Genomic DNA, 286,893 nt, shown 5'->3' on the forward strand with positions numbered 1-286,893 from the left:
AAGATTTTTTTTCACTTGCTTTGAATCTAGATGAAAAGATGTAAGATGAAAGATGCTAACAAGATATTTTATATAGATGTGTTTGTTTGCTTGGACAGCAGCTATTCTCAGCTATGTTCTTTAACAACAGTTCCAGGATTCTGTGTAAAAAAGCAACATAGATGTTGGCATTGAAAAATAATTCTGCATTACCAAAATCAGGTTTTAAAAACACAGCAGCCTATTCTATAACGTTACTGTATTGAGTAACTTCAGCCAGTGTGGGCTGTTGATTTTATGTTAGAAGCTTTTGTGAAGGCACAAAAGTACACTAAACACATTAGAGATAAATATATTACCCGTCTATTGATATATTATCATTGATACCATTACCATTGATATGTTAATTTCAAAATGTGGATCAGTTGGCAAATAATCATTTTCTCTTTCTCGGTGCAAAAATTAGTAAGAACCAATCATGGTAGGTCTAAGCACCTGCTGTAGTACAGTTACGTTCAAAGCTTTCTCTTAATTTCCTAAAGGCCAAATTCTACATATACTCAGCCATGGTGTCACTGAATTTCCGTTTTTGACAGTAGTACAATCGATCAGTTGAAACTTCACCACGTTCTTGCATTTTTCTTTGTGGAAGAAAGAAAAGCGTATTTGATAGTAAAGGAATGGTGCAGCAGAAAGGTTCACAAGATAATAAGAGCTGGATGAAAACCAGGACTGTTATGCCAAAGAAGTAATTAAATTGCTTTTATTTCAGATTTCAAATGTGTTCTGAATTTAATTGCAATTTCAGGGCAGAATTTTTTTGTTTTATGTAACAGTGGCTAGTAATAGTGAGTTTTATTTTGGAAAATAAACTTGGGTTTGTGCAGACTTTTTTCATAGCACTGCTATGATGTCATGACTGTACAGCTTCTGTTTGTTTCTGGAATTACAGTGCTTTTCAAAATATTTTCTTGTGGATTCTTAGAAAACTCTGAGAAAGTCTGACCTGAGTCCAACAGGGATACCTGTGTGGGAGGAGGTGTCAGTGTACTTCAGCTTTGTATTCCTGTTGCCTGGAGCAGTGACTCACAAAATACATGTACCTACAACATGTGGGCTCTGGTGGCACCCCTGTGGACTGCCTTCCTGTGAGCATCTCAGTGACCTTTCCAGGGGGTTGTGGTGTCCTGGGGCTGCCCAGGCCTGAGGTGCAAGGATGGATGTGGGATAATGCAGTGACCACAGCCCTCCATGCTGACCAGTGGACACTGGGAACTCCTGGATCAGGGGCACACTGGCAGCTGAGCTGGGCTAGACCCGTATGGGTATACCCCTCTTTGATGAGAATACTTTCAAGTCAATGTTCCTTCCCATGTCTGAAAGAAACTGTTTTTCCCCCCCTCAGAAAACGAATTGCTTCTTTCTGGTCATCACTATTAACGATGTTGAAAGGAGCACAGGAAAGCATCGTGCCATAGTCCTAGTGGATGCCAGTGAGAAGTGGGTTACCTAACCACTCAAGGTGCCTTGGAAAATCACAGGCAGTTACAAAATCAAGAAACACTCAGCTGTCATCACACATTCCAGCAAAGGCTGTCCATCTCTCATTTGCAGGCTCCAGACTGTCTCTAACCATTTGTGTCTCTCTTTTTAGCATGGGAACAGTGCTGCCTCAAGGAACGACAACACGTTCCTTGTGCATTACAAAGTAAAACCCTTGCTGCTCTGAAAGTGCCCACGGCCTGCAATGTGGGGACAACAGATCCCACTGAAGATAGGCTCATACTCTGGGTGTCAAAATGTTTCTCAAGGACTGGGCTTCCTGTTCAAGCTTTTCCTATATTCCCTGGTTTGCATTTTGCCACTCATTTTTTCCATTCTTCTTCTGCTAGCTATTTGTCATGAATATCTAGTCAGCAGGAACCTACCCTGCTTCGGCTTTACAAGAATTTGACAATTGAAATTCACCCCATCATGTGTTTCAAAGCAAATCTCAACAATTCTTCATCTATTCCCAGCTGTGAATTGCCCAGACATCTGACCCAAATTATGGCTTCAGCTGGCAAGAGCAGAAATTTGCTCAATGCAAATCAGTTCCTTCCAAAGAGTTTGTTTCATCCATGCAATATTTTTAAATGCAAGTTTGAAGACCAGATTGGTGAGAACTCTTTGTTATCACTTATTACCAACTAAATACTGTGATTTTCTTCACTATTTTCAAAACAGATGACAAATTAATTTCCCTGAAATTTCATTTTTTAATGGGAATGTATCAATTCTGATGCGAAATTTCAAAAGAATGATATTGGAATGACTTAAAATGAAAATGGGAGATTGCAGTCCAACTCTCAATTTATTTTCAGCCTTCTCATTTCCCTTTCATTGTTACATTGCAGGCTTTTTTTTTATGTCAGAAATGCTGTTATAAGGTGGTTTCTGTATCTTTGGGTACATTTTTCTCTTTCTCTCTGAATTTTTATTCTAGTTTTTGTTTATTCATTCAAATTTTGACTTTTCATCCTAAATTAGAGTGAAAACAAGATTCTAAATGCAAGAAGTTGAATTACTTCCTTTCACCAGCTGAGAATTTGATCATAGCTGAATCGTCACAGTAACAGGTCTTGTACCATGCATCAGATTCCAAAGAACTGACTGCAGTTCATCTCCAGACAGATGCGCTGTCTTCATCTCTGGCTGTCTGAACCTGGGTTAATACCCATCTGCTGCACTGAGGAGCTTTTAGTGACGGCCCATGTGCCTCTGGGCAGATGGAGGGCAGTTATAGCTCATCCTCAATTTCAGTTCTAGGGCACCTTCTGCCAGCCTTTCCTTTGGATTTGAAACCCCATATTCAAGCTCTCCCAGGTACTGAAACTACTGGCATGGGTCACTCAGTGACTTTCTTTCCTACTCTCATTTCTTGGAGATCCACCTCTCCATGGGAACCCATGTCATAACTTATTTCCTCCAGGATAACAGAGTAAAGATGGATGCAAGGCAGGTGCAACAAAGGATTACTTAGCCAGTGTAATATCCTTGGAAATTATACACAAAAGTATCCTGAGCTGTGATGTTGCCACAGCAGATCTCATCCCTGTCTGTAAGCCTGAGATAGGAGACACAGCAAGAGCTGTGGTGGAGACCTCACTGTACTGTAAAGCCTCACTTTCACACCCTTTGGATACACACAGGCTCACTGAAAAGTAGACACAGTTCTGCAGTGACTGTTCAGACCCTCAAGGTTTGACTGTGTCCTGCATGTCTTTTGTATTGGCATCTCAGTGTCCCAATAATTCATCTCAGGTTTTCACAGAGCTGTTCACGTCTTGCTCAAAAGCTGTGCTTTGTGACAGCAAACACCACCACCTTGTGAAGTTTTCTGAAAGCAATACTGTCAGATGCACCTCATTAGCTGTCCTGACAGCTATAGCTTTAGGAAGAGAGTTGATCCAGCTGCCAAAATACTAATGTAAGCAGAGCAGGGGCTGCCACAGTGTGCAGCCAGAGTGAGAGAGGGTTTCTGAGAGGGTCACCCATGCCCAGAGGTGAGGTAACATGATAACCTCAGGATATCACCTGAGGTTGAAGGAAACTGGGAAGTCCAGGAAGGTTGGGATGCAGGTCCTTAAACGTAGGCGTCTGCTGTCATTTTACACATAGGACCTACACAGGCTTGTACACAGGAAATAGACATAGGGTTTTATATGTCTCCCTCCCTCTCTAGCATGCCTGTTGGTCCCGTTTGGCTTTAATCCATCTGCACAAAACTCTAGCCATATACCACTCCTCATGCTTTCATAGCATGAGTCCTCTACCAGTGATAATGGCCTCCTAGTGCCAGATCAGGAGCTCATCAATATTCTCCCTGCCTGTATGGGATCAAACTTTTCCACATCAGGTTTATCTGCCAAGGATCATCATCCAAACAGCAAACAGAGGTCATGGCTGGCACAAGAAATAGCATTTGGTGACAGCACTTGCACTTCCCTCTTTCCGACCCAACTCGGTGTTTCTGAGTGCCTACCCTGAAGCATGTGATTCTTCTCAAACCTATTTCAGAAAAACAGTTACTAAGCATGGGTTTAAGAGCTGTTAATTTACTTGTTGCTGCAATGATAAGGTTTAAAATTCATTTGCTCGAGCAAATGAATTGTACCTTGTAACAACATGGCAGCTTTGTGGCTTAGCCAACATCTAGTGCTGTGTCTTATCTAGATCTCCACGGCAAATTTTCGGTACTTTACGTAGGAGTGAAGAAATTGCCACAGGGAAGAAGCTCGAGTTCTTTGGCCTCCAACAGCAGCTGGTGTTGGGTGCATCAGAGAAACCCTGCAACTGGCACTCCTCCCTCCCACCACCCAGCGCTTCTCTTGACATGTGAGATGCAGGAGGTCTGATTTCAATCGCAAGGCCCAAGGATGCTGCTTGAGAAACTTCTCTTCTGATTAATGTTAATTGAAGTATTCTCCACATGTGTCCACTCAGTGTCTAATTTCTGTATGAGTTATGAGTTGTTGGTCTGAGTGACAAAACCATCCTGGCAGAGGGTTGCAGCTCTGAGCTTGGGAGCAGGGAATTGGCAGTGCTTTTAGTCTCACCATGCCCTGAGGAGGATATGCTCAGTTGATTTTTTGGATGGATCTGAAGATAGGGCAGGGGTGATATTTGTTTCTGGATTTTACCTTGTTTCACTTGACCGATCAATGTATTGTGGGGCATGTCTCTATACCTAAAGCCTGGCAACTGGAAATGATACAGGCTAAACAGAATGATGGCTGCTGTGTGTGTTGGGCCACTGATGATGCTGGAGATAAGTGACTATCACCCCTTTTAGTTTCAGTAGTTTGTCTAGGGCTTGGCAGTTGGCATCTTTTTAGTCTCTGTAAAAAGTGTCTGTGAACAATTCAAAGTGTGGGTCTCTGCAGATGTGTCTCTTTAGATAGTCTCTTCATAGTGCATGTTCCAAGAGATGATAGATTTATGTTTTGTGCCAGAGGTGCACTTGGGCAAAGACAATTACACGGACTGAAGAAGGGAAGGAATTTTTTCTCTGTTGTGATGTAAAGCCTGCAGCTCTGGCTTGATCTGATTTCTGTTCAGGAAGTTATTCCAGGTTATTTATTGGTGTTTTGAGTTCCTCTTTTGATCAGCATAATCTTTTCTTTAATCAATGTTTATGTTTCTGCCATAAGGATAATTTGTTCTTTGGCAAATTGTTCAATGACTGACCTTTTATTCTGGAGGAGTGACTTGAAACAGTCTTAACTATACATTACACAGGAAACATTTGGAACTGCATCCTCTCTGCTCAGTGATTTAGTCTTGGCTGATGTTTGGTGACATTTCCACCCCAAGTAAAGACAGTATAGCTCACAGCATTTCAGTGTCACTCTGTGACCCATTGGACAGGTTTTGATGCAATGGTAGATAATTTGTTTTCTATCTTTATTGTCTCAGAGTCTACAAAGGAGTTGTAGATGAGAGTTTGAACTGGTACTTCATAGCCTGTGTTTTCTTTCAAACCTTTTCCTCCCATGACTTTCTAAGACTCACCTGATATAAAACATGTAATTGTGGTGCTATTGAGATTTCTCCTGAAGAGATGGGTTTGCTTAGAGGGATGGCTTTTCCTCCATTTAAGCAATGCTGGGAAGTGGGAAAGCAAATATTAATTTTCTATAAGCAACACATGGACTAGATAGCCCTGGGTAGTTGCCACCACGTGGAGAAGATCTGGGATCCACAGAGCTAACAAAACCCCCTTTTGATGTAATGTTAGGCACTACCAAGAGTTCAAAATAGCAAAAACCAATATTATAGGAGGTGTGGGATGACAAAGTTTGGGCTAAGTGGTCTGGGCTTGGCTCCTGAGCCCCCCGGATTTCCACACCAGCTCCCACTGCTTTGCTCTGGGCTAAAATGTGGGACACAGAAGGCAAACAACAGTGTCAAGGGCACTGGAGGAATCAGCTCTTCTTGGGCCTACATTGTGCAGAATGTGTGTCCACTGGCGACTCACCAGATCTCGTCAAGATCCTCACAGTACCTCAACTTTGGACCTGTAAGGACGGGACAGGAGTTGATTCTCTCCACATTGACCCTTGACTCAAGCAGCTGTGTTCCCAGGATGGCACCCAGCGCTAGTGGTTTATCACTTGAGTTTCACAAGATCTGTTAGTCTCTTTTTTCAGGCTGTATGAAAGTGGCTTGGGAAAAAGTTTTGCCATTTAGGTATCACTAGGCCTTTATCCTGAGGCTTAGGGGGAGATAGAGGAACCTCTAGGGAATGAAGCACTGAAGGGTTTTGTTTCTTCTCTGGCTGTCATCGTTAGGCAAAGAATTTGACAAATAGACTGCAAACTGTGTGCAGTTTGGCTATGAACGTTCATCATTCCTCCTTTGTTCTTAGCTGGGTTTTCTCTTTGGAGAAAGAGAGAAGCTTTTGCCTAAAACAAACCCGTTTCTTCCACCAGGTTCATTTCTGTTGATGGTGGCTGTTTTGATTATGGAGATTGAGCGTTCTTGGTCTGTATTCCAGGTGCTTTTGGAGTAAAGGCTGCATTTGTCTCCCGTATTCAGTTATTGTATAATGCCTAGGAAATGAGGCAGGGCTTGGCTCTCACTGAGTTATTACAGTCTCTTTTTAACTGAGTCTTAGTTGTTAGGCATATTGTGAAATTGCCTTTCTGGGGTTTTCATTTTGCTCGTTTTAGGCTGCATCTGAAGCAGGTATACAGAAAGATCAGTACCAGCTGCAAATGAAAAAGTTTTCACTTTAAAATAGGCAAAGAATGAGTTAGAAATTATTCAGAAAATTTAGGCATTTTCAAGTGGACTAGGGCTGATAAGCTGCAGCCTGAAGACCTGTTGGAAGTAGCCTCAGAATGATGCAACCTCTGCAAACCTACAGCAGAAGATGAGAAAACGGAAAATGCAGTGGATAACTTTAAAAAGTGTAAAATGGAGATGGGAAAATATCAAGTGAACAAAGGAAAATTTCACTGGAAAAATCTTGATGGAAAAAATTGAACAAACTATATCTGGATGACAAAGAAGACGAGTATCAACTAAGATAGGTTTGTGAAGGACAAATAATGTTAAACCAGTTTACTTTCCTTCTGCAATAGGGATAACACGTTATGTGGAAAGGGCAAAAGCAGGAGTTTCCACATTCCGTGATTCTAGCCAGGCCTTCCTTAGGGCTGTTCCATTTGATATTCTCATTATAACTTAGGGAAGCTGGGTTTAAATGAGTGGTTTTCATTCTTTTCTAACGTAGATCCGTGTAGATCCATGAGAAAGCTCACAGTTCTCCACGGTAAATTTTAACTACTGAAAGTATACCTATTTCTCTTTGCTGTATTTCAGAAACCCCTCAAAGGTATCCTATGTCAAAGCCTAAAGGCAATAATTTCTAAATGGTAGTTTACACAAAACTACCATAAGGCCAGTGCAAAACATTAAAATGTAAATCATACAGAGATAGTTTCTTTGGAATCTCTTCTAGGTTTGCTCTGCCACTAGCGATGAACCAAAAGTACAAAGGTCTCTAGAGTCAGAAATCATAGCTAGCAATACTATGAAGCATTCTTCAGAAAGCAATCTGAGAGGATTAATAAGGCAATTGAAGAAGCTGAACTCTTATCAACACTGTTGTTCTGATGGCAATAAAGCAAATACTGTTCTTGTAAAAGCAAGACTATAGACTGCAAGACATCAGAAATGACCATATTGCTCTATTTAGTGTTTGGTAACAACTCAGCTGGAATATTGCCTGTGCTGGTCTGGCTTACATCCCTACAGACGGAGAAAGTCAAGAGAAGAGCAGCATGAATGACTACGGATCTAGAAAATACAACCTAAGGAGAAAGACTGAATGAACTGGGTTCTCAAAGGAAAAAGGAAAAGAAGTCTGAAGAAGTCAGGAAGATCGATTATGTCCTTAAATCCATGCAAGGTTGCGTAATAAAGGAAAGGAATAATCTGTTTCCTATATTCACAATGAAAAATAATAGGTTTTAGTTACTGCAAAGGATATTCGAGATAGACCTTAAAGAAAACATTACAGTATTAAGGGTTACAAAGTGGAGCCTTTGGGTTACCCAGTGCTGCAGGTCTTTGAAATATGAGTCTGTCAGGAAAGGTTCAAGTGCACACGATGCAGCCTTAGGCCAATGGACTGACTGGTCTCAGAAGTCCCTTTACAGCCTTTATTTCTAGAAGCCTGTGAAGTTGTCCAATTTAAGCTAAGATAACATCTGATGATAGTGCATTTCAGCCAGCCTACGTGCAATTGTCTCCAGTTTAAAGAAACAGGATAATTTACAATAGGCAGTTCTTTATAATACTGATTATAGTACTACAATCAGGTTTGTATATGATTTTACTTGAAAATAACATAGATGAGACAATTTATAAATCCAGATTGTAGCCGCTATTTATTTTGCACCTGGGTTGTTTCGGTTACATGTTGAACTTTGTATGATTTTGTGCATTTTTACTGTTAAGGATCTGCTTTTAGATCATTATGTGCCTTGAAAACTTTGACTGAACTCAAATCAGCATAGTGCATCTGAATAGCTTTTATAATCAACAAACTAACTTTGTTGCCTCACTGTCCACATGCTTCTGATTGCTTGTTTATGCCAAAGAGCACAGGCCCTACCACTGATTCCTGAGAGATTGTAGACTGATGTCCTTTCTCCACTGAGAAAACTTTGTTTTCTATTATTCAGCCAGTCATTAGTAGATAAAATTTTCTCTCTTCTAACCCCCTGTCAAATTAATTCTTTTTTTAAAAGCTTTAAAGCAGCATAGCACACATCATGACCTTTCTCTACATGGTATGGGACCTTTCCCAACATTACATATTTATCTATGTGACTACTTCTAGTCCTAGTCTCTGCCATGTCCCTGAGTGGAAGTCAGGACTGCTGATCTGTTTCTTGAATTAAAAGTTAGTGTCACGTCTGTCTTCCATTCCTGTGGCACCACAGCTGAGGTATTACCATGGATGGATTATATATCCAAGTAGTAGTTTCATGGCTTTATATCTGAGCTCTAGGTATATTCAAAATTCTGGTGTGAATACCTTCTGGCCCTGCCAACCAGCCATATTCATGTTATCATCTCTGAAGTCTTATTTATTCATTCTTCAGTTTTAAGAAGCTTCTTTGCCATAAAGAAAGGCTAAAGTCCAACACAATGGACACCAAAGCTTTTTTGCTAACTTTATTGCCATGGTCTGTTACCTGTCTTGCTTGCTCCTTTTACTCCTTGATGTCGTATCAGTGCAACAGACTTTTGGCTAGTTTCTCAAAGAGGAAACTACATTGTGCTGGATCTGACAGCTCAAGAGAGGTGAGGCTGCCACAGCTCCATGTCTAGGGTCAAACCAATAGCGAGGCTGAAAATATGTTCCCAGTAGGTACACGCACACAGAACACCCCAAGTCACCCTGCTTTTTCCCACTTTTGGTTCCTCCTCCAAGCATCTCATAATAAGTCACGTGCAAACCCAAACTGTTCTTCCCCAGCACCCCACAATGTGTCCTTCAGCCCCAGGCAGTGACCCCCACAGTCCAAAAGGAGATCTGGAGAGCTGCTCCCAATGTCACCTTGTGATGGGCTTCAGGCTGGACCCTGGGGCTGAGATCCTCCTGGGACAGTCCTGGGAGGGGCCTGGGCAGTGCCTCCTTTCATTGGAGTCTTTAATGTAGATTCCCCATTTGTCCTTGTGCCTCTGTGCTCCCCTGGCATGTAGAGATGGGTCTTTGGTGGCTCATGGGCCTGGGAGAAGCCAGGCAGGGTGTCATACGTCCCCCAGTCCTGTCCTTCTGTGCTCCTTTGTGAGTGTGCAGATGAGTTTTGTTATGTAAACTATCAATTTCCTGCTTCTGATGTGTTTAAAAACATTTAACATTAGCTTTTGCCTTTAGTGACTTGCTCTTTAAAATCTTTTATCTGGTCCAACTCTTTTTTTTTTATTTTCACATTTAACTTGACAGACATTAGGCTTCCAGTCTTTATTCCTTGCTTAAAATAACCTATCATCTCTCCCTCCCCTCCTCCCCCCAGGCTTTTGTTAGCTTCTGCTGTTTAACCACACTGACTTCTTTGGCTTATAAGATGTCTTTCAGAGTTTTGGTTCATTAGAGAGACATTTATTCTCAGCGTCTAAAATGGTGTTCTTAAGCAACCTCTGTGATACCTATAAGCATATTATCCTCAGTTTCCTTTTAATTTCTTAACAAACAGCTTTTTCCTTTTTCCATTAATCTCTTTTTATTAAAAAAGTGTAAGTCATTAATGTAGACTTTGTGTATGTGTTTGTCTTTTCTGTTCCTGCCAGAAGGTTGGATTACATTAATATTATGATTCCTTGCATGGAGTACTACTTAGTTACCCACTGAACCACGTGCACTGCTCAGGACTGAATCAAGAGCTGTGTCTTTGCTGCAGGTCCTCTAAGGTCATGGCTACAGCATGACTTTAGTCACTTTATTTAGTTTGTGCCGCCACTGAAGAGGGTAGTCTTGCCTTTTCTCCCTGCTGCTGCTCCTTTCCTCTGGATCAGGAAACAGAGGATCAGTAAAACTATGTGACACTTAACAGCACCATTTAAAACCTGCTGTCTTTCACTTTGGGAACATCATACAAAGCAGGGTGTTGAGCCATCAAAAGCTCCAGCTCAGCTCCCTTTCAGTTTTGGCTGGAGCTGAAAGTGCTGCTAACAGCAAAACTTTAAAAACATGGCCTGGGCTCAGCTCTGGTGCAGGTTCGTGGTCCCAGCTTACTGCAGACCCTTGGGCAACATGTTCTTCCGTCTGCCACTTGCCATGCTTGAGCAAGAGGGCCTGGAACTGGCTTCTAAAAAAGCCAGTATAAAAGTAGAGAAGGTTTATCAGCAAGAGGTTCAGCACCTGCTGGATGAGCAGCCTTTTGTACTCTTCCACAGTTCTCAGGGAAAGGCTTTGGCCTCTGTAGCTGGTAATTTTATTGCAAAGAGAAGGAGATATAGAAAACATCACACTCCTTACCAGCTTTGCCATAAGCACTTGCAAACAACTTCAAAGAAGGACCCCCCTCTCCCCATGCGCAGAGTGCAAAACATCCCTTTGTAGGGAGCTAAACCAGACCATGAAATGGAGGAGAGACTTCTTTGATCATTTACTGCTCAGGCAAACTCCTCAGTAACCGTTTCTAGATTAATTATATGTTACTTTGTACTGACAATAGCTGAGCTTGTGTTCAAGCCTCAGAATTTGTTTCTGTGGCTGAAAGCTTGCATTCCCTCATTGTCACAACATAAGTCACAAGCCTTCCAGCTAAGAAACACATGCACATAACAACACACAGCAAGGTCTGAGACCTGTCTGCCTGGCTTAAGTATTCGTGGTGGAAGAATGAGCTTCCCATGTCAGAAAATTGGTTTTCTCAAATTTGGAATCATAAATGCATAATTTTCCAAATCCATTTATTTTCTTTAAGGGAAAGAAGCATGCATTCAGTTTGTATGAACTTTACCTTTTTTTCACCAACTGCTCATGCCATGATCAGACTGGCACAGTCAACTCATTTTCTTTACACAAAGGAAGAAATGGGAAGAGAAGAGAAAACAAGTCTTGCCTATTCCTTTTACAATTAAGAGTAACAAGAAGGAGTGGATTATGTACAGAGGGCTCTGGTTGCTCTGTTACTTTCCCGTTGCTTTCTGAATGTGAAGTCTTGCAAAGCTTAATGAAGGTTCAAAGACATGCTGTCATGGAAAAAACATTATTTCTATGAAGTGCAACTTACAGTCTATCTGAAATAGTTCCTGTCATAGGGGAACTATTAAGACAGAAGTTCAGCTGTTACTTGGGCAGCCTTTACCTGTACTTTGTTCTGGGCAGTTGTTCCAAAGATTTCAGAAGGCTTCATCTACAGGAATGAGGGAGCTTAAAAATACTCCCTGGTGACATGAATGCCAAGCCTCTCTATTGACAAGCCTGACTGTGAATGCTACCCCCAGAAAAGTGTTTCTTTCTATAGCTAGAGGCACCACAGGTAGCATCAGATGCTGCGATGCAAATACTAATTCTGGTAGCATCTCCGGGACAGATCCTCTGCAGTCAGATCTGGGGAGGTTTAACTGACAAATGGACATTGGGGTCTAATTTCTAAAACATGCATATGGTGAAGCATATTGACCTAGCATATGCAGCATAGTCCTATTCACAGAATTGCCAACCACATATGTCCAAAAATGACAAATCAGGCTCTTCCTTTATATAAAGGGGCTATTTGAAAATAATGATACTAAGAAAGAAAATACCTATGACTTTCTGCTTGTTTGAACTTTTTAATCAAAACCAAGTAACAATTTCCAGCTTCTTTCTAGCTCATGACAGCTAGAAACTGAACTACTACTTTTAATCAGTTCTGGGGTTGTCCTGTGCTCCCTGAACTCTGGAAGTCAGGGTTCTAAGAGATCCTCTGGTAGCATGATAGTTGCAATTAAACGCCTCAGGTCCAAGGAGCACACCTTTGGCAGCAAAAGCGCATATCTGCTTGTGAATTTCATTCTAAATAGCTACTGGATGAAATTCTCTTTTCCTTCAGTTATTTAAGTTTAGGAAACTGTGTGCCTCTCCAGGAATGGGCTTAGTTCTCTCACACCAGCAGACAGTCCTGCTTTTGGCCTGACCAGCCAGGGTCACAGAAAACTATTACCAGTGTTGTCCCCATTACAACACAAGATTTCTGCTGTCTTTGCACTTGGGAAGGCGCAAACAGCTGACACACAGGACCTTTTCCAGTGGGGACGCTCTCTTTTAAAGTATCTGAGTGCTTTGCAACCCTTTTGAGCTGGTATTTCCAGAGAGAAGAATTGCAAGTCAGCTTTTAAATCAGTATGCATGGAACGAAAGCCTGCTGATGTTGTGACCACCACTTGTGTTTTTACATTGTGAGACACTGAGCTCAGGACATCTATTTCAGTGGAAGTGAGTGACAGTAGTTTTTACCATAATGGTGATAGATGAAGGTAAAATGAAGGCTGTGAGCACATGGCCAACCTCACTAACTCACATTCATTATCAAGCACCTATGCCTTGCCTGTGTGAAGTTTATATCAGGGCAGTTTTATTCCAACGTAATAATTTTAAGCATCTGCCACAGGGTCAGGAGCCAGCTCCCTTAGGCAGAGACAGTACAAATGCAGCTCTCCAAAGCACAGAAGAAGAGACCAGGCAGGAGGAAGTATGACTCAGGCCAGCGAGGCTCCAATCTGTGATCCTAGTTATTTTCACTTTTCATCCAAAGAGCAGAGTGCAGTGTATAAGCAGACCTGCCTTCTGTGCCCTGAGTGCACTCTCTCATCCCCCAGCTACAGACTCTTCCTTGCCGATTCTCTCTGATGTGGGCTTGAATCTCCTCCAGCTAAGAAAGGCTTAAAATGCATGTGTCTCATTTCCTGAGCATGTGTTCAGACTTCCAATTTAAAATCTAGGCATTACTAGCAATGCCTTTCTTCTGTGCTTTTAAAGGATGCAATGAGCCTTGTTTCATTCTGAAAAGGCAAGATGTTACCACCAGCCCTCATGATAGAGCCCAGGTTTCGGTGACCAAGGTCTAGAGAAGTGCGCTAACTCCGGACTTTTCCCAGTACATCACCTGGCGGCAAACTGTAGAGGCTCCCTGACCCATAGTATGCCCGGTTTCCAACCCTTTTCAGAGTGCCAAACTTCCCCTGTGTCCTGTATCGAAAGTATGAGCTTGTGCAGGTTCTTTCATGTCAGTAGCCCTGATTGACATGGCATCAGCTGCAGCCTTGCGGTCCTAGAACACACTGAGGAGCTTAGAGACAGTCGTGCAGGCAGAGCGCGATGCAGCACAGATCCACTTTCAGCTCCTCCAATTCACAGGCCAGCACCCTGATGGCTTTCCCTTAGCACCCACCACCAAGTGAGTTTTGGCCTTGAACAGGGCAGCCTGGAGCTATTACAGCTCACTGTTAGGGAATAATCACAGAGAATTTAAAAGGAACTCCAGTGTGTTCTAGAGCCTTTAAAGTCAACTCATTAAACTTTAACAGAAACGATGCGTCTGCTGTCAGATGCTCCATGACTAAAACACCACCTGAAAACACTTGTTTAGGGAAATTATACATTTTAATAGGTTGCTATTGCGTAGCAAAAGCCTGACTAGTTTCCTTTTTAATAAATCATCTAAGATTTTTCCATACAGATGTAAGAGGCTAACCTGACTTGGAAGTCTCAAAAGATAAAGCACTTTTAAAATGCAAAGCAGTCTTGTCTATAGACTTCATGTGAGGACACAGTTTTTGTAGCAAAAAATGTATAATTTCTAAGAAAATCTTGTGTAATGTCACTCTAAATCTCAATTCACGTGCTGGGGGAATACTGAGTACTCTGCTCCGATCTTCAGGACAAAACAGTATTTTTACTTCAGCATGAAAGAGTACTCACACTTCAACCCTTTCATGGTTCAAGGTAAGACAATCGTGTTGGATCCTGAGGGCAGAAAGAACTCTTTCTGAACTGACAGAATAATGTTTTCTTTTTACAGGACAAATACAAAAATTATATTCCTTCTCAGCTTGAATACTTGATGATGCTAAAAGAAGAAAAAATAACAGATAAATGTTTGTCATAGACAAAGTATTGCTTTATTCTCTGAGCATGACATCACACCCAAATATTTCAGATTCCCAGAGCAACATAACAACCCAGTCAAGTTCCCCAAAAATCCAAGGGGATTTACCACACAAGTCACCATGGGAGTGGGACCATGCTCTGAAATGGCAAATTCTGTGTTTTATTAAAAAAAATCCCATGCAACTGCTTTATGCAGGACCTCTACTGCCTTCTTAGCTTTTCTGAAGCTGATGCCTGGACAAGTAACATTGCCTGGTTTCATGTGGATTCCCCTCTACTTGAGCTCTTCTGCATACTTTCTATAGGGTCCCTATCTCCTCCTCCCAATTGCCTTCTCCAGGCAATGCCCTGGGCACCCCAAGCCACTGTGGCAGCTGACAAGAACTTCAGCCCTTTGCAGCAGGCTGGATGAGTGTGAAGTTGCTGGTCTGGTGAGAGAAGCAGCAAGAGCAGCCTTCCAGTACCTGAAGAGGGCCTACAAGAAATCTGGAGAGGGACTTCTTCCAAGAGCAGGTAGCGACAGGGCAAGTGGTAATGGCTTTAAGCTGGCAGAGGGGAGATTTAGATTAGATATTAGGAAAAAATTCTTCCCTGTGACAGTGGTGAGGCCCTGGCACAGGTCGCCCAGAGAAGCTGTGGCTGCCCCATCCCTGGCAGTGTTAAAGGCCAGGTTGGACGGGGCTTGGAGCAACCTGGTCCAGTGGAAGGTGTCCCTGCCCATGGCAGGGGAGTTGGAACAAGATGATCTTTAAAGTCCCTTCCAACCCAGACCATTCTGTGATTCTATGGTAGTGGTCTGTCATCATCAGGTGTTGCACTGAGACAGGCACACTCTGATCCAGAATCTCAATCTCTGACTTTCACCAGAGACCAAGGCAGGCACTGATATGGTACATTCCCTCAGCACGGGCCAGGGCCTATGCGAATCTGTCCATGAGAGACACTGCACTTTCTTCATGAGATGTTTTTTTCCTTAGAAATATTTCATAACTGTGAAAGGAGAAAAATTGCTCATGCCATCAGTTCTGTCTGCAAATTCTCCCCCACTTCTTGGCAGTGGAATTTATTAGTGGTGCTTTGGCAGCATCATGCGCTCCCAGGATGAAAAGATCAGTTGTTTTAGTTGTTTCTAATGAATATACAATTTTAAGTAAGTTTTCTGCATAAATTAGACTTTTACACTCTTCATTAGTGCCAGATGGACAGAGCCATCTGTCAGAGATTAACACACATTGAAGGACCACTTAGTATTAAAAAAATAACAATAATGTAACATTCCAAGAAAATTTTTGCTTTGTACATTGGTTGAACTAAACAATTGCATGTGAAGCTGCTCTTGTTTTCAAAGATCAGCATTTATGACTGCTTGTATAATACTTCACTGAATCCGAAACAAGAGATTACTGCATGATTAACCCATTTTTACAGCTTGGGGGCATTTCTGAGGGTCTCTGATCTGAGATGATGCTGCAAATGCTGCAAAAAAAGATTGGAGCGTGCAGGAAAGCACAGCCATCATACAGCCATGGGCAAGTCCCAGGCAGATTGGGGACTGTTGCAGGAAAGAGTGAAGCTCTGAATAAAGCATCTTTCCCTTTGAACTGAGAACAAGAACCTGTATAAAAGTTGGCAATAACACTGTTAGGCTGATGAGCATTGCCATTACCCTGCAGGCTCCCTCCTGAAGATCTCATTTGTATTTTCCCTTTTCACTGTCCCATCACCAGCTCTTGCACCAAGGGAGCCCAAGCCCAAGCCTTGCACCTCTCCCACTTTGCACCAAGGGCTGAGAGAGATGCCCTTTGGCCATGACAGCCATGCTGGGCCCGAATTCCTCAGGCCACTGCAGCCACCGCCTTGGGGACTGTTCCCCTGGCCTCTCCTTTCCAGCCACAGACCATTTTGCTGCCACAATAAGAAAAGGCAAAAGGTAAACCCTTAGGTTTCCAAAAGCTCAGCCTGTCTTTTCAGCATTAGCAGTTAGCATTGCAGGGTAATAGCTTCCCGGCAGGCACTTCTTAAAGGGGTTTTGGCTTATTAAGTTCAGAGATTTGCATAGTCTCTGCATCATGTTATACTTTATGGCCACTGGACATGGAACTTACTGTACCAAGTAGTCCTTTCCCTTCCCACATTTCTATCACTTAAACCTATCAGTGCCAACAATGACAGTATTTTGGTTTGGGGCTTTTTTTTTTCCTGTTTGCACTGAAATGGTCAAGTGTGATTGGACAGCTGGCAGAAGTGCCAGCAAAAGACTGAGATTTCAGAGTACTAAAAAAAGAAAAAGCTATCTAAATTTATCTAAAAAGACCAGTTAGATAAATTACATGTTTTCAAACTGGTTTTGCCTAATAAAATTCTCCATAGGTATTTCCACCACTTGCAGAAGCTATCTCAGAGCTGGCTGAGGTTACCTGGGAATTTGGCAAAGGTGCCCAAGGTCTCAGAAGACTGACCAAGGGCAAACAGAGTACCTAGCTTTATAAAGTGGGGACAGATGAGCAAGACAACTGGAGAACAGTTGGCTTAATGTCAGTGCTCAGAAAAACACTGTAAGAACAAACCAGGCTACTTGCAAATACATGAAAGATGCCAAGCAGATGAGTGATGGCAAATGCAGACTAATGAGAAACTAATATGAAAGCCATCTCAGGTTCCTCCTGTGAGAGGGTAAAAGTGGAAACTGTAATTCTACGTAAGCAACAGATGTGCTTTGGCATTTTCTCACGTGGCATGCTTATAGGGAGGTGACTTGAGTCAACATGACACTACTGTAAGGGAAGTTCAGAATTGGTTAGAAAACTTGTTTCAGAGTCATTGTCAGTAAATCCCTGGTCAGACTGGAAGGGTGTGTCAAGCATGGACTTCACTGAAGCCAGCCTATGGTACTACACTGTATCTTCATTAATGCTTTGGATACTGAGAGCCTGGAGTACAGTTATTAAATCTGTAGATGATGGCTAGGGTGGAAGGACTTCCAGTAGATGGGAGACAGCCTGAGAATTCAAAATGGTCTAGCCAAACTGGAGAAACTGTCTAAAAAACCAGAAGGCAGTTTGATAAGGACAAGAGAAAGTACAAACCTGGCATGGGTTTCTGGATGAGCAGATATATGACAAGGCAAAACCTGGCTCACAGCTGTTCTGCTGAATTTAGGTGTTAGCATGTGTCACAGTGCCTTGCCTGCTGCAGGGAAGAGTGAGCATCAAACTGGGTCACGCCATGCAGTGGTAAGATGTGAGAAAACAAAGTGGTACTTCCCCCATTTGGCACCAGTCTGGCCTCAGCAGACATGAGTCATTTGGGATGCTAGACTTTGAGGAAAGAAAGCATTGACCAGCAGCCTGGAGGAAAGCAGCAAGAGCAACCAGTTGTGGTATAGGCAAAGATGGAAAGAATTAGGGTTGTTCTTGCCAGGGAAGAGAAAACTGAAAAGAGATGCAGTAAGTTAGTTTTCCAATCAAAAACAGTAAAGGAGATGTCAGAGTTTAACAAATCTGCTGGGGTAGGACAGATGGGATTAAACTGCAGAAAGATCACAACTCAAGTGCCCCCCCCTCCCCAAAAGGCAGCAAAGCCCTGGTGGGACCATGCTGGGGGGCTCTGGGTCACCACAGCACAGGCTTTTCATGGACACACTGGAAAACACCTGCCAAGGGCAATCAAAGTGTATGCACTCTGAATGTGAGATGGCATGGTGGACCTCCTAAATGTCACACCACGTAACACTGCTATCTGCAGGGTCGGGGGTAGGCGCACCAAGATGGTTGTGGGGTTTGAGACCTTGGCACTTAAAGAAAGGCTGAAGGGATTTCGTTCATTCAGCCTAGAGAAGCAAGGGCTCGGAGGGATCTTATACAAGTCTTTCAGCGCTGGAAATGTAGAGAACATGAAGGCACTCTCTTCTTGAGAGTGCCTGTGATTGACAGACAAGCAAGTCATTTCAGGCCAAATTTTGTCTCCAGACACCAGAAAATCTTCTCCACTGTGAGACCAGCTAAAGGCTGGGATAGGTTGCCTGGAAGTGTGGCAAAATTTCCCTAGATGGAATCGTGCAGGACTTGGCTTGGCAATGCTCTGGATCACCTAATCTAAGGCCCTGCTTTCAACATGCATTGGCCCAGCTACCCTCTCTCAGTGCAGCGAGCTGTGGGAGAGTCAAAGAGGCAGCATCTTCACCAGACTGACTCTTACCTCTGCTCTATCTTTCCTCCCATAGAGATACAGCTCCACAGAAGCAATAATCAGCAGCAAAAGGGCATCTTTAGCATCCCATGAGCTACACCTAAGCAGAGCAACTGGATAAACAGATACAGCAGCTACACTGCCCGTGTTAGCATATCCTTGCTACTGGAGGAAGAGCTACACCAGTGCTAGGTCTGTGGTGGTATGTCCCCAAAAAGGGCTAGTGGTGGCATGCTCCAGCCATACAAGGTGTCAGGGCCTAGATGCTTTTGCTCACCAGTGGCAAAAGCAACTCTGCAATGGAAAGCGAAGAATACAAATTTCAAGAAGGCCTCACTGGCCCAACTCTGTTCCAGCTGGAGTCAGTTGAAAAAGGAGTGCATGTTGTCTTTTTGGTTTTTTGTCTTTTCCAGTCCAACTTTTTGGTCCCTCACCTTCTGACTTCATTTTGGAACAATGCTTAGTTATAAAATAAGCTGGAGCAAGCCTGAGATTTCTCTCAGATAACATGAGTTCAGCTAAAAGAAATTCTGGTTATGGAAAAGCTCATATGTCAAGAAAATGGAACCTAGCAGTACTTAAAAGAAAGGGGGAGGGTGGAGAAAAGAAAAAAAGGCCGTAGCTTGGCTCCTATTCCATTCTTTTGATGAACAAAATCTTGTAAAATCAATGGGCAGATCAGATAAATGAAACTTCTGCTTGGGGTTAGAATTATATCTGGAGACATTTGTCTCCAGATACAATCTGACTGCATGTTCTTCATCTCTGATTTTGTTCCACTGCACAAACTGCTAGCTGCAGCCTTCCACAGACTCTCCCCAAGTTACAATGGCTGAGATCTGGCTCCCCCACCACCTTCTTGGGCAGCTCTGTATCTCCTTATGAACGTGTAGTTTGATCAGTCTCCTGTTGACTTCAGTGAGAGCTTGGTCAAATTTCCAAGCTTTGAAAAAAGAAGTACCTGTGCAGAGATGGGATGCTCTAACATACGTGGCCCCATGGGTGCCCCCCCAGTGGCTGCTCTCTGCTAGTCGGGCCAAACCAAAGCACATAGACAGAAGTCTGGGGCCCGTCCTGCCCCTGAGTGCAAGGGTGGGAGATGCCACGGAGGATGCTCACATCCATCCTGCCGCCCCACCTGCTGTCTTGGGCCCACCCTGATGAAACCCATCTTGCCACCACCTTTTTCACAAACATGAGCACAATTTACCTGCAATGCCACTTGCAGGAGCTTAGGAGAAAGCTTTTCCTTTCCTCACACAACTCATAGCCCGAGCTCCCACCTTGTCCTTAACTGAAGAACAGCCTTATTCAAACACCAAACCGAGTGAAGTAATTTTTGCATGACTCAGTGTCCTGGTTTAAGCACAGCTGGTAACTCAGAACCATGCAGCCACTCACTCCCTCCCTCCATTCTTCCCCCCCGGCTCCCAGAGGGATAAAGGAGGAGAATCGAAAAAATCTTGGGTTGAGATAAAAACAGTCCAGTAACTAAAGTACAATACAAAACTACTACTACTACCACCAATAATAATGATAAGGGAAATAACAAGCAGAGAGAATATAAAACTAAAAAGGGAAAGAAAAAAAACCAACAAACAGCAGTGATGCTCAATACAATTGCTCACCACCTGCTGACCGATACCCAGCCCAATCCAAGCAGTGATCTGGGCCTTCTAGGAACTCTCCCCAGTTTATATAGTGGGCATGACATGCTGCGGTCATACCCCTTTGGCTAGTTTGGGTCAGGTGTCCTATCTCTGCTTCCTCTTGGCTTCCTGTTCCCCTCCTCACTGGCAGAGCATGAGACTGAAAAGTCCTTGTTCAGGGTAAGCGCTACGGAGCAACAACTAAAACGTTGGTGTGTTATCAGCATTGTTCTCAGACTAAAGCCAAAACACAGCACTGCACCAGCTACTAGGAAGGAGAAAAGTAACTTACAACTGAACCCAGGACATTCGGGAAACACTGAGAGCAAGAGGGTCCATACAGCAGGAGACACATTCTTGCTTTATGTTGAATGTTTGCTTATAAGCTTTGTCAACAAAAATATTTGTATGTAATAGATGCTGTTGCCATTTTTTACAGACAATTCGGTAAGCGACGATCTTCATCACTTCATCACATTGCCCATGGCAGGGGGGTTGGAACTAGATGATCTTAAGCTCCTTTCCAACCCAAACCATTCTATGATTCTATGATTCAATGTAATTATTTTTGAAGGATTTTTTATTTTTTTAAGACACAGTATTGTAAAGACACTGTTGGTTGGAAAACGGGCTTTTGGATATGGCCACGCAGCTCAGAACAAACTGGAAAACGAGAGGCTCTAACGGATATTTTAAAAGTAAAAGCAGGCAGGAGCGGAGGGAAGCACGACACTGACACCTAGTGTCGGCCAGCCCTCCCCCTCCCCAAAATAACCCGCCTCAGGAGCTTCTCTAAGGAAAAGCCGCCTTTCCAGAACACTCTGCAACGGGCATTGCTGAAGCGGGACGGTAGGGCTGCGCTGCCTGAGGGCCGGGCTGCCCCGCGCTCACTAGGACGCTGGTTTCTGCTGGCGATGGCTGCAGCCGTACTGGGATGATGGTAGCAGCGACTGTGGAGGTGCCCGGTCCAAATTTGAGAGGGGCACTGGCAGCTGGAAAGCCTGTATCAGGAGAGTGAGAAGAGGTAGTGGCAGCAGGAAACTCCCATTTTCCAGCCAACTGTTGTGCAATGATGGGAACACATGCTGGACCCCAGCACTTTCACTCAATCTCATAGAGTCATAGAATGGTTTGGATCGGAAGATCATCTAGTTGAAAGCCCCCTGGTGCAGGCAGGGACACCTTCCACTAAACCAGGTTGCTCAAAGTCCCATCCAGCCTGGCCTTGAACACTGCCGGGGACGCGGCATATCATACAAGACTGCTTGCAGGAAAGCAAACTGTTTAAGAGGCCCTTACTAAAGTTCATTCTCTAGCATGAGCAAAGGCATTTTTTCTAAAGACCTGCTGATGAGACTTCACCTGCATTTACTGGAAAAGGCCCTTCCCCCTGGGCCAGGAGTCTTGAGCCCACTCTGAGGACCGCCTCCTCAGTGAGGGCACCCACCCCTTTAAGGGCTCCTGCTGCAGATGTGGATCAGGAAGCTCCCCCACCCAAATTTGCCCCAGCCTTCCTAAGGTCAACCTTCTGGTTAAAGCTCTCCCTACTTTTTGTAGAAATACGCTTACAGGTTTTTTGTGGTTGGGAGGATTGTTTGGTTTACTGGGGTTTGGTTTTTTTTTTTAAGTGATGCCAATACTCTTATTTTGTGCTGCAAGAGGTCAGCATAAAAATATAACACACACAAAATTTTACCGAAGAAGGGACTTCAACCAAGAGCACTGCTGTTCTCCGCCTCGTGAAGCTGCAGCCACAGGCTGGTTTAAAATTCACTAGAGAAAAAAAAAGAAACCTGAGAAGTTTAGGTTCAGTGTAATGCTTAATACAATGTTTTATTCTTCTTGCCACTTACGGCTTTGTCATATACAGAGCAGATACTGTATCACCGACATCTGAAGTTTCATTACCAGCTTCACTCAGCAGATTTGAGGCCCCGGATAATTTTTTAATGGGATTTAAATAAAACTACTGAATTCTGGATATGTTTCTGTTTGAAAACAGTAATTAGATAACTTTGGTTTCACAAGCTTTGAAAAAATTATATAGAACTGTTGGTAGGGTATACATATTTACATTAATGTCAATGGAGGTCACAGGGCTGAGAAAAATTATTTACTTCTCTTAAATCCACTGAGAACCAAACACATTCCCTTAGAAAACTGGGGAGTGTGGGGGTCCATCTGTCACCTTTGTATAAAGACACCTTATTTACCTGTGATGTAAAGGTATCAGTGTAGGATTCTCACCCTTGAGCTTCAACGAATTGAGCTACACTTGACAAAATACCTCCAACATTTCTTCTCTTTGAAGTAGCACTAACAAGCTGCCCACAATGGCACTCAGCCCGCAGCTGTACTGGGCAGTATTTTGCAGCGTGTCAGCTCCCAAACAGGGTAGTAGAACAGTTGCTGACATTAAACTGAAAAAGCAACCATGTTCTTCCCCATCTATGCCCATTCTCCTCATTTCTCTGCCCTTTCCAAAAAGATCCAAACTTCCACCAACACCACCCTGCCCAACCAAAACCCCAAAACACAAGCAGGCAAACAAACTTGACAATCTCTTTCTTAATTTAGAGATATCACTAGCAGGGCATTTTCATTCCTGGGGTGTAAGCAATGGGAAAGACGTCTCAAACCCTGGCATTAGGGAATGCACATACTAAACAGGTACCAGAACAAGACAGGAATAAGCCATTGCCAAGTTTTCAGCTAATGCTGGATAAACCTCCAAATGACACCAGGCATCCGGAAGTTGCCTGCAGTACGCACGGACAAATTGTTTTCAGAATTAAACAACATCAAATAAGAAAAGAAAAATGAAATAAAATAGCTCTACAGACAATTAGAATAGAGTCAATAGATTTTGCATTACTGAAAGAACAGTCATTTCATCCCCACAGACAAATTCCAAATCGTGTTTTGCAACCATCTATTGAAAAGGCCATCTGGCTACACTGTGGGCCCTGCACTAAACTGGATCCTGAAATCCAGTTTTTCTTCACACTGAAGTTTTTTCATAGGCTGGCTTCAAGGGTAAATTTCAGGAAGTTTCTAACAGAAGTAGGAAAGCAAAAGGTCACCTATACAAGGGACTTTGAACATTTCTTCATGAATCTAATAGTTTGAGTAATTTCTGAGAGTGGATCAGGTGGTAGTTAGCACACTGAACTCAGCCCAAGGAAATAACAACTGCAAATCATGGTGAGTCATATCATTTGAAAGCAAAGCTTCCTTTGAGACAAAGGAGAGCAACTTTTCCTGAGGGAATAAGGGGAAAAACCATGCAATGGTAAAACTGTACACCAACCACTGAAACAACATGTCAAAGTACTGTTAGACCTTGTGTGCAGGCGTCAAACAGCAACCTCCCATTTCAGTGTTTGCAATGTCAATCTGAAATTCCTGAGTAAACCCTACAGCAATATCCAGAACCCCTGAGACACAGCAACGAGCCCCTGATTGGGAAACACTGAGAGCAAGAGCTAGGCCTGAAAATACCCAGGCGGACTTAGCACTTCCAAAGTGCTTTCTTTCTTCAGTGCTTTCTGTAAGAAAGGAGACTGCACTGGAGTAAGAGTTCAGTTAGAACAGCAACACTGGATCAAAGCCACTCAAGCCATGATTTTATAAGTAAATACAGCCAGAAAGCCATTACAAACTGACGAAGGCTGAAAGCTGAGGTAGCTACCCCTCCCTTGTACCACGCTGAGAGGGGCAGACATTGGCACACTCAGTTGAAAGGGAGAGGCTGCTCCTGATGCCCACGGGGGCATTCACTGCCTGTGGCTTCTCCTGCTTCTGCCAGTCTAAACCTAGAGCAGTGGAAGATCTATTGCTCCATTTTGATATCAAAATCTTTAAGCTGAAGGGTTAAGAAGACCGTACTTTAAAAGCACTTTTTAAAGACAGTATTAAAAAAAAAAAAAAAAAAAAAAATCCATAAAGACCTTTTGTGAACAATGCAAGAACACACAAAAAAACCCCCCAAACCAACAATGGAGTATTTTAATCAACATTTTCATGCATTGAACATTTCTCTAAAATGCCAAAATTATTTCAAAATGAGAATCATGTCCCTGGCTGGACTTACTGCACCAGAAAAGTGGTCAAAGCTCAGCCTGTGCATAGAAGAAACCTCCACAAAAGCAAACAGGACTGTGAATATTCCATATTGTCTTAAACCAGACACTCCTTGTCCCAGAATGCTATATTCAAGTATCTAAGTGAGAATGAAGTGTGTGATAAAGCCAAAATAATGAAACTATAGTCTTGAGTGAAGATCTTTCCAGGACATGATTTGCTTTTCCTTTGACACATTTCAAACTGAGACACCAGGAAACAGAGCACTGAAAGTCAGCTCCCTCCAACCCCACCAAAAGGTATTTTGTTCTTTCAATCAAACAGGGTTTTTACAACAAGTCCTTCTAAGTTAGAGCAAATTTCGCAAAGCTTTAAATTTCTCTCTGGATGGGTTTCTGAACTGTCATTGCTGGTTATTATTAGTAGGCACAGAAATTCCCATTTTAATTAGAAACTTTATTTTGAAATACATTACACAGTTTACAAGTGAAGTGCTTGCACTGTAAGATATTTCATAACATTGTGCTGAGCAAAATGGCTAACCAATTTCCTTGAAGCTCTTCCAGTTATGTTTTGTTTTTATTAAAACTATCTTACAGAAGTGAGATGTAACTTAGGCATTTGTATTCAGAAGCTAATTACTATGTTTACCTTAGGGAGAAAGTATATACTTCACTGTTCCAATTAACTATGTGTTTCAAGAATGGCATTAAGCATTTGGCATAAGACTAAAAGAAACCTGAGTCCTAATTAAACTTGTATTCACCAAAGATTAAAAAAACCAAAAACCTTCATGATAAAACTACTTTTTTTAATAAGGCACAGTCAGACAAGTATTTATAAAGACTGGCTACCAATTCAGTTCTACCAGCACAGCCTTCCTGCTGGTCTGTAGAAAGTAATTTGAAAGTTCTTTTCCCTGTCTGCTGCTGAGACTTTCCAAGAACAAGGCAGAGCAATAAGGCAACTAAAACAACAAACATGTAAAGGAGTTTGGCATTTGGAATGGATTCTGAACATCTGCAAAGTAGTTCATTTTGTAAATGGAGCATTCACCTGTTATTACTAAAATGGTGGCCAACTATGATATGGAAAATAGAAGTGGTGTAAGAAGTGTCTGTTTGAAAAAGGGTATTTCGATAAGATTACATGTCTAGTATGCTTTCAGGTGAAGACTTTGTATGCAGCAATTCCCACAACTTCCAAAGATAATCTAAATTCAATTCCAAAATTCCCCTCTGCCACTCAGAAAAGCTGAATGTACCAAGAGGTTTGTTTGACAGTAGGTGAAATACCAGGGAATGAAATCTCCATTTAGACAATGAGCCAGAACTGTCATCCTACTTTGCATTTCTTATTAGAACGAAAGGAAGTCTTCAGGAATGATAACTCAAATAATCACACCATTATTTTGGCTGGAAGAAAATTCAGGAACTCTAAGATGTGATGATATTTGAAGAACATGAAACAATTATAACTACAGTCAAAGAATAAAGACTAAAAAATAAATAAAAGGTCTTACCTTCCCCTCCCAATTAAACCTCTGAAGAATAACTGCTTGAGCTTAGCACTGTATGGCTTCTGTGGCCTATGAATGCTTGATAGATACTCTTAAGAATTATCTTTTTCAAGCTACTGTTTGTTATTTCAAATAAAAATACTGCATCTATTTCACTTTAATAATCAAACAGCATAAAATCATTAAAAGCGTATTTTTGATACAAATTTGTATCACATACTAAAAGATGATACTATTTTATAGATAGTTGTAAACCAAAAAGAATTAGTATATACAAAAGGTTTTTTAAGTTCTTTTGCACAGCTGAACTCATAGTGCAGGTTTAAGATAAAAAAATCTCTAAATGAAGTAGTCATAACAAATGTTGAGTATAAAATACATTCTGAAGTATTTTACAGAATGGCTGAATTATCAAGGATATGAACTGAGGATAAAGAATGTTAATGACAAGCAGCCACATACAGAACACAAAGCAATAAGTTTAAATCAGACTATTTTGGTTTGTGTAGCCCTTTATTAGCAACTAAAATAGAAGATATCTGTTGTACATCACGGGTAGTAACTGACTATACTGGAGTTTTATTATATTCTAATACAGGATCATTTATAAATGCATTGTTTTCCTTTTTTTTTTTTTCTTTTTTCTTTCATTCAAGAGCTTCCACTCCTTTTTCTGTTTACAACTTGCAAAACTATTCTGAAAGCTGAGTATATGTGCACAGGTCTGCAGAGAGTGCAAATTTAGGATACGGTAAATGCTTTACATGTATTTGTAAGGACTGTCTGCCACCATGCCTTCACAGCCATCATCTTTTCCCCCAAAAAAAATAAAAATCACAAAATGTTTTGATACCAGCCTTCCTTCCACTGTCCTAAACAAGAAAGCATTTTTAAATGAGTTTAAACTAAGGAAGGACTACACCTACTAGAAAAGAAGAGTTCTATTAGTTTGAGGTTTCAGTATACCCAAAGACCAGGGACCGTATCTTTGTAAGGGCTAGGCTGGGACCCCGTATACAGAGTGTGTGCAGGTGCCATCCCTGAGCATTCAGCGGTTCAGTGGACCATAAGTGCTCCAGCTGCATAACTCACTGAGCTGTCTTGCCAGTTTCGACACTGGCTTGACTGAGCATAATTCAAAAATGAAAAGCTCATATTCATCCCATTCTTCTGGAGCTCGTTGATAGCCTGAGGAGAGAAAAAAAGTTGTTTAAAAAAAGCTATCAGTGAAATTATGACATTTTCTAGCTTTCAGTCCTGCCCTCACCCCTCCCCTCCATGGGTCTTTGCACCACCTCTCATAATAACATAAGCATCTCTTTGTAATTTGTGGACCTAACCCATTTCTGTGCCATTTCATTCAGTGATGCTCCCCCAGCTGCGCTACGGACATCCATGCAGTTCTACAAAGCGATATTAAAAAACCTTTCAAAATAGATCCTTTAGAAACAATGCTTTCAGTTCTAGGGGAAATTTATACAGAAACGCAGATGTAACAGAAAAAAGCCCAATGCTACTGACACTTTTAAAATCATATTTCTTCCATGAAGGAAAAAGAATGTACCAAGATAATTTATTAAAGTGTGACAATGGCAAAAGTGAATCAACAGAATTTAGCTCACATTCACTACAAAACTAATTATTATCTGAGGTTAAGAGTTGGATATTTTTGCAGAGTTGTCATAGTACTGGATTTTGCTACATGCATCCACAATATTGACATTGCTCATACAAACTTTTACAGACTTCACTTTTAAAGGTCCCTCTATATGTTCTTCATATAGACTACATTTCCAGTGAACTAAATTTTCCCTTTTTAAAAGGTTAAAAGGCTTCATTTCAGATTTGAAGTACAGTAATAATACAGCAAGATTCACTCGAGCAATATGACAAATCTGCAGCATTTCAGCAGTGCTGTAAAGCAGCTGTGACCTAATTCAGACAACTAAGTTAAGCCAGGTTTATGCCTCCGCTGCATCACCGAAGCAGAATACAGTAACTAGAAAGTACCAGTTAATCTGAATTCTAATTGCCATTAATTTATGAGTTAACAGTGCACCACATTAATACTTACAGAAGCAATCTCTCATCATATTTGCAAAACCCCAAAATGCTGCCAGACATCATAAGGCACTCACAATAGCTAGCTCATAGCAATACAGAAAAGTGATATACAGGTTTGTAAGTACTGATTCAAAAGATTAATTATGTACTTCTTCAGGGAGATGAATTTATTCATTTATTTAGGGCCAAGAGAAAGTGAATGATTGTATTTCATTGAAATTCAAAAGAAATATGGTATCTCATCTCCCTTAAGGAACTGAAAACCCTCAGCCCTTTTAAGAGCTTATAGTTGTCTACAAGCAAGACATGGAAATTGGAGACCAAACTGAGAACACTTGGAAAAATAAATTCATTCAAAACTTGCCATTTTAGAACTAAGGAATACTCCAGCAATGTTGTGTTTAAAATAAATGTAAGCATCTTGCTAGAAGTTACACTTTTCAACAAATCAAACATTACTTACGTTTAATAATACCCCAATAGGATGTCTTCCACATATTGTATTATGGTATTTCTTCAAGTAATTGCTAAAAGATACAGGATCTAGCTGCTCTATAATGCTCATACCCTGAAAAAGAATCAATAGCAATGATTACTTCACATATTCATAAGCAGGTGTTTATACATCACCTATTTATGACAACACAGAATACTTTAAGAGGAAAAAAACCTATACTTTGTACCAAGGATATCAAGGCAATCTCAGCATCTGAGCTCTAGCTTGTAGTCATCTTGTTGCTATTCCTTCCCAAACTGAAAGTATAGGAGCTCTTCCAAAGCTGTCATCTGTGAAGCTATCTCGGCAGATACCAGTGAAGCTCATGTTAAAAAAGCTCCTCCTGCAGAGTAGTTGATCCCCACCTCCAAGGGTGCCCTACTTCCACAGGATTTTGTGTACCAGTAACCAGACAAATTTACTAAAAGGGCAAAACAGAAAGATCTTTTGCTTCCATCTCCTCTTCCCGTTAACAGAGGTCAGAGCCAAGGACCTGCCTGGGACTTCTGGATGTCCAAAAACCCTAGACAAATCATCAGTATACACACACATGCAACTCAAGCATGTAGCAAGTGTAATGTATCCTGGACACCTCATGCACAGAAGGCAGTTGATCTGGGCACAGGCTGGCCATCTGCTCAATGCATATAAAGCAGATCCAGAGCATCTCTGAAGCACTAGAAAGTTGGTACACGACATGAGAGCCAGGAGATGATACTTCCACTTTACATGAGGCAGTCACATATATACATCCTTTTCTCCATCTGCACTCCATGAGACCCAGGATCCCATGGAGTCATACTACGAAAACCAGCATACGTATGGAAAACAAAACCTTCCCCATATACAAAAATTTGCATTCCTAAAAGCAAAAAGAATCCTACAACTCCAGATACAGCATACTCTTACCCATCCCACAGAGCAGATCAAATACAATGAAAGTAATTTAAAACAAGTCTAAATCAGTTATTGTCTGGGTTTTATCATGGCTTTGCTATTTTGCCTGTATTAATAGACTCTATCCTCTTGTGTATTTCCTTCCTCTGAAAAGGATTAATTCCCTTCACCAGTAAATGAACTCCAGAAACTCACTAATTCAGTAAGGCACATAGCTGTGTTGCTTAGATGTAGCTGATGAAACAGGAAGATTTTTCTTAGAGACTGGAAAAAACCATACACTTTGCGTGGGAACAATAGGAGGTTGATATCAGAAAGGGAGAGAATTTCTCTTAAGGTTTCTGCTATTTTCCCAGCCCCTTCCCCTGCTTTTGGGAAGGTGTGGGTGATCCAAGGAGAAATCACAATGCAGGACGCAGTCAGTCTGTCTGTAGTCTCCACCTCAAGAGTGGAATATGGTACCTCGACTACACTGCAAGGGCACTGGCTGATCTGGCAGATACACCAATTATTCAGACTGGATCACAGCTTGCAACTGAGGAGCTGGAGTTTCCCAGGAGAGTCAGGCAGGATTAGCAAGCAGCAACCATAACCAGCACCTTTGTGTACTTTTAATTAAAAACAGACATAAAATGAATTCATAAAGAGATAAATTCTATGGAAAATAAAACCAAACTATGCTGACCAATTGCAGGTAAGAGCTGTTCTTCCAGGGTCATGGAGAGGGTGTTTGGACCCCTGGCCAGTAATTACAGCTGTTACTCACTCCAGATCTACAGATCCTAAATGAGTGCCAAAAAAATAAAGGGAGCTATTCTCTAACTAACAATGATTACATAGTTACCATTGCATTTCTAAAGTTTAAGCAGCATGTCTTTGACCCATCCATTTGCTTGTAATATGTATATGTCAATGCACAGCAGCAGAAAGCAGAACCAAACTTAACAATACACTCAAGTGAAACTAAACATGCATAAGGCACTTATTCAGATACTGAACAGCTCATAAGAATACGTTTTATCCACTGTAAACCCTTCCACGACTTGAAAATGGCTGTTCAATTGAGAGACTCATTTTGTAGGTATAAGTCACTGGAACATACTGGGCAGAGGTATTTGAGCATGTGACTCAAATGAATGGACATGGATTTATCAGAATGCCTAGTAAGCTTATTTCAATGCACAGTTCAGCACTGCAAAACGTTTAGAGCTATGCAGTTCATCCCAGCAAATGCTAACAGAGCTCTATGTATCACAGATTGGAGAAAACCCATAGGAAATGGGTATTAACACATATCCTATAAGCAGTCAGCTGCATGAAACTTTTCAATCTTTTGGCTTTAAAAATCATTGTGGCAGAGGAGCAAAGACCACCAAGCTTGTTTCTCAGTATAAATGGTGTTGAGGAACAAAGGAAACATTTTTGTCAGGTTGTGTTTTATTTCTCTAACAATCAGAAGTATAAAGCTCATAATTTTCAGTATTAACTTTATTAACTCAGCCAGGCATGGTTTAGAACAGTGTTAAAATACACGACAAAATCCACATGATAAAAATGCATCACACAGTTCTGCAGTTTATCACATGGTTATTATGGCACCACACAGAAATTGCATATCTCAGTTAACCAGACACTGTAAATGGAAACTGCAACATCCTAGCAAGTGCCCTTAATATGATTAAAAGCAGTTACATTCTTAAATATCATTCCCTATAGGATCAAGTTTCTACAAGTTTACAGAAAAACCCAAAACCAAAACAAACCCAAACAACCCACAGGCTTATTTTATACTATGCTCCAATAATCCTTTGGCTGGTCAAGCTCAAGTTTGCAACCAGTTACTTCAGTTGCTTCTTCACACTTATGCATTATGCCCAAGCTAAGAAGCCTTCCTGGGCTGGGGCACTGTGGAAGGTGCTGGCACACCACAGCAGCACTACAGAAGCCACCAGAATTCAGCAGTTCATTAGAGCCACCTGAGAAGCCACCCATGCTGTGCATGGCTCCTGCACAACAGCTTCTGGCTGCTCCTGAACAGCTCTCTTCAGCACCTGCATTATCCTCCCCCTTCAACATTCAGGGTAACAGAATCCTCCTATTGACCCAAGCGAGGCATAAGGTTTCACAAGTAGATATAAAATGAGCAACCTGGCAGTGAAGATTGAAGTGAGCAGTCTGCATTTTCTGGCTAGCCATAATAAAAAAATGATTACTCTTCACGACAGTGGGGTTGGAACTAGATGTCTTTAAGGTCCCTTCCGACCCAAAGCATTCTGTGGTTCTATGACATCTTACAGAATACTTCCCCACTTTTATTTAAAAATATATCAGGTTACAATATACAAACAAATTATTGCACACCAGCTGCTCAATTATAACTCTTCATTTGAGGATTGTTCCTTAATGTACTCCTATTAACTGTTTACTCCTTTCATCACCATCACTTTACAAGGTGCACTGTGGTACCCCCAGAGTAACAGCAGTCACATTAAGAGTTACCATGGAGAAACCAATGTCTGCCCAGCAATATTTACTACTCTCTATTTTTCATGCTGGCGTCTAAGGGTGCTAACTTAATATCACAGCAGATAAAATTTCTCACAGCAGCTACCAGGTTAGTAAATCTTCAATGCCCAAAGCATTTAGTGTTGTTTATGCACTAGGCAGGAAAATCACTATGCATCCGTACTTAAGGTCCAGTCTAAATGAGAAAGAGACCATTGTCCATCTACAAGGGCATTTCTAAGGAAAAGTAATTTCATCTTAACCTAGAATACCTTCCTGCTCACAAAGTGCTCAGCTGACTGCTTCACTAGTTCAGTCCAGTAAAATTATTGAGCCAGTAATAGCAAAACCTGCTCTCTAGAGTTTGAATACAGAGTGATGTGTTCATAGATGGCACGAAACAGACAAGAAAGTAATGACAGTATATTGCCATGCAGCATGTTTAGTTTTCCAGTTAAACTTAAGATTGAAAAATTATTTTCATAGTTATTGAACAGTAGACATAATTTTCAACATTACAAAAAAATGTCATTTCCTTTTGGCTGAGTAACTACCAAAAGAAAGAGGTGGTGCAGCAACATAGTCACTAAAAGTAACTAAATGTCAAAGTCCAGTCTTTCTATAAGCTTTCACCACAGAAATTAACAAGAGGAAGCTAATGTCTGCTAATGCACCTTAATCTGCTCTTGCAAAACACTCAGAGCTTCAAATTCTGGAGCTCTGTAGAAACACACTTGTCTTTATAGAGAAATCTCTCAACCGAGAACAAGAATTATTAAGAATAGTATAAATAGAATGAAGGCAAATTTACTGTTTCCATTCCAGTGATGAATAGTGGAAAAACAAAGAGGTTAATGTGGATACAGAGAGCAAAAAATTCTATGGCTCTCCAGCAGATAGGATTTATTCAAGACAAGGAAAAAAATTAACATGCCCTAAATAACAATAGTTCTCTCTTGTAACGGATTTTACAGAAGTTACACAAATGACACAAACAGTTTTAAAACAAATTTTAAGATTACGTATTTCCAGAAGAATTACTTCTATTCTGTGCCATAACTATAGTCTTGAACATTAACACAATTTTTTTAATTTACAAAGAAATCCTTGGCTCCTGTGGCTGCAAAGAAAATGCCACATAATTGGCATCATGGTCTTTATGTATCTAGCATTCCTTTAGCCGTTTGCCAAACCCAGAATGAAGTATGGTCTATGGCTTTTCCCCACCACCTACTACAGAGTAAGGGGCAGGGGGAAAGACTACTCCTGAGGAAATGGTGACTTTTGTTTTCCTCACCCGCACAATACTGTACAGCATTTCCTCCTCAAAATGGATGTTGCTGAAACCATTAGCATAATCTCAATGCTGTTCTGATAAGCAGGTATCACAGCTATTAAGCCTGAACTACCACAATACTCCATTCATAATCCTTATTGCTTCTCATAAACAACAGAGGGTATTTGGACAGGAATTACATTACACTAGGACATTTTAGGTAGGCAAACATGCATTTATTCTCACAAATTATGCTTACTAGATTATACCCATACTATATTGTGCTCAGTCAATAAAATGGAGCACACTAGCTAAAAACAACAGCTAAGTTCTTATTGTGGTAAACAAAGGAAAAGTATACATTCAATAAAATAGCTAATCTACAAGATTTTGTTAGAGAAATTTCTAAAGTGTTCAAAGAAATGTAAGGTACAGGAGAAATTTGTTAGTTAGTTCCACCAAATCTGAAAACTTACCATTTTATCTAGATGCTCAATGGATCTATAAATTTCTCCTTGGGATTCATCATAGTAACTGTAACGGAACCTCTGACCTTGAAACAAAAATCATGTATAAAATAAAAAAGGGAAAAATCGTAGCTAAAACACTCCCTAGTACTTACTAAATAATTTCAATTATAATACTTTTAAAGTAGTAATCTTCATTTATTTTATACTTTTTAGCTCCACTGAGGAAATTCTAGGGCAATCATCAAAGTAGCAGCCCAGAAATGAAGAAAAAAATACATGATGGGCAGCTATATTCCTAAAGAAAAACCTACGTAGAACTGACACTGCAGTATCACTTATCAATTGCCTGTTATTGCCTTGGAATCCAATTCTATAAATTAAAAAGTAAAACAACATTTCGTTTCACTATCCCTCTTGACAAAGTCAATCCCGGAGTCAGGCTACTTCTCTTGCACAACAATACCCACAGTCAATTAAGGCTAAAAGAAGTTTGTGATAATTCAATGAACAGCTCTAAATGATTCATTAGCCACAACAGAACCTATGTCATTCTTGTATACCTCCACCTATTTCACAATTCAAAGATGATTAAAATATGCACTTAATTATGTAAGTTGACCAAAGATGACAATGAAAAAAGGAAAGAAGGTCTGTTGTGTAACACAAAATGTATCATTCTGAAGCAGTCTCTTTTCCAGCTATTATCACACTTAAAAGAAAAATAAAGTGTCAAAGCAGGACAGAAGTCAAAGCTTCTGGAGTCTTTATAGTTCTGCCACCAAGATGAACTGGGATAGCTCTGGTCAATTGGCATAAATACTCCATCTGCTACCTTACCCAGCAGTAAAACATACAAAGTTTATTTCCATCAGAGGGATGTTGTCATGTCCAGTGAATTTTTAGCTAATTAGTTTTGCAAGTTGCTTTGAGGTGCTTAGAAGAGCAAAAAGAGCAAGAAACTTCAGACAATTATTTCATTGCAACAATAAAAAGAGGCATATAAACCCATACACCTTCACCATTTACTTCCTCCACTACACTGAAAACACATTACCACATTAACATTTTTTATCTATTGTTCTAGATTAAAAGAAGAAAAACCCTTTTTACTTTACAAAAGGCATTTAAGTTTCAAAGATGCATTTACCAGAAGTTAAAATGTTCAATGTTTAATAAAATACATTATTTGAAAATCACTATGAAATATTCATCATACTGTTATAATGAAGAGATGTGAAACTTACCCCAATGGCAAAAGTCAGAAGAAACCACAAAGAGGTTACTAGGATCAGCTAGGTATTTACTGAAGAGTTTTCCAAATTCCTGCTCTTTTGACTCACTCAGTGCTCCGACCAACACAGGAATAATAGTAAACTCATCCTTATGGCTTATAAGCAAAAGAAAAGAGGTTGTAATTCAAGTAACATCTGAAGTCTTTACAGGGCTTGCTAACTGAAATTGCGGAATGTTTTAAAAGGGCACTACTGAATTGAAGATACAGTTACTTTAATAAGGAAATACTAGGAAGTTGTTTTAGAACCTGAAACTACTTCAGTTTCAGAAAACACCCACCACCCCCCAAACAGTACTTATCTTCACTGCAATGTGAAAACACCAGGCAAACAGAAAAACAAGACACAAGGCAACCAGCAATTACAGTAAGAATGAAATTCTTCCTGTATAGATGCTGCACAAATGTTGGGTAATTTTTCAACATATATGAAAATGCTCAAGACAGCACACAGATTGTATACTGCTATTCCAGAAAAAACTACAAATTCTAGAGAATTAAAAAGAAAAAAAGTATGTGTGTGGGTAAATAACCACCACAAATTGACAAATATTATTAATTTATTATTAAAATTATTCAAAGTACTCATCTGAAATAGCAAATGTAAACAGAACCCTGATTTAAGAATCAGTATTAAATATTAAGGCTCCGAACAAACTTAAAATTCCACAGAAAACACCTATTCGTATTTGAATGTCTTTCAGAGATGCATTGCAAAAGGAAAAAATAAAAATAAAAAACCCCCCAAAAAACAAACCAACCAAGCCATCCCTCCCCAACAAAAAACAACTATTGAGAAAGATTCATGAAGGCATGTCTAACATTAACTATATTAAGTCAATATAAACATACAAGTTTGTTTATAAGGGGTGTTTCAATTTCACCATGCAGATGTTTGCTCCACTCAGTTTCTATTACAGCACCTAATTCTAGTCTCTGTCCTGATCCTCCTCAGAAGCTTTACTGGTGAGTGTGGATTGTGAGTATTATACACCATATAGGGTTTTATATACCATAAAGGGTATTATTATTTCCTACTTCACATGTAGTTCAACTATTTGATACACATAATGCTCATTTTCATAGAAATAGTAGTTAGCCCTAGTACCTTTCCATGGCTTTAGCAGTGTAAGGCAAATGCATTTCAATACTGTGTTCATCTTCATCTGTCTGTAGGGACATACGCTCAAACATTCCAGTCTTCCACAGTTCTCCATAAACTGAAATGAATTAAAGATTAATTTTTACTCCTTAAAAAAAACCAAAAAAAAAAAAACCCACAAACAAAAAAATCAAACAACAAAACACTGTAAAGGAAGTTACAGTGCATCTTCATCTGAACAAGCCCGATATAACAAATCACTTGCCTATAAGGGCTGTCATCATAAACCACTTAATTTTAATCCTATCTTTAAAAACATGTTCAAGTGAAAGATAAACATAATTGATTCAGTTTACAAAATAAGCATGTTACTATGTTAAGAAAGATTTTCAGTTATGATACAAAATTTAAGTAACACAAAAAACCACGTTTTAAAATATGCACGCATTTTCCCAGTGAATCCTTATTTTCACAAACTACACCATTATATGTTTAAATAAATAAATGTTGATCAGCTGAGCAAGTCCTAGATGTATTACTATTTAATAAAATTTATTATTGAATCATGAAATCTAGAGAAAGCAAAAAATAATTAAGTAAGCCACATTTATAAGTTATCTTTTCGACTCTCAAGTGCGCTTGGTGGTATGCAGAGTCATCTCTACATTTTGAAAACTCTCCACTAGATGCAGAATTTGAAGTGGAACTGTGCCTCGTTCTCCACTTCATAAAGGAGTTCTACAGAAACCAAAACATTTGTTACCTAAGGAAATTTCAGTAAGCGCTGTGTAGAAAGCCTGAACTAGCTTGCTTTGTCACAGTCATGACAAAATAGCAACACATCTGCACTACTTAGCCCTTCTGAAAAAGACACTGTATTATTTAGGTATACCTCAAAACAAATGAAACTCAAAATATCAAATTTATCCTCCTCGCACCTTTAAGCTTAGTCCAAAAGATTGGTATTCCATGGACTAACAGTTTTAAAGTTCCATAGGTACTCTGCCAGTTAAAAAAAAGTCACATGCAATAATGAATCAAATAAAAGCAGCTTTTTGTTCCTCTGTTATTCCTCTATCAAAAATAAACTAAAGCCAACTATAGCAGTATTTTTCTTTGCTAGATTATTTCCTAGACATTATTTCCTCACAGAATAATGGAGAAGGTGAGTAGTGGGCTATTATTCAGATGTGACACTTTTTAATTTTGAGATCCCTTTCAAAGGCCACTTGTCAAGAGGCACACACTCAGAACGGAAAAGATAAGCAAAGACTAAGAATTCTTTACTTGCAGGAGCAAGAAAAACATTAAGGTTATAATACAACAATGCCTGCAACCACCAGAATCTTTCAGAAGTTAGCTTTTATTTCAGTAAAACAGATTTATACTTGTATGCCACTTAAAAGCAATGAAGTTCCCAGCAACAACGTCCTCAGCACTGCAGTACCAGTTAATACTCAAGCTACAGCAATCTTCAAGATGCAAGCTTTATCATGCACTTACTTTTTTGGTCAATTCGGAGATCATACAGAGGTGTTCTATAAATGTCCACACTGGAAAGTGCACATCGGGAAAGGGGCACGTGATGGGAAGGCCCAAGAATGAAAATTTTTCGGCTACAACAGTTAACACAAAAGCCCACAGTTCAGACAACTGCAATTGTACAGACACTTGGTTTAGAGTAACAAGTTCAATAAAAACATACAAAATGATACTTTCGGGTGGTTACCTGTAGAGTTTTACTCTGCTGTGTGTAAAGACCACAGATCAGCCCATGGCCTAGTCTTGCTCAGTATCTCAGAAATGATCATGGGATCTGTTCAGTAATGCTTCGATAGCCTTAAACCTCTTAAGCAGGTTGCATATCAGAGGGCACGCATCAGCTAGAAATCTGTCTGACCGGACTCATTTGGAGGCTGAATGATGTGTTATAGCTCCTTAGAACATTTTTGGATTTTCTCCTTGGAATAACACAACCTTCAGTTACATAACACCTTCAACAACTACAGATACATACCCTCAAATTAGGATTATGGATTTATCATCTATTCAGAGCTTTTCACTTATTTACTTGATTAGCTTTACTTCAGATTTCACTACATACAAATTTAAGTCATTCTCAAATGCTATTTTTATCCAGCTGTTGCATCAACAACAGGGACTTGGACCTGCACATTCGTAGCTTTAGCCGACACTGCAAGCTTTCACACGTCACCATGATGTTATTTCATCAAGTCCTCAGTTCCTGGCTCTTGATTAGATGTTAAGGGTCTCCTGCCACAGGACTTAAAGAAAAAAACAAAACACAACCTATAGGAAATTCAGCTTTTCAGATTCAGGATCATATCATCTTGTTTCTGGCACTGAACTAAAGGGGTGGGAGATATGTAAAGATTACCCCCCCCCTTTACATGTGAAGTGTTGTAGCAAGCTATAGTAAAATACTAAAACTTTTTACAGAGTTCATAAAAGCAAAATATCCGAACGTGCAATAGTTCAGCTGAAAGATGAATTGTAAACATCCCATGTGGTGAAACAGCAAATGATCCAGAAAGCTCAATCAACTCCATGCCAGTGAATCTGGGGAATGCAACTTGTTCTAGAAATTTTAGAGAAGCTAGTTATGTCTCACAGCATAAAGCTACTTTCACTTTGATTACAATAGTTTAGCAAGAATCAGAACCATTTTCTTCGGAAAGCATTATGACATGTTATCACATAAGCAACTGATAGACACAGCCAGTTTTTACATTAACATTTCAAAATACATACTTCAAGTAAATACTGAAGATGTTTTAAATTTTTGTCATTTAAAAAACTGTTGCAGTCAGCAGAACACATAAAAATTCTATTATTTTAACACAGAATAACTGGATTAATATTTTCAGAGGCAGGCACAGACTACAGTACAGTGTTGGGGTTTCTTTAATTTCTCTTTTTTTAAGCACTTGTGCTGTTAGAAATACAAGTCCATTTAAAATCATTACAACTAACTTTCACTGTCTTCAAATATTATATACACACACACTGGTCACTTTCTCCACAGCAGAAGAGAATCCTGGTAGCATTCAGCCCACAATCCTGCACTGAAAAACCAATGCAGAATTGTCATCAAATATTTTAATATACTTAAACACAACCTTGGGGGGGGGGGGGGGGGGGGAAGAAAAAATGGAAAATGGCAGCAAGAAACAAAGACACCCTGTGACCAGTTAAAAAAAAAAAACCCATCTTGGAACATCAAGCAATAAAGTAAATTAAATGTTACTACCTGCAAAAAGAACAGGGTTAACTCCCTCCCTTCTAAAAAGTTAGTAACCAAAACCTCAATAATTTTTGAAAATACTGCTTTACATTTTCAATTTCAACAATAATGCATTATTGTTTTCTTTTGTAACATCCAAACACTTTGAACATTTATGATGTTAAAACAGAGGGATGCATAAAAGACTAAAAAGTACAAAAATAAAATTTGAGTACTTCATGGTGTAAGAATGCAAAAAGAACATTCCATTTCTCAGAGAACTGCAATGGCATTGTCTTACACTTTGTAAAGAAAAACTTTAATACTTACGTGATATTAGGATCCACTTGTTTGTAAGCGTGGGCAGCACAAGATCCACAATAGGTATACCCCGCATGGCTGCAAATCAAGGTGTACAAAACATTAATGTGTTAAATATTGTTTAACGTCTTAAATATGTTGATATTGCTATTAAATGATAATATCTTATGTATTATTTGTCCCCAATGAGCCAGAAATAGCAAGAGTGATCCAAAAATCAACTCCTGAAAAAGCTGGAGAGCACTGTTGCAATACCAAATGTACAAGAGGCATGTGCTGAAGAACTACCAGTGACCATTTACTTGAAAGTTAGTAAGTAAGTCTCCAGATCAAAGCACCTTTTGTTACATGTAAAAGATACTGGTAGGCAGACTACACAACTGCATATTGTCAGACGCTCATGGTAATGCCAAGAGTGCAGCCAGGGGACAAGGGAATAGCAAGCTGCTGAAGAAAGCTCTTCTAACCATACACCAGTAACTGTGTGTAACGACAGTAGAGGGGTCTGGCAAAGAGAAAACTACACATTACAACAGATAAACAGAGAATAAAAATGCTCTGTCACTGAAGAAGAATACCACAGCAATAGAATGAATGGACACAAGGAAAAGAGTGGAATGCAGCATGGTAGCTTTTACCTCAGAGAATGCAGGACATGTTTTATCATTTCTGGGTTGGAGCCTTTCTCAACCTGTGCTCCTGTGTGCACTCTCAAAACACTCTGACTGCTTGTTTCAAGTATCACACCTAAATCTTAAGACCCATTCCCTTCAAGACTGTTAAAATCAGGTGAAGATTACTGTGCTAAAAGCATTAATTCCAGATAATGTTCATTCTCCAGGGTCCCAGGCCAAGTGGTGAACAGCACACACTCAGCAGTAGTCCCAGCAGAAGGCCATGCCCACATTGCACAGCATTTGGGCCACATCACCTCTGGAGCACCTGTACCTCTAGGTCAATAGTCATCATTTAAGTCAAGTATGTGCAACAACATAACTACAGTTTTTCAGTACTACACAATAATACTGAGAATTATACATGCTGCAAGTCCTGGGACATACGGGATGTTGAAGATAGAAGTTCCCCACCACTGGAGGATTTCATATTTACTTACATGTATGTATGCTCACATGCATGTATATTCATCAGCAGAGTGATACCTGGAGCAAACTATCCTCAAAATCACCCTGGGTTTGTTTTTTTGTTTTTTGGTTTTTTTTACTTCAGTGTCACTTACCTCACTCATTCTAAAGACATCAGAAAGGCACTAACACAGGTTAAACAGGACACTGAGGTTTGTGAGCTGGCGAGGTATGTTATTTGACAACGTCAGAACAGCCTCCTTAAAGGTTTCCTCTGCTTCGGGTTTCTTCAGTCTTTCACAAAATATTATTAGCCATATCCCACTTTACAGGTGGGAAAACAAAGGCATGGTTAATGAAACAATTTTGTGAGACCACTGGAAGACCTCCAGCAATTTTGGAAAAAGAACCCAGGTTACCTAATCTGCAGCTGAAAGGGGTCTTTCCTGACATTTCTGCAAGAAAGACTAAGGCATATTTGAGACAATTTCTTCTGCACATTTAACACTATTATGGAATACTTCAAACATTATGTTAGTACAGGAAAAACATCATATTCAAGGTGGTGCTTCTAGTGTTTCCTTTCAACTCATAATAAATTGGAATGACCAACATCCTTTTCTTATTATATGTCTCAGCTATCTTCAGGAAATTGAATTCTACTTAAATAGTTTAGATGATCCCTATTTCTGCTGTGGATGAAAACCATCCAAACAAAACCAAAACAAACAAACAAAACCAACAAAACCAAAAAAACCCAAACTAAAATGACAAAAGTAAACCATTTTGGATAGCTGAATAATGTTTCACTACTTTTTCAGTTTAAGCTTTGTTAAGTTTTGATTTGGGGAGGATACTGGAGTTTTGGTTTTGTGTAGAATTTTTCCTAATAGATATAGCTGTTCTACACTAGAAGTGCATTAAAAGAGCTGTCCCTTTATACTACTACTTCACTAATACACCTCTTATCTGTCTTCCTGAATCACAAATGAATGTTATGTGTGCAGTCCATCAGCAAAAGGAAACTAGTCATGTACCAAAATGTGCCAAGATTTCTTTCATTCTATGCCATATCCAAAATACTTTTAGCAACCATGTGACATTCATTTCAGTTAAATACTAGCTTTCAGCAGTTTTCAAAATCACTCAAAATAAAGAAGCATCTAACCAATTAAGTATTATATAAACTAAAAGCAGATTTCAAACTTACGGTGCAATAATGGCTCTAGCAGGTCTTTTTGTGGACTGTACTTGAGAAAGCCAACCTTCTAGTTGTGCATTCAGCTGGGGTCCTATGAAGAAACAAGGAAATACTAAGGCCATAAAACAAACAAACAAACACCTAAAATACCTCAAGAATTAACAAATAACATCCAAAAGTCCAACAGATTTAAAATCATCTTAAATATCAAAGCCTGTGTTTAAATCTCAAAAAACCAAAAGTAAACCCAACATGTCTGTAACACTGAGGATTACAGTAGGAAAGTTTCAACCTCCTAGCCCAGGAGTCCATTTAGTGCACATCCAAATATACATTTACTGGTTCTTGCTCTGTGGACTGATGCGCATACCATTTTGTCATTAGAAAGAATGGCTGCTGATCTCAAAAGGGGCTAACAGGTGGTTGATTCCTCTGATAACTGTATTTGCAGAATTCAGAAGTAAAAAGTTAAGACAACGTATCCCGGAAAGCCCAACACAGGAAGGTCATATAATACAAAAACCTTACATACTGAACATCATAGCCAATGGCTATGGTTTAGTCCTTTGTTATTATCCAGCAAGAATGAGAGCAGCACACAAAGCACCCTGTAACCTGAAAAAAAATCTGTAAATACACAGGAAGACACTAAAAGTGAGAAGACACCATGCTTATACTAATGCCTTACAACTTCTGATGAATCAACATATACTACAAGTACATAAACTTCTTGGCAACATTAAGTTTGGTAACTGATCAATCCAATATTTAACTTTTTTTGATTTTTTACTAAATTCTGTACCCCAGCAAGTGGCAAATATTCTCAATTCAATAAGCTGACTGGTGATAAAAATGCCTTCTAGAAATATAACAAAATAAAAAACATACCTTAAAAAACCCACAACATTTTGATTATTTTCCATCACAAAGAAAACTTTTGACGTAAAGATATTTCTGAAGAAGCAAGTCTGGCAAGTACAGTGCAACATTCTTTATATTAAAAACACAAAACAAACTTTCAAGTAAAACTCATTCAGCTGCTATTATTACAAGTGACATATCATTAACAAAATGAAAAACAGATGCACTTTTTCAGTTGGCACTATGCTTTTGACAGATCTGTATGTCAGCAGACTTTATCTGTGCAGTAAGCCACTTTTCTTCCACCATGCATGCTGTAGATTTTTGTATCTTCCTGATGCAGGTGTAAAATCACCAACTGCCAGGAAAAGTCAAACCCAAATTAAATACTTGAAACAATTTCACAGCTATATTCCAAACAGTCCAGATGTCAAGCTGACACGTCTCCAAAAAGCTGACAAGAACTACAGAGAACCAGAGCAAAGATGTCAACTTCCGCAGAATCCAATCAGTCACTCACCAGTGACAGTCACAAAGCTTTCTCTCGAAAGCCTGAGTGGGGCGGGGGGGCAGTGTCAAAGGCACTGGGTTTTATACAGAACTGTTTCATGAAAAAAAAAGGACAACTTCTGTGGTTGCAAAGAACCTTACCTTCTTACATGAAGACGGTGAACTAGAGCAATGCCATTTCCCTAAGGCTACCATCACCTTGAATGCCTTAGTTGCTATCTACACCTCTATCAAGGCAGGCAAAAGAGTGACATTTATTAGCTACTATCACTCCTGTAATACAGCAACTTTGTGAAATGATGAAATTGTCAAAAACAAACAAACCAAACACCAACTTTGTTCTGCTGTGTCTGTTGCTTGGGGAAATTACAAGCAGCAGAGACATGCAATAGAGATAAGGATAATGACATCTTGGAAAATAGGGCTGTTGGGGAAGCTAAGTAAAAATAAATAGATCTCTATTTCCACCCTCTTTTTAAGGTACCAGGAGACTAAGAAAACAGCACTCTATTACAGTCTTACCACTTTTATTTTTTAAGAGTGAAGACACAAGTCACTTACTAAAGGACAAAGTACCTTCCAAATGAAGCTCTTTAGGAGAAGACAATCATCCCCCCTCCCAACACTTACTACCCAGTGACTTAAACGAAACATGATTCTGCCCCACTTGAGCACTTCTCAAAGATGATGATCCACAGGCCACACAACAGCAGAAGGGCCAGAACCTCTCAAGTAAAGCAAGACGGCCTTGGGACTCTCCTCCCCAACAAGGCACAGTGCTTGGCCTTCCACCATCCCTTCTTTAGCAAGAATTTTTGGTTAAGGTGGTAGTTAAGGCGATTTGTCTTTAGTTAAGACAAATCAAGTAACTCGGTGAACAGTTTAAAGAAAGTTCAGAATCTCTGATAATTTCCTAAAATTCTGCATGATTGCTCAAATCTGGCCAAAACTTCTGATCTTACAGTGTAGTAGCAAAGTAAGGTTTGCTTACTCTTCTATTAGACACATGTCTCGGAGAAAGTAACAAACATTTTCTTCCTAGAGGCAGTAAAATAAAAGATCTGTATGACCCAAGGGATGAAAATTCTGTCAGTGTTTACTCAAGAATCAGGTAACACATCTGCTTTCACATTTTTTTTCCCCTTTAATGAAGCTACAAAGTGCCTTTCTAAATCATTAACTCTGACCTGATGTAAGTTTCCATTTCAACCGATACTTTTTTTACCCTATTTTAATAAAACATGTAATCAAATCTCTCTCTGCAGAGGAATAACAGAGAGAATGGAGAGTACAACATAACCACCTCACTTTTTACTTAAAGAAAATACAATTAAAATCAAAATAGCACCCACATGAACTGACAGAAGTGTAGCCTACCTGCAGCTTCCTATCCTTACAAATACTTTAAGAGGGATATTCTAAAACCGCAATTTTCTTGCTACAAAATTAGCATCAACTTTTTGAAGTATTCAGAGAAGTTTTTCTTCCAGTTTCTCAAATATGACAATGCTTAAGGCTAAAGTCAAAATATTTAAATTGGATATACAAAACATAAACAAACCCACATTATCACAGCAGATATGCTCTGCCATATGGAATTGTATTATAGGAGATGAGTGGCTTCCTCATGAAGAGCTCTATAAGTAAGTTTTGTTCATATGTAAATTAAGTTACACTGGAAAAAAGTCTTTGCAAATAGTCACAGAGATAACAGCAGTAAATATCCATCTCCTAAGCTGACAAGCATGAGCGAGGAAGAGCACTGCTGCCTATGTATCCTCCTGCCACAGTGCTGGGAAGTAGGAAAGGTCCCTGCTCCTCCAACCACAAACAAAAAGCCCAGCTTGAGAAGCCTGGCAGGATGAGCGCAATGGGGTTTTAAGGCTAACCCAAACAGAAGGACAGAAAGCCTTCTGGATTCAACAATCAACACACTTCAGCATTTATACTGTAAGATCAAACCTTTTATTGATTAAATGAAGATTAATGCTGCAAAACATCAGCTTCACTGAAGTACATAACATGGAGATCTGCATTTCAAGCCTATGAAGCAAGGTACAAATATAGTCTTGTGACTAAAGATGCTGACATTATCTGTGAATATTTCACATCCTGTTTTGTTTCGGAAATTGGCAGAGGGTATGCCAAATTAAAAGTAATTGCAAGCAGAGACCAAGTCTCACCAGACAAATTTCTGGATATAGCTACAGGCAGCATTTATTCAAGTATCTTGCCTAAAAGGATAAATTATTTTTACAATCATTATCCTCTCACAAAGCACTGGAGTAAGTAAGAAGGAATCCTTCCACGTTAAATGCATGCCAGTGTTACCCAATGAATAATAACACAAAGCCATCTGGGAGTCACATGCTTAGGTCCATCACTTCAATTTATAGCTTTCATAGTCCAGGCTTTGTGGGTTAAGCCAAACCAGCACATTCTTTCCACAGTCAAGCTCACCTAGTCACATGAGGTTGAAGTGCTTCTATGACAAATGTGAACACAATATAATGGGAACTTGCTCTCGTCCCAACAGCCACCATTACTCGTGCAAAACCTACCTTTTCAGGCTGGTAGGGAAGACAATGCTTACCCTGAATCCTCAGTCTTGGCAAGTCCTTTTTTCACTGGTAGAGCATAAGCCTCAAGCAAAATTCAGAGCACCACCAAGGAAAACTGCTCAGGTCACCCTTGGTTGCATGTGTACAGCACTTGCAGTAATGCAAGTAATGCTGGAGCACAATGACAGTAACACGGCAGTCCCCAGATTTTACACTTCTACTTGACAGCTTTTACGTGTCTAATCATGTCTCCTACCCTATAGCAGTCAACACTTTTTTTCCTGAGTCTCTTACTCCTTTTAACTACCTTTACCTATTGATGAAAAAGTCTACGCCTCAAAAATACTTCTAATAAATACTACAGTGTATGTATTAAGAAGTAAATAAGTCTTTATTCTTGTAGGGTGTTAGGAAAAAATCAAGGTAAGTAACAGTGAAACCTTGATGGCCTTAGTTTAATAACTGGAACTAAGGAAACTCCTCTCTCCACAACTTCGAAGGTGAATCCAAAACATTTAATTCAGTTGTGAAGCAACTCCAATCTGAAACATGACAGTGGACTAACTGGTTCCTCAGTTAGAACTGCAGAAGCTATAAGGACTGTTTTAAAGAACACAGACCCTAATTTAAAAAAAAAAAAAAAAAAAAAAAAAATCTGTTTCTCACTGCAACAAAAGCTAAATCCTCAAATAAAGAACAAGTTTTACCTATGCAAAGACTAGCATTTGTCAGGAATAGAAAGTGATTTCCAACAACTCATGTTGATGGCCACATTCTATACTGCTAGCATGCACTCTCTTCCAATACTGAATACAGATGAAACAGGATTGATGAAATTGGACTATAAGCAAGGCAGAAATTTACTTACACAATCTATTGGACTGAGGAGAAGATACAAATAAAGATTACACCAATGCTACATAAATTCCTATTATATGCATTGCAAGACAAACATAAAACAGCAGGTAATGCCTGAATTGGGGAAACTAAAACTGAAGCCACAACAGAAATGTTGAAATCTGCTTTCTTGCTTGCATGTCCCTGTTTTCCAGTATTCCACTAGCTTTTTGATTTCCTTTACTGAAAGTTACTAAGAAATAAACTGTAATGCCACTCATTAAGAATATCAACCAACATGCACCTGCCTAACTTTACAAAATACCTTAGCAGTTAAGTCATTCAGAGACCCAAACAAACAACCTTCTGCTTTATAGCTCTAATACATGCTAAATGTAACCTGAATTTGTGAAACTATTCACAAAGTGACTCTTGCAAGCCTATTTTAATAATACCAGGACTGCGCCAAATGCAAAGCACTTTTTCCATTCCAATTGTACTGTAGAAGTTGAATCTACATTTTTTATTTGGAATACCTTGATTGTGACAGTCATTCAGTAGAAATAAAAGCCTGGAAATCGTATTTTAAATTATTCCACTATACTTTTGCAGTATACAATGTTAAATAATAGAGTCTGCATATTAATACTTTGTTCCATGATTTATTCATAAAAGAGCCAGCAATGACACATCTACTTTCCCCATAAAATGTCTAAAAAAGATAGAAAACCAAAGGGAAAGAAACATTACATTTAGTATATTGAACATTGCAAAGCAAATACATTTGCAAGACACTATGATTTGTTGTTTACAGACTGCAAAGTAAGAACTTAACAGCTGTATTTGCAATGCTCCAGCTAATCTCACAACATTAAGATTTCATGATCAGTACATTAATTATCCTGCTACTGCAGAAAGCTCCTTTCACTACAACAGAGATCACAGAATCTTTTAGTTTGGAAAAGATCTTTAACATCAAGTCCAACAATAAACTTAACACTAAACCACTAAGTGTGGTTTAGTCCACTGCTAAACCATCTCTCCTTTCAGTGACACTCACATGCTTTTTACATTTTTCCTGGATCCATTTGCCCTTCTACAAACAATACAGTGATTCATTATTTGTACATTACATTTATAAATGACCTGTGATGAGTTATTCCAATTTTGGGGAACATGCCAGGGTTCTTGGCACACCATAGTTAAGCACTTTCAGAAAAAGACTCTTAGAGGTAGTGACCATCTCCTTCAACTCCTTGTCTGCATTCAAAGTCTAACAACACAACAGATTGCACACAATTTCCTTCTAGTCACTTCAGCAGCTACAGAGACTTAGATCCAACACACTGCAAATAAGGGTTACTGCTTTAAATTAAGGTAGGATTCAGCCACTCTGAGGGTCAGTGAAAGACATCCCAGCAGCAGTGTTTGCCCTCAGAAATCATGGGCAGCAGGCTTGGTGAACAGATTACACACATACAGCAACATCACAGCAGAGCAGAAACTGCTGCAACCGACGCACACACTTTTTCTGATGCTGATGAGAAGTTCCAGCTAATGCTAACAAGCACACAAATGCTGGGATTACATTACTATTTGTTAAAATGGACACTTCACTCAGAAGGTGCAAGTGGGAAAAGCTGTGCTATCTCAGAATTACACTGCTATTGCATGTTGAAGATGGCTACCTCAAAGAACTATCAACAGAGAGTCAGTGGGTCCTGGAATCAGAAAAATCAGTACTGGGTACAAAGGCAGTAAAAAAACATTAATGTAGATCTTATTGGGGGTCACACAGGAGTCGAAGAAACTGTAAACACACTGAAATAGGGGCCAACTGTGAAACATCATTTCTAAACAGATAATTCATGGCACATAATTGCCTTTTCATCTATTTTCTGATCTGCAGAAGTTCTTCACAGCATTACCCTCTCCAACTGACCTAGACATCATCATGCAGACCTTAGCCTGAAAGACAAGGTCTGAACATCCCTGGCTGCGTGACAGCCAGTTATTCAAAGTTCTAGCATTTCTTCTTGTGGTTTAGGCTCAGCCAGTAACTCAGAACCACGCAGCCATTCATTCACCCCTCCACTTCTCCCATCCTCCAGGCAAGATGGGGAGGAGAAACAAAAGAATGTAAACCCCACAGGTTGAGATAAGAAGAGTCCAATAACTAAAGTACAATATAAAACTAATAATAATAATGATAAGGGAGATAACAAGGGGAGAGAATACAAAACTAAAAGGGGAAAGGGAAAAAAAACCCAAAACAATAAACCCTAAGTGATGCACAATACAATTGCTCACCACCTGTCAACTGATGCCCAGCCCAACCTGAGCAGCACTCCAGGCCTTCCAGGTGACTCCCTCCAGTTTATGTACAGGGCACGACATGCTGTGGAACACTCCTTTGGCTAGTTTGGGTCAGGTGTCCTGTCTCTGCTCCCTCCCAGCTTCTTGTTCCCCTCCTCACTGGCAGAGCATGAGAGTCCTTGATCAGGGTAAGTGCTACTGAGCAACAACTAAAAACATCAGTGTGTTATCAGCACTGTTCTCAGACTAAAGTCAAAACACAGCACTGCACTAGCTACTAGAAAGGAGAAAAATAAAAACTGCTACAGATGAACCCAAGACACTTGCCCAAACAAGTTAAAAGCTTAATCCTTACAAATGCTAGCAACAAGATGTCAGTGCCTACTGACTTGAACTCCTTTGGGGTTCTTTTACTTACAAGGTAAGGCAACAGAAACCCAACTCTGAACACAGAAGTACCGTGAAGTTGAAACTCTCTTCAAACATTTATGTTGAAATAGACCATTTACTTGGCTCATCATATAAAGAACCCAACAAACAACTTTGAAGACAATACGCACAATGGCCTTCCAAGTCAGCACAGTACTTACTCTGCCAACTCATGTTTGCATCAGTAAGTGTATGCAAACTAAGGCTCTCCTCGTTCAGTTTGGCACAGGCTACCAGAAAGGACACCTCTAACCACTGTGGCCTGGTCAAGGAAAACAGAGAAATAAGCCATACCTAATACATGACAAACTCATTTTGCAGAGCAAGTTTAAGATCACGTAGTACTGTTATTCTCACACACACTCTCAATTCGATTTTACTCCTGTGATTTGGAATATCCTGCTAAAAATTTTTGTGTTTTGTCTGTGTCAGCATGCCACTGACTGGACATTTGACTTATCAAATGCTTTAATAAAGAATGGTACAGTATCTAATTAGCACTTCTAGGAGCCAGGAAACGCAGGTCAGCTGCCCGTGGTAAGCCAACGTTAAGCACCCTAATGCGTGACATCTCACTTGCAATGGTATGCTATACAAGAAGAAAGATACACATACACTTATGTTTATTTTCATTCCAGGAACATATGGATTGATTCCCCACAGAACTTACAGAATCCACTCACCTGTAGGAGTAAAACAGGAGAGGGGATCCACACCCTGTCCCGCAAATAGTCCATGCTCAGGATAGCATGTTATTCCCGTTATATTTCAGCTGCTCCTTTTGTATCTAGGAATCTATCTGTCCTACATTCAAAGTCATGGAAAATTATGCCATTTTTCTTTCAAGTTGTCCTTAATCTTCCTCTTCCCCCTGCTGGCCAAAATCAATTTCTCAAGAGGCCAGGAAGCTAGGTGGTTGAATTAACCCAGCAGGAGGGGAACTTTCTTCCAAAAATAAATCAGTGTAGTATTTTTCACAACACAACAGAGATACTTTAAAAAAACCAAACAACAAACCAAACCAAACAAAAAACCTCAAACCAATCTATATGACAGCAGTGCAACAGGGCAATACTTTTATTTACACAGCATGCCTTCATCTCATTTTTGTAACTGTTTTCAGTAGCCACCATGCACGAGGCTGTTAGTCCACAGAAGCAATGCCACATACCATTTTTAACTTTTTTAAAAACAGACATATAGATCAAGGTCTGCAAGTAAAAAAATAGGTTATTTAGAACAGTGGCCTACTAGCAGCAATGGTCATAGCACTATTTCAGTTTGGCAGCTTTGCTGTAAAGTTTCACACATTCAGCGCTGCTGCTAAGTACAGGGAGGAACCACTGAGCAAACAGATTTCATCGTTAGTTTGCTGTTAGACAGATGCTCCACTGGTCCACATCTAAAGTCTATTAAGATGCTACACAGACTGATGCATAACAAACATGAACTTCCCCACACCAAGAAATCTAGAGGAGAAGGTATGATGATAATTTTGTACAAATTTTTCATACTGAACTCAACTGCAGAAACCTCTTAAGGAACTTGCTTTTAAAATTTTTATTTAGAACAGCACATTATGGATGAAGAACACATGGCAAGTGAAACACTAACACCACCATAAAGCCCATCTTCCCCTCTCCTCCTCACCCTTTTTCTCAGCTTCATAAAGTGAGTAGGAAGCAGTGAGCTTTCTGCTGGGACCTCACTTTCCCTCCAGTAACAAAGTTGTTTTCTTATAGTTAGATGTGACATTCTAAGATGTGAACACGTGTGGATGTGCAAAATTGCACAGCCAGTCTCACTTTCTCCAAAATGTTAATTAGCATCATATAATTAGGTGATGTATTTGCAATAGAATGTAGTACATGTTTGTACTTTTGTCATGGTTTAAACTCAGATGGTACCATGCAGTCACTCGCTCACCCCCCTACCCTTTTTTCCCCCCCAGGTGGGATGGGAGAGAAGAACCAAAAGAATGTAAAACCTTAGAGGCTGAGATAAGAACAGTTTAATAAAGTACAATATAATACTACTAATAATAATAATGCTAAGGGAAATCACAAGGGGAGAGAATACAAGATTAAAAGGGGAAAAAGAAAACAATAAATCCCAAGTGATGCACAATACAATTGCTCACCACCCTCTGACTGATACTCAGCCCAACCCAGACAGTGATCGGTCCCTTTCAGGTGACTCTCCCCAGTTACATACTGGGCATGACATGCTGTGTTATGGAATACTCCTTTGGCTAGTTTGGGTCAGGTGTCTTGTCTCTGCTGCCTCTCAGCTTCTTGTGCCCCTCCTCACTTGGCAGAACATGAGACTGAAAAGTCCTTGATCAGGGTTAAGTGCTATTGAGCAACAACTAAAACATTGGTGTGTCATCAGCGTTGTTCTCAGACTAAAGCTAAAGCACAGAACTGCACCAGCTACTAGGAGAAAAAACAACAACATACCCCATAGGTGAAGAAAATGGAGGAACGACTGCTTTCAGCTGAAACAATTGCTGCCCCATAGAAATGAGCAGTCTCTAAAGCCAAGAAGCAGTATTTCTTCTAAACCCTCTTCAAATACATTACATGGACTCTCCATGAAGAATACTAGCTCCTTCTTTTTTGACTGGGGCTGCACCTGATGCTGCCTCCACTCCTGGAGCACAGAGGACCCAGCTAATCCAGTTCAAGGATATACTCTGACCACAAAAACTGGTTTGCATTCTGGATCCCCCCCAGCTGGCTTCAGCCCTTCCTTCCCAGGGCTGACTTCTATAGCCAGATTTCACAGATACATATTTGTTAATCATAGCAATGGGGGCTCTACTTTTGCAGTCAACCCCTCACACCCCCCCCCATCCAGGACACCATGCATCATCCTGAATGTTTTGTTGATGTTCTGCCCTCAGGTACCAGGCACCTCGGGATAAACTCCCACTTAATAACCTCATCCTCACGCAGCCTCTTTCAAATGCTTTCAGACGTAACGATTTTGAACACGTCCTTCAAAAATCACGTTTCTCGTTGCCCTTTCAGACAGGGTCATCTTAACCATGGAGTAGCATGAGGACTTCCAGGGCATCCACATGTCCTGTGTAATCAAACTCAGCTCTGTAGAGAGAGAGCAGGAAGCTCCAGGAAATGGGAAGCTTAAATGCTAAACAGTTTATATATAACCCAGCAAATCTCTTCTGGGCCGAGACAGTAAGCACAAAGAAAGCAGGTAGGAGGACTTGACAACACAATCCCTGGAGAACTGCAGGAACACAACGAAGAACTATCACGATTCAAATTCTAATCCCTGGCCCAGCTCCATCCTTGAAGCTATGCAGGTTGAAACTACATGGTAAAATTCAGACTTTATTCAAGCGGTATGACTGAGGAAACAAGCGTATGTTACAAGTTTGAAAAAGCAGCTGACATGCGAGTTTGGCCTAAAATACAGGAAGATTTTAAGTCTACACCTATATACACGTAAGTCTATACACATACCCTCTTGGTCCTCATTTGTTTGCTCTTGAGTTTTGGTGGACCGTCCTACGTGGCACAGAAAAATTAGCTGCCAAGCAACAAATAACAGCTCCCTGATGGCAAGTCTTGCTGAGCAGACAGAATTCCTGCTCTCAAATACCGTAAGTAAACAGCACATAATAGTTCTATAAGAAGAGACATAATGTTCTTTTCTTGTTTAAGGAAAACAAAACACACTTCCCAAAATTCCAGCCTATGCTACATCAGCCACTTCCCCCCATCGCACACACGGTAACAGTTGCAGTTTAACTTGTCAGAAGTACAGTCACCATAACTTGTTACAACATGATTCAGTTTGTTTTTTTCATGCAGTGTAAGTGCCTGAGCAACCATCCCACACCTCCTCAATAAGCAATACCCAGAGGGCTGCCCAAAAGCAATGGGAGCAACATGCTTTTGGACGGACAAGTAGTACTGGCTAAACGAGTCACACAGACTTACCAGGGTGTAGTCTAACAAAAGTATGCACTGAATTTTTATAGGGGAAAAAAAACCCCACAAAGCGAAAAAAGCCCGCAGCCAAACACAGCATCTATGCCTCTTTAACTATGAAAAAAGTTAAAATAATTCCAGCTCGAGCAAGTTGGGAAGTGTTACCACAAAGGTTCAGCGTTTTGATGTCTTTGCATGTGTTTACACCTTTACCTTTGATGTGATTTTGTCTGCTTTGTGTAAACAAAGCACTACTTACCTGTCTAGACCTTTGGAAAAAAACTGTAACTGCAAGCTGTCAACACTGGATGAAGATTTGAGACCAGTTTTGTTATGGACACAACAGTTATGTTTGCAATATTAAATTTGGAAGGAAAGCAGTCATCATCTATTGTTGTCTCAAAACTGCCTACCCACCATTTGAAGCCCAGCTACTTATCTCACAATCTGCCTCTGCCTCTTCCTGTGTTACCCTCCTCCCTGTATTTTTCCTCCCTTTCAATTTTTGCCTCATACCTTGTTCATTAATTTGTAGACGAGAGGGGAAACTGCATCTATTACAGCCAAGATAAGTGTAATGTACTTCTTAATCAGTTTAGGATTCTGAATGCATTCCTATTCGTTTGAATAGTATCCTTTCCCTCCCTCTGAACTATCCTTTACAACAGCCCCTTGTTCACTGAAGCTTTTTCACCTGCACTTTTCTCATGATCTTTACTTCCAAGGCTGGTAAAAGAGCATCCCTTACAAATCTCCTTATTAACAGCTCAGAAAATACAAACTGCACCCTGTCTACACCAGCAGAGTTCTGCCTCAAAACCCAACAAAACTTATTTCCAAACATATGTGCTATCAAGCCATTATTACAAGTCTCTGTCTTTTCTTGGGAGGGCAAGGGGAGCAGTAGCCCTCCCTCCAATGCACTGTCTTTCTTCTTCTCTGCAAATACTACAGTTTTAAATGGACAGAGCCCATCCCGTACTACTGCCTTATAACTTCTCGCTACTACTAGAGAAAGGGTTTTTGAAGAAAATACAACAGCTCACCTTGGTCTTCAAGAAGTGAAACAAGCCTCTTTATTTCTACACCCACACCACATCGCCTGCCTTCTAAGCCTGCAAAACGCCCCAGACATCCTGTATGCTCTCAGGGAAATGAAACATTCCGGAACAAAAACCACCACAAGAGCACTCCAAGAGACCAGAATCTGTTCGTGTGCTCTCACGCCGACGAGGCGCAGCGTTCGGTGCGAGGCAGAGCACACAGGCTAGGTCTACCGCCGCTGCCTTCAGACGCCAAGTCGCAGCGATGCGCGTCTCTAACGCGGGGACCGATCCAGCCGCGGCCACATTTTAACACCGGTTTGCCGGCGAGAGGTGCCGCTGCCCAGCTGCAGGCGGCCAGGCCGGGCCGGAGGGGCCAAGGACGGCAGGCGGGCGCGCTCGGCTACCAGAGCCGCACGCTACGGGCACCGCGTGCACACCGGCACCCCTTCTCCGGCTCCACCCGCCCTACCGGCCTCCGGGGCCGGTCTCCGCCAGCGGCCGGACCCGGCAGCCGCACAGACCCCCACCCCCCGCTCGCCGGGACCCGGAGGGCCGCGGCCCCCCCTCGCCTGCCATGTGCCGGCCGCGCCGGCGGGGGCGGGGCCCGCGGCCCCTCCCCGCACCCGGTAGCGGCCCCGGCCGCGGCCCCGGCGGCGGAAAGTGCTGATTCAGCCCCCGCCCCCCACCCCCGGCGGCGCTGCGGGCCGCGGTGCCGGTACCTGAGGCTGTGTACCAGCTGCCGGCGTGGCTGGCCTCCCGGCAGAGCACCCGGTTGGACATCTTGGTGCCGGAGCCGCCTATGGTGTTCGGGGGAGGCGGTGGGGGACGGGCCCGGCCGCGGCGGCGGCGCTGCTCCCCCTCCTCCCCCGGCACGGCCCGGGCCCCGCGGGCGGAGGCGGCGCTGCCGGCGGCGCCTCCGGGAGGGCGGGCTGGCGGCGAGCGGGAGGGGGGCGCGCGGAGGCGGCGTGCGGAGCGGCGCGGGCCGGGGCCGCGGTGCCGGGCTCGGCCGCAGGCGGTCGCCCCGCGGGGGGCGGCGCGGGCCGGGGGCGCGGGGACAAAGCCTGAGGCCGCCGCCAACTCCGCGCCGGCGGGTGGGGGGGACGCGAAGAGAAGGAGGCCGCGGCAGCAGCTGGGTTTGGCCCGGCTCGGCTCCCGTGGACTAGAGGCCGCACGGGCGCCGCTCCCCCATTGGACACGAAAGGAAAAGCCTCGCCGCCATTGGCCGCCCTCCTCGCCGATCCCGCCCCCCCGCTTTGACAAGCCCGAAATGGAGCGGCACCGCCTCGTGCGGGCGGGGGCAGCGGAAGGCGGGGTTCGGAGCGAGAGTCCTGCCCCGATTGGCCCGGCGCGTTGCCGTGGCGATCGCTTCTGGCCTCGCTGATTGGCGGGGCTGTGTCTCCGTGGTGGAAGGGAAGATTACGAGCGCAGGTCAGATGAGGGGAGGCCGGGCGGGGGGGGGGGAGCCCCAGCCCCGGCGTGGCGGAGGGAGAGCCCGCGGGAGCCGCCGCCCGCCCGGCGCGGCTCGGCGCGGGGAGCCGGTGCCCAGCTCTCGGGCCGGGGCAGGAGGTGAGGGGGGGTGGTGGTGTCGGGAGCGAAGCGGCGCTCTCTGGTGCCGGGGGTTCCCCCCTTGCTGTGAGGAGAGCACGGTGCAGCCTCCTCGGCTTCTCCCAGTCTCGGTGGGGCTGTGGGAGCAGGTCGGATTTCGAGGGACGGAGCATCGTTTCCCAAAGGCAGCGGCAGAGAGCACGGGGAGTGCGCTCCCGGTTTCACAGCTCGCACAGTTCCTTTGCGGAGCGTCGCTGTCCGTGCCCGTACGTCCTCGGTGCCGCGTCCTGCAGCGGGGGCTGCGGGAGTACCTCTGTGTGGAAGTCTCCAATTCCTATCAGCCTATCACCCCCTTATTTTTTTTAATCAGCTCGGTGAACGGACTGCTACCAGGCATAGCTCAAAATAGCTGATAAGGCAGAACTGGGAAGGGGAGCATGGCCAGTACAAAAGGGGCGAAGAGAAAGGCAGTTTTAGCCACCGACGAGATGCAGCCAGGAGAGAGGGAGGCCCCAACAGGGGCGATGAGGGATTGCAGCCATGAAGGTGTTAGGGCAGAATGATGCTTTGTGAGGTGGAAAATGCTAGGGCCAGGTCAGGAAACACATTCTCGTCCCCGTCAGTGATTTTATTTTTCATAAAGTCCTCGAGCCAGTTATAAATGCATGCAAGATACAGAGCTTGTGTGTGTGTGTGGTTTGGTTGGTGTGGGTTTGTTGGGTTTTTTTTAAACAAAGGAGATGAGAGGGACAGAGGCATTGTTTGCAGTATGTCTTCAAGATCAAAAAGGCTCGTGCTGCAGATACGGCTGATGTCGTTTTTATCAGTGAGGATTCTCCTCTGCACCCATGGCACTGGCCTCCCAGTGCAGCTGAGGGGCAATAAGGACTGGGCTCTCCAAGTAATAATAGTTGTAACGGGTTGTCATGAGGAAATGGGGCCTGACTATCCCAGAAAATGTCCAACATTTTATGTAGCCTTCACTGCTTTATCTATCCTTACATTATTCCATTGTTATTTTACAAATAGTGTGTTGAAAAAGGTTAACGTGGATTATAACTCTGCCTCGACTGGAAGAACTATCTGTCGATAAAGCCTGACTGCTTTAACATGAAACTATATTGGCAGTTGCGATACCCATTTGTAACTCTCAAGTCTTTTACAGTACAAATCTTCAGTACTGGGAATAGTTCCAGCATTTAGTGCTAATCCCTCAACAAAGTTAACTAAATGCAGCAGGTGATAATTTTACTCCATGGAGAAAAATAAATGGTGTGATTATATACTTACAAAAAAGGTCATGCAGCATATAGCTCAAGTTTTGATGCACCATTGTGAGTTAGAGGGGACTGCTAGAGCAAACATCTTAGGGGAACTGGGGTTAAAATAATTTTTAATTGCCTGGTATTCCTCTCTACCATTTAGAGGAAGAGCTTGCATATCCTCCAAGCACTTCAAAATACAAGAATTTCCAAATGGTAATCTAGATGGTTTAATGAGTTAAAAAAATTTATATGTATTTTCTTCAGGGTTTACTACCTTTCTTAATGTAGGTTTGGCTTTTCCTCTTCAGCTTGCCTTTTAAAATTTCTTAAATATTTTGTTGTTATTGTTGCTGTATGCCTCTCAGCTGGATCCCTTTTCTCCTTGTGCATCCTTTTTAAGTTTCCTTCTCCCTTGCTTTTCTCATCAACCTTTCTTTCCTTGTATCTAGTTTTTTCTCATCAAGATTAGATGTAGATTGGGATAAAGTCTTTATGTAATGTGAACACAGCATCCATATAGATGCAGAGCAACAACTGCGGCTTAGTGTTAGCAGGTCGTAAAAAGCGCAGGCTTTTTTTGCAATTCCTTGGATTGTGGCATGTGCCACAAACACCATGGCAGCCCGTTTTCCAATGAATCTCCATCCTTGTCTGTTGTCAACTAACGCTCTCAGTCCTCCAGGAGCTGGAGGACATCCTCCTCAGTTTCTGCCTGTTCCTACCAGAGCTTATCATCCATACTACTACAGGAGGAATTTCTGCAGTGAAATTGCAGGGTGGCAAGGGTGACATTAGGATTTTTTCTTTGTTCCCTATTGCAGGTGGACATAATACAACTGAGCAGCATTTAGTGATTTCTAGGTTCCTCTTTTTAAACTATCACCTGATAATGGATTTTTTTCTTTAAGGGCTGCTGATGGACTCCCTCAGTACCAGATAATAAAAATCAAAGCAGCAGAAACAGAAAAGCAGGCTCTTCAATTAAATAGATGGTGGTGCTTGGTGCTGGGCTTCCTTGTGCTCAGGTTCTAGCCACGGGCTGAAAAACTGGGCTGAGCTTTCAGCTGAATGCTGTGAAGCATGGGATATGTTGGGAGAGCCTCCTGCTTTGTCTGAAGAGGGAGAAGTAACAGGAGCACTTACCTGTTCAGACCTACTATTTCAGTCTGTTTCTCTCATGTGCAGGGGAGGCAAGGAACTCAAGCTAAGGCTTGGCTAAGAATAATGTGTTACATAATTAGTACAGTGATAAGAATAAACCAAAACCTGTACTCTATGAAGCATGGTAGGCATAGGGATTCTTCCATGTGTTTCCTTTCCAACCTACTGGTTTCAACTGCTTGTATCTGTCAGAATTTTTCATGTTTTTCATTTGTTTGAAAGCAGCTGCTTCATTTGGAGGAAGTCAGATGAGGAGAGAGAAGTTCTTTTGATCAGACTGCGTTTACAATAGTGACAGCACTTCAGAAAATAAAATTGATAGCTCAAAGCTTGTACTGATTTTGGAGAAAGTCCTTGATAAATCAGAGGTTAAAAAAAAAAAAAAAGATTTGGCAAGTCAAACGGTATTTTTAGGTGGTAACAGGCTTCAGAGAATGAAGATATAGAACCCTTTGATCAGAATTGCTTTTACTTTCTTCTGTCACTGTCCCCTTCAAGGTAAAAGATAATGTTCTCTGTGGAATCATTAAAAGAGGCAGACTTCAAAATACTGCATATGAGTCCTATGTAATTCTTTCACAGTTAATGAATAGTAATGTCTGGATATTGGATCTAAAATAGTCATCTTGGAAGGTGTGCTGTGGTGTTGACCAGGTTTTCTGTTTTATTTTCTGCTTAATTTTACTGCCCTTCAGAGCATATACTGACTCAGTTACCTAGGGTGGTGTGGAGAAAACCGAAAAATAATTGTTCAAGAATCAAGAGATAATGGTTTTCAGCTACTTAGCAGTGGCCTGTCATACATCTGAAGTTGACATTTTCAATTATTCAAGCTTTTATTCTACATCTATTAATAATTTGTAGCCCTTTCCATCTGTTCATTTTTTTTATGAGTTCCTCATTTTTATAAATGTAAAATCACTTGGTTTTTAATTTGTACTTCAAAATGAAATACATTTCTCTTGAAGCCCTCAGAACTGGTGTTTGCTAAGGAAAAATAGTACTTCTTTCTGGATTAAATTGGGACAGCAAGCATCTGTCAAGTCTTTTCACAAAATTTTCATTGTTTTATAGTGGGGAATGTTTAAAACAAGTAAATGCTTTGAAAATTTGGACTTTATCATTACTTTCCTAACTTTCACAACTGGATTATTCACGTGTGATCTGATTATTCAGATAGTACTTTACCATCTTCTTCCCATTACGGAGGCTTCCCTATGCAGCAGATAGAGAATTGGTGAAGCCAATTTAACAGGTAAAGGAATATGGTTGCACTTTTCTTGTTGACTTGTCATACCTTTGCAAGAATCACTAGGATTAATTTCTTAGAACTGGTGAGTTCATTGCTGCTAGTAACATTTCAACTTACTTTCTTGAAGGAAGCTGTCCAGAAAAGCTGCTGCAGTACATCTTCTAACATCATCACTGTGTGAACATGGCTTTTCCATTCTCTTCAGCTAGCCTAGATGGGAAGACAACAGCAGGTGACAGCATGTAGCAAACAGTGGCACCAGCAGCTTAGTAGGTGGGTTGTTGTTGCTGAGGGACAGCTCACCTTAAGACTGGTACCGGTGCTTTGAGATTCAAGGTTGGTGCAAGAGCTGTGCAGAAAGCCGGAGTGGTTACAAGTTTTGTGCAGCTGCTTGATGAGTGTTACTGTAAGATGAGAAATCTGATTGTATGCTGAATTCAGGTATGACGATATAGTGTAATCTTCTGTCTAGGAAAGATTAATAGTTGAACTGCTTCCTTTTGTATGGTCTTGCAGAACTTTTCAACATGGAAATTGGGGAGCAGCATGGATAGTTCATAGAATCATAGAATAGTAAGGGTTGGAAAGGACCTTAGGATCATCTAGTTCCAACCCCCCTGCCATGGGCAGGGACACCTTGCCCTAAACCACGTGGTCCAAGGTTCTGTCCAGCCTGGCCTTGAACCACCAGGGATGGAGCATTCACAACCTCCCTGGGCAGCCCATTCCAGTGCTTCACCACCCTCACTGTAAAGAACTTCTTCCTTATATCCAGTCTAAACTTCCCCTGTTTAAGTTTGAATCCATTACCCCTTGTCCTACCACTACAGTCCCTAAGGAAGAGTCCTTCCCCAGCATCCTTATAGACCTCCTTCAGATACTGGAAGGCTGCTATGAGTTGGGGTTTTTTCCTACCCATTTAACAATTCTTACAATCTTGCAATGTTGCCACCTATGGATGAAACCTTGGAATGCTGCTTCAGCAATAAAAACAGCACTACAAAGTCTTTATGGTGTCTCCTTGTCTTCACTGAAATGTTGTTACTCATTCCAGAAAGTCACTCAATCCAGAAAGTGTCAGTGTTTGGTGAAGAGTCTGTTCACCACAATGCAATAGAATTACTAATTTCATTCCACAATTTCTGTATGTTTTCCAAATTAGAACTTGTTAGGCTTGGCTTTGTGTTTGCAGGTTTCTTTAATTTTTTTTTGTTCCCCAGTCTTACTTGTCTTGGACTGCACTAATTCAATGTTTCCCTCGTAGCATATTAAGAAATACGTAAAATACTGAAAGCCTTCCTACTAGGAGTAACAGCCAGATCTCATCCCAGCCCCTGCAAGTTAGCACAGTTGAAAAATGTTTTCCTCTGAAGGATCTATCTTCTGGCCACTCTTACACGCATGTATCTAGGCTTTTAAAGAAGAAAAGCCATGCTAAAACAAAAAAATCTTCAGGTTACCATAGGAAAGTCATCTAGATGGCAGAGAACAAAGGGAAAATATTATTTGTGCAGTGCGCCACCTAATATACTGCCAATACAGCATATATATTTTAGTCATTATAGGAACAAGTCAAATAAGAGATTTATGTCTTTTTGTGAATTTATGCATAATTGCAAAAAAAAAAAACAAAACCAAAAACCAGCTTTTAACATCACACAGAAAACATCTCCAGCCCTTGCAGCAAAGGATTTAATTTTCTAGGTTTTAACTGCCTGCTTTGTCACAGCAATTAGATAAGAAACACAGAATGGGGACGGGAATGGCAAGAAAGATGGCAGTATTGAACTTTATTTTAATAAAATTTAAGATTTTGATTAATCAAGAACTCTCGGAAGCCAAATTTACCATTTCTGTGACTGTCAAAACAAATTATCATCATTCTCCCAGTCTGTTAAAAACTGGGCTGTGCTTAATGTGGATTCCCGTATTCAGCACTAGTGAACAACGTTTATTATGCTCCTTGTTATGAGTTTCAGAAAACAAAAATGGGAATACTGAGGGCTGGGCTAGTCCCTGTACCCATTTGCCAATAACCTAGCTAGCCAGTTCTCCAGCTACAACGTTGGTATTTGAGAGCCTTGCTACTGTATTTCACAACACTTTACTGTCTTAATTGTGTCTTTTTCTTCTGCTCCCATCTCCTGGTGCAGCTTCTTATAGTGTACCCTGAGGTCTGTGGCCTTTACTCTTACTGAGATTACAGGAAAAATAAACAAGGGGTCAGAAAAAGATGTTAATGGGCAGGAAAAAAGGTGGTGGTGGTGGGGGGAATCAGAATACTTGGTATTTTAGATTAGGATTATCTTGGACATCAGGAAAAGGCTGTTCACCGAGCAGTGGTCAGTCACTGGAAGTGGTCACAGCACCAAACCTGTCAGGGTTCAAGGAGCTTCTGCATGATACTTAGTCATACGGTTTAGTTTTGCATAGTCCTGCAAGGACTCGATACCCTTACAGGTCCCTTCCAACTTGAGATATTCTATGATTCTATCTTGGAGAGAGACAGAACATTCCAACTAGGGTAGCAATACAGAGAACTGAATAACAGAACCTTTGCAAGTCCCTTCAAACTTTGTTAGTTAAATCCAGCACAACAGTCACAGGAGATCAATGACAAATGCTGAACAGCACACCTCATGAACGTACACATCTGCATTGGACGCTGTCTGCAGGTGAGCTGTTCAGCTGCTGAATCTAATCATTTGTTTTAACTAAACACCCATTTCGTGGACCTCTGAAGCAAGTTCTCTCCCCTCTGCTTAATCAATACTTCCTCAAAATAAATTTTAACTGCTCTTAATTTGTTTGCTTTCTGCTTAGGCATGTTGCATGTGGAAGGTGCTATATAAAATCAAAGTAAGTTATATACATTATCACCCATGTGATTCCCATAAGGAATTTTTCCCCTTTGTGTCATACCTTCAGGTGATGTAGCCCCGTGGAATTATTCAGACTTTCATCCAGCAGTGCAGTTTCTGTACTTTATTTTGAAAGTCTCTTAATAGCTAGTTTAAAACAAGTGAACAAATTAAATGTAAAGTGTTCTTTATTAAATAACTCAAAAGGTAAAGCAAACTGTGTGATTAAGAAAGACACAAAGTCTTTCAAAGTTCCAAAGGATTTTTACAGCAGAAAACCAACTGTGGCAAATGAACATCTCAGTCTAGCAGCCAAACTGTCCTCATTTTTATGGAGTTAATTTCGGTCCTCAAATTGTGACTTGTTTTTTAAAAGATATGCTGCTAGAAATTCAATGGGATTTGGTGGTCTGCAAAGAAGAAAATAAATAAAAAGTTACTATTTTTTCTTAGATTAAATTAAATAGCTGAAGAACTAATTACCTTACCTTAAAATCAGTATAACTCCTCCCAGACACAAGCATTGATGTAGGGATGACCAACTCCCTAGAGTTACCCTGTAAACTTCCAGTTTACATCCGAGGAGAAAGTTTTTAAGACGGAATCTTAGTCACTGCTGTTTCAATGTTACTGACTTGCTAGAACAGCCACATAGCTATAACTAGGTACACTCTGTAAGTGTAAATACTGTATGCACCACTGGAAGTTACACACATTTGCCTATTTCTGTAACTCATGCTATATAAAGTGAAAGTTAATCCGTCAGTGCTTTCTTGCTTCATTTTCTTCAAATGGTTATTGTGTAGCTTTGTGCATTAGAGCTGTTTTCTCGGTGCTGTAACTTGCAAGAGGTCAACAACAGACACTTGATCACTGGCCTTCATCTGCAAGGTTTTTTCAAAAAGTTCTACTAGCTACAATGCATGAATCATGCCAATTTGGATCCTGCCCTCAGAATAAACTTACTTACTCCACAGAGTCAGGCCAAAGGTCTGGCAGTGAGCAAATATGCCTATAAAGAGCATAAAAAAAAGGGAGAGGGGAAGAACTGCACAGAGATATTTCTGTGGATCATCCTTTTGGCCTCCAAGCATGTACCAAGTTCTGTGTTAGCACTTGTAATAGTCTGGGTGGATTCCTCTACAACTTTGTCCAGTTAGCCCTCAACCCCAAATAAAATGTTAATGTCCTCAACCTAAGGCAAAAAATTATATAGCTTAATGATGTGAGCTGTGAAGGATCACCTCTTTCTGTCCATTATGCATTTGCTACCTGCTTCACTTAACTGGATTACTGTATCAGAAGAGATAATAAACAATCCATCCCAACTCATCATGTCTGTGCTATTCATGATTCAACAGATTCCTGATATATTCTCTCTCAGAAGTGTCTTTTCTAGGTATCTATTCAGTCACTCTGTATACAGAGAGCATTCCATACTTCTGACCGCCTTGTCATTCTTACTTTTCCATGTTCTACCAGAATACAGGGGAATTGGACTTAGGCACAATATTAAAAATGTGACAACATTATAAATTTAAATAGTGACATTATGCTTGGTTTTACCCCTTTGATTTCTAAGTCCTACCATGCAGAATTTATTTGTGAATGAGCAATGCACTGACATATACATTTGACAGTTTAAAGATGTTTTTTCACAAGGGGGAAGAATAATTTTGTCACTAGCATTACCCTCCCAGGTGCATCAGTTTGTGTTTATTTGTATTCCATCTTTCCCTTTTTGTCATTTCATATGTCCAATTTCATAGTTTCAATTTCACAGCAGTCTTCCATAATTTCACATTGAGTTTATGAAGTTCCTGTGCAATTACTTACAATCAATTGACTTAAAGAAACAAAACCCAAAACAAAACAACCAACCAACCAAAACTCCCAACAACAAAAATAACAATAGAAACACTCAAAAAACTCAAACAAACAAAAACCACAGGAAACCCAACCTGTTCTGGAAAACTCAGTATCTAACAAATTTTGTCAGCCACTTCCTCAAATTGTTTTAAACAATTCTAGTGTTGAGCTCATTTCACCATGAAAATTCACTATTTCTGTCTACTCTCTCTCATACCTTCCGATCAGTTCCTCATCCATAAAGGTTTTTCCTTTAAGCCCACAGCAACTAATTCCCTTTAAAAGCTTTTAGTGAATGACTGCATCAAAAACCTTTTGGAAATTTAAACAGACTTATTGCCTGGATTCCTGTTTACATGTGCTCACTGACTCCTTCAATGGAGGAGTTCATTGAAGGAGTGAATGAAGACATTCAATGAAAGAGTGAATGAAGGAGTTCATTCACTCCTTCAACTCCAAGAGACTTACAAGACCTGACAAAAGTTGTTTTGACTCCTCCCAAATATGTCATTTATCCATATGCTCACTATTCTGGATTATAATTTCTACTGACTTCTAGACAGTCATCAGATATACTGGGCTGTTCCCTGAACATACCTATATTCCTTAGAAAAATATATTTAGCATTCATTAGTTATTTTCCAGTCCAATTTTAAGCAGAAGATTATACAGCAGAGCTGGCAGTTCAGCTTTTTCACCCCTGAAACTTTAATATGCTCAACTGAATAGCCAATTTGACCGTGGCAGTTTGGCACTGTTATGGTTTTTTCCTGTATGTTCCTCAACCTATTCTATCAATATTCCAATTTCACTGCTGTAGTGATCCCCATAAAGAACAGCTCCTTCTATAAAGATAAAATAAATAAAAACCAGGTTTGCCTGTAGCCCAAGTATCCAGACTGTCAGTGTGTGGGATCCACCTCAGGCTCTATTTTACATTCAGTCCACAGCAGAGCTCCCACAGATGTCAGCTGAAGACCTGCAGGCTGTGCAGGTGGACACATGGGTGTACCTTCCAGGGTGCTCTTTTGCCTAACTAGCTGTCTGTACACCACAGTTCAAAGTCACGACTCCTTTTGAGGTGAAGACACTGTGGTTGTTCTGCCTGTAGGTATTGTGATGCTATTAGGGTCACCCATACCAGCTTCTGATCGTGTTATTTTGGCACCACTGGGAAACTACACATGGTATGACTCACCAGTAGTTTAGATACACCAAAAGGCTGAAATTAATTTGGGTAAGATGAAAAACTGTTTGCTGTTATGGAAGAATACCCTTCTACATTTACTGACAAGAGATTTGGGGCACTTTGGCAGCATAACCTTTACTCAGAGGACAAATTACCATTTTGCTTCTGTGTTGACAGTACAGAATCAGCCTCATCCTTTAGAAAATGTTTTCATCTTCAACAGATGCATATCAGGCCAAATTTGTCTGTCTGTCTTTTAAAAGGCAAGCAGAACTCTTTATAATCCCACACTACAAAAATCTTCCTCAAAGCTAGAACAACTTCTTGCCTTCTTTCTATAAGGTGAATTATGTGATAAAACTAATTAAAAAAAAGCATTCCTCCCCACTCCCAAAACCTTTACAGTAGCATTCCTCATTGGGAGATCACCAATTCAAATAATAACTTATCATGCCATATGCACCTACGTGAGGAACATATCCTGCATGGTCAATCATAGTAATTCATAGGTTCACAAACCTGTTGTAACGACTCTCTCACAACTAGCAAATCCACATCTGGTGTGTGAGGCCTGCAAAGGTGACATAGCACCCACGTTTGAGACTTACTTTTTTCCCCCAAGAACAGAAGGGATGTTGAAGCATCTTACCTCTCTTTTGCAAGCACAGCAAGTCCTTGTAGTAAGATAGGTACAACTGTCTGATCCAAGTAGGCACGTGTGGGTAACGACTGAAGATCCACCTTCTGCTTCGATGTTTTCTCTGCATTTATTTTCTCATTTTCTACTATCCTCTGAAGTGAGAAAAAAAAAGGGGGGGGGGGAATGAACGTTGGTAATAGCAGCCACATCTGCTTTGAAGCGTGAGTGCAAAGTACCCATCTCTCTGCAATTTACTGGCAAGATTAAAGAAAATTTAAGTGCATATTTTTCCTTGCACTAAAACCTAACCCAGAGGAGCCTTCTGTTAAATTCTTACTTTTTGGTCACACAATGTCAGGAAGTCGCGAGTTTGCTAAATCAGAAGATACTCAATCTCCATCATTTTTATTTCTGTTTTTGCATTCAGAGATTTAAATTCTACACCCCTGAGGTAGCAATGACTATTAACAAGAGCAGTCTCAATTACATGGCTCCTGTGTGCATGCACTTCGAACAGAAAACACTAAGAGCACGAGAAATTCAGGTGGAGCCTGACCAAGGGGACTCTGTCAAAGTCAAGCACTTCAAGACCATGCTTTATTAAAAGTAGAGATGGACCCTTTGAAGAAAACATGCAAAATGCTTCCAAAATGCTTTTGGTCAAGAAGTGCCGAATCATCTTACACCATTAACTGCAGTTAAAAAAGGGTACCCTACCACTGCTAGTAAACCAAACGTATTCAAGGCAGCATACACGTATCTGCAGATACGGGACCAACGCATCCAACATGTTAAAGTTCTGTAGCAGAAGTTGAGGCCAACAGACAAGCAGGGGATGAGTCACAAAGGATGTTTAAGAGAAGGTTTCTGCAAAAGCTTAGCAGAAAGCTTATAATGGAGGGAGACTGAAGGATCTTCTTTAATAAGAAATACTAAGGAAGTATCGTAGGGTTATTACCGTAACCCACCCTGTTACCAACAGCTGAGAGAATGGATTGTGTCTACTCTTTCACAGCATAAGTAATTAAAGACAGCTTGGATTAATTTGTGAATATGAAAAGAATCCCTCCCTTTGATACTTCTATAGAAATTCCATCAACTCCTCCTATTTGCTTCCTGTAATTTAAGTCTGGCTGGCTTTTTGTGGCACAATAAATTATACATATATAAAATAGATGGCGATGGAATAGACAATGATCCTAGGACACTTCCAAAAACCTCATTAAAAGGTTCATTATTTACTTCAGTACCATTTAGTATCACAGAAGCAACGCAACAGAACATGTATTAACAGCCAGTTAGGTAAGGGACCAGCCTCTGTAGGTTCAGTTTCCATCTGACTTTCTTAGAAACATTATATTTGCTGAAGTTAGACTCAAGACTCAACATGTTTCCCCCTGGCTCAGGAATGTGACTTCCCCTGTACTTTACAACAACAAAATCTTCGTTACCTCTACATTTTCAGTGAGGCCGTATTCAGAATGGGGATTTTCTGGAACCTGAAAAATAACACACGGTCAGCAAAATGAAAAAGCTCCTTTTACACATGTAGCATGATGCACATAGAGCACTTCCTGCAGTACCTGCGGCTGTCCCTCCATGATCTGCTCTGCCTCCATGATTTGGAAAGTGGAATTCGCTGGACACACAGGAATCTGGAAAGCCATAAAGAAACCGGTCAGCAGGTTGAGGTGAAGGCCACTGCTAGCAGACGATACTGCATTACTTACTGACTGAGGCACAATTACTAGAGAGCAAACGGAGTGGCTCCGTGCTTCCTTCCCCCCCCCCCCCACGAAACTTGTACGCGTTTTGCCCGCACATAGAACCACGACAGGGGCCGAAGAAGACGGTACCAGGATTCCAAAACACGGCATTCCTCACTTAAAACAGGAGTCCCCCGCGACGGCCCGCTCCGCCGCCCGGCCGGGAGCGCCCGCGGGAAGGCAAACACCCTCCCTCGCTCGCTCCCTGCTCCACACGCCGCGCAGAGCGCCACGGACCCAGCCCGGGCCCCCGCCGGGGTCAGCGCGGCCTCGGCCGTGCCCAGCCGCCACCCCCCGCTCTCACCCGCGGGCGGGCCCGGCGCTCAGCGGGTACCCACAGCCTCTCCGCAGCAACCGCTGCCGCCGCGCGCGACGTCGTAAACTGTTTTGACGTAAGTGAAGCAGTCGCACCGCCGGCACCGACCCCCAGCGAACTGCGCCTGCGCCACTCAGCCCGCTCTCCCCATTGGCCAGCGGGGCGGGGCGGGGCGCGTCATGTCATCCTGCGGCTGTAAGGTGGGCGCATGGGCGATGTTGGAGGGCTAGTGTTTCCCGGTGTCACTCTGTGTGTCCCTCAGTTCAGTGACGGCTTGCTGCTTCACCAGCTTTCCTACTGTTTCGCCCAGGAGTGGGGAGGTGCGTTAGACAGCAGGTGGATAACAGCGACCATAGGTTGTGATCTGTTGGCAGGGGGCTTGTTTTGCTTGAAGGTTTTGAATCCTTCAACGTGGATTGAATCCTATACAGACGTGGAGCGGTCAAAGCACCGGAGCACCCACTGCCATCCTCTCGGGGGCGATCCGAGAGGGCGGCAGGACGGGCACCGGCTGCTGCGCACCCCGAACGGCTTTGGGAGGGGGGAAATCCCCCAAGCCCTCCTGACCTGCCTCCCACAACGCCTGCACGCCGGCAGCGACGCGAGGACCCGCGCTGCGGGGCGGCTCACAGCGCCACTCGGAATAATTAATGTTATTAAATTAATTAGGTTCATCCTCTTCCCGCCCGGCGTGTTTCGGTGTGCTGAAATCCCGCGGGCTCGGCCGGGGCTGCAGCAAGCCGCCGCCCCCCAGGCACAGCGCTGACAGACACGGTGCTTCGTCCCGCCCGGGCCCGCGGGGCAGGCCGGGAGCTGTAGGCTCCCCGCGGAGCCGTCCCCGCCTCCTATTGTGGCTGCGGCGCGCCGGCAGCAGAGGCACGGGGCGACGGCGGGCGCTGTCTGGGAAGGACCCTGCGCACTCCTCCCCCTGGGGCCGAGCGAAAGGGGCGTCGCCGCCGCTGCCGCCATGGCCGGTTGTTGTCAGTCCCTGGCAGCGGGTTATGGCGACGGCGGTGAATGAATTCTCCGGGCGGCCGAGGGAAGAAGAAGGGCTCAGCCGGCTCCAGCTCCGCGCCTCCGGCCGCCGGGCCCTCGCCCTCCTCGCCGCCCGGGCCGGCCCCCCCCGTGCCGCCGGCGGGGGCGGCGGCGGCAGCGGCGTCCCCCCACAAGCGGAACCTGTACTACTTCTCGTACCCGCTCTTCGCCGCTTTCGCCCTGCTCCGCTTCGTCGCCTTCCAGCTCGGGCTGCTCTTCGCCTGGCTCTGCGAACGCCTCTCCTGCGGCGCCCTCATGGCCGCCAAGGGCAGCAGGGCCGGGGCCAGCGACGCGCCTGAGCCCGGCGGGGCGCCCGAGACGGTGCGGGCCTGCCACAAGCGGGCCTTCGAGTGCATCTCCATGGCGCTGCGCATCGACGAGGACGAGAGAGGTAGGGGAGCGCCGGCGGCCGCCCGGGTTGCGGTGGGAACCGGGCCGGGCAGGCCGGTGTCGGGAGGGGGGGCAGGGCCCTCCGGCCGTGTGCCGGGGGACCGGGGCTGCCGCTTTGAGTTGAGAACAAACAAAACTCGCTTGTGCGAGACATACGGGTCACGAACGATCCGCGCCGGGGGGGCGGACGCCGTGCGGGCGCCTGCACGCGGTTACGGTGCTTCGCTCCCCGCCGCCTCAGCCGGGTCCGGCCGCATCCGGCAGGCGCAGGCCGGTGTCCCAGGCGAGGCAGGTCTCTGTCGCGCTGTAATAGCTTTAAAGTTTTTAATGCGGAGGGCGGGGAGTGACTGTAACTAGCGCTCGGTTTAACCGAGCCAGCCGGACAACAGAAGCACCAGCGAGAATGGTAAGGGTGCATCTGCTAATGTACTGTCATTGCAAATGATGGAAGTGTTGAGGCGAGTCTTCAGGAAATTCGGCTCCCAAACTGCTCATTTGGAGTCGTCTGACTTTTAAGAAATATTTATTCGTATTCTGGCAGTTTTAAAAAATGTATTTTTCAAAAACTGTTTGATATGCTTACTGTTGAAAAAGCTATCACTATGTGACTAGAAGACCTTAAGGAGGATGCTTAGGGTTTGATTAAATAAAACACAGGAGTAACTGTGTTTTATTTTTTCCTAGAAAATAAAAACAAAGAAAAACAAAAACCCAAACAAACAAGGCAATTGCTACTGCATTTGATATGGCCGTTTATTCTAAGTGCAGCAGCACAACTCTGTCAGCATCCAAAGGATAGTCCTTAGGGCATGCTGTGCTGTGTTTTAAAATTTTCTGGAAACATCGGAGTACCTTATACTCTTTCAGTTGAGCTGTAGTGAAACTGCTCTCCTAGAGAAGGATGTTAGAAAAAAAAAAGTAGGAACAGGCCTGCAATAGAAGCTGCATGCTGAGAGCACCATAAAAGCGAGGGATGTGTCTTGCTTTGCATTTGATAGTTGGGGAGTAGCAGTGATAAGCTCTGGGAGGAAAAACCTCACCAGGTGCAGCAAGGTTAGTTCCGAACAGACATACAGTGTAAGAGCATTGAGGGTTGTAGGAGCAAATCATGAACAGAGGTGGGGTAGCTTAAAACTTCTGTGGTGGTGATTGTTCTGTGAAGACTACGAATGTCTTGTGTTATCAGGTGCCCATTCCACTGTTGTGGCTTCTAACTGTTGGTGGCTTGAAGGGTAGGCCTTCAAATACTGATTTTAATCATGAACTTCATTTGTATATACTTCTGGAGTTATCATATATGAATTAGCTGCACAGGTCATACGTTTACTAAGAAGGCCTTTGCTGCTAGCACAAGCAGTTGCAAAACTGTTCCAACCCTGCACCTGCAATATTCATTGCACTAAGAACTCACCTTGCTTTAATACATTGATTTGTTATTTGCTATTTGTTTTTACTAGAATACATGCATAACTTTGAATTTATTTTATATGTAAACAGCTTTGTATCGCTTCCAACAGAAAGCTGTATATTAGGCATAGCATGCAAAATGTTTGGGGTTTCTGGATCATCTAATATCTCGTTAATTATGGGGTGTTTTTGCTGTTCTGGAAGCTGTGTGTACTTCAGTAGTTATGGTAGCACTTCTGGTAAGTTTTATGCTTCTGAATTATTTGTGAAATGAATGTTCTTGGTTTGGTATCTTCAAAATCAAGCTTAACATCTTTTCCTGGGAGTGAGAAGGTACATGTGGTGGGCTGACCTTAGCCAGCAGCTCAGGTCCCACGCAGCTGCTTGTTTATGCCCCTCAGTGGGACAGGGGAGAGAATGGGAAGAGCAAAAGTGAGAAAACTTGTGGTTCAGCAGAAAGACATTTAGTAAGTGAAGGGAAGAGGTGGGTCAGAAACACAGGATCACAATGCCTTATAGGCATTGCTTACCAATGCCCAGCCAGGTTCTGAGCAATTGCTGCCTTGTAAGTTGGCTTCCACCCAGTTATTCCTCTACCCAAGTTTTTATTACTGAGAATTATGTATTGTCATATGAAATATCCCTTTGGCCAGTTTGGGTCAGTCATCCTGCCAGTGCCCCCTCCTGACTTCTTGTGCACCCCCAGCCTACTCACTGGGGATATAGAGTCGGGGAAAAGAAAATCTTAAGGTTGTGCTGTTCAGCAGTAGTCCAGCCTTTGGTGTCTTATCAACACTGTTTTAGTCGCAAATCAAAACCACAATGCCATAGGGGCTGCTACAAAGAAAATTAACTCCATTCCAGCCAGACCCAGTACAGCAAATCAACAGCTTCCAAGGAATGTGACATTGAATGTATTAATCACTGAGAACTAGTAAACCATCCTGTGTGGATTCAGAGCGCTACTTTGGCGAACAGTGCGGTTTGGTATAGTGCTTTTAAAACTTCTCCAGTTAAAAGGTGGAAGTGAGATTTTAGTGGTGACCTTGGCATGTTTGCACATGCTCTTCAGAATAACAAAGCAATTCAGGCAACAACAGAGGTGGCTGAAATCATCTCAGATTTGATTTCTAATAGCCATAATCAGCATTAGAGTTACATCGCAGTTGAAACAGTTTCTATAGGTGATGGGGAGAAGCTTAAAGAAAAAAGGCCACGCAGAAGATAAAAGGCACTCAGCTTCCATGATTTAATATATCTGTCTTTGTCCTTAACAGTCAGGATATATGAGGCTGGTGGCAAAAGGGCGGTAATAAGATTATTCCCAAGGTGTGTAATGTACACAACTACGGGAGGGTGTTGCTCCTGTGGTTTGTGTTGGTAAGAAGAGCAAAGCGTGGGAATTACCCGTGCAGGGTAACTTGCCAAATCTTATTAAAAGATTTTTGCATCTGGAGAGGAGCAAGAGAACACCCTTAAGTGGGTTCTAGAAGTGTGTTGAAATATTTTTTATTGGCACTGCAATTTGCTAGAAAATAGATTTGGTACTGAAATTATCGAAAGATTTGAGTGCAGAAGCAACAGAGTCATTGGTAACTGACACTTAGGAATAGTTTGGTGAAACATCATCTCTTGTGAAACTAGGATAATGGTATCTGAAGGTTTTGTTCTAGGCTTTTTTTTCCCCTTAGCAGTAGCAGCTTGTTAATGCTAATCAGGTTTAAATTGTAATACCTAATGTGCTGTTTTCCTGTGTGGAAAGGCATGCTTAGTATGACATAGCTACCTTGCAAAAGTGTGTTTCCGTGTGCAGGCAAGTATGTTATTAATGCAGAGGGTTTATAGAAGGGGAACAAGATGAAGTAGATACTAATGTCTCCCCAGCGGGTCATTTGCTGTCATGGCATTAGATAGTGTAGGTTAGGCATAGCCATGTTCATGGTTGTGTCTGCTGTGGAATCTGTTTAGGACATTGTTGGTACAGAGCTCTGTTCTAACTCTACATGTATTGTACTTTGTGTGAAGGTTGATGTACACCTATGGTAAAGCAGTTTCATGATAGGATGAACAAAGAAATACCTCTATGACTAGTTTGCTGCTCTATACAAAAGTTAACCAGAGGAAGACTCTCCTGTCTCACTTGAGTAGTATCTTAGAGTCATTGCTTTTCTTTTTGAGTTTCTGCGCTTCTAGTGTTATTTTGGTATTGGCTATTGCTGGAAGATTGAGAGGCATGTCTCAATTTGACGGTCTAGAAATAAAAGCAATAAAATTCACCATTTCTGTTGTGAACAACTGTGTAGGCTAGCCGTTTTACCCTTTATTTGGGGTATTGTTTGTTTGGGGATTTGTGTGCGTGAGATCTTGGCGGGTGTTGGTGGGGGAGGGCGACTGATCTCTGCAGGGTGGATGTAGAAATAATCCTAAAAGTGATTTGAGGCTGGTGTAGTACCTGTTTTTAATAGAAAAGCTCATTTGAAACTTAAGTAGATATCAAGTTGACAGTGTCCCTTTAAGTGTTTTTTTTAAATCGGAGGATTTCGTTCAAATACCTCCTTCTTCCTCTTACTTGTTTTACATAGCATTATATGGAACCATTCCTAAGCTTTAATTCATTACAGAAAATAATGGGTTCACTTCCTTTTTAAGCAGGACAAAAGGAACAAGCTGTTGAATGGTATAAGAAAGGAATTGAAGAACTGGAAAAAGGAATAGCTGTCTTAGTAATTGGTCAAGGTAAGCCAGTTTTGAGTTTTGTGGTAAAGATTCTGGTTTATGACTTCTTCAGAGTGAGAAATCAATATTGCTAAATATGGTAGATGGTAGGAATGGTCTGCTGTATGAATTCATTCATTCGAGTGTTTTAGCTGTAGGGGAGTACTGGTCCATTTCTCTGTTCTACCTTAATGTTCTGGTCTATAACACATGCAAATCTTGCTCCAAATATCTTCAGGCTATCCAAAATCATAAGCAGTTCATGAAAATTCTGAAGTAAAACACTTACATGATGGGAATGTCAAAATATTGAATTCTGTTTTGATTTGTCAGAGCTGACAGTTCATGTTCTCATGCAGAATTTCATATTCCCTTCAGTATGACTAAAAACAAACACCCCAATTCAGTATGGTCTAGTGTTGTGCTTCTGAATAGCTTATGCCAAAATAGCTGAACATTTCCGACAAAGGAAGAAAGCCATCTGTGTATACGGAAACATTTTAAGCTGTAGTGTAGAAGCAGGTATATACCATGGAGAAATAGGTGTAGTGACAGACTTCCTAAGAATTTCTCTCCTGAAAATATAACAAGAATAATAACCAACACCCCAAACCTGTAACTGCTTTTGCAGACTGCTGTTTTGTTCCTCAGCTATGTTTAGAAATGTTAGTAAACAGTATATTGTGACAAGTTACTTATGCAGCAATACTAGTGGCATTTGATACAACCCATGTAAATTGCACATTAGAAAAAAAAAAAGGGAAAAAGAAAAAGCTTGACTTGAGCAGACGTTATTCTTTAGGAAGTGGTGATATTAATGTCTGTAATTCTGTGTGTTTTGAAATGTAAAGGGACACAGTCAACTGAATTTAAATCTGTTCATTTTGAACTAAGTGATTTATTTAAAATTGTACTTGCCTCTCAGTCACTTTTCAAGCTTTTTAAAAAATCTTTTTTATTCGACTTCCATTGAGGAAAATGCAGTGACACTGGACACATATTAGGTCAGTGTTAAATGTTAAAAAATATGCAAAGCAGTGCTTGGGTTCTCACTGCTTTATGAGCAGTATTGTAAAGCAGATAGTATAGACAAAATTCTTGAATAAATAGAAAGCTTTAGGATTTTTTCATTAGTTTTGCAATGATGTTTCTTAGTGGAGAGGGTAGATAAGGGGTGGGAGAAAGAAAAGGAAAGCCTGGGTGTCAGTATTTTAGTACTTTAAAAAGTTGGTTTGCCAAATTATGTTTTAACGTTCATTTTTCTTTGTAAGGTGATCAGTGTGAACGGGCTCGACGTCTGCAGTCTAAAATGATGACAAATTTGGCAATGGCCAAGGATCGCTTGCAGCTCTTAGGTACCATTTACAATTCATGACTTTGGAAATCTTGTCATTATTTGCACAACTTCCCCATATGCATTCTTCAAATATATTACTTTGATTTTTAAAGTGAAAGAGTCATTATCTGTGTAGGCTCTCTTAAGTTTGGCTTTTAGTTGAGAGTAATATTTTTTCAATGCTGTTGTTGGATTTTGAAATTGGAATCTCATGACCTGCTTCCCTATGCCTTAATATATAGGTGTAAAAGTAACTGGTAAGTCTTTATATCGTAGCATGCTTGACTCATAAGCTGCAGAAGTCTTGACTAACTCTTGTTGGAGCTAGCTTAGGATTTCTGTGTTAGAACTTAGTAAAGCTTATGATATACTGCTGATCACGAGTACTGAGTGTGCCTTCTGTATGCGCAGTAATAATAATAATTCTTTAGCATCATGTGGACCACAGGGTTATGAAATCCTAATGCTTTAGTTTTTATCTAGTACTGCTCTATTTTAAGACTAGCAGGTAAGATCACTTCAGAGCATAGTGTTGTATAGCTTTGTCAAAATTGTGTTGTATATAAGCTCTTAACAGACAGAGTAAACCAGGCAGGATTGGAAATAGCATTGTACTGTGCATGATAAACAAAGATCCCCCCATAAAGCAACAAACCCACAGTTTTGTGCAGTGCATCCTCTAAATTGAGAACTTTGGAAATGCTTGCAGTTCAGGCAGTAAAATGAAAATAAAGATTACTTTTTAATGGCCCTTTAAGGAAGAACTAACAAATGTACTTGAGTTTAATTTGTGCATCTGAAGCCTTAATCTTGAACTGTGTTGAGTTCTTCTAACTGCCGCTTCTAGGAGCATATAGAGCAGACAGGAAAACCCATGTTCTTTCCTCCTCTTACATACGCTTTGTGATTTTGTGGTCCTAGCTGGTAATTGACAGGGAAGTTGTGACAGCCACAAGAAAGTGAATTTCTTTTGTTTCCTTTGAGTTCCTGGTATCCTTAGTTCTTTTAGGAAAAAAGCGAAGGGAGCATAGGTGAAATAGGCTTCTGGTTTCTACGCTTTATTGCAGGTGTTTGACAGTAGAATCTTAGTATATGTAGAAAAGATTTTTACTCATTAGGGTTAAAGGCTGATTTCTAGAAATAATATAAACTAGGGAACAAAAGAGTGAAAGAAATTATATGTTAACAATCTTTGATAAGCTATGTCTTGTTGCTGACATCCTAATTGCAAGTAAGTAGGATTTCTTTAAAAAAATTGCTATTCTTTGAACCCTGAAGTAGCAATGTCTGTGTTTTGTGCGTAGTGCTTCATCCTTGTTTGTGTTACTGAAGTAGCACTTGCAACGTTGATAAGTTGCTCACTTGCTGTGCTGGAGAAGATAATGGTTAACATAACAGAAAAACCTAAAGTTGAAGTCAAGCTGGCACATTAATCTCTACTACCTGAATGCGTGATCACATGCTATTTGTATTGCTCGTGCAGATTGAAAGGTAAACAGACAGAATAGTGTTTATTGCGTAAGTTAATGTCAAGTATTATTTGATTTTATTTTTACTTTGAAGTTATCAGAAGTTTAGTACTTTGTTCTACATGGGCTCTTGTTTAGTTTGCACTAAGGATCTGCCTCAATGTACCTGAGAGCAAAATTTGGATAGAAAGGAGCATGTGAAGCCATCTGCCCTTCAGGAAGGAAAAGGATCGTGTTTGGAGAGAGATTCCAATGGATTTAAATCCCTTCAAACTTGATCATTATGGATCTATTTGAGTAATATTTGTTATACCATCTAACCAACTTTCAAGTATTGACAGCATCTCTTTTTATTATGTCATTTTATGTGGATTTTGTGGAAATGTAAGGTAACGTAGAGTTGAATTGCACGTGCAATTCTAAGCGTAGCTTTTAGCTTGTTACTTGGAAGTTTTTAAGTGGTGTAGAGATGCTTTTGTAGTTGAACTAAACGTGAGGCTCTTGAAGTTCTAAAGGTTCGATAAAGTGATTTTTCCTATGAATCTAACTTTTAAGATCAAAAAGCATTTTCCCTGTGGAATTTCTTAATTTCTTAAGGGAGAGTAAGCAGTTCCTTCATTGCATTATCTTGCAGGATAGAACAGATTTAGAGTTAACAATAATATCAGATATTTCATCCTGCTTGCTAGGCAGAGATGTGATTGCAGACTAACTAAAATGCTACCCAGTCAAGCAAGTTACCTTGGTAATACATAGAAACTGAACATTAAATCATATGGATTATAACTGTCCCTTAGAAGTGCTCAGAGCTTTGATTTATTTTGAAGTGTGTTGAATCATCAATGTAAGTTTAAGTTGCATGACACTGCTGATGGGGGTGCTTGACCACTGATGGGAGCATGATGTCTGATCACACCCACGTATTATCACCATGTGTCATCACACTACTGATGTTCAACTAAGAAGATGTAGCTACTTATCTTGGATAATGGCTTTACTATTTTGAAGCCTGTTTTCATCTTGAGCCTAAATTATTGTATCGTAGTCTCTTTAAAGCTGTACTATGACAGCTGCAGTTACTCCAGGTATGTTTCAGGGCGCCTCAAGGTGACCTGACCACTTTGGCAGTCCAGTGAGAATATTTGAGTTGTGCTGGCTGTCAGGAGGCTTCCAAGTTCTAACATTTGAATTAGTGGCAGTCCGTGTTTTTGGCATGGTTTAGGGTATGGTAGCTGTGCAGTTATTTAGATGAGTGGATGTCTTGATCTGTTAGTCTTTGTAGACCTGATCTCTCCTGGATGACTGATCACCCGCAGTAGAATCATTATGTTTGATATATTTAGAATCACAGAGGGGTATTTGCTTTCTATAATTGATACATAAAACTCAGCAGCTCAGCAGTTTGCTGTTCGTAAAGATAGGTAAACATAATGTCCAGTGCAACACTGTTCACTTCTAATGCTATACACGTGCTGTATCAGTCAGTGGTCTCTCATTTCAGAGGCCCTTTCTGTAGGGGACAGATTTCCTGCAGCACAAGTGCCTTTCTGTGTACTACAATTAGCTTCAGTATTTTGGTTGAAGGATGGACATAGCACATCATACAAGTATCATCAGTATCCTCTTTGGTAATAATTCTGCTAAGGTATAGATATGGGCTTCCATGGACACCTTTTTGGATTTTTTCACTTTCTTGGATGTGATGGTGGTTTTGCTTGAGACTTGTGTTATAGGGTAACTTCTTTTTTCCTTTTTTAAAATTAGAAATGTTACCTTGAACTCAAGGTCTAGCATTGCCTAAATAAGACAATGACTGCAATGGTGTTTATTTGGTAGGTTTATGTCAATGTGGTATCATCAAGGAGAAATAATGAATGAGATTCTGTAAACTTTTTTTTTTCCCCCCAATGTCTGGAGTCATAGGGAAAAAGCATGTAAGTTGAAGGTGGTAGTGTCCTCCTAATGCCATGGAATAATATTTAATAGCTCAATTTAATTTTACTGCTCCAGAGGGCTCTAGAGCTACACTGTCTCTCAAGAAAAGTTATATATTGGCTTTCAGTAATTTTCTGTGCAATATTAAAATTACATGTTAATATGTAATGTGATGGGAAGACAGCATGTAAATTGAAGCTGGGCAACATTTGGATTAATTCTAAGCCATTGGTAATTGTGATAAAACCCCAGTCTCAAGCTGTAGTGTTGAAACAAATAGCATTTCCTGAATCCCTGCCCAAGCCAATTGATTTTATTATGGTCACTCACTAGAAAGTTTTGTTTTGTTTTAAGTTCAGAAGTATTGTCCAAACCTTAACTGATTGTCTAATATCTTACTGAGTCTGTTAATACTAATTTTGTTTCCTAAGCTTCTCTCTGTACTTTCCATTCAGACTGCATGCACTGGGCAGGGAGTAGACTATTCTGCCGTTTTCCTTCAGTAGTGCTGCGCCTGCTAAAATAGTACATTGTGTTTGCAGTCAGTCATACTAAAAGGACTTTTCTTAGGCTTCTTTAGAGGGAGGTTTCTTAGGGTAACTTCTTATAAGTTACAAAGCTTGCGGTTGTTTGTAGGGTGTTCTTGTGTGACTTAACCCTTGTTTTTTTTTTTGTTTTACTGTACCTGACTCTTCAGTGCTTTCAATGTAAAGCAAAGTAAACCCTGGGTGCACATACTAATCTTGAACTGTAGCTTTTCGTATTTGCCTGTGGCTACTAAGTTTTCACTCTAAACCACATCTTGTTCAGTCTGGATGTTATTGTTAAACTGTCACTTAAACTGTTGGGCCTAAAGATACTTTTCAGGGAAGCCAAGCAGTGAGTGATCAGGAACAGGCAGAAGAAATGAATGAAGCAGAAAGGCTGGAAAAATACCAGTAATACTCAAAGAAGTGCAGCAAGGAGGTGTTTATGCTTGTTGATTGTATGATACGGAAGCTCTGAATGGCAATTCTTCCACCAAAAGTAAGGCCTACAGGTTTTTAACTGCAGTGGGAAAAGCAGGAGTGGTAGGTGAGCTGTAGAGAACAAACAAGCCTGAGACTGTCTTGTTCCGGGTTAGCTGCAGCCTTATACCTTGACATACGCTTTGGCTAGTTTATCATGACTTCCTAGAGTTAATTTCTTTCTCCTTAATCTTTAACCTTATAAATCTTGTATTCAGATGTTTCTTAAGCTCTTAAATAACACAGCTTGTATGATTATTTTATTGACTTAATTTCAAGGCAATTATATTTCTAAAGAGAGATCTTGAGAGACATTATCTTAATGTATCTATGGTGTTTTACTTGAACAGTTGAGGTTTCTGTAAGATGCTGACTGGCTGTTACCACTTAAGTGAAACATTTAATATGCAGGAAAGGGATGGCTCCTTGCAGTTGGTCAAAAGTAACACTCTGGGGAGGACTTTCAGAAATGGGTTATTAACACTAGTATTTAGTAAATGAAGTTGAATTAATCGTGACCATTTTGGGAAATAACTACAGTCACTAGGCTGGAAAGATTGTTGTAATTGACTCTGCCACCAATGGCTAGTTTTAAAGCTGTTTTCAGTTATGCTTATACTGACAGAAATTTCTTACAAATTTGCTAAACGTGTAGAATAGCTAGAGATACTCCTTTTATCTTTAACCCTGTATCAAGTATAACAAAGCCAATCTTGACATTTGTGTGTTCAACAAACATAAATTTTCTTGGTTCATTTTTGGTTTTTTTGTTTATTTTGTCCTTTTTTCCTCCCTCCCCCTCTGTCTACTATGTAGAGAAGCTGCAGGCAGTTTTGCAAATTTCCAAGCCGCAAATGGAGGTCTATAATGACAGTACTAACCTGGCATGCCGCAATGGACATCTCCAGTCAGGTGGGTTTGGTTTTACCAGCGCCTATTAAGGGGATGTCTCTCAGTTTCTGATGTATTGCAGGGAAAAATATGCAATGGTATGTTCTGGCCCCACCAACTTAAAAATAAAGAAATAAAATTTTGCTTTATATTTCTATTTTTAAAGGTTTTATATAAAATACATTCCTCTCTGTGGCTTTGACAGTACTGTTTTATAGTATTTAGTTCTCTGACTGTCCTAGATCCAAACTACTTACTAAGGCAACATTTTAGTGAATATATCTCATGTTATATTCTTAAAGGAATTAAATTAAACCTGTTCTAGAAAGTGTCAAAGTCGGTGTACTGGATGTAGGTTATGTTGTGCCTACATAAGTAGTTCTTCCTTTATGATGCTGTGAGAGTGAATGTGCTGCATCTGAGAAACAGATGCACAATTAAAACAAGGTGGGGGGAACAGCTCTTGCTTTTTGTAAAAGAAGATTGTTTTTGTCCTTTCCCAGAAGACTGCACCAGGGATGCTAAAATAACAGAACTAAACTTGTTTCTCCATACACAAGGAGTAAAGTTGCTGTGAGGTTTGTGAATTGTCTTCAGGGAATGTTTTAAGCCAGCAGTAAGCTATTGTCACAACTGTGATCTCAACTGATATTTTGTACAGTAGACTATAATGTGAAATAAAATGGAGCAAACAGGCAATGGAATTTATAAAGCTTGTCTACTGAGTCAAGAGCAGTATGCAGTTTTTAAAGCAACTAAACTTGAAGCTTAATGTAAGCAACATGCCTTTTCTAGCTCCATTTCTAGTTCCGAAGTCATCTTACTGCTTGGTTTTTATTCTTTATAATGTATGAGAAGTTAAAGTAGTGGAACTGTGTCATGTTAGTCACCTGTACATTACTGCATGTGTGGTATTTTTGTTAATTGCATTTGTCAAAAAGATGTAGCTAAAATGGCTTTTCAATACAGGTTCCTATGTAGATTGACCTTCAGAACCCTTTACCTTAAATGATCCAGTACAACTCCTGTCTTTTTACCTGGTTGGTTAGAGACTGAATGAACAAATACATACATATATACACACAAGTTTATAACATGCTCCATTTGATTAAATATGATCAGGTTTTTCTTTAAACTCTTTCCTTTATATTTTTTGTACCTTTTTCTCCACATATTTCAGAACTGGATGCTACAGAAGGTTGGACTGAATTTTCACTCTTAACTTTAATTTACTTAAATCTGTTAATAACAAAGCATAGATTATCCATTGGCATCTACTGGAAATGCAGAAACATTTTTGCCAGTTCTGTGGCAGTTGTTTTTTACAAAAGTTCCTGTAGCAGGAGGTGGTCACTGTTGGTAAACATGGAAAGTAGTATTAGTCATTTACCCATTTGGGGTCATACTTCTGGTGATTTATAGAAGATGAACCACTGAGCCACTACTGCCAGACTGCAGAGGAAAGGGTAGCGAAACAGCAGTGAAGGGCCATGGTCTTATGGGGATGCTTTTTTTTCTGAGAGTCTTCCGAGTTTCTGAAAAGGAGTGCAGGTTGACAGGGGAACTTTAATTTGCCAGACTTAGGGGGATCTGAGGAGAGATGGAAGGACTAAAGAGCAGGTCATAAGAGTTAAGTACCAGGTGTCCACCAATTACTTTGAATGAGACTTCAGGAGACTTGTTCCATTTCTGTTTGCATTTACATTGCCAAAGTTAAGCTTGAGATTCATAACTTGCGGAAGTCAGAGGTTTAACCAAAGTACTGAACTTCTGCGGCTGTAGGATCCCTGATAGTACCAGGAAAGTCAGCCTGTTAACAGTCATCTGAATTTCCTAACTAGCTGGTGCCCACACTCCCATGCTCGGGCTCTCTGGCTCTTTTTTTGTGGAGGCGTGTAAGTGGAGGGAGTCTTGTTTGTAAGAACATGTTCCTGCTACACCTTCTTCTTAGAAATACTGCATCAGTTTTGCTTCAATCTGCCAATCCTACTATTTCTTTATACATGTTGTAATAAAGGTGGTATTTTCACATGGAGAGCTGCAGTCATTTAAAAATACAAAGTAGATCGCAGATTCCTAGAAAACTACAAAATCAGCTTGCAGGCCATTTGAGATAAGACAACTGCTGCTACTGGGAGGGGCTATTTGAGATAAGAGGACTGCTGTCACTGGGAAAGTAGAGGTATACTGCAGAGGTACTGAGCCACAGGGCTGTGGCATAAGCTTAATTTTCTGTTAGGTTGGGCATTTTTAAAGTCTAGGATGTTATGAAGTATGAAACGTGGTGCAGTTTTAACATCAAGAAAGCACTTTTTTGCATGTTCTTTGGTCAGAAAGTGCTTTGCTTTTTCATATGCCTTTAAAGGCCAAAACCTTTACAGATGTGTTTGCTTCTTAATTCTGTAGGATATTCTATTCTCACAGATATACTGCTTTTTTTTGTTGTTGTTGTTACAAAGTGTTACTGATTTGAGATTTTTTTCCTTCTCTCAAGCTACTGTTTGTCAGCTTTTCAGGCCAATTTACTTGATTCTAGCACAAATGACTACCTATCCCTGTCTTCCTCATTCATAGTTAACTTACCTGACTAGCTAGTTATTTTTCGTAAGAATTTATCTGATAGATTTGTAATGAGGTTTTATAAAACATCATTACAGCAATATCACCTGCCCTTCAGTTGCGGAAGGCTGTGCAGTAGTAACTTTTCTTACGAGTAGCAGCAAGTACCCTTGACCCAAAACTTTATTTTTAAATACATATTTATTGTTTAATATCCATCACTCTTGTTCTCATAGCAGTCTGAAATTAGATGTAAAACAATTTAGCTGTTTGGTTTTTTTTCCAGACATGCATGTTTTCGTTTGCATTGTGGGTTGTTGGGTTTTGTTTTTAAAATATCTTGGGAAGAAGATTACGTCAGTCTTGCCAAGGCAGTGTTTGAGTTTTATGAACTTACTTACTGAGCATACAATACTGATAGTAATAAAGTAATTCCAGTGTACCATTTTACATTTAATGTGCAAATTTCAGCATGGCAGATGATCAGAGAAAGCATTAGATTTCTTTCTTGTCACAGCATTAGCACTGTGAAAATAGGCAATATTTTATCTCCGTTTTCACTTGCTGGCATCTTTAATAGTAGGCATATATTGGCAATATTTTTCAAGTCACAGAAATTCTGTTAATACTAAAGTTTTTTAAGGAGCTTCCCAAGTAGAAGAACAAGTAGCAGTAGGATGGGTTTTAGCACCATAATTTGGCAACAGTAGGTCTTTGACATGTCTGTCAGTTCAGAAAGGAGATCTTTCTGAACTACATAGCTACTACATAGAACTCCCTGATCTACATAGCTATGCTGCCATTTGAAACGTGAGACATGTCGTTGTTATTTACTGAAGCTTTGTGTTAGGTAGATTTTATTATTTGAATCTACCTATCTGAAAAATCTGAATATAATCTTTGAAGGAATTGCTATTTTGGGGGCTACTGTGAATGTTGATCCTGAATAACTATCAGTCAGTCTTGCAATTGTTGCATGTATTTTGCTCTTCGGTATTTGCAGAAAAATTTATAGCTTTTTTTTTTTTTAATTTTTTTTTCAATAAAACTATGTACATAAAGTTAGAGATAATTCTACACCAGTGAATTGTTTTTTCACAACTTGGGGCCCACAAACCACATGGAATAACTTGTCTTAGTCACTTTCCATCAGTTCTCAATAGGCATACATAAGGAATTTCTGAGAAATGTTCCCTGGTGGTTTTTAAGGTGTCACAACTGAAGGCTGGAAACAGTTCTGCAGGACTGGACTTGCCACTGCTTATTGAAATTAAAAACTGCCAGGATGCTTTCAGGACCAGATAGTTATTATGTCTGTATAATCCAGTGGTTTCAGCTTGGAGCTTTAATGTACATTATTCTGTCCAGTCAAGAATCGGAGAGTAGAATCAAAATGATCAAGCCCGTATTGTTATTCTATAAGTATATGTAAAGTAGACAATTGAATCATTCAGTGTTTTGAATACACTTGAAGAAAACACCGTAGTTTTTGTGATCTGAACATATTTCAGACACTTCCTTACTGTTTTATACAGAATGGTGAAACATTTGGCAAAAGTCTGCTGGAGATATCACAAAGGTTTTAAGGTCACTTAGGGCATATTTTCTGTCTTTCAGCAGATGACAAATACAAATGGTTAAGAAATGTGTTTGGGGGGTTCTGCATTTGTTACAGCAAAATATATATCTTATGAAACAGTAGGGGCTGTAAGTCTGAAAAGTGACATGCATGTGCACTTAAACACAACGCTTTAGAAATAGGTAAACTTTAGATAAACTGTAATTTGGAAAAGTTTGGTTGCATTTTTATTTGCCACTTCAATGAAAATCTGTATATAAAATGAGTTTCCCTCTGGAGTTGACACAGAACAACTATGTTCAAGAGTAGTTCATCAGTGCTTCTTTCTGTGCTACCCAGTGGGACTGACCATAGAACATATGTAAACTTAGTAATGGTCTTGATTCCTGGAGATACAGTTAGAGTAAATTGTAATTTGTATTTAAACCTTCTCCCCTCCTCCCTGGCCCCTTATTGCCAGCTTCTTAGAATCATAGAATCACAGAATCGTAAGGGTTGGAAAGGACCTTAAGATCATCTAGTTCCAACCTCCCTGCCATGGGCAGGGACACCTTGCCCTAAACCACGTGGTCCAAGGCTCTGTCTTCTTGAAATACTCCTTACCTGTGCAGTTTTATGATACTCAGAATTGCTGTGTGTGTGTGGTTCTCAGTGGATGGGGATAGTTCTGGGAAAGTGTGATACTTGAGCAACGTGTTAGGGTGAAGGAGATGGAGAAATGCTACTTTAGCTTTTTGATGCCTTCCTGTCTTGACTTTAAGCCAGGTGTGCAAATGAGACTGAAGGAAAATAAAAACAAGAAAACGATGAACAAACCAGAGTGCCACCTTTTGATTAAATTGGACCATCGAAGTGCTGAGTAACTGGAACTTTAATAGATTCATAGACTGCTTTTTGAACTTGAAATATGTATGCCTAATTTTGAAGAGTTTTTGACTTAGAAATTCCTGTGCAGGAATGACTAAATTTAACCTGCTCTGGATCTGTGAGTGATTTAGTCGGTAGCCCGTTTTAGTTTTGTTTTTCAAGAAATATCTTACAGGTGAATGTAGTTAATTATGTTCTTCATGTTCCCTTTTTTTTTTTTTTTGCATATTGATACATCTGCATTGTTTATGATGACACCTGCAGACCTTCTGTAACTCTTAAAAGGGGTAGATGTGTGACTCAAGAAAGACTTTAGAAGCTTGTTAGCCAAGTAGTTCAACACATAGATAACTGTAGGCTGTATAAAGATTTGCTCTTGGTAGTATGCAAGAGGCTGAGAACATGGTAGCACTTAATTGATCCTCCCATGATACTGTTTCACTGAAGAATTCTTATTTGAATGTTTCAAACACATAATTTAAAATTGAGGCTTTCTACTTCAAGTATTTTTCACTGAACTGCAATATTATAAGTTAAAAATTTTTCATAGACATTAACTTCCTTAAAAATCAGGGTTCTTTGGCCCATTGCTTGAGACTAAAAAGTCACACCAGAGTAGCAGATTTGTAAAATCTTAGCGAAGAAACTTGTAGCCGAAATCCATCTTGAGCTTCCTTACCTTTTATGCCATATTTCTCTCACCTAATCAAAAGGCTTCTTAATCCTTTTAAAAGGATAAGGCAGTATTTATAGTTTCCATTGCGGATAACAGTAGTGTACTAGACAGCTTCCAGTATTGTGTTCCCACCACAAAAAACCCCCGTCTGATGCTATGCTCTAATCATTAACCAGCTTGACCAGCTTGCCTGCTCAGTGTAGCATGTTCTTCCCTCATAGTTGATGTTTTGCACTTGCCATTTCTGTGCCAAGGAACTTTATTGTGTATCCCATACAGAGAGCATAGAAATCAAGTGCTATTTCACTTACTCTGGACCAAAATGGTCTTTTATACTTTAATCACCTGTGGCAAATATGAAGTTTTATTTGTCACCTAATTTGAGACCTTCCTGCTCTGTCATCGAAGTGAATTAGAGTGTGAATGGAATGTGTGTTGATGGTTGAATTCAGTGCTACAATACAATATTTTAAGACTTTATTTTAAATGTAGGAAGATAAGCCATTTTGGAGCTTACTTCAGAATTTACTTACTTATCACTTGAGATTCCTGAAGTGAAACAAAGTTCTAAGAAAAATCTGGCAGTTGCTTGCAGGTGTAACTATTTTAAGTTTTCCCAATTCAGAGTGCCTTGGTGAAGCTTCTATGTGGAAGGTGTTAGGTAGTGTTAGCTGGCATCCAAAGTAACTAGCCTGCTAACATCACTAAGGAATGAATGCTCTGCATATAATGGCTTCGAATTTGGTGATCATTGTAATGTTTGGTTTTAGGAGTCCTTCGGAAGGAAAATTTTCTGGTTTGTGTTCTGTCTTAAGGAGTAGATGGTGTTCCATTTGTTACAGGACTTGCCTATCTCTAGCTTGTCTAAGATGGTTAACTAGTGTTGGTTTTGAGAGCTCCTAAAAATTAAAAACTTAATTTAGGAGAAAACTGCAGTTAATATCCCCTTAAAAGTACGAAACCTCTTTAAAAACTTGCGTTATTTTACTATTAATACATGTCAACAACATTATCTTCAAGTTAGAATTGATGGTAAAAGCATGACTGCTGAAAATGTTCTCATGGCATTGGTTTTCTTTATAGAAAGTGGAGCGGTTCCAAAAAAGAAGGATCCCTTAACACACACAAGTAATTCCCTTCCTCGTTCAAAAACTGTTGCAAAAACTGGATCCACAGGCCTTGCAGGTCACCATAGAACACCTAGCTACAGTGGCATATCATCATCTTCTGTCTCTAGACCAGCACCTAATCCTTCAGCTTCAGCTCACAAGGTATGGTGAGGATAAATGTAGCAGTATACACTTGGAAACTCAATGTAAATTCCAGAATAAACTTTAGATTTACTGCCTTTATTGCAGTATTGTAGTAGCAGAAAGTTTTTAGAAAAAAATCTAAAAGCCTCTTGAGCTGGGCTGCAGAGTGGATTTTAGAAATCGGGAGGGCTTTGTGTGGCTGCATGGGCAAATGAGTTTCAAGTGTAATTGCAGTAATAAATAATACTTGTTTTGAGACTTGCATGGAAAACTGAGGAAAGCTTATCTAGGAGAAAAATAAATATTAGTCTGAGTACATGTAAGATGGAGAAACAGAACTACAGATTTTCTCCTCATGTTCCTTCTCTTCCAAAGCATACGTGCACGGGTTGTATTGCAACCACATTAAAAAGCAAGTTATGGTTAGATTGTGACTGAAATACAAAACTATAGTAATAAGACAGAAAACCACTGCATTTCTTTTGACCTATCTCTTTCTCTTCCCTCCTTATTTCCCCCCTGCTACTCCACAGTAAAGTGGAAGTGATAAAAAATTGGAATGGACAGAACATAAATGTGGTTAAACATTACTGCTGCTATAATATGAAGGCTTTTAAGTGGCTGGTTATCAAAGTAGGACAGCAGTAGAAATTCTTGCTTATAGGTATTGAGAATCTGAAACTGTGATGCTCTATTTCTTGAGTATGCTGGGGGAAGATAGTGTCGTTAAATATGAATTATCTTACAAGCAACCAAACCAAACAAACAACAACAAAACCACCAAAACAAAAAGCCCCTCACCACTGGAGCCTAAGATGTTCTACCTGTGGCCGAATATGATAGTACGATTTGTGGCAAAATAGGGCATCAATATCTAGTACTGGTTAACCTATTAGGTTTTACTGGAGCAAATGAAATGAAGTAATTTTGTTAACAGTATGCTTTAAAAATATCAAGCTGTTTGTTTGGGTTTTGTGTTTTGTTCTTTTTTTTTTTTTTGTTCGGTGTTTTCCGCCCCCTCTCCAGGTTGCCCCTAAAAACAGTAGAACAAATAAGCCTTCTACTCCTACCACTGCTCCTCGAAAAAAGAAAGACTTGAAGATATTTAGAAATGTGGACAGTAATCTTGCTAATCTTATCCTGAATGAAATTGTTGATAGGTAAGTCTGAAGAAAAGTAGGGTTTCATTCAGTACAATCTTGATCCATGTGGAATTAAATTAGTACTTCTTGTTTGTTGTGGATTTGGGGGGGGATCGTTTTGGGTAGGATTTTTGTGTTATTACTTTGGCAAAAGGACGAAAATTTAAATGCTTATCTTTTTAAGAGCTTAGCAATGTAAGTTGTAGATTTCCTCAAAAGGGTTCTGTATAAATAGTCAAATGCATTAAATTAGTCAGCTGCAGCTGAAAAAGACTATCTCATTGTTAGACTAATTAGTATTCCATTTCTTTGTTAGTGGGCCAGCTGTCAAATTTGATGATATTGCAGGGCAGGAACTGGCTAAACAAGCTTTGCAAGAGATCGTTATCCTTCCTTCTCTTAGACCTGAGGTAAGTAACTGAGTGTCATTATCAGCCTGTGACAGAATCAAAGAAATGTATTGTGCTTCGTACATGAAATGGTGATTCTTGAATCCTGTCTTTACTGGTTATGATTGCTGTTGATAGCTGTGTGGTGATGGCTGTCGTGGCAAACAAGAATTAAGAATGTATATGTTAAAATACTACCATGAATTTCCTGATCTTCTGGTTAGTCAATGGTGGAGAAAGTGACTGAGTCAAGAGCTTTAAAAAAAAACAAACCCAAAACAAACAAAAAAACCCAAACCCAAAAACTCCAAACAAAACCAAACACAAGCCCAAAACAAACCAGCAAACCACAAACCTCTAAAACACCAAAACAAAAAATTCCTGAAAACTTGTGAGGCTGACTGTTCCAGGTAGCTATAGCTGTGTGTCCAGCCCTATATGGACATGTAAAAGACAAAGCCCAGAACTGGAAGAGTGCAACGGATGAGGTTGTACAGGTAAATTAAGTCATGCCACTATCTGATTTGAAAAGTGTTAAGTTGATATTGTGGTCATGTTCTCTGTGTGGATGTTGGTTAGGTGTTCCTAATAGTCTAGTCACAGCAGGAGAAGATGCAAAAAGTGGAGTGAACAAGCAAGTACATTGAGGTGTATAACATCTGAGGGCAGATTTCCTCTTCACTTGGCTATGTGGACATAAGTCACTTAGGCTTTACATCCAGGTCTGGTCTATGGGCTACTGGAGTTTTCTGAGCTACTTAAGAAAGAAAAGGAAAGTTGCTGCGCTCTTGCAGATACTGCATGCAATGATTTACTGCAGTGCTCATGATTCAAAGAAAATTGTTGTTTGTTCTTTGTTTGTGGATCTCTCTTGTCACATTGATGGGTGACTGGAGTTGCTTTGTGGTCTTCCTCTTTAATACAGTTTCTGTTTTTGAAGTGTCATGGGGAAGAAACCCTAAACCTGGCATAGCATCACAGGAATACCAGGCCTGAGGAAAACAAAGCTTTGACATATGCAGAAGGAAAATGTCATTGTACAGTCTGTTATTACAGTGCTTTAGTATATCAAGTTTGTTGTTCAGTAACACTAATACAATGAGCTGGGTGGGAGGTACTTTGAGATGTGAGGCTTGGAATAGTTATGACTCTCTTCCAGTAGCAGTTGATGTTTTCAATAAGGTCATCTTCATATTACTGTAGCTAGCAATGGGCCTGACCTTGGTGTAGGCTGAGATACAATAAGGACAGAGAATTCTGTGAATTTTTAAATGTTCTTTGGAAGAAAAGAGGTTGGTTTTATTCCTTGTAAATGAACATGGTAGATGTGGCAACTATAGGGGAATACTTAGTAAATTAAATACTAATTCAGTTTTAACCTTAATGAGTTTTGAACTCAAATTCACATTTAAACAAGCCAATTAATGGTATTTTTGTAGGAGAGCAAGAGTTGAGGTGAATAAACAGAAAACAGTGGCTGCAACTGTTTCAGCAGCAAGATGCTAATGAAATGGTAGCAATTAATTCAGAGCATGTTTAGTATGATTAGTCTATTAACAAAAACATTAAAAGCTTAGTGTGTCTCAGTGATAAATGGCAGTTGCAGCTGAACTGTATAGGTGATGATTAAGGTGAGGGAGAGTTGTAGATTTGGTCTGGAGTATCTGAAAATGATGGAACTCCCAAAGAATGATTCCAAACAAAAGGGGTCAGGCAGGAGATGCATGTGGTGGTGTGCAGCACAGAAATCAGAAATGCTTGAGGAATGTAGTTATCCAGGTTAAAACGCTGAAATATATTTGAACATAGATGGTATATATTGGTGAACACAATCAGTCTGGATAACTATTTCTAGTGATCAAAGTCAAGCACAAGCAAAATGCTGTGAATGATGAAATTATATACAACTTGCATGTTGGTTGGTCATCTCAGAAACACTACACTGGTAACAGGGCCATGTGTTGTCAGGGATATTGTGGAAAGGAGTGCCTGCTGACAGTGGTGGTTAAACATGGTGTGTGTATATATATGAGATGCCCTACTGTTCTTTTTGGTTGATTGTTGGAATTATCGGCAGCTGGAATGAAGAGGAGAGTGTGAGACCAAAGAAGGAACTCCAGAACTCTAGAGAAAAGGGGTTAAGACAAAGTGCTGGGGAAGACAGGCTACAGGAGTAATTAAAATACATATACTCTGTGGGAATTTGTAGATTCGCTTGCTGTGATGCTACACGTGATGGGTGCAACTTTATAGAGTAGGAAGGATGAATCCAGTGCAGTATTTAGAGAGAGTAGGCGGTTGTTAAGTAATATTTTTAAATAGTTCCAGTCAAAGCTTGTTTTCTCAAGTTTCATTTAATAAGAGAAAGAAAAAGATGGAGTTCTTCCATATGGAGTTAGTAAGAACATTGCTTTAACTCTTTACATACCTGCATTCCCCCCTTTTTAAATCAAATTGATGCTCTAAACTTGTCGGGCTGGTCTGTCTTGAGGGAAGTATTAAAGCCTTTTATGCTGCTTTCACATGGTGTCTATGCACAGAATTATCATAATGTAATTTAACTGTTATGTGGGAAACAATAGTGATGTGCATCGAGTCAAGTTAGTAATAGAATGTAGTTCTCTAAGACCCTCTACTGTTGTAGCACTGCTGCTGTTCGTACCACTGATAGCCAGTGAGCCATACCTCAGTCTTAGACCATTTCCTTACAAATGTAAATCAACACTTTCTCTAAGTGTTTGGAGGTAACTTACGATGATGTACTTTTCAGTTATTTACAGGACTGAGAGCCCCTGCACGTGGTTTATTGCTGTTTGGCCCACCAGGAAATGGGAAGACAATGTTGGTGAGAAAACTACTTAATGCATGAGTCGGTGGGCTTATAATGTAACCATGAGGGGTGGCTTTCAGTTTGGGTGTTGTAGTAATAAACTGTGTATTTTTCCTGGATATGTGTCAATTTAATACAAAAATGCAAAATTGTTCTTGACTGTGGATTTTATGTCGGGGAAATTGCTAAACTGTTCTCTATTTAACTGTTTTCAGTATCACAAGTAATATCTTAAACCAGCAAGTCCAAGCTTCATTTTCAGAGATAGTAAAAGTAACACAGTTAATTGTTTGTGTACAGTAGTGATTAATCACAAATGGTCTGCTCTCCACTAAACGAACTAGAAGTGCATTTTGGAAATGGAGAGGAGGGAGCACAGTAGCAAGAAAGTGGGTTTTCTCACTTCCACACCGCTGCACAAAGAGCATAAGTGCTGTGGAACTGTCTGGCTGCTGCTTGTTTCCTCAGCCTGATGTGCTGAAGAAAGGGGGAACTGGAGTGAAATGGCTGTGCATCAGCCAGGGAGCATCGCGTGTCCTGATGCTGCTGAGCTGGGCACATCATCCTGCATCACATGGTGTGGTGCAGCTGCACGCTCCCTTTGCTAATACTGAAGCTGGATCAGCTCTGAAGCGCAGGGGTGTGAATGTTGAGCAACTCGCTTGGGCTTAGCAGTTGTGTTTTATGTACTGGGACATAATTGCTAATCACTGAAATTAAGCTGTATAACCAGGGAGTCATAATTTTGTGAATATGATGAAACTGTTGAGGGTACTGAGTGTGAGCATTATGGCTGATCTAATTTTTTCCTAGCTTTCCTCTGAAAGCAGTTTTTGTGTGGATAGAGTAAGAAAAAAATAACCACTGTAATTTTTAATGAGATTTGATCCAACTGCTGCCATAAATTACCACCGTAAATTCATTAAAACTGCCTCTCATGTCTATTCAGGATACATTGAAAGGAGCTGGAGACTTGTTATTCTTCAGGAAGCAAGTTGTAGTTGGCTATGGAGACGATGTGATTAGAGAAGTCTAAGAGAGTCTGGAAATTTCTCTAGTGGTTTGAGTGCTTATCTGTTCTTATTTGTAAGTGGCCTGTATGGAAGTTTTCTGTAGTATCTACAAGGTGTTTCCTTTGAAGGAAAAGAGGTTTTCAAAATCATCAGTCAGGACATGAGTGCTAGCTACAGAAGCAGAGAGGTATCTTCAGTATGATGTTTTTAAAAGTACCTTTTTTAATTTCTCCCTGTCTCCTAGGCCAAAGCAGTTGCTGCAGAATCAAATGCTACTTTCTTTAATATAAGTGCAGCAAGCCTAACTTCAAAATACGTAAGTAGCAGCTGTAAATTTTATTGATCTGGAATTATTAGATCAATTACAGCATGTAACAGACATGCTGTAATTAAGGCTTAAGAAGGTCAGAGACTTCTAATGAGTCCTTGGTGAACTGTTAGCCTATAGTGAAAGTAAAGCTTTAAAGTGACTTGTGAAGTAAAACCAGTTTGGTTTGTGCTTGTGATAACTCAATGTCAAATGCTTTTGCAGTTCAGGATGACCCTGGCTGCCCTATAAATGAGTGGTTGTGGGTTTTTTCTTCTTTAAAAAGTAAATGAAGTGGGTGCCAGCTCCCTTTCACTCTGATAATTTAGGCACCAAAATCTCTTCACAACTCATTTGTGATCACAAGTGAAGTTGTAATGTTTCTTGTAAGACATAAACAATACTGTCATATGTAATACTGAACTACCGATAATTTAGCATGTATGAATGGACTGACTGTGGTTGGTTATCAGCAAGATTTCCTGTAAGTCCTTATTTTAGTTGTCTTGTAATAAACACTTTCTAAACCCCCTGCAAAAACAGTTTATTGTTGTTTTAGGTGGGTGAAGGGGAGAAACTGGTGCGTGCTCTATTTGCAGTAGCCAGAGAACTTCAACCCTCTATAATATTTATTGGTAAGACCTTAAATATTGTTGACTTCTGTGTATTTTCTTAAAAAGTTTATTAAATTAGAATAATTGTGTAAACTTCTTCGTGTAGTTCTGCAGTGGAGTGTGTCTCACATATGACCAGCTGCCTAATCAGTAGTTCCATATAAAACATGATAGGTTACTGTCAAGTTACTTAATTGGTGTTAATAGTGGGAAGAAATGCCCTCAAAAATACAAATGCTGTCCCTTTTATGTATTATACTTCAAATATGAAAATGGATTTTGCTTGTCCTGAGTTGCAGTTTATTGTGAGCAGGTTTTTTTTCCCCTCTCATCTGTGCTCGGTGTTACCTATTCAAAGGACAACATGTTATACCAGCTTTTGAATTTTACTAAGATCTGTCTGTCTCCTAAGGAATAAAGATCTGATCTCTCTTACTGGAGCCCTATATTAGCAAAAGAACCTGGGCAAATCTAAAGACGTTTTGATGTTGTATGTTTAATTAAGATGGCTTTTTTTGTTTTCTAGATGAAGTTGATAGCCTTTTGTGTGAAAGACGAGAAGGTGAACATGATGCTAGTAGGCGTCTAAAAACAGAATTTCTAATAGAATTTGATGGTGTAAGTATCAAGTCTTAGGTATTGTTTGATTTATCTGAATTGGCTAATGTAGTGTCAGTACATACTACAGATGAAGCACAAAGAGGATTTGGCTGCAGGGGCTTAGCTCTGTACCCCTCCTCCCCACCTGTGTCGGCAAAGAGATTTTATGTATATCTGTTAATTTTTCACCTGCATACTGTAGTATTCTGGAAAATTCAGTCTGGGGTGGAAGGTAGTAATCTGGAGGCAAGCTGAAATAACGGATTGAAAGGATAACAGATAATAAGAGTTGTGAGAACCAGTGTTCTTACAGGGCAAGAGGGACACTTGAGGGTTAGGCAGAATTTAATCCTTGTTTGCAGTTGCATATTTCAGTAAAGCACATCTCTTCATTTGGGCAAAGTAAAAGAAGGTGAAATGGCTTTTAAGTAGTGTCTCTTTGGTTTTTAAGTGATATATGTCATAAAGGCATGCGCTGTCAAGGGGTAAGGTGAGACTTGAGTAATGAGGATTTCAGACTAGTTCAATTCAGGGGTATACATAGCTCTGACCCATCAGAAGGATTAATTTCTGTGTCAGTATGCTTTTTATTGAGCTGTAAATTTTTTCATGGCATCGTGACCTAGAGATGACAGGATACAGTTAAGAATATATTTAATAGCACCTATGTAATGGGAAAGGGAACTGGATTTCATAATTGGGACACACACAAATGAATATCAGAATATTTTTGTCACACAGCACTGTGTTCTGTACTGAACAGTCTTTGTTTGTATTCCATTAGCACATGGAATATTGCTACAATGGTGAGGCAATAGTAATGAGGTACAGGAGAATTTACATTCCTTCCTTTTTATTTTTGCTTTTTTCTAGTTTGAATTTACATTTATCTAAAGGCTGTTTTAAAGCTAACTGCATGGGGAAAAAAAATTCACATATAGTAAGACCCCGTAAGTGTGCTGAATACACAGCAAGTCTTTAACTGGTTTTATTGTGTTACTACTTGATGTAAACTGAAAGCTGTCTTGCTTGCTTATGTTACATAGGTGCAGTGTTCTGGAGAGGACAGAATACTTGTGATGGGAGCAACAAACAGGCCACAGGAGCTTGATGATGCTGTTCTCAGGTATCAAAATGTCTCTTTCTTTTGATGGAATGCAATAATATGAAGTTCATTACAAAGAGCAGGTTTTGCTACTTAGTGTCGTGGTTACTGAAGTTTTGGAATAAGCAGAAAAAGCTGTTCAGGAGGGTTAAATTATTTAACCTCACAAAAGAGGTGCCTGTTTCTTCTCTTCTGGGATACATCTGCAGAAGCATGACAGCTTTAGAATTGTCCAAACCAGCAGTACCTGTTGCCACCAAGTCAGCATTTTATAAGCCTTTTCCATCTTACATATTGCTGCTTTATTATTTGCATTTCAATGTCAGGATGAAGAAATAAATTTGACCAGTGAAATCCAGTATTTCTACTCTCTTAATATTGGACTTCCTGTGCCCCATGCAATTACAGATCTTGCTGTAGATTTGCCTTAGGACTTTTCTGCTACAAATTCTCATGCTTTCTTCTCTTCATTGTTGATTGAGGAAAATAGGCATATCAGCACTGTCTGAACAAACAAAACATATTCTTAATGATTTGAAAGGCTTTTTGTGTACAATCAAGAAATGCTTAATTTTGTTGCTGGTAGTCAGTGGTATTTCTAGCTTTAGAGTGTTTCCTCTCTGGGAGGAGTCTTGTAACTTCAAATAAGAGTAAGGTGACACCAGTGGCTGGTGCATATTGTTTGGTGTTGGTTTATGTTTGGTTTTTAATTTGTAGTTCTACTCCCTAGAATTTGATGATGTAAGTGAAATTTTGACATCAAACCAAACGTTAGATCTGTATGCACAAAAGAGTGTGTGTATACATGTATATGTTGTTGTTTTCCTAGACGATTCACCAAACGGGTGTATGTGTCGTTACCAAATGAGGAAGTAAGTATTGTTTTCCATGCGTTTTCTTAATTTTAAGATCAATTTGATTAAAAAAGAGTATAAAATATATTTCATAGGCTATTTGTGATTACAATTCTGTGAATTAACTTCTGGCCCAGCTTGGCCATATACATGGTGTTTTAATTTTGGTGGCTGTATTAAATTTTTGCCTTTTATTACACGTACTAGTAGCAAATTTATTAGTAGGTGCTCAGTATTTCTTGGCTAGTAAGATGTTGCTTGCATACTGGCAGGCACAGGCAAGTCTGAAGTAGGGCTTGAAAGAGCACGTTTGGTTGGCTGGAGGAGACTGCTCATTGCAAAAGATGAAAGGAACCATCTTAAAGATTTTCATCAACAGCAGATTAGGGCTTTTGATGAGGATTCTAATGTATTACTCTTGAAGTAGTTTGACCCTTGATCTCCTTATTAACCAATCCCTATCCCTTCCCCTGAAGAGATGACAGTTTACAGTCCAATCACAAAAGTACTGTAGGCAAGTTTAAACTGGTGAAGCATGGAAGCTAACTTGATAAACATGTAGTTTTGTTGTTGCATCAGAATTTTAAGTGTATTCTGAAAATGAGTTTTCCATCTGATAAATGTATCTTCTTTTCAGACAAGATTGATTTTGCTAAAAAATCTTCTAAGCAAGCAAGGAAGTCCACTGACCCAAAAAGAGTTGGCACAACTAGCTAGGTAAGCAGCTTGTAACTATATGAAATAAATATATTCACCTACTGCATTCATTCAGACTTCTATTCATTCAAAATGTAACTAATGTAAATCATCAGACAGTGACAACACTTGCTGTGAATGAATTGGATGTGTTTTGGGAAGATGGCCTCCGTCAGGCTGTATGAAAGTGGGTTTTTTATATATACATACACATCCTTGTTTTTATCCTACTCCACCTGCTGGGTTTGTGGTGTTGAAACATGCTCATCAGTGTTTTCCTTTTTGAGGAGGAGGAGGGAGGGGGATGCTTCTCTCTACCCATCCCCCAGGCAATCCAGGTCTCCTTCCTGATGCAAAAAGGCAGTGCCAGTTTTGACTTGGTGTGCATTTCAAATCAAAAGCAACTTTTCTTTGCTGGCCCATTGCTAGGTTTGTTGAAGGTATTACCAACATAGAGCAAGCACTGGATAATTCCCAATTCTTTTCAATTTCATAATTGATTGGGAAAATGTGGGTTAAATGCCCTTCTTATAATAAACCAGGTTGGTTTATGTTTTCCATCATTAAGGTTGACACAGTACTCCTGTCTGTCACTCTCAGAAATTAAATGTAATGGGTGTGAAGGAAGTTATAGCAGGTAGAGCATCTAGGGCAGGAAGGAATGAAGTGTGAGATGTCAAAAATATGCAAGTGGATGTACTTCAGCCTGTTGCTGTCTGTGGTAGTACACAGGAGGTGAGTACAGTCTTGGATGTAGCATATTTCAGTCTCTTAGTAACGTTACAGAAATTTGATGTATAATCCGACCGAATAAGTTCTTGAAGAAGGCTAGCTCAGGCCATATTTAGGCTGCAGTAATAGCTAACTGGAGGAAAAAGAGTGTGTCTTGAATTCTGACTGCAAATTTATGAACAAAATCACAAATGCAACCTAAGTATGCTTTTTTTAAAGGGTTTAAAGAAAACATAAAAGTTGAGGTTTGTGCCTGCTTCACCTGCCATCCTCCTTAGTTTCAAAAGAGATGGGTATTTAACCTCCTTCATGACTTTGTGTTCTTTCACTCCTTGCAACGTTTTCTATAAACTGTAACAGATTAAATGCTCTCCAGAAGACTACGCCTTGAAGTTCTTGTAGAGCTCTGGCTAGCTGCAGCAACAAGCTGGCTGGCGGTGTTTTGGTTTAAAATTTTTGTTTGGGTAACCCTTACTACTTCTTTTCACCTATGTTGGCAGTATGTATTGCTGGCTTTCTCCTTCAGTGGAGATCTTTAATCTGCAAAGTATTTAATTGCTTAACTTGGAAATTAAGTAATTCTGGAAAAACTCCCATAGAGATTGGGTCCTTCGTTTGATTGCCCTCCCCGCTTCTGGTTCTGAGGATCTGGATGATATGTATGTCTGCCAGTCTTACAATAAAAACCAAACAAACCCGAGTAGATAACAGTTTATGTTCCTTTCAGCTCACTTACAGAATACCTGCACATTTACACTGTATTTCCCAAATCAATGGGAAATGTGTGCAAAACACACTTACAGAACCTGTTTCTTTCTGAATAAGGACCTGTCTACTGTATTTCACTTCCAGGCTGAATTCCAATTCTTGCTTGAATTTAAATGCGTGAAGTGTTCAGGCTTCTGCAGATAACCACTGAGGCCATGGCTCAGGCTGTTGCAGCCATCTCAGGTCTCTCAGTTGGTTCTTGTTCATTAGCAATTCCAGGTTTAGACTTTAACATTGGAATCAGTTGGTGAGCCAGACTTAGCTGTGCTAGAGATCATTTTCCATGTGTGAGCTATGGGAGGCTGTTTCAGTGTTGTGCTAAGATGCAGACTGTAAATTCAGAGAGTTGAGGAGCTTGCCAAGTACTGCAGGAGTATAGTCTATCTGTTGCCAAACCTTAACGCTGAAAAGTCTTCCACCAGAAGTAACGCTGTCTGTGCTGTAACTTGCTAAGTGAAGTGGTGCTGCTACAAATACAGATTTGTATTTACTCTTCTGAATTAGTAGAATTTGTCACTCTCTGGAGTCCACTTGTCAGCTGCTACCAGGGCTTTCCATTAAAGGCATGCTGCAAAATTATCATTTATTTTCAAAACCAAATACTGCTGTTAGTTTTTTAGTAATGCCTGCTTTTGCCCTTTGTTTGCCTCTGATGTCAACTAGAAGTGTGCATAGATTTATTCCGAAAACTGGTTGTGTGATCACATCATAATAAATGTGTGGTATTGTGTTCTTACTGTATTAAGTGGGTTGAAAGAGTACAGGAGGCTTTGGTTTTATATTAACTTATGACAAATGATGAAAAACTAGTGGTAGAGCATCCTTGTAACAGAAATAGTAAATGTGCTTGAGATTAGTTTTCATCTACAAATCCAAGTTGGTTGCTATATTTTTCCTTTTCCTAGAATGTTATTTGGGATTTGAATATCTGTAGTTTAAATTTAATCTGGGGAAGTCTTAAATATAGGTCACTTACGCTGACTACACTTTGATAATGAAACTTAGAGTAGAACATCAGACTAATACTACTATCAGAGTAATAAAGCTACATTTTAATCATCTGCAATTAAATTGGTACAGTTTGAATTGGGATTTGTTTGGTTTTTTTCATTTCCTCCTTTCCCACACTTTTTCCTTTGACAAAGAATGACAGATGGATACTCTGGAAGTGATTTAACTGCATTAGCAAAGGATGCAGCGCTGGGCCCTATTCGAGGTAAGCTGCATAACTTTTTATTTAGGTTTTGAAAAAACTCTGTGATATTAGAAATACTGTATTTTCTTACATCTTTATAATTCTTAAGCACCTGAAATTAAGCTTTTTAGATTGGATTTTGTTCTGTTCCTCGTAATAGTATAAGACTTTCCTTACACACAACCCTTTGGTACCTCACCATGTGAAACAGACAATTTTTGTGTCCTAAGAGGAAAGCAGGGTGAAGTGTTTTTCACAGATTTGAGGGGGTTTTAACTAGTGCATCTTTCCTAGACTGGTGTCAGTTCTGTTGTATCTAAATTATTACTTGAATAGCAGTCTCTGACTGCATTACTTGTCTTTATAAAAGGTGGGCAAATCTCCTTGTTCTATTTCACTAGCTAGGTATTATGTGTCCAGTAGCCACATCTGGAAGGGCTGATTTTGTTTAGTGGAAATCAGTAGTGGGATTTTGAGGAGAAGAAAAGTTTGTGAAGATTTGATGTTAGTTTTCTGTTTGCAAATAGATATAATTGTCCTGCCTGACAGAAAGGTACTAAAGGCAGCCGGAGCAGAAGTGTTCTGTAATATCAGTCTATTATTGTTGTTGCAAAAGTTGTTGCAACTCTCTTAAACAGCTTATGGAGTGGAGAGGCCTGTGCATGTTTTATGGGTGTGCTTGTTTTACTATTTTTTTTTTTTTTTTTTTTTTTTTTTTTTTTTTTTTGAGTCAAAAGTCCTATAGCATGCAGCATTGCCAGTGCATTATCTCTTTAAAAGCAGCTGCTGGAAAGTAATGTTCTTTTTTCACCCACTTACTTTCAGCTCTTGAGATTGTAAGGTGTATCTTCCAAAATCCTGCATAATAACTGGGAAACAGAATTGCATTAAAAACCTCTCACCAGAGACATCGTGTCTCTGAAGATTCTGCATATATTTAGACTGGTTGAATTAATAATGTAAGCAGTTAGGTATGCAGGCTTGACTTTGCTGACAGATTGCTTCACGTGCAAGTCTATTTTGAGGAGAGACTGCGAAATGTCGTGCTGTCTGTTAGATCCCACCAGTACTGTGTAGGGCAGGAAGCGCTCCTGTGTGCTCTGCCTGACCTTATTTCTGTGTTCTTGGCTGCAGTACCTTCCTGTTTTCTGAAAATGGTGCATGTCTGAGCAGTAGTGGGGGTGGTACCAGGAGCAGTATGCTCTGTTTGCATGCTGGTCCCCATACTTTAAGAAGAAGGAAGTAGTTCTTCTACCACTTTGTCTGCAGCGATGAGTGTGGGAGGAGCAAGCTTGAGGAGCTGATAAATGGAGGAGTACCTTTCTGTGCAGGATGTTATGTTGAGGCAGAGAGGAATGCTTTTTAGCTGTGAGGTTTTTTCCCAGAATAAAAGTACCTTTAACATGTTTAGTCGTCAGAAGTGATGAAAGATTCCTTATGGAACTCACTAATTTCCTTTATTTTTCCAGAACTAAAACCAGAACAGGTGAAGAACATGTCTGCCAGCGAGGTATGCTGCTCTAGCAGTTGTATTTTCCCCTTTGAATAGAATGCATGCTCACCAGAAACTTTATAAAGGTCCCTTTATTTACACATAGCATCATACAAAATACCTGGCATAATTTTGGGGGGGGTATTACTCACTGGAGAAAACTCTTTGCAAATAGTCATTGAGAAGAGAACCTGTCCTCAGATGTCTGAGGTTCTTTGTGTAGCTTGTTGGTTATCAAGCATAAGAACACCACCTCCTTTTTCTGATAGGAAGTTCTTAGTTTCAGCTGACTGTTTTTTATTCACGCTGAACTGCAACTTGATCTGTTACCTATCAGACGATGAAAATAAAAGAGGCCTGGCTTTTATTTTCTGGCCGTGTTACTCCCCAGAAACATTCCCAGAAGTATTATGTCAAATGATTTATTTTTTTTCTGCCACCAGCCCAATCTTTACATAAAGCAAGTCATGTTAGGGAGAACCTCTGAGGTATTTTAACGCAGATTTGTTTGTGTGTATGTACAATACTTACGTTCATTCACATGGACCATCATAAAGCAAAAAAAAAAAAAAGGTCATCACCACCACAAACGGCATCTCTAAACCTCAAAAGAAAAGGAAGCAGTTGGTCCTGTGTACAAAGGTTTCTGTTCAAATGTGTGTGCAAACCACAGTTACGTAGGGGAAAATGAAGCAAAGCTTAATTCCCCTGTTGATTTCTGTGTTTAGCCTGAGGTCATGGCTAAGGCTATGATAAGCTGAAAGGATTTGTTGCAGGAAGATGAGAACATCTGGGACAATTTGTTTGGAATGCAGGTTTACCTCCAGTAGCCTATAAGCAGTAGTACCAAAGAAACATGGGTGATCTTCTCCAATTCTTATGTTTTAATAATGAGACTGTTTGTTCCATACACTTGTTATTTCACATCACGTCTGTATGGGAAATGTGTGCTTATAATCATGTCCTCAGCAAACTCAAAGCATGTGTTGAAGCAGAGAGGTTAGATAATCAGGATGACTTGGCTGACAGCATACTATGGTATGAATACAGCTGTGGTAGAGGCAGGAGCTTTCAGTGCCTTATTCTCCTGGTCCGCAGAGGTATGGCAAAAACGTGTTTAAAAAATTTCTTCATCATTTGCTTCTGTGCCCTCGTAGGCGCCAGCTTGCACCACCTAGTGAGATAGGAAGTAATAACACAGTCTCATGGGCTACTAAATAACAAAGCAGACATCATGATTACCAAGTGTTAGTTTATTAAAAAGGGTAAATACTGGTAATCTTAAATTACAAGACCCTTGCATCAGGTCATAGAATCATAGATCAACCCAGATTGGAAGGGACCTTAGAAGATCACCTAGTCTAACCTTTTGTGGGAAAGGGAACCGGGATGGAAATGATCTAGCACCCTACCCAATTGCATCTTGAAAACCTCTCGTGATGGGGACTGTACCACCTCCCTGAGGAGGTTATTCCAGTGAATGACTGTTCTCACTGTGAAAAATGTCTTTCCTAAATCAAGATGGAGCACTTGTAGAATATGCTTTGTTAAAAGTGAATACTGAAGTTCTTCTCAAACCATTTGTGATCCTGATGTCTTTCACTTCTTGCTTAGATGAGGAATATCAAGCTATCAGATTTCACTGAGTCTTTGAAGAAGATAAAGCGCAGTTTGAGCCCTCGGACCCTGGAAGCATATATTCGCTGGAACAAGGACTTTGGAGATACCACAGTGTGAAACCCTACTTGAAGTGAAACAAAGTGCTGCCTAAGGAGCAATTGCTACAGACTACTGGAAAGCAGCCAGAGTTTACAGGACTTTACAGATCTTTAAGTATCTGCATTAAAACTTGAGATTAAGAAAAAATTATACAATGTGAAATGTGTTCATTAAAGCCTCCTTGCCATTTAGTGAGGATTTACACACTGTAAGTAAGAGCACAATAGGATGTGAGATAAGGTTCCTAGCAATCCAGTTACGGTTTGAACAATAATATATGTATTTTGTTTCAGCTAGAAGGCGCTGATGATATTGATCATTGGAAGACCTTTTCCGTATGTTGTGTTTGTGTGTGTGTTTTTGTTTTTAATTTTGCCATGACATCTATGTCTGGCTTTCTTCCTTCTAACTACTAACTTACAATTGGAGGTTTGTAAACTTTGGTTCAGTTTTTGACTTTTTTTATCCTTAATGTGCCAAATAAAACGATTTCCCTTTGCAGAAAGGAAGAATAGCATTGGGGAATTACAATTATTAAAATGTAAAAAGCAGCTGGTCTGTTATTATTTGTCTTTTTATTTAGTTGAAATGTGACTGTGTTGTTCACAGAACAGTTTTGAAGAAGACCTTTGATAGCAGAACAGCAAAAAACCCCAACCCTATAAAACCAATTCATACTCTCTCTTTTAAAAAAATAATTACTAGATAAAAAGAAAGACTAAGAAAGACATTCATTTACTGGCAGTATTTTCTCTTAATGCATTTTGTAACACTTCCATTGGTAGAATGTTAGCTTATGCTTACGGTGTACAACTTGAAGCCCAGCTGATGTTTGAGAGTAAGTAATGCTAATTGTCAAGTTTCAGAAATGATGTGTTTCTACTCTGTATTTTGGTCTGTTTATGATAATTGAAAGTAAAATTTCCATTGTGATAATTTTTTTAATCTCCACATGTAAGCATTAAAATATGAGGCTACATGTTTAATACATAGCACACATTAATGTTTTTATAGCTTTCTTATGTTTTGGTTTATATATTAAAGTACAAAACACTCAACTGATCTGCTTTTTTAAAAAGAAACTGCATCTTTGTACAAATACTTGTTTTTATTATATAAATGACAAGCTATTAAACACACTTAAGTGATAGCCTTTAAATACTGTAATAAAGGAAGACATCTTTGCCTTTACTTCTAAAGGCCTGACATCTTGTTTACAAATTCTGTATGGATTAAACACGGATGTTGGCAAGGCAGACCACCAGTTCCTTGTTAGAACAGGTCTGTGGGGTTTTGTTGGGTTTACTTTATTAACTTTTTTTAAAGACAACTCTCCCAACTTAGTGATACTACAAAAATGCATATTGTTTAGAGTTGTTTTAACTAAACTGAGTTATAAGCTTTGTTTGCTTTTGGTCTTAACAGAAAATTTTGTCTTAATTCTTCATTTAACTTATTTTTTATTGTTAAGAGTAAGTCAAATATTTCTTTGACTACTCACCTGAAAGTTGACTAAAAATAATATAATATATATATATGAAAACAAATCCCTAGCTGATAGATGCAGTATAAGCGTAGTAATACCGAGAGAGGACTCTGCTCACTGCATAGTATTGAGTAGTAAATAGCAGAAACTGTTGAACTTTTCAGGTGCACAGATGCAATGTTTGGGATTCTCTTCTTTTGAACCAGAGGTGCTTTGGACTGATCTTAAGATTAAAAGCTGTTAAAAAAGATGGTGTTCCACTAGTATGCCTTTTGAAATAGTCTAACCAAACCCATTCTAGCCTTCTAAGTGTATGACTCTCTCAAATGTATGTCTGATGTAAATGAAATATGTGACTCCTGTTCCCCTGACACACTTTTCCTGGAGAAGTGAGAAATGCTAAAAGATTTCAGTTTTAAATCTTACATCTTGCTTGCTTTGCATTAGTTCTGTCTCCAGTAGACCAGCTCTGTTGTTGGAGATTCCTGGCTGACTTGATCCATGTTTGTCATAGATTTCATAGTGCTGCACATGAATATTACTGCTTTATTAGAATCTGCCAAATAGCTGAACAGCTGGGAAAGGCCCTTGGTGGTCTTCTACATAAAGCTTGTAAACTTTCCTTGAGATCCTTTGCAAATGAGAATTTTGAAATTTGAACTCTTCTGGGTTTGAGTGTTCCTACGTATTTAGCTTATGCTAAATTACCAAATTCTGTTTTCCTCTACTTAATTTTGAGGAATATACTGGTATTTATTTCAAATACATACCTGTCGGCATGCAATAGGTACCTGTAATGTTGAGGTAGAGTTCCCATCTGCTAAAAGACCACCAATATGCATCACAAAGGGTCATAAGTCAGAGCTGCTACTTCAAAAAGAAAAGGGACTAGCCCTGTCCCTTGTTTGTACATCTAGTTCTGATCAAGAGAATCTGTGTGATTGGTACCATCCATGGCTTTTTGATTATCTATTCCACCCTGATTATTTTCTGCATAATGGATGAACTGCAGCTCTATAAATTAGTGTTGGAACACAGTAATAATTTCGTTCCGTAACATCAGTTTGCCCCACAGCTGCTGGCCCATGACCAAGTGCTGTTTAGTTCATAGATCACCTTTAAATGTCTGTCTTATGCTGTCTTCTGAATAGCGTCTTTTAAGAATAATTCTGTTCCCCCAAGACGTTATCTCGCCTCTTCTGGTTTCTTGATTTACATGTAGTGACGAACTACCAGCTCAGTTATTTTTACCTAGCTGTTGGATTAACTGTGTATAAAGGCAGATCTGAAAAAAGAACCAACCCAAAAATATGCACCACCACCACCATCCCCTCCCCAGAAAACCCTCAATTACCTGTATTTTATATTTTATATAAAACTTCGCAACTATATTTACCATAAAATACAGTATCTTGAATTAGGATAGGATAAGCGGGACAGCAGCTTGGATGCTTTTAACCTTTGCAAAGAGTGGCATTACATCTGTTTTCTAGACTGCCTCTTTTTTTTTTTTTTTTTCTTTGTGAATCTGCCCATTATTAATGAGTGACCTGACCCACTTTCTTGCAATGGTGGGGAAGCAGCTTGTCTGGCAGTCTGCTAGTGTGTTTTACTGACTTGAAGTGTAGCAGTTACTGGAGGGAGGGGAAAAAAAACACCCAAGCCTCCTGTTTTTTTAACAACCTTCTCTTTTTATTAAGCAGGAAACGTACCATCTTCTGACTTTTTGGGTGTTGGAAGAGCATGCAGAATGCTGCTTGGGTGGTGTTGCTGCTTTTGGTGGCATAACAGGAAGGAAAAACTTAACTGAAGCACTGTGTGGTCCTCTTTCTCCTTAAAATGAGAATTTGTTGTGTGTTATGATGTTCCCCTTACCTAACATTGACTTTTCTGTAGAGTGCACCAAACCTGTACAGGTTCCCCACTTGTGGCTCAGACAAGTAAACACTTTTCAGTGAACACTAAAAACAACACTGAATATTCAACATAAGCCTTAAACTAGGATATTTATGTACATGTAAGTCTGTGTCCTGTTAGTTTCTTAGACTTTACACAGCTTAGGTTGTTAGAAACAAGGCATTCTGCCCCTGAGATGTCTTACTAACTACTTCAGAAAGTCAGTCACTAAAACAATTTTGTTAAATATGGCCCTGCAACTTACTTTATGTAGATGATAAATGTGATAGTAACACTTCAAAATGGAGAAGAATGGGATCTCAATAGAGGGAAGAATTTGTTGTCGCTGCACTAATTAGAGGCCATTGCAGATTTCACTGTTAGGATGCTCTCATATGTTTTCAAAATGACAGATTTTATACTTAGACAATTAACCTTACCTTCTGGTGTAGAATAAATAGTTTTTCTATTCTAAACAAGCATTTTTTTAGCTCTTCTTGGCACTGCTGCCAAGTCCATCTTGTGAAATTTAAGTACTTGCACTGGGAATGCTCGAGTGAGATATGCTAGCAAACTTAACTGGGATGTCTGTTCTGCAACTGGTATGGAAAGCAGCATTCTTCTTGGGGCTTCCTTAACCACCCATGTGAGAATTTGGGCCCTAGATTCTTACAGTGCTTTCCTACCCAAGAAATGGATAGTGCATTGTTGCGCTTAAGATGTGCTTATCTGGCTACTCCAGTGCTTTAGTGATGCTTGTGTGTGTGGCAGCTTTGGGAGGTGGCAAGTGCTATGGTAGGTTGCAGATTTTCATTCATTGTCTGTGGCAGTCTCAAGCTTCTGTGATGGTTTTAGTTGTTGGGGACTTCTATCAGATATCCAAAGTAGAATGAAAAGCATCAAGCAGGTAGTGAATGCAACTAGTTATCTCAGTCGTAGTGCTAATTAGAGGCAGTTGCTGGTTTCATTGTTGGGTTCTCTGAAGCTGCTATTTAGTGTTGGATGTTGTTTTACTCACCTCTGTGAATTTTCATGATCTGTTGGTCATCCCAAGAGATGACCAAAGAATCAGTTATGTTCTTTTAGAGTTTTTTCTTGAAATACTCTTTTCAGTATTTTTTCTTTCAAATATCGTAACTACAATTCCACAGGATGAGGAAGTTAAACCGTTGCTTCCTGCAAATACAAAATCATCTTCTGAAGTATGGGGAAATATGCATTGTGTTTTTCCTGCTTCTCATGTAAATCGTTAACTGTCTTAGAGTGGAAACTGTTTACTTGTCAATAACTACCTCCTGAGTTCGGCAATAATCGGCAAGTTACACTCCAGTGGATTAAATATATTGGCTAAACACTGGGTTCTGCAGAGTTTGATATTTCGATTTGCAAATTCTTGACATGATGTCTGGAAACTACAGTGATCAATCTTGTTTTGCTGTAAGACTCTCCTCACCTTCATAAGATTCACCACTTAGTCCTGTTTCAGAGAAGTGGATTTGAGGAAAAAAGTCAGCATTCTTTGTAGCTGGTTAATACAGGTGTATTCTTCTAAGAGGCTAGGGGCGTAGCCTCCCAGTTCTGTGAGTTCTTTACCATTAGGAGTGGGGAAGTAAGTACTTTATCTAATAGTCGCACACCTATCAGAGGGACTGGAAATACAGAAACTGGTTTTTGCCATGATTCTAATTTTTATTCATGTGAAGGGCTAGCCAGTGTTTTTCAGAAATCTGGATTAAAGTGACAAAGACCAAAGGTGGAGACAAAAGAGTAAACCCCACCCCCATTAAATATATTGGACTCCAGTCTGGGATGGGATTAATTCTTGTATTTTGTTGTTTTGGAGCACTTTTGTTTCATTGTTCTTTTAATATGTTTTCTGAAATGTTAAACACCATTTTATTAATAAGCAATGTAAAAAAGCATGATGAGCAGTCACACAGCTTTAGCTTCACAATAAAATATTTCATTTGTCCCGTTCTTACTGTTTTCTTGTCTGTCTACCAGATAAAATGTCCAAACTAAGAGCCTTTCCATTGAACCTGAAGCCTATGCAATTGCTGCTGGTACTGAAAATAAATAAAAATACCCCAGGTGTTGTATACCAGATGATGGAACAATAAATATGTAAATATCCCATTTAATTTCTCGTGGACATAATTCAAGTTCTTAAAATTAATGCAAACAGTAGTGCTACTTCCTAAATAAATGTGCTGAAACTGAAAGTCTGCTTATCCTAGTCCTGCTGAACGACAGTGAAAGCCAGGAGGTTTCATTCTGGTAGTCATAGTGAAGCCCTGAACATAGCTATTTGAAGCCAGTTTACTTAGATTCATAAATGGCATCTTTTCTTTTGCTGGCTGAGAGCAATGCTATTATTTTCAAGGTGACAATCTAAATTCTTATCCCCATCTCCTTACTGTTTGTAATTCTTTCTAGCCATTGGCTTGAGGCTGCATCTGGACTCCTAACAACTGCTGGGGCTTTCTGTTCTTGCAGTTACACCCTGAAGATAAGGTTAAAAAATTTAAAGTTGTATTAGACTAATATTATATATCTGGGAGCATTAGGGGTGTCTCAAAAAGCAGCCATGACCACTGCCTTCAACACATCATCCTGTCAGTCCCTGTTAAAGCAAGGAAACCAAATAAAACCAATCCAGCAGTTAGGGGAAAAAAAACCAACCAAACAACCCCAAAACAATGTTTTGGACTGAAGCATGAGAGCTGTTACTGCTTCTGTCAAGCATTAATTCCTGAGGTTAGAAAGACACCGTTGTTGTCTGTGCAATATAATTATTCAGGATCTCTCTTTGGCTGAACTGCTACTGCTTGGAGGTAGGCTCTGAACCACTGAAATTATTGCAATTAGCGATTCTGTGTACAGGTTACAGATACTCAAATAGAGTGCATCTATTTTGGTAGAGGGGAGATGCTTAGATAAACTTAGTGAAGCAGCAAGAGCCTGAAAGCAGTATCCCAGCACTTGCTATGTTGAAATCTACAGAGTTTATGGATTTGGCAGCATACCCCAGACGGAAGTATGTTAGACTCATTAAAAGATAAAGCTTTTCTCATTCCAGCCAAGACTCTGTGAGACAAGGCTGCATGCCTTATGTCAGATGCAGGCTTATTTCAGATGCAAATCTGTTTATTTCTGTATTTTAATGTTTTAACAGAGAAAAGCGAGTTTAAACTTGGGTTTGTCTCTTTCATTTTTCACTGAAGCCTCTTTCTGCCAATTTCCAAATAGTTTGTGAATTTGTGTAATCCAGCCCATTGCCCAGAAGCGAGCATACGGCTCTGGAACAGAAAGAGTTATGCAACCTTCTCCAAGTCATTTTTTTTATTGTGTGTAATGATAATACGGAAAATATTATGTAGTGGTGAAGGCAGAAAGATATAATTTAATTAAAATCCATCCCTCAACACCTGTGAGTGATTTATTCTGCGTGCTGTACTATAGCTGGGAAAAAAAACAAAGTGGGAATTTCAGAAGCCTACAAACCACCTAATGAGTAATGAGTAAAGTCTGTTGTTTTTACTAAATGCTTTGAAGATTCCACTTCTTTTGGCAAATATATAAGTGCAATATGTTCTTTCTAATATTGTAACTTCTATTATTTTCAAATCTCTAATTTCTCTAAGATCTCAAACTCTCTTCCATTTTAAGATATCCTTGAAGACTGCTGTTACATGCAGAATGCAGTTACCAGTGGTGCTAGTAGCTGCAGTACTTATCCTCTGTGCATTGAAAAAGTGCAGTTTCTTGTAACTGTATGCCTCTTCTGGTAAGAAATACTCCAAGACATGAAATAATCTCATACTACTTAATTAATGATACCGTGTCCTGTAAGGACCAGGTACACTCAAAAACTGGAACATAAGAATGATTATTTTTGTCAGTAACGAAGTTCCATGCTCTGCAAATGCACCGGAACTGGACACAACACATCTGAAACTTTTCCAGAGTGGCTGGGAAGCAGATTAATTTTATATGGTGGCTTGTTTCTGGTTTCAGTTGGTGTACAGGCCTCTCTCAGCCACAGTCAGGTAAGTCTTTTGGTGTGTTTCACAGAACAGACTAGATGCAGATAAGGTTTTTAACCACTTTAACTTGGGTGCTGGACAACTGAAAAGCCCATTAAAAGATGAAAGACAGGACTGTTACAAAACGCTGTTTTGGGTATCTCTCTAGGCACAATAAACAGTCTTAATAAAATACCTAGTTTCAATTTATCTCCCTACCTCTTTTCCATTTACTTCCCAGCTGTCTTGCAACTAAATTTTTCCATACATTCAATTCCATACAGGTGTTTTTTAACACAATTTTCCTTAACAAAGCTCTCCTAACTTTGAAGACGACTTCAGTCCTGTGTGTTGTTCCTGGTGAGCAGTGTCTGCGTTCCGACAGAAGCTACAGGGCGCAGCTCAGTGGCCTGCCAGTCAGCCTGCGTAAGGGGGCTGTTGTCACCTTATAGCCCTTGTGTTCCCGTTCGGCAGCAGCAGCAGTCACAGCAGTGATTTGAATACAGCTCTGTGGTTTTCCTCCCTCACTCTGCTTTGCAGTGCAACAGCCTTCGACTGTAGATCCCTCCTGTGAACTGTAATGCTTCTACTGATGTAACACACCCAGAGCAACCGTAGCAGCTCCTGGAATTTCAGCACACAACGAAGCGGCTACAGGATACAGCAGCAGAGAGGGGCTGGCTGTAGCGCCGCTAACGTGATTTTGGGCGTACTCATGTGTGGAGGATTAATCATACCGGAGCGCGGCGACGCGAAAGCGTCCTGGGGAAGAAGCAGCAGCGTACCATGACCCGCAGACGGCGCCCCCGCCGCGCCTCCTCGCAGGTAACGCGCGGCGGGGCGGGGCGGGGCGGCGCGGCGGGAGAAGGCCGCTCCGCCGCGCGCCCCCGGGGAACGCGTCGCTTCCGCCAGACGTCATCTCCGCTGCCGCGCGTGACCTGACGGGCCCGCTCGTTGCCGTAGCGACCGGAGCCTCCTCCGCCTCTTCCGGCCGCGCATGGCGCCGTCTCTTCCGGTGCGGGGGATAATATGGTGAGTGGCCCCCGCTGGGGGAGGGGGTGGCGTAGGGGAGCGGGGCGAGGAGGCTGCTGAGGTCGCCGCTCGCGGGCGGGGGGTCCCGCCGCTGCGGGAGGCTGCTCGGGGCCGGCTGGGGCAGAGCGCCCGGGGCCGGCCTAGGCCTCGGCAGTGCCGCGCCGCCGTCCCGCGCGAGCCCCGCCGGGGCGGCGGTGACGTGTGTGCGCGCGGGGCCCGCCCCGCGCGGCCGGGACTCAGCCGCAGGTGGGGTCACCCGTTACCGTCAGCCGCGCGCCCGCTGCCAGTGCCCTGCCCGGCGCGCCCGCGGCCGGTAACGGCTCCGGGAGCACGGGGCGGCTGTGTCCGGGCAGCGCCTCCTCCCGCAGCCCCCGCGCGCGGCGCCCCCGCCGGCTCCGCGGGGCTGCGATATGAGCGGGGTCCCCGCCGGCAGCGCCGGAGGAGCGCCCCGAAGGGTTGGTACGCGCCGGCCTGCGGGTCGAGGCCTTGTCTCGGCCGCGGAGTTCTCACTGAGCGCTGCATCAGTCAGGGGAGGGAAATCCACGTCGGGACAAACGGGTGGTGGTAGCGCTGCTCCCGCGTGTCCGTGAAAGTGCGGGGCTGCCACTCCTCGGCTTTAGGGCTGGCTTCCCAGGGACCGACCGCTGTGTGTGCGGGTTCAGCTGGGCGCTTAAACTTCACCTTGGTATGCTGACCATACTGAGATAAGTCGCCCCCAGTCCCGGGTTCTGTCACCTGTTGGCGTTGTTGGAGCAGACGCTCGCGCTCCGTGTAGCCCGTACCTCAGCTATGCAATTCCCATACAGCTGATAGAGCGCCGCACGGGGAGCCTCGGCCGCAGAGGTTTCTCTCTGTTGCGTTGGCCGGAATTTAGGGAAGCTTTAATGCCGAAGTGCAACATGTGCTGAGTTGGAGCTTGCTTGTGGGGTGAGCTGCGGCTAGCATGGCTTTGCACGAGGCTCTTCTCTGTGGTACAGAATACACAGCCTTGAGTGCGCGGCATCCTGCAGGGGGCGAGGAGCTGTGGCACGGTGCTAGCAGCACACAGCGATGGGCGCTGAGGTGGTAGAGCAGCATTCCCCTGACTGTTAGGAAAGCTCTCCAAACTTTTCTATCATTCCTTGTGTCTTCTGCGGGCAGTCACAGATGCAGTAGCTTGCAATCAAACCTGACTTCATCCAGTCCCAAATCGCTGCAGGTGACGCTATCCAAGTCCACAAATTTCTGTTGCAGATCAGAAGGGCTTTTCACGCGGAAAGCTTGCTTTGCGAGGAGGGCAGAATGGAGGACAGTTAACTAGAAGCCCGAGTCCCCTGAGAAAGGGGAACAAACAGTACAGTTGAATTTTTCTGGTATTCTGCTCCCTGTTGCACTTTCAGGAGAGCCAAATAGCACCCCTCACTCCCATCTCCTGCATGCCTGTATGTTCTCTCCACCTCAGTAAAGACCTTACCTGCACAGAACTGCAATCTGGGAGAGGGAGCACCTGCAGTGGCTACATCTACTGTGCGCATTTAGCTTAAGCCATAACTGAGATTGTCTGGTGTCCATCACGTTGCAGATGATAGCAGCATTGTTTTTATTTCTCTGAGGAGTTCTCATTTTTATATATATATATAAAAATATTTTTCTGTGTAATAAACCAGCTGGCCGTGGGTGGGGAGTGTGCTTTGATAAAGAAAAATATTTGTGTTTTCAGAACATCCGTAGTAGCTTTATTTAAATAAAAGTAAATAAACCACTGTTGAAATGGTATTTCGGTATGTTTCCAATAAACTTGAATTATATCTGAATGAAGCTTGATTCTAAGTCATTCATCATTTTCTAATATAATAACCGTGTAAAACTGTTAGAAAAATATCATTGTATTTAATGCTTATGGCTATCTCTAGTTAACAAAAAATTTATTCCGAGTCTTTGATATAATTGTGTAAAAAATAGAATTTGATGTTCATTGTGAAGATTTCCTTTTTGCTAATTTAGACTATGGTTTAAGTAACATTTTTAATTAAACTGTTATTTTTTTAAGGGGACAATACATCTGTTCCGCAAATCACAGAGATCATTGGTTGGAAAGTTAACACATGAGTTTAGGCTGGTTGCAGCAGATAGGAGGGTAAGTCTTTTAAAAATGAATAATAATTAAAAAGGTAGTAGCTGTGATAAGTTAAAATACCTTACTGACTTGAGTGTATTTTGAGATTTTTTTTCTTTGAAATTTTCAAGCTGTGTTTAAAAACTAAAATCCAGCTCTGAAGCTGAATTCCTTCCTGTGTATTGTCCCTGTCAGTCAGTGCTCTCCAGAGTTGTACTTCTATTTAATGTGTTCAGTACAACTGTAAACTGAATACGCACAGATGGTTTTGGGACTTGAGTTCGAGCAGAAAGCAAGGAACCCTCTAATATGAAGTTGTGTAAGTCTGTCTTCAAAAGTCAGATGGTGTGTGCTGTAATAAAATTCTGTTTTATTATACAGGGGTGGTTTTTGGTTTGGACCAAAAAGGTGTTTTAAGCATAAGCGCTGTTGATAAATGAGTTTTGAGACAATCTGTAAAGTTAAAATATGGGCTTGTTGTTCTGAAATGAGTTGTAAATTTTTGGGAAGGAGGAGAAGCCAGTTCTGCTGAATTTTGTAAGGTGTAAAATATATATTTATTCTCATCAACAGTCCTGGAAGATCTTGTTGTTTGGTGCTATAAATTTAATATGTATTGGCTTCCTGCTAATGTGGTGCAGCTCTACAAACAGCATAGGTAGGTGGCTCTCTTGTACTGAAACTACAACCAACTATCATGTGTTTCTTAGGTTATGAAGTTCCAACATACTATAAAAGCAGAGTTCAGCACTTAATGGAGTTAGGTGGCTACAAAGCCAGGTTTGGAAAGTGCTTCCCTTTGATCTGCCACAGTCAGTTTAGAGTCATTTCTCAAAAGTCATCTCTCAAGGCAAGTATGGATGGGTGAAAGTCATACAAAGTTCGCAAGGATTTCCAGACCTGCTGGTTATTTTCTTCCTGCAGTACCCATTTTAGCTTTAGGACTACAAAAAAGTAGACTTTTAGGCTAGACCTCAAACCTGTTCCTTGTATAAATAGTGCCAGTGACACAGAGACCCTGACTTGCAGTTGAATGAAGATGTTTGTAGTGTGGCAGAATGCTGCTCTGATTCCAGGAATGCCTCTTTTCAATATTTTGTACAGGGGCTCCAAGATGCTTCCCATCACCTCTACTAAAAGTAGAATGCCTTACATTTTTGTAGTTTGTGACACAAGTTTTCTTCAAGTTTCAAGATGGATCAGAGAAGCAAAACAAGTAGAAGGTTCTGTTGAACCTACTTTTTGGTGCAGTAATGCACATTAGGGATCTCTTGCTTTGGCAGATGATGTGTTACTGGAAGATCTCCTGGCTTCTCTGTATTTAAATTCATAGCCGCAACTTAGTCACAAGATTAATACCTTTTGTATCTGGGCATTATTACATGCTTTATCAGAATTAGGATTGCCATAATAGATTTATTTATGAGATTCAATGTATCAGTGTGTTTAGGACATTCATGTTATATACGCATACAAAGACAGGGACTTCTCTATCAGCAGACAGTTCATGTAGATAGGTGGAAAAGAGCTACACAAGAGGGACTTAGAAGAATGCAAGTGATGTCTGCACTGAAAAATTATATTAAGTTTTAATATTTGCTTTTTTTGCAGCTTTAACTGCTTACACATATTTGACAATCTTTGACCTTTTCAGGTGAGTTTTTTTCCATTTAGTCTTACTGTTCATTTGTGCCTATCTTTGTGTATTTCTGTACATAGAAAATTTATTTACAGACAGAAACACATGTTATTTAGTCATCAGTATAGAAACACTAACTGCTTTAAATATAGCTTAAATGAGTGTAAAATTGTACATCTCAATAAATACGTGGTGAGAAACACCATAGCTGTATTGAGAATAACAAATCGGTTCCATCATCTGTGCAGATGTGTAACAATATAAAACAGAATCTAGCATCAGACTGTCACCTGGTTGGTCACTCGGAACGTTTCCCTTATGCCACAGTTGTTAGTTCTGAAGTATCCCTCAGTTTTAGCATCAGGAAACAAGTAGTATGTAATCCTATTTCTGTTTCAAAATATTTGAAGAGCTAGATCCCATGCAGTCTTCCAATAAGGTCATTAGATATTTTAAGTATTTTCTTCCTGTTTTCTAATGAAATGGTATTAAAACTACTTTAAGTATGAAAGTTCTGAACACTTTTGATAATATTGATATTACAGACATGAAATATATTTAATTCTTATCTGAAATGCAGGTTGGCAGCAGTGATTGGGAAATAAACTGCATATAATACATGTAATTTTTAATTATTAACCTACATTATCTTCCTTGCTAGCTCACTACATTATAAAAAGTATGGATCATCAGTCTGTTTTGCCCACTACATACTATAGCTTATCTGACTGATAGTAAAACATTTATAAATAACAGCAGCAAACATGCAGAAAGGAAAATGAATGGTTGATATAGGAACAAAAATGCTTAACTTGGTCTGTGGCTGCATTAGAATTGTGATATAACTTTAATGAATCTCTCATTTCTCTTAGAATTTTATATCCACTGTGTTTTGTCATCTTGGCCTAACAGCCTTTTTCATCTTGGGAAAGTTTTGATGTTGTATTTTGCCTTTGTGTAGAATATTATTTTTTTGTAGTTGTAGGAGAGGGTGGAATACCCCTGGCACTTGCGTATTAGGTTAATCAGAGGATGGATGAGGAGATTATTCTGACTCATAGAGATCTCTTTCTAGAGTTTTGATTTAATGTAAGGGAGAACAGTGCTCAGTAATTCTGCTGCAAAAATCAATTTCTGGTAATTTTTGTTATCTTCCTGGTCATTTATGATAGTCTTACTGAGTATATGAATTTCCTGGTTTGTATATGAGCAGTATTATTTCCTCTGCTTTTGCTTTTACTCCACACAGCTGTAGACTGGGTTGTGAGAATGTGATTTACTCCACAGCAGCTGTGGGGATGATCCAGTCTGCTTTAACATTGCCATTAATTAAGAAAGGGCTGCACAGAGGCACAGATGGCACTGAATCTGGGTGGGTTCCAATTAAAAAAAATGTCTGAAGAAGTCACTAGCGGAAAAATAGGCAAAGGAAATGAGACACATCCTAGGAAAACTCAGGCTAGTACCACGGGGATAAAATAATTGGAATTTCAGATGGTCAGTGTGAGAGAAAAAGTGGGAAAGAAAATAGCAGGAGAGACCTGTGGCAGTCAGTGAATGGCAGTTAGATTAGAGCTTGTGTAGATATATGCAACCAGAAAAGTAGATCTGTTTGGGCTATGTGTGTACACAAATTACACGGTGGAAAAGAAAAGCAATGCTTGGTTACAGTGCAAGACTTGTTCTAGAGTGCTAAATCTAACTCATGGTGTATCTCTAAAAGAAGAGTTTAATGGAGAGCTTTCTTCACTTTTCACTGGGATACAAAGGAATTGACACAAATGTGTCTGTCAGTCCTGTCATCTTGCTTATCACGTTCATTATCATTTAAATGGTCTTTCTCAGGTTGCAGTAGTTCTAGGCAAGTATTGTGGCCCAGTCAGCACCTTGGTGCTACGCAGCCACACGCTCACTCCCCCTGCCCAGCCCGAGGCGGGATGGGGAGGAGAATCAGAGAACAGGTAAAACCTGCGGGTTGAGAGAACAGTTTAATAATTAAAATGAAGGACGATATAATAATAATAATAAGAAGAAAGGAGATAGCAAAGAGAGATAATCTCAAAAAAACCCCAACAAACAGCAGTGATGCTCAATACAATTGCTCATTACTTGCTGGTGGATGCCCAGCCCATTCCCGAGCAGTGATCGGTGGTTCCTGGCCAACTGCCCCTACATAGATATGCTGGGCATGACGTGCTGTGGTATGGAATACCCCTTTGGCTTCTTTGGGTCAGGTTTCCTGTCTCTGCTTCCTCCCGGCTTCTTGCGCCCCTTCTCACTGGCAGAGCATGAGACTGAAAAGTCCTTGATCAGGGTAAGTGCTACTGAGCAACAACTAAAATATCAGTGTACACAGCACTGCACCAGCTACTAAGAAGAGGATTAACTCCATTGCAGCCGAAACCAGGACAGCAAGTTTATAAAGCACATATAGAAAAGCATTTACTGGGTGTCTAGTTTGCTATTTTGGTAGACTTTTGCTTTGTGCTTTCCATTACTATGTGTGACATTACTGTGTGTGATACTGGACATTGTTAAAAGGATTTTCTCAAACCACCCTTGCTGCCTGTTAGTCAGATTCTGGGGTACCTGCTGTCATGTTCTCTGGGTCTCTTTTGTAAAAATTCATGTTGTGCATATAGACTGAACGCTAATTGTGCTTATTCGTGTCAGGGCCTCTGTGAAAATGCATTGCATTTGGAGTTATAGCTCATTTAGGCTGAGGGATGTTCTATATTGAAGAAGATTGGCAGTAGCCTTTGTAAGCACAGCATGTCGTAAGTACAGCATTCAGCTTCTCCTGGTGTAAGGAATTTGAGCAGCTATCATTCTGCTAAAATTATTTGCTGCCCTTTTTATGGGAACAGTTGAAACATCCTCATGCAGTCTCAGTTTTGTTCCCAAACACAACCTTTCTGGATTCACTGGAACTGTCATTGACAGTGACAGTGATGGAGGCGTTGAGTTTGTGGAAAGATGTGGTAATGTTCATTTGTTCAGATCTGATGGTTGAAGTGTATGTTTGTAGGTTATCCTGTTTGTAAAGGCTGCAGTTACTTATAGTGTAATTCTCCCCCTTTTTTTCAGTTTGATAACATGTCTAATAAGCTACTGGGTAATGATGAAGAAACCCAGCCCAGTCTATTCATTTGGGTAAGTACTAATAACAAGATCTAGTGTTTGATAATACACCATGTGATACATTGCTGACTGTCATTGCCTGTGTCCCCTAACAGCCATGACTAATGGTTTGTGTGTGAAAGAGCCTAAAAATAAGGATGCCCAAGGCTGATGCTGTATAGAACAGGGGAAGAGCAGGAAGGGGAGGGACAGCAAAAAGAATTAGGAAATGTTGATTTTAAGCTGTTTCTGACATGTGGAGTGTTGGCTTAAAAGACATTGAAAATAATGCCTGTTCCATAAAACTTTCCATTTGTTCCTACCTATCTGCTCTTGAAAGAATCAGAAATAGTAGGTCTATCCTGCTGGTTCCTTCCAAGGACCAGAATGCATTTGATGGACTGTTCAGTGTCCAGTGTTTCTAAACTTCCTTCTCAAATTTCAGGTTTGAAAGGTTTGAAGTTCTAGCCGTGTTTGCATCTACAGTTCTGGCACAGCTTGGTGCTCTTTTTATACTGAAAGAAAGGTAAGGATATGTACCACTTTCTTCAACTTCTTATGATGTACAGAGATATTCTAGGTTGAGCAAAAGCATATGCATTCTACAGATACAGTCTCTAGAGATATACTGTAGAAAAACTTTCAGATTTTTAAAAATAATGCTAAACCTTGCTACTCACTTTGATTACAGGTAGGCTTTAGATGTGGTGATAGGAATTGGTAAATTTCCCTATGCGTCTTGATTTTTTTAAGTTCATTAATAAATAAAACTTTTTTTTTAAGCTTCAGTTACTTTGTAAAGCAACTTCATAATATATTAAGGATCTGCATGTTTATAAATTTCATTGATCCCTCAAAATTTGCTCAAATGTTAATTGGACATACCATCTACACTTGGAAGCATTTGCGTTTCAGGTGCTTAGCCTAAAAAAATATTTTAGTCTTAACAAAACCTCTTCACATTTAAACATCTGGAATTTAAAACTGGGGCAGTGTGACTTTCATTTTTCTATTGAAGGGCTCTATTTTTTCCATGGAGGGCTATATTAACAACTTAGCGATTTTGTACTACAGGTTGATCTGTTGTACTGATCAACTTATGAAATCTGCTGTGCTTATTTAAGCAATTATCTATTTTTTTTCAGTACTCTGTCAGGTTTTCTTTATGAATGGCAGTTAATTCTTCAGAACTGAAAAAATATGCTTCAGCTATCAAAACAAAGATGTTTTATTGTATACTATAACTCAGATTTTCAATTATTTTTGTAGTGCAGAGCGGTTTCTGGAACAACCCGAGATACACACGTAAGAAATGATTTTGGCATGTAAAATGATATTTTTTTCAGTGTCCCTTTGTGTTTCTAATACTTAATCTAGCATGTATTAATAATGCAAGTACATTCAACACCAGATTGGGTTTTGGTACTTTGGCATTTGTTTCAAACTATGTGCAAGCTGTACTGCAGTCAGTTTTTTCAAGGTACAGTTGAAATGTAATGCACATGCTCTCCTAAATAATGATCTAACTATATGTTGCTGGTTTTGCTAGTGTAGTTACTCACAGTTCATATGGAGGCATCTTAGGAGGCCTGGTATATGGGGGGGAAGGATGCTGTGATGATTAGGGAACTGCAGGTGTTGCAAAGATGATGAAGACTATGAATAGCACAGAGAGTGTGTATTCTTTTGTGTGTTATGAGACAAAAGACTGGGCCATGATGCTGATGTATGGTAAAGCTGTAATTCTTCTAGGAAAGAGTAGAGGCATAGGGCATAATTCCATAGAAACTAAGCTTTTTTAGCTCTGCTGCTGAGGGGACAATGCGTTTATATCTTCAAAGGAAAATATACATGTGTGTACGTATATGCAATTAGTTAAGAACTGTTACTCAGCGTTCTGAACACTACATACAGCCTAATGTGATAACACTAACGTATGAAGCTGAGCGATCTCATACAACCCTTGAAATGATAATACACTACCAGTTATTAAGCATTACACTAGTTTATCTTACTCTTATTTTCAGCTTTAGTGAAAGATTGTTACTGGTAATTACAGCTTGATTTCCCATTTTGTGATGATGTGAGATTAAGGTACCTTTTTTTTCCCCTCCGTAGGGGGCGACTGCTGGTTGGTACTTTCGTGGCTCTCTTTTTCAACTTATTTACAATGCTTTCCATTAGGAATAAGCCTTTTGCTTATGTCTCTGAAGGTATGTGGTAGATTAATGTACAACAAGAATTGGGAAAAGATTTTAATGTTCCTATTTTTATCAAGGTATAACTTGCCTGGTAATTTTCTTAACCTGTGGGTATATAGTACTGTTATCTCCATTAATATAGCTTCATGCAGTTTAGAATTGCCATTTGATTTTCAACTCCAGTTTGCTTACAGGGCTCTCTGGGTAGTATGTAGTCATTAATATGATAAACTGAGTAGCATTTTAATGCTGAAGTACCCTTTGTTTTCAATCTTTTGGATTCAGCCAGTGAAGATCATCTGTCAGATATCAGAACTTTGAAGACATTTTATGGATATATTGATGGATTAAAAAGAAATTATTGTAATCATTCCTCTTAATAATTCTTTTATCTGGGACTTTCCCACTGTGAAGTAGGCCTGCAGTCATTCCCACTAACTGTAAATTGTTTACAGTTGTATATCATAATTTATATTACATAAAAGGTAATTTTGATGGTTATAATCTGCAGTTATGTTTGTACTTAATTAGCTCAGATGATTATAAGGGATGGATGTTTTACTTACTGCCTGGAGAAGTAAAACTTTTTTTTTAAGTGACAGTGAATCTGTTGAGATACACTTATTCATTCACAATGTATTGGGTTTTTCCTCTTAAAACTTCAAGTGTACTTTAAAATGTATGCTTTTACTCATCATAATTTTATTACCTTTTTTCTTTTGCAGCTGCCAGCACAAGTTGGCTTCAGGAACATGTTGCAGATCTTAGTAGAAGGTAAAGCTTTAAAATGTTTTTCAAAATTGCTAGTTTCTGGAAGGCAGTGTTGAGTTTTTTGTGTCTAATAACAGTTTGGATGGGTATTGAGGCATAAACTGTTGTATATTAGAGCTTTTAAAATAGCTTTACCTACTGTAGGTCTAATGTAGGAACTCTAGAGCAAACATCGTCTCTCGTATTTCCCAGATACATCAATCTAATCAAAATACATCTTTCTGCATGTTTTCATGCAGAATGCTTTCAGTACATTGTATGTAATTCTCCTTGGCTGAGGTGAGGTAAACTAGCTTTGTCCTGCACAGACTTGAACTGTACCTCTCGACGTTCATTACCTGAGTGATATATTTTGTAGTAATTTGTGTTTGTTTATTCTGTGGGGTAGGCAAATGACTAGGATGGTTGTAGTTTAAATGTGTTACATGAAACAGCGTACTCACTGAAACATAGCTATGGAAACTCCTCACCTGTCCAGCAGGAAACTTGAATGTCTGTGTCTTCCAGGGGCTGAAGCAGTGTTGCTCATTCATCTTGTCTGTTAACTCTCTTGCTAGCACTGGATGTCTGAATGTGAGATAACATTGTTTGCAAATAATTTTGTCAGATGTCAGAAACAGTTATTTTGAGCCGTATGTGTTCTTCCAAGTATTTATGCTGTCAGTATCAAAATGTTAAACCATATTGTATAACAAGTTAAGTATGCTGCAAAGCCCATCTGTTCCTGCATGTTGTGATTTTTGTATACAGTTGAGGAAAGCAGAGAACACTGGCTTGTTAAATAGAAGAATTGATTTTATATGGGTAGAAAGTTATATCATCAAACCCAAATTCTGCAGAACAGCTTTGGAAGACTAACAGTAGGGTCGTCCGTGTACCTGGAGTTTCAGTGTGGAAAAAAAAATGTCAATAGCAACCTCAGCCACTAGCGGAGTTTTTCTTTAACACCACGTTTCAGAGAAGGACACAGGTAAGTTGAAGGGCTCCCAGATCAAGAGTCTAGAATCACTACTGGGTTTTGAGATAAAAAATGTTGGTATAATTGTCTACAGGTTAAAAAATTACTAAATTTTGTTAGTACATTTACAGCTATTTCGGATGTGTTCTGTGAAGCAGTGTTGATTACAGGATAACTGCACCTGTATATAATTATGTTCATGAAAATTCTTACAGGAAGAGACCAGCATGTGATGTCTAAACATAGGTTGGTTCTAAATAGAGCAACAAAACATTTAATGCTGTTTTTCCTTTAAATTTTCCGGTACGTGACATGCACTTAGATTCACTGGGAAGTACAGAAACCCTTTTTCCTCTTCATGCTCTCATTGATAGGAGATATCTATAAATAAATACCTTTTCCCAGTGTTCCCTCATGGGTGGTTTTTTTTTGTCTCTTATTGAGCTAGCTGGTATTCTCTCTCTTTTCAGACTCCATCAATTAGTTAGCTTTGGCTTTTTTTACACAAAAGATGGCAGATGGATTGAAGACCATTGGTATGGAAACACAACCTTCCCCTGCCCCAAGGCTGATGTATATGTAATAGCAGTATCTCAACCTGTAAAGCACTTGTGTTGCATACAGCTGGCACAGTTAGCTGTGTTACTAAAAAAAAAAAGTAGCACAAGATATGTATTTTGACATGTAGAAAAACTGTATAAAGATTAGTGTAGCATAACATTTTGTAGATGGGAAGAGACTTGAAGCACATTTAAGATGCAAGAGGTATTAATTTCAGATATGAGAGAGAATATGACATGGATCTAAACTTGATTAATTTTTGCTGACATCAGACTATTACAAAACTTTGAGCAGAGTTAGAAGGGCCTTCACAGTCCTCATAGACATGTTTTGCTATGACTGCAAAGTGTATTTGAAGTCAAATGCTGAAGTAGTGGGTATATAACTTTTGGGTTTTGAAGTAATGCTGAACAGCTGGCTGACAACTGCTTTTTCTGTTTTGTTACAGTATTTGTGGAATCATCCCAGGATTAAGTAGCATCTTTCTGCCACGAATGAACCCTTTTGTCTTGATTGATATTGCTGGAGCTCTAGCTCTTTGCATTACATATATGCTCATTGAAATCAAGTACGTACAGTTGTTTAAAAAGAATAAATTTTTGTATCCAGTCTATGGGAAGCTGCATTTTTTACATGGAAGGAATGATCTCATCGAAGCTGTATTTTGTAAGAATGGCATTGCAACTCCGTGAATATATTTATCTTGTTTCAAAGATGTGTAGTTCAGATAAGATTACTATGTGTAATATTCTGTAAGTGTATATAATGTAAAAGAATGAAAAAGAATCAAAAGAAAACTCTTATGCTTTTAAAAAATGTAAATAGCTGTTTTCCTTTAAAATTGTTCTTTCTCTCTAGCAACTATTTTGCTGTAGACACGGCCTCCGCTATAGCAATTGCTTTGATGACATTTGGTACTATGTATCCCATGAGCGTGTACAGTGGGAAAGTACTACTGCAGGTAAGGCAGTGTCACAAAACAGGGATTTTGGGGTTTTAGTTTTGTTAAACGTCCTTATTTAAAAAAAACAAAACAAAACAATACAACCAACCAACTAAACATAAAGTATGTTTAAGCACTTGAATAGGAAGTGTTCCCAGGGCAATTTGTGACATGCTAGAAGAATTTTAAGGGCAGTAGAAATATGCATCATGAATTTGTTTAATGCCATTGGTCTTTTGTGTAGCTAGATCAGACTTAAAGGCTTTCTTAATTAACAAGGCCAGTTAATCTTTATTATATATAACTTTTTTTCTCTCCTGTTTTTTCCCCTTCTTAAAGACAACCCCACCTCATGTGATTGGCCAGTTAGATAAACTTCTTAGAGAGGTAAGTCAGCGTATAATACATAACACAGTGTGCACAGCTAACACTAAATAAGCATTTAGGAATATGAAGAGGTTTTGTGAGATGATTGCTAAAGAATTACTTTTTTTTATGTTTTAGCTGCATGTAGCAAATATGGATCTTGCTCTCTAAGATGAATAGTGTCATTCAGGTATCTGTAGCAAATCTGTTGAAGTAGTACAAGCTGTTCTTTTTATAAACTAAACTTCAGCTACCGTTGAGTGGTTTGCAGATGTGAGTGCAGGGAGGAAAAGGAATACAGGCAGTTGTTGACTTACAGTATATCAGGTTGAGAAAATATTGCAAGTTGGCAGCAAGAGTTACTTGAAACGAGTTACTTAAACCACTTTTTTGATGGATTCAGATGTTCAAGGGTAGCAAAAATACAGTAGATAAGCAATAGTGGCATCATTACTGGTCATAATCTGTTCTGTGTATGGAAGCTTTTATTTCACTACTGAAAATGCTGTATTATTCAGAAATGTGTAAAAGTACATTTCCAAAAGGATTTGAAACATTACTTCGAATTTATTTTCATATTTCTGGATGTTTGTGTAAAATTAGGTTTCAACTTTGGATGGTGTCTTGGAAGTTCGAAACGAGCATTTCTGGACATTAGGTTTTGGCACATTGGTAAGTTATGTCTTTATTGTCTTTTTAGCCTTTAAAAAGAGTTGAGAGTTGCTATCAATGTTTTATTTGAGTAAAGTTTAAATAAAGTTTATTTAAATAAATATTTTATTTAAAGTTTATTTAAGTAAAGTTTATTTAAATAAGATTTCTTCTGAAATCTTAAATATAAAAAAAAAGAAAGATGGAGTTAGTACTCAGCCCTTGTGATATATTGCAAAACTTCTCTTCCCCTGTCCTTTATGGTTTTTTAAAAGCTTTATTATTTAATATTATTTATGTATATTGCAGCTCTGGATTAAAGCATGCACTTCGCAAGTGTAGGATTTCTTTTGTATTTTGTCAGTGAAGAAAACCTCAAACAATAGTATTTTTTCAAATGGTATGTTAGTGTAAATTGTCTCAGGAGAAGAGGAAAACTCTACACTCTTAGGTACCAAAGGTCTACAGTAGAATCATGTTTTCAGCATTTCTGGGGGAGGGGGATGAAAAAAACACCTGCAGTTGTATACTGATAGTCTGAAAGCTGAAAGAAATTAAGGGGGTTTTTTTGGTGATCCAGAATGATCACACAGAACTCAGATATTCCTAAGTTGATGCAGGTATGTTGTGACAGACAGACAATTAAGGCTCTTAGAATTTTTCTCTACTTCTGAATTCTTCCACTACGCTACCCTTCTAAGGAAAAGGTAGCAGGTCTGACTGGCTGATGTGAAAATAGCTTTCAGTTTACTATTCTGCCACCCAAAACACTGAATCACAGCATTGTTGGATTGATCAGATATTTACAAAACCTTTGTATGCATATTTACCTATTGGCATCTTCCAGCATGTCATAGAAACTTCCTGAGTTTCCTGGGGATGTTTTCAGCTGCACTGTCTGATGTAAAAATGGCTTACATAGCACAAGCTACGAATCATGTTCTTTATTAAATATGAATTGAAAAAGCATGTCCGGGGTTTGCATCCTGTTCTCTTCTGCAGCAGTACTTCAGGGTGAATGGGGTAGTATTAACAGGGAGGAGGTCAGGGGCAGTCCACAGTCCAAGAGAAGCTCTTAGTCCAAGTTCCACAGTGGGCACTGCCTCTGTTCTTGCTCATGGTCCTGATTTGAGCATGTCTTCCATGTGTTGTCCTCTTGCCTTCTCCAACAGCACAGGGGTGACACTCTCTCCTAAATTTGGCATACATTTGTCTGCACTTTGTTCTTCTCTTGGGACACGTGTTTTTCCTGGCTGTTGCCTTTCTTTTCCTGACATCACATGTCATATTTTATAATTTGGTTTTAAGACTTACTTTTCCTGAATAATGATCTTGATATGTTCATAAAAGATCAACATGTTAGGAAAGATCAAAATGTATCCTACTTATGGAATTATTAAGTAAGTTTCTCAACTTAGTAGTCTCCACTGTGAAAGACTTTTGTGTAATTCTCTGGAGGATAACTTACTTCATCTTGAATTTATGTGGAGAATCTTTACTGAAGTAACAGTTAACAGCCAGCTTATTTTTATCACTTTCTAGGCTGGATCAGTACATGTCCGAATTCGGAGAGATGCAAATGAACAAATGGTACTTGCCCATGTCACTAACAGATTATACACATTGGTCTCTACCTTGACTGTTCAGATTTTCAAAGATGACTGGATCAGACCTACCTTATCATCTGTGCCTATTGCAAACAGTATTCTGAACATTTCAGATCATCATATTATTCCAATGCCATCTTTGAAAGCTGCTGATAATTTGAACCCTGTTACATCCACTCCAGCTAAGCCCGGCAGCCCACCGCCAGAATTTGCTTTTAATACACCAGGCAAAAACGTGAGTCCAGTCATCCTTTTGAACAGTCAGACAAAGCCCTATGGACTGGGCTTAAATCATGGATCCGCACCCTACAGCAGTGTACTCAACCAAGGACTTGGAATACCAGGAATGGGAGCAACTCAAGGATTCAGAACTGGTTTTACAAATGTCCCAAGCAGATATGGAACCAACGCTCGTGGTCAACCCCGACCATAATAAACACCATTATTTATTGTACTTAAGGGTATTGACTTAATTCTTTTATTACCCAATTTTTATAAACATTTGGAATGTCAGATCATTCTGAATGGCTGGGAACAAGTGCATTGGTCATATTCATGAAATGGTTAAACTGCAATTTTTCTTTTGCATCAGCAGTAGCCTGTGTAATGTCACAAATATTTTCCAGACTTAGGATACTTTACAGGTAGCTTTTATAGAGTGTCCATTTCCGTTCAGCTTTTTATTCACTTTTCTTTATTTTCCCAAGAATGGATGGAGACACAGCACAACTCCGTTAGAGAGTAAAATTGTGACCAGGCAGCATTTTTTTTCTAATGAGAATTGCTTAATAGAAAGTAAGCTATTAAGCAGTTCAGCATTAAATTCACTGAATGCTGAACAGCTGAGAGAATAGGAAATTGCAGAAATACAAGTCCCAGTTCTTAGATGTTTTGATTGCGGTATTAAGCCATCTTTTGGCGAAGTCACAATTAGTTTTGGTTGCAAAACTCCATCAATATTCATGTTGTAACCATTGTGAAGACAATCTGGCATTTCAGATTCTAGTTAGGTTTGTGAGACCCTGTTTTTACATTTTGATTGATGTTTTTATAGAAATTCAGATGGTTCAGCAACCATTTTCTAGTTGTAAGTATTCCATATTCATCTCTGATATTTCTTCCTTTTTGGTTTAACTGCAAAATTATTTAGCAATATGCGGGGAAATAAAATATATCATACTTAGATTTTACAAGCACTTCTTTTTTATGATTAACGCTATTTAAGATACAGAGCAGATGGCTGTATTGTTTCTGAAGCCAGTATTTCATTTTTGACTATGGAAAGTATTCTCTGATTTAATTGTGACTTTGTATTTTTCCTCTTTGTATTTTTTCTGTAGTTTCAGGGGGGAAAGTATTTCTATTCCTGGTTTATATCCAGAGTACTAGTCAGTGATTGCTGACAGTTCTGAGTGATTGCTGGAGTGCTTATCCTTCAGGGCACGCTTGGAACAAGACTGCCAAACTTGTCTCTGCTTTTGCATTATCGTTCTGCTGTACACCTAGAAGGCTGTATTTCTTCAGGGCATCTCTCAGAAGCTCTTCTCTCTGACTGCTGTCTTTTTCTTCACTGCTCTGATAACAAGGAAAGACCTTTTAGAAATACTTCAATTATTTTTTTCCCCTGTTCTCCTGTGCAGTATATATCTTATAATTCCCTAGCCAATTCCTCCTCTGCACTTTCTTCGGCATCTCTTGGCTGTTGAGGAGTGGGTTACCCATTCCTGTTGTTTCACTTGCAACTCAGGGTGCTATATATTGGCTTCCACCTTGTTTATCTGTATACTAAGTCAGTCTCTCCATTTGTCCAAGAGCTGTAGTATCTCAGGGACTCCAAAGAAATTCTGTTACCTGAAGATAATGGGTTTGATAGAGAAATCTTTCTCTTGTAGAACTGAGTTGAGAAAACAGCCTTCATTTGAATTTTAAAGATCTGTGGCCTCTTCACACTGGCTGAGGATTTATTTTTCTGCATAAGAACATTGTTTTCTCCCCCCTTTTTTTTTTCCTATTCTCTTTCCCCCCCCCTCCACTACCTGTGTTTCTTGCTCCGGTGCACGGAGGAGGGCGTCACTTTTGCAAGCAAAGCAAGGTGACATTCTGCATGATAGTATCTTGCTGGGATGTTTGAGGCTGAGGGTAGTGCCCAGCCTGCCACTGGTAAGCAGTCCGTGTAAGCTACAAGTAGGGAGTCTAGTTCTGTATTCATTTACAGCAGGAGTAACAGTTTCATTGCTATGTTAGAAAATGCAATGAGCTCGAAAACTTGCATTTAAGAATTACAGTGAACTTAGAATGATTGGCCCTGTTTCTATAAGGCCAGTATTAGCTCATTAATCACCTTTGTTTCATTGCTCTGTCTTTATGTGTGTGTAGCCTATTCCACGTGCCATTGCTGCATGGAAATTCGCTGAAGTACAGAACACTTGAACAGATTCTGTGTACCTCTTGGGTGCTGAACTAGACTGCACTCTACAGCATCTGCGACACCTTAGAGCCAGCAGAATGTTTACAGTATACTACTCTCATGTGGCCTATTTGAGAATTGTTCCTTACTCCAGTTTCATAACCAAACACCCTTTTTCTGACATTTTAAGTACATTGTATTATATTGATTGCATGCCTACTTGTTTTTAGTAGAAAATTAAAGCTCCATTTTATGAAAAAATGAAGCTGATCTTTAATTTAAAATGAGAAGGGAGAATGAGAATTCCAGAATTCTGAGTGCAATATAATCACTTTAACAAAACTTTTTTTTTGGAGTGATTGTTTACAATATATATCATATGTGCAGATGATAAAAGATTCTTTTAGAGATTAGAACAGCTTTTTAGCTGCTTTATTGTTATGAATATATTAAGAATATTTGTTAAATCAACACAGAGTAAAATGTCTCCTTTTATACGAGGAAAATAAAATCAGTGTCATCTTTAAATGACAAGGAAAAAGTGGTAATTTTTGTACGAGGTTTTATAGTTGTATTTTTATATATGATTGTTTAAGTGATGCTCTCGGGTGACACTTCAATCTCAGTGAGCAGATGTGTGAAACTTCAGAACTGTTTTTCTGGGTGTGCTACCAAGGTAGACTTGGGTCCTTGTAATAATGCTACAGAAAGCATTTTCATGGCGTTTTGTCTTTTCTAATTGTATTTTGCTGTTAGGTGGTCACAATCTAAATGTTTATCTGAAATGTGGTGAATGAGAATTGTTAATTTATATCATCTTCATTCCTAATGATAGGAGTGCTGCCCCAGCTAGAGCATAAAAGAGGACTGGTACTCACTATCGTTTCTGTCTACCAGAGGATTTGGCATTGTTACTTCCTTACCTTATTCCAACTGTGAGTGCACAGGATCACTACACTTGTAGGTAAACGCATTAAGCTTTAGAGAATTTGAGGGGCATGTACCATTACTTAGGCATAAGATTCTTGTGAAAAACTGCACTGCCCTGATACAAAAGGAGCTAAACTGCCTACTGCAATACAAATTACTAATGTATGGGGAGTTTTGAAGCTTTACCTATTGCGTAATGGCTCTTGAGTTAATTCTGTTCTGTGTTCCCTTCACCAAGTAATATCCACATACAGCTTTGGGAGAACTGTTGACAAGTGACAGCCTCTCATGATGGTAGATTGATGCTTTTTATTCCCCCCTCTCCTCCGCCCTTCCTTGACTGAGATATGACAAGTGCTATTCAAGGAGAGAACCTGTACAGCAATTTTGCTGATCTGGGTAATGACTGGATTAGTTGGAGACCCTCAGTTGATTTCTGTCCCCTGCTGCCACCATCCGACAGGGGCAGAGAAACTATCCAGGGATAGGTGCTCCAACATAAAGCCTGTTTCTGAATTTTGAAGTGACTGACTGTACCGTGCATGTACAGATCTCGATACTTGGGGATATTCAGTGTTGAAACTGGGAGTGGAAGAGATACCAGTCCTGGTCTTCTCACTTGCATTTTTTGTTTTCTGGATATTTTATCAAATACATAGACATTCTCCTACCTGCTTGTTCTCCCTCGCTGTAGCAGCAGTGAGAACCCACCCTGCACCATGTCTTTGCTTTACTGACTACGTCAGGTTCTTGTGCTTTTGAGAGCTTAGATGCTTGGATTCACATGTTTACTGGGCTGATGTAAGCTTTCCTTCCAGCAGTTATTTTTTAAATTAATGATGGATCATATAAATTGCTAAGATGATGAGCCTCCCCTCGGGGGCATCCTTTCCAGGGCTCACATCTGGTTAAGAGATGGCCGTCTTTTCCTGTACTAAAAAAACCCCCTCAAAACCCAAAGGGGTGGGGAGGGAAGCCTCTTTGCCTGTTGGTGTTTTCTTCATGTTTTGAGAACCACTGAATTGTATTACACCAACCTGTACCTCATTTCTTAGTGAACTGAGTCAACATAAGGGAACTGCATGCTAAAGCAGTGAGATGTTGGTGACAAAATTGACATGCCAGCGACTTGGCGTACTACATGAGTAACTTCGGGTTTCAACTAACTCTGATAGAGACTTTTTTAACTAGACTTTTCCCAGTTATAACTCTCTGATCCCACGTACCGTAATGATGCCTATTGTAAGTTGACTTTCAAGTTCTTGAAGAAGCAGAGTAGCAGTGCACACTGCAAATGCGTACTGCATTTTTCAGAGGCCCTGCAAAGTATTCAGTAAAACAAGAGTTCACCTGTAGCAGTGAAATTCACCACACACTCATTTTTAGCATTTCTGTATGTAGCCATTTTGTTACCTTTTTCACCAGTTAGGTGGGTGCAGGAGGTGCCTTATACTGCTCAGAGTGTTCAAACTTCAGATTTAATTTAGTTGTTTAGAATGTTTTCTCATGGGCTGAAGTGGAGGAGAATGTGATAGCAAAGAGTTCAAACAGCTTTGATGTATTTACACAGATGTGCAGCAATATCTGAAAATAAACATCTGTCCAAGTTTTAGAATTTTCATCGTATTCTATTTCAGAAGTTGTGTGCAGAATAGAAACACTTCTCACAATGTTAAACTGATGAGAAAATATGAAATGCTTAAGTTTCATCTTGAGCAACAAAACGAGATTAAAATTCATTTTCAGGCTGTCCTGTAATAGTAGAATTTTACAATTTTGCATTGCTGTAAATACATATTTTGGTTGCAACTTTAAAATACGGAGGTAAATATCAGCTCAGGTTCAGAAGTGTTTGCTTTAGGAAAATGGTAGTATAGAGGCCAAATCTAACATGCTTACAACTGCATAGCTTATTTCCTTTCTAAATCTCTTTTCCTGGGATAGAACTTTCTAGTGAAGAAGTTCAGAGCAGTAAAATCCTGACTTGTTTTTTTCTCAGTTCATTCTCTACCAGCCTGATACTGAATTTTTTTTTTTCAAATGCTCTCATCCTTTCCTCACCAGTGGAAACCATAATTCTGTAGGAGCTTTTGAACACTGTTCTTCTGGCTTCTCCTACTGATTTTATTCCAGGCTAGATTTTTGACAGTGTTATACTAAATTTATTGAATAATTCCAGTATGGAATGTAAAAGCACTGGGTTGTTAAACTGGTGAGTATAGCCGGTGGCTATACTGATATAGCCTATGGCTTGTCCTTACTTTTTGGTGCTTAAACTGTCTTCTTGCTTCTGAGTCTCATACTTATTTTACTCTTGATAGAGTACTTTACCTTTACCTTTACTAAAGGTAAAGTATCTTGATAGGTACTTTACCTTTACAAACTATGGTTTCATATAAATACAGTTTTCAAGTGATCACTTTCCTAGTATTAAAACCAGCAAGTTGGTGGTATTGGTGTTTTAATTTTAGATCAAACTGTGAACGATTCTCACATAAATGAACGGTGTGTGCTGGGAAGTTGCTCCCATGCACCACTTACTCCTCTGTTTATATCTCCTGTGTTGCTGTCAAAGCAGGATGTGGGGGGAAGCCCTCACATACCTTCCTTTAGCATCACTCCCCACCACCCTTCTCCATAAAAAAGTAGCCAACAAACAACAGGGAGAAAACTGAATTTGGGTTATTTCTATGTTCGCTGGTGGCTGCCTGTCTGCAGACAAGAGCCCTGGCAGCCCTCCTTGGGGGGGAAGGAGGAAAGGGAGCAGAGAGGATTTAAAAATCCCTTCTGTGCGTCAGGAGTTGTAGCAGCTCATTTCAGGATTGAGGTGGTTTAGTTCAACCCGCAGTAGAAATTTGGTTTAGTGTGATTTATGCCTCTTTTGATAATGTGGTATAAATTTCCATTGCTGAGCACTTCTCAATTTGGTCACACCTTGTGAAAACTAGGTAACACTGAAGTCAGGAGGCATTCCCTCCTGGATCTTAATATAGGACATAAACCAGTGATAACCATCCAGAAAAATCCTGGGTTTTTTATTCAGAGGTAAAACATGGAAAGGTCGAATTCTTTCCAGGCTGAAACTAATTCTTCTTTAATGCTATCTTACTTGTCTGCATAGAACATTGGGCCAGGAACAGCTGAATCAATAACCTGTCTAGCAAGAACTATCATTATATTTTTCTTTACTTTAGTCTCTTCAATGCAATTAAATAGAAAATGTGAAGATGGACAAACAGTGTTTAGAAAGGAGTATGACCTGTTGTCATTTTGTCTCTCACAGGTTTAGATATTCCAGTACAAACACTTGCAGGATTTTGCTGAGATTGTCGATAGTGGTTTTGTCAAGGTTTTCTTCTGTGTCCTCCATGGTATGCCATACTGCTGGAAAAGGGGATGGAATCAGATGTAGGACTGGAACCCCTATAAAAGGAAAATGAAATTTGGAGAAGACATATTGGAGATGTTCTGTTAAGCCAATGAATATGTCACCACTTAGCAAAAGAATCAGGTAACTACTCGCTAAGTGTTGGTTTTGTTGGACCTGGGCCCTGCCTTGGTGTCAAAAATACCAGATTCATGGAGTTGAAGAGCCGTTGAGCAGGAGATATTAACCATAGCTCAATGAAAAGAGCACTCGCTTAGAAGCAGAGAGGTGTAGGTGATCTTGTGCCTGCTTCCAGAGCTGTGCACCAATTTTACATTACTCAGTAGTTAACAGAGCATAAGCAATGGCAAAATTAGGGGCTGGATATGAAGATACCTCCCTCCTTTCCCAGGTAGATACCCTTTTCACGGAACTAGTGTAACCTTCCTTTTTGGTTAACCCTTCTCTGGCAATATAACTCTTATACAGCAGAAAACTTCAGTCAGAAGACTTTACTGTATTTACTGCCCTTCTTCAGCACACCTTAGTTTTGAAGATGCTCTGCTGAGTGCTTGAACAGAGAAGGACATCAAATCCACTCTTGAACTTGGACAAGTGCTTAATTACTGATCTGTAGCTTGACAAGGTGGCAGCAGTAGTCCAACTGCTTTCCCTTTCTTTGCATCCCGAAGGAAAAGAGTGAACAGAAAGTTGGGGGCTAAGGTGTAGGTGTCTGCCACAAGAAATACTTGGGGCAAATAAGCTTGAAAAATAGGATCCTATGAAGTTGCTCATTCATTAAATGTCGCATTTGTTACTGAACTTATACTTTAAAATATACGAGCTTCCAGTACCTCTTAGTAGAAATGGAACATGGTCATCTTCAACCAAGCCTCGATAGAAAGTAGCCTGGAAATACTGCTTTTCAATGCGGTGATTCTTCAACAGATTCATGTTGTGTAGCTCTTGCTCTGTAATTCACATTGAAAGTGATTATTACAACTTTTGGACAATATGAGGCATGTTAGCACATTTGATTATTTTTTCCTCTCATGTGGAAGCTTTTTGCATCAAAAAAGAAAAAGGAGTTTCTGACTGTCTTTTGCATTTGTTCATTACTTAGAAGACCTCAAACATTGGTGCTATTACTGTCATTTTACAGAAGGAAGAACTAAAATAGAGAAGTGAAGCAGTTCCAAGAGTTGCAGACTGTCAGCCAGTTACAGAAGCAGCTTCATGGCTTCCAGGTGTCTGGGAATCTTCCTCAGTTATTTTATTAATTAATAAAATCTTCATATAGGTTTAAGATGCACCAAATATAACATTTAATAATGTAACTATTAAAACTGTAAACCAGAAAAGTAACCTAAAAATCTGTTTTACAGGACTTAATACATTCAGAAACTACACACTAAATTTTCAAATTCACCGAAAGCCCAGACCCCAATCCTTACCAATTGCTTGAAGCCTCTGAAACCATCGACTAGTGTTTGGAAAATAATTGGGAAAGACAGGGTTTGGTGCACCAATTAAATCCAGTAGTACAAGCAGGTCCTACAGAAGAAAGAATCCTTAAAACAAAGTTCTTTATATTACTACACTACCATCAACAGAGATCAGCAGTGAGACCTCTTGGTTCCTGTATAGGTCATGACTAGGACTTTGATAGCTCTGGCCAAAGATCTGGCTTTTCTGCCATAATGCCTGAGAAGAACTCATCAGCAGAACCTGATTCCAATCCAATACATTTTGCTGTCTTTCTGAGCAGGAGAAGGTTGGCTATTTCTCTGTTCTTCAAGCTGAAGCAGACTGCATTGCTTTGGTTGCAGTTTGTGTGTTATATCCCTTTAAAAGAAAAACTACGGTAGGTGGGGAGAAAGAAGAGGAAATTGCTTCTTCCCTGGAGAACAACAAAGTCTATCAAGGGAAAGACATTTTATGAGTCATAAGACACAGTGACAGAAGAAAAGTGTCTCAGCAGTGAGTAGGGAAACTGGAAGGGAGCAGACAACCAGAATTTTAGTAGGAATCAAAGGGAAACAGCCTGCTGTAGCTTAGCGCTGATTTAGGGGAGGTTTGTTCACAGATGGATACTATGTCTGTGCTGTCTCCTAATCACTTTGAATTATCTCTCTTACAGTGGGTGCGTATCCTAGTTTATATTCTAATAAATTTGTGTATTTTGATTTTTTTATGACTTCTCCTCCATACTTGCATGGAAAAGGTCTAAGCAGAGTCACCTGAGAAGCTCTTGCCAACTCTCTATTTTATCACATCTCATAAAATTGCCCCAACCTTACTTCTTCCTTTAACTTTGGTGAGATTCATGGTTTCCTGGTAATTTGGGCATTTACTAGGTGAATATTAAAAAAAATGCAATTTACTACTGCTCATTAGGGAGGGAAAAGCCACTTACTATGCCCTGCAGCTGATTTGTGGTTGTTGAACCAGGTGGATGAGGAGTAGATACCATCTTCTTAGCTAAGTGTTGAGATCCGTAGAGGGAATCAGAAGGGGACCACTGGACAAAGGCTTCTTCACCATCAAAAAAAATGAGCTGAAGTGAAAGGTCTGGTCTTGATGCTGAGCTGGTCTGTTGGAGGAAAGCAAAAGTAGCATAACTGACTCTGGCCAGAATATTAAATAAAGGACAAATACTGTAGTCATGTAAGCAACATCAGTAGGGGGTTATTTTCAAGGTACCCTATGCAAACCCTCTTATGGCTGTATAATAGCGGTAGCGATCACTCACTGTTATTTATCTAGTGCAGTGACATATTCTCCAGTCTGGTATCGTTTGGGTTCTGGTTAAAAGTTTCATTTCTGACTTTAGCAGACATGAGCTGAGTATATTGAGACACGTCTGCAACACCAGGTACCAGAAACATCACCTCAAATAGCGAGGAGACCTGTGGTGAGACATGTCAGCAGCAACACCTGATGTGAGTGCTAATATTATTCCTTGCTAGTGCCACAAAGGAGTAATATCTCTGCTACAGCTGTGCATCAGTGGAGGTGAATTATGGATTTGTAGAGCTGGTGGTTTTTTGAGGGACAAAGAGCAGTCAGTCATGAGAAGAATGACCATTTCTTTTTCTTCAGGGGGCCTCGCAACCACTGAGGCAACTCTACCCTAAAACCAAAGCACAGAGAGTGGAGTACACACATCTATCCCTTTCAACAACCAAAAATATCACAACAGTAAAAACCGAGAATATATGATTTATGTATTTAAGGTCACAAAGGAGGCATCTGTGTGAAATTTCTTCCCCATGTAGAAGGAGCCTTTTTTCTCTCTCTGTTTACTAACTGAAGCTTTGTTTGCACTGGCAGCATTCCCTAACAATCTGCAACATGGCTAACCCCAGATTGGTTCTGCTATATGAACAGGTTGGGGATCTGTAGTCTTGGCAGTTGCTATAAATGTTTTAACTGTCTATGAATTAACGCTATTTCAAGTGAAATTGCATGATGTGGTTAATAAGGTGGGGCCACTGGCAACAGTCATGTCCTGTATGGGCTACAACTCCCAGCTAGCTGGAGCAGATCCAGTATAAACAGTCATGGAAAACTTCTATAAAATGTCGCTCACACAGGCAAGATGGTATTGATTGTGCTCACAGTGATATATGGATTTCTCTAATGGCAATGCTTTGCTGCCCTTCGTCCTTTGCACAGGACAGAGGTCTTTTGATAGCAGTCGTTTTGCATTCTGGATGAAACTGTATTAATGCCATTTGAATTTTATAAAGTAGTATTTGTATTATTATTATTACTGTCTAACACATTCCCAGGTCTGAATAACAGCTGTCTTTGCTCTTTATTTTTAAACTTACTCTATATAACCGGAGAAACATCAAGATAAAAATCACAGCTTCGAGTTAAAGTATAAATAGATTTGGCTGAAAACATAACAAAGTCTGTTATGCGACTATGGGCAAAGCGAAAAGGTCATAGCTAATGTATTAAGCACATGGATCCCAAAGTATATTTTGTTAACAGACTGTACAAATGCTATCCTGTACAAAGTAATTAGATTGCCTTTTTGTCAAATGCTGTCATATGATAAAACAGTTTAATCAAAAGTGATATAACTTGAAAAAAATTCCAGTCTTTAAGTCAGTGTCCAGGTTGTCATAAATAACCATCAGGCAATTTTATTCTATATGAAGCTTCTAAATGAAAGCATCTGTATTACAGGAGTGCTTTGTTTTGTGATTAAAAACATTGGCATGTTCTTAATCTTCTAATTCTTAAATATTCTAAAGTCAGAAGGCACCAGATCAGTTTCTGGAAACATCTGCCGACAAGTAACCTTAATACCTGAGCTGAGTGTATTCCTGACACTTCATAAAGCATTTGGGAGATCTTTCCCTGTGAAAGCTCCATTGGTGTACGAGAAGTATTCTTCTGTAAATAGCAAATCCGGAACCACTAGATGGCACTCAGGAACCTGTAATCATCCGAGCTCTTGGAGCGAGGAGGATCAACAGATTTTTTTGCCTGCCAATGGCAGCACTTTGAAGCAGATTTTCATAGCAAAGGTAACACAGGCTGATGATATTATGCTATTACTTGGCTATTTTCCTGTACTCAGCCATCACTTGTTTCATAAATAAACTGTTCAAATTGATGAAGGAAAAGAAGAAGAAAATCTTGAAATCATTATGGGATGGAGGGATGTGAGTCTAACTCCTGTTCATCCGTCTCCCAAGACAGAATACAACTGAAAGACTTTAAAAATGCAAGATTAAGAAAGCAAAAATACTTGCCAGTGACCCTAGATGTTACAGGGTATGATAGGAGCTTCTGAGTAGGGTTCTGTACTCTTTAGATAGAAAGCAGTATTATATCTCGCCAAGTCTATGAAACATGTATTATTCATATGCAAATTGTTATTTTTATATAGTATTTATGAGGTAAATTTTAGATAGCCACCCTTTGCATAAGAAGTTTTAATGTGATAATGTACTCTAAAGCAGTAGATACAGATCTCTGTTCTGTTCTTCTTGAAGTCAATGGCAGTTTTCCTACAGCAAAGCAATCGAAGAACTGGGCATGCAGGCTACGGGAGAGAACATGGAAGTGCCCCGAGGCCTATTGCTGTTACAAAACCAAATGAAAATGAAACAAGCAGGCACCTTGATTAGCTGAAGCTGGTTATCCAGGGCACGTGCCAGCTCCAAAATCATAGCACAAGGCACGGCTGAATCAGTTGCTCCTACAAAAGCTCTCTCCTGCCATTGTTGTCCAAAGAGCTTTGAGTCGTAGTGGCAAGCTAGAACCAGATGGCGTTTTGCAGAGGGGTCGAGAGTGCTGATGATATTTGAAAATGTTTGATATCCATATGGTGTGTACCTCTGGAACGTGTCTTCTTCAATTTCCCAGCCGGCCCGTAATCTTTGAAGACGGTGCTTGATATGCTGCAATTTAAAGGAAAAAAGTCAGATTAATATTGCTTGCTTCAGAAAGATGTTGCAGACAAATTGTGACTAGATAATAGTGGCACTTGGGCTTATTTCTGTAAGTTCATGGTATTTTTAAAAGATAAATTTTATAGCAAAAATTGTAGTGTCACTTTACAAGATAAGCAACATCTTTGCTACCTTAGCCTTTGGCTGGCTAAATTGCTTTTCATTTCTCCCTTTTGTCTCTTGTTTTTGGAGTCCGAACGTGCTTTGAATGAGTTGCCCATTAATGTGGTACATTTAGATCTTGATCTCTGAAGTTTCCAGGCCGGTGTTTTTTCCAGGTGTCACCAGGACAGTATTAATGTTTACCTCTTCAAATCCAAACTCACTTGTGACCTTAAATTAAATATCAAAACTGGCTGCAGAGAACTTGACGTGGCTAATTTGACAATTACCACACATAGATGCCACAGCAGCATAAAAAAAAATGCTGTGTTTTTGTTTGTTTGTTTGCTGTAGGGTTGGGGGGGGGGCGTGTGTGTATGTGTTTGGTTTTTAGCTTCTAGAGAAATCTGCCTTTCAAGTGACATAAGTTGCTTACAAGGCTGTAAGAGACAGTCTGATTCCTGTAAATTAAAGAAAGAATTAAACATTTCAGAACAATGTTTTAAAAACTAAATCCTGTATGTGTAGCTCATGTAAAGATAAAAATTAAGACAGTGACTACATAAAAGAGATCATTCATTTTAGGTATCTTCCTGCCTAAGGAGAATACCTCTAATAACAACCCCACTTATACTTAGTACAGAGTTCTGGCTAACTCTTATTAGGGCTATCTCTGCTGAGCAACTTATTTTTATGTGTCCCTAGAGTGCTGCTTCAAGGCAGATTCTTCTCTCTTTAAATAAACATTAGGAAAAGCCTCTAAGGGGTAAAAAGAAAATTGACTTTGAAGACTTCTCCTGCTCTTAGTGAAGTCAGTGGGAATATTGCCATAAACTTTAGTGCTAGAACAAACTTCCATTTTGTTTGTGGTCACCCTCTGAAAGCTTTTATGGTGTTGTATGACTATCTGCTATTTGTAGGCAGAGCAAAGGATGTCTGTTGTAGATTACGGGGAACATAGAAGCCTGGATGGAGTTCCCAGTGTCCACTAGCTATAACTGGCACTAGCCTTCTCCCTCAGAGGAGTCTGATGCTTTTCCTGTGTCTTAACAAAGAAATGTCATTCCTTTCAAACTCCATCGTGCTTTGACAACAGAGGACTCTTCTTTTTTCCTCTGGTGGGGGCCTACTTTGGTACATGCTGTTACCTTGTAACAGGATGATCCTATTTTGAACATGATTTGTGGTTTTCTACCCTAGGCTCAGCTGGTTTTTTGTTTTTCTTACTCTTTCCCCTTTCGCTTGGCCGCCTTCCAGGGTATCGCTAAAGAAACCACAGAACTATAGAGACGTGTGTGCGCACACACACAAAGCATTAAAAAGCTGCATTTTTCCAGTCTACCAATTGCAGAGTGGCAAATAATCTTATTGTAGTTAGGGCTGCCTTGGAGCTGTTGAGTCACTGCCTAAAGGGTAGGTGAAGGCCAGTGAGATGGTGTGAATGTCTTCTAGCAAACTCAGCTGTACCACTGTTTAGTCTCCTGCTTGGATAATGTAATCCAGAGCCAGCATGGCACATGAAGATGCCCACGCTATGAGTGCAGAGCAGCAACCTGGTCGCATGGTAACTCCCTGTGGCTCAAATACAATGTGCTGGAGCTTTTAGTGGCTTGGAGCCAGGTACAATCTGGATATCTTTGCCCAGTGCTAACTCACTGCTGTGCCTGGGCCAGCAGAGCTGCTGTGGTACTTGGGCCACTGCTGCACCTTGTCATTTTTCACCTGCCTGCCCATTTGGGCCTCTCTGGTCCCCTTCTGTGTTGATGCACCCATCTGAAGCAACATTGCAGGGCAGTGTAACAGCGCAGCACCTCTACAGAAAAAGGGCAGTTGGGTGTCATTTATTTCATCTCTGTGTATGGTCCCAAAGGGTTTGAACCAGTGACCAAAAACCTGCTCGTGTGAGGGAAAGGGCAACAGTTGTGTTGTGCTTTGGTTACCAAACCTGAGGCAAGGTTTTTAATTTAAAACATAAATTTAGGGTGGGTTTTTTTCCATCACGCTATGCAGCCCTGGGAAATAACGTCAGGTGGAGTGCAAGCTGTGTCCGTAGGCTCTCTGCAGTCTGGACTTGAGCAACGATAGTTTGTCCTACCAAATGAAAGGAATGTGTCTGTCCCTCTAGCAGCCACTAAAGGCATTACCAGAATATAAATAGCAGGTGTTGCCTTACCTGTCGTACGATATAATTTCCTGGTGATCCTGAGTATCGTTCTATCAGCATAGGGCGTAAATCATTCTCCCACATTTCAGAAATATCTGTGTTTGCAGCAACTTTTTTGATAGCATCAGACTGTAAAATTCTTGGTTGGTGAGAATACTGTATAAGGGAGAAAAAGCAAAGATTGCTGCAACTATTACTAGTCTTTTTTAGCCATAATATTCTTCAGAATTACAGTGATGTGGTATGGTATATTCTGCTGCTTTGATTTACTGGGAGTAAATCATGGGAGAAATTTTTACCTACCTGTAAAAACACAACCCATGCCTGGATTTTTTTCTTTTCCAGTATCTTATTTCTACATACATTTGTCATGTCTGCGACCATGACACCTTCAAATAAAGTTTCCATTGAGACAAGCACCAGAAGCTTTGTTTTTAGTAGTGCTAATATTTAGCTTTATGCTGTGCTTACATTAGGAAGTGCAGTACTGCAAATAAATGCATAAGCTGGCTCAGTCCCAGAGGCAGTGAAGCTGTGCCATTGTGGCCCCTGCCCACAGTGATGATTTTGGTGACTACACAGCATGGTGTGGCTCATTTGGGGCTAGCTGGGGTCTATGTCAGCTCTGTGACCATGGGTTAACCTCAGCACTGGCGGCTTGTCTCCTGTGGCAGCAGCTCCCAGTGATGGCTACCTCCCAAGTGGCTTCTTTTCTGTTGCCTAAGCACGGACCTTTACAGCTGTTTCAGATGACCCAGAATACTTGTGGGATCCTCCTGGGGCTGGCAAATGCATGTCTTGAACCTGTGAGAGCCTCGTGCTGTTCTGGAGTGGTAGCTGAATGCCAGGTGGGAACCCCAAGGACGTTGCAAATGTTCCTTTGGGCACCTAGTTTGAATCTATCCAATCTCTAGCAATTGTCTCCTCACAGGACCTTCCTGAGCCACTCTTGTTTTTATAGATTCCTACTGCAGGCACTGTCATAGGATGTTCCAGTCCCACCCATTCCTCATTTCTATCATAGGGACTTCCCTCTACACCTCTCTCCCACTGGAGAAAAGTTTATTTGTTCTCTGATCAGAACAGCCTTACATGATTGATCAGATTGCTGGCCCTCAGTGTACCCTGTCTACCTCATCCTCTTAGAGATGAGGAAGAGGAGGGAAACCGGAACATGAGTGCACCACAGCTTATAGGGTAGGATAATGGTATTTGCCATTTTATTATTTTTTCTTGCTTCAAACTGTTGAACAACTGATTTGCTTTTGGGCTTTGCTGCACCAAACTGACATTTTCATAGATGCATTTACTCTAGCTCCGTCACTGTATATGTTAACAAAACCCAATCACTCCCCCTTGCTCACGGACGTCATTTCACGTTTGTCTGAAATGACTGCTGGAACTCAAGACCCGGCCAGAAAGCGTACTGACCTTGAGAGCTTCTGCAGCCCTGTGTAATGAATGACCCGTTATCTTAATGACCATGACTAATGACTATTGTTAACAAATGGCTTCTGCCTCACTATTTGTCACCTTTTCTACTTCATTTGTGTGTGTGCTGAGCAAAGCAGGCACAAGCACAAATATTTTCTGAGCTTCACTGTAAACAAATTCTACCCTTTTCCTGGCTGTTTATCTATGTGTGGACCTTTCCTCCAATTCCACTTCAGTTTATTAGTGAAATTAAGTAGGGAGCAGACACAAAGACACTGAATCCTACAGTGCCAATTTTAATACAGTGTTTCAAGCTGAATTTTAAGACTTTAAGGACACTAAATTTTAGGATGTGCAGTTAACAGTTTTAGTGCTACCAAATTTATACATGGGTTCATGAAAAATTGCATTTCGTCTGATATATAAAGAACTTCTACAAGTTTGGAAATTGTGTTGTAGAAGATGCATAAAGTGTCTTTTGAAAGACTTGAAGTTTAATACAGTGGAATTTACACCAGTGTAGAAAAGGCACAGACAAAAGAAAACGTCAGGAAGCTGTTCCGTTTAGGAGGAACAGGCTGTAAGAGAAGAGAAAAGCTGAAGCTATGCACTTCAGAAGAGTGTAGGAGGACAATTTAATTAGGGAAGTTCAGAAAATATGCCTTCAGTTGAACAATTGAAGGGCTCAGTTAGAACATGGAATTGTCTTCCTTCTCACCATAGAGTGTGCCTGCTAATTGGGGTCATTGATTCGCTTTGCAAAGACACATTATGATTGTCTAAGTACAAATGTATGAAAACACTTCAGATGAGAGGAATAAACTCTCATTTCTAATAACAGAGGTATCTTCAAATTTGGGAAGTGAAAGGAATTACGAAAGTGGTCATGAAAGAAAAGAGAAGCAGAAGGAAATCTGTAGGTGATTCATTCCTTACAGTGTTGGTCAATCCCTATTTCCTCCATGGCCACAGCAGGGAGGCAGAACAATGTGCTTATGACAGGGCTGTCACTTAACCTGTTGTTCCAAGCTGCATAAACCAGCAAGACTTCAACTTCTACAGGTAGCCCATGCTTCTTGTCAATTTTGGTGTATTTCAGCTTGGTGCAAATGGAAGTTAGCTTCTAAAAACTGTTAAGTTTAGGACCTGATTCCTCCTCCTCAATGAGAAAAAGACGGGAAGGTCTCGACACTGCAAGGCTATCAACTTCTGGATCACACATCCATTTAGGGAGAAGGAACAATAGTCGTCAAGGGACAAGAATTTGATGAGAGAGAGGAAGTGGTTCTTGGTTCATATCTGCACGGGCAGAGGAGTTCAGATGCTATGGTTCTGCAGTTAGATGATGCTGCTTATGTCATTGGCAAGTAGATTGAGTAGTGGGAATGGAATGAGCTAAAGGGTGTGTTGGTGTGGCTCAAGGGAGCTGACAGAAGGAGCACTGAGGCTACACACTTGTACATTGAGTAGTATGACTAAAGACTTTGTCTCGCCTATTCTTATATATATACATTTATTATGCATACTATAGATGTATTATGTTAACAGCTATGTAGTCTATTGAGCTCTATTTATAGTAAGATACAATTAATAGAACCTAATGACAAAGTTTCTCTTAAAAAAACCTAAACCCACAACCAAACAACCCAACACTTATTTGAATGGAGGGTGAATAAAATCAAGGAGAAAGGGAATGACTAAGGGCAAGTGAGTGGAAAGGCAGGAGGAAAGCTTAATTTTGCCAGTCTGTCCTGGACTGTGGTCTATCGGGGAAGAGGACGGTGCACTGGATTAGCAGAGTTTAGTCGATTGTGGCTGAACTTTGAGTTCAACTCATTCACAAACACCTGGGAATAGGCCCTAGAAGTGTATTTTCCATTTGGAAATGCCTGAAGCGTTTAATTGAATGTAATATGCCGTTGTGTGTGCTCCCATGTTCCATGTGGTTTAGTTCTTCATGAAGAACTATGCTAGTGTTTCATACTGACCATTGAGAGTTGTTACACAGAGGAATCGGGGGTTTAGTGCTTACTGCTGTTTCATTAAACATTGTCTCGAGACTGCTTTTTTCACTAGTTCACACAATGCTCTGAATTAAAACCAATATAGTATGGCTCTATCACATATGCATCCTTTCAAAGCAGTTTTGCAGTAGCCATCAACACCATCCCTATTTGTTTTTCATAGCGAGATGTGCATCACTGCTAGAAGAGGACACCGTAATCGCATTGAAAATTGGAGTATAATAGACTGTCACACGGAATATAATTTCGGATTTTGATCCCTGTTGTGCTTTTTGCGTTTCCCCTTACATCCACTAACTGCTCCAGACAAAGCTCATCTCTAGCTGCCCGTGAGGCATCTCCAACGTGACAAACCCGTGCGGAAGCCTTGTCCTGCGCCATTAGCTCGGGGTGGGCAGGAAGCCATGTTCTCCATCCCCACCTGCGCTCCCCGCAGCGGCCGGTGACCGCTGACCCGCCGCCGAAGCCCGCGTTGTGCCGGGGCCGGGCCGCCGGGGCTGGGCGAGGCGTCCCGGCGGAGGCGCTGCCTCCCCGCGCAACCCGGCGGAGCGGCGAGGCGAGCCCCATAGACGCGAACGCGACCCACCTTCTCCAGGGTCCACGCCGCGCCGGGGTCCCTCCCGAGCACCAGCGGCAGGCAGGCGGCGGCGAGGCACAGTGTCCCCAGCAGCCGAGCAGCGCCCGCCCGCCCCTCGCCCCCCGCCATCCCTCTCCTCTGGTCTGCTCTTCCCCCACGGCTCTCCCCGCGGGCGCCCTTCCCTCCGCCTTGCCGAGGCCCGGGGGCGGGCAGGGGGAAGCCGGGGCCGGCGGAGGAGGGAGGGAAGAAGGGAGTGAGGGACGGAGGCCGCTGCGGCCGCAGCTGTGCCAGCCTCCCCCGGCTCGTCCCCGCTCCCAAACGCGCCTGGTCCCTGGCACCACGTCAGCAGCTCCGCGGGAGGCGGGCGGGCAGCCCCGGCCCGGCCTCGGGCATCGCGCCTTGCTGCGGCCGGTGTGAAACGGGGGGTCCTGAGAGGCCCCGAACGGCAAAGACCTGCAGAACTGCGAAGTGGTGAATTTATTGTTTTATAAAGCTCTTCTTACGACCTTTTTTAGGCCTAAACCGACAATACTTGCTAAAATGTCAGTCCTGTCTTCAGGCATTTTAAATTCTGTGGTTCCACTATTAACCACCAATGAAGCACAGTTTGTGGTCAGGAGATACTTTGCAGTAGACCAATTAAAACAACTGAACCAAAGATAGAAGCTTCTGAGCACACAAGCCCTTCTTCAGGCCATTTGACATCGCCATCCTCGCTCTGTGGTGGCGTGGAGAACATCTGACTATTCCGCATCACAGATGTCCCATTTAAAGTCTCTGATCTTTACACCATTCTTGAAACTTCAGACTTAATGCTAAAACACATTGAAAGGGAAAGAAAGAAAAAAGAAATAAAAGAAAGGGGGGAGGTAGCTGAACTAACAAGCTCTTCAGCCTTGCACTGGAAAGCTGCATCCTGGCAACTACAGCTTTGTGAGTATTCCAAGTGTCTCTTTGAGGGTAATATCAGAAATGGAGCAGTTTGTTGATTTGCAGATTCTTGACCCAGATTCCACAGGTTTCCTAGAAAAGCTGGTGGATCTGCTGCCCAGCATACAGATGGGATCTCTGGAGGCGATAGTTTTACTGCAGATTCAGCATCCTCCAAGCTGATACTCAGAATGTGGCTGTATCCAAGTTTTTCACATGTGGGGAAATGAAGAGTTAATTTAAATCAATGCCTTTGGTTTTTAATCCCTCTCTCCTCCCAAAAGTCCACACTTCTCTTTGTTAGGAAATTGTTCCAAATGCAAAGCTAAGTCATTAGTGAATAGCGAGAAATGGGCAATCATTCGATTACCAAGAAAGACTAGCATGGTTTACAGATTCTTAGGCAAAAGCGCTGGCAAGTCAAGTCAGCAGAGATCAAGTCACAGGAAATGAGTGTAAATCCACCTAGGAAGATGACAAGTGGTCCCAGCAGGACTACACAACAGAACAAAAATCTGTTGCCCTCTGTCAGATTTCCTGTGGTTGACTATGTAATACAGATGCTGGACAAAATTTGTGGCTGATGTGCCAAGGTTCTCATACAATTTAGCAGAAAAAAAATTAAAATAAGTACAATAGCTACAGGAGAAATTTGCCAAGAATCTAAGCTTGATTCAGGACTAGCTAATACTGTTTTCCCCTGAGGGACTGTGGTCCCACCAAGAGCTACAGTTCTTTGATAGATTACAAATTTGGCAAGCATAAAGTCAGCTTAAGGCAGTGTTATCTCCCCTACATGGGAAACACGGACCTGTTCTGGACCAGATGCTCCGAGAGATTGAACAGGGTTTTGTAAAGGTGTTACTTTGGAAATGTGGAGCAGAGACCTCCCTTCCCTCCACCTCAGAACCAGCCCACAAAGTTCTGTGTTGAATGAGATAAGACAGGGGGGAAAAAAAAGCATCAATTGAAATGTAACAGAAACCAGAGCACTTCACAGCTGAAAAAAGAACTATGTAACTATTTTAAAAAATAATACACAAAGTTAGAAAAAAAATAATCAAAGTTAACGAACGTTTTCTTTTCCCAGGGACTTGTATACAAAAATCGTGTTGTTTAGTCCTACTCCATACTACCAAATTGAAAAGATGTCAACAGATTGCTCAGTGGTCAGCCGTTCTATTTTATACATTTTAAATAGTCGGTTTGTGACCCTGACAATCAGATAGATGTAACCAGATACCATCTAGAGAGAGAAAAAAAGGAAAGGGTAGATTATTTGAAGAAAAGCATACATTATCTGTGAAAATACGATCTGTACATCGCTCCATTCCTGTAACCCAGCTAATGTGACAGTGCCATCTACTGAAGTCTCGAAGGACAGACTCTAGAGGCAGCCCTGTCAAAAGCTTTTCCTTCTGCTGGCCCTGCAGCATCGGAGCAGCACTTCAGCCCAAAGCGCCCTCGGAAGCCGAGGCTGCATGCTCTGCCATTACCTTGGTTGGTAGCTCTGCCAGACGCTGCGGGTTTAATGCACGCCCGTTTTCTCAAGAAGGGGGACCCTGCACCTTCCGCCCTTTCAAAAAACAGTTGTGATGCTGAGCTCTTCCAACTGGCAGGCCCGTGGCAGAGAGAGGAGAGCAAGTGTGGTTTGTTGTGCTTTGAATCGCCCCGCGTAAGGCAATTTTGTGCCTGAGCTGTGGCTGATTTGCCAACAGCGGTAAGCCAGCAGATGGAATACACAGCCTGAGACTTCCACTGTTTGGCAGCCTGGGCTGCTGCAGGTTCCCGAATCCATGAGCAGCTCTTACAGCCCAGAGGGAAAGGGTGGCAGGGCTGCAGGTGCCTTGTGCTCATGTGTGCTCTGTGGGCCTGAGATGCTATTCATCCCTGTCAACTCACCCACCGCTGATCCCTGTGGCGTTTGGAACAGATCCTTGACCAGGCCCTTGAAATACCACGCTTGGTGACTCAAGGTTATGAGATTCTGTTTCCATGGGCTGATGTATTCACAGACAAAGCTTTAAGAAGTGAAATGTGCAGGTTACCTCTAGACACTTACTTAGGGAAATAACTTCATGTTTATTCCAGAGTTGGTACAGTAGGATTATATGGTATGAATGAGGCTACCCACGTAGCAGGCGCAAGGATCTGTGAAATCATTCTTCAAACCATGGGGAGTAAGTGAATTCCAAAAGGTCAGTTACATATAATTAATAATATAAATATCTGTTCTGTTTGCAGTGGATTTACACCAAGGTAAATTTTGATTCCATGTTTTTTAAGCCTACACTAAACTTTTCACTGTTTTGTTGGAGGTGGATTATAGGACAAAGTTCAGCTAAGGGCTCAAACCGAGATGATGAGGTAATTCAGAGACACATCCACATTTCAGGACTCTATCCAATCCAAACCTGAACTCCTAACTCTTTGTCAGTTCTCTTATGGTGGGGGGGAGAAAGGAGACCTTGAACTGCATAAAACCCCAACCAATAACAATAAAAACCCCAAAACCCAAACCAAAAAACAAAGGGAAAGGAAAACCGTTTTGACATTTTGTCCATAGAGACATTAATTCTTCTTTTTGCAAGCATTTCTTGTAATCTTGCAAATCCTAAATGGGGGCAAGGTTGCTATGCAACATTGGTGTCAAAAGCAGTGAAAAATAATCACAGCAGCATGTGCTTAGGGAGTTTCTCAGACGCATGCACCAGTCAAGTCTCCCAGGACACTGCCTTCTTTGTAACCCAGTTTGATGATATGGAATTTAAACCTGGAAAAACTTGACGTATTTTTAGAGTTATAAAACACTTGTTCCAAATGCAGTTTGTCTATATAGACTTAGTGGTCCATACAGAACAAACCCCATTTTCTTATAAAAGCAAATAGATATAACTAAAGTTACCCCTATTTCCTGGTATCCTGTAGCTGTAAGGGAGAGCAACTTGTAAAGTGCAGCCGGCTTCACAGCTCTGAGCTGTGAAAACAAGCTAACCATCTGAGGGCATGATGTGGGCTCAGAAAAGAGCTGGAGAACTTCGATGAAATCCACAGGAAATCACTAATTACGGTGATCACAAACATACACCAGAACGCTCGCCCTGTTGGTTGGTGCAGGGAGGGCTATTGCTGCCATGGTGCTGTGCTACGGAGTCACACAGCATCAGTTGTGCAGATGCACAGATGTCTGTGCTGCTCCATACATAGATGCTGAGGTGCAGAGCTGCTCTCAGATGTGTTTTACTCAGAGGTCTTCACAAACAGAGCAGTGTCCAGATGCTTCAGAAGTGTTTGTTTAGTAAGAAGTACTGCTGCACAAATGCTTATAGCAGCTTGCTTTGTTTTGGCTGGTGCTTTTCTGTGTTCTGTAGTAAATTGATTTTTATTAATCCATCTCCTGTTCTAATTTCTGAAAAAGCAGCTATGATGGCTTAGGGCAGAAAATTAAATGGCACCAGCCCTATTGGATGGTATAAAGCTGAGCGTCTTTGCAAATTATAATCATTGCCCAGTGACTGTGGTAATACCCAATATCCATCTGGTGTCATTTTTTAGGGCTGTTGCTCAGAATGTGAGAAGCTTGCTGCACTTTAAATGCTCCGGAGTATGACTCCTTGCTGTGCTAAACATCAAAAAACATGTTTATGGAGGCAGGCTCAGTGTTTACAGTGGTGGCGTGTGGGAGTCCCACTTTAGAGGAAAAAGGAAACGAAGATTGCTCAGTTATCTGGTGCAGAGCTTTGGCAAGAACACCCTCTATTCATGGAATAGCCTTCATTAAAAAGTCCCAGGGTGTTTTTTAGCATTCAAAACCAGTTAAAAGCAGAACTGACCATTAACTGCTACAGTTTTAAAGTAGTTCCAGATTTCGACCAGAAGTTGCAAGCTAATTATTTATCAAATAAACTGGCTCCAGTCAGAACCCGTGTACATTCTGTATCAGCTGCACTGTGTAAAGGCTTGATGCAAAATAGGGGCAAGTAAGCGGAAAGACTCCACTCAGCTTCAGTGGGTTTTAAGCCAGGCCTCAGGAGCACGAGATGAAGGAAATGAGAAATGTACGTTACAAACAGCGCTGTAAATGACAAAGCACTAATCTGCTCCTCCATCTGTGTCTTGCTGAGCTAAGAATTAGAAGCCTTTGAATTTCTGTTGACAGTTTGCCTTTTCCAAGTGTTTTCGGTCTGGTATATAATTTAAACTTCACTAACTTCTTATGGTAGTGGATATTATTTCAAGGCTCGTGCACACACTGAATTCAATTCAAGGAGGAGGATTACGGGTTGGCTTTTAACGGGGAGCTCTCGGGCTGGAGGGAGGTTAGGAACGCAGCTTTGCCTTGTGACCGGTTTTATTCAGTACTTTTGCTAGATGCGTTTGCAAAGTATCTTGCGTGCGGAGATTTGCTGATGATGCAAGCGCGGCATCATTAATAGGGAGCAGCAGGACGGGATTCGGGTGGATCAGAGCACTGACGGGGAGCTGAATGGCAGCAGCACACAGGGACAGCCACAAGCGCTGCCGAACTCCCGCGGGCAGCCTCAGGCTCATCGGCGGGGCTGGCGGGCGCGCTGCTCGTCCGCAGATACCGGCTCGCAGCGGCCACGAACAAGACCAACGTGATGCTGTGACACACTAGGTCAAGTATTTCCTGTGCAGAGATGAAGGGCCCCGTCCGAGGCCCCGGAGAGATTCCCGCGGGGCCGCGCAGCGCCACTCACGCCCCGGGGACGTGAACCGAGCGTGGCGCAGACGGACGGGAGGGCTGCGGCCGCCCGGCTGGGCGCTGCCTGCGGTACAGCGGGGAGGGCGGAGGAGCCATCGAAACTCGAGGCACAGCAGCGGGTGAGAGCTGAAGCGGACCCAGGTTTTGGCACGGCCGGAGCCCGCGGGGGCCGTCGGGGCGCCAGCGGCACCACGGAGCGCGCCGCCCCGCCCGAGACGCCGCCCCGCCGTCCCGTTAGCGGCGCAGGGCAGCCCCGCCGCGGGCAACAAAACTAACGGAAACTCTTTCGGGCAGGCCTGCGCATGCGCCGCCGCGCTCGCTGAGCCCCGCTCTGGCGGGGCACGCCGGGACTCGTAGTTCGTCCCGGCGCGGCTCCGCGGGTCAGAGCGCGGCCGCGGGACTACAGCTCCCGGCACGCCCCGCGTGGCAGCCCGTCCCGGGCGGCTCTGGTGTGTGCGGGGAGCCGCGGGGCTGCGCGGCGGGGGAGATGCGCGCGGGGCAGCTCCGGCTCGGGAGCAGCCGGCGTCTGGCGGGGCCGCAGGTGAGGGCGGCGGGGCGCGAGTGCGGCCGCGGGCGGGGCAGGAGGCCTGCGCACGGCGCGGGGGGAGCGGGGGCCGGGCCCGCCGCGGCGGGGAAGGGCGGAGGCGGGCTCGGAAAGTTCCTGCCGCGGCGGGAGCGGCGCCGCCGCCGCCGACCCCCGGCGAGGGCCCTGCCCCGGGGGGCGTGGGGGGGGACCCGCCGCCACCGCCCCCCGCGGGGGGGAAGCGCCGTCGCGGCCGCAGCTCCGCCCTGTCGCGGAGGTGCTCTGGGGTGGGGGTGACGGGCCGAGGCCACATCATCTCCGGAGAGCGGCGCCGCGGGGAGCTGTGCCGGCGGGGCGGGCCGCCCAGCGGGGATTTAAACCTGGGAGGGACGGGACGGGGCTGCGTGACCCGCGGCAGGCAGGACGCGTCCCGGCGGCTCCTCCGCCGGTCCCGCCCGCGCCGTGGTGGCGGGGGGGCCGCCCGCAGCCCCAGCCTGGCACCGGCGGGTGGCCCCGGGATCCGGCGGCAGAGGCTTCGGTCCCTCCCGGCGGGAACCGGGGAAGCGACCAGCTCCCGGGAGGGTGATAGAGCGGGAGGAGCCGCTGCGAGCGCGGCTCGGAGCCCGTGCCTCGTGTAGCGCGGGGAAAGGAGGGCGAGTGAAGTGCCAGATGTTGGAGAAGCTGCCTGAAAGCTGCTTGGTTTGGGAGCAGCCCCAAAAGGAAGGGGAGGGTCAGCACTTCTGCGGCGGGAGCAGCCTGGAAAGCATAGCTGCGAGCGGTGCGGCAGGGCAAGGCAGCGGGCAGGTGGGCTCCCTTCGTAGCCCCTGTGCCTCTCTGGTTTTCCAGGTGTAGGGGTTATATACGTATATGTGTATGTATATGAGTACAGAATAGTAGGATTGAATATAAACTTAAATATTTGATGTTCAAAATCAGTTTGTCCTGACTACAGAGTGAGCAGTTTCTATGGTTTTCCTTTCTTAGAAAGATCCATTCTTTCCTACTACGTGGTAAAAATAAACTCCATAAAAGACTTGTATGCAAATAGTCTTGGTGTGAAAAGGCTTTGTAAATGCAAATCCATCACGCTTTTGGTAAATATAATTAACATTCTCATTAGGCAGCTGTAGGTGAGCTTTCACAGCATGTTTTCACTGGCTAAATTAAACTTACTTAGGATACCCATTAATTCTTTCACATTATATGGCTTTTGCATTTTCTTTTATGTGGGTTAGGTGTTATTGGTTTTTTAGTTCAGATCCCTAAGGGTTCGTGTTTGCTGTCTCTGGTATCTGTGAGAAGTGAGGGAGAGAAGAGCAGTATGTGGAAAGCAAAAATAAGCCCTTTTCAAGCACAGTTGAAGGCACTGTGAAGACGCTCTCTTGAGAAAGGTGCTTAAATGTTGCTGTCCTTATTCTTCCTATATATGATGTTCATCTGTATGGTGTTTCGTGTTGTTCTTAGAGGCAGAAGTTGTCGTTGGTAAATGTCCAGCAACTCTTTAAGTATTTGAAGACAGAAGTTTGTGGATAGCTGTGCTGAAAGTCCAGAACATGTCAATTTGTTCTCACTTCTGGAGTCCCTGTTAGGATTTTTTTTTACAGAACCAGGAGCTTCCTTTCCTTCCAGTACTGCAATTCATGTATCTCTCCTTACCTACCTTTTAGAATGCAGTGCTAGTGGGGTTGTGAGTTATTACGCTGGTCAATACCACGAGTGTGTAATTTATTAAATGGACTGTTTTACCAGTTATCAGCTTGATTTCCAGTGAGGACGGTTTATATTTTGTGATAAACTATGGCATTTCTTTGCTAAAATTTCACCTAATTTTAGTAATACTCTTTCTAAGTGGGTTTTTTTTTTTTTTTTCCCTTTTTTTTTTTTTAATGTAAGGGAAGGAAAAACCACGTGAGCTTATTGATTTATTGATAAATTATTGTTTATGGATCTATGCTCCTTTAAAACCTGTTAGTGGTACGTACTATCTACAGCCTTGTACCACTTTTGCTTTCATGGATAACTTTTTCTGTGCAGAACTTACATGGGGAATCTAAAAATGATTCTTTTCAAGCATTTCAGTTGCTCATGAAAAGCTTGAAATCAGGTAGCACAGCATCTTGTAGCAAGTATTTTGAACCCATACTTATGGAATGATGTATTTTCAAAGGTTGTAGGCAGATTTACGCTTTTAATCATCTGAGCATTAAATTATTTCCTCTCCTCCCCTCCCCAGAACCAGTGCTTAGTTGTATGCTGTGCATATATTCCTGCAGTTAGAGTTTGTCCATATGTTCTTCAGTCGTCTCGAATAAAAGTATTAAAATGGTACCCTGAGGACATGCTACATAGAGGGTTTTTTGAGGTTTGACGTTATAGTTTTTGGACATTTCAGTGCGTTTAATGCATTTTCCTCCCTACCCACTAGCTTCTCAGTGTGCACCTACAGAGCAGAGCTGTGGTCTGCTTCCCCCTTTTTTTTTTTTAACTCTTAACTGTTAAGTGCTTTGCTTTAATTTGTTTATTAAAAGATGTGGTAACATATTGGGCAGTGTTAGGCCTGACTTGGCTTGTGTATCATACAGTGGGAAAACAGTTAAGTTCAAGTTACAAGTACAAACTGTTACTAACATAACATACTCAAGTACAAGGAATTGGTGATCCCATTGCCTCAAAGCAGAGTGGTTATGACATTGCTGTGAAATTTTATGCATTTCATGTGAAATAACAACGTCATCTTTTCCCCTACAGGCAGAGTACAACGTTCCAAAATGCTGGAGATTATCTGGGTGAAGCTAGAGATTACATTGAATGTAATTGTGTCTTCAGACATTCTGCTCCTGCATTTCATGAGCTAAAGTATTTTATAAAAATGAAATCAGATACCTTCATGGATCTCCAAGTTAACTGTGTCCTGTGAAGTCAGAGAAGACTTTCTGAAGAAGGAATAGATTCATCACATACGTGGACTTCTGTTCTTGCACAAGGATATGCTTTTTTCTTTATTTTATTTTAAAAGGCTATCTACATGAAGATGAGCCTGCATTTAAGATATGATCTGTGGAATTAGGTGAACGAGGATACTTTTAATGAGCTACCAACATTTATTTTTGTCTGTGTTTCCAGCTTTTTTTTTTTTTTTAGTACATAAAAATGAAGGACAGATATAAAGCAGCAGAGCTGATGTGTTTCTGTGAGGCCTTTATGTAAGCCTCTGTTGTCCGGATCTGGTGCTAAAGGACAGGCAATCTGCTTTTGATCAGCTGATTGTAACTGCAGAAAGATAACCTTTAATTTAACGTAATTTGCAGCTGAAATTATTTTATGCTTTGGCTTGCACAGAATGAAAGGGAAAATTAAGCTTTACTGGTCAGGGATGTTTTACTGAACTAAGAAAGGGAAAACTACATTATCCTTGTTTTCATTTCAAACCAAGAACTGACAACATATTTTTCTTAGAATTTGACTACTAGGGAGATCTCGGCAGAGTAAAGCAAGTCAGATGTCATCAAACGACTCTTCTCCCCCATCCTTACAGAAGTTTTCCCCACCTACGTGTCATGCTGCTGCACCACAAACCCCAACTTTGTCTTCAAGTCCCCAGTCGGGGCTCTCCAGTCGACTCTCCAATGGCAGTTTCAGTACCCAGAGCCTTACCAACTCCCGGGGCTCTATGCATGGGGTCTCTTTCCTTCTGCAGATTGGTCTCACTCGAGAGACTGTCACCGTTGAAGCTCAGGACCTGTCCCTCTCTGCTGTTAAAGACCTCGTGTGCTCTATAGTTTACCAGAAGGTATGGTATAACAACACTGCCATGTTCTGCTGATGGCAACAGTTGTTTTGTAACAGACTGCTTAGTAATAACTGTGTGACTGGAATATGCCAAGAAATTTGGTACAGTGACAAAGATCCATGTTAGATATTTCCAGTTATGCACAAAGAAATTATCTACTCCCAAGATAGAAGCTTTTAATTTAAAAGGAGTAGACCCTCCTGTCGCTTTCTTGCTTGTGGTATCTGGTAAAAGAAGATGTAGTAGTGAATTTTCTGCAAGAATTAGTTTTCACCATATGGAGAACATGTTTTTTTCCCTTCAATGATTGTCACGGATATCTTGGGTTTTTACTGACTACTAGCAGTATTCTTGGAACCATATAGCCAGCTGTAACGAAAGGACCAGTCGTGGCTACAGAAATGTGCTGCAGGCCTGCAGACTTGCATGATCCTAGCTTTTCTTTTTGTTTCTAGTTGATAATTAAAATCTCCACCAAACAGCTAATGCTCTATTGTTTTTCCAAATAAGGAATACATGCATTACTCTTTCATGAGAGGACTGTTATTGGCATAGTTTCTATTAAGAGAGAGTTGACCAAGAAATAAAAAAAATCGTAGCATGCTTTTCAGATATGCCTTGGTTGAGCCGTTGCAGGTTCTGACTCTTTAGGAAGGAAATAACATTGATCTTGTGGTTTTTGCATCCAAGTTTTATCTTTCATTAGGTTAGGTAGTTTAGACCCTACTAAGCAACCTGAAAAGCAGTTAACATTATTTCATAAATTAATTAAAAAATAATTGCTCTTTTCCCTCAAGGCCAGAGGTGGATGAGAGGGAGGGGAGCAGAAGGTAGTTTATTTTGTAGGGAATTGTTTTATCCATGTCTTTCACTGTTGTGATTGTTATTTGTGGTTGATCAGTTTTATTAGATGATTCTTTTTCACATAATAGCTTGAAAGAACATAAATGCAAACATTATGTGAGCTCTCATTTGCATATGCTTGTGTATTTTTTTTCCCCGCTTCATAACTTACTGCATCTTTAGTTTTACAAACTAGCTGGCGAGCAAGCTGATTTCATAATAACTTTGTGGGCTACCAAAATGAAGTTCAGCATGTTAGTTTCAGAAGAGACAAGTTATTTGGCTTAAATTTTTATTTTTTTTTCTGTACCATGCATGTTAGGTGCACTTTTTTGCAGCCATTTTAGGGACTGCTTTTTTTTTTTCTGTGTCAACTCCTGCTCTTTGCATCTGCATATTTCCTGTCTTCTATCTTAAAGAAAGATGAAAACATTCGCGCTTCTTTTTCTTTTTCTTTTCTGTTCTTTTGGCAGGCTCAGCTAAAAGTTTAGCTTGAGTTCTTGTTATAGCTCAAGAAATATCTTATATGGTGAGCCTGATGTACTGCAAAATTGATGAGGATTTCAGGATCAGTTGTCCTCTTTTGTCTGGCTTTGGTTCAGTTTATGCTGTCCTGCAGCTGATGCTACCAGTGAATGACTGCTCAGTGAGAACATGTTTGCAGGCAGCAAAATGATCAGGAAACAACCTTATGTATGGTGGATTCATCTTTCATAAGTAGTTTTGCAGCCAGTGCACAAATGGCAATATCCTCCCTCCACCCTCTATTTGACAGCAATAAGTCCTGCCTTGACTTTTTTTCCCAGGAAAATAACTTTATGCATTGCCTGTATTATTCTATTTTTTTCTTTTTTTTCAGGGGAAATTAATCAGCTGGGGGGAAAACAGTCTTGCAAAGGCCTGTGTTGGAGAGCAGTTTAGTTAGGAAATAAGTACTGTGTTTACCTAATGGGGTTTTACAGCTCCTTCTGTATTGGTAGTCTTGCTGTACTGTTGATGGTCAATTGTGCTTCCTGCTTCAGACACTGGTCTTGTGTGTAGTTTGTTCAGGTGTTGCAGAAGGGTAATTAAAAGCAGCATCAGCAGAACTGAAACTAGAGGCATGTGTCTGCGAGGAGAGCAAGATGTGTAATGCAAATATTTGATGTCTCTCTTAGCTCTGTTAAAAACCTTCTAAATGTCAGCAGAGGAGCAAAAACTTTTTTCGTGTTTAAATTCGGGGAGCTATGTTGGGGGCGTTGTGTAGTGGAATGCTTAATAGAAGTCCTCAGAAAACACAAGTTTTAGATGCTTCAGAAGATTCATAGTTACAGTCTCAATCTATCTTCTCTGTTCATTCTTTATCCAGATTGCTGTATATTAAAGTACCAGACATACAGTTCTCAGGGCAAGTCCGAAGATGAACAAAAGCATGAACAGATGTGACTGCTGCGGGAATAGAGGGAGTGTGTTTAGAAGCAGAAAAATATGTAGCATAAGTTGCAGACAGACAGTGTGTGTCCTTGCACAATGATCAGATATTTTAGAGGCAAGTTCTTAATCCTGTTTTGTGTTTAAATGCTGTTTCTTCATTCCTCACATGAGAGAACATGAAGTAGAACATAGGACTTACTGGCTTAAAACTAGAAATTCACGTGTGGTGATGCTCCACTGCCTGCAGACTGAGAATTTTGTAGCACAGGGTGCTATAAATGCTTTATTCTAACTTACTTATTTTGTTCTAGCTAAACTAATAGCTATAAATGAAAAACTTTTGATTACGCTGTGCTATTACTTGTATAGTATTAGTACCTGCAAGATTGGTTGTAACTTTTTTCTGAAACTTTACTTTCATTATTCTGAAACTGTCCTTATCTGCCTTTTTCATCTACAAACCTGTCCTTCATCCTTTTCATTTTCAGTCATACTCGGCATTCTTCTTTACATACTTTTCCTCCAGTGGCTTTGCTGCATTTTGCCTTCCTACCTTAGGACGCTTGCTTGAAATTCTTGCAGTCCTTTCTAACAGTTGTCTTCTCTTTGACTTGAGTACTGCCGTTTACCCGTACAGTCTGTTTCTTAATCTCCAAAACTAGTTTTCCTTTGAATACTTCACCGAACCCACCCAAATGATCACCACTTAGCAAAGTCAAAGGGGTTTTTCTTATGTCTTATTGATTAATAAGCCTTTCTCAGACTTTTTATTCTGTATTTTCATAACATAGTCCTCTCATATGTCTTAAATTTAAAAAAAAAAAAGGCCAAACCTAAATGATGTTCTCACTCTCTTCCTCTTCTTTCTCTGCCCTTATATATTTCTAGTTTTCATTCCTGTTTGATGCACTTGTTTCCTGTCTATCTTTTTTCGTATCAAACTTGATCCAACCTATTTGTGCCTTATTTAGGTCACTTCCAACAGTTATTGTTCCTTCTATGGCCTACCAGTTTCTTAAACCTTCTTCACCAACAATTTTTACAATTCTGCTATTGCTGAACTCTTCCATATGTAGCATGTTGGTTTTTAATTTTTTTCTTCGAAGTAGTCTCAAAACTGCATTGCTTATGTATAGGCTTGAAATCTTTATCTAGCACTTCTTGCTTTCATCTTGATTCTAGTAACTCTGCTGTGTTTGGTGTCTTTGCATTTGCTAGCAGTAATATTTTTGTTGTTTTTTCTTCATCCTAACATGATCACTCTCAACTGCACAGGTCGTTGTCTATCTCTCAACACCAAATTCATGATTGTATAATTTCTGCTTGATTACTTTGTGCGTCTCTGTTCTTTCATCTTATTTTTTGGCTGTTTTTTCCATGTTGGGTTTTTTTGGGTCTTCTATCTGTAGGCAGAGCATGTCCTTAAGGTGTCATTGTTTACCTTAAATACTTTCTCCTCTCCCACCGGTACTTATGCTTTCTTACATGTCTTAATTCTCTGAGTGTTTCCCACCACATTATGCTGTTTTGACTTGCCTGAATTCAGGCCTTAATTATCAATAGTCACTTACATGGATACTGAACATGTACACACTCATGTTTATTTCTTTATGACTCTGAACTGTGTAAGTTGTTCAGAACACAATCACTTAAGTATAGCTGTGTTTAAAAGGAGTTAAATTTTGCATATTACACCTGCTTGTGAGTCTTTCTACTGTTTCTGTAGTTTCATACTTTCATCATTTTTGCAAATGTTGTAGTCCTGAATTGAATGTGATCCTATTAGTATGTGTGCACTTTTTTGGTAGTCCTGCCCTATTATTTTGGTTAGACAAGGTGGGATTTCATTTTCCATAATTGGAATATGACTGAGGTCCTCAGATTATTTGGCAAACCAGCCAGTTTCCCTTCAAAATTAAGTACACTGGGGCATGGGGGGAAGGGAGATGAGATGTGATCAAATACTTTTCTTTGATGATCAGGGGAAAAAAGCCTGACATGAAGAACATGCAAATACATCTGTAGAATTTTCTAACCATTGACAATTGACTGTATTATTTGTATAGCTAAGAACTCAAGTTTTAATGGGGCTGAATTAAAGTAGCTTGGATAGCTACCTGTTCAGTGAGGGCTGCTGAAGGGCGACAAATTTATTTTAAAATACTTTAAGTTGTCATGTTGTGAAAAGACCAAAACATGTGAAATGAATATGAACTGTCTTCCAAAGATTTGGGCACTGTCATGGTATTGGCTATCTAACGAACTTGTGGCAGAGGTGTTGGCTTGAAGCTTAATATGATTTCTCAAGTGTTAGCAGATGTTTTACTAAAAAAATATTGAGAAGAGAGTCATATTACAAGGTTCATGTTACAGTCCGTCCATATTACAAACAGATCTCTACAACTCTTGCAGTAGCAGCTTCATTTGGTGTAATAAATAGGTAACAGTAGTGCAGCTATCCTGCTGGGTTTTTCTTTAGGTGAGGCTTGTAATAGTTCATGGTACTTGCTTTTGAATGCGTCTAAAATGAATGTAAATTGTGTTTTGTATTCATCAGCTGTGCTCAAATCTATTTTTCCCTTTGTTGGTCTGCCTTCTTGAGTTTTCATTTTTTTTCAGCAGAGTAATGGAGAGTTGAGGCATGAGAAGCAAACGTGCCTGTGAGAAGGTGGGAGCTGGGGAGTACTGGAGGCACAAAGCTGGTATATGTTGGGCAGGTTAGCATTTCCAGCATGGTGTTAGGTTTGTATGCTGAAAAAACTAGCCAAGCAGTAGTCCAAGTATGTCTGTACTGAGGAGTCTGGTGGGGGAAAGATCTCATGTAACATGTTTGAAGCTAATTCTCTGTGTGATAATGTGATTTGGCACATGATTCTAAAGAGTGGGAGTGAATAGCTGGGTAGGGATGCAGGGTAATAGATTGATTTCAGTGAACGAAGAGACTTTCCACGGTAATGGGTGTTTTGCACCATTAGACTTTGGAATTAACTTTCGGTGGTTTGAAGCATTTGTTTTGAGTTAGGATGGGTCATGAGATATTGGACCTTGAAACAATATCCTCCTACGCTTTTCCCTAGTGTGACTTTTTGGCGACTGGTCCAGAACTTTGTAAAGTAAGTCCTGGAACTTGAAGTAGAGGGATTTTTCAGTTACTGCCAAGATAGAAAGAAGCCTCATTTGTATTTTGCTCCAGCAATACTGGCTGCTGTATATTGAGTTCTGGATAAAAAGAACAGTGTAATGCACGATCCATTAAAACTAGCATTCTGTAATATGCACAGTATAAGCATTCTAGGTAACACCAATTGGTTTTCCTCGGTGTAACTGCAGTAATGCTCTAGTAGTGTTACTTGCGCAAGTACAAAGGATTGCCTGCATTCTTTACCCAAGTCGGTGATACTGGTGTACCAGAGATCCATTTTGGCAGTCTGTCACATAAGTAGACTTCCCATAAGTGATTTCCTGTAGTTAGATGCTCTTTTGGAACTGTTAACACTGGGAACAGTCTCCTTTTTGCTTTTAGGAAATATAGTAATACTGGGATTAGCCATTTATATGTTCTGAGTCACTGTGCACATACTTTGGGTTTTTATGCAGGAAAGTAATAGCTGTATAATCCTGTAAGATAAAACAGGCTTCAGAAAATTCTGCTCAGTTTTGTTTTCAAGTTTATGTTATGAGCTCTTAACACTTCAAAGGAACTGGATAGTGTTCTTCCTTAGCAGCTTCATGTAATTGAGCATAAGGAGGGCTATAAAAGCTGTGCTTTGCTGAAGTACAAGTGAGAAAAATTTGGTAGTGTTGTACAACTTGAACATAGTTTAAGCTTTGCGTAAAAATTCTGTTAAAAGGTACCACTTGACATAAACCCCTTGTTAATCGATGAGGTTATTGTTGGCCAGCAGTTCGCACATAACCTTCTGGCTAAGGTGCTAGCAAGGAATGCTGTATTCCCGAGTGTGCTGGGGAGCGGAAGAGCGAGCAGGGCGCTGCAGTGTGTAGGAGCCAAGCTGCCTGCACAGCTCCCCCATGGAAGCCTGGCCAAGTGCCTCAGACTCGGGCTGTGACGGGCCACCTGCAGCTCATCAGGGCCGACCGTGCAGAGGGCAGCCAGCCAGTGCTTCCAGTGCCTGGCGCACAGGACTCCAGTGGGGGCAGAGCAGAGTCTGAGCTGAAGTGTGTGGAAAGGAGTGGTCAGACAGGGATCTTTCTGCTAGGGTCTGTTCCTTAATCACAGGGGAATCTTGGGGTGAGGTGTGTGTGGAAGGGCAGGACTTGTTCATCAAACTTGAAAGGTTTAGTTAGGGATGACTGAATCCAACAGCCTCCTGGCAGTGACCAGGCTGCAACAGCTCCATGCCCCAGGTCCAACCAGCAGCAAGACTGACCATGTATTCCCAGCAGGCACAGGCACTTGGATACAGGTGTACAACACATATGTGTGGACACATAGGTCAACACAGGCAGACACACAGCACTCGCATTAACACAAACAATGATCTCATACTGTACCCTCCTCTGGTGGTTCAGGATGAAGGTTGGTTAGTGGGAAGACACACACACACAAAACCCCCAACAAAAAAACACCACCACCAAAAAAGCGGATGGCCCCAGCTGTTGGGCTCAGGTACTCTAAGGCCCAGTAGCCACTGCTTGATCTTGACTTTTCCAGTTGCACATTGGTTGAATATCCAGTTGGCACCTGGATATTCAAGCTCTTGATTTTACTCTAGTCTCTCCAGTTGCTGGCACCGTTGACGTGTGGGTCCTGTGGTCTGGCTCCAATTGCTGGCTCTCAGATCCCCTCACACACACGTGCTCAGAATGAGAACCCATCCTCCAGGAAAATACTTGGAAATCGAATTTAATGGAAAGATAGGACAGATGGTGCTGATCAGGCACAGGGCATGACCAGACAATTGTTCTGACCAGAGCAATCTTTTAGGAGATTAACCATTACATTACAGTTACAAACCCAGACAACCTTTCACAGTCATTTCATCCATGTGTGTATATACTACTTGTGAGAGAAGAGGACAGTGGAACATGTCACTACAGTATCATAAGCATTCATGGTACACAGCTTAAAAGGTCAATTTAATTAACATAGAACCAAATGAAGGTGTTTATGCCAGCAGTTCTAATGGTCTATAATAGATGATTTTGCTTTTTTTTTAACAATACTTTTATTCTGTAGCAATTATTTTAGCCTTTGTCTGGAAAACCAAATCTTAATTATAGGCATTATACTGTTATTTACGAACTTTGGAATTAATGTTGATGCTGCTTTCTAAGGAATGTAATGTCTCATATTTTAAATTATTACACTTGGTATCAGAAGAGGATTTGAGTATTTATCTGTAAGTTTTGTTTATTATACTAGCTAATGCTTTTTAGTGACCAAAATTAATGGTATGTTTAAAACATTTTAATAAGTCCAAGATTTTTACATTAGAATGGAAAAATGCACATGCAAAATTCATATGGTCATAGCATTTAAAGTAAGTGCTTCTTGGTATGTGATTATGTGACCTCTGGTTACTGGGATGGGTGATTATGTGTAGGGATGTTCTGACAGCTGCATGATAGGTTTATGGTCTCAGAGACTGGAAAAAGGAGAAACAAAGACACATCTTATCCAACAAGAGAGACTTAGAGGCTTAAATCTGTGAAATATCTTAGATGTTCCTTAAAATCTGTGGTTTGTAAGTGGTTCTGTAAACTTGATACAGCGGATGAGTGTACTGAAACATAGTATGATAGGAGTTCTTAGAGGTAATTCTAGGTGACCTAAGGGTTTTTAAGCAATAGGATTTTATTGTATAAAGGTTTAGAAAGCATCTGGTTTAGGGGAATATATTGCTACTGTCAGGGCTACTGTACAGAGTATATGAGAGTGTCAGATTTAAATAGGGAACCTAAGAGCGAGCTGGGAGGCAGAGAGGAAGCAGCCTGCTGCTTTGGCATCAGCCCAGTGAATCAGTTTCTTTCTGCTGTAGGTTAAATATCTACTGGTGTTAGTATAACTTTGTCAGATCTGTCTTTTCCTTTTGCATGGGTTAAATGGTACAAGTTCTGCCTCTCTTTGTGACAGTCCATGCAGATAATATGCTTTCCAGAGCATGGGGATTCTTCAGCAGTATGTGTAATGTAAATGTGTAGGGTGTGCATGCCAAAACAGAGAAGGCCAACTCAGTATTTTGGATAAAATTGCTACCGGAAAGAGGAAATTATTTTCTCTCTGAGTGGGAAGGGAGTGTGAAAACAATGGGTGTGACAGATACCTTCATTATGTCTTTGATTTGGTAGAAACAAGTCTTTGACTACTTTAGTTAAGGACAGTTAATATACCACAAGCTTCATGCAGTTTAGACCCTGCTACTTATCGACTGTGAAGATCTAAATTACCAAACTGTAGTTTGTTACCTAATTAAATGAAACTTTGTGGTGTGCTTTTCCATATTTTTTCCCATATTCTTCCTGTATGTGTTCCCAGCATGAGTTTTGTTTTAAGCAAAAAGGCCAAAGGAGCTGGTTGATTCCTACTCATTTCTCTTGGGGTCTATTCCTACTCTTTTTTTTTCTCTATGAACTGTCTGTTTGCTTTAAACTTTTCATTTTAAGAAGTTTTACTCACACTTGTGAATATTTTGAAGAGTGGGGAAAAAAAACAGTCGGAGAAAGCTATTCTCAGTGAAGTGTCACAGGAAAATGGCGTGTTGCTTAGCCTGTCTATTCCCTACGTGGATTTGCAGTATTATTGCCTGTCCTTGCAGGGAATCGAGTTTTCCTTTTCTTGCATCTGCAAATGTAAACTGCTGTAGAACAGTGACATGGAGCCTCTCTTGGCTTGCCCCTCAAGATTAGTGTGGCAGGTGCTGGTGGAATGTCTCAAGCTGAATACCTGCCTGACCAGAATGTCTGAAATAAACATTACAGGTGCTGGTGTGTGAGCTAGATCTGCATTGGCTTTCATGTGCCAGACCGATTATGCAAGTTTGAGAGATTGAAAACCCAAATAAACAGAAACCCTAACATTTTTTCTTTTCGGGTTTGAAAAAAAAGTGTCACTTTTGGTGAGGGGGAAAAGGGAAGAGGTTGGTGTTGATGGGTTTTATAGGTTTTGGTTTAGCGTGGGTTTGTTGGTTTGGTTTTTTTTTTTTCCAGTTTTTGTTTGTTTGTTTTCTTTATGCTACATTTCAGTGCAGAAAATGTTTCAGTTCCTCAAATATAAGCAGATCAATTTTGTTTTCATGGAACACTTAAAGCTCTCAAGTTCTGTAGCTGTTATTAAAAAACGTTATGGATAGGATTATTGGACAGCATGCGTTAATTTAGAGTTTGCTTTCTATTGCAGTTCCCAGAGTGTGGTTTCTTTGGCATGTATGACAAAATTCTCCTTTTCCGCCATGACCTGAACTCTGATAATATTTTACAACGAATTACATCAGCAGAAGAGATACACGAGGGAGATCTTGTTGAGGTTGTGCTCTCTGGTAGGTATTGTTGTGATAGTGAACAGTGCTTTATTCAACAGATAATACAAAACAGGACTTTCTGGAACATGATTATCACGGTTGCCTTGAGGTCTTTGACTTAAATGTCATACTGGGTGACTGCTTTGGGTTAAAGGTTTCCAAGAAAATCCAAGTGATACTGATGCTTCAGTACTGAGTTTTGTTACTGTTTCACTGTCATATTTTAATCTTCAGTTTTATTATTATAAATAAATCTGAATTATAAGAATATAGATTTATAGTTATAATAGTGTAAGTTTATTATTGTAATCACTGAAGCTGAAATGCAGGTAGCATTCAGAATTTGCTCTTCCAACCCTGTCATTTGCTTTCTTTTGCTTAGATCTGTCTTTTTGTTCTGTAGCTTTTGCCATTGATGGGTTATACTGCTAAAAGGCTTCATATAAACGTAGTTGCTGAATCATACCTGTAAGGACAGAGTCTTAAGGGTTATTGTAGTACTTGAAAACAGTTTCTTCTAAACAATAAAGTCCTTAGAGTGATATTATTAACCTGCAGTACTCCTCAATATGAGGACACCCCTCTTCCCCCAAAATCCTGACTGATTTGAATCCTATGTGTCAAGTTCAACCAAAAGCCAACTGTGAATAAAAGCTTGACACGTATTGAGCCGTTCTTTCAGACTTTGAGGACTAAATGCCAAACTGTGGTTATATTTTAGGAAGAGAGATCTCTTGGCTGTCATGGGATTAGATTTGTAAATTGGATCAATAAAGTGTGATTTCCAGAGCTGTGAGGCTGAGATCCTTCACTTCATTTCAGGACCTACTTCTCTAGGCATGTCCAGGGTGATCAACCCAGTTGAGCATCTTGGTTTGAGCTTTTCATTGCTTCTGGTGAATGGCATATTTGGGAAATCTGTTTTGTATGCCTCTTCTTGACAATCTCTGACTTTCCTTATAAACAGACCACCAGAAAACAAAGTATTTTGAAGATGTAAATCTCTTTCGGTAGGTTTTAAAACTGAGACGTGAGAATCTGAATATGAAGTGTTAGAACATGTTTGATCAAAGCATAGTAGCCATCAGGCCAAGGTAACGTTGGTGTAAAATACCACTTTTTTTTTTTTTTTTTTTTTTTTTTAATTCACATTCCAAAGAAACAGGAAAAAAATTCATTTAAATATATCTGTGCTTAAGAAAAAGAACATTACTAGTGAAACTTCCAGTGTTCCATGGAAACGATCCACAGTTCTGTTTTGATACAGAAGTCAATCTAACAAGCTTTTACCGAAAAAGTCCTTTAGAAGATAAAAATCTAATAATCTGTAGAACTGTCCTTTATTTGAAACCTTTGTAGGTTACAAAATAGCTTGCAAGTTAAGTTGCTTTTTCAAACATTGTTGATTTTAGCAAAGCCTGTTGTATTTTCCTTTTCAAGTTGGTGAGGGTTTTCATCATTGTGACTCATACTGTTGATTAGTTGTGGCCATTAGCCTACTGACTCCAACAGAATTTTTCCCCAATAAAAAAGCTTACTGAAAACTATGGAATCTTCTAAAAGCATGTTTAAATTATGTGCAGTAAAATGCTGATGTCTAAACAGCTCATTAGTGTTCTTTGAATCTGCCATTTTTAAAACAACATATTCTTTCCATAAATCTGTGCTGATCCTGTGGCAAGAACCATAACTTACTGCAATTTTTTAAAAGCTTTGGCTACAGTTGAAGATTTCCAGATTCGTCCTCATGCACTTTACGTGCATTCCTACAAAGCTCCTACTTTTTGTGACTACTGTGGAGAGATGCTTTGGGGTTTGGTACGACAAGGATTAAAATGTGAAGGTAAGTCTGTGATTTTTTTTTTTTTTTTTTTTTAGTGTATTTTTATGTGTGTGTCTATATAAGATGAAGAAATTCTATCTTGTTTGATAAGTTAGCATCTCATAAATGTAGTATTTCATAGAGTTTGAAGGGATCATACATCAGGATACCGAGTTCTGGTCCTGGCATTAATGCAAACTGTGTGTGACCCTGGGCAAAAGACTTAAGAAGTGTTCTTGTTTCCTGCTTTGAAAGAAATAGCTAGCTTATGAGTGTGTTCTTTGCACAAGGAGCACATAATTTGGAGAGACTCCCTAAGGGGAATTCCTTTCCTTATGGCCTTCATCCAGCTGGCTGTGGAGCACTCTGCAGCCTGCTGACAGGTACTGATGCTGCCTGCTCACTGGCTTCTCCTTGGCCTTGTGCTCCGAAGTGAGGGACTGATGAAAGCTGCCTGGTGGGGGGAAAAGCTGCTTTGGAATCTTAGACTTTGTTTCTGTAGCTGGGCTTACTAAGGACCAGTATTATAGCAAGTGGTGCAGAAAAAACTGTTTCTGTGAAGCACAAGAACACTGAAGAGAGTTTAACAGAACAGTCTATTTCTGCCTTTACCATTTTCCTGGATCATCTTTTTATCTGCTTTATGAAAATATCAATACTATTTTTGTTACTTTGAACGCTGGGAGTGTTTTTGTCTAAAATAAGTTCTCTTTCAGGTTGTGGGTTAAACTACCATAAGCGATGTGCCTTCAAGATTCCAAATAACTGCAGTGGAGTGAGAAAGAGGCGTCTGTCTAATGTGTCTTTACCGGGAGCAGGGCTTTCAGTTCCAAGACCAGCACAAGCTGAATACACATCCTCTGCCTCTGAAGAAGTATGTAATGTGAAAGGGGAAACAGTTTCTGGTTTTACACCCTTTAACCTCTGGGAAGCTAGGTGGTGTTGCAAGTGGCTCATAATGAGTACGAGGGAATTGAGCTTAACCATTATGATTTGGTTTAGCTTGCTTTATATATCTGGTGAGTCTTAGCCTGTGACACTTACTGATAACTATCATTACTGTGAGAAATGAAATGGGAAGTAAATTATAACTTTTATGTATAATTTTGTTATTAGCCTGTCACTTACAGTTACATGAACTCTGAGAAATGTAGTTTCAGGAATGATAAAACATCCTGCCGCCTTTGTAATACAGATTCATTCTGTAATTATGGTATCAGTACAGAACAGTTACTTGGCTAAAGCAGTACAAATTGTAAGCTTTTACACTGGGAGAGGAGAGAGTGTTCCTGATATGCTGTTATGCTTTTCACAGAGTTTTTCTAAAAAACCCTAAGCCTTCTCAAGGAGGGTGTAGGGAATGAAGGGCTTACAGTGAAAACTGTCATCCATAGTAGTTCTTTATTGTAATGGTTATGACGATTGCTGAGGGGTTAATGATTATCCTGCAACTCTATTTGGATTGTAAGACAGGAGAGGCAGTGATTAGATCCATTTGTTTCATTGCTGCTTTCATGGCGGAGTAAAAGCAGTGCTTTTGACACTTAGTCTTTCCTATTTACCTAATTCTATTACTTTACACTATAACAATTCTTACCGCAGTTTAAAATATGAATTGTGTAGTTTGTCTAGTTCAAGAACATATATATATATTTATTTTTTTTTTTATCTAGAGGCTATGAAGTCTAGTCTTGAGTCATGAAAAATATTTTTTCTGAGTTTCGTAACTACTGTTAAGATTTATTCAGTAATCACAGAATTGCAGCCTTTTCTCCTATCCCAGAATTTATGATTTCTACATGTATGTTTAGTACCTCTTTGTCACCTCTTCTTTCTTACCTGATTTCGAATACTTGGCTTGGATGGTCAGTAATAGATTATCCTATTTGTGGTTCATCTTTCAGCAGTCTTAAAATGCTTTAGGTCAGTAGCTCTTTCCTTGTCCACTCATGTAGTAACTCCATCATAAAAGGCTCTTAGGTTGGTGAAGCCGGTCTTGCACTCGGTGAAGCCTTGCTGGCTGTCTCAGATCACCCCACTGCCCTCTATATGCCTAGCATAGCTCCTAGGAATCTTTTCTGCGATCTTCCCAGGCACAGAGATAAGGCTGGCAGGTCAGTAGTTCAAGGGTCCTCCTTTCTACTCTTTTTAAAAACGGGTGCCATGTTTGCCTTTCTCCAGACACCAGGGACTTCACCCGACTGCCATGACTTTTCAAAGTCGTGACAGTACAACAGTTTTGGTGCAAATCATGTATACCTTCTTTATTCCAGCGCTGCTGCCCAGAACCTAGTAAGAGGATTCCCTCCTGGAGTGGCCGTCCCATCTGGATGGATAAGATGGTGCTTTGCAGGGTGAAGGTTCCGCACACCTTTGCTGTTCACTCTTACACTCGTCCAACCATATGCCAGTATTGCAAACGGCTGCTCAAGGGCCTTTTCCGCCAAGGAATGCAGTGTAAAGGTAAATCTGATTTTCTGCTGCAGCAACAAATTTCAGTAAAGGTCTTTGTATTTAAAATCGATTTCAACTTCTGTTTTGATTGCCTGAAGGATGCGTACTGTGAAATGGGGCACTATAATTTTTGGAACATGTGTATTTTTGAGAGGATGACAGCAGCCCTCATTTCAGAAGCCTCTGCATTGTACATTTTTCTGAAAAATAAGATTTAGAATCATAGAATCGTAGAATGGTTTGGGTTGGAAAGGACCTTAAGATCATCTAGTTCCAAGCCCCTGCCGTGGGCAGGGGCATCTCACGCTACACCATGTCACCCAAGGCTCTGTCCAACTTGGCCTTGAACACCGCCATGTATTTAATCTCATGTAGATTGGGAACACCTTAATTCTAAAAGGATAATTCTGAATTAATAAAAATGGGAAGTGCCTCCCTTTGTTCAATATCTTCGAGACTCATCACGAAAGACTTGTGAGTATTTATTATGTTATTCTTGTACAGAATACTGGTTATTATCTTCTGGGAAAATTTTATACATGTGGGTGCTTTTCCTGAGCTAGGTTGGGCTTCATCAGCTGCATGGGTTTTATTTAGCATATGCTAAGATGCATGACTTCATTTCTCAGACTTCCATGCAGTTCCCAGGGCATAAGTATGACATTGTGACATTCTTCTGGCTCTTTATCGCAGGGTAGTGCAAATCTGTCAGCTTTGTTTCAGAAAAGAAAACTGTAGTGGTGAATCATAAACAATATGGAAAGGACTTTCCATTTCTCTCATGTGAGTTAGTCAAATGTGAGTACCAAAAGTCAACATTTTAAAAGAGGTCGCTGAATACATTTTCAGTTTCCTTTAGTAGAGGAGAGCAAAAATTGTAAGCTTATAGCTGTGGTAATTTTCTTTTTACTACAAATGCTGTTGTCTCAAGTAAGGAAGTAGCTTTATCTTTCATTTTTGTTTTTATTAGTTTGCAGTCTTTGTAGTCTGTTCAAAGTCTGCATCCTGAACGGTTTTGATTTTTTTCCCCTCAGTCACTGTGTCTCTTGGATACATGCAATACATAAATAACGAAGCCTGAAAAAGATGTTTTGCAGTTTTAGAACATAGTTAACACATAGATGCTACTGACTGTATGCAGTTGTTGTGACTGTATATCCAGCCAAACAAATGGGGCTATCACACCAGTTTCAGGGAAGTGAATGACACTGGGTAAAAATAGCATTTATGTGTGGAAAACAAGCAGAGAGAAATGTTATATGTACACATAGCACAGAAATAAGTTTAGTAATAGGCCTTGGTCTGTGCAGTATGATCCTATATGTATTTTTAATGTATCAGGGATAGATATCCAACAATCAAAATATTTTCATAGTGCTTTCTCCTCCAGATTATTAAGATTTCCCACCAACTTCTTTGTGCACATTCACGAAGCTGCAGCATCATGGGTCTTTCTTAAGTCCCATGTTCCTGAGTACCACTAAGAGCCCTGGATTTCTTGAGTTCATCCAGGCTTCTACTTGGACTCTTTGGGATGCTAAGGCTTTATTTGTGGTAATAAATTAAATGGGACCAGGAACATTCCTGGACCTGGATGCTGAGGTCAACTGGGACAAAATGACCCATGCTCATGAACAAGTTTTTATACTATCCCAGCCTGGGTGGTTGTATGCAGACTGCCTGTTGGGAACAAGTTCATGGGATGCTCTGATTTATGAACTAGACCTGGGAACTGTTTGGAATTGTGCTAATGCTGTGGACCAAAAGCATGCTAGGGAATATTTCTAACTGTTTACTAGACTACTTGCAGTACCCAAGAATGTTTCTAGATGTAATTTAATTTATTAGGATTGACTTGCTCTTAGTCTGGGGAGATAATGATTTTTCTCTTGTCTGGGTGGAAAAGGAAAGCACAATGAGCTTTCTTTGGATAGCAGAAAGGGGCTAAACTATCAGATTGAAAACAGTTGTGGGGACAGTAGGGAGTTTTGAGATTCATGATGTTGATACTGATTTGAAAATTACAGCGATACTGCTAATAAGGGAAATTCCTGTTAATACCACTAATGTTGTATGCTGGATTTTGTTCAGTAGGCTGCATCTGATGCTTTGGATGCAGAAATGGCACACATCCAGGTTAAATTCCATCTTCACATAAGGCCAGATCTGGACACAACGTTATTCTGTCTGCTTTCTGTCAGCAGGCAGAAGTGGGACTTCAGTGATCAGCCTGTCTGAATGATAGAGGAACTGGACTTCAGGATTTACTGCACAGCATATTTGCTCTGTGATATTGGTGTGTGATCCTAGAGGCTCTGATAGCTGCAAGTCTTAGGTGGCAAGTGGGGAAACATGGTAGAGATGAGACATTTAAATCAGAGCAATGGAAAAAAGGATGTGGAACAAATGAGAGGATGGGAAAAATTACATCATAATGGAAAAAATAGCTACAGAGAAAGCTAGAAAATAGAAAACTTGTGTACTGGAAGGGGAAGTGCTGACACAATGAGTAGTGGTGGGGCAAATCAACATATGACATCAGGACAAGAATGTTAATTTCCTTCTGGAGGTGACCTCATTGGTGCTGTCTTCAGTTACATGCAAATGTATAAAACTGAGCTGAAGTTTGCGATGAAAGTAGTGAATGATAGAATGTTAGTGCCTGAGTAGGAGTAAGATTCTAGTATCATAATCTTATTTATTTTCTATTTTAGATTGCAGATTCAACTGTCACAAGCGCTGTGCATCTAAAGTGCCTAAAGACTGTCTTGGAGAGGTGATTTTTAATGGAGGTAAGATGAGAAACGTGCTTTCAAATACTGACAGATCTTTGGACACTTAACAAGATGCGCTAGCTTTTGGCTCCCTCATCTTTGAATATTTTACATCTTTTTGTCTTATCTTCCCAGTTTCTTCACCTGAGATCGCTGACAGTTAAAAAGATTCATTGTACAAGTTATACTCTGGTGACTTCAATTTTACTTCATCAGTGTTGGCAAGTGCAGTGTGCTTTGCCTGAGGTTGCTCAAGGGAAATAAAAAAATCAAGCAGCTTTCTCAGTGCTGAAAAAATAATCATCTGTTGTGATCAGTCTGCTCATTGTTCACCATGAAATGTATTTTAAAATGTTAATATCTGAAGACTAGTACCATTTTTTATGACTTTCCCATATCTGTGATCTTTAGCGGCCAGAGTTATCCCAGCAGATTATGAGATAAGAAAAAAGGAAAAAACAGTGGGTCTGTTGCCATTGCAACAGTGTATTCCATCCATTTGTGCCTCCCTTGTCCAGCTCCAAGGCTCTTGCCTGGGTCTTTGATTGGTGGCCAGCATGTTGTTGCTGCAGCCTGCTTCCAGCACCCTTGTGATGGTGCTAGGGCACATAGTTTGGGAACTATGATTTCATATAATTCTTCTGTGGACATAAGGATGGTTTTTGACTCTCTTCAGGCCAAAAAATTAAAACAAACAAACAAAAAGGGCTAAAAAAGGATATAGATGAACGTATTTCTTAATTCTTAATAGTATGTCTTAATTCTTAATTTTCCACAATGCAAGTCATACAGCTTTTGGAAACATTAAACTTCTGCCAAGAGAAAGTCATGTGTGAATAAGATCTGTTCTGCTTTTCTCTTTTTCTGCAACACCACAGCCTCTCTCTTCTCTCTTACTTTTGCTATTATGGGCTACAAAAACAAAACAGAGTTGGGTTTCTGTTGATGGAGAATTTCATTCTCGCAGGAATAATTCTCTGGGCCATCTCTAGCCATTGAAAGGTTACTTTGTATTGGTTACTTGTTGAACAGAATTACTTAATGAGATATAGGTTTAGACCTTAAGCTTTTCACCCTGTTTCTTTCAATATGTTTCTTGTTTTAGTTGGGTCTTTCCTGCCTTGGCATTTAGCAAAACCAAATTGATAATGTTCATTAGCCTACTTTGCACTTTCCCTCGTTTGGTAAAACCTTGAGGACTTTGTATATTCGGATTTTACTTTTATGTTTACTTGCATAAATGCGACCTGAAGAAGAAATTTTGGGGGGCTATTTGGGTGTGGTGGTTTTGTTGTTTTATTTTTAAACAGTGTACTTGGAAGAATATCTGAATTCTGTGTTGTTTCCAGAACCTGCTAGCCCAGGGCAGGACTTGGACATGCCAATGGAAGTTGATAGCAGCGAATTGAACAGTGATGGTAGTCGAAGTCTGGATGATTCTGAAGAGCCCTCTCCTCCAGAGGACAAGATCTTCTTTATGGATCCATCTGACCTTGATGCAGACAAAGATGAAGAAGCTGTCAAAACCATCAGGTAAGTTATAAGGTGGATTTCTTTCCTCTGGATGTATTGTGAGTAAATCATTTTTGATTAGCCAAGTTTTACTGCTTAAAGTGTTGGTTTTTCTTTTCCTTTTTTTTTCTTTTTTTTTTTTAATACTTGAAAATGTTTCATAAAGTTATCCTGTCTCAAGAAAATTGAAACATAAAAATGACCATAATATAATCTCTTTTAATTGGAAAAGTGCTGTTACCAAAGAAGTAAAACAATGTTACCAAAGTATGGTAAAACTTATGGCTTAACGTGGCTAAGACATGACTAAGATCTTTGTGACTTCAGCCTAATTTAGTTACTGTTATACATCTGCTGATTTAAAAGGAATTACTTGAGATACTTTAATATTCACATCATAATCTATATTAATTTAGGCAGAAGTTTGCTTTTGTCTTGAATGTGTTTTTTCTCAAGTGTTCTATCCGAAGATGTCACGTAGTTTCTTTAATCACTGTTACATAGTTCTTTTAATCAAGTTTGGTCTTTTTGCTTTCTGTATTCTGGACAGTGTCATCCTGATTTTCTTATGTCATTCTTAACATAAGAATAGTTGTATTAGTTCAAACTAAAGATCATATTAGCTCAGGACTTAATAGCAAATATGTGAGGAAGAGCATACCTTTCCAACTTTCAGAGATTTATAGGTCAAGGACTTCCAGAGTTGGAAGTAGCATCTTTTTTGTGTTCCGCCTCTAGGTAGGATTTTTCCATTTATTTCCAATCGGATTTAAAGCAATTGAAGTGTTTGGCAAGTACAGCATCCTTTGGCAGCTAATTCTACAGTGTAACTGTATGCTGTGTTAAAGCATCCTTACATTTTTTGCTTTGAATCTACTTCGAGATTGCATTTACAAATGTTTCTGTTAGCGCCACATGTCGGAGCTCTGGTGTTAAGCAGGCAACTTAGTGGTTGACTCCATCTTCAGTGCTATTAAAACCTTTACATTTAAGTAATGACTCTGTCAGAATATTGGAGATTGTCAAATCTTTGTCTGCAGGACAGTTAACATCCCTGAGCATTGATAAAATTTTCTAGTGCAACTGGGATTTGAATTAACACACCCCTGTTTATATTTTCATAAATAGAAAGTATGCTTAGAAAGGGACATTCATTAGTGTAATAAAAATATTAAGAAGTAGCATAGTCAACTTAAACGAGAGAAAATAATAGTGATGCTGATGTTCATTATATTTTTATGCTGGATTAAGACCAGCAGTCTCAGCTAATTGTTTTGAGTTAGTTTCCATAGGTGTCCTCATTCCAGTGTGTTTCTTCCATGTTTTGTAGATTAATTTAAGTACTGCAGCACTTGCAGTAGGAGATATAGTGGGAGCTCAGATACCTTACCAATTTCAGCTATCAATGAAATTTGTATGGGAAGAAAAGGTGCCTGTTCCTGCAAATTATGGTCTAAATGTGTAGTACCAGTATAATTGCAGTACTGTTGTATTTTAATTTGTTAAATATTAACTGTTCTATCTTTTTTTTTTTTTTTTTAGTCCTTCAACAAGCAATAATATTCCACTCATGAGAGTTGTACAGTCAATCAAGCACACAAAGAGGAAGAGCAGTACAATGGTGAAGGAAGGATGGATGGTCCACTATACTAGTAGAGACAATCTGGTCAGTGGCTTTAGTTTCTTCCTAGATTAAGTTAAATTATTTCTCTAAACCAAAGTATCTTATTTATCTTAATTAGATGTTCTGATTTACAGTATCATTTGAAAGAACTTAGCCATTGATGTTCATTATAAAGAAATCTGGTGTGAAGGAGAAACTGTAGTTTATTCAGAATTCTTCATGTGGTGATTCAACAGTACTTTTCCTTCTTGCTTTTAAGCAGAAGCATCTTTATATTGTCTCAAATGAATTGCATGTTTGACATTTCAGCTTTCCTGAGATGATAATTTGGAATAATTTGCACGTGTCTTCTTTCTGGTTAGCAGTTGTTCTGAAGATTTGTATCAGTGTTTTTATTCCATTACATGAAAAGGTGGAAATCATTATAAAATGATGAGTGCTGAAATGGTTGACACTATTTGCTAATGATCTAGGTGTTTGTAAATATTTATGTGTAGATATGTGAGCCCTTCATTCCTCTAGCAGTTTGCTGTATCTAAAAGTAAGCATTATTGAACACACCTCACCGTCCCCAAACTCATTATTTCTCTTAATGTCAGTGGAATAAAGAATTGTGGCATGACTCTGTCCTTGGGTATGCAAGCATCTTCCAAAAAGACTATGTTTGTTTCCAGTGCTACCAATAATCATCTCTTAATTGAACCTTCTTAGGCAAGCTCCTTGGGTTTGTGTATTGGGGAGGAAAATAAGGAAGAATAACTGGGTTCCTTAGAGTTGTCTGTTGGGAGGGAATGGATCTTGTCTTTTGGTAGATGAATGAAAAGGATGAAGTCAAGACGTTTCCAGATCTCCTGAAGCACAGTGTGTCATATGGAGACTTTATGAAAGGCAGCATAAATACTTTTGCATTCTTTGTCTCTACAAAGGAGTCTGATTGAAGGAGACTACAGGAGTTTAGAGAAGCTAAGTTAATTTAAGTTCTGCTGAAATCAAGCTGAGGGGTGACACTAGTCTGCTCAGATTACTGTAGTATTTTTACTTTTTGTGATTGTCAACTAAACAGACCACTGTGGTCTGTCAGAAACTGCCTTACAAAACATCTTTAAAGTACAGTTTTCTAATACCTAGATGTATTTATCACAAACAAAAATAAGTTATCTAGTGTATTTCAGATGACATTCCAGCCAAGGCTACTTAACAGACACAATTATCAGCTGGCTATGAAAAGCTAAGGCCAGGTAGCAGATGAAGACAAATAGTTCTGAACTGTTGAGCACAGGTGTGGTATTCAGCTCTGTTTTAATCTTTCAGTACAGCCAGTACGTTTTTCCATGGACGTCTTTGAACCTCCTCATAGAACAGTGGTTAGATTGTACACCTTAGCTTAGTTTGTTTTTCTTCTGCTGTCAGCCTGGCTGCTACCTAGATGACATCTACTGAAAAGACCATGCAAATAAAGTGGAGTATTCTGCCCCAAAGCAAGATACCGTCAGCCAAGCAAGATCTCATAGAGCTTCCTAATGGGAGGAGACTTCCATATTAGGCATTACAACATCAGCTATTTCCCTTGACCCCTCTGTTCTCAGCAATGTCAGACTATTTCCTATTCCTGAACAAGTTGGGCTTTCTGTCAGTTCCAGAGAGGTTCATTTTAACAGCAGTATCTGTATTCTTTTTGCTCATCCTGGGTAACAAGATATTTCACCCTTTATAACAAGAAGTTTCTGTATCATCGTCTATATTGTTTTCGTCACCCTGAGCCCATCCTTTCTCAGAATATGGTATGGGCAGATTTTGGCTCACCGAATTACCACCTGTTCCTTAATTTCCCCTCTAAAGTCTTCCCTGATTCATGATTTAATAAAGAGCATATATGTCCAAGGGACAGGTTCACCCTTACATCTTACCCATCTTCTATTCAGTGCTGGCTGGGAATTCCATTTAGTTAAATCCATTCACGGCCTAGCTTTCTTTGTCTAACTCCTACAGGTAGACCTAGCTTTCCCATGATTGAAGGCGTTTAAGCTCTGCTGTATTATGTTTTAAAAACTCTTTCATCCTGATCCAGAATGAGGGTCTTGAATTTTTGTCACGGAAACATGAAAATGGGTTTCATATGTGAGCATGGTGCAAGCAAAGTAAGTTAGACTCATACAGCCATACATATTAGCTTTCTAAAAGCTTTCTAAAAGAAGCTATTAGCTTCTTTGTTTCTTCTTCTTAAAATTACAAGACCGTTATGTGCAATTCATATTTCTTTTTGGTGGAGAAGATATTTCTTATTGGTGGAGACTTTCAGAAAATGGCTATTCAGTCTGTCTTGATTTTTATTTTTACTTTCTTTTGCCCAAGATACTTTGTCCACTTGAATCTCATAATCTGTCTGGCTTGCCTGTGTGCTCTTGACATTCTTGAACTCAGTGTTGACAAAAGAATTAAGGACTTGTTAGGCTTGTTCAGTCCTTGAACCCTTGTGATGTTGGTGTGAGGGCACAGAGGGAGGAAGCATGACTCCCACAGTTGTTACTAAATTAAAATACTGCAGGTTCGGTGAGCATATTACCTGGAGTGAAACCTGTGTAGGTAAGTGTTTTTCGTGTATGAGATAACTGCTGTTGTCACTGCTATTACTGTTAAGTAAGGGATACTTTCTTCTGGTTTGTGGAAATAACTTTTGAGCTGCTTTTTTGTGTATCTAGTCATGTAGATTTATGTTAATTGGTGATGTTAGTAATTTTAAGCATTTCTCATTTAAATAATTGGGTAACAAAAGCCGTACCAATTTATTTCTTACGTTACTGTACTGTGTGTTTCATAGAGAAAAAGACATTACTGGAGACTGGACAGCAAATGCCTCACACTGTTTCAAAATGAATCGGGAACAAAATATTACAAGGTAATGAATGATGAGTAATAATTATGTTGCACTTGATTTACTCAGTGCTTTATTGATCTAATTCTACTTGTGAGCAGTATAAGTATTTTCTCAATTTCCTCATCTTTTTTTAATCAAAACTGACCAGGTTAATTGTTGGCCAAAGCTTGTAAGTGAGAAGGACCAAGACCAATTCTGAAAAGTTGCTTGCAGCTCTTGTTCTAATCCCCTTGAGTATGTCTCTCCTTACCTTTTACATGTACTGTTCTCCTGAATTCCCTAACAAATTAAACCTTCTTTACAATTACCAGAGGATCTGTTTGGCTGCCAGTCTAATGAAGGCTAGGATTTTTGCATTCTACGTATAAGTAGTGGCTGAAGGTTTGCATGCTTATGTATTTTATTTTGAGGTTCCCAAAATTAAATTATTCCAACTGTACAACTGAAAGTTGCAAGCAAGGTTTAGAGGAAAATTTACTGTGCAGCCTGGCATTATATATATGAAGCTTAGCAATTATTTTAGTATATTGTTAATATAACTGTGTGTTCAATGGTGAAATAATTAGAAAATGCTTTTGAATGTATAAACAGGATTTTTCCCTTTCTTGTCTTACACCTTTAGGTGGGGGTCCAAATCTTGCAGCTTCTTCCTTTATAAGACCAAGCCTTTTCTCTGTACACCCAGCTAAACTTGCCCAGATCCTTTTCATCCCTATCTTGACCAGTGCAGTCTCTTCTTCTCAGACCTCTCTGATACTTGTATTGCCCTGTGCATTCAAAACACAGCTGGTAAAATATGTTCCTTGCTTGTTGCTCCGTTATGTCACTGCTTCTAGTCCTTTGACTTGCCCCTTTGCACCCCTCTTTTTAACTGCTTAAATCTCAGGTTATTTGTCTTACTGTTAGAATCATTCACAGTTTTTGCCGTTACACTTATTTGTTCTTCATCTTAATCACCTATTGTCTCTTATTGCCCTAATGCCAGCCCTGTGTTCACCTACTTGTTCACTACTCTTGCAAGTGAAATGCACCTGTACACCTTCCTATGTATGTGGAATGTCCTCTTCCAGCTAGTGTGAACTTGCAACCCTTTCTTCCTTCAGAGCTGTTCTCTAGTACTGCTTGTACCATGATCTTAAAGTGACAAGGCCGAGGAGTCAGAAATTGTTAATATCTGTATGAAAGAGAATATTTACCCAAAACGATTCAGATACGTGAAGCAGTGCTTATTGACTAGCTTATATAACTGCATCATCTTCTTAATGTTGTCTTGTTTCACTTTTTCCGTCATCTCCTTCTCTAGCTAAGCTATATAAACTACAAGGGGAAAATGGTCGTTCTATACTTGTGCATCATTTGTATGTGGTGGTGGGGTGTCTCATGCATGTCGAGAGAGCTGTGGTGGGGCTGGAAGTCTCTCTAGGCTTGTAGAGGGGAATTCAGAAAGCTGTGGGTGGGCAATGGTCATGCACAGTTTATGACAGTTATGAGGCTTGGTGTTCTGGTATTTTGATATATTTTATTTCTTTGCAAGCACTTTAAGTTTTGAATACCAGTATATTAAAATAGTATGTACATTTTCATTTTTTAACCTTTAATATTTTTCTTCAGGAGATTCCACTTTCAGAAATTCTCCAGGTGACTCAGCCTCGAGATTTTTCAAACGTGGTGCAGGGCAGCAATCCGTACTGTTTTGAGATCATCACTGACACCATGGTGTACTTTGTTGGCGAGAACAATGGCAGCAGTCATCACAGTCCTGTTCTTGCTGCCACCGGAGTTGGACTTGACGTAGCTCAGGGCTGGGAGAAAGCCATTCGTCAGGCTTTGATGCCAGTCACTCCTCAAGCTAGCGTTTGCACTGCTGCAGGACAAGGAAAAGATCACAGTAAGCAGGCAGACAAGGCCCTATCATGCGTATTCTGAAGCCGTTAATAATAGAGATTCCTTTCAGAAAAGTTCTTACTTAGAGTGAAGTATTTCTGTCTATTCTCTGCTGAATTGGGTCCATAATTTCCCACAAGTCTCTAAAAAGTGGCGCTCAGGTTTGCGGAGGGTGGGCAAATCCTTCAATCTGTTGTAGCAGGTAGTAGTAGCTAGGAATCAGATTTACAATATGAATGCATATTTCAGAGCTTTATTGTAAGAGCGGTAAGAACTCAGATGTAATGGCTGGATGTAAAAAGGAACCTTAGTTCAGATATTTCTGATATACAGTAATAAATCAATATATTCAGATCATATACATATACTCTAAAAACTAAATTGGGATGGTTTTTGATGTTATGCCCTATATATATTAAAGCTATGAGATGTCAGTAGCTGAGAAGAAAAGGAGTTAGTGATAAAATGTAAATACTGCCAGTGCTGGAAAGGACTTTTGCTGAGCTGTGGGTAGTGATAAAAAGTACCCTCTTCTTATTATGCACCTGCCCTCCCTTTCTTTCTCTGGCATCGGATCAGATTCATTATCAAGGCTCCACTAAACTGTATCTTGTGTTCTTTCTCTTCAGACATCTTGTTCCTTGTGATGACATTAATTCACATTCTGTACTGAGATTTATGTTTTCATTCTTTAGTTTCCTTTTATCTTCCAGCTACTCCTTAATCTTCTTTTAGCAAAATTCTTTTTTGCAGGAGATTGTGAGATGAGTTTCTCTGTCTCTGATGTCTGGCTATTCTGCACCAACGACAGTTAAGAACATGTAACCACTAGTGTTAGGTAAAGGCACTTTCTGAAAATGGTGCAACCATGGTCTGAAATGGTGAACTATGAAATGCCAGTACTGGTATCTGTATTTAATTACAGTGAAGAAACATACCTGTAAGATGGTACCTCACAACTGGCCTAGTTCCAAATATGTGTACACCAAAGTTCACTTTGTTTTCTAGAACCTAAGGCTTACTGTTGCTGAGACTTGCAAAGTTGCTTTTTCCAAAATCAGTATTTTTTCAGATGTAAATAATAACATTTTTATATTAAAACTTGACAGTCGTATGAAATAGTGCTGCAAGGGTAGGTACAGTGATGCAGTATTTTGAAGTATTTAGAAGTGTTTAGGATTGTAGGAGTAGAAGAAACTACCATGAGTTGTGGCGTGGCATTCACGTATCCTTATGCAACTCATGGTGGTTTTTAAACTCTAAAACCCCACAAAATGTCCATTCATCCCTCTTCTTCCTACACGTTACATGAAACATATCCCAAGAGTCTTTAAGAAAACTAAACTTTTAGTTAAAAAAACAAAGCCCAGAAGCCTGAAATATGTTATTTTAAATGACAAGACCAAAAGAGGAGAGAGACACTGCTACTGCTTGAAATGCTTGCAGCAGCAGCAGGGAATTTGTAGTGTTAAAATGTCCGCAAGACACTAGCTAATCACTTTATACCACATTCTGTCTAGAATGACCGTTCTGACCTTGTGCCTGGTGCTTGGGGTGGGATGTTTCTGAGCTGAAATGAGAAAGAGGAGTAAGCTGTTGTTTGGTATAGATTACGTATTGAATCTGGTATTACTGATTTCTTCAGGAGTGACTGTTCTTCAGCCATTATTCTTATGCATTGCAGATGCTAGAAAACTTTATTTGAAGGAAGTAACTCAGTCACTACCTACCAGATATTTTGTATTCTGTAGCCATCTGTGGAAAAGGGTTCAGAGTGTTCTCTTTAAACAGTTTCAAAAACTGTTTCTTGTTTCAACCTTGCTGAAGTTTGTGTTGACCTTGGAAACTTTCTTCTCTGCCACCTTTCTTAGTTTTGCTTGTGTTCTGTACTGTCATTCCAATACAGACTTGACTATAGTCAATAATCAATAGACATATGCAAGGCTGTAATTCCAGTTTGTATTTCAGATATGAAAGGTGTCTTTGAGAACTAGTATTTATTCCTATCTTAAGGCTCTAAATTCCTTCTTTGAGATAAAGCACAGGTGGCAAAAATCAGATACAGACATTTTCTTTGTTCTCTGAAATTGTGGTTTTTAAATCTCAAGGCTCTTCATAAGGGTGATAAAGCCTTTTCACAGGGCTAGTAAATCTGTAGTGTATCTTCTTTCCACCTTGTAGGTGTATTTGGAAGTCAAAGGAAAGGGGTGTTTTCTGCCTGCCTTGACATATCTCTTCTTGTCTGTGCATCTTAGTGTTGTTCCTGTAATGAAAACTTCATGTCAAAATTTGCTGCAGGCTGAAAAATTCTGGATCTTGTGCTTTTACTTGCAAATTAGGCTTCCGAGATGTGCTCTTATATTCCAAAGACTCATACACTTCTGTAGTTTATCCATGAAACAAAGATTGTTTATATTATGGGTTTTATTGCTTTTTTAATTATCAGGCTTTCTTTTTACTTGCCTTGCTTGGTTTGTTTCCTTTTCTCATGCATTAATTCTGCATCTTATGATGCCAAAGGAAATTAGTCACCATACTCATTTGACTGTAAGCTATCTACCTGGTCTGCTTCCCTGTATTTTTCTATATTACTATTGGAAATTCTTGGTAGTTTGATGAACTCAGATACAATTGCCACATTACTGTTGCTTTTGGGTCGTCAGCTCTCTGTTGTGTACACACTCATTCTACTATTTCTTGTTTTCAGTGCTATGACAAAAAATAGGCAAACAATTCCAGCAAAACTCCTAAGGCTGTTTATCTAATCAATCTGTGAAATCTGTGTTCCAGGATATGAAGTTTCTGCAGAACACAAATAAAAATTGTTTTACCATGACTGGGTTAGAAGTCAGGAAAGGGTTGGGGATTTTTGGTTTTGTTTTGGGTTTTTTTTTTTCCCCCTTTTTACTAAAAAAAGCCCCTGCCCTTCCTACTTACCTACTCATTTATATCTTCTTTATTGCAGAAGAGTTATCTTTAAGCATCTCTGTTTCAAATTGCCAGGTCCAAGAGAATGTGGTGAGTATGTGCATTGTATAATAGTGGTGTTTATTTCATATAATCACAGAATGGTTTGGGTTGGAAGCGGCCTTAAAGATCATCTGGTTCCAACCCCAATGCCATGGGCAGGGAGACCTTCTACTAAACCAGGTTGCTCAAAGCCCCATCCAGTCTGGCCTTGCACACTGCCAGGGATGGGGCAGCCATAACTTCTCTGGGCAACCTGTGCCAGTGTCTCACCACCCTCATAATGAAGAATTTTCTTATAATATCTAATCTAAATCTACCCTCTTTCATCGTAAAAGCCATTACCTCTTGTCCTGTCCCCCATGCCCTTGTAAAAAAGTCCCTCTCCAGGTTTCTTGTAGGCTCCTTTAGGTACAGAAGGCTGCTGTAAGGTCTCCCCTGAGCCTTCTCTTCTCCAGGCTGGGCAACTCCTGCTCTCTCAGCCTGTCTTCATAGGAGAGGTGCTCCAGCCTGGGAGCACCTGTGTGTACTACATGGGTGTTACAAAGTACTTGGTAGTAACAGTGTCCAGATGAGAAAACACCACCAGGGTATTACAGCTAAAGAAGCCTGTTAAATATAGGAAGTAATCTGCTTACCTGGCACAACCGATAGTTGACTGTCCCTGCTTACAATGCAGCTGAGTGGATCCTCTTCAGGACAAGTTTGTTGTGTTTTTCCACTCCATTAAGGGTGACGCTGGCACCCTTTACAGAGTTTGATTAATGTCAAATGTAAATACAGCTTAGCCAGTACTTATATGCTATATACTAATACGCTTGTGAACATTTTGATTACTCCTGATATTTGTGATGTCTTTTTTTCATGCATTAGGATATCAGCTCTGTGTACCAAATATTTGCTGATGAAGTGCTAGGATCTGGTCAGTTTGGTATTGTATATGGAGGTAAATTACATTTGATTCCATTATGCATTTGCTGAGCTAGAATGTCTGTCTGTTACAATGATTCTTTTCATATTTACTTTGCTGTATCTAGATTGTCTAGGTGAAGTTTATCTTGTTTAGAAGTTTTGTTTGGATCACGTTACTGTGTCTCTGCAGTTTTTATGTACAGTATTTCTTACAGTCCATTTTTTTGCATTTACAGTTTTGCATTGGCGTAAAAATCAGTTTAGAATATACATTGCATTTTGACCACAGTTGAATACAAAGCAATATCTAGTCTGAATTTGGCTTTTGTTTTTGGTTTTTTTTTTTTAATTGCAAATTCTAACTGTTGTCTGTATTACACAGTATTAGAAATCATCTTTTTAAGGAGGCTGTCAGTTGTACGTGTTTTTTAATGACATCTGAGAAATGTGGCCAAAAGCAATTAGAAAAATACATATTTTAATTTGTGGTTTAACTGTTTGTGCAAACATTATTGACATTTTATGCAAACAGTTTAGCTTCAAATTTCTGTCAGCAGGGTAAAGTAGAGGGACGAACTCTTTAGCTCAAATTTGGGTTTCAAATGTAGTTTTATCACTTTCAGTTCTTAAAAAATTCTATTGCAACATATAGCTTGTTTAGAATAATCACAAAAAGAAGAAATGTTAGACATGAATCAGCACATTCACAGACCAGAAATCTGGAAAGAAAGTTCTAACTAATGTTTTAAAAGTGGTAACCTCGTGGTGGCTGACATTGATCTTCCGTTTAGGAAAACATAGGAAGACTGGAAGAGATGTGGCTATCAAAGTCATCGACAAGATGAGGTTTCCAACTAAACAGGAAAGTCAGCTTCGTAATGAAGTAGCCATTCTCCAGGTACAGAAGTATTTTTGGATCACATTGGAGTTCTGTCTCAGATAAGCCATTAATGAGATTTTGTAATGTGTGTAAGTGCTCTGAATTGATTTTTAAAGCTGCATATGTGATTTCTGAGACTTTCTATAAGAGGGAATCTTAGAAGAGCAGGCATTCTTGAGTATTTGGTACAGTTGATAACTTGGGGGTGGTATCTACCCCCTGTAGGGGATCCACTGAAGGTGTGTACTCAGCAGGAAATTCTGTATTATTTTTTGTTGTCTTCCACTACTGGCTCCTCAATCTGAGTGTTATTCTTGTATGTTCTGTACTCAAGCTACTGAGTGTATCAACCGTAAAATTAATCATTTTGGACAAGCCATGTTAAACCAGATTAATCTTAGTGATAATTGGCATGTTTCAAGGGTTGAAGTTTGTTTCAACCTAGTTTCTTGCCTCAGATGTTTTGTTGGTTTGGAGGATTTTTTGTCTCTAACTCTCCACTTAGCTGCTTTTTGATTTGTGGTACAACATTTCTGTGTAATCCAGCATATTTCATACTGTTTTATTTTAGTGTGTACCTATGTTTCTTTATTTTAGAATTTGCACCACCCTGGGATTGTGAACCTGGAATGTATGTTTGAAACGCCAGAACGGGTCTTTGTTGTGATGGAAAAGCTGCATGGGGATATGCTAGAGATGATTCTTTCCAGTGAGAAAAGTCGACTTCCAGAACGAATAACTAAGTTCATGGTCACTCAGGTTGATATTCAGTCTCTCTACTTCAATAGATGTGTCTTTTCTAATTATGTGAGAATGGAATTTGGAGAAGGAGCTTTCTCTGTTCTTCTTTGAAGGAGCACAGACAGCTGCACATCTAATGAAAGTTGAATAAACATGGAAAGAATTTTGATTAATTATGTTAATTGTTAATTATGTTAAATTTTTTGCCCTTCTTTCCCAACACATAACATTATGGACATCCAAAGATGCATGTCGAAACAGTAAGCATTCAGAAAGACGGAGAGGGAGGAGGTGGGATGGGAAAATAAACCCCATCAAAGTCCTGGTAGGCTTGCACAGTATATATGGGTTAATTCTTGAAGACTATGTTGACAAAAATGACCGTATTTGTTAGTGTGTGTGGCTTTTACATTTGTGGTCTGCTTAGCTAGTTCTGAAAATGTTCTTTCTTCTTGCAGATACTTGTTGCTTTGAGGAATTTACACTTCAAGAACATTGTGCACTGTGATTTAAAACCAGAAAATGTACTACTCGCATCGGCAGAGCCCTTCCCTCAAGTGAGTGAAGATTGAAAAATACTACCTTTTTTTTTTTCCTTTTTTTTTTTTCCTCCCAAAGAAGTACAGTCATTGCAGCTTAAAAAGTGACCTCTTGTGGGATTGCTCAACTGACTTAGTCTGGAATTACTTGAGTTACATGTATTCTAGTTGTCCTTTTTTCCTTCCAACTCTTAGCCTAGCTTTATGCTCAGTGGTGTGTTTCAGTTTCTTTCCCCTTGGACATGGATCGTGTCTCACAACAGTACTGTGCACCAGCATAGTTTCTTCCAGGGAGCCTGAGAAGTACAATTGCTGTGTCAGCACTTAGCAAAAGGCTTTGTAGACTCCATATGTTTTTATGCTTGTGAAGAGTGCATGGAAACTGGTATTCTGGGTTAGTGAGAATATTCCAGTGGAAAAGGCACAGGACTAGAAGCTTCAAGACTAGTCCTTGTTTGTGTACCAGTGCTGTTTGACTCTGGGAAACAATTTCTTCCCTATTCTGCATCTCCTTCTCATCTTCACTCTTTTCTGTGTTGCTTATAAGCTGCTGCGGAAAGGGACTGGCTTGTTTGTCACTGGTCTTTCTGAGGGATCTTCATCAGTATGTGTGATATTGTAATGTAAACTAAATAGCTAATTTCTGTAAGAGTAATATTAGTGTTTAGGTAGTGTCAATGCTTAACCCGGTCAACTATTACCTTAGATACCTTGGGTAGTATGGATTTTGTGGAGGGTATACAGAAATTAAGATCTGCAAGGCAGCATCAGGGAATTGCTTCCAGACCTGTGACGTTAATGCAGAGTGGAGTGGACTTTTGGGGAGTCATTTGTATGCCATTAGTGCATTGCTCTTTCTTATATCCTGAAGAATAAGTGGAGTTAGTGTTGGACTTGATCTGGATCCTGTTATCTGTACAAGTGCTTGCTGTGTTCAAGTTAAGGAACCATCTCGGAACCATCTCAGAACCATGAAGATTTAAGCATCAGTGCAGGCACCAGCTGTTGATGCTTTTTACCTGGATAATAATTGGACTGTTCTGTCCAGAGCTGGCTGGGTCTGAGTTCTAGCTAAACCTCATTGTTTGATTTCTGTGTAGTTGAAGCCACCAGCTTCAGGAATCTGATAAAGAGGAATGTGATCTGGCTGGGATTCATGTGCTTCTTAAATTTTGGTTCTATGCCTTGTGGGGTGTAGATTTGCCTCTGAAAATGAGCTGAGTTGGTAGTCAAGTATTTTGTCCTTATTTGCACACTTGTAGCCATGTAATAGGCAGACTTGCCTCAGACCTGAGTCTGTGCAAGGCCAGTTCAGGTCTGCAGTCTGCAAACCCAGCAACCTAAAACCTTAACTGACTGGCTTACACCATGTTTGATTTAGTGCATACCATGTTAAAATGGTGATAGAAAGGGTACCTAGTACCACTGATCTTGGGCAGTAGCATGCTTTGGAGATCAAGCAGAGATTTCTCAGTTTAAAATACATTTCTTTTGCAGGTGAAGCTGTGTGATTTTGGCTTTGCACGTATCATTGGTGAAAAATCTTTCAGGCGCTCTGTGGTGGGGACACCTGCTTATCTTGCCCCTGAAGTGCTCAGGAGTAAAGGTTACAACCGCTCCCTAGACATGTGGTCGGTAGGAGTTATTGTCTATGTGAGCCTTAGTGGTACATTCCCGTTCAATGAAGATGAGGATATCAATGATCAGATTCAAAATGCAGCATTTATGTACCCACCAAATCCTTGGAAGGAAATTTCTAGTGAAGGTAAGGAAATCAATTTTCTCTATTAGAATGCATTTATATGTAGGTTAATGCATTGAAATGCCTAAACTTTGAGGTTAATTCAGGTAGGAGTGTGAGAATTATTGATGGCTTGAGTTTAGTAGGCTATGCCAAAATGGATAAATACGAGCTGGCATATATTTGTGAAAGATAAATTGTCAAATACAATGTTTGAGATAATTTTTAGAACAGGAGGGGCTAATAGAGTTAGCAAGAAAAATTAATTGCATGCATGAGGAGTGGGGTAAATAACCTGAAACTTCCCCAAATTCCAAGTGAAAAGTTAAATCATGTGTGAGTACTTGCTGAACACTGATCTCAAAACATACTTAATCTAAGCCATAGTAACATAAACTGTTCAAAGTTGATTCTGGAATTTTAGTTTTGTACATTAGCAAGTGAAACAAAACCTGGATCTAAATGTCAGGTCTGAACAATCTAGAAGCTTACAGGGTTGGTCTCTCATGCTCTCCAACGCCAGCTGTGTTACTAGTAATGTACATATGATTAACATGTGTAGATGGGGAGGGACATATACAGACATATACGATAGTGGAAGTAACTGAATCATTTTGGAACACAGGATTATGCTCAAGTTCTTTAGGCACTTCTGAAAACCACTAAAATCAGTAGAGGAAAAGATTAACAAGTAATACAGTAAAGCTTTTAGTGTTTCCATCAGAGGTGGGGGAAAGCTTACCCTGTACCTGTTTGGTAGCCTCATTTAACTTAAGCAAAGCTAAATATAAAATTCAAGAGCTTGACTAAGCTTAAAAGAAATCAGTAGGATACACACAAACACTCATAAAAAAATTAACTTTCACTGCAGCATGTGAATGGTGGTAGAGGTGATGAATATTTAAACAATTTTTGTTCTGTTCTTCTTTGTCAGCCATTGATCTAATAAACAATTTGCTTCAAGTGAAGATGAGAAAACGTTTCAGTGTTGACAAATCCCTTAGTCACCCATGGTTACAGGTAAACCCGTCTGCCTTTTTCACTGTGTTTACAATGGGTGAATAATGATTTTTTTTGATCAAATCCTTCAGAGGCTTATTAAATCTGCGGCTGTCAGTCTGTTAGCAAGCATTCACAGAGGCTTGAGTACTTCTGGTTTTAGCTTTACATTTTATGTGCTCCAAGATTCTGCCCATCTGTTAATGGCTTCTTTCCCGAAGGAAAGCTTTGTCTTGCTGTCTCTACCCCCCCTTACTTTTCTGTCTGACACCAGCATAGTTTTACTCTTCTGGCACCTTCCCTGAATGTGGGCAGTGGTGTGTGCATGGAGACGCACTGAAATCAGTGTTAGAGACAAGCATTGTTAGTTTAGTGCTGAAAGAGACACCCAGGCTGGTCTGTGCCACGAATTCATCCGCCAGTTTGAGGCAGGTTCCTTTGGCAGTGGTTTCACAATCCTGTATGCCCATATCCATGCACTCAAATAACTTAAAAGATGTTAAGGGGAAAATTCAATTAATTTTGAGTATAAACAATATTGGAATGAGTATAATTTCTTGTATGGGTATATATACAATTAATTTTGTAATAAAGCTGACATAGCTGTCTGGTTACAGAAAGTTTTCATGATTTTCAGTATTACAACCTTAGATACCAGCCTACTTAATTTCGATCCATTTTTTGTGGACAGTGTTGGGGTATTTTGGGGAGAGATGTTTGGTTTTGGATTTTGTTTAACATTATACTAAAAGTAGAGAAAAACTGCAGAATTAATCTGTGGGAATGTAGTGCTGCTGTTCCTTAGACTGCTTCCTTAAATCTCATTTACTCCTTAGGATTATCAGACTTGGCTTGACCTCAGAGAGTTTGAAACACGCATTGGAGAGCGTTACATTACCCACGAGAGTGATGATGCACGCTGGAAAGAACATGCTTATGAACACAACCTTGAGTACCCCCAGCATTTTATTATGGCTCCCAACCCAGATGATATGGAAGAAGACCCTTGATCAATTCATTATGCTAAATTGCAGCAAGGAAGGATACTCCAGACAGAAACTGAAGATAAGATTTGGCACAACTGTTGCTCTTTCTGAATGCTGTACACTGTTCAGTGTGCAAAGCCCCGGAGGATCCTGCATTGACTTGGGAATAGACTGTCGTCTGACGAGCTTCTCTCCATCTCTGGCTTAAACTATGAATAGTTACTGGACAGTGGGATGGATAGGCCCCATTCGGTAGCATTTCACCGAGCTGTGTGGCTACAAAGCCATTGCTGAGGTGTAATGTGCACACGTTGAATGGTTTGTGTGGTTTTCGAGGTTTGGACTTATTTTGGTTGTTTGGTTTTGTTGTTTGGTTTGGTTTGTTGGTTTTTTTTTTCATAGCCTACACGATAAGAATTTTGTAATGGTTTTCTAATCCCTATTTACTAGGCCATAGAGGACTGTTTTCTGTTACTTAGATACATCTCCCATTTCCTAAACTGTGCATGGTGAAAAGAGACTGTAAAAAGAAATGAGTGCAGAATACCTTGGCTAATAGCAAAACATGGTGGTTTAGGTTGAATACAGCTTCATAGATGAAGGAGTAACTTGCTGCTGGTAAGACAGTTAAATATGTGTGTCTTTGCCCTAACTGAACTTTTTCTAGATACCCCTAAAAAAGAGACACCCCCCCCCAACTTCTCACATTCCTCTTGAAATGCTGGCTGACAATCCAAAGAGACGACAATCAAAGCTATGCCAGTCCTTCCTGTTGTCTGTTAAAACAGAGCAGTAAGTCACAACAGTATGTTGCTGTGCAGGACTGGCACATGTTGATACACACCAAAGGCATTACCCATGTAATGCATAGAGAGCACACGAGACTTCATGTAGCATATCCTTTCACTGTGGAAAAACAGCTTCTAGCAAAGGATGTGGAAGAGTAGGGAAAAGCACACGCAGCTTTCTTCTGTTGTTTTCAGTAATTAGATTTTTAAAATATTTCTAATATTTTTAAGGCTCCCTGGACTTGCATCAGGAGTAGTTTGTAGCCTTCTAGCTTGTGTCTTAACTCTGCTCAAAACCTGGGAGCAAAGGTGGGTATCACATCACCTGTTGCTTCTGCCAGGGCAGCTGGATTGTAGGAGAAAGGGCTTTGCCTTCTGACCTTAACCTGCAGCCCCTCCTGTCCTCTTTACTGTGTTGTTTGAGCTGAATGAAGAGTCCCAAACCAACTCCTGACCCAGTTTTTATGTAGATGCCTCAACTGATGGATTTCCGACCACTTACTGGACTTGTAGCACAACAGAGAGAAAGCAGCAGTGTTCTTTGGAAATGATTCCCTTGGAGGACAGCGTAGGAGTCAGAGTTCATGGTATTTCAAAGATGTTTGAGGCCATGAATGCCTAATGCAAAGGGAAGAAGGTTGTTTTGGGGGGGGGTTTTGGGGTTTTTTTTGTCTGATGTTAGGAAATGGAAAAGGTGAAGTCTTCCTTTCTGTGTGGGATAACAGCACTGTGCTGCTGGAAGGTGCTGAATGGCCGAGGTGCCAAGCTGCTCAACTGCAGCTCGATTTGAAATACTTTTTTAAAGAACTAATACAGGCTTGAACTGCCAAGTCAGCGAGAGGCTTTGGGGTATCTCCTCCCTCTCCTGTAAAGACTTTTTGTATGTGTGTGTAGATAAGTATTTTTTTCTACTGTTGTTATTCAGGTAAGGAAGCAGGTGAGCAGACTTTTCTTATGTTAGATATACATAAAGTTTTGCAAGGTTATTTCAGGGCTGGCAGCTGCTTGCAGTGGCAGTGACCTGGTGACAATAACAGCAGCAGCAGCTGCAGGAGTATATAACCACAGGTAGGTTTGGATGTTTAACCTGCCTTTTCTTTTCCTATTGCCTTTAATCTGGCTGCCACTACATTCTGCAGGTGTCCAGGTTGGCAAAGGCTGCACTCTGGCTTCTCTGTAAGGCATACCAAACCTTGCACAAGACGCTGACTGCCCTTCCAGCCACCAGAGTCCTCTCCTAGCACGTGTTTCTCTCAGGTTTGTGCAGGGGACGTGCCTGATGACTGTCCTGTCACTGCCACTCCTGCACCCGGGCGCACCCTCCCCGTTCCGTGCTGTCAGGGCAGTGAGAGCAGAGGAACTCTGAGTGGGACTGTGCCATCCTGTTAAGGCAGGTGTTCAGGACCGATCCTGCAGCAACGCGCTGTTTTTCATCTGTGGAACCAGAACAGTCACCCATGAAACCAGCAGTCTGGCGTTTGCCCTGGCTTGGCAAGGGAAGCAGGGCTTTTTCTTCCAACTTCCACTGTGCAAGTGACCAAATTTTAGTGAAACCATTGCTGTTTTCCATGCTAACTGTAATAATGTAGCTACAGTACGCTGTAACTTCAGAGTTTATGCTTGAGCTGTCACTTCAGGTTTTCCTGTGGTTTTAAGTTTGATTTGTTTGGGGTTTTTTTGGTGGTGTTTGAAGGGAGGAAATAAAGCCAGCTCAGTCACTCAAAAAAGCACAACAGGAATAGAGGAAGGAGGGGACAACAATGAAGTAGAAGGCCCGGCTGATGTCTCTCCCCATGAAGTCTGCTGTGCTCCAAAGTATTATATGAGCTATTTATTCTTCAAGTTGTATTAAAATAAATAAAGCTGTTGGCAGTTGGAGATTACCTGACCATGTATGTAGACCTATGGGGCCAGACAATAGAAGCTGCAAGCAGCTAATAGTCAAGGAACCAAAAAAAATCAGACATACATTAGGAGTGAACTTTCTTCATAGTAAAAATAGCTGAGGCTTTCTGTTCCCTTTTTTCCTACCTTTACTGCAGCCTTTGACAGCAGTAGGTTACAGTGTTTAATATCCCTTCCCCTAGTGAATTAAGTTGCGTTCATTCAAGAATAGTGCTATGATGATGCTAGAAAAAAGCTCATGTAAAATTTATAGCCTCAAAAGGACACTGTCAAGTACTTTTATATTTTTATACATCCCATTGTTTGTAAATATCCTCTGATAAGCTTGAAAATAAAATTTATTTCCCTATCAGACTTGTTCTTTTTATTTACATGAATTAACTCTCCTGGCAAATGTTCTTAGAAGTAAATGGTTCTCTATACATCCTTGTTTCAGAGTTTGTCAGTAGATATGCCCTGCTGTGGGAATTGCGTTAGCAGGTGCTTTGAACTAATAACTCTTTTTGCATGGTTCCTGTCACCATTCTCTTTATCTTTAAAGCACAAGCACTACCTTTACTCCGAAATAGCACTCCCTACCAAAACAAGGCCCTGAAGCATAGAATGGGGTGAGAAAAAGGCCTGGAGCAGTAATGTGATGTTTCGTATGCTGTCAGCTCAAGGATAAAATACTTGGTTCTTACCTTACTGCACATGTAGTTATATGTCACTTATGTTATTGCAAAACATTTAGTACATGAAACCATAAAATGCAGGACTCTATTCCTTTTCATTTGTGTAATTTATTGTTACTGCAAGCTACTACTGTAGTAGAAATTACTTCATTAAGAGTTCACTAAATCCAGCCACCGGCGGTAAAGGAGACTTTGATTCTGATTTATGGTTCTTGTCAGGACGTATAAGTCTGTGGTGAGGCAGCAGGGCAAAAATGTTAAAACAGTCCCCCATCTTCTTGGGGTTCATCAGCATATCGTAGCCGTGAAGTAACTGCTTGTGAGTCGCTGTGTCACGTGAATTCTGCAAGAGCACCTAAAAAATAAAAGGGAAGTCAGTTACAGGCCTTCCTGCTTTCCCATAAACTCCCTCGTACTTGTAATCCCTCAGTGCATCCCTTTCACTTCCACTAACTTAGCAGTGCCGTTCAGCAGAAGTGGTGAGATCCCTGGCGGAACTCACACATTGCTGTATGAAGTCTTACATTACGTACTCCTAAATGCAGCAGGATGAGTTTACTTTGAGGGAGCCAGAGTAACCTATGTCTAGGAGAAGCAACCCTCGATCTCACCTGTACATGTTGTTTTGAACAACTTCCCTTTGAAATCAGGTTTTTGTAACAGCTCTCTTGCTGGGTAAGGTTATTGCCTGGGGATTAGGGGAGTTCATGTACCTGCCAGCACAATCGTACCTGCAGCCGGACGTCGATGCCCATGTTTTTTAAAAACTCCCGCTGTTTTATGGGGCCCAGAGTGGCTGTTCTTCCCTGTGCCATCTTTCGAAGATAGCTGAAATCAACGTCTGCTGTCAGGTCTGCAGTCCCTGGAGCTTTAAGCACATCATGAAGTTTGTGATCCCGGAAACCCTGGAAAATGTAAATTGGAAGATTACACTCAGCTGTAGCCCTTGCTCCCACAGCTGGGCTAGCCAAGGCTACGCTGTGCCTGGGAGGGGTAAGAGCAGCAAATTACACTTGGAAGATCTCAGATAAATGTAGGAAGGGTTCAGACTATACTTTCCATCTGACAAACCCTTATGGTGGTGATTAAATAAGAACTCAATTACTCAGATGTATCATTGCAGCATAAGGCAGTTTTTGCTATTATGTCCACCCAACATATTTCTCTTACAAGAACCTAACCTCCAAGTGACAAGCCAAAATGCTGTTATCTTTTATTTATTATTTCAGGGTCAATGACTTACCCTGAAAGTGTCAGTTTTGGTTCCATCATGACCATAATCAGCAACCAGTGCAGCCCCACCATCCTCCTCTATCCGAGAGGCAAGCCTCTGAATGATGACACCAGCCTCAGGACACACTTCCACATGATCTCTTGTTTCCTCAGGCTAGTGCAGAGTTCAAAGATCAAAACACCTGTATTAGCAAACAAGCATAGGGCAAGAGTTCTTCACACCCGATGTCTTGGGACTGTCAGCACCTCACTGGGGCACAGAGGTGCAGGGCTATATTCTAGGCTACCTAGAGCTTGAGTTTTTGCTAAGTCATTTTTCAATTAGTGTTTTCTGACTGCTGGATTTCAGTCATCTCTTCTATAACCTACAGCTGAGTGAAATACAGATTTTTCTAACAAGTAAGAATACCTGCATCAGGTGAAACTGCATTACTGTGGTACTGAAAGAAGGAAAATAGCTCTTCAGCTGTGCACACCCTGCAAAAAGGCCTTTCTGTGTGAGACTCTGTAGTTGGTTTTAGTCTCAGCTACTTCATTTCATAACTTTAAGAATCCAGTGAACTTTAGGAAAAAAAATCATCTTAGACGCCCTCCACTAAAGGCCCGTATAGCACAGAAGCACCCAGCTGTGCCGAGAGCCTGGCTAAGGCAGGGCCGCTGCCAGTGATGCAACACATGCAATGCAGAGCTCTCCCTGTCCTTTGCTCCCTCCGGTTGTTCTCTGAAGCATTTTGTCTGTTTAGGCTCTGATGTTGCAAAGTTTGATGTACGTGTTGATTTTTGTGCTATGTTTTCAAGTGTACAAAGTTAGATGCTGGTGGAAGTTCCACAGAATGGAAATGGTGATCTGTATTAACTCATCTGCAGGCTGAGGGCCTGCCTCCTGCTCTCAGAGTAACTGAGCAGCAGTGAGTGTACTTGAAAGAGTTGGTGAAGATGTAAGGATGAACTCTGGTAGGCACAACCTCACCTGGATAAAGGTTTCCGTTGCGGGGGTACGGGATGGTGACAGGACAAACCGCAGCTGGTCAGGAACTTCCGGATCTATATCAACCAACACCTCACGCCAGCCCTTCTCTGTTTTCTGTTTGATGAGCCCGAAACACTCATTTTACACTCCAATGGCTACAACGGTAGCTTGTTCCTTTGATTGCACTAACATCTCAAACATTTTAAGAACATAATACTCTATTAACATCAATTTTCATTCCTATTTAATTCCAGTAACTGCCTTGGAAGAAGCTTGTGTAGAGACTCATTTGCAGAGTCAACGAATACAGGTTTAATTTTACAAAAAAAGAATGAATGATGCTGTTAAAAAATGCTGCTTTTCTGTTGACAGTACAACATTTAACTTATCAAAATAAAAGATTTTATTCTACCAGTGGTTTGAATGAATTAATTAAACTGAAGTTGAAAGATTCTTCTGAATCCTAACTAGTCTCAATCTTGCTATTGCCATTTTACCATTCAAATGGAAGCCCATCAGTCTTCTATCTTAGTAGTCACAGGTAAAATAATGTGGGAGTTAAAAACTTCATGTTACATTAACAAAAAAGAACTGGAGACTTCTCTCAGCAGAAAAAGCTTTCTGTAAGTTTTTCCATTCAAGAGCAACTATTAATTTTACAGTTATCAGCTGCATTAAGCCTTATTTGTCCAAATTCAGTTAGGAAGAACATTTTAACACCAGAGACAGTGAATGTATCTAGTTTAGCACCCTAATTCTACTCTTCCTCAAAGAGAGAAGGCGTTTAAGCAGATGGTCACAATTACAATAATCATCTTGCTGTACCTGAAACTTATGTATTGGCAGGGCATCAAAAAACTCATGTGCTAGGTAAAAGCTGTAACCTGTGGGAAGGTAAAAAAAGAATGTGTTAAATTATTAATGTTCTATAACAGCTTCCAGCTGAAAATGTAAATGTGTTCATGATTTTTAATGAATTAAGCTAGTTAATGTGGTTGTGAAATAATTACCATTACTTCCAGCTTAGGTACACCAAAACCAGCATTTCTACAGCTAACTTTAGCTTCCAGTCCATGAATTTTAGATTGGTATCTCACGAAAAGTAAAACCAGTAAATGGTTTCCCATGAAAAGAAAAAGCCGGAATACATGCAATTGGGTAGCTATCCCAAAATGAAGGCAGTCAGAATTGGTAGCAGTTATGAAAATGGGTCAAGATCCTGCCTCAGTCTCATACAAGAAGAACAAATATGTATATTAACTACTTTTTTTATCCATTGTGAAGGCTAGCAGAGATGTCCTCATTATCAAAAGCTGCAAACGGAGAAGGATGTCATCCCCATAGCAAGACATTCAAGTTCCTTACCTGGTGGCACATCCTGAATGTCTCTGTACCAGGAAATGGGAATTCCAGTCTTACTAATGCCTTTCATGTAGGCAGAACTGTCCTCAGGGTTTGGCTGCACCTTCCCTCCTGTCAGCCCCAGTGCTTGGATCTCGCTGAGTTTGGGACTCACTTCTACCAGATGAACAGAGACAGCACATTTCCTAAGTAAAGAGGCAAGCTGGTTGAAGACCTACAAAGGCAGATGAATTCTATTAGGCCGAGTCATGTGCTGTATACATTAAAGGTTTAATAATTAACTTTTAATCTCAGTATTTCTACGTAAAATAGAAGATTTATTTGGCTTTTATTTAACACAGTAGTTTCAGTGAAAGAGACTGCATTTTGCTCCTCCAGAAGAAAGTGGGAATTTCTTCATCAATTTTAATAAAAGTTACTATGCTTTTAATAAAGGTGGCAAAATACAGCATACATTACACAGGAGTAAGGACAACAACATGAAATGCTAATTTAGTAACTTAGTAATAGCCTGCAGTTTCGTAAGACCTGCAGAGGGCTTAGCATTAGGAGAAAAATGGTTCAGTTTTCCCAAGGATCATGAACAAAAGTGTTCAATATCCTACATTTCATTTTGCTTATTAGTTTTTTCATTAACATATGTAAATAGAACAAAAGTTCTTCTGAGGTACTAAATCCCACCGGCAATCTGCTTTTGAACCAATAGTATTTTAATTGACAGCCATGCAAGCATGATTGAACACAAAGTGTTAAAACTCAGAAGAAAAAAGCCCCTGAAATCCCCAAAGGAACTGGCATTATTTAACTCCTATATAATTGTCCTCCTGCTCTTCCTCCGATTACCTGCACTGAGGCTTCCCTCCCAGTTACACACAGCAGCACCCCCCAAATGGTTTCCAGTTTGGACAATGCTTTCCTATACACAAATAATTTGTAATGGCATATTCCTGCCCTCCCCTTCTGAAAGCTTATATGTGTGTCTGCACAGCACGTGCAGAACTGTGTTCTGCTTTCAACTGAGACAACTGCTCTCAGAAACATGCATGTATTTTAATTAGAGACTAAGCTGCAAATCTCCTGACTGAAATGACTTGGTTACCAGGAAAAGTTAAACCCCGATTTCAGAGTCACCACGGAATAAAACCAGAAATAAAGAATATTAATACTGGTTTTCACCTACCCGTAACATGTCATCAGTGAGAGTGCCCCTCCCCGGGCCCAGCTCCACCAGCTGGAACGCTTTGGGTTTGCCCATGGCTATCCATTCACTGACAAACCATATTCCTATCAACTGACAGGGAGAAACAACACACAGAGTTACAGTAATCACTTCAGGACTTGTGAAAAGTGTAATAGCTAAGACACCACGGCAATATTCTCTCACCATATTTTAAAGTTAAGAAAAACCATTACGATACGTAACTTCCCTCCCTTCTCTTTAAATACGAGTATAGGTGACTGTTTGCTGTCAGCCCAGGAGAAGCAACTCTCCATCAGTAAACGTTTCTGGCAACAGCAAGAACTTTTACTTCAGGCTTGAATGCAGGTCACTGCCCAGCTGCCCCCGAACAACTGTTCTTCACGAACACGCATTTTGCTGAAGGGAAGAACAGCGCTTAGCCAGTCCTCACTGCTGGAGGTGACACACAAACCAGACCAAAACCTGAAAATGATTCTTAGTTTTCACACTGGGAAACTACCATAACTCTCTTTAACATGAAGCCAGGTGCTACCAAGCATGGATGCTGCCCCTGACTGCAACACACGAGAGGACCCCCCGACCTTCCAGTAAAACAAAACCACCCCCCCCTCCTCCGAACCCCATTTTTCTTCCGGGTAATAACCTGAAGCTCATAATCGCTATTCAAGTGTTTTGACGTTGTGTTGTTTCACACCCGAGCGCAGGTTTGGAACTCACAGCTAGCCCCGCGCAGCCCAGCAGTGAGCGCACGTTACCGCGGGCGGCAGGCGCTGCGCGTTACCTCTCCGAACACCTGAGTTATTTCAGGCGAGGTGATGAAATCCCCGCTCTCACCGATGCCGCCGCGGCGCGTGTAGTAACCCTGCGGGGGTGACACGGAGAGGGGCCGGGGCGCGGTGAGCGGCGCGGCACCCCCGGAGGAGGCGCGGAGCCGCCGGCCCGTCCCCGCCCGCACCTGCCCGGGGTTGGTGAGCGCCTCCCGCATGTACTCGGCCACCGTCACGGGCCCGGTGGCCCGCAGCTTGAGCAGCAGGTGCCGCAGCAGCGCGCTGTCCCGGCCCGGTCCCTCGGCCTCCGCCCCGCCCCCCGCGCCCGAGGCGGGCCGCGCCGCCGCCGGAGCTGTGGGGAGAGCAGAGCGGGCACAGCGGGACACCCGCGGCCGGGGGGGCGGAGGGGGGCAGGGGAAGGGCGGCGGTTACCATAGTGACGGGGCAGCCAACGGCGCCCGGCGGCCAGCAGCGCGCGGCGGGCGGGCAGCAGCACCATGGCAGCGCCGGCGGCGACCGGGGCCCGCGGCTTGCTGCTGCTCCCCGGGTCCTGGCCGCTCGGTACGCGGGCCGTGTCCCGCCGTCTGCGTGAGAACGGGCCGCCAGCTAAACCGCTGGGGCGGGGAAAGACAAGACCGTCGCGGTTCGCCTCAGGCGCTCCCGCTGGGTCTCGTCCCTCTCCCGTCCCCTCTCCTTCCTCCTCCTCTAGATTGCTGCTCCCGCGCCACATACACCCTTTGCAGGACCCGTGCGCCCGTGGTGCCCTGCGGCCGGAAGCGTGTGGCGCAGGAGCTTCCGGCGGGTAGTGATGGCGGCGCTGTGGGACTTCGGCGTGAGGGACCCGAAGGCGGCGGGTGGCGACAGCGGCGACGAGGAGGGCGATGAAGAAGAAGAAGAAGAAGAAGAAGGAGGAGAAGGAGAAGATGGAGATGCTGAAGGGTTCACGCTGGACGAGGTGCTGCGCCTCGGCGGCACCAAGGTAAGGGAGGTGGGGTGGCGTGGGGGGAGCGGGAGCACATGGCGGATGGGCCCCCCCCACACCCGGGACGGGCCCGGTTGGGGCGGCGGGGCGGGGGGGGGTTGTGGGGAGCGTCCGGTCGTGCCCGCCCCCTGTAACCGCCGTGCGCTGCCGCCCGCAGCAAGACTACGTGATGCTATGCGCCGTGGACGAGGCGGAGGAGATGGTGGACGGCGGTAGGAAGGACGCGATCGACGACCTGAAGGAAGGGGAGCTGGAGGCGTTCGTCAGCTCCCTGGGGATCGGCAAGTACGCGAAAAGCTGCCTGGTGGTGGAGGAGGATGACGGCGGCAGCCAGGAGAAAGAGAAGCCCCCGAAGAAAGAGAAGAGCAAGAAAGAAGCTAACCCTCCTTCGCTGGAGCAGAAAAAACCCAAAAAAGTCAAGGAAAAGGCAAGTGGTGTGAAAGACAGCAAGAAGAAGCAAGCTGCTTCTGCTGGTGACCAGGGCCAGCACCTTTCAGCAAAGAAAGAGAGGCTGGAAGAAGATTTTGAATTTCATGCTAGGCAAGGGATACTGATCAAATCAGGGGGCAAATGGTATGATCAGGAATACACCAGTGAGTTCTCTTCAGAGCCACAAAATCAGGAGCTTCTGTCCAAGTATAAGGCCTTGGCTCAGAAGCTGTACGAGCATGAGACAGACCTGTATAAGAATAAAACAGATTATCAGAAGAGGGCCTCTTCTGCCTGGATGAAAACTGTTGTGTCATCGGGTACCTTGGCTGACAGGATGGCAGCAATGACCCTTCTCATTCAGGACAGTGCTGTCCACAGTATCCAGTTTGTTGAGAACTTGGTAAACCTCATAAAGAAGAAGGGCAGCAGGCATCAGAGCCTCATGGCTTTGGATACTTTCAAGGAGCTTCTCCTTTCAGATCTCTTACCAGACAACCGAAAATTATGGTCTTTCTCGCAGCGACCTTTTAACAACATAGAGAAGATGTCGAGTGGCAACAGGGACTCCAGGGACAGGCGGTTGATACTGTGGTACTTTGAGCATCACCTGAAACTGCAGGTGGCAGAGTTTGTGCAAGCGTTAGAAACACTCAGTCATGACTCTCTGGCAGCGGTGAAATCCCGAGCGCTGGCAGTTGCCCACGAGCTTCTCTGTAACAAGCCTGAGCAGGAGAAAGTTCTGCTTGTTCAGCTGGTAAATAAACTGGGAGACCCTCAGAACAAAATTGCCACCAAAGCCTCTTACCTTTTAGAGACGTTGCTTCACAAGCATCCAAATATGAAGGGAGTAGTGTGCAGTGAGGTGGAGAGGCTTTTGTACCGGTCAAACATTAACGTGAAAACTCAGTATTACGCCATCTGTTTTCTGAACCAGATAGTCCTCAGTCACGAAGAAAGTGCCCTGGCCAACAAGCTGATAGCTTTGTACTTCTGCTTTTTTCGGAACTGCATAAAGAAAAAAGATGTTGAATCCAAAATGCTCAGTGCTCTGCTCTGCGGGGTGAACAGGGCTTACCCTTACGCTGAGACTGGTGATGAGAAGGTGAAAGAGCAAATGGACACGTTGTTTAAAGTTCTGCACCTTGTGAACTTCAGTACCAGCATCCAGGCCCTGATGTTACTGTTCCAAGTGATGGACTCTCAGCAGACTGTGTCGGATCGATACTATGCAGCACTGTACAAGTAAGTGGCAGGTTTGCACTTTGTATAGAAATTTCATTTTATGAAGTAGTCATCATTAATTTCAAGTTGTAGAAACACTTGTTTTGCTTTTAAGATCTTGTGAGTTTTGTGTCTCACTGGCTAAAAATTTGTGATGGTTTGTGTGAGCTAGAAGAAAGTGCATGTCATTTCTTTGATTTAATGTGAGGATAAAACAAATGGTAGTGATAGGTCCTGAGAACACAACATACACGTTGCATCCTTTGCGCTGTTTCCTGGAGCATGTTGTAATTCCAGATGTTATTTCAAACTTACCAATGACTTCTGAAATCATATTTACGGATACTGTGATTTAGTCATGTAATAGCCTAAAATATTGGGGTTTTTTTTCATATGGGCGAGGGAGAATATTACTTTAACAAATTCTTTAGATCATTTAATTTGTGTGTTTGGAAAGCCTTGTGTTGTAAAAGTTATCTCTCCTTTTGTCCCAGCTGATTGTTTAGACTCTTTGTAAGGTTCTTGCAGGCTTCTGTTTAGTTGACCAAAGGGAAATTGCTGATTTTTGTAAAGGGGAACTCAAGTTCCCCCAGAATGTGCAATGCACTTAAGAGCCTTACTGTGCCTGGCAGCCTGGAAAAAACATGGAGCAGAAAATGCTAATATATATGTGTGGTCTGAGAGTGCAGCATGGTGATTGCTTCCCATTTTCTTTCTATTTTTTTTTTTTAACATCTGAGTAAATCAGATCAGTTTATTACTTTAAGCACCTCAAATTTTGAAACTATTTTCAGTTGAACTCAGTTTCTGTATATTTTCTTGCATTTTTTTTCTTTACAGATTTTTATCTTCAGATTCCCATGTATATCTAGAAATAGTACACAGCTGTTGACAGTTCAGGGTTGATCGTGATGATTTTGAGTGTTGGGGAACAAGCCGTCACTGGTCTTTTGCATAGCACTGAAAAATGTAGATGGTTGTTGTTAATAGCAATTATTCTCCTACGTGCATTACGACAATCAGCAATATTTTCTCCTGTGTGTTCTACAGGAAGCTTCTAGATCCTGCTTTAGCAACCTGGTCAAAGCCGTCCATGTTTCTTAACCTTATCTATAAATCCCTGAAGGCAGATGTAGTGTTACGGCGGGTGAAGGCCTTTGTGAAGAGGTTACTTCAAGTCACTTGTGGACAAATGCCACCCTTCATTTGTGGAACCCTGTACCTTCTGTCTGAGCTTCTGAAAGTAAAACCCGAGTTAAGGGCCCAGCTGCAGGATCATGTGGTATAAGATGATTTCTTTATCTCATTGTTTTTTCAATAAGAGGTATTTTCATAAGCACCTTTCTCTAACCTGCTTAATAGTAACTTGACGGTTTGCTAATATGTTATGGGAGAAAGCACTTGAACATAGAAACATAGAATCAACTAAGTTGGAAAAGACCTTTAAGATCATCAAGTCAAACCATTAAAAGTCTTCATAGAAGATGGTTTAAGAATTCTAGTGGGTTCTATGAACTTGATTCATGGAGAGAGGATTAATTTGCTAAATGCTGTGTAAGTAAGTGGGTGAACATTCTTCACCCAAAAGCTTTGTCAAAACATGGCTGGCTGTTTCTTCTGTGTGCTGTCTCTGAAGGAGAGCTAGGCAGGACTGGGGTTTTTTTCCCTTTCTTAGGCAGGGAGAGACCATTACACGTGTGTGATGTAAGCTGTAAAGTTCAATTTTAAGTGGGGTATCAAGGCCAAAAATTTGTGTTGCTTAAACGTTGGCCATCATTTGTATTTTTGTAAGTAGCTTCTTAAGAATTACATGTGCATTTTTCTAATAAACGAGAATAAAAGTGGAAAGGAAAAGCCGCTCACTAACATTTTTTGTTGTTTAGGAATCAGATGATGAAGAGTGCTTTAAGGATCAAGAAGAGGCTGAAGAGGATGAGGAAAAATTTGTGGATGCAGATAAAGAAGTAGAAGGTGAAGAGAGGAACACAATGGAAAACTCTGCTAAAACAAATGATTCAAATTCAACAGCCTCATGGGTGCATCATCTGAATTTGGGAGGTAAATTAGCAAGAAAATATAATTCATTTATCTTCTAACATCCTGTAACAGTGGCATGTTGATGAAGGCTTGTTGTAATATCAAGAGATTAAAACATTATTTTAATTTTTCAAATTGAAGTAATGTAGCCAAGATTAGGATGTGTAACTGCTCATTCACTAGTGAAGCTTGTTAGCTGCGAACCTGCTTCTACTTTCACTCTTTCTTGAGGACTTTTTGGAACAGAACAGGGGTTTTCAGGAGCTTCCTTGGAAGCATGTAGGAACTCACCTGTGCCCCTGGTCATACAGTGGGGAAGGGCAGCTGAATATAGTTACTTGGTACTGAGTGCATCTGTGAGCTGTCTAGCTAAGAATGATGGGCAGCATTACTGTCATGGTGAAATGAAAGTAATGCTCTTATAAAGCTGCCTGAGGAAATTGAAGTTGTTTTCCTCTCCTCCGCCCCTCAGGCAGGAAGAGTGGAGCTTCCTATGATCCTATGCACCGGAGTCCTTTATACTGCGGTGCTGAAAGTACAAGCCTTTGGGAACTGAAGAAGGTAAGGCATTCTTATGTTGCACATTACTGTGTTTATCAGTGTGGCCCTTGGATTGAGAGAAGAAAGTGAACTTGCTTATTCTTGGGGTGCCTACCTGGGTAACATAACAGAAAGATAAAAGCTGACACATTGTTCAACTTTAAGCTTGCATGTGTTACATGTGATGCGGATATTTAAGAGAAGGGAGTAGCAATTTTTAAGTGGAGATTTGGACAGTAGGAATATTTTTTGACTTTCAGATCTTAGCTTTGTATCGCTAAAGCTTTTTATGTAAGTGGGAACGTATTTAGTTCATGCAAACAAAAGATGAGGAGTTGAAGTTCTTCAGCTGTTCAAGGGCAAAGTACATCAGCCTTGCACTACTGCGTGCGTCTGTGTGTTATTTGTTGAGTTACAGAGCAGTCTTATGATGTAGTGGTGTTGTCAGGAGTCATGTCAACATGAGTAATGATTGCATTTATTTTTGGAGTAGAAATAAATAAGCAATTCATGTTTTTCAGCTTTCTGAACATTTTCATCCATCTGTGGCCCTATTTGCAAAAACAATTCTACAAGTAAGTGCTTCTTCTGGTCTGGAGTTTTGAAGGTTGATTTACGTAAGCTGTCCTTGACGTTGGAAAAATACATTATAAAGCCTCCTTGCACTCTGCAGTACTGTAACGTACACTGAAATGCAAAGCTTTTCAGGGAATTAAAGTGCGTTATAAAAAGAAGTAGAAATGGTGGAAATGTGGGTATTACATGATCTTTAAAACTTTTCTAAAGTTTTGGTCTATCTTTTTATTTAGCATGAGTTTTTATGTGGGGAACCCTACTGTTGGGACAAATTCTTTTTTAATACAGTTGTGGTATTGTGCCAAAAATACTCAAACTTACATAATTATGTATTTAGAATATTTATTTTCACTTGAATATATGGTATAGAAATAGTGCTGAAGATTAACTGCTGTTAGCACAGTACATTGCAAGGCAGTTCATCACTGAAACAAAGTGAGGGAGGTGTTTTTTAGTTAAGAAAAAACTGAAATTCCAAAAATAGGAACCTGTACAGAAGTGTATGAAGTGGTCAGACTTATGTGGTGAAGTATCGCCAGGTCTTTGTCTTTGATTTAAAGTGTGGTTTAATGTTGTTCTTGATCTGTTTGAGTCCTCTGTGTTTAGTTGCTGTCTCTCTAAAACGAAGACCTCAATGATATTTGGCTTTTTTCTTCTCTCAGGGAAATCACATTCAGTACTCAGGTGACCCTTTGCAGGATTTCACATTAATGAGATTCTTGGATCGCTTTGTGTACAGAAATCCCAAACTCCATAAAGGCAAAGGTATGAACTTCTCTGTACATATCAGCGTATGATCTTGTCTGTTGATGATGGCCAAACTCTTTTTCTCTCAGATTGCCAAGTAGCCCTTGGTGCTTGTCCAGTATTTGGGTGCATGTTGTGCAACAGAGGAGTGGGATCAGTCTTCAGGGCTGCAAGAGAGATGTCTGCAACTCAGAACTAGCTGACAATCACATACTGCTGTCCTTCACATCCATAGTGCAGAAATTGCTGCTTTCCAGCTGTACAGCCACCAGCATGTACTGGTGCATGGGTTTCTTCATCCCCAGGTGCAGGACTTTGCAATTCGCCTTGTTGAACTGCATGAGGTTCCTGTCAGCCCATTTCTCCAGCCTCTTGAGGTCCTTATGGATGGCAGCAAAACCCTCTGGTGTATCAGTCACTCCTGACAGTTTTACATCAATGGTAATTTGTTTCTGATTTATGTTCTGTTACAGAAAACACCAGCAGTGTGGTAATGCAGCCGAAGAAGAAGCAGTTTATGAAAGATATGCAGATTCTTGCAGGTAAGATTCTTTTCAGTTAGGATTATGATGGCTAAACATTTTTTATCTGGTTGTTGTAGATGTGTCATCTGCACCATCTGTGCTATTTCTGTTAGTGATAAAAGAAAGTCCTGCCCATCAGGAGTGCAGTGGTGGTGTCTGATGTTCAGGATCAGGTCTAATCTTGTTGAGGGTGCATGGAATCTCCACAGCTTAAACTTTGGATCCATTGAATCATTTTAAGAACAAATGACAGAGAGAAAATCAATTACCTCAACTGTTAGTCTCTTGAGTAGTATAGAACATTGTTTCAAATTTGTTCATATCTGGCAATGTGACCACTTGGAGGAGGGGGGAGAGGGCTAGAGAAAGCCTTGCAATTTATTTGAGGTAATGATATTTCTAGTTAGAAGAGCAGATTGTTAGGGTATGAATTTCTGGAGACAAGAATTTATAAAATACTAAATTTTCTTCTCACAAGCGTGCCATTCTTAGTCTGGCATCCTAGTTTTATGAATAATACTTGTTAAAGTTGTTAAAAATATTTAACATTTTATAAGAAGGATAAAAGGGATAAACCCAGCCTAGCTAGAGACAAGCCTGGGGACAGCATGCTAATGTTTGAGGGGCAATATGCCTGTCCGGTCCTTCGCTCTGCCGTTTCAGTGGAGGCAGCAAAGACACCAAGGGTTATTAATGTGTGAGAAACCGTGGAAGCACCTGAGAATGGTCACGTAGGAAATAGGGCTTCTCCCCCCAAAAAAGTGGCTGGATCAGTAGCCCAACTGAAGAGCATCTACATTAATGCACACAACGTGGGCAACAAACAAGAGGAGCCAGTAGCCGTGTGCAACAGGAAAGCTATGACATAGCTGCCATCACAGAAACACGGTGGGATGACTCGCACAACTGGAGTGCTGCAGTGGATGTCTATGAAGTCTTCGGAAGGGATAGGCAAGGAAGAAGTGGTGGTGGGGTAGCCCTGGAGACAGGGTGAGGTTCAGTCCTTTCTTGAGCATGTTCAGCTGGTGTATGGTCCTGCCTTGCAGCTGCTGATGAGTATTTGTACTGCCAGGAGCACTGGGCAGAAGTGGTGTCAGTGTTTCAGTGCATGGCCGCGAGTTTATCTGATTTCCTACTACTTTTTTTCCTCCCTTTTTTTTTTTTTTTAAATGCAGTTTGCTGTAGGTGGTTGCAAACCTCCCTGTTAACTCACTGTTAGTTTGAAGAGGTTCTGAGCTGAGCTCCACTTTTTTTAATGGATGACATGGGTATCTGCATACTTCTGTCTGTTCATGGTGTTTAACCTTTTAAAAGAATAACAGTCATTTCAACCTGAGGTAAAATCAGTTCTTTTTTACTTTTTGCAGTCAACAGTAAGGAATTCCGTGCCAAAGATGAAAGCAAAATCCCAGTGGATGAAGTGTTTTTTCATAGGTAATGAAATACTTGCGAACATTCATTTTAAGTGTTGTTTTTTAATGCAGTGCCATCAAAACTGATGGCATTTTATTAAGTATTCTGTGGTATTCCAAGTGTTTGCAAAATTTGGTTAATTTGAGTGACTTCTGATGATAGTACTTCCCGTAGAATGTAATTTCAACATCTGTCAAAAGTGCTTAGGAAAGAATATCACTTATGAAGATAGGCAACCAGCACTTGTAGTCTAAAATTAAGTTAAGTTGATGTTGTAATTAAGAAGCCTTAAACAATAGGTAATGATGAATGTCTCGTGGGTTGTAATTCTTATGCGTTAGAAATATATTAAAAAAATAATGGAATATACCTTGTTTATGTTATTAGCATCAAAGCTTATTAGAATGGAACAATGCAAAAAAAGAGGAGCTAGTTTTCTCTGTATTTTTTTATTAGTCATATGAGATAAAAATGCAACTCTAACATTAAAATTGAAGTGACACACATGGCAAAGATTTGTTGTTCTTAGATCGGAATACTGGTTAGTGTCTCCTTAGGAAATGTGTGTTTGAATTAACTTCATTTAGTTTGTTGAATTCACTTTGTTTGGTTTTGTTTTGTTTTAATATAGTCGTTGCTGTAGGGGCTTTTAAAATTTTGTGAAGTATCAGGTTAATGGAACTTCCTAGTTTTAATCAATTGATATAATATTGAGGAATATAATATAAAAAAGAAATTAAAAAGTCATATTAATTTTGAGATTAAAGAAAAGCAGCTTAAAAGCATGCCCCCTCTGGAAAGTTAACAGTTGTTATATTGAAGATGACCAAAACTGAGATTACACATTTAGTCTCTCATACAAAATGCTGTACTCTTTTGTATCTGCCCAAAATTGCCTTCTGTGTTTGGTTCTTTAATATGAAATGAAGGAGAGAAAGTGGTTCAAAGTGGCTGACAGAAGGTAGAACTAAGCACACAGAAGAAGAGGGCTACAGGGGAAAATTTCTTAGAACTTAATGGATGAATCTCTTTCCCCCCCCCCCCAATTAGATTCGTGTGGAACTCGATCCTTTGTTTCTTAGCAGTATAAGGCAGATTTTCACATCTTTCTTATACCCTTTTATAAATTCACTATGTTCATAATAATTTCTGGCACCTTTGCCTGTGAAACTTCTTTGTTTTAAATCTTACAGTAGTGGCTTATATTCTTTGAAACACAAAAAATATACGTGTCGGATTTGAGATGCGTTTGAAACCATTACTTAACATTTAGAACCTGCAACATACATGTGAAACAACTTGCAGATTGTTTTGGTGTTTTTTTAAATAAACTTGTCATAAAGATCATTACCTGTAATCTTGTGTCTAAGAGCAATATATTATTTCAGATTTTATTCTAAGTTTGATAAGAGGAGAGAGAAACAAAGGCGTCAGGATGATGAAGAAAGTGTGGAAGATGTAGATGACGATGAATTTGAAAGAGCATTGGGTAAGGTGTTTGGTTTTTTTTCCCTTCTAGTAACTATGCCAGTATTTCCTGCTTTTGCAGATCATTAATTTATCCTTTTCGTAGTTTATATTGTATAAAAGGGTCAGATACAGGAATACGGAAGTGGAAAAAAACTGGCTTTCCAATTCCCATTCTGTGCTACTACAGCCAGCATTTCATCCTATCCATCACAGAAGCCAGCTGGATGGCCATCTTGTAACAGAGGTCTTGCTCTCACTACTCCAGTAATGAGGTTGTTCAAATGGTTGGAAATTGTCTGATTTTGAACATAAGCTTGTGGGTTCATGTCTTTTTGTTCTTTTCCTTATGTCGTCTGAGAGTTAAGTAACTTCTTGTACGAGCATGAAACATTTTCTTCTGTTCTTGCTTTACTGCTTGGCCTTTTTCAGACTTCCTTATATTCTTCCTAACATCTTTCATGAGGTTATTTGTTCAGTTAGGTCCCCAGAAAGCTTCCACAGTAATCTTAGCTCTTCCTCTAGCATATACTTTGTTTGCTTTGGAATTAGTGTAAGATTTGTTCCAGAATCTAAGTTTGTTAGTGTACCATAAAATGTCCCTTATTTTATGATTTCATATTTTATTTATAGAATAGTATATATATTTGGAAAAAAACCAACCCAAACCTAACCCAAAACAAAAAACCCCACAAAACTCAGCTCGCTCTCCAGAACTGTTTTGTACAGTATTTTTAGAGAATTCTGAACTCCCATAGCAGGATTCTTCCTTGGTGACTCAAGTAGCATGGCCTTAGCTATGACAAGAACCTGTTACTAATTGTGTTTGTCATTTTATTGTTAGTACTTCTGAGTTGACTATCTCTGAGAATTCGATGCATAAATTCAGAAGCTTAAATTAAGGACCCTTTAATGTTAGTGTTTACCCTTTGAAACAACAGTTGTAATTTTTCAGGTTTTGTTTCTATCTGCTATTTTATATAGCAATTTGTTCCTAAGTGAATCTGGTGATAGGAGCTCTTATCCTTTAGCCTGCTTTTTTTTCTGTGAAAAATTATAGTGAATACTTCTTATCTGACAATTAACATAGAGGTTAGCTTGCATGACACTTGCTTGGGGTTTCTTTATTGAGTCTTTGTTCTATCTGGCTTGGAGCAAGTATTGAGACTTGTGATATCCCACGTGCCAACTAAGTTTGAATCACTGGGCAACTGTGTGTCCAGTGTTTCAGATTGTTTGTGTCTGTCGGCTTCCTACATCATCAAGTTCTGGCCAGAAATTACATCCTGGATAAAAGAAAACTTCCATTATTTTTCAAAGAAAAAGATTTTTCTCAGAAAAAAATCCAGATAGCTTTAGGTAACTGGTTTGTGAAGTATTTTTCTATAGGAGTATGAACCCTTTGGTATCAGGGCCCTTTGTTACTGATGCAGATTACATAAACTGCTCAGAAAAATGATACCTAGAAATAATTTATTTAGCCATTATTTCATATTTCTTTGTTTGACTTTGTAGTAATAAACAATTTTTCCCCCCTTAGATACGTTTGAAGCTGCTGATAATGCCATTGATGTTGGCCAGGATGACCTTGATTTTGCTGGGTAAGACTTTAAATCAGTTCTTTCATCTCTTCTTTTCATACCTACGTAGAGTTTTACTTTGCAAAATTGCACAGACCTTTTTCAAAACCACTCAGAATATCACCTTGCAAAAAATGCGATAACAGCTGAATGCTGGGTAGTGCTGCTTTTCCGCATGTCCCATAATGGAGCATCATGATCCTGTGATTCTTACATTCTGCTGTCTTGACACGTGAGACTTGTAGTATTTTGTTTATATAATGCAGTGACTCAATAAGCAAGGTAAAAACCTTGTTTTTCATGGTCTCAGGTTTCTGTTTGAGAATTACTAAGTACAAAAGTAGAATGGGGCATAATGGTACTGCTGCAATAAGGACTGGTTGAACTGGACCTAATGCAGTAAATAGACATTGTGAAAGCCAGAATCACAGAGCTCAGTTCTCAGGAAGTCAGCAGTTTTGTGAATCATAGACTCATTTAGGTTGGAAAGACCTTTAAAATTTAGTTGAACCGTTAATGATTAAGTAGCCTTTTTTGAATCAACACAGAAACTTTTTTTCCTTGGTGTGAAAGGAGAAATAAAGCTTAAACTGCTCTTGAAACCTGAACATTTTTGTGAGCTGGACTGGTGTGAGTAAAAAATAGTAGAGAGGAGACAAAACCCAAGTAACCATCTAGAAGATGAAGAACCATGTTTCTTTACTTAAAGAAAAAACAAAAGTATTATTTCTTCATTTAGTAGAGTTGCTAGGGATAACAGCAGTGTGTGTGTCTTGCAGAAAAGACTTTCTGAAAAGGAGCAAAGGCACGTTGCACATAAAATACTGAAGCTGACTTTTCTGTTAGTTTCAGAATAGGATTCTCTTTAGAACTTCTTAAAATGGTTGACTTTTATAATACAGTTCCACATGGTGATGTTGAAAACATACTTGAGTGCATAATACGTGCTTCTTCGGTCTCAGCCTACATGTGCAGTGGTTTGCAATGATCTTGAACTTTTCTAACATAGTGTTTGCCAGTAGATGTCATCTGGATGTAACAGTATTTTGCCAGGTAAAGTGCTAAGCTTGTTATGTGTGTTTTTAGTAATATAAAGAAAACAAAAGGCAGTAAGAAAGGCCAAAGAAGCGAGGGATCCAGTGCTAACGGGGAGGATTCTGATGATGAAGATGAATTCAGTGATCTGGATGATGAGGAAGTCTCCTTAGGAAGTATGGAGGAAGACTTCGAAGAGGATATGGATGAAGAGGGAGGTGTATTTATGGATGTGTCTGATGATGATAACAGCCTAGGTAAAGTACCATTTCTTACCAAAAAAATGAGAAGAAAAAGCTTTAAAACTAGGTTATCTAATATGTAATTGTATATATAAATTCAGATTCAGTTTCCTAAGTGGGAGGTTTGGCTTTTAAGTAAAGAAGTGACAAGTCCTTCTCTGGTCAATGAAGTCTTGAGAGAAGCATTGCCTGACACAGCCTCCCAAGTGAGAGTGGGAATTAGGCATCTGGGGGTAAAAATTTGCAAGGAAGACATGTTTCTTTAATTCTGAAAACATTGGCAGTAACAAAAGTACCTTTATACACAAGTAACTGGCTACAGTAGGCAGAAATATTAAAAGATCTCAAAGAGAAAAATAAAAGCATGCTACTTGGTGATTTTTTTTTATTACTTTAGACCTACTTAATGTTTGTTTTTTTTTTTAGATGAGGTAACTTCTATTTAAATTGCTGTCTCATAAGTAACAGCTGCTCTTCTAATACAACTATACACCCAAGTTTTTATTACCATTGTAATAATAACCAATCATTGCATGTTCATGGTTTGATTATCTTTTCAACTGAAAAGCACGGCTTACCCTGTACATGCTTTATGTGGCTGGAAAAGCACAGATTAATGGGCTATTTCAACTAGCCACTGAAGGTCACAGGAAGATGATTGAGGGAAGAGGAGATGAACTATTCATACAGCTGTTAACACAGTAGTCTTTCATATTATTATTTCACCAAACTTTCCAAGCAGGTGTTCAATGTGTATGTAACACCTGCTTTTAGCCTTCATATTTTATGTACCTTAGATTCATATTTCATTCTTTTTTGATGCTGTGGAAAAAAGCATAAAGAATGGCATGCCACTGGCCAATTTTTAATTGTCTGGGTTGAAGAAATCCCAGATTTGTTTGTGCATGCTATGTTTTAAACTTTTCTAAAGACTTGGACCATTGTAGCAAAAAAATGCCTAAAAAGAAATTGTAGTCTCTGCTGTGCTTTAAATATAGGTACGTGGTGTGAGAATGAGGGGTTGATGTATCTTTTCTTCTTTTCTGTCAGACCCGAACAATAACAAGCAATCGAAGTCTGTCACTAAAAAGGGCAAGAGAAAGAAAGAGATGAATTTTGCAGGATCACTTGAAGGTAAGGGAACACTGCCATGATTTCCGTGTGAGAAAGCTTAATACAAATACAGTCTGAAGAACTTTGGGTTTTGGTACAGCAGATTATCTACACTTTTGGATGAGTAAACCATGAATGAAAAGGAGGTTGTCCTCCAACCAGCGTGGCCTAATTCAGAGTAACAATCTGCTGTTGAAAGACTGGGACTCAAAGGAGGAACTTCTGAAGGAAGGATGGAGTTGTACTCGTGGTTTGCACATCTGTTCCTAACACCTGATGCACAGATTTGTGCTATTAGTTCTTGGTTGGAAACTTTTCATTCCTTTTTTTTTTTTATAGAGGAGGTGGAGAATAAGCATTTCTAACAGCTATTTTAGATGGTCTCAAAAAAATTTAAAAACCCCACCAAAAGCCAAGCACATGGTAACACTTTGGTTTAGTGTCTTTCTGAAGTTGAAATGCTGTCTCATAAGAATAATGCTTTTTGTTTGAAGGATCCAGCAGAGGAAAGAAGAGAAAACTCCAAGATGCCAAGATACTTGCATCTGCAGAGGAGGTGAGTTTGATCAGTACTTAGCAAAAAGCGATCAAGCATTTTACCTCATTCTTTGTAATAAAATGCTAAAATTTCTCTCTTTAAAGTTTGGCTATCTCCTGGATGAAAATGCTGGGTCTAAGTTTGACAATATTGGAATGAATGCCATGGCCAACAGAGATAATGCAAGTAAGTACATGCTACAAGCAGCAGAAAGGTGTAATGCTCTTTTACTTCTTTCTCTTCAGATTCTGTAGTTAACAAGATGTACCTTCTCTAACTGAAATTCACACATGGTCAGAAGTCACACAAGTAGGGACAGTAGCGCACTGTTGATAAGACATGACTTGGTTACTAGAGGTGCCCCGTGCTAATATTAACTCAGTCTACTGGACGGAACAAGGCTTCAGAAAAGAGGAAGAAGTTATCACATGAACTGTTCACACTGTAAATAAGGATGCAGCATGCTGTCTGTCAACCATTTGTGTGAATTCTGCTCTGATAAAGTGTCCTGGATTCTTGGAAGGCATATGACATGGCCGTTTATATACCTACTGGGATATTTCCTTGCAGTATAGGTGAAGGAAAAGTAGTTCCCAGAAATAATTCTAATGAATTAAATGTGCATATACTGAGTGGATAATCAGTCCTTTGTAGAGCTTTTCAAGTCTTGCTGGTGTCACCTGAAGAAGGTGAACAGCAGCACTCAAGCACTGTGTACTCCTAACACAAGCATATCTAGCATTAGTAAAATACAAAGCAGTGGCAAGAGCAGTCTTAAACTTCGAGGTGCTGAGAAGGTGGGGTATGTTCTGTGAAATGAAAAACCCAAAACTTTCTCTGGTGTCAAAAAAACAAAAAGGCAGCTTGCACTTTATTAACATTTATAAATACAGTAGCAAAGTTTTAACTGTTACATGTTTCATCTGTATTTTACATCATGATCAGAGATAGCCGTTGACTCCTTATTTCTCACCTTTCCTCTTAAAGATATCAAACAGATCCAGTGGGAAATAGAGCGCGACAAGTGGCTTCACGACAGGGATGTGAAAAGCATCATCAAAAGGAAGAAACAGTTCAGACACAGAGGGCTGAAAAACAAGTACAAAGGCAAGAAATCAAAAAGATGAACTGGACATTTTAATGTGGACACTTTTTACAATAATTATTCGAAAATAATTTTTTAGAAAATCACACACCTTTCTTACTTCAGTTCTTGCTGCTTAACCATGCCATTTGGTCATTCTCCCTTATGCCGTGAATTCCAGACCACTCATTGGATCTGTAATACACTGAAAAATAGGAAAATCCACGTCAGCTCCAAGTGAAGCATGTCCAAAGGTGAGCCACTTTGTGGCTGTTTCTATTGGATGTACAGTCCTTCAGTTCCGAGGACTCTCTCCAACAGTCTGACACTCCAGCCACACCTCTGCGTAACAATAAACACTTCTGCAGTGTCTCCTGGGGTAAGTCTTAAGCAATAATAAAATGAGGTTTATATGTAAGATACAACAGAAGCTTCAGCCTCCTTCTGAAGCCAACAGCTGCAAACCTACCTTCCAGAATTGATGGGAACTTCTTCTGCATTGTGTATCTGAAATCTGACAAAAAAGATAAGTCACAGTTACTTTACCCAACATATTTTAGGGCAAATAATGCACTATTTTTATAACTAGATTAGTTTTACCTACATTTGAGTTCTTTAGTTAAAGCCATCATTAAATAATGTGATCTGAATTTACTTTTTTACATTATATTACAGACTGTATTCAGTTTATATGTGCAGCCCTATCATCGCAGTGTTTTCTAAGCTTCCTCACAATTGTGATAACCAAATACAAGCTACAGATTCACTTGAAGCTGAATGCCTCTAGCAGGCTGATGTAGAAATGAAAACTGGGAAAACTACTTTGTTTCCTTACACGGCTTTAAGTGTTTGCTGAATCCTTATGAGGGCTGCTCTGGCAACCCAATAGAAAATCATGTAATGATAGCTTTGTGCTAGTTTAATGAGTTACAGCAGCTCATAGAAGGATCTTGCAAATGCTAGTACAAGCACAAAGAAAGCATTAAAAGCCTCGTTCTGAGCGCACTGAGCTGTTAGAAGAGCTCACTGCACTTTCCAGAACTACAACTACAGCTTATCTTCTGCAAAGGCATAGAAGAACTAGGACCTAGAACTGAAAAGGAGGAGAAGTGAGAAACCATGCATGTCCAGCACCAAGTTAGCAAGACAGGTCCATACATCTGTTCTCCAGATTTTGATTATATATTTTTTTAATAAAAATGCAAAGGAAGATGCCTTAAGTGTAACAGCCTGCTGGCATCTGGTAAGAAATGTCAACTGATGTAGCATAGGTGAAGTTCAGCTTGAGCTTGTAAGTCCACGCTACTGCTGAAATGGGTGGGCTTGTGCCCTCCAAGCCACCGCAGCAGCTGCCTTTAGGCTCTCACTGACCTTGCTGGTAGCAGGACTGCCTTCTCCCACAGCTCTGGCAAACCAGCACTGCGACCTGCAGAGCCCTGAACGCAAAGTAAAGCCACTGCTGCGCAGAGCACATCTTGCAGTACTGAGCTGGTGCTTGGCTTATTTTTGTGTTGCTGAGGCACCGAGTCCCAGGTCTGAGAGACTTGAGGGAAGCTGAATCATCAGCAAGATGACGCTGGGTGCCTCATGCCAGCCGGGTCTGTGCTCTACCGGGGAAACGTCAAATCACACAGCTTGCGAGGCTGAGACCCGAGCCAGGGCACCCCTTCAAGGCTGAGCAGCAGGTGCCTGAAGCAGGATTGATAACTGCCTCATTGCAGACAGCCTCTCCTTTTTAAATGCCTGTTTGAACTGATGCTGCTACTATTCAAATGCAAAACCCCAGCTTTGTTCCTGGGGGTCATGTGCTGCCTTTCAAGAGTTTCCCCACGGTTTTGGCTTTGCAAAACTGAAACAGCAGCTTGTCTTTAACAGCTGTCCTCGAGGTTCCCTACAACAAGCGACTGCTGTGTGTGTACCTGCACTAACACAAGCCTACACCCCCCGCGCAGGCAGCGTGAGGAGCTCCGGCAGCGCCTCAGGCGGGGAGAAGCTCGCCCTGTCCCGGCCGCCCCGGCTGCCCCTCCGCTCCCCGGCCGCCCCGCCGCACCTTGGCTGCGGTCCATAGCGCGGTAGAGCAGGAGTGCGCCGAGCAGCCCCGCCGCCTCCAGCAGCAGCAGGCCCCTCACGACGCGCCGCGCCATTGCCGCCGCCGGGCCGCGGCGTCCTTCCGCCACCGCCGGTACCGGCCGCACATGCGCAGTGCGCCCGCGGGTTGCGCGCCTTTTCCGCGCAGCGGGCCGCGCATGTGCAGTGCATTAGCTCACGTCCGCCTCGTCCCATGATGGCGGGTGCAGCGCCGGCCTTTGTGTCTGAGGCCCCAGCGAGGCCATGCCCTGCGGCTGGGGCGCAGGCGGCGGCTTGGGAGGGAGGCAGGAGCTGCCCCAGCCTCGCCGCAGGCCCGGCCGGGCTGTGGTTTGGCACGGTGATGGCGGTGGGTGCCAGTGGCAGCCCTTGGCACTGCCACTCGCCCTTGGCAGTTCCCTCTGACAGCGAGTCCGACTTGGCACTGCCTGTGTGTGCTGCGCAGGGACACCACTGCCCTGCCCTCGCCTTTTCAGCTGGCCTAAGAGCGCAGGCCAGGTCTTGTTGCCCCGTGCTGAGGGTCATGAGCAGGTGCCTCCTGATAAGCAAGGCAGCAGGCCTGCGCTTTGGTGCTGAGATCCTGCTGCTGCAGCGGGTGGAGGAGCAGGGCTGCGCCTCCTGGGAGCCAGCACTGTTCCAGTCCCTGTTTCCTGCTAGGGGAAAACAAGCTGGCTCCCAGCTGTTGAAAAGGGATCCTAGTTCTGTCATGGAGATGTTGACAGAACCGGTGCCGTGCAAGATCATCAGGGACTGTAATGATAGGTCAAGGGGTAAATGGGTTCAAACTAAAACGGGAAGTTCAGGTTAGATACAAGGAAGAAGTTCTTCACCGTTAGGATGGTGGGGCACTGGAATGGGTTGCCCAGGGAGGTGGTGAATGCTCCATCCGTGGCAGTGTTCAAGGCCAGGTTGGACAGAGCCTTGGGTGACATGGTTTAGTGTGAGGTGTCCCTGTCCATGGCAGGGGGGTTGGAAATAGATGACCTTAAGGTCCTTTCAACCTTAAACATTCTATGATTCTATAATTCTATCTCAGTATTTAATTGTCTTTTTAACATGAAAAAGGGTATTAGTGCAGACTAGCTTCTGTATAGGAGTATTTAGAAACTAGAATGGCAGCATCCTTTCCCTTCCAGTGATGGTCTTCCTGTTCTGTAGTTTTAATTTCATTGTTTTATATCATTCACTACCTATTTCTCTTATACAGTGGGGCTGACTTTATTGCCAAAATAAAACCTCTTGGGATCTTTCTTAATAGGGACTTTCTTTTCTTAGTGAGGTGCTATTTATTCCCATTAATGTTGTGGAAGATTAGATCTAATATTTTGCTGCTCATTCCCACAGGGTGATTAATTATCCAATTCTGTTTCCTCGGTGTCTGAGCTTGCAAGAATTACTTGCTCTCAGTGGGATTTCTTACTAAAGTAATTCCTGCTCTGTAGATTGTCAGTGGACAGGATCAACTGAGGTTCCATTTCCAGAAAGGTGGGAAGGGAGGAGAGAAAGAAACATATCAAGTTCAGGGGAGGGCAGAAGTAATGCCAAGGATTTCCACTCCACCCCTTAATAATGTCTACTTAAAGGCATGTACTGCGTTAGACTAACAGTTTCACACCCCAAGGGTGGTAAACATGGCTGAGGATAAAAAAACCTTTATTGACAAGATAAGTAAAGCGTTGGCAAAGTGTGAAGGGCTTACCTTGAAGGATCTGCTGTTCTCCTACCGGGGGACCCCATATCCTGTCACAGCGTGCAGTGTGGAAACATTCCAAGCCCTGGAGGACCTGGAAGCCAGAAGAGATGATATGGTGCTGGTGTCCTACCCCAAATGTGGTGAATACATTATAAATTGCTTGCAGTCTACGATACTGTAACTAATGAGCTGACACAGTAAGAAGAAAAAACAACTGAATGTGGGTTTACATTGTGTGAGGACATTGGGCATTGCTACTGCGACCGGAGGCAGCAGGGTTTTGGCCTGCTTTATCTTACTTAAGCAGGCTGTTGTACTGCTTTTTAATATGGTTTATGTTCCTGAAAGGAAGTTTCAAAACTGTTTTTTGGCTGAAGAGACTAAAGCATATTTTTTTTATATATAGCAGTGAGACGAGACAACTTTGCTGGTATGATGAAGTGTATTCTGGAAAGCTTGTTAGTAATGTAATGTAGCGTAGTGTACAAAACCAATAAAGTTGTGCATTAGACTTTTTAATGAGTAGAAAGTGTCAGGACACAGCACCTTTGCTTGCAAAATTATAAGCTGTTTCTCGGCATTATTCAATATCAGCATTGGCTTTTGTTTTGTGACTGCAAAATGGTATCGAGTCAGAGGTTTGCAGAAAGGAGGAAAGGTGCAACAGGAGCAGTGAAAATAACCCAAACAACCAACTAGTTGATTTTGTCCAGTTTTAGTAAATGTCAAGTGTGACATGGTTGCTTAGAAGGAAGGAATGGGTTTTGCTAATCTAGAAAAGCCTCCTCAAGCATATGTTTCTTATTTGAGACCCAAGCAGCAGAAGCTTAGAGTTGTTGGAGAAAACGTGGGTCCAGGGAAGGATTTCATTGCACGAGCATGGTAGTGGATGCAGTCAAATTGGGCTCTAACTAGGGAGTCCTAGGTCAAGGTCTCATTCAGCACATAGAATTCATGTTGGCTGGTGAGTTCTGATCTGGAAAGAAACTTTTGTTTGTTTAGGGGTGTAGGAAGTATGCCTGTAATGATTATGGTGAATTATATAGCAGCTCTGAGACAGAACACTGAACCAAGAGAAAGAGAGGGCAAATACAAAAGAAGAGAGCTGGCACAAAATGTGAAATGTGCATCTTTATTTTAAAGAGCCCATATTTCCTTTGGGTTTGGGTCCAGAGTTCTGCTGGACACTATAAAGACCTAAAGGTCATTGTCACAACTTAGCTTTGATTTCTCATTGAGTTTGGAAGAGTTCAGACACAGAATTGTGGTGCTGGTTGCCTCTGAGGTTTAGTAACTCAGTAAACCTCTCCTGCTTAGGGGGAAGGATCAGGAGGTGAAGAAAAAGATCTCACACTGTTAGTATTAGGCAGTTTGTGGTAGATCAGTGTCGTGGTTTAAGCCAGTAGGTGATTTAGAGACTAGGGATTTTAGCTGTATCAATTTAAGCTTTCTGTTAAAATACAATTTGTATTTGTGCACATGCAGTTAATACTGGGCAGATGAGGACATGGATTTGGAAACTCTTAATGCTTTTGGCTCTGATCTGTACATAAATGGGAGAGTGATATAAATCATAGAATCATACAATGTCATATAAATAAATATGATTGGGTGGTATGTAAATGTAATATTATAAGACATTGTATGATGTCTTACATCATACATTGTTTACACAATGGGTACACATTGTGTAAACATTACTGTACTATACTGACATATCAGCTGCTTCCATCCAAGCATCCTGAGGCACTTTATGTAGCATAGGGTGGAAGTTATTCTGTTCTGGGAATAACTTTCCACTGAAAGCATGAGGTTAAAGCTGTTTGCATTGCGTGTTCCCTACTAGTGCCTCTGGCAGCTGTGTTCACAGGGGACCCTCAGCATGCAGGAGGCAGCAGCTCTGCAGCTCCGTCTCCGTGGGCCTGGTGGGAAGCCTTCCAAAGCGCCTCCGCACAAGGATGCAGGCAGGGTGCTGTGGGCCAAGGTGAACACACTGTTCCCTCGCTCTGTCCTGCCGGCGATCGGCAGAGCATCAGAGGAACAAATGTGATTCCTGGAAACCTTGGGGAAGCAGGCACCACTGCGCAGCTCCAGGAGCTGGCCACAGGCTCACGCTGAAATAGGATGCAGTATGGGGGAGGCTTTGCTGCAAGATTCTTTCCAAAGGGTCCGGGGTGGGGAGGAATGCAGGTGTCCAGGGGGTAACAGCTCTTCTAGCACTTGTTCTGGCATGCGCTTTATGGAGGCAGCGACAGGCACAGACGACAAGCGCTGGCAGTGATGTTGTATAGGTGACTGTCCTTGGCCCAGGGCAGTAGAGAGAGGCAGGTGCTTTCCTTGGCAGAATGAGCAAAGCTCCTTGCTTGCTCCTTCCCTCTCCTGTCCAGAACCTTGCCAGGTGGTTCTGCGAAAGACAGGAAAGCTCCTGTTATTGTCTGGCAGTGTTTTATGAACATAGTGAAATGATGTTAAGTGCATTGTTGGTCCAGTTCTGCCCCCATATCACATACCAGTTATAAGTGAGCCCTTGGTCACAGTTAAGAAGCTGTTGAGGATCTCATTAATGGAAGGCTTTATTTTGTTTATAATCATTTGAGAACTTTAATACTATTTGTCATTTGATGACTGTCTATTATGCTGAATTAAGCCATGTAATGAGAAGGCCCCGAGATCTTATATAAACCTCTGCTATTTTTTATTTTGTTCTCTGGGTTTCTTGGTGCAGGTGTGAACTGGCTTATCCAGATTTTAAGTGATTTGATATTTACAACTCTCCAGAGTAAACCTGTAAGCACAGAACTACCATTTATTGAATGTGGAGATCCAGGTAAATACCAGGTTAGTGAAAAGAAGCTATTGAACTACTTAAAGTCTCTTGTTTTCTCTCTCCTGCACACCCGCACACAAGTTATTAAAATGAAGTCATGCGGCAAGTAAAGATATTTCTCCTGAGAGGGGAAAAATGATAATCTGGGATGACTAATGCCTTTTGATTAGGGGCTGTTTCACACAAGCAACTCTCATAAGTCATTGCTGCACCCATGTAATAAACCTGTTCTCACTTATGGTTCTGTTTGTTTCTAAAGAGGATGAAGCAGATTCCATCTCCAAGGATTTTGGCAACACATCTGAATTACGATTGCCTCCCCAAGTCTATTTTCAAGAACAAAGCCAAGGTGGGCTTTTTTCCTTTTTCCAAGAACAAGCCTCATCTCTTTGACAGTGCTAGGATGCAAAAGTGATTTTGAGACCACATCCTTTTCTTGCACCCATGCAGGTCGCACTAGGGGAAAGCAGCTTGGAGACAATGCGAGTTTCATAGGCCTTATCACCCCCTATGATTTATAGTAGCCTTAGGGGTGCTGTAGTTGACGTAAACAAGAACAGATCTAGAGGCTGCTGCAGGGCTCAGAAATGGCTGGTGTCACACTTCCCTTTTTTATGTTACTCTTTTCTGTGCATGACCATGGTGGGAATGAATGTGGCAGCAGTATCTCTGCGACATTTGCTGTCTTCTTGCAAAGAGTCACACTGTTAAAACTTCAGTATTTCTGGTACTTGGTCACTGATCAGTGGAGGATACGTAGCACTTATGAGATGTATCACAGATGAAGGAAATAACTGGTTAAGGGATGAGGATTTGTTCCATGTTTCAGTGGTATTTCACTGTCCTGTATGAGACAGGAAAAGATGTAATGTGTGTAACAAAAAAGATAAATATGTATAAGATGTTTTTAGAAGTGTTTATGCTTCTCTGAGGATTACAGTCTCTTAGGATTTCAGGAACATTATAGCCACGCTTTGAAAAATGGGAGATGTTTGTAACAGCTGCAGTTTCCTCAGGGAGAATCGAACAGAGATTTTCCTAATAGGGGGTTGGCAAATGGTTGCTTACAACTTATCCGAAGTCTTATGGGATAGTATTCAATCACAATATTACAGTTTTTCCAGTAGCTTCTTTCTACAGTTGCTTCATGACATAAGCAAATCTTGGAAGTGGTAACAAGGTCTTTATTGTGTTCATGTTGTAAGTTTGTTCTCCATGCCTTAACTAGTAGAATATTTTGTAGCCCCCAGTATGTTATTGATTGCAGAATGTTTGGTTATACTCTCATTTTGGTTGCCAGGGGAAATAAGTGATCTAAACTTGTTGACTTCTTTCTCCCACTCCAGATACTAGTGTTGTTTCGAAACCCTAAAGATACAGCTGTTTCATTTTTCCATTTCCACAACAATGTGCCAGGCGTCCCCAGTTACAGCTCTTGGGATGAGTTCTTCTCAGAGTTCATGAATGGGAAAGGTATCGTTACACTTACTGAATGTAGCTGAAGAAGCGTCAGAAAAAAAGAATAAAATTAAAAACAACTAAATGGGGCCGTTGGGAAAACAGCTGTGTCATAATTAGTTTTTTGATGGCCATATGTCATGATAAAGGAGGCAGCTGAATGCCAGAATGGGGAGAATGTCCAAAAGATTCTTTGCTTCTGGGTATTTTGCTCTTCCAAGCAAGGGTAAGGGAGTTGCATGGCAGCTGCACAATAGCATTGGGTCAACATTCTGCCACTTAGTGATGAAAGAAATGCTACAGATCTGAAGCGTTCATAAAATGACAGTTTGATGACTTTACTGTTTCTGAACATGAGGCCAAACACCTCATTAGTAATGAAAATTTTAGATTTAGACTGATATCTGACTTTGGCTTTTAGGAGATGTTTAAATGACGGTATAGTAACAGAGGGGAATCACATCGTTAAATTCGCATTTCTGTGTGGAAATCGTTTACCTATAAAAATCCAGAGGAAGCCTCTGTCATTCTGTTGTATGGTACCACAGGAAGGGCAGGCTGTTCCCTTCCTTTGCATGGATGGGAAATTAGTACCCAGTAAGAAAAAGAAGGTCACGCTGGTGCTTTTTTTTCTTCTTTACAGTCAGCTGGGGATCCTATTTTGATCATGCAGTCACCTGGAACAAACACATTGAGGATGAGAACACTATGATTGTTATATATGAAGACCTGAAAGAGGTAAAGCAGTTGCTATGAACTGACAGGCAAAACACATCTCAGCCTATTCCTTGAAATCTGCTGAAATTAACAGGAAAATTTCAGAAACCTGTGTTTCTGAAAGAGCAAAATCAAGTTGAATTTAGAGACATTGAATCCGGCTATACAAAAGCTGAGCTCCAGTGTAATGCAGATAACATATGGTGAAGGAAAATGTATTGTTAATAGATGATGGCAATGCACATCCCAAGTGGGTAACTCCTTTATTAGAGGAAGCATATTGCATGTCTCACTGTATTGCTTTCAGAACCTGACTGCCAGTGTAAAGCAGATAGCTGAGTTCTTTGGATTCTCCCCAACGGCAGAGCAGATCCAGTCCATTGCAGACAGGGCCACTTTCCAGGCGGTGAAGGATAAGGCTCAGGAGACTCATGGTGCTATTGGCTCATTTCTTTTCCGCAAAGGTAAATTTGTCTGTATTTTGCCAGGGTGGTGAATGGTAGCACTGCATCTTGGGCAGACAGGAGTTTGGGTCAGTAGATGGTTAATCTTTACATACAATTTTCAAGGTTGGGAGTTGTTTAAGAAACACTTGGTTGTGCTTCAGGACACTGTCACTTGATTTCCTCACAAGGGCCAGTACCATTCGTTAAAGCCCTGTATGATATGATAGGCAGAAGTGCCCTACATGCAGGACACCTTCAGTCATGGTATGCAGTAAACATCCATTAAAACGAAGAAGAGTTTTATTTTGGCTTCTGTGAGTGGTGGGGGTGGCCTGGCGTTGGCTCTGCAGAGTGCCTCCACTTATTTTTCTTCTTGGGTTTTCTAAACAGCCTGTGTCATTGCCTAGGAGCCTCCGTCAGCATGTGGAATCCAGACACTCCACAGGCTGAGCTATGTCTTTTACCCATGGGTCAAGCTAGAGCTGTAGACTCAGACAACCTCAGACTGTGGGCTCTCCAAAATCTAGATTCAATGTAAACTGTACCTTAAGGCAGTGCACCAAGCTCTTGCAGTTGAAAGCCATATCTTTGAACTTTCTGGATTGGTTTCACAACTGCTGGTCATCTTACAGTCTTCTGCAGCTGTACAAGGCACATGAAGGCAGATCAGTAGCTTCCTATGTTCACTTTATGTTCACATTCTGTTGAGGACACCAAGAACAAGGCAAACATAAGAGTTTTTTCTTGGGTCAGAGATTTTTTTCTTGCAGAAAAAGTAAAAAATAAAAAAAGATTACCCTGTAATATGATAATAAGAGAGACAAGATAGGTTTTTGTTTTAAATCATACTCCTTGGTACTTCCAGTCAAGGGTAATATTTGACTTTTCTTTATATAACAGGTGGTGTTGGAGACTGGAAAAACCTTTTCACTGAAGCTCAGAACCAGGAAATGGATGCCAAATTCAAAGTATGCTTAGAAGGAACTAAGCTGGGAGCGAAGTTAAAATATGATGTGTACTGCAAGGTCTGAACCTCCTTTATGGAAAAAACCTCATGTTCAGGCTGCTTTTCATTTGCTTTTATGAAATAAACAGAAACCAGGGCAATATCTGTTTAAAAAAATTGAAAATCCATGCAGTTTGCAAACCTGTTTCTGCTGGCTTAACTTACGCAAGCAGTCCTTGCTCATGCAGTTAGTATCATTGACTTCACTGGTTTCTCTTAACTGACCTGTAGTTCTTTCACCTCACTTGGGTTTTAACACTGATTTTTAGCTATAATTAACTTTATGTTACCTGGTAGAATCCTGTGTGGAATATATGTGCAGTAGCTAAACCTACTGAAATCACTGGAAATATATTTAGTACATTGGAAGAGGTTTTCCAAGAGATTTTTTTAGAGCAATCATAAAGTGTCGTTTTGATTCTTAATTTCAACATTCATAGTATTCATTTATAATTTTAATTTCTGAAGTTCATAGTATAAAATGAAATTTCAAAAGGTCATGTTGTAGTTGTGTCTGTTACTGCTTTCTGTGTGCTGATAAATGTGAGAAAAAAAGTAAAGGAACTCAGTGGTGGAAATTTTCTTCCCCTTTTGGCAATAATATTTTTTTTCCTTTGGTGATGTGAGCTCTCATCCTGAGCAACTGAAGGAATTGCCTTGGACAGAACTTGCTCATGGAGGTTGGAGTCCCTCTCCTGGTGATGGCTTGCTTTGTCGCTTCACCTCGACACAGGGTTACGCATGGGAAATGCGAAACACATGTTGGGAACACCAGGTTTTGTCCACGTGATTGTTGGGACTCCTGATCTGTGAAGCGAGAGGAGCCCGCACTGGAGCAGGTTTGCTGCAGGACTTGTGACCCCGTGAGGGACACAGGCTGGAGCAGTCTTCATGAAAGGCTGCACCTCATGGAAGGGACCAATGCTGGAGTAGTTTGTGAAGAACTGCATCCTGTGGGAAGGACCCACATTGGAGAAGTTGATGGAGGACTGTCTCCTGTGGGAGAGACCCTACACTGGAGCAAGGGAAAAGTGTGAGGAGTCCTCCCCTGAGGAGGAAGGAGCGGCAGAGACAATGTGTGATGAACTGACCATAACCCCTGCTCACTGTCCCCCTGCACTGCTGGGGAGTAGAGACAGAGAAAATCAGGAGTAAAGTTCAGTCTGGAAAGAAGGAAGGGGTGGGGGGAAGGAGTTTTTAAGATTTGGTTTTGTTACTCATTTATTTCTCATTATCTTACTCTGATTTGACTGGTAAGCCATAGATTTACTGCAGGTTAACTTCAGCGCATAGTTAGGAACGTCTTGTCATTTTGTAGACAAGGATCAAGGCACATGTGAATTTGCTTTCAAGATTAACAGCTGTAATAACAGCCATTTAAAATAAGTGAACCAAAAGTGGGGTACCAGTGAGGATTGAAGAGGAAAACAGAACACACAAACCCGAACCATATCAGAATGAAGTGGGTTAATACCAAATGAATGAAAGTTTCAGGTCGCTATAGCTATCTCAATCAAATCTGAGGTTCCCTGTAAGCTCTACATAGGCCCTGGAAAAAGCAGCAGCATTCCATGGCGATTTGTCTCAGCTGTACCTTGCTGCAGCAGTAAGTCAAGATCATTGCTAAGCAATTAATAAAAGGATTTTCGAAAGGCTTTGTTTGAGGATGATGTTGAAACAGGAGCACTACTTCCTGTGAAAGTAGGTTGCCTGAGTTACTGATAGATCAGTAATAGCCAGTTTGTCCACTTAAACCACCGTATTTCTCAGTTTAAGATTACAATGAAGTATACCAGGGCAGTTCAGGAGGAAATCCTGTCTCAAAATGCTGAATAGGCTACGCTTAATTTTTTACACCTTTTGACCAGCAAGGTTGTTTAAGCTGACTGAGGTGGTTTAGCTATCTGAGGGAGCATTTTATAGGTGACATCGTTAAATTCCTTCAGTTTGACCTGCATTGTTCTCAGAGCATACTCACATACTCAGTAATTGCCAGCTAATGATAAGCATTAAGTGTGTAAGACTAGTGAGTGTGAAGGGTGACTGATTTTTTTTTTTTTGCAGCTTTCTTTGTGTTGCAGGTTTGGTTATGTTCAAAATGATGTGGTGGGGGAAGGCAGCTAGACTTAAAGTCACCAGAGGAAGGGGGGATTTGTGGCTTCCTCAAGCACTTCATCCATTCAGAATGAAAAAGCGCTGTGAAGTGCTTTGAGCTAGTGGCATTGAAGGTCAAATCCAGTAGCTTACGATGACTGCAGCTGTCGACAGCAGACAAACTAAACAGAAGATTCAAACCCAACAGAAAAGTTAAACTCCTCATTGTGGAAAATCACCAGTCATAAATACAGGGAGCAATTTTGGATATATATTTTCCATTTCTATATTTTATATACTTTGTATATATTTTTGCTTTTATACTTTTTATTACACTAATCAGCAGTAAAACTTTAAATGGTACTTTTTACACGCAACATTTAAGGAATATGTTGGATCATTCAGCTTCTAAAGAAGAGGTTTTTTTCACTCCCTGACCATAGTTTTGTTTTTATTTTTTCTGTATTTGTGATCTGCTTCACGCTTACCATTTTTCAGTAGATGTAGGTATTTATGATGTCTGCGTTTATGGTAACTGGTAAATGCTGCTCTATTAGTACTTCTGTCATGTCTGTTTCCCTTATGAGTGGTTCAGTAATAATCATGAGGCAGGAAAGTATATGAAAATCGTATTGAAAAAGAGAAATTGGAGGTCTTCTTGAAAAGAGAAGCATAAATGTATCTTTTGTATGCAAGAGGTGGCTCCCTTGTCTGTGTTCAGGGTGTCAATAACCCAACCAAAAAGGAAGAGAATTCTGGTACTGAATTATAATAAAAGTAAAATGGGATCAAAGCAGACAGAACTGAGCTCAATTTTCTCATTTACAAAATGCAAGCATTTCATATTGTAGCATTATGCAGTACATTAATTGGAAAGATAATTAATGTTGAATTACAATAGAAGTGCTGTAAAAGTACAGGGCACTTATGACATCCACACGAACATCAAATAATTTTTTTTCTGAGGGTAGCCTGGCTATTAGAATGGATGCCAAATGGATTTATAATGAAGGGGGACATGAAATACAGTCACTGAAATGATTTTATGGCAGCAGATGCCTGAACTCGTCTTCTAATGTTGGGTTTAATTTGTTAAAGTCCTCACACTTTGTTCTGAATTTTGTCTGAATGATCACCTTTGGTGGGGATTAGCACTCCTGTTTTAACACACTGCAGAGCTTGGCAATGTACACTGGAAGTGTTGAAATGAGACTGGTCAGTGGTTGTTCTGGATGTTCATATTGTCAGGAGAATAGAGAACAACAGCATTATGAATGAGAGCATACTGTATCAGTGCTGTGGCTGAGTGCATTGCTAGAGCACTCTGGTAGAATATTACTGATGTTCAGATGTTTATGGTCATGGATACAATTGTCCCATATTGCTATCGCACTTTGTGATACTTGTAGATCGGATAATATGAAGTATTAGCTGATAAAAAATTCAGTTTGCATCTGAGTGGACAGTTTTTCATAGGATTGTTTGGCTTCTGCAAAAACTTCAGAGGCTTCAGGAAGATAGATAGAAAATTAGTCTTTGCTCAAAATGCGAGGCAGGCAGGAGCAGTCAGGAAATGAAAGGAGGCTGGGGAACTGCTGTCTTGGGAGGCCTGTGTACTTGTGAATAATGGAAGTTTATTGGCATATGCTTGTGGGGTCTCCAGTGAGTTCCTTGCCATTTCGCATTTTACAAGCCAGTGAAGCTGTTTTTCATTACTAGAACACTCATTAGTGTTCTCCTAGCAGGTAAATAAGTCATAGTTTTGTTACTGTGTATTTCTGATATATCCATAGGCAATGTATTTGTAATCAGAGGAAAAAATGAAATACAAGATAATCTTAGGCGTTAGACATATGTCTCCCAAAATAAAAAAAACCAAACAACCCAACAACCAAACAAACCCTGAGAACTTCTATTCTTCCCTCTTCTTCATTTCTTTTCTGCAGTCATAGAAGAGTGATTGGAATAAGTTCTGCACATGAGTGAGCAGGTCTCTTCTTTCATTCCTTGGGCAAGTATTTATGCTGACTACAATTTTCATTTCTTTTCCAGTCTCCCAGCACAATGCACTGTGTTTTTCCCCAATGACATGGAATCTTTTTTTCCCTGACTGTTATTTATTTAGAAAATTGTGTCTTTTTCTTCTTTTTTGTTCGGGGTTTTTTTTTGGGGGGGGGGGGTTTGTTTGTTTTTTTGTTTTGTTTTGTTTGTTTGGTTTTTTTTTTTCTTTTTCTCCTGACAAGCCACTGTGTTTGTCTTCACTTGCATCTGAATGTCCACCTTTCTTGCTGCTGTGGTACCAGAGGCATGGTCAGTCATTTGTGCATCACCAGAGGAAAGTTACCTCAATGTTGTGGTTCTGAGCGAACATGAAGAGGAATGTTTTGCACAGAGGAACTGAGCTTTATGCCAGTGGGTGAGGGGGACCCTGGGAACCAGTCTGCATGTCACTGGGTGAGCTGGAGCATGATTTCTGCCAAGGCGCCATTAAATAGTCTCCCCATTCAGCAGGGTGGCCCTGTCTCAAGAGGGTGGGATGTTAACTGGAGCAGGACTAGGAGCAGTGGTGGAGGCTGGGCTTCCCTGTACCTCAGTCCCTCTGAAATTGGGTGGCAGTGTCATGTCCGATGTGGGCCCAGGGCCCTTGCCACGCTGAGGGGAGGTTGCGGAGGGAAAACCCCTCTTGTCTCACCTCAGGAGCAGTGGAAAACCAGGGTCTTTCATGGCTGCCACAGCTCACAGGCCTGGGCTCTCCTGCCAAGAGTCCTCTCGGGCTGTCCAGCGCTCCTTTTTAAAGGTGACAGGAGCTGTCTTTATGTATCTGAAAAATACAGTTCACTCTCAGAGGCAAATACATGGGAGAGTCAGTTCCCCTCCTGGTGACTGACAGACCTCGTGTGCCAGCGTGCCTGGGGCGAGCAGTGGTTGCATGGTGGTAAACGTGGTCCCCTCCGCTCTCTAAATCCTGACCTCCTGGGGATTTTCTAGCAGTAAAGCCTGGCTGAGGTCTTACCAGAGAGAACAAACATGGTGTGGGAGCATGTGGGGGAATGGCGACACACAAAACAAGCAGGCCTGGAAAGGAGAGTGGCTCTGAAACTGATGAGGTTTCATGAGTGTGTTCCCATACGGCTGGAGATTATAATTTGGAGCAAAAAGCCTTGGGAAAGACACTTGCTGGGGATGCTGGTGGGAAGTGTGCATGTGCTGGAGACCCTCAGGGGAGCAACAGATGTGTCCGAGTGCTGGGGTTTGCTCAGGCCTCCTGTTGTACCCTGGAGCACAGTATTCATGATGGAGGAGTAAACACGGCAATAAACAATCCTCTGCAGTTATCAAAGGTGAATGTCTCTGTGGCACTTTAATGGCCTTTGCAGGCCATTTTATGCCTCTCTGGCCCTGACTGTTGCCATTTTAAATAAGCAATCTGAAGCACAAGAGGCAGTGTGTATTTTATACATGGGTGATTGCAAAGTTCTGTGCAGTGGAGGACAAGCCCTCTAGGGCTCCCCTGTGTTGCATTTTTTACTGCCAGCTTTTTGAATGGTTTACGATATAGGGCCATACAAGTGCTTTGTCCACAAATGAGTTGTATGCTGAAAGCCTGAGGGCACTGAAAGAGATGAAAAATACATTAATATAAATGACAACTATGTAATGAAGTAGAGTAAGTATCATTACAAACTGCTGTAAATACAAAGTTCTGTGCCAGCTTGTCAGACTCTCCAGAATAACAGTGAACAGAATCTTCAGAAGGAAAACTGCTCAAAGTCCAAAATCAAGTCAAAATCATTGTAAAAGGAAGAGACAAGACAGCATTAGCTCAGGTACAATGATGCTGTAGCCTTTCAGTAGCACAGAACCAGAGGTGGATGCTGACGCAAGGAAAGTGTATCAAAGGAGTCAATATGGCAATCGTGTTCATCGACTAAGGAGCAGTTCAGTTGGGAAAAAAGGGAACTCAAACCATATGCAGCATCTCATAGCAAAAGAATGAACATAAATACAGAACAAATTGAAATTAAAGAAACCAAAAGTTAGGCTGAGATCTCTTCGGGCAAATTGAGCTCCTCCTGCCTACCAGCCCATGGATTATGCTTACACTTATTTACAACAATGTATATGTTTTTAGAAGTCCTGTTTTAAGATACCTTAAGAGGCTTCCAGGACTAAATGCTGGTCGCTGCCTCTGTAACTCACCCATGGCAGCACGTCTCTTCCCTGTGGGTACCACTCCACTCGACAGCCACCCTGCTGTCCCCTGAGGCAGCACCAGACATTGTGTCCTGGGCATGGGAGCTACTGAGATGCTACAGCAATTTTTTGGTGAGTTTAAAGAGAGGAAAGAAGCTTGAAAAGAAATACATTGAAAGTTTTTTGTGTGGTCATGTTCTTCTGCTATGCTGCTGCCAACAGTGGGCTGCCTCGCTCTGCCCAGGCAGTAGGGATATGGCACTGTATTCCCACTGCTGCCTAACATGGTGGGAATCAGACCTGTGTGCTGGCCAAGAGCCCAAGCACAGTCGCTCCGAGCAACACTGGTGCTCAGCACGTGTGACCCAGAGGAAAGCCAAGTCTTGCAGCATGGGTGCAACAAGCTTAAGTAAGCCAGCTTGCCAGCCCTCAGCCAAATTGTGGCCCAGTGGGCAAATGCAACGTCTGTATATCCCGAGGTGAACATGGGGGGTACATGTGTGGTGCCATGGGGCTGCTCATGGGCGTACTTCTTGGCACATGCGTAAGTGGATGCACTATCAGTGCACTAGAAGAGTAAAGCAGAGAATGAGTTGATTTTGGGGATGGTCTGGAAAATGGTGGCTGTTATTTGCATATTTAAATATTGATATAAACACTCACTAATCTTTTTAATGGTAAAACTGAGTGTAATTTGATTGTGTTCTGGGGTGATTATATATAAATTACTTCTTTTAGAAGTGGTTGTTTAGAATTACATATTATATTACTGGGGTTCACAGACTTTTGCTAACTTATATGAACATAATAGTTAGCTGGCATTTAATTATATGTGTAACTAATCCAAAGCAATATGAGGTTTTGTAAGATAATTGGTAAGTTGTCATGTAGGTGGTTTCTCTAAATGGCTTCATAACATTTAGAAGGACAAAAGAAATTGCACATAAATAATAGGTTATTACAAACAAATGGGTAGGCAATTATTCATAGCATCAGAAACGGACAATTCAGCTCACAGTGGAATTCTTCAGAACATTACAGCTACAATATTTGCATAAAACAACATCTGAAATTTGCAATTGGCTTTGTTTCCTGTTTAGAATGCCTTTTGTAATTACTACAGCAGCCCCCTTTTGAAGAAATCCATTATAATTTGAAGTATGTTAATCTGATGCTATGGATAATTGCCATATATTCAGAAAATTAATTTGGTTTTTTTGCCCCTTAAATATGAGTGAACCATTTTACAGGGGGATGTGTGCTTGATGTCTTTGTAGCCATCTTTTTCTGGTTTGTCCTATAAAGTTTTTGCATCAGAGCATCATAGAATTAATTCTCTAATTAGTAGCAAATTTGGTGATGGAGAGAAAGTTTAGATCTATATTTGTCTTTGGAGAGCATAGCTGGATAGTGGGAATTGTTACAGCAAAAAAAAAACCACCTTATTTTTTGCTTCTTTGGACTATAAATGTTATCTGACATTAAGTAGAAGAGAAGAGCAGTGCCACATTCTGGTCTTGGATAAATGCTCTTCTTAGAAACAGCTGCTGTGATGACATTGACATCGGTCTGTTGGGGATGAGTCTGACCTTTTGAGTGCTCTCCCCTGTGTACTGGAAAGTGCTCCAAGTCCCCTTCTGTTGAGGGGAGCAGGAGGGAATTCATATTGTGCTCTTGTGTTGTGCCATGGGAACACAGCTGGGTTGCTGATGGGCTGGTTTAGTCAGTAACTATTAGTTTTGTTCTATCTATCTGTTTGATTACCTGGTTCAGTCAAAAGTTATACATGAAAAGACCTATCAAAATGCCCTTCAGCAAAACATGGCATAATCCTGCCCCATAAATGTCACTGTTTGTATTGTGATAACCCATTTCTCTGTGCAGAGTAAAAACAAAAAGCCCAAAATATTTTTGCACCATTAAAGAAGAGAGATGAGGAATTACAGGGAAAATCCTGAGGGACAGTGAAGTCTCTTTAATTGTAGGTAATTTTGTCACTTCTCCTCTCAAGGCAATAGTCCTGGGAATGAAGCCATCGGCATCTAGGTACTGTCAGTGGTTATAGGATACAAGGAACATACTGGACTTCTCATTTATTCTTTGTACTGCTTTCACTAAAATATCAGCTGGGGTTCCTTCAGGTAGATCTCCAGGAGATTTTGATGTCTTGGTGCCCCGAGGACAGACATGGATTCCTCCTCTTCCCTGCCTCCCCCTTCCCACACCCCACAACTGGTTGTTTAACCAGAGTGATGATGCCCTTCTTGTCTTTTTGGGACAATCTTATGGTGAGATCATACTCCTAAGTTTAATTCCTTCTGCAGCTGGAGGGATCAAACCTGTGCATCCCCAGATAGAATGAAAGTGCCAAGTTGTAGGCTCCTGTGATATAAAGGGACTTCAGCCACTCTCCTGTTGAATTTAGCTTAAAACAATCAAAATAATCGGGCAAGACAGAGGGAATATGACATTGACTAAACCAGTATATGTGCTGTTGATGGATGGAAAGTGAGGGGCTGAAACTTGAGGAAGAGGAAAGGAAATTACTGGTATCTTGTGTTGTGCAATAGTACATTAATTGCTGAATGGGCTGTATTTCTTCAAGGGAAATGGCTGCTGGTGCTGTGCCCAGTTTGGAGAGCAATCCTATGGGTGCATGTCAGGCAGGCACGTGAGGTCAGAGGTCCTCAGGGAGGCTGGGGAATGTCCATCTGCTGATTCTGGCGGGTTTAGACATGGGAGAATGAACACACATAAACATATGGGCACAAAACCAACATGATCCTCAGGCCAAATGGAAATTTCTGTTCTCAGAGTAACATTCATCTGAGCAAACTCCTCTTTCCTGTCTGTCCTACGTTCACTGGATATGAGAGCAATACCTTTTCTCCATCACCTCCATATCTCTCAGGACAAGCAACAGGACTGCTGGGAAATGAATGGTGAAGAAGAGAGGCTGGAGCAGTCTGAAAAAGAAAAGTTTCTGACAGATCCATGGTGGGAAAACATAGCTGAGGGTTACTAAAAATTCTGTACAAACACTGTTCTGCTTGTACCTTTTTGTCCAACTGTCCTCTATAGTTTTCAGCCTCTAGTGCAACTTGCTTATGCTGTATCCTAACTCTTGTCTGAAGATACCCATTCTGGCATGTGTAAGACATCACAGTATGTCTTTGCTACTGCCTTGTCCCACATGCTCTGTTGTCAGCGTGGACACACGTAAAGCAGCACAAAAAAATATAGGAAAAGAGGTAGTTTGTTTGCTTTTGATGGCACTTTGCCACTGGTATCTAAAAGGAGACTGAGTGGGTAATCTTCAGTTTGCAGTGTCATAACTAGCCTGTGTGGTCTCTGCAGCTCTTCTGAAGAAAATTGATTAAAGAGCTCCAAGATGTGACAGCAATGCATGGAAATCTTGGCATGTAACAGCTCTGGGTACATTGGTGTCACAGTTCTCAGCTTCTAAGGTGTCTGTTGGTTCCCACTGTTGTTTCCAGGGGCTGTATTTAACAGCACAAGGCCCACTCAGCTCTGGTTCTCTAGGGAAAGCCCGCTGAAAAAGTGAGCCTAATGCTGCAACCAGCAGGTGGCAAGGATTTGTTAATCACTGTAAGCCAGCTGCTTCAGAAGGGATAATTAAAGGGAGCAGCAAGATAGAGAAGAGGAAAAAGAGACAGCAGGTAAGAGAATAAAATGGGAGGTGTCAGTGGCTGTGAGTTAAAAATGTAGCAAAAAAAAGTCAGGGTGTAAGCATTTTATATCCAGTTTATTCAAACCACAGAAGACTTCCTCTCACCCTAAGCCATGTGTTGTTCCAAGACTGTGCATGTGTATTCAAGACATATCTATGTACTCATGTAGTTACTGGTATTTTTACACAAAAGTACATTAAGAAACAATTTGCGCAGGATTATTAGTCTTGTAAATGTCTCATTATCAGCCCTGCTATTCCCCAAATAAAGTCTGAAACTGCTGTAGTTGCTGTTTATTGACCAGCTGAATAACAGTGTACCTCCAGCACTGAGTTTACCGATTTTTTGGTTTTACTGCTAATGAAATTTGACAACATTTTAGTTGTAGGGGGATTTTAGGTTGGTGTTGAAAGATTGGTGCTAAGAATTAACTAATTATACTACACAACTTTCCACTACAAATTCTAATTCTGTTTGCATAGAAGGATGTACTCTGGGCCTAGTTTGCCCAGTGTTCATTTTGAATCAAAAGTAACTGATTTTTACTTTTTCCTGATAAAGTCTTCCGTTAATTTCTCTACTACTTAAGCCCCTGCTTTAAGAAAAAGCACTTATTTAAAACAATCCCTATTCAGAAAAGCATGTGAGAACAGGCTTCGTTTAAGGTCTCTGTAGACCACATGGGAGTTCTCCCTGCATAGTGAAGGTGTTTGTATTATGAGCCTGTTAAGTTTATTAGCCATGGTCTCACTCACCCTTTATCCACCACTCTCCTTGATCTCAAATACTGATAAAGTATTCCCTCCGGATAAATGAGTGGTTCTAAGGTGGATGAACCCCAAAGTCCTCCAGGAGATTTTCACACAGACTGTGGGCGCTCTGTAAAGCTGAGACTGCCTTTCTCCTCTCACCTTTGCTCTGGGCTCCTTTGTCGCAGAGGGCTGCAGCTGTTCTGGCAGGTTCAGGATGGAAGTGGTCACTGCTGCTTCTGCTCCAGTAATGGCTTTCCACAACAGAATGAAGGCCACAAGTTTGTTGCCAAGGAATGCCTCTTGTTTCTTGCAATAGCCCATTAAAATAGTGTATATTCTGCATGCAGGGCATTGCCAAAGTATTGAAAAAAAGTCATACAATTAGTTTTCAAAAGCATATTCTGCCTATAATTTAATATTACCTGAATTGTAATGCCTTGGATCCCTAATTAGGAAAAGAGTCCAAATGTTTAATTTCTCAAAACATGGGTATATTTATATCTGGGATTGGTCTGTACTGTTTTAAATAATGTGATCAGCTGAGAAACGTAAATTCAGAGTTTTAACCTTGCTCACTCTAAGAAGGTGTGTTTGTGGTTAGGATTTGAATTTGGGCCCCACTTCATCAAGAGTCACTCTGCCAGTGCACGGTATTTATAAGCTGATAATTTCTCTTACCTGATAAACATGAAGATGTTTACTAAAATAATATGTATTTTTATATAAACATCTTTCATAGAGGATTAACATCACAGGATATTAATGGGAGTGAATGGAATGGAATAAGCCCCAATTTCATAGGCTGAGGTGCAGCTGCAAACAGCAGAGTGATTGGCATAGCAGCTATCAGCTCTGAGACCTTGAGGTGAAACTATAATGTAACTAAAAAGGAGCAAAGAGTTTGTGCTTTCCTCCTTCTTCAACTGCATCATTCTAAAACATTTTGCTTCAGTCTGCTGTACAAAATGCCAAGATCCACCTTCTGTGAGGTTTTTCATACTTAATGTACGTGCCACAGTGGGAAACAAAAATTTATGCCTTGCATTCTGTCATGTCTGCATTAACTACTCATAGGTTTGACTTATATTGTTGGGGTTTTTTTACTGAGGACCCTGTGTAGCAAAGACACAAAGTACAATATATTTAAGGCTGAAATTTAGGACCAAACTATCTCCTGACTGCAGATCTAATCAAGAAATTGGCTTTTGCTGTTGCTTGAAATCTAGTACAGTATGAGACTTAATGGTCATGGCAGCAGAAAATAATATTTCTGTTGTTTGTCTTCAGAAGATATATTTTCTTTTGCTGTCCTTCAAAAAAAGAAGAATTACCCCTACATGGTTTCACCTGGGATCAGGTTGCTCGAGGTTTTGGGGAATTTACAAGACCTGCAGGAAACATTCATCCTGATAAAAGTTTCAGTCTAACCTCTAACAGTTTACAGAGCTAAAGATCAGATGTACAGTACTGGAACAATTCAGATATAGTTGCATTTGTTTCTGATGCTTATATAATTCTAATTGTCCCTCCTTAAGTCTAAGTACAGGTGGTTCTTCAGATTGCTTATGCAATTGCTGTGTAAGTCTGTAAAAGTATTTGCCATTCCTGTGGCTTAAAAGATCAGCTATTGCTTGGGGCTCAGATGTAGTTTTGACATAGCCTTCAGGTGTACTGCCAAAGGTCAAGGATTACACAAGCCTTGTTTTGTCACATACATAGAATGATGTATTTTTTTTTTAACAAGATAAAGATCCCAAGACAGTTCGTTTGCTGGAGCAGTGTAAAAGCCTTGGTAATCTTTTGAAATTAAGTGTAACTGAACTCCAATATTTATTGAACTGCACAAAAATCTTCTAAATACCCCAAAGTGCTTTCTGAAATACTCCTGCCTTCTGGCACCATGTGAAATATTGAGCACTCAAAAGTAGTGTATTTATGCATTAAAAAATATCTTTACAGAATGGGGAATGTAAGAATATATATTTCTATGGATTCTGTGAGATATAATGAACTCTCAGAGAGTGCTAATGCCAGGCTGCAAACTTCATTTTGATTGCAGGGTCAGTCCTTGCCTTCCTCCTCTCTGTTTGCCTCCGGCGTGGACTGTAATTTGAAGGCATGGCAGTACAGGGCTGCCTGTAAGAAGGCTGTGAGGTTCAGAATTGTTTCCTTGTATGTACTGTTCTAAGCAAGATGAGGTGGGTGGTGTATCTTCTACATTAATGCAATACATGATTGAGCCCTCAGAGATGTCTGACCCTCAAAACATTGAGTGACGCCCCTGTTTGTGATACAGTGAAAAGGTGTAGGAGGTTGAATTTGGAATATTTTTCTTCTCAAATGCTCACAGTTATTCAAGGATTAGGGATTCGTATTAAAGTCCAGATTTTCTAGGCAGTTCATAGTGGTCTATGAAAATAAAAGGAGATTTTTGGTTCTTTTAAGGGTACCCTGACATGAAGAGCCACAGACCACCAATGGACCCTCGTTAAGTTGCTGTCCTCATGACTTTGTCCTCAAGCTGCATTCCTGATCCAAGTAGTTATAACGCTTTTTCTGTATGTTTTTTTGAACATACCTTGAGGACACGTTCACTCTCTGCCAGCCTTTTGTGAAAAAGCCGCCATATTGCATGCTGCCAGAGGCCTTAAAACCAGTGACTGCCCTGCTCAGCTGGGCTGCTGGTTTATGGACACTCCTCAAAGCATTGACATGTGGCTTTTCTGAACAAGAGTGGGTCCCCGCTTAAGAGCTCTCAGCAGAGAAAGTAGGCAGCATGTTACATGCTAACACAAAATATTTTTGGGTAGCACTGAAGAGATGCACACCCAGGCAGCCTCAGCGCATTTCTCTGTATGAAGTTCTTCACTGCTGCGCTGTGTTTGTGGTGCTCTTCAAAGGCTTTGTGTGGTATGCAAGAAGAGCACATGCACTACATGAGCAGTTGGAAGTTATGGCTAGTCAGTTCTTGAAGGGTTTTTCTTTGTATTTATGTCACCGCAGTTTTATTATGACTTAGATGTTGCCTCTCGTGGAATGAGGTCTCTGTCTTAAATGTTTATGGAAACCTTCAAATGGGTTTGAGCTTCAATAACAACATTTTAAGATGCCCACATCAGAAAAGGCACTACAGACCTTCTCTCCTTTTCTCTATTTTTTTCATATGATTCGTTTTCTTATGAATAATTTTTTCCTATTTTTTTTTTAGAAACTTTAAGTAACTCTGGTATTGGAAACACTTTCAGTTTAGATCACACCAAGTTTTGGTGATACTGTTCTGCAATGGAAAAGTGTTTCTTTAAATACCTTTCAACAGTATCCTGTATAATCATCTCCATAATTTTTTTCCAGTTTCTGAGGTTTGACTAACAAGTTGAGGGTAAGTCTAACTAGTGTCCTGAGCCTTCCCCCACACCCGTCTTGTAGGCTGGAATAACACTGATGAGTTTCCAGTCAGCAGGGGCCTCCCCAGATTCCGAAGACCTTTGGTAGATGATTGGGAGGGGTCCTGTATAACATCCACTGTCTCCTTCAGTACTTTGGGATGAATCCCCTCAGGTCCCATGGACTTGGGAACATTCAGCTGATGCAGCCAGTCCCTTACAATTTTGGTGTCCACAAATGGAAAGTCGCTGTTCCCACACTCGTGGTCCTCTGACACAGGGGACAGGACAGCCCAAAATCTGCATCAGCTTTCCAAATGTGTATACCTGGAATTGCAGTGGAATATTTTAACTAGACTCTTGCTAGAAAGCAAAATCTTCATATACATATGTGTGTGTATATATATATGTACGTATAAAATATCTTAAGAACAACTTCTGTGGGGAACCTGATTTTCATGTATAAAAGGATCATACAAAGACTTATGTGGTGTTATAGAACCCCCTTACCCTCCCATCCGTTTGACAGAATTGAATTATAGAATCTTAACTTGTAATCTGGAGAGGAAAAAAAATAATCATTTTTTCACCAGTCTCCTACTTTTATCTTATGAAGTTTAAAAATTTGTTATTTTCAGATAAAGGGATTCCCTCCTGTGAGTAATAAACTAGAAAGGTGGACTAGAGGCTCTACTTCATCTGCACTAATCTCAGTGGCTAATACAGCAGATGATGGATAGTAATGAAAATATCTGCTTCGACTTGTTTTTAAAATTGAACCAGATAAAAACCCCTTCATCAATTTCCAGTTGTTTCTCTTTTCTAAGAAAGAAATTTTAGAATTGCAGCATGACTACAGCCTTGGACTCTGTTCTGAGCATCATTTAATAAAAACTAGATAAATTGAGGTAGTGTAGTATCACTAGCTAAAGCCACTACATAAAGAAGAGCTAAGGGCTACTACAGACTGGAAATGTGGAATCTGTCTTTAAGAAGAGACTTGTTTTCCTGTTTGAATTGATAGCAAAAAATGAAATAGACTCTGAAAACTGGCTTTTAACTGTATTTTCTTCCTTGTGTATGTCAAAATATGTCTAAAATATAGGATCCAAGACTCTTTTTACTCAACTCGATTCCTTTGATTATTATAAGTCATATTTGCTTTGTCCTTAGCTGCCATGTGATTCTCAAAGTCACCTTTCTTCAGTATTTCTTTGCTTTGATGTTTTGCAATGCTGCTAGCTGTTGTGGCTGCTTTGTCTGTGGAGGTTTATGACTGAGTAGAGACAGGTCCTAGGGAAAATTGTCTACACTCTGAACCAAAGTTAGAAAAGTTCATTCCCTTTTGAAGGTGTATATTGTTTGTAATTATTTTCCATTTTAGTAGATCCAGTATAAGGCAGAGACAGTATCACTTTTAAACCTTTTGTATAATAACCTTAATATGGGCCATTGCTTTTCTGAATTCCCCGGCAGATGTTCAGGTTGATGAATGCCTCAAAAGGCTTATTTATTTGTTTATTTTAATTACTGACATGCCAGCATTTTTTCCAGGATTGAGAAAATCAGTGGTTGCTTAACTGACCAACATGGGCAGGTTTCATCCTCATAAATAAACATGGATAAACCATAAATGTCATAAACCAGGAATGTCATTTGCTTGATTTCCACAGGTGTTTTTTCTTGGACAGTCAAGCAATCCAACCAATAGCACAGAAATACCCTTTGAGATACGAGCAGCCCTGCCCTTTGAGGGCTTTTTGATTTGCACATGGTAACCTTTCTCTACAGAACTCTGCTCAGCAGAGCTATCAGGATAACCTTTTCTTCCTTGCAAAGAGTGAGTTTGATGTCTGTTTATCTCAGGAAGACCTGCTTTTCCCTGCACTGGTAGCGTTAGCCGGAGAGGCTGGGTGAAGCGTAAAACATTCCAGTGCAGCAGGCAAAGCTTGAGGTTAGGAGATGAGCCACAAGAACTGGATTCAGATGGCATATATAGTAATCCTGATTCTCCTGTGGGACCTTAAGTAAATTGTTTCTTCTTTTGCACTTTAATTTTCTCTGAGCTGCAGGCAGACTTTCTTGTTCAGAAGCACTTAGCACCACAGGTCCAGCCTTATTCATGCTCTCATCCTTTAGGCAAAGCCTCTACATGGGCCTTGGGAAGCTCATAAAACTCATTGGGTAAGCTAATCTGCAGCTTCTGAGCTATTTCTGTCAAGCCAGGGCATCTCTATCTGGTTAAACACTGTGTGCCTGCAGGGTTTCAAGTTTGATCCAAACCCCTATGGGTCTCTTTTCACTAATTCCACTGAGCTTTGGATCAGGAATTTAATGCTTCGTGGTATGTTTTCAGCGTGGGAAGTATGAACTCATTCCTGGTGTTTCAGTATGGTTTTAAGCTTCTGACTAATTCTTATTTACAGGTTTTGCATTCTAATGATTTATAAATTTGTAAAATGAAAGTGGAATTATGTAGGTTTCCTGGGGAATGCAATCCTAGATGCGCCTGGTCTAATTAGAGGTTTAATTTCTCTCCTGAGTTAAAGTCTAAATCCCTTTAACTCTCTGGAGAGACAGAGAATAAAAATGGTTGTGAAGTATTGAGCAGAGCCAATTACAGAAAGAAAAGGGTATTGTTGGATGGCCATAAAATCTGCAAAGCATTACCACAGATACAGAATAAGATGGCTCAGAGGTCCTCTATCAATCTATCTCCATAGCAGAGAGCTATGTTAGAGCAAGAGAAGCAATTTTGAAGCATGCAGTTTTGCAGACTTGGCTGTAGATTAATACCTTTTGCATGTGAACGGTTTTGCTTTTCTGTTGCTGCAGGGTTGTGCTGGTTTCATCTCCCTCTGAGTGATCCTACTGCAACTTTTGACTGCTGTGTTACTGTGTTAGTGGTCCCAGAGAGTTTATGAACCTCCCTTACAGCTCAAGGCTCATTGTAAAGAGAGATGGTAGGGTCAAGGCCAAGGTCAAGTTGAAATTTATATGCTTGAGATTGGATTTAGGATAAATTCAGGCCCTTGAATCCTAAATTATGACCCAAAGAGCTTTGTATAGAAACCCTGGAGGTTTCTAATTTCCTCAGGGGCATTTTTGCTTGACCGAAGTTCCCCAAGTATCTGCACTGTCCCTCTGCGCATGTTAGGGATTATCCATGTCTTGACAAGTGAAGCAGCTCAGGTATTAAATGATGTCTGAACCCTCTGCAGACACAGAAATGAAAGTGGTGTTCTGCCCCTGGCTCGTGGGTTGCGTGATTCTGCAAGTGCTCATGGAGTTGGTCTGTGGTCAGAGACCCCCTACAAAATACAGTTTCATGTGACTGATTTCTCTTTAATCACACTTAGAGAAGGGGTAATGTTGCCTAACATGGTATGCTAGCTTTAAAGTTCTGTCCCAAGGGTGTGTTTGTGGTTTAGTGGTTAAGATATGTAGCTGAGAGGAGGCAGACTTAGGTTCTGTTCTTTATTTTCTGGTTGCGTTATAGTCAACGCTGAATCCAAAATATGAACTTGGTCTGAAACATGACAGCTTAAATGAAAGAGCCCACTCAGCTATAAGAATTAAAAAGGAAGTTAATAATGATTAAAGTGCAGTTGAAAAACAGTTTTACTGTATTCTATGCTCAAAACAGTAAGCTGTAAGAAACAACATAGTCAGTCTTTGTTGTGTATTTTGGATAAGGCCCTCAACGAATAGTCCTTGCTAGTTTTCTGAATCTTTCTCTTACAACACCAAAATGCATCGACAAGTTGAATTAAATATCCTAGCAACAGAACAGGATTCAGAGGAGTAGAAAAGAGAATGAAGGGAAGATAACTCATGAAGTCAGTTCTAAACTAACATCTTTCCCCAGGTCAGGAAAATAGACAATACACTTTCATCAGCTCATGATCTGTGTTTGGGTAAAATTTTTCATGAGAAGTTTATACTTAGAATGAAGGGAGAGAGAAACATAAATACCTGCAGCTGCTGCTGTGCTGTCTTCTTCAGAGTACTCAGCTTTTGCAGGCAGTGTGCATCTTCTTAGTTATCAGGGTAGATCTCTTCAGTACATCTTTGTTAAAAAGGCAGACAGATGATAATTTTTCTTCCACAGGTTCTTTTGCATCTGGTTTGTATTTATTTCTGAAGAACACTTATGCTCTCACTGTAAGTGCTCAAATTATGGGGGGAGGATAGCAAATTAGACGCCTGCATAGAAGGAGCTGTATGCACATGCAACTGACCCTATATGTGAATTTTCTGCCGAGTGTTGACAAAAAGCTCATTAGTTATTCCTGGCATTTTGGTGTGATGAGTGTCCACAAAAGGATTAAAAATTAGACCTTGTCTTCTGGAAGACATAGGAAAGTGCTAAATGTTGACAGTAATTGTCTTGTCAAATACTCAAGAATAATAAGACATCAGGTAAACAACTTTTCATTGTTTTATCTTTATCACTGCACTGTTGTGCTCACTTGCTGCCTTTCAATTTTCATATTGATGACTTGGGCTTGCCACTAATTTGGTTCTTTTGATGATTTGGTTTTTCTAGTTTGGCCTTTTTAGTTCTGACTTCTTCTAAGATATTTTAAACCATGTCTAATGGCCAAAAATAAAACCTTACTGCCCAACTTTCTCTCACTCCAGTTTTTGAATGACTTTATTTATTTACTTTTAATGGAAGGAAAGCACTACATGCCAGCAACCCAGGGTTTGGCATGGGGCAAGTACATAAGTCAGTGATTCCTTTTGTTTTCTCCCTGTGAAGCTATTTAGACCTGCTGTTTGCACAGGCACAGCAGAGTTTTAGATTAGCAGTAAATTTTTAAAGTGGCCTGTCTGGACTCTCCCAAACTCCAGTGATCTTCTCTGTTGGCCGCCATCTGAGTCAGGCATAGGCAGACTGGAGGGTAAAAATCATCATTATCATCTGCTTCTCCAAATATCCTGTGATGCAGGTACGCAGCCAGTACCACACAAATATTGCCTCTCAGACTACCCAGTGCTGGCATTGCTTCAAAGCTCTCCACTTGAGGGATTGTGATGTTTTCATCCTTAAAGGCTTTTCCTTGGTTGTTTTTCCCCACTTGATGATTGTTGTATTGTTGCTCACTGTTCCGCCCTCCCCTTGGGTATCTGTATTATTCGTGTTGCAGAAAACTGCCCTTTAGTCAAGGTTAATCATAGTGAATGATTATCTGCTGAGTTTTCAAATCTGAATATGAAATAAGTGTTTGTTGAAAATTTTCCTCCTTTCTAGTAGTTACCCTCTCCGTTGACTTACAGGCAATTTCTTCTATTATCTCTCAGTTTATAGATCAGCATTAATTTACAGCCTGAAGTAGGGTAAACAAAATCTGTTTTGGTCAATGGAGTGCGAGCCAACATTTGGTCAGTATCAATTTGCCCTGAAGATACATATATGCTGCATATACTGAAAAGATGCCTCTCCAACACTTACAGATTGGTTTGACCGACTTCTGTCAGCCAGGACGAGTTGCAGGTGTGAGGTTCCCGGTGTTTCAGGGAAGGGCAGGAAATGTAAGCACAGCCAGGTGGGTCCTCTCGAGCGTAACATCGAGAGACGATCACTAGATGGCAACGTTACATAGCTGAAAGGGCTGATCTCCTCTGTCTGTTGCAAGCTTTGTATTTATTTGTTATAATCAGCAGATGAAATGGTCTTTTTCACTCAGGTTGTTTAGCCAGGGTGGAAGATTTCTATGAGCCTGCAGGATAAAGAAGATAACACTGCAAATTACACAGCCACCTGAGAAAGTAAGTAACTATTTAGAGAGCTCTTGTTAATCATTCTCAGGTAGTCTAAGGACAGGCCATTCTGCCCCAGTGAAGAACTGCTATGCTTACCGTTCCTTAGGCCAATGGCTTGAATTTTGGATAAAGGTGCCTTACCAAAAGAAAGAAGGACTATTACTGCTTTTTTTTTTTTTTTTTATTGATGAAGATATGCTTTTGAAGTGGTAATGATCTCTGACAGCCCTAAGCTTAGTTTGAGACAGTGACCTTGTGCACAGATGCGGTTTTGCCCACTCTGTGGTTGATGTATGATTTTTCATGTGACTTTTTTTTTTTAGAGAAAAGTGCTGTCTAGGTTCTGTACAAATAAACAAACTAAACATGAACAGCATGCGCTTCTGACTGATACTCAAATTCTGATAATGCAATATTATATTGTATGTGCCAGGAAAAGTAAATATTACCGTACAGCCCAGGCCTTGTGCTGAAAGCAGGCAATATGGATTCCCTGAAAGGTGTGAGCTGGGGGTATTAGAGGCCAGGTGTGCACTGAGATCTCTTTGTCATGGAGTTCTGGGTGCTTTTGGTCAGAGGTTCTGGTGAACATCCCAGGTTATTCCAAAAGGGAACTTGCTGGGGCCAGAAGTCTGTCCCTGAGGTTTATTCAGCTCCTACTAAGGCAGTTAATCTAGAAATGAGGACTTAGAATCTCTTTGGAGTGCATAAATATGCTTTTAGAGGTCTAGATTTCAGAAACCGCTAGTGAAATAAGGGAATATTATTTGTTAATTATAACAGATCAAAATGAGATTGATCATTTGTGAGTTAAAGAAATATATTCCCTTCAATACAGTATGAATGTTGAAAGCTAACCAGGATAAAAAAACCTCACCTATAGCAGAAGAAAAACAATTTTCTGATGATACAGTAGCAGATGAACATTGTAAAATAGTGATTTCAGGAACTTTCTTGAGGACAGAGGCTCCAGAGACATGAAGCTGTTTGTTCAGATTCACCATATTGCTCAAGAATTTCTCTTGCAAGTTGGAAATTGCAGGCTTATCAGTTTATATATAGTCATTACATACTGGTATCAAAAGCCAGTGTAGAAAGTTTCTGATAAGGTATTCCCACTGAAGACAGGGAAGAATTAACCCTCTTGAAGTTAGTTTCTGATCCTGATATATATTTCTCTGATAGTTCTGATCACTCTGTGTTCAAGGAAGATAACCTCAGGCTAGGACAGGTGTTAGCACAGCCACAGGTCGCTGGAGATGTAAGGTACAAGAAAAGACTACAACAACTATTCTTGTTAAGCAGCAGAATGAAGGCTGGGAGACTGAGTGCTTAGGGGTGACAATGACAAGGGGAGGAGAGGAGGGAGAAGCTGAAGAACCATGATAATGAAAGAGTAAGTACATTAGGCATGCATTCTAGCTGAAAAGTATGTCTTGCCATCAGAACAGGAAGGCCTACATGGACTTTTGATGGGCACAGTGCAGGCAAAAGAAACCTAACTGATGCTTTTCTTGAATGTATTATATGGCTTGATTGGCTTGGGAGGACTGATCTCTTCAGCAATTTTCATGCCTTGAACACACGCACAACTGAAGTGTTTGATGCTCCAGTGAATAATCATGCAACAGTAGACTATACTGTGGATCTAAACCACTGCTTTGGGAAGGGGTGTGTGCTTGATAGCTCGGAGAGATGTGCTTGAGATGCCTACTGTTTTCAGGATTTACTGTAGGAATATTTACTAGTAGCAGTAGTCTGAGACTTGATAGGGGATTTCAAAATCTGAACTGCACCTCTCCTGATACTGGCATCCTCTCTGCCAAGTCAAAGAGCTTCTGCCAGCAGTAGAAACCTTCTTTTTTTGGACACTAAGATAAAAAGGGCAAGACTTGAAATCTCCATTCACTTTCATGCTACTTTATTGCTGCTCCCATGGTCTGAGGCAGATAGAAACTGGTCTGAAATGCATAGGATGGAATGTGGAATGCCAAGACATTGTATCTTCCTCAGATCTTCAGGTATGTGTCTCCACATGTTTTCTCTTCCCATCTGTACACCTGAAAAGGCAATGCCTGGTCTTGTCCACTTCACAGTCTGTATAACACAAGATGATAATACCAAGCGGCATTACCTTTGCAATGCTCTGATCCTGAACCCACAGTAAGGAAAAATTCCACAGAATCATCTAGCTGATCTATCCTTCCTTGTTCCATTGGGGAGAAGAGCGGAAGAAGAAAGGGAGACATGCTGATATGTCCACATATTTTTAATGTAACTAATGTAGGTAGTGGAAATTCCAGACATGTTAACACATGACTTCAGTTTCTTTTGTCTTTTCATGGGAGTATGTGCGAAGGGCGCAATTTCGCAACGACATCCGCAAGGAGGAGCCCTGCGCCTGCCAGAGAAAGGTCTAGCGCTGTCCTGTTTTTCATTGCTGCATCCGCCGAGGGTAGCCTTGTCTTGAAGCATAATTAGTTCTGAGGAAGAATTTTATCAGCCTAGTCTTCGGGGAGTGGTAGCATGTAAACACTTATTAAAATGTTATTTCGGGGTCATAATTCTGCCATGAGTCAAACTTGACAGATGCAGATAGAAGAAAGGGTTGTCTCTCCACAGGGACTGTTTGCTTTTCCTTCTGAAGATTTACATCAAATCGTGTATTTCCTCTCAGTCTGAGCATATCTTCCTATGAGGATAGAGAACATTTTCCTATTTCGAGTAAGAAAGTGCATAGCTTTTTACACTGGGAAGGATGTAGACAGTGTAGACTCTTATAAGCGTATTTTTCCTTCAGAAAGAAAATTGATGGGCATTCATTGACACAGACCTCAGGTCTGTTTGTTTTGTTTTTTTTTTACCTGTCCTAAAAACTGCCACTCAGCTGCTTTTAAGTTAAGGTATTAGAAGGGACAGGAGAAACATGTTTTCAGGTCTGTGATCTTCCATAGGCTTGATGTGTGATGGGATGGATTGCTTTATCTCAGCATCTTGGTTTCCTGTTAGTAGATGAAGGACCACAGCTCTTGCTTTCTGTTGTGAAGATGATGCCTTTCTGTGGGAAGGTCTCTCACGCGCTGTCTCACATGACAGGGCATGGTTATCCCAGGATGCATTCACCTTTTTTAAATTTTCTAGTTGGAGAGCGACTCCGTTTAAATTATATCCACAAACCTACTAGCGAAGGCAGATCGGTAATGGCTTTCGGGCTACTCTGACGGCTGCAGCCCTGTTCCTAGTGAAGGGGATTCTGTGTCACGCTGTCCTGTTACGTGTTGCAGAGCATGTGCTCCTTTGGCAGTGTTGAGTTTGAAGGTGACAGGATTACAGACATCTAACTTCTGTCTTCCCCTCTCCAGTTAACCTATTCCTGTGACATGATTGGCAAAATTTGCCCAAACATCATCGGGACTAGGATCCAGCATTTTGAGCCTGCTAAAATTTTAATTTTTTTTTTTTTTTTTTTTTTTTTTAGAATAAGTTGCATTTGAAACGTGAGTAGGAATTAAAATGCAACCTTCTAAAATCACCTACAATTGCCTTTGCCAGCTGAATGCACAAATACACTTCAAAAGCAGGAAACTAACATGTTCTTAAAGTCTTACTTTTATCTTGCTCTTACACATTGCTCAGTCAAATGCCCCAAGGTAGTTGACTTCACTTAGAAACATAATTCTCACCTCACAGAACTTTTATTCTGGGGTAGCCCTAGCGCTCACATTTGGATCTTGCCTATTTAGTTTGTACAACAGTGAACCTGCCCTGCCAACAGTGGTGATTCTCCTGATTTGGAGGGATGGCTGAACTGGCTCCAGGGAATCATAATATTTAGAGGACCTGCTGATACCTGTGTTGTCATTCCTGGGCACGCGTGTCTGCATCTGAGGGAAGGATACACAATTGTTCTTCACTGTTGAGTGCCTAACACTTTCATTTGTACCTACTGGAATCTGTGTTCTGTTCCTCAGTGCTCATTAGCGCTGAAATTGATAACATCATCTGATTGTCCCAGCATGAACTGGATTTCTGTGATTGATTAAATGCAAAGGCAAATTTGAGGCATTAAATTAGTTGCTGAAGTGTTTTTTTGCAAGTGGACCATGGAAAGTAGTACTGATTACTATTGCACAGTAAGCCATAGGGGTCTTTGTCCTTTACTTCTACAGAGGCTTAAATGTGTTGTGGCATTTTGTTTCCTCCGTGGCTCTGGAATAAAAAGGGAATAAGTTGTAGTCATGGGAAAGGAGCAGCATGTTGATAGGTGTCAAGAGATTTGTGTTGTGCTTTGGCCGTTTTAGCCAGACTCCCTGCTCATGTTGAGGTAAGCATCTTTGCCTCTGCTCTCCGTCTAGAAAATTAAGGTAATGTGACTCTGCAGTTGCCTGGGGACATCAAGAAGCTCAATGTTAAAAGCTGATAATGACCACCAGCAAGTGAGCCTCTGGAGAGGGATTATACCAAATGGTTTTTTTAGCTCAGTAGGAAAAAAAAAATCCCTTTAATGTTCTTCAAGACAGGTAGGAGTTGTGGAACTAGTGCCTCAGCGTTACGCAGACTTTTGTGCCTAAGAAATGCAGGGCTGGGTTTGAAGACTCTCCCTCTTTGCACATCTAGAAGTGAAGAGTGCTTGGAAGCCCAGGAGGTAGAGAGAGCACAGGCACTTCTGTAAGGCCTTGAGAGGAAGCAAGATGACTGATTATTGGATCAAGATTTTACAGTACAGTAATGGCTGGCCTGGGATTTCTTTGAGTAAGAGACCAGTCTACTGTGCATTTCTATTGAATGTAGGGGAAGGACTTTACATTCCTGTTTCTTCTTAGCGTAGCCTTGCTCACCTAAAAGACCTACTTCTCTCTGAAATTGCTTGCCCTGCTGGAACAGGTCTCCGAACCTGGACCACTTGCAACCTTTCCTGGCACAAAGACAACCAGTGTTAGTATTTGTTAAGTGCCTCTTGGATCCTCATTCTGGCGGTGCTGTATAAAACCAGAGACTGTTTCTGTGTAGAGGCTAAGGGAGTGGCTTGCATCTGTAATTGAAGCATTTAAAATTAAGATTAAACGTTGTATTAGTGATTCAAGGATCCCTGTCTAGTAATTAGGCAGAACAGAAAAGGAATGACTTGGAGACTACTCCAGCTCTTTTAGGGACGAATAAAGGACTTCATTTGTGGTGTTACTTGTTGGTGTCAGTTTTTGATGGGGAACTGCCAGCTTATGAGGGCTTGGTTCCCCCCAGCCTCCTCTGTAGGTGCAACCAGCTGAGCAGCGATGTTAATATATGGCCCATGAAGCCTGTTATGGCAATGAGTTTAACTTCTCTCTTTCCTCCCTCTTCACTGGTCTCTTGCTTTCAGCAGTACTGGTATTTCTTTCAAGGGCTGATTCAGCCACGTTGGACGGAGTCTTGGGTGACATGGTTTAGCGTGTGGTGTCCCTGCCCACGGCAGAGGGGTTGGAAATAGATGATCTTAAGGTCCTTTCCAACCCTAACTATTCTATGATTCTGCTTTGCTGTGGTGTGTGTAGTGCCTGTTTGCCATGCAGCACAGAAGCCATAGGACTGGGTCCTCTGGCTATGAAGCTTTTTGCACAAATTGAAGTGCTTGTGCTCTTTGCAAGTACCATTAATTTTGTTTCCTCCTGGAAAAACTCAACGGGATAAGAGAGCATCTCTTTGGGTTCTCAGCATGTTTCCTTAGTGACATCCCTGCCGCCTTGTGCAGGTGAACAACAGATCCAGGTCTGCAATTTTGTCTTGAAAGGTAATAGAAATGAACTCTAGCTTCCTTTGTTCTACTGTATACAATTTGTTAGCCCTCCTATATGCTCCCGAACCAGAATTTGTCTTCTCTTTTTATGGCTATTGGTGGTGCTGATGTACGGGAGACATGCAGTAGCCTGTGTTTTGCAAGCAATGTTGATAGTGTGTGGCAGAGACTAATACAAATATGGCTATTCAAGTATATAATAAATTAGGCAATGCTGACATGGATGTGATAAGGTACAAATAGGTAGCATTGAGTTGTGCTTACCAGGGCAGTTTCTCCAGATGCGTAATCAAGTAGCTGATTCTCATGCTCTTTCACTCATTTTTACCTCCCTCTTGCATATTCTTCTGTCTTTCCAATTTAATTTTTATGTGTGCTTCCTTCTGCACATCAGTCTTGAAATCTAAAGACCAGCCTTTTGAAGGGAGATTTTCTTTAAAGAGAAGAAGTGACAGTAAAGACTGGACATAGCTTCTTGTTTTCTGAGGCAAATGGCACAGACCCAAAGGAGCCATGCTGACTTACACATGCCAAGGACATACTGCTGAATTCCCATCTCCAGCTTTAGAGTGTACCCAGGCTACTTCTGCAGACATTTCTCCCTTGGGAGGCATTTAACATGAAGCATGTTAGTGGGATGGGAGATTGTGGCAACTAAAGTACACTTGGGAGAGGTTTGTTTGAAGCCTGTGTTTATTTTGAAGGACCTTTTGAAGTGTGTGCTTTTTTCAAGCTGGGGATGTGAGATGGGATGGGGGCTGAGCATCAGGCTGTCCTACAGCCAGCTCATCCCTGCCAGCCTGCAGCTTTTCCTGCTCAGGAGGAAGCAGGGACATACATTGGCCTTTGCTTCTGAGCAGGGTTGTACAGGGAAGGCTTACCATGCATCGTGCCCTTCTTGAGCCTGTCGTGCCACTGCAGGAGAACAAGGAATCTGTAACACCAGATTTGTGAGGAATCTGCTGTAACCCTTGAGGCTATGAGAAAAACAGTGTTGTGCTTCAGTTTCATTACTGTTTCATGAGTTCATAAGACTCCTATCATTTATTGCTTCTTGTGAATATTAGGGTTTTAGTACAGTGGAGGTCACCTGTCTGCGACTTTGGCTTTGCTGCCTAATTGTAAGTCACACCCTCCTTCCCTCTGGCCTGCTTTAAAACTGAAAAAGAAAGATTAGGATTTGGAGTCTGAGATTTTCTTATTTTTTTTTAATTAAGAGAAGAGTCATGTCTTCCCTCCAAGGAAACACCTGGAAAATTAACATTTTATGGTGTGCCAAATTAGTTCCTTTGAAACTGCAAGGTGAGAAAGGTTGTTAAGTCAGAGGCTCACAGAGGGTTTCTTCAGCTCAGTGAAACACCTGCATGGCCAGTAACAGCCTATTCCTTCTACAGGTAGCTCCAAAGATCAGCATTTTGCTTGTATTGATCACTTCTCGCCACCCACAAGACTTATTCTGGACTGATTTAAAATGCTGAATACCAGCAGTAAAATACAGCCTTGGAAGGTTTGAAAGAACTACTAGTGGAAGAAAGATTCAGCACTGGATGTGGGGAGTCTGGGACAAATGTAGCCTTGGAATGGCTAAACAATGCTAGAATTTTGTTCCTAAACACGTAGGATGATCTTGTGTGTATCTGCATATCTGAGTATGTTCTGTTTTCATGTAATCCTTTCTAAATAAGAGATACCTACTCACTAACTCTGTTTACACCAGCTCAGCTGTAAGGAAGGTTTGAGACTGGGAAATAATTTAAACCCCTTTGGATATTTCATGTTGGTAAAATCCATCCAGGAGCCCATCTGTTTGATATGCGTGGCTCTTACCCAGGAACTACAAGCAGGAAATAAATGAAAAAGAGGCAACTTTTTCAGTTGTCTTGTGTCAAGCTCCCAGAACATTGTCTTGAATAATAGCAGTTGATATTTAACTAAAACACAAGTTACTCTTGTGATCTTTTTTTATTCTAAGGTAGGAGATGGGGAGAAGCTGGAGTAAGAGGCCAAAGTGTTTTCTGCAGAGCTACCATCACCTCAGTCGCTCTTTGTCTGATTTATGATTTAAACAAATAAGCAAAACAGAACATTCCTGACAAAAACTATAGTTTTTATTAAATAGATCACTAGGCAAGGTGGCAACCTAGTACTGAAGTTCAATTAAAGACTTTGTATGAGGATTTGCCACATTCTGGTCTTCCAGTGCTATTATACTTTTACGTATTTTAAAAGGCAAGATGCTGTGCTGATTATGTTCATTCTGCATTTACCTATTAAGAATAACCATGCATGCTGAGTAAGAAAGTGGACTCTTCAATAATCATGCCATCTTTCAGTGTCCTTCTGATACTTCAGCGAGGAATTGGAGCTGCTAAATGCTTGGCAGTGGTGGGGCCCATAAACTTCTACATTGCCTGATATGGGAGATTTACATTCAGTCATTTGAAATGCTGCCACAATGAAACTTAATATCCAGGTTGTCAGGCTAAGTGCATGATCTTTTTTAATATAAAATGATTCTGATCTGTTAAGCTGGCTCTGGAGTTGTAAAGTGATATAGGACTGCTAATTTTTTAAGATTTAAGTTCTTTAAATGCTGAGCCTAAGCCTGGAATCAGCAAATCCTACAAACTTAACAAGTACAAGAGGTTATTTTGGTTTCTAAAGATACTGTTTAAAATGGCTTGGCCAAGTAAGGCTTTTTAGCCTCATAATAAAGCTGTTGAATAAAGTAACCTGACTTTCCGTGCCTGTGCTGGGAGCATCACAGACATGAGCTGGGTGGGTGTCTAAAGAAACACAAGCCCAGTGCTGTGGTGGGAGAAAGGGGGACACAGAGCAGCAGCAAGGCTGCAAGCAAAGTCCGGACCCTGCTGGAGTAGGGTCTGGTTTAGACAGGGATTTAACTGGGGTATTTTAAATGTCAACTAAGGCATGTGTTATGCTGTTGCTGGAGAAGATTTTCTAGTTAGGACCTCTCCCTCCAAACTGAGCCCGGCTGGTACTGATGAAACATTTGCCTGTGCTATGTCCAAGCGTGGTGCTTGGTTTTGGAATTAGTCCCTGCTCCCTCAGAGGTGCTGGCAAAGGACCGTGGGCTTTGTCACTTTAGGATAGTAACTGGGTTGCATCAGAGTCCTGGGATTTCCCTGGTGCAGTATCACTGTAGGAATTGATGTTTCTTATGGAGCAAACAGTGCTGAAACTCACATGGACTTCACTGAATGCCTCTTTGTCACTTGTAGGTGCTCAGACACTTGATAGGATCCTTAGCTCTGAGTTTTGAACCTGGCCTTCCCACGCAATAGAGGGAGGCTTTGGGGGTTAAACTGCAAAGGAACATGTTCATAGCTCATGTTATTTTCATTAAAGGCAATTTACTGATTTAACTTGCCATGGGGAGAAAAAAGTTCTATATTAGTTTTATAGAATTTCATGGGATTCTTCTTATTTTTGTTGTAGAGGGAGGGGAAAGCCCTGTAGCATTTGCAATGTGACATAGATGGCAGCTTTCTTCTAATGAAGAGTCCTACAGAATGATTTCTTTCTGCTTTTGAAACCATGGCAGAAATAAGCCTAAGGAAAAAGAGTAGCATTTTTTGTCACTGTCCTATGCTGTCTCACAGCCACAGCCACCCACCGAGAAACTGGTAGGAAGTGTCTCTTGATCATGGAAGATCATGGGCTCCTGGCAAGAGTTTAGCTACCAGGTTCCTAATTTAGTATCAATTTCTGCCTCTGGGTTTGAGCTGTTTACAACAGGTTTTAGCTTGAAGTGCAAAATTATGGTTGTAGGGAAATACAGCATTTTTCCTGCTGGAAAGAAATGTATAAGGAGGTGTGTGAGATAGATGTGCTCATCTCATTGCCTAAGCAAGTCTGCAGAAAAATCCAGTTGCTGTGTACTGAAAGATCAGGACTTATAGCACAGTCTGAATGCTAAAATGTTTCCAGGGAAAGTTGTGTTCTGTGGCATTTTAACTTCAGCAGAAGATTAGAGGCAAACTCCATGTCTTACTACCCCATTGTGAGTATTTTTTGTTCACACTGAGGAAGCTAGTCCATTTTAATCTCATAACCTCCCTCTCAGCCCTACTAACTAATTTGACTAGCTTATATGCATCCTCTGAAGATGAAAAGATATAGTTGGTGGAAAGAAAATTCTGTTTCTAGATACTTTCATTTTTGATAGTTACTGGATCACTAGCTGCTTATCCTGCTTTGTTGCCATAGAAAATACCTACAGCACCCAAAGTGCTTTAGTATATCACCAATAACCTGAAAATTTTCATTTTTAAGGCTAAATCTTGTTCCTACCTCCAAGTTACTGAATACCTAGTGTTTGACATAATTCTGCTCTTCAGTTTCTGAAAGTTGTTGTAGGACTGATACAGCTGTTAGAAATGTGGTCTGTGTTCTTGTTCTTTTAAAATAAAGTTGCAGAAGAAAAAGTCACAACAGAAATAAGTCTCCTTTGCAGCCTGCAGAGAGGCTGGTACTCTGATGAGGCTGCAAATTGTATGAGATGTAGCCCTGTTACATTAGGGATACATCTGGAGTCTTGGTTCTGCTCTTGTGATCCTTCATCTCCATCTTCTTTACTCCATCAGGAGTAAAAGAGTCCTTCTCAAGATGAACCTAGTGATTCATCCTGTGAAATCCTGTTTCTGCCACTGATTGGTACCTTATGATCCAGCGAAAGATTCAAGCAACTTAGAGTGACAACTGCTGTGATGGGAAGGACAGTGGTTTTCACTTCCTGTGTGGTTAGTGGTTAATTCGTGCTCTGGTTTGTGATTGACTTTAGTAGGAAGAGATGTAAGTAGGCGTGTTGACATTTCAAATATTCTTATGAATAGGTTACTTTCTTGATGCAGTGTTTCTGGAAATTAATATTCCACAGGAGCAAAGAAATGATGGCAAAGTGATCATCTGTTTGGAAGTGGATTCCATCCAAAAACCTGTGAAGGCAAAAGTTTAGAGGAAGAAGCTAAGCCAGCTTATTTGTAATGTGCTTCCTTGGCTATATTTGCTATCTTTTAGTTTTAACAGATCATGTCACAGTTTTGTGCTTTAGTCCCTTCTATAAGCACTCTGCAAGTTTCCCTGAGTGCCTCAGTCTGCTGTGAATGACCAATCAGCACATTCTGTCTCCACAGGGCATATTTTTACTGTGGTGTTTGGAGAAAGAAGGTGCAATTAGAACTAACCCGTTAACTTTACTAGTTCTTTAGGTACCACACTGACTGCAGACCCCTGCAGAGGTCAAGGCATTGACAATTAGCCTACATCTGTCCAGCAACAAGGTCCTCTCTGATGTCTTAAGTCCAATCTAATTTTATTTGTAAGTAAAGCTGGAGAGCGCAGTCTGAAAGAGATAAACGAAAATGTTGTAAAATGGCATTGAATTTAGTATTGTAATTGTTGGAGGATATGTTTTTGTTTAGACTGCATTTTCTGCGGTAAAGTGACTTAAGCCCTGTCAGCCAAGCTGACATAACTCAAGACCTGTTGGGTACTAGCTATTCTTTCAGGTAATAAAAGAAACGTATTCTGAAAGAGTGCATGTGCTATGACTTGGGGACAGGCATTTTATATGGTAATATCACAGCCTTTTATTCATGGCCATTCTAGTAAGGATGTTGATGGAATAAAATGAAGGCTGCTTCAGACTGAGCTGGAAAAAAAACACCATGGATTCTGGCAAAGATCGTAGGGAAACTCAGCATACCTTAGTTTTGGTCACGTGGCAGTCAGGTATTTTTTGTATACAAGTTAACTCCTCTTCTAGAGGAAGTTTTACATTATCAAAATCATAGGGCATCCAAATAATATTATTTAAAGATTACCTGCTGAGATAGTTTTCCTTTCCTTCAGTTTTTCCCTCAGCATAAGGCAATCTGAAGTTAATGTAGCATGGCTGTTAGGGATGTTATACTTTATGGATACATGGAGAGTGAACTGTTCAGCAAGGCTCAAAAAGCAGTAAAACAAAGCAAATACACCCAAACTTGTCATCACTAGGAACTTACATAAAAGTAAATTCATTTGTTCTGCAACTCTGTGCAAGAGACTATTGAAGAACTGTTGTTCAGTGAGTGACACACTAAGAAATAGTTTTAAAAGGTGTATTTTTTTAAATCTTTACAGGATAAGGGAATGCATGCACACCTTATTGAATGCATGTTACAAGCTTACGGAATTAGTTTCTGTTGATGACAACTGTACCTCTCTAAAACAGAATTTTGAAGCGCATCATAAAGAACTAGTTGACATAATTTACTTTTAAGACATCAGAAGCATGAGGTGTTCATTATCGCATATTTGCCTGCTGCAAGGCTTCTACAACATTACCCTGCAGAATTTGGTGCTGATGGGATACAGCATGGTTGAACTAGAGGTCTCTCTGGTATGTTCATTCCTAAATGCAGACTGCCTGCTTAAAAGTAACCCTTGCTTTCCAAGTACAAAAAGAAGTACTATTATGCAGCACCTCCCAGCGCACCAGGAAAAAGAAAATTGAAGTTTGTTTCGTTGTATAATTCAATATAATAACTTGATACTTTTTAGTGGTGTTGCTAAAAAGCACAAATCTGAGAGGCAATCCTACTCCCACTAACTTGAAGCTGGATTTTGTTCCAGTTGAACAGTGAAGCTGCACTACCACTGTCATGGCAGAACAGGCAGCGGGTTCAAACAGCATGGCACCACACAAAGATGTGACATGCAGATTACACAGTGCATGAAACAGTCCTGCAGTATCTTCTTTACATATTTGTGGCAAGTGTATTTTTCGTGGAATGGTAATTGTCCTAATGGAGTCCACACTAAAGCCCTGGTCCAGCAAAAAAACCCTGAGAATGTCTTGACAGAGAAGGGGAGCAACCCTGCTGAGCTATCAAGCTTGCTGGTGTCCTGTGGCATCAGAGCTTGGTGGGTGTGGGTGTGGAGTTTTTTCCTGTCAACAAGCCTCTGTGGTTTTTTTGTTGTTGTTGTTCTGTACAACAAAACAGACTGTACGGAATGATTTTTCTCTGACCTTTATTGGGAACTATGCATGTGAATTCCTGGATTTTTCTGCCTAATGTCATTATTGTCCTTCCACTGGCTGGAACTGTGAGCACATTGAGCCTATGTGAAGCACTAGAGTAATAGGACAAATATAGTCCTGGATTAGTTTCACCCAGTTTTACTCTTTTACCCTGCCCTCTTTACTCATTTTATCTGCTTTGGCTGGTATTATGTCTTCCACTCCAAAGCCTTCATTTCAGTTAACAGCCTCTCCACTGTTAGCGTAGAGTCCCATTACCTTTGTTTCTATTTACAGTATAAATAGATGTCCATCATTACATTGATGATCATGTCATGCATCAGTAACACAATAAATGGTCTGGGGCACTAGTCAGCTTCTTAGAAGAAATGTGCTGTGGCTGCTAATGCCTCCAAGGAAAAGGAATTTCATGTGGGGTGAAAACTCTAGTGAAGGACGTGGCAGCCAGCACAGCGCATTTGGAAAACAAAGCCTGTGACAGACAAGAAAAACAACTGTAACGGGAGACTGGTTTCCCTCTTGTTGACTGGGTGAAGGTAACAACACGTAATGTAGAAACCAAGTGTTGAAATCATCTCTAGCTGGTTCACTGAGCAATTGATTAGCAAGCATGCAAGGGGTGTGGGTATGTTTGGCATTGTGCCAAATCATGTGTAGTACCTGATGAGGACAGAGAAACTCTGTGATGCGGACTATAATGTACTTTGGTTCAGCATCCTTATTAGAGCAAGGGAAGCCAAATACCCATCACAGCAGTCCTCAATGTGGAGAAGGGTAATTGCGTAAAAATGGGGGAGCGTGTTATCCTCAAACTGGCATAAGACTGTTTAAGGACACTCCACCTGTTAGAAGTTGTGATGATTTCTTTTGCCCTAAATAGAGATTATCAGAAGTAAGAAGAATCTGTCAAGCAGCTGAAGTTATGTTTGAAGAAAATAAAAAAATCCTACTCTGGCAGGTTATATATAAAGCTCAGTAAAGTACTCAAATTTTTGGTTTTGTCTTCAAATGCATCAGAAGCATGAAGCCTGCCAGAATATGTGCAGGAGTAATAGATGATTGAGGTATAAGAGCAATACTTAAACTCGTTAAGGCTGATGAAATAAAATGTCATTAACTCTTTGCATTGTTGTTCTCTGTGGGATAACCTGGGGAGATTTCCCATGCCAGAACCCTTCCTGTGGAGTACTCTTGAGAAAGTCTTTCTGAAACTGAAGTGACTGTAGATTGTTATAGAAAAAGATGTCAAAATGAACAGCAACAAATCACCAAGACTAGACTATGCTCGTTCAAAAGCTCCAGAGGAACTCGAGCTGGAACACAGTGCTGTGCGACCTCTGGCGTAGAGCTGCCTTTGTGCTTGAGAAGTGGGAAGTGATAAATGTGATGCCCAACTTCAAGAGGTATCCAGGGTGGTTTGGGAAATCCTAGGCCTGTAAGTCTGGTATAAGTACTTGGTACAGGGTAGAAACTATAATAAAAAGTAGAATTAGAGGATATCTGGATAAGTATCATGTACTTGGGATGAATTAGAATGCACGTCTGCCTTGCAGGTGTATTACTGTTCTCTGTAGGACTCCATAAGCTTGCAGATAAAGATGATGTGTGGTATAGTCTACTTTGTCAGAAGCCTTTGTAAAAAGTAGCTTCCTCATTAGAGGATTTTAGGGAAGCTAAGCAGCTATGATACCAGGACAGTTCTGTTACGGATAGATAATTTGGCTAAAAGTTGGATAAAAAGGTCAATGTTCAGTTCTTACAATTTCACAAATGGTTTGAAGAGAAGCTGCAGGTGATACTAAGCTATCATAGTAGGGGTGGCAACAGTGAAGGCTCGCTGGAGAACTGCAAAAAGACCTCATAAGACTGAATGACTCGTTACTAAAATGTTAGTGATAAAGTGATCTACGTGGAGAATAAACAATCCTGTTCTCATAAAAGATTAGTGATTTGAGCTCATACCAGGAAGTGGGATCTCTGGAGTGAGAATTATCTACTATTACTAGTAGATAATTCTGTGAAAAGGCCAATTTACTCACTAGTGGTCAAAAACACAAATCAAATGTTGGGGCTTATAAGGAAAGAAACACAGAGCAAAACATGACATGTAGATATGTTGTCTGCATTTTGAACAATGTGTGAAGATCTGATCTCTGTATTTAAAAAATGATGTAGTACAGCTAGAAAGGTTTGGAGGACAGCAAGGATGATCAAAGGCATACAAATCTTTTGTAGGAGGCTATGACAAAGTGAACTGGGACTCCGGTTTGGAAAGAGACAGCTGAGGAGTCTGTGATGTAAGTCTATCAGAAGTGGCATGTAGAGGGTTGAATATTCACTTTGTTGAATATTCACTGTGTGTTCCAATTCAATAACTGGTGGGCATTCAATGGAAACTAATAGAAGAAAGCCTTAAAGACAAAAAAAAGTTGATTCCTTATGCAAAGGGTAGTGGACACTTGGAAATTTTTGTTAAAGTATGTTATGAACACATTTTTGTCAGTTTGAGGGAAACTGAGTAAGTTCAGGAAAGAGAAACCTGAATGCAGGTTATGGCCTAGTTTGATCTAGTACATCCACTCTTCTGTGATGGAGCAGACCAGGGCCTCAGCTTTGAGCAGGACCATAGTCTGGTGCCCGGACCAGGGAGCTGCAGCAGCTCTGGTGGCCAGTGTACAAAGTGCAGAAAATGACCAGGTTCTGTAGTGCCCAATCCCTTTGCTGGCCTTTCATCCCAGCACAGTATGGATACCAATGGTTAGCAGTTAGTTTTGCAGTGTTTTGCATGTGCTTCTCACAGATGTTCAGGGTGACATGTACTGCAACTACTGAAAGAGCAACTTATGCAGATTTGGCTGGTGGGTTTTTGAGACTTTCCCTCTATACTGAGTGTATTGTGACCTGGGGGTTGCACTGCAACTTGTTCTCCAGTCTCCAATTAGGATAAAAGTATTCAGTGTGTTGCATAATGCTTTTGCAAGGTTTCGTTTTCTTCGGCATTACTGAGACTAGATTTATTTATTTATTTATTTTCTGTTGACATTTATTTCTGTATACATCTTCTAGAGCCTTGCCCAGTCTCCCTGAAATCAGAGAGGATCTTTCCCTTGACGTCTCCAGCTTTGAAGTCAGCCCAGGAGCATGCTCCTTGCTGTGCCGTACTCAGCTTTCTGTTAACATAGAGAAGCAGTCCTGGAAAACCAATTTACCACAGCCTACACCTGAAAGTTTTGATAGCTGAATGTGGTGGAGACACAGGAAGCTGTGCAGAGGGAAAATGTGGGTTTATATTTTTCCTGTAAATCATTGGAACTAGTGTGTATTTCCATTTCAGATTTCTGGGCATAGATCCAGGAAAAGAACAGAGTAAAGTGTATGTTCATCTTTTCTTTTTTTTCTTTTTTTCCTTATGTGAAGAAAAACAAATACAGAGCTTGTACCTATTGGAAATGAAACAGCAGCATGTTCCTTTTAACCACTTTCTATTAGAAGTGAGTGAGCCGCAAAGGTATATATGGGATGTTAAGCCTGGAGCTGTTTCTGCGCTGTGGTGTCACAGACTGAGAGTGTGACAGAATTTTGTGTCCAGTTCCTAAAATCTTGGACAAAATGGCATCCTGAAGGAAGACATCACTGATCATCTTGGGTAACATCTGATAACTGTACTTCATGACTTGTTGAGATCAGGCTGCTGCTGCATGGGTGTGAGCTACTGCATTAAAGTGGCTAAAGGCTATAACCAGTACATCTTACAGTGTCCACTCTATTTTGTGCTGGCCCATGCTTATCCAGCAGCAGCTGCAGCGTGGGTGATTGGGGCTGTTCAGACACCCAGCATCAGTGATGGCCAACTGCCCTGTCTTTGTGGATGGCAAGGACCTGCCAGCCTCATGGCTTTTTCTGCTGAGGTGCTTTAAGCTTAGAATGCTGGGCTAGGACTGCAGTGTGAGTGGTACAGGGTGATTTTTGTGAGCTGCCTGGCCCCACGAGCACACATGATTTTTTGTCTTTTAGTTCAGCCTATTTTTTTTTTCCTAATTTTTGTTTTAATGCACTTATCTGTCCTGCTTTTGTTGTCCCTTGAATATTGGTGATCTGATACCCAGCAGAATGGCTACAGTTAGCCTGCTTGATTGTGGCCATTGTCTGTACTTTCTACAGGAGGCCACTGCAGCCTAGCTGCTCTGTGAGAGGCTCCTCAGAGCTGTGTTTATTCCTGTATCTTCTGTTATCAGCCAGGTAGCTCTTCATCCTGGCTGTGGCTGGATCTGTGAAATCCAGTCACCAGGGGCTTGCCTGTGTATCTATCATTCATTCAAAAGTGGGTGCTGGCAGCCACTTGTAACAAATCTGCATCTGTATTCCTGGTCTTGAGCAGAGCTGCAGGTGTGACTGCAGGAAAACTACGAGGAAGCTAGTGGAAAAAGAGATGCTTGCCAATGGCAAAAAGAAAAACCTAGGAAAACATTCCATGTCACCAGCACAGAAATAGAGGGCACAAGTGAGGGGACCCCAAAAAACTGGGTAAAATGGCAAATAAAACAATTATAGCAGGAAGAGGGAAAGTAATAAGGCATGGCAGGAAAATCAGATGTGGATGAAGTTACTCGCCAGGTGGATTTTAGAGGCTGGGAGTAGGCGCCTGTTTTTGAAAGTCTTGTCTTTGGACTTCATCTCTTCTTCAGAATTCTCTTATGGCTGTAAATTTTCCATGGTTTTAGCTGAAGAAAGGAGTTTTTGATCTGCCAGCTAACATACCTTCTTGTCTGGTCCGATCTGTCTTGAATCCGCAGACATTTTTCCTGCCCACATGGGAGGCTCTGGCTAATGAGCAGGCTGCGTACAGCCCTCTGTTCCTTCTTTCAGGGTGGACTGAAATGTTAATTAGACAGCACTTTGCAATGGAAAGCAAGTAAAATGTGTCCACCTCTTAAACCCTTGATATTATCCAGCTTGCTTTTTACTGGTACATCCTGCTGCCGAATATGGCCCTGACTGGTGTTTGCCAACTCACATCCTTATGAATGAATATTCCTTTCATACACTGGGCTGAAATAGCATGCTTTGACATGACAGAGCCCATTTTGTAAACTGCTAAATAGGAACTAAATATTACCAGATTCCTGTGTTAATGAACAGCTTCTAAGTCTTAGTACTAGCAATAAAGAGAATGAAATAAATAAGGACCTTTCCTGTTGAGTTAATGGGGCTCTGCACTAGGCTCAGTGGCCATTCCTACACTGTACTTTGATGTGGCTTTCGGTGAGACACAAGGCCAGATTCTCTGACTAGCTCAACTGTTGACCTTTTGGAGAATGTACAGACTGGTTTTATGGCAACCGGAGTAGGATTTTACAGACGAAAAGCTGGTGTCTGTCTATGCATTGAAGGGCACTCAAAAGCACACTTGCTGTTCACATTAGTGCTTTGTTGCTCTGCCTGGCTCACAGATCACTGCAAGACTAGAGAGATAGCTCGCTGCCAACACTGACCCATCTCTCTCTGCAGTGGTCCTGAGACTATGTACTTGGAGGGAGATGGGGCTCTTAAGCAGGTCTGCCTAGCCTTAGTGCAGACACTGCCCGTGGCTGACTCATTGAAGCCCCAAATATTCTTCAGGAGCTGGGCGTGAAGGAATGCTGCTTGGCAAGGCTGAGGCTTACTGGTACATCCTTCCTTCCACACTTATCCAGGACACTGAAGTAAAACCAGCATGTACTTGCTCTCTCTTTTCCTATGGGGGTGCAAGGCACTGACTGGGAAAAGTGCATGAGCCAGCACAAGTGATCCTTATTGGACTTGAGCATCAAAGTAGTTATTTACTGCTAGCTTACACTTATGCTTACAGTAAATAGTCACCAGCCTGCAGTGCAGTTGCCTCCTGTGGTGCCCCAGGAGCAGATCAGAACTGCACTCTTTTGTTAAGGATGCAACACAGACCTAAACCGAGCAAATATAAATTGTTGTTTTGGTCAGCTTTTCCATGGTTTTGTGCAGTAAATGGAAATGTGTGTGTGCTATAGAGGTGTCTGTGGAGTCAGTTAAAGGAAGGTTTTGGAAAAAAAAAAAGCAGATTACGAAAAGCACAGAAGCACTACCAGCTGATAACTAAGCAGAATGAAGTAATTCTTATGTGATATAACATAAGAAATATGTCTGAGAAATATTTTGAAAAGTGTTTTAAAGTATTCATTACATTTCCCAAGATAGACTGAGAAGAAATACAATTATTTTTGATGAAACAAATTGATCTCTTATTGCTAGACATTTTTTTCCTCTAGAAACTGATGAATTTAACATCATGTTAGCTTTTGCAAATGTCGTATGAAATAGATGAGGAGAGCAACCTGGAGAAAAGCTGTAATCAATCACAAGGTGCCACAGTTTGTTCTTCTCTGTTGATCATCTTCCCAGAAAGCAATTTGAGATGGGGAAGATTACAGGTATAAGGGAAATAAAAAAAAATCTTCCTCCCCTTTGTGAAGGTGGATTAAGTGGGTCGACAACCATCTTTTTCCTGGAAAAGAAAACCCAGAAGCTGCAAGGTGCTCTAGACTTTACTAAAAATTTCTTTTTGAAATTTGAATAAGTAGAAACAATGATAGTGTGAAAATGACCCATTCTGCAAGCTGCTAGTTGAACTTCTAAAGTGGAAACGAAATCATTAGGAAAGGAACAAAATGGGAGGATACTGTGAAAAGAAACCAGAATTTAAGATGACATCTTGAGGTCAGACCAGTTGATCGTAACAGTCAATGGAAATCTTTTATAGCATCAAACTGCGTTCACACTTCGTTCAGGAATGGCTCCATTGGCTCTCAGGATTTGTACCTTAGTTATGTGTAACTCTCCAGGTTTTTTATTCTGTCTATTTCTATTAAATGGTTACTGCCATTTCATATCATTCTCATAGATAGGCCCGTTCTCTCCCCAGTTCACAGCTGCCTGCCAAAGGCTGGAGCTTTCAAGATGCTTGCACAAATAAGGGAACCACACGTGTCACCTACATGCCCTTTTGCAGACTGTGTGTTCTATGTTCTGCTCTAAAGGAAACACTGGAGGAGAGACAATGCAGCTGTGCTATGGATGGCCTTATTTTAGATGTCACCTGTGGTGAGTTTTTCAGCTTGACATTTCAAGAATGAAAGAGCAAACTTCTGCTTAAAGATCTGGGAAGGTATTGTACATGGACTTGCAGTCTGTAGTAGTTGATGTAGCAATTTGCCTTCACTTGCTTGGGTGTGAAGTGTGTCAGTATTAGTGACAGTTGACAATAGATACAGTTAATTGGTATCCCAGGGTTACTGACTTCCAGTGAGGCAGTTCACCTTCTCCCACAAGAACAGCATTTTGGACAGGCACTGTGCACAACTGCTCATCATGGAAACTTCAGTGATGTGAATTTTGCAGTCAGAAATCACATCCCAAATGTCATAAAAATGAAGGGAATACTTTTAAAACATTGCCTTTAAGAGAAAAAAGAAAGGTTTCTTAGATTTCTTATCTCTTTGGGGGCTAAAATTTCAAACTTCTAGGTGGTAACTTTCAGACACTCTCTCTAAAAAAAGAAGACAAAATCACTCACATATGAGCCTGTGAATGTAGGAGCCAGGGGTTTTAAAGAAACAAACACTGTGAGGTTCGTTGTGCTTGCTGCTGTATACCTTTAGCAGATAAATTTGCTGCTGCTCAGCCGAGCTGTGGAGCATGCCAGTGGCATGTCCATGGGAGCTCTACCTCTGAGCTGGCTCCAGAATGGCCATTTTGCTCTTTAATGTGTGGCTGTGCTGGAGCTGCAATGTCACTTCTTTCTCTTTCCCATCCTTTCCTTGACTGCAAACTCCTGAGCCTACAGAAGCCTCCTCCTGGATGAGGGGATTGGGAAAGTGCTGCTGTTAAGATAGGTGCTGTATAAATCTGTATGCAGACTGAATTGTTGACCTGATCACCAATGTGACTCCTTTTCTCTGTGTTTCTGCATCAAGCTCTAGGGCTGATGTAATACATTGCTGACTGCTTTAAACTTACGACAGTGTTGGGTCAATAAAAAAGTCAGAAAATATCTTTAAGTAGGGAAAATTCCAGTGAATGTTATTTTCTTAACTCTGGCTGCTGACAGTGTTGTTGGGGGCTCACTCTCTGTTCTGCTGTCACTTGCAATATGCTCAGATGTGTAAGTATCTTCATGTTCTGTAATGATCCAAGACCATCTGTATCATTCTCCACTGATCTGAAAAATAAGCAATTTCAGAGGTGTTGTCATCAAAGCTAGAAAAAGCTTCTGAACAGTGGAGTTTCTTTTTTTTTTTTTTTTTAAATCCTACATAACCCCTGTGTCTGAAGCACTGGGAACGTATGAGTTCAGTAGACAACTTCAAACGATATCACACCACAACTCTGAGCTCTTCCACAATGACCTTCCTTTTGAAAAAAGTTTTTATTTTATTTTCTGGTTCAGATCATAATGTGGGCATATGGAACTGCGAAGAATCATGGCTAGCAAGGTTTCTAAATTTTAAATACAGAGAGACATTTGGAGTGAAGGAATTTTGCTGAAGCTGGAAGACAGGAAATGAAATGGAGATGTAGCTAAACCATTTCACTAGAAACTGTGAAACAATTTCAGTTTGCATGTTGAGTCTTCAAGTTACCTCATTAAGCCTGCTGACAAAGATGACCAGAAAGCACATACAAGATATTACACATTTCATTTTTGTCCTCCAATGTTCTTCAGTAAATACAAGAAACAATATCAGGGAGAATATAAAACTTCTTTTATGCTTGGTATCAGAATTACATTTCATCTGTAGGCTTTGTATGTGGATCAACATTGCTCTGGGAAACTGTCCTGGGTCAGACTACCTTGATCCATCCTTTTCCCTACCTTTGGTTTTTTCCCTAAACTTCCTGTAACAAATGTTGTGCAGTCCCAAGATGCTCTTCCCCTCTATCCCATAATGAATCCCATACCTCTTTAGGCAGCAACTGCCACCCCCTCAATCTGTAAAATAATCTGAAGAGCTGCTTCTTTTGACTCATATTGATGGGTTTTACACCTGGACAGAGGGGCTGATCAGTCCTCCTGGGAGGAGCCAGGGCAGGAGGCTCCCTTTCTCTTATCAAGTTATTGGTGTTCCCTTGCTTGGCATTGTACTTCTGTGCTCCTTTGTGTTTGTGGAGATGAGCTTTCAAACAAGCAACCTGATGACTGGGTTTTCTTCGAAGTTTAAATCAAGCCTTCTGTTATGTGAAGGGAGGAGAAAATGGCAGCTCCAAGAGGTTTGGCACTTGGAGGAAGAGAGGTGGCAATACAGTAAAAAAATGGGAAAACACAGTGCGGAGTGAAGGAACCAATTTAGGGGAAGAGGAAAGTGCAACAGAGGAATCACCCACGTGGTTTTCCCACACTGGGAAAGAAGATAAGGGTGGGGAGACAGGAGAAGTATGGCAGATCAGTATTGTATGAGACTACAGTGAATATGATGCATTGTGCATAGTGAGAAACCAGACTGGGCAGATTGGTATTTTCCTTTTGATGTAACCACCATTTCTCTGGTGGAATATCTTCACTTCCTGAATCAGCCTCTTGGTAGCAGGATATGTCTGCCTAGCAATCCTAAATTGCTCTTCCCGTTAATTTTTTCCCTGTATGATAGCAAAGGCTGAAGTTTGTACTTGAAAGTAAGGGGCAATATCCCCCTAAACATATAAATTATTTGTATGAGCTTGGCACCGTGGCTGGAGGCATGTTGGTGTGGAAAAGCTGTCATCATGTCTTTGGGACATATTACTTTCAGTAACTTTCTGGTGGTGATACGGAAAATTATAGCAATCTCACTGTAGTAACTCATTAAACCCCAGCTGAAGTGATCATAATACAGAAATATGGCTAGGGGTCACTTGGTCAGTGGTGTGGAATACAAGCATAAAGTATCTCGGAGAAAAAAAATCCCCAAACTTCTATTTCTATAAATAGGATTTGCAAATATGCAGCAGGAGCAAACATATTTTCACTCAGACTCCAGATAGGATACAGTAAAAGGAATGAGCTTCAGAGATGATTACTCCACCCTGCCGCTGGAGAGCACAAACTGTTTGTAAAGTATGGGGCTACCTAGTACCCAGACAAAAATATTATGGGTAAATAAAAGAATGTATTATTTTTATGAGGTTTGAAAACAATAAATACTTTTTAAAACTCAGAAGACTGGGCTGATAGAGCAGATACTGGGAAAAGCAGAATCATGACTGACACCTCTGACACAGAAAACTAACAAGCTATACCATAAACCATTCTCTGTCTGGCACAGCTTCCTCCTAGCCTGTGTTCCTGTTTGGAGCAACTTGTGTAATTACAGATGAGATTTTCTTTCAAAACTTTACAAATATGATTTTACTACAGAGTAATTTATGTGTATAAATATTCATCCTGACTGATGTTTAGAGGAACATTCATGTGCTTCCACTGAACTACTGGGTTTAATAGCTGTGTGCTTCTTGACCCATTTCCTCATTACTTGGTTTTCTTTTCTGTATATTCCGGTATTTATTTACCTCTTTTTTGGAGTGTGAGACATGAACAGTACTTTTTCTTAGGATGCTTATTTCTAAGATTCCTTTTATTCATATCTCAGCATCTACTATTCTTTTGATTAAGTTCTGTCATATCCAAATGTCTCAGCATCTCCAAATCTCTGTTACCCATATTCCCCTCTGATAAGTAGCAGCTTACTGCACCAAAAAAGGCCCTTTAGCTATGACTTTTCCTGCCACTATCATACTACTGTAATTACTTTCTCTACAGACTTCTTTCTACCTGGAAAGTCTCCCTCTCTTGTTCTCTGTGTCATTGCTATCTTGCCTGCTGGACTGTCCTCTTATTGCATTAGGGAGGTAGTGTTTCGTACTCAGAAATATGTTACAAACATTTGTATAGAAGTATAGCATTATATATGCAGAACTGCTTCCTAAGTGCTGTTCATTTTCTCTGAGCATCTGCTATGCATCTCTTTCCTCTAAACTTCTTAAAGTTCCTTTCCAGTTTCTCTGATTTTGATTTCCCTCCTCCTTTCCTTTAAAAGAGCTTCCAATATTCCCACTCTTCCCTTTCAAATCTTCATTCTAAATTCCTGTGTGTCACAACCTCATGTTCTTATCTCTTGCTGTCCAGACCAGGCTCTGGAGATCCTGTTATTTTTCTGATTCCTACCTAGTGTTCTACATATTATTCTTTTTATTGATGATACTCTTACTATGTTCATGATTCCACCTGCAGACTTTGATGGTTACATTTGCTTGCTTTCCTTTTACTGCACACGCTGCCAATAAAAAGACTTTGGATCTCTCTGCTCTTTAACACACTGACTGCTATTATCAAATAATCTCAGCAGTGCAGCAGCAAGAATCTGTCTCTTATTTGGAACTTCAGCTACACAGTGCTGCTTTTTTGTAACTAGCTCATCTGTTCATGCGTCATCTCAATTATCTTTTCCCTTTCACCTCCTTTCTTCCTGTGTTAGCCTATGATCATATCTTAGCTTATGATCTTATCTCTCTAACTTGCATTTAATCTTGTAAATCCATTTGAGATAAAAATTGTTAGATTGTGTTTAAACCTCTCTTCAAATACATTGCTATATAACATCTACATCATCTTTATTCCTGCAAAATAGCGAAGCACAGCATACAGACACACTCATTCCAAGCATACCTGAAGTGCAGTCACTTCCAGAGTGAAATATATGACTATTAAGCAGCCCACAAATACCCTACACAAAATAGCAGTATACATGAATGCAATGTCTAATATCCACTTGACAGTGGAGAGGGAATTTTAGTGCAAAGTATGTTTCTACACACAGTGGACCTGTTAAATTCCCCAGAAGTGCCAAAAGGTACGCTAGTGACCCTGCCCATCCCTAATATCTGCTCTGTAGGGGTAATATTACCTGTTATGAGTACTTGGGCCAGCCGGGGTGCGGGTGGTGAATAAAACCTTTGAACTCTAAAATGAGAAAAATTGATCTGATGAAATGTTAAACACAGGTTTATAAGACACTTCTTGGAATAAATTTGTTGCAGAACATAAAGCTAGACTTTAATGCTGCTTCTTCAGTGCTAATCAGCCCCACACCAGTCATTTGATGACGCTGATGAGAGCTGAAAAACAGAGGAATTAAAGAACAATTTGGAAGAATGAAAGCATTAAAGAAGGAAACCATGTATTATTGAAGGTTTAGGCCCGGGTCTTGCAAACTGTTACTCATTTATATAACTGCAGACAATTAGTTACTTCAGTAACATGAAAGCTACTGCCAGTGCTAAAAGTTAAGCATGTATGAAAACCTCTGCACTTCCAGGGCTAATTGAAATACGGCATGAAGGCCTAGTTTTAGGATAGAACAAAGAGAAAGCAAAGGGTGGGTGGACATCCAGAAATATATTTTATACATATACATTCTACATTTCTGTTCTTGTCATAAAATGGCAAATTAACGAAGTTTAAAATCTCAGGACCCCACAGAGTGTTTACCTTCAAAATGAAGACATGCTGCTGCTTCTGTAATGCTCAGCAGGTCCTTCACCTCTCCTGTTGTGTAAGGTACTTGGATACCATGGCAAGATAAAGTCAAAAGAGTAGGTAGGAAGCAGAGGCAAGGAGACATAAACAGAATGATACCAAAGCCAGGACACAGGTCCCAGTGCTTTTATTATTAAACCGTGCTCACTCTCTATATGTACAGGAAAAAGTTATGGAGGAATGCAATAATTTTTGGCCTTTGAAAACTGTGGGACTGTCTTACACCTAAGCAAATGCTTCCATGCAAAATTGCTCCTTCAGGGAAGCTGCCTTTCGGTTTTCTTCTGGATATTTCTGTTTCTCAGAAGGAAGGACATCCTATTCAGAAAGGTCCAGTATGTGTTTTCCACTTTTTTCAAGCAGCTGCTAGTGTGCTCTTGCTTAATTCATCATAAAGTGAACATTTCTTCATAGAAACAAGCTATTGAGAGTCCAAGGAAATTTTTATATAGTCAAAATTTTTGTATTTGGAGAACAACATACTTGAAAATTTGTGCAAGCAGAGAACACAGCTAAGACAAACAGCAGTGCAGGGTTGCAAAAAATTCACCAAAAGGGATCTGAACTGTAAGCACTTGATAAACAATGAATGAAGTGAGACACAGTAAATAGAAACAGCACCGGAGAACTGCATGCTTAAGGAATCACAAAAAGGAAACCAGTGTAGGTGATGAATTTTAACACAGCATTCTCAGATTACTGGCTTGGTTTTTTTTTCACAACTACCTTTTTGATCATGATGTTTTCATATTGCAAATTGCATCTGAACTGAGAATGGTCAGATTCTATAGGATTACATTCCCCTGTATGCATTTAGGATTCCACTGATAAGGATCTTTTAAAAGCAAGAAGGATCTGAAATCCTGAGCTGTTAAACAGGCTTATTTCTTATTGAAGCTAACAGAAATTTCAAGTTTTCAGAACCTGTTTGTGTAACAAATCTGAAGATTATATTTAGCTTCCTTTGGTCTGAGCATGGGAAAATTCCCAGAGAAATTGGCTGTATAAAAATGGATGGCTGTAACAGGCTCTTAAGAAAGAAACGCAGAAGACAAAACGCAAAACAGGCAGATCTGTAAGGGCTTGGCTGGAAAAGAGAAAAGAGGTCTGGTGGAGAAGGTACAGAAATTATTCAAAACATGATAAAAGCATCTATAAAAAGAGGTTCTGAGAACAGAAAAGCATGTAGGGGCAGAGGCCACAGTTCAGCCAAGATATCTGCCCTTAGAATTTACAGAGTTAGAAAAAACAAATAACCCCTGCTACACAAGGAGAGAGAGAGAAAAGGAATTTTAATGCAAAAAATCTGTTTGTATGTGAATAAATGGAGTTTATGTGTGGAGACATCATAATTGGCATAATCATTTACAGGAATGACTGAAGCCCAACTTCTTGAAAGGTTTTGTCTGCTGCCCACTGCCTTGAGTTACACCAGGAGAAACCCTTCTGCATGTGAAACATTTCAGTTCAAGGTCCCGAGGCACTTCACAGTGCTCAGTTTTTCATGGGCTGTACCTACTGCCTGCTTTTTGCAGGACAAGTGATTGTCTGCTCAGGGGCACATTTTCACTGCTTTAGCTGTCTGCTGGCTTTCTTCATCCAGGGCTTTGCTGCCTTGATTGCTTGAAGGTCACCATGTGACTTGTGTTTTAGGTATATTTTAGAAATGCATATGTTTAGGAATGTTTTAAGAATGACTTTAACCACCAAGAATCAGCACTGTCTCTCAGGTAGAAAACTATGAGGAGCTATGCCAGAAAGGTCTGGTCTCCAATGTATTCATATTTTTTTTAAGTTTAGACAGCAGACTCTCTTTCATTGGTAGGCTTGGATTTACAAACCCTGAAATTGCTGAAAGTAAAGGGAGGTCTGCAGAAAACTCCAGCCAATAGGCTTATATTTCTTCTTTAGATAGACTGTCTAATGGAGATGTTTTCATGCTATGCGTGTAAAGGCTGCTTTAATATTAGCAAGGCAGGAAATAATCTTCTTGCTCACAATATGCTGGAGCACTGGCTTGACTGATAAAAGAAGAAAATACATTCTTGAAAAAAAAAGTTTTTATAACTAATTGTCTTATTTATATTTAAAGGATAGGTCTGTCTGAAAGGCTTTCTATTTCTCACCAGAAAAAGAAATCCTTGCAGTTTTAATTCTGAGACTGACATCCTCTCTGTTGGGCTGAGGCAACATATTTAGGTTTTGGGCTGCTGGAAAAAAAAGTGATTTTGATTTTTGATAAGTTGAACTTTTGCATGGAGGAGTTTACTGGAAATAATCATAGAATCATCATAGAATCATAGACTGGTTTGAGTTGGAAAGGACACAGCTTCTCTGGGCAACCTGTGCCAGTGTCTCACCACCCTCACAAGGAAGAACTTCTTCCTAATGTCTAATCTAAATCTTCCCTCTGTCATCTTAAAGCCATACCCCCTTGTCCTATCACTACATGTCCTTGTAAGAAGTCCCTCTCCAGATTTCTTGTAGGCCACCTTAAGGTATTGAAAGGCTGCAATTAGGTCTCCCCGGAGCCTTCTCTTCTCCAGGCTGAACAATCTTAACTCCTGTCTTCACAGCAGAGGTGCTCCAGCTCTCTGATTTTTTCCATCCTTACTATTGTGGAAATTCAAATGTTGAAAGGCATTTTCTGGCCATAGTTTTTGCCTGTGGAAATGGAGCACATAGTACCTCAGCCTGCACTTCCCTCACAGGAGGGAGAGGTTCTTGTGGTGATGATGAGATCCTGCTTTCCTGCAGTCCTACAGGTCTTTGTCCCAGCTCTCATCAGGTGTAAAAGTTTGTAGATTCGGCCTGATGCATGTCTAACCAAGAGAAATATATTGATGGAAAAACATGCTACTTTAAATCACTGCTGCCTTAAGAAAAAATCCTATCACATTAGAGGATCATAGAACCATTTAGGTTGGAAAAGACTTTTGTTGGTTATTTAACCCAAAGCAGCATTTTGACGATTCTAGACTTACTTTGTTTTGTTTTTAACTCAGAGTTTCCTCTTTTTTTAGTGTGTGTGAGCTTTCCCCATGGCTTCTTATTATGTTCGCTTGGAGCAGTTCCTACTTGTTAAGTCTGTGCTTTATCCCTATTGTAGTTATGGGAAGCACATTCACCTTTTGGCTAGAAAACACTGTGGGTCTCATATATTTAAGCAAACAGGGAACAGGCTGAGATAGTAACAACTTGCCACCTACGCTGTTTTGTTAACAACTGAGGATTCTCCATTTTGTGGACATACAGTTGTCATTGCAGTTGACCTACAGTGGTATAAACGCATGAGATTGACGTCACGCAAAGTAGCTTATCTTGGTGAGAGAACAAGATGGCAAAGGAAGTCTGGTAGTGGAGTAAAGATTGACCCATTTGGAATTGCCAGGATGACTGTTTAGCAAGGTTCTTTCTCCATATACTCCAAATTAGTTTTGTTTAGAACTGACTTTTTCTTTTTGGTTTTCATGCTGCCATCACTTTATCAGGATGTCTGCCTCCCAAGGGCCTAATCTCTCAAGCTTTTGAAACGGCCTTGAGAGTTTTAAATTGTGAGCCTATCTCAGTGGTACTCCACATCTTACAGAATCAGGTAATCATGCATAAAATTCACATCTATGTGCCTCTAAGAATGCCAGATTTTTTGAATTTTGAAGAATCGCTTTCAGAAAATTAAGACCACTGTGAAGAATAACATTCAGAAATACTGTCTGCTCTTAAAAACAGACACAAAAATCACAAAATTGTTTACAGACATAACAGCTAAGTGTTGTAATTGTTTCAAATTTATTCATCAGAAATACCCTTGCCGTGCTCGGGAGCATCAGTGGTTAAAGTTATTTGGACAACATGGGAAAGCATCTGGGAGACAGCTGCTAGATTCAGAGCCATTTGTAGAGCCATGGGATTGCAAGTGTTTTAAGGCAATGACTACTGAATCTTTCATGAGTATAACGTGTGTATGTGGGACAGGAGGCTTACGCCTTACCCTTAGTGCGCCACTGAATATCCAGTATTGTCATACTCAATAAGGGTGAGAAATATAAAAAGCTGAGTTGACTGTGAGGAAAACACTTTGTCTAGTGGGAACATTGCTCATGGTAATTTTCTTGGCGTCTCTGTTCACAGGAATAATAATCCCACATAATTGATAGTACTTCCACAGGTAATTCTGGAAAAAACCCTCAAACATTTGAATGATATGTTTTCTACAGGCACCTGGGTAAGACAGAGATTCAGTAAAGCAAACAAAGAAAGGTTAAAAGTGACCAAATGCGGAGCTGAGAAAGTCTGTCGAAGTTCTCTCTCGACTAACTGCTTTTCAAACTTCAGGGCAAGACTGCTCCCATTTAATGTTTCGTGATAAACAATTTTTAGCAACAGAAACATGGCAGTCAGTGCAAAAGACTCAGTGGCTGACAGGGGACCACTGTTTACATGGGAAGCTCAGCCTCGCCAAGGCAGTGAAAGTGAGCTCTGTAGGCTGTAGACTATGGAGTTACATTCTAGAGCTGCTTTTATCTGAGAATGTCATTTTTGATAAATAGTGCCAATTGAATATTGGGAGAAATCGTGATAGTTGGGGAAATTGAAGGTAGAGAGCATTGGAGAGGGAAAAAAATATATTGAAAAGAAACTTTAATTATGTTGAATTCAGTTTTTGAGATGGAAAATGGCGGCATTATCCATCTGTTAGTCGACCATTTATCATTCCTGTTCATCCACCCTTGCCACTGCAACATTTAAAATGCATGGTCAAAGTGCCAAAGAGACACAGCTACAAATATCCTTTGGAACATTTAGAAAATGAAAAAAGTGGGTTATATATCTTTAACTCACTGCTAAGAGCAGCTAAAATAAATGGCTTCTTATTAGATGCAGTTAGTATTGTTCTACTATTTTTAACTTGCCCAAACTTTGTGTCTCAAAGCAGAGTTGGACTTCCACTTCAGGCAGGCAAATTCTATGTAAAAACAAGGTTTAGACCTTTGCAAGTTTTTGATGTTATTCATTGATCCTGAATTTGAAAAAAAGCCCAATGCTGCTCAGTGATTTAGTGTTAAATCAAACTTCTAAATTGCCATGCTTTAGCTTGAGACTGGTGGAGTTAAAACAGTTTCCAAATGGAGAATACAGTCCTAGTATTTTGTGTTTAATTATTTTTGTCCAAAACCAAGATGATTCACAGTCATGAATGTATGGGAATGAGATATGTTGCATAATCACCTTAGACAGTGGTGAACCCTCTCCAGAAAGATTTTAGTAGGCATTAAGACATAAATTTCATGCACTATGCTCTGATGAACATAAGACACATCTGTAGATACTATTGAGTATTATAAACAGAGAATACTGATTACCATAGGAATATTAAGAATTGAATCACTAATCGGCCCACAGAGGATGTGGGAAGAAAAAGTCTTTTATTTAAAAATGCAGAATATCCTGGATCTGTGACTAAAACGTTTTATTAAACCTTCATTTGAAATGAAGGAAACTAGGTAAAAATAGCTGAGTGGTAAGCCCAGTTTAAGCATGCCTCTGGTGAATAATTAAAAACATTGCTCTGAACTGTAGCATTTTTAATAGTCACAATGCTGCTGCTGTGGATCTACTGATAATTGCTGTTCTGTAAAACTGTCAGACAGGAGCAGAAGTGAAAAACGAGAGAGAGACTAAGTGGCACAAAACCCCACTTAGAAGTCACCTGGTTAATAACCTTGAAAAAGTTGGAGGAAAAAAAAAAATCACAATTTTCAGTGAGTAAGAATGACTAGAGGCATTACTTGTTCTTTGGATATAAAGAATGAGTTATTTGTTGACTGTGAAAATAAAAGAAGTAATTCTGTGATTAGAACTGATGCTAGCCACAGTAAAATCTGAGCAGTGCAGATGTATTAGCATGTCTTACTTCTGTCACTGGCATGGTATAGGCAGTACCTGAATGTTTGGATGTCAATCCTGGGATTGTGAAAAGGCGTTGGCATCCCAACTCTCAAGTCCGAAGTTGTGTTCTTCTGGTAAAGGTACTGGCAAATACAGAGCTTTGGAGTTTTACTCCAGGTAGACTATTAGATTTCAGATTCCAAAGCATAAAGCAACTAGTGTTCATCAAATAGCAGATATTTAGAGTACATTTTTTTGGCAGAGCAGTCTCACAGTTACTGCTACTTCTTAACGCTGGTAAGCGTTAGAGCTTCCTTTTGTTAAGTAAAACAGATGAGGAGAAATGAAACAGTCCATGAAGGTCATTCGAAGGCTGGGATTTGAACTTGGGTCTTTACATGTCGCTTTGATCTGTCCTGCTTTTGCTGTCTCAGATAAACAAACTTAGTTGTATCAACTGGATACAACTGGGAAATTAGTACCACTGTTTGCTCATTTTCCAACTTGCAGTATGGTTCCTTCACCCCTCTGGAAAAAATTAGAGGGTGTTTTAGTAGGAGCTTAGTCACACAGCCACCATTAAAACATGCACATGAGAAAAAGGCTGCTTCTTTTTCATTGATATTTTCTGCAAAGCAACTTGCTATCTTGTTTCCTTATGAGAGTCAGCGCATATTTAAAGGTTTTGATGCTGCTGTTTCAGTTAAATGACCTCTGCACTTCATCACTGCATTTCTGAAAGAGGTCAGGACAGGAGACAAGGTATTTTGTTGAGTGCTTTGCAGAAGTAGTGGAAGGGCAAGAAAAGACAAATGGGTTCATTGACAGCATTAGTGCCTCCACTTCAAGTACAAATTGCTTATAATCCATCTGTGCCTCTAGTGTCAAGGAATTATTTGTTTCAGAAGCAGTAGTTTAAGGACCTGGTATTGGAAGGTACCTGAGTGGAAAGACAGAAGATAAAAATTTAACAGAAATGTAAACATGACTAAAGACTTCATGAACCTTTTGAACCTTCTTTTTTTTATATATATATATTTTTTTTTTCATTTTTTTTTTTATTTTTTCTGAGTAGTATTGGAAGAATGGGATAACTCGACTTTATGGTGCAGTGTTTCTGAAATCTGGACAATGTTTTTTCCACACTGGAAAGAAAACTCTTCTCTGTTGCCCCAGTGTAAATGTGGGGCAAGAACCTCTCCCAGTGTGCTATGTTAGGATCCATTCCTGTAGAAATCCACTGAAATGACTGCGATAGAACCAGATCAATCAGTTCCCATTGGTACAATCTTGAAGTTTACCAGTGGTGTATAGCAAAATGTCTGAATTAATGTCTATAAAAGCCATCCGGTGACATAATGCCACTTAGGAAATGTTCATGTTTTAATTGTTAGCTAATTTTTTTTTCCTATGCATAGATGATAAATTTGTCTTTACACATTTACAGGGTTGAACCTGTAGTTTGGAACTAACAATAGCCTTGTGGTCTTTATGTATTGTCCAGGAATATAATAAAAAAAATACGTAAGAGGCAGAAAAAGAAAAAAAAAAAAAATCCAACATATTACATCCCTTCTTGTTCAGGCAGCAAATCTACTTTCCCTTAAATCCTGTGAGGCTTCCTTTCATAGAAGTAAAACCTTGATCATTTCCAGTTGTGTTAATGGGGATTTGGCTCAGTTATCTTTTAGCACATATTAACAGATTCCTAGTTTAACATTCATTTTAAAGTGTTTCTGTTGGATCAGGTTAGACTCATAAGAAGGCGAACAGGTTCATTGCTCTTCTTTTTAAGCCCTGGTACCCTATTTTTAACTCCTTTCTTTATGCTCCTGTCTTAATGCCACATGAATTTTCACCATATTCTAATATTTGATGGTTCATCTCAGGGTAGCCTGTAGGTACTATAGATAATTTAATGAGCATGAACCAGGTGATTAAAACCTCATTGCTTCTTACATGAAGTGGTAAAGAAGGGCTTGCTGCAGTGATTTTGGAAAGTATAGCTAGTGTTCCTGCATCCCTTGAGTACAGGGAAAAGAAGTGATCAAAGAGAGAGTTCGAGAGCCCTGTGAGGGTTCTGGCAGAGGACTAAGAACTGGCTGAGAAGGGGAGAAAACGTGAACACAGAGTAGCTGGGAGCCAGGTCATAAGAATGGATAAAAAGCCTGATACTGAACAGGGAACAGGCAGTAACCAAAAGTGCCCAGTGAAGGTGTGTTTGGATCCAGCTTACCACCATGTCCCTTTCTTGTCTGAGTGAGAGCACTGAGAGTTGCAGTGTCATAATCACAATGATTCCTGGTCACAACCTCTGCTTCCTTCCAGGCCTGAGAAAGGCTTCAGCCTCACTAGACGTATGTGATTATTGACTGAGGATATTGGTTGAGAAACCTGCTTTTCTTCTTATTCATCTCATGATGTATAGAGTTATGGGTCTCTGGAAAACAGATCTTTTTTTTTTTTTTTTCTTACTTGAATTCTTTCTGTTTGATGGGGCATTGGGCAAAAATCATCAAAATTGAGATGAGAAATATGCTGTTCTGGGAGGGCAGAAATTTTCCATCTTTTTTCTCACAGTGAGCTGAGGTGCATGGAGCCCAGTAGACTGCAGTACTGGTGGGCCCTTAGACCAGCATGGGACCTTGTGTAGATCCTGTTGGGTGTGAAAGAACTTGAATGAAAACATTCTCCTAGAGTCCCTTCATGATATGTGACTGAGGCTGTTTCCAGGCTGTGCTCCAGATAAATAGTTCTTCACTTGTTCTACTACTTAGTGCATTTAAGGACCGTGTATCCCTGATCTCTGCTTGTGTTGAACAGACAAGTGAGCATCACATCACCAGTAATACCTGACAGATGTCTGAACTTTGCCACTGCAACAAATCCAGAAACATGCATAATAGACTTCTGGACTGCCCCCTCTAATTGCAGCTATGAGATACTCTATAAAAGGGCCAGCTGCTAGTCTGCCAGAGAAGAAAAGCCATAGGTTGGAGCTACCACAATTAATTCCCTTGCTAGCTTATAACTAGATTCCAGATGTACTGCAAGAAAACCCAGACTAGAATCGGTACCAGGAGAGTAGGTTATTGGGAGGGAAGACAGGTTGTGCACAGCCAGGGACAGGAAAGTCTGTTTTCTGGGCTTGACAGCCCTATATACTGCAGCATTAAAAAAAGAAATAAAGGAAGGAAGACTGGCTGGCAAAATAGAAATCCCCCAGTGAGGAAGCAGACCTGAGTTTTTAATGACATAAAGCCCTACCTTAACCAAGTTTAAAAACCCTGCTCTTTTATTTTTAAAGTAAGCTTTCAGAATTGCCTTGTACAAAACCAAAGGAAAGAATACCAAGGCTAATTTTTCACATTTTCAGTTCATCATTGAGATAAAGGCAGTTTCTGCAACCATTGAAATGAAGAGGACAATGACAATATTCAGCAAATGGGGCAGGCTTGAATATAAACTTAAGTCCTAAAATCTGAAAGTGTGGAAGAATTTTACTTCAAAATCTAACGGATTAACAGCTGATTAAACCAATAGTTAAACAAGTCCTTGGCATGCTGTGCAAGAGAAAGAGGTGATGTTAAAGCCACTGTAATAAATTGTAAGAAAAGATGCCTGAGTCTCGCAGTACGTAACTTTAACCTTCAGAAGGTTAGCACAGCTTTTATTGCACAGGCAAATATTTTCATTTTTAAAATGACCACAGCTGAAAAGTTAAAAGCTGGGGAAAGCTTCTCCCCAACACTAAGAAAAAAACCTGTGCCCTGACAGAATTTTGTGGCTAGCTGAAAGACATTTGACATTTCTCGCAAACAGTAAGCCAGCTCGAAGAGAGGAAGGGACACTCTCATCTGAACAGACTGAAATTTTGTGCGACTCTCCTCAGTGGTGTGCCCCTGGAGGAAGAGGAGAGGAAAGAACATTTCTTTAGAGCTACATCACTGTCAGAAGGTATCCTTAGCTGAGACTATTCCTTCTGGAGGTGCCTTGTTATTGTTTGCATTCTTATGCAGGAATAAAATGATAGAGTCTCAGATTTAGGGAAACTGGATTACCTCTGAGTATTTTACTTGGTTCAAGTAAGGAGCTAAATTGGTCAAGCATTACAAAACACTTGGATAAACAAGCAAAGACTCAAAAGAACAACTTGTGATAGAAATCTATCCTTTTGAATATGCCTGAAGTATTATTTACAGTGGTGACCATTCACTTTGGTATTTGCTTACAGTGCTGTGGCATGTCTTGTCAATGTTTAGAATGGGATTAGTACTTTAGCACTACAGCGCTCAAAAATGAATGTGTCAAGTCCTGAGGGGATGAAAAGTCAGACAACCTATAATTTGGGTCAAAATAATGATGACTAACACATAATTCACATTAATGATTACACACATGGTTTCTAACCAGAAGAGGTGGGAATTGAGATGTAGTATGAACTGAACAGGCTACAATTGCTGTTTAATTTCAGTTGAGCCACTGAGAATAGGGTGGAGTAATCTATGGGTTGAGAGTTGTTATCCTGGAAGGACCCAGTAATACTTTTTTTTTCTTTAAACTTGTGTTTTGTGCTAAGACTAGATCATTAGAACTAGATGATCTTAACGTCCTTTTCAACCCTGAATAATCTATGATCAAGTCATTTGAGCATCTGCATGCCCCTCGGACCTGGATGAGGCAGATGTTTGGTGATTGCTGTAATAGTATACCTGTTCTTCAGTGAAAATGTTTCCTTTGATTTGTAATGTAATAAGCAGCTTATCAATGCCTGGCACAGAATTGTTATCTTTTTTGTTGATATCAGATTGTTATCAGATTTGTATTACCTCTAAGCCTAATGGATATTTCAAATCAATGAGTACCAACATAGTTTAACAAAATAAACTGAATATCATAATAAAAAATGATTGCTACTACCCAGGACATTATAGCATTAGTTTTACCTTCTTCTTTCTGATGTTTTAATGCCACTTTCAATGATAGATGATGAGGAATGGCAGAAAGCAACATATTGCTGCCAACAGAGTTGAGTGGCTATCTGATCCCAATATTAACAGCTGTGCTCAGACCATTAATATCAGTATTTATTTGTCCACACCTCTGTAGTGGTAAGGCAGCCAAAGCACTGCTCACTCTTTTTTTATAGTGACAGATGCAGCCAAGTGCAGCTCCTCAAATCTTCCTGTGGAACACTGGCTTGTCCAAGATGACCACTAGACCCAAAAACTGTGCACTGTACTCTTTTCAGTAGTTTTCTTCTTTTCAGCAATAACATGTTACAGGAAACTGAAGCTGAAATTTCTCTGCAGTTGCACCTTACAACTGGTTGTAAGCTCTGTTTGAAGGGTCATATATGAGCTTTCTCATGTGTTGATTTGCGTAATCTAAAATGTTACCTAATGATTAATTTGTTCCCTTCTGGACATTTATCAGTCTACTGCTTATCTAGTTATCTGTTTTCATAAACATGCAAGAGTTTATTGTCCTTTGATATGTCTCTGCTGATCTCATGTACTTGAAAGATGTTGTGGGGAAGAGGCTAGACAAAACCGCAACAGCTGTCTATAATTCTTGGAAACCAGGCATCAAAGCCTGCATCCTTGTAAGACCTTCCCTCATGTCTCTAGCTTCTGTATCTTCTCTTTGACAGAGAATATGGAAAATATTTATCTAAGTATTTTTTATTTATTTATTTATGCATTTATTTATTTATTTTTTAGAGTTATAGAGTTATAGGAATTTTGCTGCTCTGTAATCCATGGTAATTATATCTCAGGACAAATTTATCAACATGGTCAAGAGTGTAGCCAAGAAAAAGTGCGAAGGACAGGCTTTGGGATGTATATTCTGGTAGGGTATAGCAGTGGCATCAGCAAGCCAGAAAGTTTCCTTTCTGGGCTGAGCTACCTGCAGAGAGAGGACAGGCCACCAAACACATAAGCAGCACCTTCCAAGCATCTACTGCATGACTACATATGCCCCAATTCTTGAAAGATTTTGCATATTTGTAATGCCAGGGCAATAATGAAATAGTAACTTTATTGATCTACTTTCATATACCTAGGGACCAAATAGACAAACTGATTTGGGTCAAAATTATTCAAATTAAAGCCTAAACTTTTACATTTATTTGCCTAATGGTCTCCAGTGCCTGGAGGTGGTTAATCGGGATTTGGCAGAATGTTAAATAGTCTTTATTTCTTCCTATGTTTTTTGTTTGGGGGCCAATATGTATCCTCTGTTATCAGCAGATAGGCTGTGTTTCCTGTGTTAGTCAGCAAAGCACTCTGACCAGGTAGTTTGGAGGTGTAAGATATTTTCTTTTTTCTTTTTTAATTTTCTGGCAACATGAGAAGCAACATGGACTTTGATTCTCCTCCTTAAAAGAATCAGAGTTTTTATATACCCACAAGTGGGTTACCTGCAGAGTCTTAGCACCATGATGGTAACTTCTGTCTGATTTGTGATTTTACTGTGTCTGTTGGGCTGTTTTATTTTATATTCAGTTACACTTCTGTTTCCAAGTAACATTTGGCTTTTCACTACGCTTTCACAGAATCACAGAATCACAGAATCGTAAGGGTTGGAAAGGACCTTAAGATCATCTAGTTCCAACCCCCCTGCCATGGGCAGGGACACCTTGAACTAAACCATGTGGCTCAAGGCTCTGTCCAACCTGGCCTTGAACACCGCCAGGGATGGAGCATCCACAACCTCCCTGGGCAACCCATTCCAGTGCTTCACCACCCTCACTGTAAAGAACTTCTTCCTTATATCTAATCTAAACTTCCTCTGTTTAAGTTTGAACCCATTACCCCTTGTCCTACCACTACAGTCCCTGATGAAGAGTCCCTCCCCAGCATCCTTGTAGACCCCCTTCAGATACTGGAAGGCTGCTATGAGGTCACCATGCAGCCTTCTCTTCTCCAGGCTGAACAGCCCCAACTTTCTCAGCCTGTCTTCATATGGGAGGTGCTCCAGCCCTCTTATCATCCTCGTGGCCCTCCTCTGGACTCGCTCCAACAGCTCCATGTCCTTTTTATGTTGAGGACACCAGAACTGTACGCAGTACTCCAAGTGGGGTCTCACAAGAGCAGAGTAGAGGGGCAGGATCACCTCCTTCGACCTGCTGGTCACGCTTCTTTTGATGCAGCCCAGGATACGGTTGGCTTTCTGGGCTGCAAGTGCACACTGCCGGCTCATGTTAAGCTTCTCGTCAATCAACACCCCCATTTCATGTATAGTCATGCAGGAAGTGTATTCCACGTTACACTTTTGAAAGTATGTGCTGTGTAAGTTTGTAGGAAACCTTCCACCCAGCAGTCAGTACACCTTTCTTCCAAAGTTTAATTAAAGTGTTTGGTCTTCTGTGTATGATGTTTCACTTCCCTAGAAAAGTTTCACACTGTATGAGGGTGAATTGTGATCCATTATTGGAAACAAATTCTTTTGGGCTCCAATCTGCAGGAAACTGTGGACAGGAAAGTAATTACAGTAGCAAGTGTGGCTTGTGACATAAATGCTGTTTCTGGCCATTTATTGAAGCTATCTCTCAGGATGATGGCAAAGCAGAAGTCAATGGTGCATGAACAAATAGGTCTTTGATATCAGTTGCAAACCTTCTCCACAACGAATCATGTAAAGGGACAGGCTGCAATGATGATGCGGAAGTCTCTGCTGCCTTGCCAGGAGACTGACAATACAGGTTCTCTTTTGTTCTGGCAATCCATTGATGTCCAGATGTATAAATTATCACAGTATATTTGTAAAATCTCTAGAATAATAAATCACTGACCAACTTGCATCACAGCTTTCTGGCAGGGAAGGGTTACACTGTAATTGAAACAGTAGGTAGAAAGAGCTGGACAGCGGGGTTTGGAATTAGCAGATCTTGTGGGCAAGATGCCATGTCATTTTCATTGGACTGGGTATATTAAGCAAGAAATACTTAATGTCTCTTCTGCAAATGCTGAGGAATATGTTTGTTATTTGTGCAACTCTGCCTGTATCTCTGGATACAAAGTGAAGGAAAAGCACATGTGATAAGCACTGAGTAGTCACGTTTCTAATTCTTGGTCTGCACTCTATATCGTACTTACATTGCTTTAGTCTTCTTCATTATTGGATAACTTGTTGGTTTGAATCCTTTTTTAGTGCTGTATAAATTACAGCATTAAGCTGTGAATCTGTAACCCGAAGTTAGGCTTGCTATTGTAGCTACACAGAAGGATATGCTTTTGCTCTAAAATGGAATGCTCTCAGTTTCTTTAAATGGTCTGGGTGCAAGTGCAATGGTCTTTTCATCAGTGTCCTGAACGTTTTTTTAAGCATAAGTCCACATTTGTAACTGGAGGCAGTGGCAGTCACAATAGTGTCCAACACAGGGTTAAAAATATGAATACCCTGGCTGCTTGCAAATCAGCATTTCGCTGCTTCAGATCTCTGCAGTTACACAAAATTTTGCTCTAAACAGTTGTGCAGCAGATACCCAGTAAAGGAGAATATACCATGGACCATGTTGCGCAAATTAAGAGAGAACATATTTGTGATCATGGTGGTGTTGAAACTTCTGCAATTGTATTTGTTTGTTCTGAATTTTTTCTCCCATTGGAGACATTATGGACCAAACCAAGACAATTCTGCAAGCATGAAGTGGTGGCTGGCAAAGTTCAGTTTCCACCTCACTCTTCCAAGGTGCTGTAATATAGCATATTACAGCACAATAACGTTTTGATATCAGGCTTTGGACTGGTTATTGAGAAACATGGTTGTCATTCTTTAAAAAGCTTTGGGCATGGATAAAAGTATGTAGCATACCCAGTTGAAATGGAGAAATGCATCAAGTGAGCTAACATCTGTGTAGTTCTGGCAGCCTTTCACAGCATTATGTAGCAATACACAGTCTACCAGGGTAAATGACATCTTTGTGCATTTTGCAAATATGACAGCTGGTTTTTTATGGAAAGAAAAAAGAAGAGCAGTTGCTTGGCTTTGCTTGAGTTCCTTGAATACATGCGAAGATGAAAATTTTGTGTCTTTTCACTTTTATTGGTGAAACATTCTGAAACTTCAGTTTCATCAATAATGACGTGGATTATTTTTGTAGGGTTGTGATGCAAGTGGTGGGTTGCAATACAAATGCTGGGTCATGAATGACACAGAAAATTGGATTTTGTTTCTAAGAACAAAGCCTTTACGTAGCAGTGTTTTTTTCAGTACTGTCTGTTACCGTCACCGACATTAGTCTGCTACAGCAGTGTACTGTGCTCCTAAAACATTAAAGACAAGTAGGTATTTGCATGTTTCCCATATGAACCAGGTGCCTGCGTTGCATGCATATACACTGCATTGTGCATAGCATACATTTATGCACAATATGGAATTCAGCAAGTGTACTATCTGGGTCAAAGATCATGTTCATGTACAGTAAATCAAGCATAGAAATTGGTTCCCCAGATCACTCACTGCATATAATGGAGGGTCAGCAAATGACACATCTCTAAAGCATTGCAATTAAGTGAATTCAGGTAATAGAAAGGCTGCAGAGCCAGTATCTGACATTAGTTAGTCACCTGTGTCTGTCCTCCTGACGGCAGAAATATTAGTAAATTACTAATATGATGTACATTGGCATATTTATGTCCAAAGTTAAGAGGCATGCATTGAACAGTAATTTTATTTACCCATTTTTACAGGAAGCAACACAACATACTCTACGTTCAATTTTTCTGCAGTATTTATACCCAATTTTGTTTGCATGATATCCAAGGTCATATGCAATGTGTTGTGCAGACTACAGCAGTAAACTGGTTTTCCTTGTGGGTGTTGCAGTTTGCAGAACCTGTGGTTTGATTTTTGCAGTGTAGGAATTTTCCATAGACTGTGCTTTACACCCTGTCTTCTGTCTGGCTGCTGAGCTTGAGTGATGCCTCATATTCCACAACTTATCACTCGTCCTTGTGCTATTGCTGACTCGATCTGACTAGCAATAATTTTAGTCTTCTGTGACTAAACAATTTTCAATACAAATTGTAATTTGAAGCTAAACTGTGAAGCGTTTCATTTTCAGTGCTTCCTTGCTTGTATGTGACAGAAATATTGGCAAAGCAAGTCTTGTTTTGCTAATCTACTCACTTTCTCCTTATGCTCATGTAATTTATAGTACCAAGCTATCATATTTACCCTGCAAATGAGATGTCCTTAAATGTACGTGTATGTATCATGTACATGTATGTATTATGTACATGCATGTACACGTATGTATCATTAGCAAAAGGAAATGTATGCAACATATATTGAGCTTTGACTTCAAAAAAGCATGTTTTATTTCCTCAAAAAGATGATTGTTGTTCAATTTAATTACAGACCTTCACACAGATTCCATCTCAAATTTTAGAAAGAAATTGCAGGTTCTCTGAAGTTGTGGAAAGTAACACAGACAAGGGCACAGGCAGAGCAAACCAGGTAGTCCTGAGCCTTATACAAAAAAATAGTCTACACAGCTCTCCATTTCTGTCTCCCTTCTCACATTTGAGCAGTGTCACTTAATGCTTCGCCAAGTCTGAGGTATTCCAGAATAATTGGAATTACCTCGAGTACTGTTCTGAGATTCCTCCTTCCTGCTTCAAGGCAAAGACAAACTGAAAATCTCACTGTTGGAGATAAACTACATTGGCAACAGTTTACTCAGATCTCTAAAATCAAAGGGAGGGGGAGAGAAGATACCAATGCAAAGAAATATATTCATATTAAAATAAATAGAAATTTCTACTTGATTAATAGGTTTTTAGTTTGGAAAAAGGTTGTTACTTCCTAAGTTAGCTTATCAAAGACAGTCAACAACCTGCATCTAAAATGCCTTATGAATGCCCTAGTAGATCCATTTCAATTTTGTGAGCAGCTTTTCATTGCATGAAGATGATGGATACCTTCATCTTACAGAGCATATACAAAGTGAGATTCTTGTGGATGTCTTGCTTGAACATTGCTTCTTATAATCAATGTTAATTTGCTAAGATTGGAAGACAAAACCCAGTTGTAGAACTATGGCAATCACAATTCTTTATTCTTTTACTCTGTAGAAACAAAATATGAAAGCCCAGCAGAACTGCTTGGATCACATTCCCATGTTAAAATATGTTGATATTGACATTAAATCCTTCTGAAAGCTTACCACTTGCCTTCCTGACACCTAAAAAATGCTTTTAAAATTTGGGATTGCTGACTTGCATTTTCCAGTAGCAGTGTTGAACTTTCTGATTTTTATTTGTGCTGTGCAGCAGCAGTACAAAGTAAGACAGCCATGGTTGCAGCTATGCATACACCACAGACCTAATTATTTACGCCTCTCATCTGTGGGATTCTGATCTCTTCCAAAATGTCAGACACATTCACAAAGAGAGTTTTCTGGCAAGTAGTGTGATACAATAAATCTGACTGATAGGATTCCAATAAGAAAAAAAAAAATAAATCAGGAAATTATCAATTTTGTACTGTAATTTCCAAGTACATTTATAGGATTCTCATTTCACAGTAAATTCTCATTTTCACTATTGAACAGTGGTTTTGAAAGTACAACTGTAGGATTTAAAGCTAAGGTCTATTTTGTGCAAAGAGCATAACATAAAGAATTGTGTAGAAAAGAAGACTACATTAATAACATATACAGCAGCTTACTGCAAAATTATCACCATTCAATAGAAATTTAGGGGTAGAATCCTGATTCTTTTGACCGTGATGAAAAAGTGCCATAGTTCAAACTAAGACAATGATTCCAGGTGTTAAAATGCGAATAAAGCAGGAAACATTCAGAAACGGTAGTGAAGG

The 286,893-nt window shown here is 40.6% G+C and overlaps 9 protein-coding genes and 3 long non-coding RNA genes across 35 annotated transcripts; 5 read left to right on the forward strand and 7 right to left on the reverse strand.

The window, feature by feature from the left end:
• Positions 1–26,571: 26,571 nt before the first annotated feature.
• MEMO1 (mediator of cell motility 1) lies at positions 26,572–55,779 on the reverse strand. 5 transcript variants are annotated; one of them, XM_030499402.1, is made up of 10 exons: positions 55,265–55,705; positions 42,036–42,117; positions 39,753–39,821; positions 38,347–39,264; positions 37,682–37,794; positions 36,185–36,296; positions 35,030–35,172; positions 33,792–33,868; positions 28,605–28,709; positions 26,578–27,265 (listed from the first exon to the last, which is right to left on the reverse strand). In XM_030499402.1, exons 4-10 carry the CDS (start codon positions 38,394–38,396, stop codon positions 27,134–27,136), a joined length of 732 nt encoding a protein of 243 aa, XP_030355262.1. In that variant the 5' UTR covers positions 38,397–39,264; positions 39,753–39,821; positions 42,036–42,117; positions 55,265–55,705; the 3' UTR covers positions 26,578–27,133. The 5 variants fall into 5 exon arrangements, 4 of the variants coding, with proteins under 4 accessions (XP_030355262.1, XP_030355264.1, XP_030355263.1 ...); XM_030499404.1 differs by lacking the exon at positions 55,265–55,705 and adding an exon at positions 54,546–54,910 and having other exon boundaries at positions 38,347–38,463; XM_030499403.1 differs by lacking the exon at positions 55,265–55,705 and adding an exon at positions 54,546–54,910.
• Positions 55,780–57,492: 1,713 nt separating this feature from the next.
• Positions 57,493–60,314, reverse strand: LOC115613642. Its single transcript, XR_003993458.1, has 3 exons — positions 58,289–60,314; positions 57,785–57,788; positions 57,493–57,523 (listed from the first exon to the last, which is right to left on the reverse strand). It is a non-coding gene; the product is annotated as an uncharacterized LOC115613642 (long non-coding RNA).
• Positions 60,315–62,738: 2,424 nt separating this feature from the next.
• DPY30 (dpy-30 histone methyltransferase complex regulatory subunit) lies at positions 62,739–69,820 on the reverse strand. 5 transcript variants are annotated; one of them, XM_030499410.1, is made up of 5 exons: positions 69,604–69,820; positions 67,911–67,982; positions 67,779–67,826; positions 66,337–66,479; positions 62,739–63,039 (listed from the first exon to the last, which is right to left on the reverse strand). In XM_030499410.1, exons 2-5 carry the CDS (start codon positions 67,944–67,946, stop codon positions 62,967–62,969), a joined length of 300 nt encoding a protein of 99 aa, XP_030355270.1. In that variant the 5' UTR covers positions 67,947–67,982; positions 69,604–69,820; the 3' UTR covers positions 62,739–62,966. The 5 variants fall into 5 exon arrangements, with proteins under 5 accessions (XP_030355270.1, XP_030355267.1, XP_030355269.1 ...); XM_030499407.1 differs by lacking the exon at positions 69,604–69,820 and adding an exon at positions 68,398–68,526; XM_030499409.1 differs by lacking the exon at positions 69,604–69,820 and adding an exon at positions 68,432–68,477.
• Positions 69,251–108,343, forward strand: SPAST (spastin). Of its 6 annotated transcripts, none has more exons than XM_030499384.1 (17): positions 69,253–69,835; positions 73,891–73,977; positions 75,228–75,311; positions 80,520–80,615; positions 87,359–87,546; positions 88,555–88,688; positions 88,987–89,080; positions 91,830–91,904; positions 93,147–93,218; positions 93,769–93,844; positions 94,350–94,441; positions 95,470–95,549; positions 96,358–96,400; positions 97,020–97,099; positions 99,724–99,794; positions 101,243–101,283; positions 102,880–108,343. In XM_030499384.1, the coding sequence occupies exons 1-17, from the start codon at positions 69,427–69,429 to the stop codon at positions 103,000–103,002; spliced, it is 1,845 nt and encodes a 614-aa protein (XP_030355244.1). In that variant the 5' UTR covers positions 69,253–69,426; the 3' UTR covers positions 103,003–108,343. The 6 variants fall into 6 exon arrangements, with proteins under 6 accessions (XP_030355249.1, XP_030355247.1, XP_030355248.1 ...); XM_030499386.1 differs by having other exon boundaries at positions 69,312–69,835; positions 73,894–73,977; XM_030499389.1 differs by lacking the exon at positions 101,243–101,283 and having other exon boundaries at positions 69,251–69,835.
• LOC115613643 lies at positions 103,447–111,292 on the reverse strand. The gene is made up of 2 exons (XR_003993459.1): positions 111,129–111,292; positions 103,447–111,015 (listed from the first exon to the last, which is right to left on the reverse strand). It is a non-coding gene; the product is annotated as an uncharacterized LOC115613643 (long non-coding RNA).
• On the forward strand, positions 111,236–129,290 carry SLC30A6 (solute carrier family 30 member 6). 6 transcript variants are annotated; one of them, XM_030499393.1, is made up of 14 exons: positions 111,236–111,423; positions 113,453–113,539; positions 114,092–114,176; positions 115,130–115,172; positions 118,245–118,310; positions 118,723–118,803; positions 119,547–119,582; positions 120,396–120,490; positions 121,204–121,252; positions 123,217–123,336; positions 123,627–123,729; positions 124,051–124,098; positions 124,681–124,749; positions 126,271–129,290. In XM_030499393.1, exons 1-14 carry the CDS (start codon positions 111,421–111,423, stop codon positions 126,766–126,768), a joined length of 1,383 nt encoding a protein of 460 aa, XP_030355253.1. In that variant the 5' UTR covers positions 111,236–111,420; the 3' UTR covers positions 126,769–129,290. The 6 variants fall into 6 exon arrangements, with proteins under 6 accessions (XP_030355253.1, XP_030355255.1, XP_030355257.1 ...); XM_030499395.1 differs by lacking the exons at positions 114,092–114,176; positions 115,130–115,172 and having other exon boundaries at positions 111,314–111,423; positions 126,271–127,998; XM_030499397.1 differs by lacking the exons at positions 111,236–111,423; positions 114,092–114,176; positions 115,130–115,172 and adding an exon at positions 111,877–112,015 and having other exon boundaries at positions 126,271–127,998.
• A 3,387-nt stretch (positions 129,291–132,677) lies between these two features.
• Positions 132,678–145,240, reverse strand: QPCT (glutaminyl-peptide cyclotransferase). Its single transcript, XM_030499400.1, has 7 exons — positions 144,824–145,240; positions 140,789–140,935; positions 138,181–138,462; positions 135,456–135,632; positions 134,494–134,593; positions 133,894–134,010; positions 132,678–133,095 (listed from the first exon to the last, which is right to left on the reverse strand). The coding sequence occupies exons 1-7, from the start codon at positions 144,941–144,943 to the stop codon at positions 132,950–132,952; spliced, it is 1,089 nt and encodes a 362-aa protein (XP_030355260.1). The 5' UTR covers positions 144,944–145,240; the 3' UTR covers positions 132,678–132,949.
• A 5,666-nt stretch (positions 145,241–150,906) lies between these two features.
• On the forward strand, positions 150,907–192,272 carry PRKD3 (protein kinase D3). 6 transcript variants are annotated; one of them, XM_030499380.1, is made up of 20 exons: positions 151,901–152,384; positions 153,742–154,060; positions 154,450–154,783; positions 164,397–164,535; positions 166,229–166,360; positions 167,056–167,213; positions 168,613–168,802; positions 171,508–171,585; positions 172,917–173,100; positions 174,622–174,745; positions 177,522–177,599; positions 179,190–179,466; positions 182,428–182,480; positions 183,303–183,375; positions 184,133–184,239; positions 184,819–184,980; positions 185,421–185,519; positions 186,999–187,266; positions 188,177–188,262; positions 189,078–192,272. In XM_030499380.1, the coding sequence occupies exons 3-20, from the start codon at positions 154,493–154,495 to the stop codon at positions 189,249–189,251; spliced, it is 2,673 nt and encodes an 890-aa protein (XP_030355240.1). In that variant the 5' UTR covers positions 151,901–152,384; positions 153,742–154,060; positions 154,450–154,492; the 3' UTR covers positions 189,252–192,272. The 6 variants fall into 6 exon arrangements, with proteins under 6 accessions (XP_030355238.1, XP_030355239.1, XP_030355242.1 ...); XM_030499381.1 differs by having other exon boundaries at positions 153,742–153,937; XM_030499378.1 differs by lacking the exon at positions 151,901–152,384 and adding an exon at positions 150,907–151,011 and having other exon boundaries at positions 153,742–154,783.
• Positions 192,273–192,682: 410 nt separating this feature from the next.
• NDUFAF7 (NADH:ubiquinone oxidoreductase complex assembly factor 7) lies at positions 192,683–198,901 on the reverse strand. The gene is made up of 10 exons (XM_030499392.1): positions 198,560–198,901; positions 198,316–198,479; positions 198,142–198,222; positions 197,340–197,450; positions 196,163–196,373; positions 195,623–195,681; positions 194,798–194,911; positions 193,838–193,981; positions 193,326–193,499; positions 192,683–192,949 (listed from the first exon to the last, which is right to left on the reverse strand). The coding sequence occupies exons 1-10, from the start codon at positions 198,855–198,857 to the stop codon at positions 192,737–192,739; spliced, it is 1,569 nt and encodes a 522-aa protein (XP_030355252.1). The 5' UTR covers positions 198,858–198,901; the 3' UTR covers positions 192,683–192,736.
• Positions 198,902–198,906: 5 nt separating this feature from the next.
• CEBPZ (CCAAT enhancer binding protein zeta) lies at positions 198,907–214,312 on the forward strand. The gene is made up of 16 exons (XM_030499377.1): positions 198,907–199,106; positions 199,267–200,783; positions 201,813–202,044; positions 202,646–202,820; positions 203,272–203,360; positions 203,861–203,914; positions 204,578–204,680; positions 205,136–205,204; positions 206,554–206,620; positions 207,988–208,088; positions 209,607–209,667; positions 210,733–210,938; positions 211,974–212,057; positions 212,531–212,592; positions 212,679–212,760; positions 213,562–214,312. The coding sequence occupies exons 1-16, from the start codon at positions 198,936–198,938 to the stop codon at positions 213,699–213,701; spliced, it is 3,213 nt and encodes a 1,070-aa protein (XP_030355237.1). The 5' UTR covers positions 198,907–198,935; the 3' UTR covers positions 213,702–214,312.
• On the reverse strand, positions 213,413–215,910 carry LOC115613641. The gene is made up of 4 exons (XR_003993457.1): positions 215,709–215,910; positions 214,128–214,172; positions 213,771–213,863; positions 213,413–213,662 (listed from the first exon to the last, which is right to left on the reverse strand). It is a non-coding gene; the product is annotated as an uncharacterized LOC115613641 (long non-coding RNA).
• Positions 215,911–216,818: 908 nt separating this feature from the next.
• SULT6B1 (sulfotransferase family 6B member 1) lies at positions 216,819–224,320 on the forward strand. The gene is made up of 7 exons (XM_030499411.1): positions 216,819–217,576; positions 220,162–220,274; positions 220,523–220,612; positions 221,610–221,736; positions 222,365–222,459; positions 222,746–222,902; positions 223,785–224,320. Exons 1-7 carry the CDS (start codon positions 217,375–217,377, stop codon positions 223,913–223,915), a joined length of 915 nt encoding a protein of 304 aa, XP_030355271.1. The 5' UTR covers positions 216,819–217,374; the 3' UTR covers positions 223,916–224,320.
• Positions 224,321–286,893: the final 62,573 nt, after the last annotated feature.

This window comes from Strigops habroptila, chromosome 10 (assembly GCF_004027225.2).
Source record: "Strigops habroptila isolate Jane chromosome 10, bStrHab1.2.pri, whole genome shotgun sequence".
In the NCBI taxonomy this organism is placed as follows: domain Eukaryota; kingdom Metazoa; phylum Chordata; class Aves; order Psittaciformes; family Psittacidae; genus Strigops; species Strigops habroptila.

Coding starts and splice junctions, on each gene's coding strand:
- NDUFAF7 (XM_030499392.1), bottom strand. CDS start 198,857: ATGTGGCGCGGGAGCAGCAATCTAGAGGAGGAGGAAGGAGAGGGGACG. Junction 195,682..196,162: donor CATTCAGGATGTGCCACCAG/GTAAGGAACTTG, acceptor ACCTTCCCACAG/GTTACAGCTTTTACCTAGCA. Junction 193,500..193,837: donor CCAAAACTGACACTTTCAGG/GTAAGTCATTGA, acceptor TACATTTTCCAG/GGTTTCCGGGATCACAAACT.
- SLC30A6 (XM_030499393.1), top strand. Junction 113,540..114,091: donor TGGTTGCAGCAGATAGGAGG/GTAAGTCTTTTA, acceptor TCTCATCAACAG/TCCTGGAAGATCTTGTTGTT. Junction 123,337..123,626: donor TATATGCTCATTGAAATCAA/GTACGTACAGTT, acceptor CTTTCTCTCTAG/CAACTATTTTGCTGTAGACA.
- PRKD3 (XM_030499378.1), top strand. CDS start 154,493: ATGTCATCAAACGACTCTTCTCCCCCATCCTTACAGAAGTTTTCCCCA. Junction 182,481..183,302: donor GCCAGGTCCAAGAGAATGTG/GTGAGTATGTGC, acceptor TTCATGCATTAG/GATATCAGCTCTGTGTACCA. Junction 183,376..184,132: donor GTTTGGTATTGTATATGGAG/GTAAATTACATT, acceptor TCTTCCGTTTAG/GAAAACATAGGAAGACTGGA.
- DPY30 (XM_030499406.1), bottom strand. CDS start 68,204: ATGCCGTGTTTTGGAATCCTG. Junction 67,827..67,910: donor TCATGGAGGGACAGCCGCAG/GTACTGCAGGAA, acceptor GTTATTTTTCAG/GTTCCAGAAAATCCCCATTC. Junction 66,480..67,778: donor GCCTCACTGAAAATGTAGAG/GTAACGAAGATT, acceptor TTCTCACTTCAG/AGGATAGTAGAAAATGAGAA.
- SPAST (XM_030499384.1), top strand. CDS start 69,427: ATGAATTCTCCGGGCGGCCGAGGGAAGAAGAAGGGCTCAGCCGGCTCC. Junction 94,442..95,469: donor TTCTAATAGAATTTGATGGT/GTAAGTATCAAG, acceptor TATGTTACATAG/GTGCAGTGTTCTGGAGAGGA. Junction 101,284..102,879: donor AGAACATGTCTGCCAGCGAG/GTATGCTGCTCT, acceptor CTTCTTGCTTAG/ATGAGGAATATCAAGCTATC.
- MEMO1 (XM_030499401.1), bottom strand. CDS start 55,325: ATGTCCAACCGGGTGCTCTGCCGGGAGGCCAGCCACGCCGGCAGCTGG. Junction 42,118..55,264: donor CAGCTGGTACACAGCCTCAG/GTACCGGCACCG, acceptor GTTTCTTCATAG/GACCCCAGCTGAATGCACAA. Junction 33,869..35,029: donor TTCTGACTTTTGCCATTGGG/GTAAGTTTCACA, acceptor TTTTGTTTCAAG/GTCAGAGGTTCCGTTACAGT.
- CEBPZ (XM_030499377.1), top strand. CDS start 198,936: ATGGCGGCGCTGTGGGACTTCGGCGTGAGGGACCCGAAGGCGGCGGGT. Junction 200,784..201,812: donor TACTATGCAGCACTGTACAA/GTAAGTGGCAGG, acceptor TGTGTTCTACAG/GAAGCTTCTAGATCCTGCTT. Junction 208,089..209,606: donor TGAATTTGAAAGAGCATTGG/GTAAGGTGTTTG, acceptor TTCCCCCCTTAG/ATACGTTTGAAGCTGCTGAT.
- QPCT (XM_030499400.1), bottom strand. CDS start 144,943: ATGGCGGGGGGCGAGGGGCGGGCGGGCGCTGCTCGGCTGCTGGGGACA. Junction 138,463..140,788: donor GAAATTATATCGTACGACAG/GTAAGGCAACAC, acceptor TTTAAATTGCAG/CATATCAAGCACCGTCTTCA. Junction 133,096..133,893: donor TGTTCCATTTCTACTAAGAG/GTACTGGAAGCT, acceptor TTCCTTTTATAG/GGGTTCCAGTCCTACATCTG.
- SULT6B1 (XM_030499411.1), top strand. CDS start 217,375: ATGGCTGAGGATAAAAAAACCTTTATTGACAAGATAAGTAAAGCGTTG. Junction 217,577..220,161: donor GGTGTCCTACCCCAAATGTG/GTGAATACATTA, acceptor TTCTTGGTGCAG/GTGTGAACTGGCTTATCCAG. Junction 220,275..220,522: donor GAGATCCAGGTAAATACCAG/GTTAGTGAAAAG, acceptor TTGTTTCTAAAG/AGGATGAAGCAGATTCCATC.